The 288,358-nt window shown below is 46.5% G+C and overlaps 1 protein-coding gene across 4 annotated transcripts; it reads left to right on the top strand.

Annotated features, from left to right (window-relative positions):
• The first annotated feature begins 112,301 nt into the window (after window positions 1–112,301).
• On the top strand, window positions 112,302–281,230 carry ADAM8 (ADAM metallopeptidase domain 8). Of its 4 annotated transcripts, none has more exons than XM_086921842.1 (25): window positions 112,302–112,483; window positions 128,928–129,037; window positions 144,364–144,449; window positions 147,652–147,730; window positions 167,742–167,818; window positions 174,586–174,775; window positions 178,573–178,638; window positions 180,900–180,968; window positions 184,817–184,986; window positions 188,763–188,844; window positions 191,238–191,386; window positions 198,029–198,206; window positions 205,297–205,386; window positions 206,596–206,791; window positions 206,874–206,976; window positions 208,045–208,228; window positions 208,354–208,431; window positions 214,203–214,287; window positions 216,398–216,512; window positions 229,856–230,033; window positions 247,968–248,030; window positions 251,252–251,377; window positions 260,430–260,483; window positions 261,884–261,964; window positions 276,667–281,230. In XM_086921842.1, exons 1-25 carry the CDS (start codon window positions 112,441–112,443, stop codon window positions 276,712–276,714), a joined length of 2,700 nt encoding a protein of 899 aa, XP_086777968.1. In that variant the 5' UTR covers window positions 112,302–112,440; the 3' UTR covers window positions 276,715–281,230. The 4 variants fall into 4 exon arrangements, with proteins under 4 accessions (XP_086777968.1, XP_086777970.1, XP_086777969.1 ...); XM_086921844.1 differs by having other exon boundaries at window positions 229,859–230,033; window positions 276,667–277,880; XM_086921843.1 differs by having other exon boundaries at window positions 229,859–230,033; window positions 276,664–277,462.
• The last annotated feature ends 7,128 nt before the right edge of the window (window positions 281,231–288,358 follow it).

The raw sequence follows: 288,358 nt of genomic DNA, 5'->3' as shown, positions 1-288,358 counted from the left end.
TCCCAGGGTCCTAGTGCCCCTGTCCTGGGCACGACATCTCCCCCCTTGTTGTAAAACAAACATTTTTTTTTTTTTTTTAATGCGGCCTGTGGTCAGAGAGAGAGAGAGAGAGAGAGAGAGAGAGAGAGAGAGAAAGAGAGAGAGATGTTCGATGGTCCATAGGCCTCTTCATCTACACCTCCTCAAATAGTCTCTTTGGTTCCATGTGTGTCCTTCTTGATCGCTGTTTTCTGATATCTGCTTGAGCTTCTTCCTTTTGTGTGTATTTCTATAGTTCTTGCTTTGACCTTCCCGCTTCTCTTGCTTCTGCCTTGCTGACACGCGAAAGGTGCCCTGTGACGTGACACTGGCCAAACTGCCGCCTTTGCCATCCGTTCTTTTGCTTTTGTCATCTTCAACTTGCCTCCGGGGATTTCGTTGCTCCATTTCCTCGCTTGTCCTTCTTTGACCATCGCGATGCCTCTTTTTTTTCTTTTTCGTTTCGTCGCATGTCTTCCTTTCTTTTCATGAGCCTTTGTTGTGGCGTTTGCTTTTTGAGCTCTTGCAGCAGTGTCTTCTTGTTCCACTCTTCTTTCCCTTCTTGTGTGTGATAGTCTCACTCTTCTTGATTCTCTCATCGCTGTTCCATTTCTGCTTTCTTGTTCCACCACCTGTCTTCGGTTATTTTTTTCTTGTTTATGTTGTGTCACCTTTGCTACCAGTTCTATTTTGTTGTCATCTGAATTTGGCTCTCTGCGCAGCCTCCGGTCAGCATGTGCTGTGTCGTCCTCGGCCGTCATAGCAAATCTGATCTCTTTCAATTCTTTGTGGTGCTCTTCGGTCCATGTGAAACGTTTCCCTTTGTTTGTTAGCCCCCTACGTGTGGTGCTTGTGGCAGCATCATCTTCTTCCAGTCTTTCAGTTGCCATGAGACCCATCATTTGCGTTGTGATGTTGCTCAACAGGCACGGCGCTGTTTCTTCTGTGAACTTTTCTCGCTCCTTTTCTTTGGCGTCTGCTGTCGCTCTAGCCTCCGCTCTTGCTAGGGCCAGGATGTTTTCTAGTGATGTTGGCTATTTTAGTATTTTTGCACGGAACCCCGTGTCACGGCAGCCTTCTATTATTCGCAGTCTTATTGCTTGTGTGTTGTCAAATTTGTCAAATTCACAATTTATTACAAGTTTTCTCAGTCTGGTCGCAAAGTCATCTGGTGTTTCGTCCATTTGTTGAGACGCAGTTGCGAAAGTGTATCGTTCAAGATCGATATTTCTTTGCTGGTCAAATTTCGTTGTTAAACATTTCTTTCGTTTTTTATAAGTAGTTGTTTCCTTTGTTGGTATCGTCACTAGGAGGTTCTCAATGTCATCGCCTGCAAAATTTATTAATAGACCCAGTTTCTTTGCCTCTGTCACATCAGTCTCCTCCATGTATCTCTCCAGATGTCTGATCCAATTCTCCCACCTTATTCCTACTTGTGGCTCCGACAAGTTGAATGGTGGTGGTTTTCTGTCTTGTGCACTTTGTCTTTCTGTCTTGGGGTCTGTCATTTCTTCTTTTCTGTGCTCTTCTTGACACTCTTTCGTGTGCTCTTCCTGGTACTCTTTTGTTGTTTCCCGTGCTCTTTCTGGCACTCTTCTGTTTTCTGTGCTCTTCCTGGCACTCTTCTATTCTCCGTGCTCTTCCGACACGCTTCTATTCTCTGTGCTCTTCCTGGCACTCTTTTGTTCTTTCTTCTATTGTCTCTTTCTTTTGTCCTCTTTTCTTTGCCTGGCCTGTGCAGATGTCGTGTCCGTCGTGGCGGCAATACACACCAACCACTGGACACAGGTTAGTTGTTATAATCTTCGTTTTATTAGTTACACAGGAGCGGTCTTCATCACGTCTGTCCTCTAGTCGGTCCTGATTCTTCCTTCTTTTCTTCTTCTTTTCTGCTTTCCTTTTTTTTTCTTTCTCTTTATTCTCTTTTCTCTTTATTTTCCTCTTTTCTTTCTTCCTTTCTCTTTCTCTTTTCTTTCCTCTTTATTCTTTCTTCTTTTCTTCTTCTTCTTTTCTGCTTTCCTTTTTTCCTTTCTCTTCATCCTCTTTTCTCTTTTCTCTTTGTTTTCCTCTTTTCTTTCTTCCTTTCTCTTTCTCTTTTCTTTCCTCTTTATTTTCTTCTTATCTCTTTATCTTCTTTCTTCTTTTCTACTTTTTTCTTTTTATCCAGCTTTTTCTTGCTGTCTTTGTCTTTTCCTACGTTGTTCTGCACTTTTTCTGCACTTTTCTTCTGTTTCGCGCTGTGCCTGGCCTCAAAATGGCCACCGCGCTCGTTCTTTGTTCCTATTGGCTTAGACACCTGACCCTAAGATGGCCGCCGTCTTCTCGCGGGACTTCGCGACCAATTGCAGTGCCGCCTGACTTTAAAATGGCCGCCGCGCTTATTCTTCGTTTCTATTGGCTCTCCCGCCTGGCCTCAAAATGGCCGCTGAGGCTCTCGCGAGAGCTCGCGCTGGCTTTCAGCTCTTCAAACTTCGCGCTCCAGTTGCTTGCGCTTACCGGCTTTGTTGCTTTTTCTTTTGCTGCGGTCGGGGTGGGCTCCCACGTCGCTGCTGATTTCTGGATGGCGCTTCACTCTTCCCTCTTCCTTTTGGCCACGACGCGATCCAGGGTGGGCTCCTGGTTTCAAATCGCGATTTCTGCACGCAGGGACCGGATCCCACCTTCGTCGCCAGTTGTCGTGTCCCCTGACCCAGGAAACACACAGGAAACGGTGGGGCTGATCAGGTACCACTTTATTACTGATGTTGTTCAGCGTGCTGCTACCCCGACCTCTCACCTCGAGGTCCTGCTTCCGAGTGTCCCCTGTCCCCTCCCCTGACCGGATGTGGTGTCCGGTGTCCCTTGGCTTATGTCCTGTGTCCCAGGGTCCTAGTTCCCCTGTCCTGGGCACGACATCCACCCTAAGAATCCTAAGACAGAACACTATAATGTCACAGAAGCAAAACAAAAGAAGAGCCATGTCTAGGCAGAAGAAATCAAGTTTAAACAGACGCGCTTCATTCAACAGACAACACGAAACCATGAAACATACTCTCCCAACTGAACTGGTCACAACTAAAAACAGCAATTTAATCAAGAACAGTCAGAACACACTTGTGAAACAGCAAGCCAACTCTGACAGGCAGCTGCACCCAGCACAATATTTTGACAAGGCAGAAAACTGAGTGGCCTAAACACAAGTAGAGAGCAGCCCTCCCTCTAAAGTACTATTCTTTTGAATATATAACAACCACACCTCCCTCCAATGGCAGCCAATCACAAAATTGAGGTGCACGCCTCCATCAGCAGGATGGAGACTGCACCCAAATGTACAGCCATTGTATACCCCAGACTAACGGCCACATGCATCAAAGTCCGTTTTTGCGATTCCTTATTTGCGATTTTTAGGGAATCGCAAATAAGTAATCGCAAAACGGGATGCATGATTGAAAGTGCATAAAATTTGCGATTCAGTAAAAATCGCAATTTTTACCGAATCTCAAATATTATGCAAATTCCAATTTGCGATTTCGCAATTCCCATTGATTTCTATGGGCCAAAAGGCCCATAGGAATCAATGGGAATTGCGAATTCGCAAATTAGAATTCGCAAAATGTTAATGCATTCCATGGGTGCAGGGGGGGGCCCAAAGGACCCCCCCCTGCACCCCTGAAATGTATTTGGAAGTGCATGTTGCACACACACATGTCCTAAGGACATGTGTGTCTGTAACATGACAGTGTTTTAAAATGCATCTTTGGGCATTTTGACACATTTTCGCAAATTACCACGAAGTTCAACCTCGTGGTAATTTGCACCCCCTAATTGCGAATTCGCAATTTTAAAAGTAATCATGCATTGCTTTTAAGGAATCGCAAATTTGCGATTCCTTAAAAGCAATCGCATTTTTGGAATTCGCTAAAAATAGCGATTTTACCAAAAATGCTTGATGCATCCCAGAAACCTATTTAGGAATCGCAAACGGCCGAATTTTGCGATTCGCACCGTTTGCACTTCCTAAATAGGTTGATGCATGTGGCCGCAAGGACCTAAGTAGGTCAGCAGAATATTGACATGCTGTGAATAAGCAACACCATGACTAGCCAAACAGTGAAAAGAAATTAACAAGCCCCATTAACAGAGCCATCACCAACAATAAAACACTCCTGAGAAATTTTGTCCAAAATGCACACCAACCAAGGCACTCCTCTACAACATTCCAACATATAACCTAACTCCACTATGGTATGCACAACATGTCTCCAGAACATACAACTTTGCAAAACTAGACACCAGCACACCATATCCACATACCCTATATCAGCACTGCAGAACTAAACAAAGACACATTCCATAAATCTGGCAAAGAATACTCATAAGACACACAAGAAAATATCCTGGAATATTAGAGAAAATTCACAGCTGCTCCTGAGAGTAGGAGCACCTGTGCGCCTACTACAAACAATAAGGTAATCGTTGTGAATACAGCAATTTGACTGAAGGTTGGAATCGGGGGCCTCTGTCGCGGTTAGACCCCGGAGAACCACAGCAGTTCCAGTGCTCCCAGGTATGGCCAAAACACAGTGAGGGTAAACATACTGTAAATCTCTGTGTCCCTTCTGGAGGTACAGGGAATGTGGTCAGAATGCGGGCTTGGGAGACCTCCCGTTGTCTCTCCTGGGTGCCCACTGGAAACTCAATGCCACAGTATTTCTCCCCACCGGCGGTAGAAGATCAGTTATATGTGGGTTCCTACTGCGCGGGGCACAGCAAGTTTCTTTGGGACCACTCGGATAAGTAATGAAAGTGGGGTCCAGCTGCGCTACGTGCTGTGAGTTCATTACGTCCACTGCCCGAGAGGCCGCACTTTCAGGCAGCCTCTCAGGCAGTGATGGTAGCTCTGCCATATGAAACTCACACTGATGTACAGATGTGGTGCAGCACTACCCACGTGGTGGAGGGAAGGATGCAACAGTTTCCCACACAAGGCTCTTGGTTGCACTCTGGAGAAATGGTGAGCGGGTTGAGATCCGGCCCTGTGGTCGTGCTTAGACATGCCTGCAGGCTGCGGACCTCATGTGATAGAGCTTGCTGGCAGCGGGCATAAGCCATTTTAGGCAGGCGGAACTGAACAAAGGAAACTCACAGTTGTAAAATGCAAATGCCGTCAAATGGCACCCGAAACATGATGTGCAACATCCGTGAAGCGGGCACCATGCTAATACACAAGCTGAGGCACACAATAAAAAAATAGTGCGCACAAAAGGCACCTAAATAAAAAAGAAAGTAAGACCACATGTAATGAGGCAGTCTCCTGGGAGAGTCCAATACACCAAAAGGTGGGACTAAATAAGCATACTGACCAAATAAAAGCAGGCATTTATGAAGGGCACGAACAGGAATGAATGGAAAAGAGGGAAGGTGCTTCAGGCCCCCAGTCTAGATACAGCATGCCTCGCAGAGCAGCGCATACACTGCCTTGGCTCGGCCTAAAACAAAAGTGCACTCACAAGGACAGTTTAAGGAATCTAGCCTGTATGTAAAAGGAAGTTGTACTAATTCAAAGAAAAATTTAAAGAGCACGAACACAAATGCATATGCTCCCTTTGGTTGTTAGAAAATAAAGAAATAAACCTGCATAAGAAATAAACCGGCAATGTCGAAAAAAAATCTGTAACTAAGATTGTGGGCGACATGCACTTGCAAGGACTGTTTAAAGCTAAAGAAAAAGTAACTCCCACAAGAGAAGCAGTGGAAGGACACACGTACTTGGACCATGCACTATGCGAGGGTTCAGCAGACAAAAAGGAAGTCACCCATAGAAGCAGAAATAATGGAGTGACAATGAAGCCAACAAATGGTAAGCAATGGGCAGTCTGTAAGCTCAATGATAGTGTACAAATGTATCTAATAGACAGCATACACACTGTCTAGGCGAGAAATAAAAAGGACCTGAAGCAGCCCATACAGTTAAGAAAGAGGATTCCAGTGCCAACTCTGAAATTTGCTTCCATGTTGCATCTTGCCTCCACATCTGTGTAGCCCCCTTTCTCTTCTGGAACGTTGGCCACACACAGCATTGAGCAAAGGGTGTGCTACCTTTACAGGAGAAAAATACCCGCCATTTATTGTGATTTTTCTAGAATAAGTAAGGCCTTGACGTGATGCTAAATAGGATGTATTTGTTTGTAACATAAGTTTTCTGTCTTTGTTTACCTAAATTATTAGTCATGGATCTTTAATGCAGCTATAGAAGAAAGTGCTTTCTATTCATATTTGATGTTTGAAGTATGTACAGATGAGGGTTAAAAATACTGGCTTTAGATGATTTTGCTTTTTTTTATTGACCAGCCGGGACACTAAAATACCAGGGGTGCTGGTAGAAAACCAGTCATGTGTTAACCCTAAGCAAAGGCAAAACACAAAGTCACTGGGACAGTCTAAAAAGACTAGATTATGTAAGGAGGAAGTCTCCCCCTTCACTTGCCAGGCAACCATGTGAATAATAAGTCCCTGGAGCGAGGGGGTTGGCATGGAGAGTGTCCCTCCGCACAGCAAACAAACACATTTAAAGAGGAACAGGCATTGTCAAGTCCATTAGGTTGGGCTTCTAAATGCACTGTTTAAACCAGCCCTAGGTTTATGACTGCCCTCCTCCCATCTGTGCTGCTGCCAGAGAAAAACACCATCAATAATTTTGTTATCTAAGACACTTTAATAGAATTACAGTGTTGTGTGTGTGCCTCTGAAAGTTCTACCTTGGACAGCTGGTTAAATAAACAAAATGATCACAGCTGTGTGAAGGAAAAGTAATTTTTTGTGGAAGCACACAACTTCTGCCCAATCGAAACGTGTACTCCTGGCTCCAAACACACGGCTAGAATCAAAGTATGTAATCACTGTTTTAACACACTTTCACCTACCCTTTTAGGCCTACACACCCGCATGCACAACTGCGGCGTCTCCTAAAAGATCTCCGACAAAGAGTCCTCTTGCGGGGCCCGTGGGGGACAGCAGCGCCGCCCCCACAAGGAGCAACGCCCGATGATGACGCATGACACTTGCAAGAGTGTGTGAGGGCACTAATTTCTAAAGAAGAAATTCCTCTACCTTCATCAACTGGGAACCACATATAGCGACCACCTTACCTTTCATTCTATATTTTCTCTTTCATGCATAACCAAGTTGGTTATGGGTCCTTGTTTTAGGAACAGTTGCCACACAGTGATTACATGTTAGTCCCTGGGAGCAACGGTACTGGACCTGGCTTTTCTGAATACGCTCCGTGTCCCCCATTCTTAAGTGTTGTGTAGAATCAAAGTATCCCTCTCTGGTGGTGCTCACATGATTGTCTGGCTACAGCTGTGCTGTCAAGTCAGACCATAACAAGCATTGGCAATGCCAATAGTTCTGGCTTTAAAGGAATTTTGTATGGTAATGTGAAGGATTACATATAAATAGCATAGCAATGGATATGGATTTGTGTAGAAGCAAAGAACTGTAGAATAATATTGGTGAAGGTTGAAAAATCAGTTGACAGTTGCACTTTCAAGCCAGACGTCAACTTCCATGTAGGTTAATGATTGCCCTATTGCCACCTGCGATACTGTACCAGACAAAAATCCCATAAATTAACTAGTTAACTAAAAGCATTGCAGTCATGTGTGTGACCCTGAAAGTTCAACCTCAGGCAGCTGAATAAATAAACAAAATGATCCCAGCTGTGTGGAGGGCACACACTTATTTTTGTGGAGGCACACAACTTCTGTCCAATCAGAACATATACTTCTTGCTACTGGCTCCCAACATGTGGGCACAGTGGCGTAGCAAGAGGTGCATGGGAGAGGGCGGTTCGCCCCTAGTGGCACAAGTTTTGGGGGCGGCAGACCACCCCCTCCCCCGCTCTCACCTGCAGCCGTCGTGGGGCGGCATGCACCCCAACCAACATGGGCATCAAAAGATCTAGCTACACCACTGTGTGGGCAGAGCCAAAGCCCGTCATTAGTGATGCTCACATAAGTGAGTTCAGCGCAGGAACCCCACTTGTGGGCAGCAAGACTAGAACCCGCTCATACCAGATACGCACACACTGAACTAGCATAGAACATACACATCACATCCTCATTCTACTTACGTGACTCATAAACACGCTACACATGCAGCACATGAACTGAAACAGCCTCATCATATTGCGAAAAAAACATACCAGCATAAATACCTTCACCCATTTAAACACAATAATAAACACCAAATGATGTGACTTTTTAAATAAATAAATGTTTCTTTGCGGATAGTGTTGCCATAGGTAAATACCAAAAGGAAATTGTTTCCTCATGAATAAACATTTACTGTAACACTAGACTATGAAAAGGTAAAATACATAAACAAGAAGCCACATCCTGCTCAACCTCTCATGGCTTCTCATTGTGCAACCTTCTAACTTAAAAAAACAACAAAATCCAAGTATGCCTAAATATTCTAAAATGAGCTTACAAAATAGTGTAGGTGCCAAATAATTTCTACACAAACTAGCTATCACTTCGCTTTTTCCCTCTGTATCTCTTTAAGTTACTTCTATCTATATCAGCATACCGCTAAAATATTGTTTGGCCTGACATCAAGCAATAAACAGCATAATTTTTCATCAAAATACAATTTCCTTAACTGTTCCTTTGTCTGTGGATTGAAATACTAACATCAAAGTCTTTTCATGCATTATATGCAATGATGTATTTTATCACCATCAAAAAGTCTGGCCTTCAAAATTATACCTTGGACCTAAAGGTAGCAACCTCAAGCTTACAGAAAACAAATACACCCCACACAGCACCATCCGGATGAAGGGAACGACAGGGGCAGCGAAGCAGCGAAGTGCGCACCGGCTAAATGCAATTGCAGTGTTAGGGTGCTCCAAATGTGGGACCTTCCTTCGTCTCCACATGCCTGCACCTGCACGTACATTCGCTACTAGTGCACGCATTGGTGAGCTTGCGCACAAACATGCTTTCCAAGTGGCTGACATGCTCTCTTAGGGACCGGTTTATTAACCTTTCACATTGCGTTGCGGATTGCAGCAAGGCAATTTGCGGCGATGCGTTGTGTGAAAGGGAGAGAGCAGAAATCTGTCATATCTACTAAGATATGGCGCGCTTCCATACTATTGTAGTGCTTGCACACTTCAGGCAGCCTAGCGCCAATGCAGGCACCCTAACACCCCAGTGCAAGGGTGCCCGCGACACAAGGAGAATTGTTTTTGTGCACAAAGGGACACCTTCCTGCATGCAACCAATCCCTCGAGGCATTTTCCTTGCAGCACACTTAGGAAAAGGAAATGAGAAAAACATATTTTTCTCCTCATTCTGCCATCCTCTGGGAGGTGTGGAGATTTGACGCTATATCAGATATAGACACCTTTCTGAATCCGAGATTGTGTGAAGTCCATGGGTAGATGCATGGGAACGACCATGCTACATCAATGGAACGTCTCCCAGAACGAAATGTAAAGCAATGCAGTGCAAGCCACTGCTTTGCGTTACATTTCTCTACAAAGCCACGTAAGGCGGCTTAAATCGCCCCTTGCGTGGCTTTGTAAATATCTACCAGCATTCTGCGTCGTGGCTGCACCACAAAAGAGGCACAACATTGATGAAAAAGGCTAGTAAATGTGTCTCGTTCTTTGCACGTGCAAGGTCAATGGTCTGGAATTTTCCGAGGTCTGCAGCTCCTTAAGTAAAATGAGCAGTAGCAAAGGCAATAGGTTTCACCTTTCAACGGTGATGCCCGACCACTTGGACTTTGCTGCCAAAGTTTTTCGCTGATATTGAAGTGCTTCAGAAAAAAAGAAGAAAAATGCTTGTTTGCTGATAGGGAAGAGCATCGTCAGAAAACAAAAAACACCTGCAGCGTAATGACGTATATGCGTTTTGTTACTAATAATTTATCGTTCCAACGTGGTGGATGCCAATATTGGAGCTGTACATTTTAAAAATGAGTGCAAAAGCCCATCACAGGCTAAGGAGTGGCCCGCCAACAAATTGCAATTGCTATTCCCTCAAAAAAGCGAAGAATTACATTTTTTTAAAGTAAGTAGAATGGGGGAACAATGGATGGGTGGGTGGGGGTGTTAGTGTCAGAAATCAGCACTGGAGCACAGCTGGGAGCGGGGGAGGACAGGTGAGCAACGAGGGCCAGGTGAAAAAAATTAGGCCGATGGGGAAGTAACAGATAAGATGAGGCGTGGGAGGGGGGGGGGGGGGGGGGCTAACAATACAGAGCACATGAGTGGGCGGAGATCGGAGGTCGGACACAGCAGATGTGGAAATGACCAAGAAACCACATGCAGTCCCTTTGAGTGATGAAAAGAAAAAAGTAGTACCCTGAATGGGAGCGTTAGAAGTCATCTCATCAGAAAGTTCCTAAAGAAGTGATGCTCCAATGGAGGGGCAGACACAAGAAGAGGAAAGAAAGCCATTGAATAAGAATCAAGCACATAAGATCGACAAGAAAGCTGACCAATGATAAGCAATGGGCAGAATTAAAGCCCACTACGCTGAGGCCGAAGTAGGCAAATATAAATGCAGGAATTAACCCTGAACAATAGAACCCTTAGCAAATCTTTGAAAGTTAACCCTTCACAGAAAAAAACCATATATATATTTAATATATATACGTGTATATATGTATATATATATATTTTTTTAATTTGTATGCAAATTACAAAGCAGACATAAGGCTATGCGTGTGTGTTTTATACACTGTGGTACTACAGTTTATGTGAATGATGCAGTGTTCTTTTACTCTGCAATTGCTGAGAAGTTTAAAAATGGAACTTGCCAGATTCAGCAGGAATGGGCAATTAAATGCATTCTTGGCTTACTGCTGGAGGAGGGCGGTGAAATACACGACCCCCACGTCCTCTTACGCCCCCACGATACCACTGCTGGGGCTCCCGATAGGAACGGGCCCACTGTTGAATCAGATACTCGCAGTGTGGCACGACGTGTGAGTGACACAGGTGGGGGATCTGTTAGCGGATGGCCGAGTTATGTCCTTTGAGGACTTTCGCGCCATGCACCATACCCCGGGTGGATTGTTCCTTTTACATGCCGGGCTGCGACGTTATATTGCAAAGACATGGACACCGAACGGAGAACCACCCACGAATCCGCTGCTCACAATGCAGTACCTCATGGGATCGGGCAGTCACCTGACGAAATGGATAACGAGTGGTGTAAGGACGGGGAGGGCAACATCGCTACAACCTTTGCGAGACAAATGGGAAGGTGATATAGGGAAAACAGTCAGGGACAAGGAGTGAGAACGAATCCTCAAATTCCCAAAGAAAGTGTCGAGGAACCCGAAATTTAAATTCATTCAACTTATGGTCCTGCACAGGGCGTACCTCACACCCCATCGCTTACACGCAATGTTCCCTAACACAGCTGCCACATGCCCCCGATGCGGCGCAGACGATGCGCGACTACTGCACATGATATGGAATTGCCCAAAACTGGGGTACTATTGGAAGACGGTCCATGATGCTTTATTTAAATTAGCTCCTTCCAAACCGTACACCTCTTTGGAGTATACCATACTGGGGCTGGGACCTGCTGAACGGAAAAAAAGCGTAGCTACACGTTTTACTGACCTAGCCCTGCTACTTGCCAAGTGTACATTACAATGAGATGGAAGTCGGTTAGACCGCCAGACCCAGAGGTGTGGAAGGCAGAAGTAGTGCGTTGGGGGAAGGCAGAGGGTACGACACTGCAGCGCGAAGAGCGTAGGGGCCTCAGGAAGACCCTAATGTCTTTAGATTGGAATGCTATGTTGGAGGCTTTCGATACAGGTGGCGACACTGCATCTAATTTATCAACTACTGATAGTTAAGGTGAAGGGTGATGTACTTGGAGTATGTGGAACTTCCCCTACACTTAGTGCCAATACATGCTCCGGTGAGCAAGAATAGTTCTAGGTGCAACGTAAGAAGAACATATATGTACCATATTGTATGTAGTCCTATATAGGTTTGTGTCATAACAATGATTGTGTATTAGATATACTCAACTGGGTCGCGTACTATGAATGATTAATGTGTCCAAAGTAAGTGCCGGGGGAGGGAGAGAATGGGAGGGGGGAGTTTGCGGAGAAATCGTTGGGAATATACCAAAAATGAAAATGTTTGATAAATGACTCACTATTGCTAACATATGAGAACTACGGAATATGGAACTTATACTTTTAATGGAATTATTGTATCTGTTCTTGATTATTTGCTAATAAAAAAGATTTTCAAAAAAAAAATGCATTCTTGGCTTGGCAGTTGGGTCTGGGAGTCCGAAGTCCGTTCTGCTATATCTGTGCTGGTTTTTTCTTGTTACCTCGGTTTGTCTAAGAGGTTTCTAATTTGTTCTTTTTTTAGATTGGGAACTTAATATGTATAGTGATCACTTTACCAAAAAAGTAGTAATCTGCACATACAGAAGTGCTCCTCGAATGGGTGCAAATTTTCTACTTTTTAGAATTCACAAACATTGGCAGTAGTAGGATTGAAAAGAAGAGCTTACCACTGCAATAAAACACCCAAAAGGTGATGACGCGAATGCTTGCAAATACTGGCAATCACTTGAGGAAGCATTCCAACCCGTTGTTTTTCACCTACTGTGTCACTGTAGACAGAGGCCAACCTAATGCAAACCAGTACTGATCCTGCTCTTTATGGGGGCAATCCATCCTGAACCCTGGTCATCTCCTCCTTTACCCTGCTGCTCACTGCATTTTTAATTTGAATATGAGATTCCCTCTCCCAAATCTCACTAAGCTACGCCCCTGTTGCCAGTTGGAGAATAGAGTGCAAAATATGGGGACAATATGTTCCACCCACTGCAGACTCAACATAAAAATATGCCTATGCCATAACCCCCCCTCACCTTAAAGAGAATGCTTGTGAAAATGTCGACCCACTGGATTGTGTCATACAACTGTGCCTGCTCACTAAAGACTATCATTCAGATTGCCACAGTACATTAGTGCCCGTAATACAAAGCCTGCAACCAGGTCACCATGCTGAGAGTGCCAAAGCAATATGTCCAGACATGCAAAGAACACCAGCTATAAGTGTTCTGCCCCCCCCCCCCGAAGCCCAACCCCCTGCCCCCCCCCCCCCCCCCCCCCCCCCATGAGGGACATATTTACAATATTTTGGCATATGGCAATTCTGCAAGACTTCTAGCGTGTTGCCCTCCATCAAAAACAAGCATTGGAAATGCAATAGGTCTCAGATTTATTTGAGTTAGAGCTGATGGCATTGTAAACGGCAATGTCTTTTAGCCATGTGTTATGGAGTGTATGCATGTGGTGTGTAGTGGAATTATGTGGGTTGGATTGGAATTGTAGCAATGGTGGCATGCTGCGCTTTAGATGAATATGTTTAAAAGTAAAGTGCACCATACTGCGATTGCTACAATAGTTACTTGTGGATGCGTTAACAATTGATGTGTGCACAGACGGTTGGTGGTGTGTGTGCCTGGTGAAATCGTGCACTGACGGCTGGTGGTGTGTGTGCCTGGTGAAAGCGTGCACTGACGGCTGGTGTTGTGTGTGCCTGGTGAAAGTGTGCACTGATGGCTGGTGGTGTGTGTGTGTTTGGTGAAAGCGTGCACTGACGTCTGGTGGTGTGTGCCTGGTGGAAGCCTGCACTGACGGCTGGTGGTGTTTGTGCCCCGTGAAAGCGTGCACTGACAGCTGGTGGTGTGTGCCTGGTGGAAGCCTGCACTGACGGCTGGTGGTGTTTGTGCCCTGTGAAAGCGTGCACTGACAGCTGGTGGTGTTTGTGCCCGGTGAAAGCATGCACTGATGGCTGGTGGTGTGTGTGTGTGGTTGCGTGTGTGGTGGTGAGTGTATGGTGCAAGGGTGTCTGTGTGGTAGGCAAGATATTTTTTGTGGAGGAAGGGACACCTTCCAGAACAAAAAAAAAGGAGACGTTTTCTCATTCTAAGTATGCTGCAGCACACATAGAAAGGGGAAAAAACTAGAAGAAATGTATACATTTCTCCTCATTACATCTGCTTTGGAAAGGGGTTAATTTTGGGGCTGCCCCAGATTTAATCTAATTTGTAAATCTGGGGCAGTGTCAAAAATCATGGGTGTTGCATGGCAACACTCACAGCAACATCCATGGAAAGCTCCTTCCATGCAGAGTTAGGCATTGCCTTACTCGATATTTATAAGGCCATGAATAGCCACGCAGGGCTTTTGTAAATATGGGCCAGCACACAGCGCCTCCAGAGCATCACAAAAGAGGCGCTCCGGCGGTGTAAAAGTGCAGCAAGGACATTGTAAATATACTCCTGAGTTTATCTTCGAGTCCTGGCTTCTGAATCCTTTGTCTGACACTCTTGGATTTGCAAAGTATTGTATATTGGAGTATTTATATAGTGCTTACTACTCCTTTATGGAGCAGTGCTTGTCTACATGGGTAGCATGCTACACTGTGTACGGTTGGAAGGATGTTGTCTTTATTTAGATCCTAAGTGGGAAGTGTTTCCATGTCAGGCGTGATGACCACCGAGGTGCAGTTATCATGTTATGTGATGCACCGTATAGCAGTGAGGTGGATGATGAAGTGTGAGAGACAGACACACAGGTATATGGTTTTCGGTATGCTGGATGCTTTGAGCAGCTTCGCATGTCCCTTTATGGCATTTGTTATGATATAGTCTGCTTAGCTGGTTACTGTACCAGGTTGTCCAATGTGAGATTTTGTGTATATTTGTGGTCCTGGGATTGCATGGTTGGAGGCAGAGAGAAGGAGAGAGATCTGTAGGGATGGGCATTTTTATTATAATCTCATATATGAGTGTCTTTGTGAGATGTCAAGAAGTGGTCAGATTGTATAGATACTTTGGACCTGCAGTGGTGGACTATATTAAAGCCCTCCTAATTATCCAGCAATGTGTGACACATCTCTTCAGTTATTTCTTGCCTGTTCATTTGGTAATAATAGTTTTTTATGGCTGTAGAGTGCTGGTGATTGGCAACCATCACACCAGAAAAATCATATGTGAATTTTATAGGTATAAGTTACAATTTGCTGCTGACCACTGCAAATTATGGCCATAACTGTTATATAAGCAAGAACATAACTATATAATGCCATGGCAAACCATAGGCCAGCCCTTATTAGCTTACCTGCATTCCAAAACAGTTTGCTGTTTAAGTTTTTTTCAATTTGTGGGTTGTAAGCTGAAGATTGCGCTTGATGTTGTGACTTTTTTCTGGGCTCTGTTACCTGGGTTGTGGGCGTGCAGTTATTTAGAAAATAGTAACATTTTCAGCTGTCTCCAGAAGTGTATATGCTCCTGGGTTCTTCTAATGGTGCATGGTAGTGAGTTTCAGAGCGTGATGCTGCGTACTGAGAAAGCAGTGCCTCCTACGGATTTCTTATGGTAAGGTGGTATGGTGATAAGCAGTGCAAGCTTATGCACAGTGTTCTATTTGGATTGTATTACTTGAATTTAATTTATAGGCATAGGAGTCCTTTTCCTTAGGATGCTCTATGGACAATGCACAGTGCCTTTCCCTTCTAGATATAGATAGCCAGTGGAGTGAATGCAGGACTGGGGTCATCTGTTCTCTTGGGATGTACGTTGTTGCAACGCATGCTTTTACCACGCATGCTTTTACAACGCAGGTTTTTTAGCGCAAGTCGTTACAATGACTTGCGTTGGGGGTGCTGGATAGTGAATAGTTTAATTTACTATCCCAACTCCAGTCCCCGTGGACACTAGGCAAGGTGTTGGATAGTAAATTAAACTATTACCTATCCTAGAGCGCCCCCCAGCGCAATTCGTTGTAATGACTTGCGTTGAAAAACCTGCGTTGTAAAGGCACTGCGTGGTAAAAGTTGCGTCGTAAAGGATGTTTCCCGTTCTCTTGGGTGAAGGGGGAGGATAAGCCTTGCAGCAGCATTTTAGATGAATTGTATTTTGCATATGATGAATGCGGTGTACCAAGGTGTAGGCTGTTGGCATAGTCAAGTTTGGAGATTATGAGTGCTAGGATAGCTTGCAGTTTATGTTGGTGGGCAAAGTATTGGAAAAACAAAGGAGTGCTTTCCTTGTGTAGAAGTCATTTTTGTGACGTTAATATGGGGTGTCAATGATAGGTCTGAAGACATGTTCATCCTAGGTTTCTAACTTCTCTTGGAATTTTTTGAGGGGCTTTAAGTGCCATAAGCGATATGGAGGTAGGCCATAGGTCATAATCTCGGTCTTTGAGGTATTTTTAAAACAATTTGAGTGCCACGGTGCACAGTTGTAACAGGTGAGGTTGTATGATATTATCAGATTTGGTGAGTGGGCTAGGTAGATGTTGTATAAAAGATGGGATATGGACCCTTGAGGAACGCCACAGTATTGTGTGTGAGGAGGTGATGTGAAAGGCACACTACACTTTGTCTGTCTGTGAAATAAGAAGCAATCGGTTTTAGAGCATTTTTACACATTTCAAAATTGTGGAGTCTCTGTAGAAGCACGTGGTGGAGGACAGTGTCAAAGGCAGCTGATACATCCAGATAATATACGAGTTTTTGAGCTCAGGTGGGAATGATCCTAGTTGCAAGGGCTTACTGAGTCAGCATCTGGCAACCTCGGCTGCACAGGTTGAGCAACAGATATCTTTAAAGATTTTTGGGGGTGCTGGGTCAGAATGTGATCCTGAAGGTCTTGCTGCAATGATACAGAGGAAATATTTTTGTGATAGGTTAATAAAGGTATTGTATTGTATTGTAATTGCATTTGTGCAGCGCTCACTACCCCTGACAAGGCGTCGGAGCGCTTTTTCGGCGAGTAGCACGCTACTCCAGGACCCATAGAGGATTAGTGTTGAATTAGTATAGTGAAACATGCAAGTAAATTTTAAGTGGTGGATATGTTAGTCAGTTATTTGGATTCTGAAGGATAGCAGAAGGATAGAAGAGGAAAGAAGGTTTGCTTTTATATAGCGGTTCTAATCCCTAATGGGGTGTTGAAGCGCTTTTTTTGGCAAGTAGCAGGCTACTCCGGAATCCATAAAGGATAAGTGTTGAAAATTAGTATAGTGAAATATGAAAGTAATTTGAGTGGTGGATATTAGTCAGTTATTTGGAGTGAGAAGGATAGCAGAGGGATAGAAGGGTAAAAAAGGTTTGCATTTATACAGCGCTTGTTACCCTGATGAGGTGTTGAAGCGCTTTGTTGGCGAGTAGCACGCTACTCTGGAACCCATTAAGCCTGAAAAAAATATAATACAAAATCACTCAGGTCGCTAATAACCTGACTTGAGAGAGATTCAATGGGCATGGCAGGCACTAATGTCACGCAAGAAGCATGGCCAATTCACATAGGTTCTTCATAGGATAGCCAGGATCTAAATCCTTCTTTATAGGAAGGTCAGCTCACAACTCCTTCAACCTTCTCTCAAAGAGAAACCAAAGAGAAGGTGAAGAACAGCAGAGGCAACCGTGCCCTGGTCCAAACTGGCTTCCAGCTGCTATATTTAAAGAAGAAGACTGATTTCTAGAGTGCAAATTTTTACACTTTGTTTAATTATTTATTTTTCATCAGCAGAGGCCATCCCAGAAGCATGGTGGGGTTCTATTTTCCAACCAATCTATAAGGCGCTTATGCTTCACCTTTCAATTGCTATATGATTGCTCTCATGGATATAGATTCAAAATTCTTTGCCGGTCTACTACTGTCTGAATTGGAGGACGGGGCCGCCAGAGAAAGGAAATTGCTACTTACTCAGTATGCATCTGTTCTTGGCATGCTGAGCTGTAGATTCACATGCCCCGCACAAGTTAGTGATTGAAGGATGGTTATTGTTGTCTCTTTCTAAGGTGGAGAGTCCAAATGTTGTTTTGGTGTTGTCTGCATTCTCCTTAAGAAAATGTTCACTCTTTTTTATCTTTGGAATCTAATAATTTGAGTTTTTGTCACAGAAGTCTTGTTATAGAGGCATTTCTGTGTATGCCTCTCTGGATTTGTAGCTCTGTTCCACTTTGGGTCAATAAGTTATGGCTCTCCTGAACTATATCCTTGCTCGTCAAAAATGCTGGCATTGACAACTTAATACATGTATACCTCCTATACTTTATCAAAGGGATTTTTATGCATTATTTAGGTGGAGAATATCTCCCATTATCGTTCTGGTCAGGCCTATTTCTGGGGTCCATCATATACAAACTCAGAGTATAAGGGGTGCTTACTTCATTTTGCCCTCTAGGTAAATTAGGACTACCTCTTGATAAAATAGGGCACCGTAACAAGGCGCTATTTAGTATCCAGTTCCTGCCCTACAACCTTTGTTTCCTACTTTTAGCTTCATCAGGCATGGTCTGAAATTCCTCTTTCTTCAATTTCTGTCATTTAACATTCCTGTTGACGAGTTCCTTATGAAACTATTCCCAATTCTACCATGTATATTCTTGGGATTCAATGGGAAAGGGCTGGCTATTTTAGGTGCATCTGTACAGTACATTTCTAGCATCTGTGTTGCACCACAGCACTTTCAGGATCTGAACCCTTTAAGTGTCTGTGGATTTTGTTGAATGGAGTCGAGGTTGGGTGTTGACATAGTATATAGTTGTGTTTCCTACAGTTTAGAGGAGAGTGAAATTGGATAGAGGACAGAAAGGATAGAACACAGACTAATTCAGTCGGGACTGGCACAGATTCTACCAGGCAACCCTCTTCAGACCAATAAGGACAGACACGTTTTGTATATGTATGCCTGAGATGAGCATGTTTGCCCCATCTACAAGAAGTAATGCTGAGTCTACAGAAGTCATTTTGGACACACTGTACTCACATTGGCCTCTGAATCCTCCCTTTCTGTGATCATGGATCTCAGCTGAGTGCCATCCTTTATTAATTCCTCTGAGCTTGCGTCATGAGTTTTGCACCTTCATTCTCTAACCCGGAACTTCGCTACTGATGTACTCAGTAGAACACTCCAGCGCCAGATTGTTTTTTTCTATTTTTTTTTTTAACTGTATTTAACTTTTTCAACAGTAAAGGAGGCCTGGAAACATGCATGCTGGATTCCAAATACCTTGCAGCTGGGAAATGGTGAACCCTTAGCTCATGTCAAATCTTGTAGCACTACCTACGGAGCCCATCATTCTCTTCAGTTGGCATGGCATTTCGCCCATTTTCTTGTCCCGCCCTCTTTTAAAAAAAAGTTTTTATTTTGATTTTCAAGCAGGTAGAAAACAGGAATTAAATTAGGATACATAGGATACAATTCATCTTGCCATAGCCGCTTGCTTAAAAACAGCACAACAATACACAATTAATCGCTCCCCCTTTTCTATGAGGGGGAGACCAGAAAGAGAAAAAGAAGAGAAAAAGAAAAGGCAATACAATAATTCCTTTCATTTACAGTAGGATACACCAACTTAACTTTGCACGTTATTTTGTGGATATAACATTCAGAAAATCCTAATTAATCCAAATTAATACTCGAAAGGAAGTTAAAAAGGGTTGTCCGATATCGAACCGCTAGCTCTATCCTTTCACCAAGATCCATATATTGAACCCCCGTTCTCGATGCTCTCATGCTTAAATTATTTGCTGATGACTTGATCCTCTAGTTGAATGCTCACTCGAAATGTGCCTAACAACCCCACATATCAAGAAGTATTTCCAAGCTTTTTTTTTTTTTAGATTAGTGTGTGAGGGCAGAAACCTCTCAAAATCCCAAGAATAACTTCTATCTTGACCCTATATTAAAAGAAGCAAATATAAAGCTTTTATCCTTCCTTAAAGTTCCCAAGCTCCCAAAACGGTGTAGGTATAAATTTCCCTTGGTAGTAGCCTGGAGATTTAATCAATTGAAGGAAGTCTACGGTTTCCTGTCCTTCCCTCATAAAACAGTAAAACAGCCAACTCCAGGCCCAAAGCGAAAAAGTTCACCCCAGCTACACGGGAGTTATCAATTATTTTATTTTTATTTGTGACTTCATTTAAAATTCAATCACAAGCCTGAGTCTTACAAACCGTGACTGCAAACTAAGGAAGTAGATTAATTAGCCGTATTTCCAATTAACAGCAGCAGAGTGAGGGATGCTTCGGTCGTGACTCATTCTCGCGCAAGCAGATCTTTTTTTAACTGCGAAGTTAGAAATGAGGAACAAAAAGAGAGAAGTGAAAAAGCAATCTATGTTTTCATCATTGTGAAATCTGTCGCAGAATGTCCCCACAGCGCTACCAAGAATTTGATGTCGAAGGAGCTACCAACTTAGAGAGGCGCAGAGAGAAAATCAACAGAGAACATATCCCTGAGATCCTGCGCCATGTTAGATGAGGAAGACAGGTGTAGGATTAGTTACGTCCCAAACACCATGGTGGGATCCAGAATACGATAGGACAGACACCCTTCAATATGGAACACTGTGCTGGGAACCAGGATCGTACAAAGTGGGGGGGGGGGGAGAGGGGGTTAGTCAGGTGCTATTCAGTAGGAAACACTGTGCTGGGATCCAGGATCTTACCAAGAGCGGGGGGGGGGGGGGGGGCAGGCGGTATTCAGAATAGAACACTGTGCTGGGATCCATGATCTTACCAAAAGTGGGGGAGGGGGGGGTGGGGGGTGGGGGCAGGCGGTATTCAGAATAGAACACTGTGCTGGGATACATGATCTTACCAAAAGCGGGGGGGGGGGGGGGGGGGGGCAGGCGGTATTCAGAATAGAAAACTGTGCTGGGATCCAGGATCTTGCAAAAAGCGGGGCTCGGGTGTGTGCTATTCAATATGGAACATTGGATCGAACAAAGAGGGGAGGGGGAGGCGGTAGTCAGGTGCTATTAAGTATGAAACATATGGAACACTATTCTGAGAACCACTGTCTTACGAAGAGCATCGGGAGGGTTCAGGGGGTCAGGCGCTATTCAGTATGGAACACTGTGCTGGGTCCTGGGATCCAGGATCTTACAAAGAGCAACGGTGGGGGTGGGGGTGAGGTCAGGCGCTCTTCAGTAGGGAACACTGTGCTGGGGCCCAGGGGTTTACAAAGAGTGGGGGCGGGTGTAGGCGCTATTCAGTATGGAACAATGTGCCTGGATCCAGGGCCTTACAAAGAGCAGTGGGAGGGGGGCAGGAGCTATAAAGCATGAACACTGTGCTGGGATCCAGGGACTTACAAAGAGCAGTGGGAGGGAGGCGGGCGCTATTCAATGTTGAACACGGTGCAGGGAACTAGGCATGGGCTGTCACCATTCGATATAAAGCATTGTGCCGGGATGTGGGATGCTGCATGAAGCTCATTTGGACAGCAGGCATTCCATTCACGCAGGGAGTATTTGATCTAGGAGGCTGCTTGGAGACATTTTAGAAATTCCATTTTGGAGTCCAGGGAGGGAGCTTTCCATCTAGATCAGTGCTTTAAGTGGGCAGGTGCTGTCCAGTACTGAGTACCTGCACTTCTTTAATTTGAAGGGAGAGTACTTGCACACCTGCTATACATTACAATGGAGTAAACATGTTCTCTAAATAGTACCTGCACTTCTATATTTCCATTTAAATCACTAATACTGACTCTGTGATATGATTCAATATCATACACAGAGATTAGCAGTAGCGGCTGCTACCGGACGGGGGTGGGGGGTAGAGGAATGTAACAAAAGAAAAGACTTACCTTTAACGGCGGGCAGCCGTCGATCCTCCGCCCTCCATCTTTATCCTCTTAATCTTCCTGTCCCAGCCGGCAGCAGGAAGCACCCAGGCTGACAGGCTCCCCTGAGCCAAATACAACGCAGCGTTGTGATTGGTCTGAGCGCTGTGGATCGGCCTCAGACTGAAACAGGAAGCCAGTGCATGTTCCTGATCAGGCTGTGCAATGAAGCCTGGTAGGAACATGCAAGTGCGCATGAACTATTTAATCGGCCCAAGCGGGCCGACCAAACAGTTCATGCGCACTTAGGGAGTGCACGCCACTCCTTCCTTGCTATAGGGAAAATAAAATGTTAATACTGGTACGTTATTATCATTTTATTTTTCCTTTTGAGTAGTGGGGCGATGCCCCTCCACCTTAGTGGAAGAGCCGCCACTGGAGTCAGTTTAGCTGACAGCATCCAATCCACAGCACAGACTAGAAACCAGGTTGTGAAGGAGGGGGGATGGGCAGATCATGTCAGTCTGATACACCACGTTGAGATCTAGGCACATAAATGTAGGACAACCACACCTCTAACATTAAATCTAGAATACATTGCTACGAGTCAGCTTTCCATAAATGTGATGTCCTCTTTTCCTCTCCATCAGTGGCAGGAAAAACCTGAAAAGGAGAAAAAAAATGATGATCCCACAAACACAGGGAGAAAACTCACAGAGTATAGTGGTCATTCGTTTTTCTTGGTTTTCAAAAACAAACTCCCACTTCGGAGCGTTTGTTTTTGAATAACAAAAATTGGTAAAAGTTTGGTGGCCAACCATCAAAACCGACGGCGACCATCCACCAAACTTTTTGAACCTTGAAAAGAACTTGCTGCAACAGTGGCTCCTTTCACCATACAGACATGACCGCTGTGCTGGCAGCCATCTTTAAATCTGGTAGATGGTAGACTGTCAGTGTTGAGGGAGGTAATGTCCTCTGCCACCCTGAATGTCCTTCGTCCATCAATCCCTAAATAAGCCCCCAAATAACTAAAATCAACCACCAGACATAGTTCTAGAGGTACTGGTTATGGTAATATTTTTTATGCTGAGAAGGATGGAGACATTTTTATTTAGGCCTAGTAGAGGATAATCTCTAAAATGTATATATTGGCACAGGATGAAGATAGGACTCTGTGAAGGGTACAGTTAGTATTTTTTATGCTGAGAAGGATGGAGACATTTTTATTTAGGCCTAGTAGAGGATAATCTCTAAAATGTATATATTGGCACAGGATGAAGATAGGACTCTGTGAAGGGTACAGTTAGTCATTTCATGTAGATCTCTATCAGACCAGGAAACAGCACACTATGCGCTACACGGCTCTATATATAGACTCATTTTAATTAATGTATGTACTGCATTTTGATAACTCTGATAGTTCATGATGTTTCACTGCATAACAGTATCTTTCATTCAATGTTTATTCAGAAATATGTGTTCGATGAAACAGATTTATTTATTTGAAAAGTTTTATATAGCGCTGGCTAGACCCGGAGGTATCAGAGCGCTTTACAATGCGGCAGGACATGATAGATTGCAAATAGTGAGTGCGTACTCCACACCAACGTCTGGTGATGCTTTTCAAAAAAGATCCTGTTTGAGAAGACATCACAATATTGGTCACAAAACATTGATGCATACCATTACGAATTGCTGTTAGGGGGAATACAGCTTTCACAGCCACTCCTAATTAGGATGTGCAATGATTCATAAAACCCCTTTCCGGTCTGAAAAACGGGATCAGGACAAACCCTAACACCATTTTGCTGTCGCAGAACTTGTGATTGTGAGAATCACCGGCTTTGCAGTTCCAAAATGGTTTCAGATAATCAGATCCTTTTTGACAGTGCACGGGGATACTTACTGCTGGAATCCTGACTGCATAGCATTGGTACGTGGCGCGAAAGGGGCGGGGCTGGTTAATGGAAGCCACACCCTACTCCCCAGTCCCTCGTGGTGTACTAGTTAACACTGAACTGAACCCCTCAGGCTAGAAAGGCCTGGAGCGCGCGGAAGTGGTTAACCCGGCCTGCTGTGCAACGATTTTCACTTGGCTTTTAAACGAGGCTGAAAATGGCGCCATTAATCATGGTTAGAGGGAGGCTGCTGGGGGGGGGGGGGGGGGGGGGGGGGGGTGCCTGGAGGGAGTGTGGTGGTGGAGAAGAAAGGATGCAGGCTGCCTAAAACTGACGTACGAGAATGCAGCCTCTACAACAAACGGATCTAACATAATCGTTTGGAGTTTTGAAACGTGAGAGAGGCGCGAAATTACTTCAGAAGCAGCCAGAAGGGTTCTGACTGCAGAGGCGTGGTTCCAGATCAAGGGTTACAATATGACTGGTGGTCTAGGGACTAAGAGGGAGATTTACTAAGATTTCATGCTGTGTTTGCCTCACAAAAGTGAGGCAAATCGACGCAAAATCTTTTTTTCCTATTTACTTCCCTTGTTTAGCGCTAGAAATACCGTGAAAGTAACTAAGCGCTGCTTTGCATTGCCATGGGGGCGTACCTTGGGTGGTGCATGGGCATTCCCTTGCAACCACCCTAGGATTCTGATGCTAAACCCAATTTACCACACAACGTAAACAGGGTTTAGCGTCAGAAAACGGCGCCCTTTTAAAGTAGGCATGAGAAAAGAGAAATGCTCTCATTTCTCCTTCCCTTTCCGACTTTGGCCGTCTGCTGCACTGTACAGCACACATACAAAGTCTGAAAATGGTTCCTTTCAGTATAAAACCTATGCTAGACTCACGGAGACACAATTACACTATGACGCAAGGTGTCTCTAAGGGTGGGCGTAGTTCGCGTAGTAGCGCTACGCGAAGTGCACTTCGCACTACGCGAACTTCACGTACCACTACGCGAGCTGCGTAGTAGCATGTTCGCACTGTGTAAGATGCGTTTTCAATGATTGCACAGTGCGGAGAAGCATCCGGCACTGTGCAATCATTGAAAACGGCATCTTGCACAGTGCGAGCTGTAGTTTTCTGCTGCTCGAGTAGATTATTACTCGAGCTGCAGCTTTCTCAACATGAACTGGTAGTTTCTCATTGAGAGCGGTCGCGAGCATACACAACCACTCACAATGAGAAACCTTACCTCCCTGCGTTGAGAATCTCGCGGGAATGTAATTTTGCTTGCTTGCGGTCGCGAACATGACGTTCAGGACCGCGAACAATCAAAAAATGAGCGCTGCACTACGCTACGCTGCACTACGCATGTTCGCACTGTGCTACGTGCAGCTCGCGTAGTGCAAAGTTGCGCAAACTTCTCAAACTCCGCAAGCGTAGCGTAGTGCTTCGCCCAGGCCTAGTCTCTATGGCACACTGCAGCTGATTTCAGTGCCGGCACTAGGGAGAGGGGAGGAGAGAGCCATATTTCAACAAATGTGTTGCTCTCCTGCTCTCTCCTTCTCACGCAGCGCAGCACAGCATTTACGGCTGCTGTACTGCGCTGCGTGAGAATGTAGTAAATCTGGCCCTAAATGTGACTGGCCTGGTCGTTCAAATTGAATTTGCATAACAAAGCCAATAGTTTTGTGCAGTCCTGGTTTACACAGCCAACACAAGGGTTTTGTAGGCATTAGCTGTCAACGTATCGAAAGCATGATAGTCCACTCATCATAAAATGCTGATACAACTTAAATATCAGATTTTGTTTTTGTAGTTGTTTTATAGCACAAATTGGGCCCAATGGGATTGGGGCACTTTGCATGAGCACCAGTTATGTTACACAAGGATATATTCATTTTTTTGGTAGGCACGAGGAGATTAAGTGATTGGCTCAGAATCACAGGATGTTGAGCTGATGCCAAGACTCTCAAACTTGTTTCCCCAGTTCTAAAGTCGGCCACTCTGACCATTATGCCATTTCCTCTCCCCATTGAAACACACTAGGTTGGCTGCAGAAGTATGGCCTAATACGTGGGTGGAAAAAACTTGGCGCTGGAAATTATAGATACCCTGGAATGCCATATTTAACAGTTGCAGAAGATATCTCCCATTTCTAGTTTCTCACGTCTAAACTTGGCATAACATAGGACTTGGGTATTTCCTGCACCAAAATCCTCTTGTTTTGCCTTCATACCAGCCATTTCTGCCTGATATGTTTTACCAGTTTTCAGATGGTGAAACATGTCAGGGGAATAATTATCACAAAACTCAGACATACAATCCTTGCGGAATCTCCCATTTGCAGAGGTTTGAACTCATATTCAGAGGCAGTGCGGGACTTGGAAAAACCTGGGCCCGGCACCATATTAAAAATGGCCCCCGTTAGTAAATCAGATAGTTAAAAAAGTGGCCCACATTTGAAAATCAGTGCAGTTTTAAACTTGTAAAGACAAGCTATATGTGCTTTGCAAATGATCAGGAGACTATACGCATTTGTGTTTGCAGCAGGCAATGTTTGTGGTAATCTGTAATATAAAATTGAGATATCATTTTATATTACAGTCTACATAGAGCCCTGTCCCTTTGGTGCGTGGGGCCTCTCTCATAACATTAAATGTTTGTGGTAATGTCAACTATAACAAGCATTGGCAAAGCCAATAGGTCTCTCCTATGCAAGGACGGAACGACAACCCAGGATCCAATTGGCCCATGGAAAGGCTCCAACGACCCAATTGGAGCCCAGAAGAGATATCGGGGAGAGGACGATAAAAACAGGGGAGAAGGCGTCCGGAGGGTTTGTCATCGGGAGCAATGTCGCGGAGGAACCAGTAAGGTGTTCCGGTTCTGGAGAAGACATCGGGGTGGCAAACGAGGGTGAAGGCGACGCCGGGGACAAGGAAATCCCAGAAGTGTTGTGCGAAGACTAGTGGACGCCCGAGGACACGCAAGAGCCGTCGCTACTCTGGAGAGTTGCGTCAGGAACGGTACGTGACTCGGGAGAGGGGAAGGCTGGGCAAAGCGGGTGGCGGGTCACTATTACATTCCCTGAGACGTGGTGTGGGGAAAACCCAACATACACAAAGTTATTTTTTTTCCTTATTGTCATTGAACCCCCTCCCTTCATGGTCCATTTAGTAATTCCTTCACAGCGGTGTGTTGGAAGCAAATGGTGCTAGACTGAGCGCATTTATTTACAGTTCCCTTTTGTTCTCCTTTTCTTCCCTTGTTGGTGAGGCAACCCTCGGGACTCCCTCCAGGACCCAGTAACCCCTAGAAGACAACAGGACCAAACAAGCATTAGAAATGCAATAGGTCTCGCAGCATTAGAGTTAGTGCTTTTAGAATTGTTTATGGGTTTTTTTGTAAATCTTTAGCATGAGGTTGAGGGTGAGTGAGGGTGAGTGAGGGTGAGGGGTTGAGGGTGAGTGAGGGTGAGGCTGAGGGGTTGAGGGTGAGGGTGAGTGAGGGTGAGTGAGGGGTTGAGGGTGAGGGGTTGAGGGTGAGTGAGGGTGAGGGGTTGAGGGTGGGTGAGGGGTTGAGGGTGAGTGAGGGGTTGAGGGTGAGTGAGGGTGAGGGTGAGTGTGAGTGAGGGTGAGTGAGGGTGAGGGTGAGTGAGGGTGGGTGAGTGTGAGTGTGAGTGAGGGTGAGTGAGGGTGAGTGAGGGTGAGTGTGGGTGAGTGTGGGTGAGGGTGAGGGATTGAGGGTGAGGGGTTGAGGGTGAGGGGTTGAGGGTGAGTGAGGGTGAGGGGTTGAGGGTGAGGGGTTGAGGGTGAGTGGGGGTGAGTGAGAGTGAGGGGTTGAGGGTGAGTGAGGGTGAGGGGTTGAGGGTGAGTGAGGATGAGGGGTTGAGGGTGGGTGAGGGTGAGTGAGGGTGAGTGTGAGTGAGGGTGAGGGTGAGGGTGAGTGAGGGTGAGTGAGGGTGAGGGTGAGTGAAGGTGGGTGAGGGTGAGGGGTTGAGGGTGATTGAGGGTGAGGGTGAGGGGTTGAGGGTGAGTGAAGGTGAGGGTGAGTGAGGGTGAGTGAGGGTGAGGGGTTGAGGGTGAGTGAGGATGAGTGAGAGTGAGGGTGAGTGAGGGGTTGAGGGTGAGTGAGAGTGAGGGTGAGTGAGAGTGAGGGTGAGTGAGAGTGAGAGTGAGAGTGAGGGTGAGTGAGGGTGGGTGAGGGTGAGTGAGGGTGAGGGTGAGTGAGGGTGAGGGTGAGTGAGAGTGAGGGTGAGGGTGAGTGAGAGTGAGGGTGAGGCGTTGAGGGTGAGGTGTTGAGGGTGAGGTGTTGAGGGTGAGTGAGAGTGAGGGTGAGTGAGGGTGAGTGAGAGTGAGGGTGAGTGAGAGTGAGGGTGAGGGTGAGTGAGGGTGAGGGTGAGTGAGGGTGAGGCGTTGAGGGTGAGGCGTTGAGGGTGAGGCGTTGAGGGTGAGGTGTTGAGGGTGAGTGAGAGTGAGGGTGAGGGTGAGAGTGAGGGTGTGTGAGAGTGAGAGTGAGGGTGAGTGAGAGTGAGGGTGAGGGTGAGTGAGGGTGAGGCGTTGAGGGTGGGCAGAGAGAGTGAGGGGGCGGAGCGGGGGTGTGCTATATGGTTGTGGTGCCTTCATTCTCGCTAAAACACTCCTGTGGTAGCTGATGGGCTTCAGCATTTTTTGACAACCAACTTTTTTTTTGAAGATTCTAAGACTAGAGCTTGCAGTCAAATAACATGCCTGACTGGCCAATATTGTGAGCATCTGTTTTTGTAGTTAGATCTTTATAAATGCACATGCTGTTTAAGAAGATATTGTAGTTGAACCACATTTGAACATTTAGAAAACAGCACCAGCAACTCTCAGAGGCCTTTTTATGAGCAAGAAAGAAGATGGTTTATTTTTTTTATGAGTTCTACTGGGTTTGTAAAAAATTGAATACAATTCTGGGAAGACGAAGTTTTAGGGTGGTTGCCAGTTTGGCAGAATACTGCAAGCATTGTTAGAGTGGCTGTCCAGCATATTTCCATCCTAATGGCCTGGAGCAGACTCTGCAGTCAGGCATTTCCTTCCTCTTCCAGTGCAGGAGATGCTCCCAGCATCCAATCAGAGCCGCTTCTCCGCTCGAGCAGGGGGTGAGGAAACAGAAGACGGACAGGCTTATTCTGAAGACATTTGCTGTCTGACAGAGTCTCAGGATGAAGAATTGAGGTACCAGCTAGTGGCTCCGTTGCTGTTACAGGGAGCTAACATAGCCTTCTGCTGCACAGTCTGAACCATGGGTGAGAGTAAACCATTAGAGGAAATGCATGCAGAGTGCAGGGTGGTAGCTAAGTATGCCTGCACCCATGACACACTCTGCACACTTCCGATTGCAGTGATTATGGTAGAAGAGGTATGTTGAAAGGCTGCGCCACATTCCATGTCACAGGCCGCCCTCGCTTTCATCCAGTCTCGAGGAGCAGTAAATTGGAATAAACGAAGTCCCTAAATCAATCAAATAGCAACAAAGAGCCACCCACCCAAGTGATCTTTGGCTGCAAAACTGGTTCCACCTTCCTGACTCCGAGTACTGACTTTCCATTCAACTTACCAATGCATAAATGTGCATGAAATGAACTACCACGCGCGTAATCCGCATTATTCATCCGCCCACTGCAGCACACAGCATGGGGCAGCCCACTTAAGCCATTGACTTAACTTCATTTTGAGCGACAGCATCGTGCCCTCCCCCAGAAGCACCTCCAGGCACACAGTGCTAGCCTAAAGTGCCAGCGACTACTATGGCAACGCATGCTATTTGAGACCGTAATATTCTTCTACATTTGGCCAGTGTTTTTTTTTCGATTTCACAAATTTGTATTGGGAGTTTCAACAGAAAAGAAGCAATACATACAGAATGGTAACAAATAAAACAAGCTTCTATTTTATAAAAAAAAATACCATTTCAGGAAAGATAACGATGTTGTGGAATACCGCGTTCTGTTTAAAATATATATGTCACTGAAATATCTTCAACCTAATAACATCAGGAGTGAGACATATAGTGAAGAGAGTGAGGCGGGGGAAAGGAGGAAACACGGGGAATCGAGAGGGAAAGAAGAGATGGCGAGGCAGAGGGAAGGGGAGAGAATGAGGTGAAGTAAGAGGGATAGGGAGAGACAAAAGGAAGACAGACTGCAACAAACAAGACGGAGGGCATTGCTGTGGGGAGGGGGGGGAGGAGAAGTGCGACACGGCCGCAGCAGGGGGCGGAGCGGGGAGAGAAATGTAATTGATACGGCCGGCCGGTCGTGAAACTGAAAGCATGGCCGGCCGGCCGTGAAAGCCTTTGATGCGGCAGGGGGAAATGCGAGACGGCGGGAAGGGGGCGGAGCGGGTAAACAAAGACGGACATGCACGCGCCCGTGACTTTTAAGGTCAATGCGCATGCGCATAAGCTTAATGCGCATGCGCATTGACCATAAAAGTCACGGGCACTGCAAGGAATCGCCACGATTCCTTGCAGTGTAGATAAAGAGTGGATAACTCGCAATACTCTCGCCTTGCTCGATGCGCATGCGCATCGACAGGCGAGACCTAAAAAGAAGAAGTGAAGAGACTTCTCCACAGTCTACCAACTTCCCGAAAAAAAACAGGAACCAGCTAAGACTGTTTAGAGGAATTTTGCAAGGAACCAAAAGCTATTGGTTGTTATAAAAATAGCCTAACCTACTGCAATAAAATTAAAAAAAACATTAATACCTCTATACGGCCTCCTTGCTTCTGTTGAAAGCACCAGCTGAAATTAAGCACTGGTATGATGTAAAGTGTCCTGACACCCTGCACTGTTATGAGCAGTGCTATAAAACAAATGAAATGCATGTGAAAGAGGGGCTCTGGAGAGATGAGGGCCACTGTCGGAAGGTGGTAGTGAGGGAATCCGTGGAGAAGTTGGTCATGGAGGGAGCCAAAGTTGATTGTCGCGCCGGTGGCACCAGCACTAAAGCCGGCCCTGCTGGCACTTATTCTTTTAAAATGAGGCACTGCACACAAACAGGGTAACAGGAAGGATAAAAAACGGAAAAGAGGCAGAGAGAAGGCCATAGTGAGAGAGAGAGAGAGATTGACACTCATAACCCCACCCACCTATCACTGAGGCACAGACACAGGGAGGAACAGAAGCAAAAGGGTCTGGCACCAGGAAGAGAGGAAAGACAGGCAGGCTGAAAACTGTGACTAAGAGCTACCTAATATCCTCTTTGGGAGGTCACATCCTCAGTACCGTGCAGTTCTGGAGGTCACCTAAAGAGTACAACGTCCAGCTCTGGGGCGAGTGAACGTGAAATGGTATGAATGAATGAATCAATAAATTAACAAGACTTGAATGTTAAATATTTGTGTAAGTAAATGGGTGAATGTATGGATGAATGAGTTTATGCACGTGATGTGGTAGGTGGGCGAGTGTATGTGGGGAATGGATTGATAAACCAGTGGTCTGTGAATGATGAATTGATGTGAATGCTGTTTTTCATGTTTTATGCTTTGCTGATCCCCAGGTTTCTATTTTAGGAAGGTGTTCAGTCCTGGCCCTCATCCCGGGCCAGAGAGAGGATTACTTTCCAGGAAGGAAGGAAGGTGGGTGCATATAACAAGTTGCTTAATAGTTAAACATGGTTTAAAATAAACATCACTTGATATACATGTAATGTCGCAGGTGCCTCCGAATTGTAACACTTTGGAGGAGGCAAGGGATTGGAGACCCTTCACCCTGCATGACCAGAGCTCAGCCCAATAGACGCCATCATGTGCTTCCTCAGCTGTTCTCAGGCTGTAGTGTTTAGCTAGCGGGCAGAAGTGGCGCGGAAGGACATGGTGATGCATCTTGTCACTGAATCCTTCTCCGCCTTCTTCCATCCTCACTGCAACCCATTGTCCCCTAGCGGTTGCACCACCAGAGGCCGGAAGAAAAAAGCATTGTTAAAGCTATAATAGGTCTCGTCTTTGAAATGTCTTAGTGGACCTTTTTACTTTCCTAGTATATGTTGCCGATGGTGACCAGCATCGGCACAAAAGAAAAAAGTACTGGTTGCCAACGTTAAACTGCATTATTGAAAAAACATCAAAATCCAGCCAAGATGGTGGGCACCCATCTTAGAGTAGCAACTTAAAAAGATAAATACATTAAAAAAAAGTATGCGAAAGTGGATTTAAAAAAGGAGTAGCAGGTAGAAAATTTAAGCTGCCGATCCCTGCTCAAATGTAAAAAAAAATATACGCTTAAAAAAAAATGGGGGAGCGATAGATTATTGTGGGGTGAGCAAGTAAATGCCGCTGATGAGTAGCCCAGTTCAACAAGCGAATGCCAAGGAAGCGACGGAGGGTAAATTATGCACACAAAAAAAATCCTGAGTCAAATGATAGAGGTGGGGAAGGAACAGATGAGGTGGGTGTGGAAAGCAACATGGAGAGCTCAGAGCTGGACAGGGATATTAAAGGGGTAGCAGCATGCAGGGGGGGGGGGGCAAGAAAAAATGCGCCCTCCCTCACAGTGCTAATTTCAAACGATACAAGCAATATAAAGGCCAATAGTTCCTGCTTTAAGGTGCCAACACATGTAACACAGGCAATCATAAATGCTGTTTTTGCGTATTGCATTCACAGATGCTTTTTATCACATTAAAGACAGCCCTACTGGCTTAGTCAATGCAAAAAAAAATGGCAAAAAAGGATTGCGTTTTTTTATAGAAGGCAAATAGGGAATAAATAATCAAATGTGACAAGCGGTATGATGACCGAGTGTGCATTTCAAAGTCAAATAGTCTCTCGTGCATTCCAATAAAAGCCATTCTTGAAGGCAGAATGATACACCAAATATTCATTTGGTGGAATCAAAAGCCATACTATGTATATTTTTTTTAAAAACACAACAGCTGTGCTGTCAATCCACACCTAAAAAGTAGTTAAATGAATGTAAGCAATGTAAAAATACAAGTCATCTAATCAAAAGGATGGTAAAAAAGCTATTCTTCACGGGAGGGGCAAATGCAAGAAGAGGAAGGAGGCCATTGGATAAGAAGCAAGATAATGAGAGTGACAGGAAGGCCAACCTATGATACGCAAAGGGCTGCCTCAAAACCCATTATAAGTATGGGGGAATTGGGGAGAGAATGGGAGAGTTGGGGAGAGCATGTAGCCTAACAGCTAGGGCAGTTGACATCAAATCTGGGGAACCAGGTTCGAGTCGCGGCAATGACGTTCAACGTCCTGTGATTCTGGGAAATTCACTTAATCGCCTCTGCCTAACAAAAATGAATGTGTCCTTATGTAACGCAACTGGTGCTTAACCCCTCCCATGCTTGTGACGGAACCGCTCCGTCACAAGCCACGGGTGAGCTGTGCTTGTGACGAAACGGTTCCGTCACGGCCCACTCGCCGCGCCTGCGCGGCGCTGATTTCGCGCCTGTGCTAACGCTTTAATGGGCGGGCGGGTTCCTGACGGAACCATTCCGTCACAAGCACAGCTCGCCCGCGAGCTTTGACGGAGCAGTTCAGTCACTCGTATGGAGCCGCCGCGCGGCCGCCCCACCCCCTTAGCGCTGCGCCGGAATAGCCGCCGCAGCGAAGGGGTTAAATAAGCACTCTGATACCTTTGGGGCAAGTTCATGCTATATAAAACTTTAACAAAAAAAGAAAGTATTGCTAGTGTACACAATAATGGCTTCATTTAAAGGCCCCTTGCACCACCTGTGTCGCTTTGTTTTTGAGGCAGCGACGCCGCAATCGTGCGCCACACTGCTTCTTATCTACAAACTGACGCATTGGGTCCAATGCGTCAGTTTATAGAGACCGGCATCACATCATATGTGCGCCAGGTATAATGTATGCAGGGTAGGCGTACCCACGCAAAAAGCCATGTAGAATTGACGCAGTGAAATTTACATTCACTGCATCACTCTACAAATGGACTGCGTCAAAATCCTTATGCCTGCTCAGACCAAGCGTACGGGCTGACGCAGGGTTTTTACAATGGGACTTGCCTATGTGTTCTGACGCATTGCTGGAGTTACATCAGTTTTACAACCGACTCCAGCAATGCATCACTTTTGCACCAACAGATGCGTCAGGATTTCTGCAGCATCTGTTAATCCTTAAGCCATGTAGCCCTGTATTATAAACACAGCGCATGCATGGTGTCGCCAGGGCATTTGATACAGGCACAAGGTTTCTTGTAAATGAGCCCCTAAGTCTTTAAACAACAGAAAACTGTTGCTACCTCCATGTTTTGGGATTTTGCACATGGGCAATTCAGATGAAATTGACCATAGGCACTTGGACTAATGACTGCTGAGTCATCTCGGGTGGAGGGCTCAGTGCCGGCTCTGAAGTGCCCCAGTGAAGGCCTGCCCTCAGGGGGGAAGCCAAGTCAGCAGAGGAAATTACTTCATTTCCTGCTGATATCAGCTGCCTGATTCAGCCACATTCCTTCCTCTTTTTCGGTCAGCCTTAAATCAATTTTTTATGATAACTAGAAAAAAATGGGCTATTTTGTTTGCCAGCGCCGTGGCTTTTTCGGTTAGTCTCTGTATTTACTCCTTGAGCAGTCACAGCAGAGTCACAGCTGCTTTGCGCAGAGGGGTGAGCTAAAGGCCTCCTTGGTGAGAATTTATCCTGCTGCTATGACTTATTCCATTAGGCCAGGTTTCAAAGACTTTTTTAGAACTACTGGATGAAAGAAACAAATAAGAAAATAAGTATTCCATTTTCTGATTCCTTTCATTTTTTAAATTTCTTCTTACATTTGATCGAATTTCTACCTTATACGTGGTGTAGAATTGGAACATCAGTGTGTCTTGATTCAGGCACTTCTCTGAAAGGTTTGTTGGCCTGGGGCAGAGGGTGTCACATATCAGACCGGCCGCTTGAAGATTGATGTGGCTAGGGTAAAATCACACGAACGCCAAAGGAGAGCTTGTTGTCTTCAATGAGTCCGTACCAGAATATTAAGGGAAAATCTAGATACAGAATTTGCTCAGAGAGTCTCACGGAGCACATGAGTTAACCAAAATTTAAGCTTTCTCTGATGCATGGGTACTCACAAACATTTTCCCAAGGGCCACAATATTTGGTATGAGGTGTGACCAAAGGCTGCATTGATGTCAGTGGGGTGGTGGAGGGGGGCTGTATAAGATTGGTGAGGGGGAAGCGAAGCATGTTAATTTTGTGGCTGAATTGTACAATGTTAAACCAGGAAACCTGGGATCAATCCCGGCATCCCCACTTGACCAAATTGTGTGATCCTAGGCAATTGTTTTATTTGACTTTTCCTCCTTTTTCTTCACTATGACATATCAGAGGCCCTTGAAGTACATTACTTCAGGATGTGCGATGTACGAAATCTTCTGCTGTGTTTGATTTAATAAACTACAACCATGTCCATGTATTATAGCAATTGAGGTGATCCAAAGGATGCACATGCAACTGACTTGCCTCTTAGCTCACTATTGGCACAGTTATGAGGGTGATAGCAGGAATGATTCTAAAATCATGTTTGAAAACTATCCCTTTTGAAACAAGCATTGGCAAAATATTTAGTGATGCAGCACAATATCCTTGGTGCAACCACATCAACCGTTGCGTGGCTAAACACTTATAATGTCCCAAAGGCGAGACCTATTGGCTATGCCAATGCTGGGTGTGGTTGTGTGTGTGGTTGTGTGTGGTTGTGTATGTGTGTGTGTGTGGTTGTGTGTGGGTGTGTGGTTGTGTGTGTGTGTGGTTGTGTGTGGTTTTGTGTGTGGTTGTGTGTGTGTGTGGTTGTGTGTGTGTGTGGTTGAGTGTGTGGTTGTGTGTGGTTGTGCGTGTGGTTGTGTGTGTGGTTGTGTGTGGGGTGTGGTTGTGTGTGTGGTTGTGGTTGTGTGTGTGTGTGTGTTGTTATGTGTGTGGTTGTGTGTGTGTGGTTGTGTGTGTGTGGCTGTGTGTGTGTGGCTGTGTGTGTGGTTGTGTGCGTGGTTATGTGTGTGTGTGGTGTGTGTGGTTGTGTGTGTGTGGTTGTATGTGTGGTTGTGTGTGTGGTTGTGTGTGTGGTTGTGTGTGTTTGGTTGTGTGTGGTTGTGTGTGGTTGTGTGTGTGTGGTTGTATGTGTGGTTATATGTGTGGTTGTGTGTGTGGTTGTGTGTGTGTGTTTGTGTGTGTGTGGTTGTGTGTGTGGTTGTGTGTTTGGTTGTGGTTGTGTGTGTGGTTGTGTGTGTGGTTGTGGTTGTGTGTGGGTGTGGTTGTCGGTGCGGGTGTGGGTGTGTGTGTGGATATGTGTTTGGGTGTGGTTGTGTGTGGTTGTGGGTGTGGTTGTGTGTGTGGTTGTGTGTGTGGTTGTGTGTATGTGGTTGTGTGTGGTTATGTGTGTGTGTGTGGTTGTGTGTGTGTGGTTGTATATGTGGTTATGTTTGTGGTTGTGTGTGTGGTTGTGTGTGTGTGGTTGTGTGTGTGGTCGTATGTGTGGTTGTGTGTGTGTTTGTGTGTGTGGTTGTATGTGTGGTTGTGTGTGTGGTTGTGTATGTGTGGTTGTGTGTGTGGTTGTGGTTGTGTGTGTGTGGTTGTGTGTGGTTGTATGTGTGGTTGTGTTTGTGTGTGTGTATGTGTGGTTGTGGTTGTGTGTGTGTGGTTGTGTGTGGTTGTATGTGTGGTTGTGTTTGTGTGTGTGGTTGTGTGTGTGTGTGGTTGTGTGTGTGACAGTTATACTAAAAGCATCTCAAAATAAAGGAACACGAACATTGAGTTTGGGGAAAGTGAAACAGGCGCAGCAAAGCATTGACACAACAACAAAACAAGATCACTTAGCGAAGAATTAGTGCTGATAATGGATACACACAGCCCATCATCTTAAGAGTTCGATTGCAGCCAATGTGCACTCAAACCTGCCCTCTCCTTGTGAGTTGCACCCCATATTTCATGAATTATAACTGCTGCACCCACCATAGCGCTTTGAGATCTAAAGCGCTACATAGGTGTAATCGACTAACCAGTCGCCAACATGCTGTGCTTTTAAAGAGAATGTGCCATAAGTTTCCAGCTTCCTCATCATGTCCTCATGAAAGCGCCAACGAAAGGACTCCCTGAATGTTGCAACGGACATGAAGCAGCTGCTGCGATCAGAAATAAACACTGTGAACATTGTCCAGTTTCACGGTAACTGTTAGAAAGGCGATCCTAGGGGGGAGTCAGAGGTTGTCTGGCCGACCACCCTGAGGCCCACCTCTCCTTCTGGAGTTGGCCGAGCGCCGTCGAGAGGCCTCCTGGCGAGGTTCCTCTCCTAGAATCGTACAGGCGAGCAATCACACCACTACAAATGGACACCACACAAGGATGGATTCTTAAAGTCTTTATCAGCAATCAAGGCAGGTTATCTCAGCAGTATATGTACAAATGGATTGAGGGATCCTTAAGGTCTCGGTAACTGTGGGAAGGGGGTAGCGGGACAGTCTTGGTACCAGCCTGGTACAGGGATACCCTGCGCTCAGCTCTCAATCCTCGAGCTGGGGGGTTCCTCGGGATCGGGCCGCGGCAGCGCCAGCAGGGCTCCGAAGATGGTTCAGCGAGGTCGGGCCGCGGCAGGGCCAGCAGGGCTCCGAAGATGGTTCAGCGAGGTCGGGCCGCGTCAGTGCCAGGTGAGCTCCGAAGATGGTTCAGCGAGGTCGGGCCGCGGCAGGGCCAGCAGGGCTCCGAAGATGGTTCAGCGAGGTCGGGCCGCGACAGCGCCAGCAGGGCTCCGAATAGGGTTCAGGGTTCTGTAGTGAGTTCGTCTCAGGGTCAGCCGCGGTTCAACCTGCAGGGCTCTCGACTCCAGGATACACCTGCCGACCCATTCCAGAGCTGCCCCAGATATTGGTCTGGAGTCCTTTGAAGTCCGGGCCCTCGCACCTGGGGGTCAGAGGGGCCGGGATGAGAGTGTCCAGACTCCCAGCAGGGGGTGGAGCCAGCGCCAGGGAGGCCGGAGGGCGATCGAAACCAGGCGTCCGGGGACGGCTGGAGGGCCATTGAAACTCTCCTCCTCCTTGATCCGTCAAGTGGCCGTTTTACCACCTGGTCGGATCTTGGTGCCTCGATGTCGGAGCTTCGCTGGGGCCGTGGCCGTGGCCGAGGTCGGGCCGAGGCCACGGGGCCCGGACGTGGAAGGCCCAAGATGGAGCCGGGGCCTGAGAGTGTGGCCCGGGATAGGGGTCGGACCAGCAGCGTGGGGCGAGTAGGGGTCGCCATGTTCTGGAGGGGGAGAGCCGGGGGTCGCCATGAGTGGCGGCTCTCGTGAAGGTTGGAGGGGGTAGCTACAGGCCGGAGGACAGGGGTCGATGTCGTCCAGGGCCCGCCATGCGGGAGGAGTGGGACCACGTACGAGGCCGGGTCCAACAGTAACATTTCCTTAATGTTCCTTAAGTCACAAAACAGTAATACTAAAACCATCTCAAAATAAAGGAACACAAACATCGAGTTTGTGGAAAGAGAAAGCACGTTGTAAGTCAAACGGGCGCAGCAAAGCATTAACACAACAACATGTTCTTTGATGTTTGATGTTCTTTGAACGAGAACATCAAAGGGGGGGCCGCGAAAGTGATCGCGGGCGAAAGTGAAAGTGATCGCAGGCGCTTAATGAGGTTGATGAGGTTTGCCATATGGCGCCTCTGCTCCTAAGTGCGCGCCCGCGCACATGCACTTTAGCTCTAGGCTGGCCATGGTGGCATTTTTTGAGACCTCACTAAAAGTCTCGCCAGAAGGCGCATGTATAGGGTCAGGCGAGACCTAAAAAGACTTCTCTTTTCTCTGATATGATCTGATATACTAAGGAGAAAAGGTTCTGCATGTTAATGAAATACAAGTTTTAATTTTAAAGAGACTTTACCATATTTTCGCACGTTTGTTGCAAGATGATTCTAAAGGCAAGTGGTGCAAGATACCCTAGTTACTTCCTTTCTTTAAGTTCATATTAACCTGTAAATAAATGCTTGCCCATTTACTTGACATCTTTTTAATGTGAGTGCTGCTGAGTCGAGTGAGTTTTTTGTTTGCTCATTTACAGACTAGACTTTCTCTTATGTATTGATGGATTGATTTTACTGTTTCCTTATACCTAAGAGATTTGTGCATTCTTTCTCAAACATGTACCCTTTGATAATTTGAATCTGATTTAAAGAGATAAATGCAGTAAGCAACAATCGGTGTACAGAGTTCCCCAAGGAGAGCTAAGAATTTAAGCTCAGCCAGTATTCTCTCTCACTCAATTAGACAAGGGGTGATATGAGGGTCTAGAGTGCATGATGTAGACCCATATTCCAGAATGTAGGGATACCTCACACAGGCTACCGGCAGGACTACAACTGTAGCCCCAGCCGATGGTCGTCCAGCGTCATCATCGGTATCCTGCTCCTTCGGCAGGCTGGCGGTGCAATGCCCGTCGGGCAGCGATGGGAGCTGCACTTTGGTGGAGATCTTCTATTCTGGGCCAGCGGGTGTGTGTGTGTGAGGGGCCTAAGGGAGTGCAATCGTGAGCATGGTGGTGTAGTTAAAAAAAGTCAGTAAAGTCCTGTTGGTAATTATTTTAATAGTCAGGCTTACTGCTTTGATTAAAAGTTACAGGGGTATTAAGGGGTGGTAAGCAATGAGACCAACCCTTACTCAACCCTTAAAGTGAAAAAACGGTCGACATGTTTCACGCCCTAAGGGCGATTCATCAGGACCTCGGTGCTCATAAATTGCTCGGATCCTCTAAGTTAGGAGGACACCAGTATACGACCTGTGAAAGTGTTGTACAGAAATGGTTCCACGCAGGGGACTTCCTGGGAACTGAAAGAGAATGAAAAGAGACAACAAAACAGACACAGATGATGGCACCATTAATCTGACTTTAGATACATTTTATTCGTGCCTATGTTCACAGTGTCAGAACATGCGTGCCCAGTGGGTGACCCTGTCTTAGAAGTGACAGCATCAAGTGCTATTGTGAGAGAGAGAGAGTCAGATTTCAATCAATTAAGTGCGTGTGAGTGACTCGCACTGTGTTATGCTGCCGTTCTGGTTCGCTATAACTTGCATGCCTAAAACATGCCGTTATCTCGGCTCCGCAGCATACATGGTGGATTAGGTCATCACGTGGCAAGATCGGTGTCAATCATACACCTCAGGGTAATCAGGCGACGTGTGACAGCAATTTGCAAAAGTAGTGGTCTCAAATTTTAAGCCATAGACAGTAAAAGCGCCACACAGAACAAACCAAAAATCGTAGTTTGACATTCTGTAAAAATGTAACTTCGTACGCTGGTGGGATGGTCGTATAAACCAGCGCGCGTAGGGGGTGCGTGTATATCCGACTCCGATAACGAGGGAGGCGGGGAACCAAAAAGCAGCCGCCCTTAACAGCCTTGTAGCGTGGGTGGAAAAGTTATACAAAGCGGCGGTGCACTTACCCTTACTGTTTCCTCATGGAAGCCTCACGAGCTGTCCAGGTGGGGCCAGCAGCGAGTGAGGAGGTCCTGAGGGGAAAGAAGAGGAGAGCAGCCCGCGGGAGATTAAGGGGAAAGTAAAGCCAACCGGGCTACCGCGATCAGAGTTTGAGGAAGGCTGCGTGTAATGGCAGTTCGCGAGCGGTGTTACGGCCCAACACCTTACCTCAAAAGTCGCTGCAGGCAGGCTTCTCTGCACCTACCCCTCCCACTGGAAACCAGATATCTGGACAGCCGGCAAGGTAGTCAGGCAATCTCCGGATTAAATAAGGGAAAGGCGCGCGCACTGCGAGGGTGTGTCCGTCAAGTTGCTAGGTGACGGCGCGCACAGGTAAACAGAGAAGAGGGGTATGCTTAAGGACAGCGCAGGCCGGGCATAGTGAGGCGGGCGCCATCTTGGAATGGACTAAGGTGTCTTAATAGGGCATACACAGGCATGTGAAAGTGGACAACGTGTCCAGAATCATGACTATCTGGCGAGTGTAGTCCAGGGCACCCCATCATTTAATCCCAACGTTTCGCACTGCAATCGGTGTATCCATCTCTGTTCATGCTTGAAGAGTGCTTGTTGATTGAGGTGTGGTAGTGACTCAATAACAGTCCATTGAATGCTTTCTGGAGGGTGGTTCTTATCCTTGCAATGGTCATACAGTTTAGTGTGTGATTTACGACAACGAATGTTGCTGTTATGCTCCATGATCCTTTGCTTGACGGGGCGCATGGTCATCCCGATGTATAACAATGCACAGGGGCAGATCAAAACATAAATGCACCTGGAGCTGTTGCAGTTCGTATGTTTGCTAAAGGTCCATGTGAAATTGTTATTAAGTACAATGGTCTTGCCCTGGATAGTCTGTGGGCATACGACGCAAGTACCACAACGATAATGTCCAGTTACTGGAGGCAAGTCCCACAGTGTATTGACAGCTTGAACGGAGGTTTTCTTGGGACGGGTATGGATAAGGGTGTCTTTAAGGTTTGTCGTCCTTTTAAAAGCAAAACGTGGACGTGTTAACTCCATCCCTGCGGAGTTGAGAATGCCCCAGTGAGTGTTGACGGTTTTTTTGGTCGGGATGACCATGCCCCCCGTCAAGCATACCCCTCTTCTCTGTTTACCTGTGCGCGCCGTCACCTAGCAACTTGACGGACACACCCTCGCAGTGCGCGCGCCTTTCCCTTATTTAATCCGGAGATTGCCTGACTACCTTGCCGGATGTCCAGATATCTGGTTTCCAGTGGGAGGGGTAGGTGCAGAGAAGCCTGCCTGCAGCGACTTTTGAGGTAAGGTGTTGGGCCGTAACACCGCTCGCGAACTGCCATTACACGCAGCCTTCCTCAAACTCTGATCGCGGTAGCCCGGTTGGCTTTACTTTCCCCTTAATCTCCCGCGGGCTGCTCTCCTCTTCTTTCCCCTCAGGACCTCCTCACTCGCTGCTGGCCCCACCTGGACAGCTCGTGAGGCTTCCATGAGGAAACAGTAAGGGTAAGTGCACCGCCGCTTTGTATAACTTTTCCACCCACGCTACAAGGCTGTTAAGGGCGGCTGCTTTTTGGTTCCCCGCCTCCCTCGTTATCGGAGTCGGATATACACGCACCCCCTACGCGCGCTGGTTTATACGACCATCCCACCAGCGTACGAAGTTACATTTTTACAGAATGTCAAACTACGATTTTTGGTTTGTTCTGTGTGGCGCTTTTACTGTCTATGGCTTAAAATTTGAGACCACTACTTTTGCAAATTGCTGTCACACGTCGCCTGATTACCCTGAGGTGTATGATTGACACCGATCTTGCCACGTGATGACCTAATCCACCATGTATGCTGCGGAGCCGAGATAACGGCATGTTTTAGGCATGCAAGTTATAGCGAACCAGAACGGCAGCATAACACAGTGCGAGTCACTCACACGCACTTAATTGATTGAAATCTGACTCTCTCTCTCTCACAATAGCACTTGATGCTGTCACTTCTAAGACAGGGTCACCCACTGGGCACGCATGTTCTGACACTGTGAACATAGGCACGAATAAAATGTATCTAAAGTCAGATTAATGGTGCCATCATCTGTGTCTGTTTTGTTGTCTCTTTTCATTCTCTTTCAGTTCCCAGGAAGTCCCCTGCGTGGAACCATTTCTGTACGACACTTTCACAGGTCGTATACTGGTGTCCTCCTAACTTAGAGGATCCGAGCAATTTATGAGCACCGAGGTCCTGATGAATCGCCCTTAGGGCGTGAAACATGTCGACCGTTTTTTCACTTTAAGGGTTGAGTAAGGGTTGGTCTCATTGCTTACCACCCCTTAATACCCCTGTAACTTTTAATCAAAGCAGTAAGCCTGACTATTAAAATAATTACCAACAGGACTTTACTGACTTTTTTTAACTACACCACCATGCTCACGATTGCACTCCCTTAGGCCCCTCACACACACACACCCGCTGGCCCAGAATAGAAGATCTCCACCAAAGTGCAGCTCCCATCGCTGCCCGACGGGCATTGCACCGCCAGCCTGCCGAAGGAGCAGGATACCGATGATGACGCTGGACGACCATCGGCTGGGGCTACAGTTGTAGTCCTGCCGGTAGCCTGTGTGAGGTATCCCTACATTCTGGAATATGGGTCTACATCATGCACTCTAGACCCTCACATCACCCCTTGTCTAATTGAGTGAGAGAGAATACTGGCTGAGCTTAAATTCTTAGCTCTCCTTGGGGAACTCTGTACACCGATTGTTGCTTACTGCGTTCCAGGACAAGTACATTGGACCCCACTAAAAATCGTCCTCCCTTCTTCCCCCTTTTTGATATCAGTTAAAGAGATAAATAACAAGTTTCTTACAAATAATTCATTGTGTTGCTTCTTCTTTGTCTTTTTCTAACTTCATTTGTTTGAATAGACCTACCATTATATGTGGTGAAATTGTCTAGGCTAGTGTGGTAGCCTTATAGAAGGTCTTAAGTCAAAATTAGTTGTCACAACAGTGGCTGATTGTTTCGGTCCAATAGTCTTTAATAATATAGACTATACCATATAGTTTTTTTTTAAATATTTTTTTTCATAAAAAATCCCTTGCTGGAACCTTTCTCTAAATACATGAGTCGAGTAAGCAGCAACCCAGTGCTGCTGTTCATCAGCAGGGCCGGACTGGCCGTACCTGGCACCGGGCAATCCCCTGGTGCGCAGCACGGGTGGGGGCCAGTTTGGGTCAAAATCTGCCCTGTAACAAAATCGGTAAAAAACCGCAGGGCCGGCTCCAGGCTCATGGTGGCCCTGTGCAGGGAGCGTAGGTGGGGGCCCCGGAAGAGGGGGTCCGGACGGGGCGGAGCTCAGGAAGGTGTTTCATAATTAAAGCATCTCTTTAGAATACATGCTGCTTTAGGAAGACCACCTTATTCATTTCGTCTTCCGTCTTTAGGGGATTTCTTTCTTAGCATTTTTGCTTTTGGTTTAAATGAAGTATACATAGATAAATATGTTGGCTCTAGCAACAGCAAGTGCACAGTATGCCATGTTATATGTATTTTTATATAGCTAGGGCAACTAGTAGCTGAAGGCAGGGTATGTGAGAAAAGGCTTCTGGCCTATGTTTATATGCCAAATTAGAGGAAATAGTGAATTGTGATTGCTGGATTGTTAGCCGACCTATGTATGTGTTTGTTTCACTTGGCTGGACTGTTGGCCCCAAGCCCATCCCATTAATTCAACACCTGTCCCACTACCGTCCCACCATTGCACAGACGCCATCAGATGAGTTTTCAGTGCTAAAGGCGGTATTCAATAATACGTTGATCCTATAATCTATAAAATTGTAGAGTGCTGCTAGGAAAGCATTTCGCCTTCATACCTAAGAAAGACATTTCACAATTGCCGTTCTCCTTTTGTAGAGGTACTTTGCCACAAGAGACACCTTTGTTGTTAATTGAGGCCCACCACATTAAAAGTGAGACTGGCATGAAAGGCATATGATTATGATTACCGTTGACTTTATTTCCCCGTGTGATTTCAAAAGGTCGTACTTGGGCCTCATGAGTCGGCCGGGCGGGCCTGCCATGCCATGACGCGAAATTGGGCAAAGGGCTGCCTAGTAGTTAGTTTACAAGCAGCACGTCGAGCACCACCACACTCGTGCTTGTACATAAATTAAGTGAGTGCCACAAATGTCAAAAACAAATAATCCAGTCCAGACAATGAAATATAATCAATGAAATGAATCTTTCAGTACATGACGTTTGTACATAACATGATCATTCTGCCCTTACCCACCAGGTCACAGGACAGGTGCGCAGCGTACACAGTACAGTAAGTACCTCTTTAATCTGAGGCTGCACTGCTCAGCTCAGGCTCACTCTCAGCTTACTCCGATCCGACGGACGGACGACGACCACCGACCACCACAGAATGCTGTTATGTTGCAGATGAGCCAGAGACTAATAGACAAAAGCCACAAAAGTTACGCACACGCGCCGGGAAGCAGCCAGGTTAGGTTGAGAGTGTGCGCGCGCATTGCCGCGCCGCAGATCACTTGGCTTCCGGCGTCTGTCTGTGCCAGCCTGCCGGGTGATGACAGTCAACTCAGCCTGGTCATGAATCATCTTAACACCATCAACGCTTATGGTTTTCCCCTCCTGCGCTGAAAATCTGTAAATCCCATTAATCATGACGAGCCCCTGCTGCCCAATCAGGAGGTCGGTGGTGCAGAGCCAGAGAGGAGGCCAGGGAAGGGAAAGGGGGGGGAACGAATGGGGGGGGGTGACAGGGCTTGCGGAAGTGACAGTAAAAAACTGAAACTAAAAGCCGCCGGGGTCGGAGGCCGCCAAATCCTGCCAGGGGCCGCCAGTGCCATGAATATGTATATGATTCGATCCTCGTCGTGGCGGCCCCTGGGGTTTGGCGGCCCTGTGCAGGTGCACACTTTGCACATGCCTTGGGCCGGCCCTGAAAACCGGCCCTAGCAAAGAGCTCGGCGGTACCCAAAACCCCCCCGGGGGGGGGGGCGAGCAATTTGCCTGGGACGGTTTTGGTTCCCAGTCCAGCCCTGTTCATCAGGTGGCCACATGTAAAGGCTGGAAGGGCCACATGCGCCCCCGGGGCGTACTTGGAGTATAACCAGTTGCGGGTCGCATGACTCAAGGGGGTGGCTTTGCGTCGGGGTTCATGCAGATGTTCACACAGGGGGGGGGACATTTAAAGTTAAATAAAAAAACTTCACTTAACGGGTCCTGCACCGTCTCTGCTCCTGGCCGGGTCCTGGGTCAGGAAGCAGGCCTCCTCCCTCCCCTCCCCTAAGCTAATCACAACACTGCAATGGCAGTGTTGTGATTGGTAAGGACAGCGCCCAACCGGGCGCCTGGATGGAGGCCATTTTCTCTATGTAAAATGGAGAGCACGCATGATTTGTTTAATCACCCCAGAGGCCCGACCAAACAGTCAAGGCCCACAGCATTGGGCAAGCCACTCCTCCCTGACCTACACACCCCCAACCAGGCATACAGTTCTGCTTTCTCGCAGTGCGAGAAGCAGAAATATAAAATGGTATTTAAAATACAATTTTATGTTTCTGCTTCTCCCACTGCGAGAAAGCAGTAGGGCGACGCTCCTCCGCCCTAATGGATGAGCCACCCCTGCGTATAACTGCTCTAAAGTAGCCTCCACTCCATCTCAACCAAAGGCAGTATCACCTTGACAAAACCTCTCCACTAGCACTGAAACTTCTAAATTATGTCCACAAACCTTTTTCTCCATCTCCTCTGAGGACCCAATAAGCTCACCTAACCACCTTGGAGAGTTTTAGCCGGACTACAGCACCATCTTAGTGGTGTAGCATGGGTATCATGGGCCCTAATACAAGCGAGGAAAATGCCCCCCAGTTGCTAATAAAAATAAAGACATTCTTGTGGTACAATGGACCAATCACACCCCTGGACCTCAGTGTCACTGACTGCACCTATTTCACCAATGACAGGTTCCTCTCTGTTTAGCAGCCTCCAAGTTTTCCATTCTACATGTCATTGAAAGGAAATCTCTATCTTCCTCTCATCACATTCTTACCTTTAATGCCCTCCACCCTATCCCTTCCCCTTATTCTCCCTCAACTCGCTCACTCTTCCGTACCTCTTAACTCTCTCCTGTCCTGACATCCTTCCTTCTGGACCCCTTTCTTTTCCTCTTCCCTTGCCCTTTTTGCTTATCCTTACCTCCTTTCTTTTACTCAATGATCCTTCATCCTTTCACCCATTCTGACATTTCCTTTGCTCCTCTTTGTATCTTCTAGACACTCATTTTCTGTCTTACATTTTCTCTCGTCAATTTCTCCCTTATCTTCTTCTCCATCGGTGCCCCTTACCTTTGACCCTGCCCAAATGGTAAGAACAAAGCCTATCCCCAGGTGGGTTCTGTGATTGAAATAAACTCAAAATGGGCAGCTGTTGTAGTTAGAGGGCAGTGTCTTCATGCAAGAGGCTAGAGACATTGCTTAAGAAGTAAGTTCTTTATTTCATCTTAGGCCCCTAGGTTACAGCAACAGCGGGTAGTTTCTGCCTGGGCTCCAAACCCCAGGGACTGTCCCTATCTCCTAGCTCCCACTCCTCTCCAAAGACCAACATTCTATTACTTTACTCACTCTAAGCATGCCAGGCACCAGCTCAGACATACATGGAATAGGGACCCACAGGATATTAAAGCAGCCTCTAAAATTGGTAGAACAGGTGCAGGGAAGACCGGGCTTCCTCTCGCCTCTCGGTCATGGTCCCACTGCACCTGCTGCACCACTGGTAGCTATGCATCGGAACCAACCCAAGTAAACAGTAAGTAGCCTGATGACATTGGCTATGGCAAAAAAAACAAAAAAAATAATCCTGATGTAAAAAAGAGCTAAAATGGGCATCATTGAGAAAATGTCATGGGAAATCACAATCTGGTGTAATAATAGCATCTATAAGCTCTGCAATTTGCCACACCATTGTTTCTTCCGAAAGCAAGATATCTCGCACTTCCTCCTGAGAAACATCACAACACAACCATTGAACAAGACACTCCCAAAAAATAAACCACTAAAGCAGGCAACAGAAGTATAGAGGCTGCCATATATTCAAAGTATATGAAGATATGAAGACACACAAGTAATTCTGAGATATGGTCATCGTCCCAGCCATCAAAGCAAAAAGAAAAGGCAGATTTCATCACTCGGATGCTCCAACAATACAAGCAACACGCATATGAAATTCACATTATCACATTACAGAGCGATCATTCAATTAATTTTTTTATGTAGTTCTCTCGCCTTGCATTTGCACCATATCCCGCAAAGACGATTTTCATAATCATCGCTATATTTAAAGACCATACGCTTTGCTCCAACAAAATAGTTCCCTCTCAAATTCTCTGTGATGGACTTCCCACTCAATTCACAGAATAAGCCAAAGAGCTACACACCCTTACACGCTCATAGGTTCCAAGAAACAATACGCTCCCTGAACCAATAGCACAGACCCCAATAACTGAAAGAAGCTCTCTTGGTATTCACCCCCCCCCCCCCCCCTTTGTGTGACCAAATTTTTTAAAGAACTAGTAGCAGGTAGCTAAAATTCTGGATCCCCAACTGACCCCTGCCACCGGCTCCTTTCAATGAGATCCTGTCTAATAGTCTAGCATAGAAGCAGTGCAAATTATTACAGCAAAGTTGCTTACTACGGCTATCATACCAAAATAGTTGATATGCTCTTTTATCGAACTGCTTGTGAAGAAACCCAGTCTGGATCAAAATAACCTTGCGAACTACAGACAATTGGATGCTATTGATTTCAAATAATAGAAAAGGCAGTCCAAGTACAAATGTGGGAATTTATAGAAAAGACAATATTCTTAAAGACACCCAGACTGGTTCTCATCCTTTCAGAGGGACAGAATCTATCCTGGTCTCTACAATGGATGAAGTCAGAACAGAAGTGGATGCTAATGAAGTTGTCTTGCTCCTATTAGACCTCTCTGCTGCTTTCAACAAGGTCCTCCACTCAGCACTATTGATCTCAGTGGGGAATGTGCACACCCAGGAGAAAGCCTTGGAAAGGATTGCTTCCCTCCAGCCGGAGCCTCGTTGCCTTATTCCCACAATTCACATCCAAACACTACCTCTTGCAGTGGCGCTCCTCCACTATGGCGGAGGAGCTTCGCCCCACTGCTTTTGAGCAGTGCAAAGCACGAAACATAAAATGATAATAACTTTGTGTTATTTTATGCTTTGTGCTGCTTTGCAGGTGGGTGTGTCTGCTCTGTTCTAGGTTTGCCCATTCCTATGTGTGAAATGACTGTTGGGTCGTCCCTCTCACGCCGCCCAAACCAGTCATGCGCACTTTCCCTGTTCTCCATGCAGGCTACATTACAGCCTGCATGGAGAACTTGCCCACCCCTCCGGTCCCTGTCTGAGCACCGTGTCACGTTGCTCAGAGCAATCACAACACGGTATTGCAGCTTTGTGATTGGTCGGTGGAGCCGGGCTGTGCTTCCTGTTCCAAGACAAGGCGAGCAGGAGTAGAGACGCGGGACCGGCGGCAAGGTACGTTTTTTATATATTGCACTCAAGCCCCCCCCCGCACGACTCCCCACCCCCTCCCGCCCACGTGACTCTCCCCTGTGACACCTCCTCAACGCCTACCACCCATGAGCCGTGCCGGCCGCCCCTGACCTCTTGGATATTGCTGTTCCACATGACTCATTCATGTCTGCCCTCCTTTTCAGCATATACTTCAGCCCTCTGCATGGATTGCTTCAATCCTTCAGTCAGTCATGTTACAACTATGCAGATGACACCCATATCATACTTATCGAACTCATGAACCTCAGGGACACCACACACCGAGATTGGGACCATGCATGATTGCAGTGAAAGAGTGGATGGATGCCAACCACCTGAAACTCAACCAAGACAAAACTGGAATACATAGAAGAGAACTGTAGCCACCGAGACAAGAAATACCAGCCAGGACTGCAGACCTAGGAGAAGTGTTTCCACAAACATACCCAATAAATAGTCTAGGAGTCTTTTTAGAGCCAGATTCTTAAGCTGGGACTGCAAATACACACTAGTAAAATCCTCAACAAACATACTCTCAAAATGGATTTTTCTCCACCTAGACTTCCCCCACAGAAGTGTGCGCTCTTTTGCCTTGACTAAGCAAACACTGTGTAACTAGAAGACTAGAAACTTCTCCTAACCAAACTACATAGGGTCTAAATTGTAGTGGCCATATTACTTCTACACCTGGACTTTTTCGACCACGTCATCCCAGCTCTTGTGACCGTGCATTAGCTCCCAGTGTCTCCGGTGATGGCATTTACAGCACTTTGCTAAATACATTGATGATCCCTATATAGATTCGTACCAACATATTTACCACAAAACATTCAGATTTACAACAGAAAACACCTCTGATCCACTATAATCATACAGCTGAAAGTGACACTTTTCAACAAAATCCAGTTTGCAGGGCGTTCTTGCTCTTTCCAAGCCAGCATGTTTTGGAAATCCCTGGCCCTGCTCACCCAGACAAGGCAGCCAGAAAACTACCTTACTTTTTGGAAGGTCAAAGAAATGGCTCTTTGCATTTTTGTTTCTAAATGACACCTAAGCAACTTCAAAAACACACCCATCAACCACGAAATGGTTAAACCACAGTACAAAACAGGACTATACTTCTTACGGTCATGATCTCTACTACTATTCAGGAAAATAAAGCTGCCTCAAGCACGATCTGTCTCCCTCACCTAGCATTTAAATATTTGAAAGCATAAAGACAGCTCCACAATTGCCTAGACACGACCATAACAGGTGTCATGGCTTCATGCACCTCACCCAACTCTTCCTACATAGGACTTACTGGACCCAGGGCTTTAAGTGGGCCGGGTCTCACCTTTGTTGAGCACCAGCAGGTTTTTTAAAGGAGGCCTCGAAACGGGTCTCTATCGAGCTCTGTTTTGTGCCCTGGCACAGGCGGTCGTTTTTTTCCCAGCAGGCACATCGCTGTACGCATGCTCACACTGCTCACTTCTCACTAGTGGAGAAGTTACGGCATGACGTCATGCAAGGTGAGCGTGGTAGGGGAAGGGAAATCCTTTAAAGAGAGTCATTTTCTCTCTGGATTTCCCTTCTCTTTTTGAAACTCAGGAACAGCAACATTGGCGTGGTGTCACCAGGGCTTTAAGTGGGAGTTTTTTCAATATTATATACAAGCCATAATTGCTGCTTATTTACCCTATGCAACTAACAACAATTGACAAATCAAATAGTCATGACTTGTTGTAGGTATAATGTTACTTGTTGTATCATATATCTGGTTGCAATGACAGAAACAGCAACAAGTCGGGTGGCACACTGTGCTGAGCACAGATTTTTAGCTTACGTATTTTTAAACCACGCCCTTAATTTATTGGCCATGACCCTCTGAGAGACACCCCCTCCCACACCCCAGTTTTTTCATCCCACTTAAAGCCCTGACTGAACCCACACACTTTTACAACCAAACATGCAGGTCCACCTGTAATTGCTCTAAACAGTTAGAGTGCCATGATACTACACTAGTCCAGTTGCACAAAATACAGGCATAACATAACATGTTTGTCTCTAAAAGACTGGTTCAGGTAGGTCTGGGTACTGTTTGGATGTGTCTTTGTAAGAAGTTAAGACTATGGGGAGAACAATCACATATGAGTCTTTTAGAGGCACCAGCTGATTTGAAACATTTCCATAAATATTAATCAGAGGAGGCCAGGGATAGCAGCAGTAGCACCTGCAACTCCTAGATTGCCTTTGGTACAGTTGCCTCTGCGCATTCTAGTCCTGGATTTTGGTTAAGAAGACAGCAAAGGGAGAAGAATGTAAACTAGACTCCTTGCTCCGGCTTCAGCAGAAAATAGAAAGCTGTTGAATCCTTAAGTGTGGGACAATGGATCAACCAACCCTGTGATGTAATCGAGGGCCAGAGTGTGTGTGATTTTACTTCTGCTTCCCCTGGTATTTAGATAAATCAACATCTGTCATTCCCCTCTATGTTCTGTTCAATGGGTTTTGCATGGTGCCACATTGCACCACACAGCTAATGCAGCAGTTCTGAAAGCCTTATTCCAGAAAGGTGGACAACTTCATACGATGGGATTATTCGGACAAGCATTGGCAAAGTCAATAGGTCTAGAATTGGCTGCCAGCATTTTGGCAATTCTTGTTTTGTTTTGTCAGAGTTTTTGCAAAAACATTATTGTTCCAGAAGTTGCCAGGCCCTCATTAAATCTACAAAACAATGGCTAATGGCAAAATGGTTCTGCTGGTCTAAAAAAGGTACACATTGCCATGATACATCTGGCACTGAAGAAAACTGCCTTGTGTGCAGATGTGCTACTTGTGAAAGATATTTGTCCTACTCGGTCCCATAAGGACAAGACCCCTTCATAGAATAAAACTTGTGAAAGAGCAGCATACTGTAAATCATATGAAGCCAGTAAATAGCTGAAGTGGGCTAACATTGCCGCTTGATGCATGCTGTAGTGGGTGGAAGAAAATGTGAATGATACAGTCATAGACAAACGATTGAAGTCTGGCTGAAAACTCCTGTTAGTGACTATGTTATCCATATTTTAAATAGATCAAAAAGTCTTGGCTAACGCAGACTTTAAAAAAACACCAGTCTGGCATTAGCTGCTAGATTCGCCTTTGTGAAAGATTGGATGAAAAAAGGAAGAACATAAGCAACGAAGAAAAAAAGGAAGAGAGGCATACAAAAAGGAAGGAAGGCAAAAAGGAAGGAAAGGAGGGAGGCAAAAAGGGAAGTAAGGAAGGCCAAAGGGAAGAATGAGTGGAAGAAGGAAATGAGTAAAGAAGGCAAAAAGAAGGAAGAAGGAAAGAAATGTGGCAAGAAAGATGGAAAGAAAGAAATGAAGAGAACAAAAGAAAGAACGAAAGAGGGCAGAAAAGAAAGAAGGAAAGGAAAACAGACAAAATAAGAATGAAAGGAAACAAGGGGGTAGAAAGGAAGAAAGAAGGCAAACAGAAAATAGAAAAAAGGCAAAAAAGTAAAGAAATAACAAAAAGACAGGAGGAAAGAAAAAATGAAAGCAACGGAGAAAGATAGAAGAAGAAAGAAAGGAAAGAAGAAACAAGGAAATAAGAAAGAAGGAATGAAATAAGGGAAGAAGACAAAATAAAAAAAATGAAAGAAAGAGAATGAAAGATGGAAAGAAGTTAAGAAAAACAACAATGAAAGGAAGGAAGGAAAGAAAGAAAGAAAAGGGGAACAGGGCAAGAAAGAAGAGAAGAAAAAAAAGGGGATAGGCAAAAATGAAAGAAGGAACGAAAGAAGGCAAGAAGGATAAGAGGAAGGGAAGAAGCAAAGAATGAATGGAAAAGGAAAGAAGGAGCAAAATAATATGAAAAGAATGAAGGAAAGAGGGTTCACAGTAACAAAATATTGGATACTAAAACCCAAATTATACCTCACCTATGTTTAAATAAAACTGTTATAAGAGTACTGAAAATTCAACACCATAAAGTTTTGTTTTCTTCCTGGGCAAAGAACAATTTGTGAAACCGAGCCCAGGAACACAATATGGTACACTGTGAAACAGCAGCAGTCCACTTCAAAATTAATTTACAACAGCATTGGAAGGAGACAGGAACTGATAAAGCTGAAATGTGTCCGTGCTCACTTTAAATGCGTCCTACTATCACATCAGACAAAACTGGCACCAAAGGGAACTCTTTGTGCGCGGATGTGAACCTTCTGAAAGAGCAAAATATAGTCACTCAAAGTGTTGTTAAGCAGAGGCTTCAGTAGGGTTATCCTTTGCCCCCCCGGAAGGGACAGGAAATGACGCTACAATAGACAAATAGGTGAAGAAAGGTGGCTGAAAGCAAGTATATTATACATATTATTTTGGTAAAATCAAAAGGTGTTGGCTAATGTCAGATCTAATAAAAAGGCCCAAAAACCAAATTAAATATGCTCCATAATCATTCATGCAACCTTCAGTCTCAGAAGCTATTTAGGAGGGGTTTTACCTCAGAACAAAGCCACACAGGATCTTAGGGGGTGTAATAATATGCAAGTGGTGCCCGTATTGTACTTTCAAAGACTCAGCATTATCCCATTTGAAGGCAGCACTGCTTTAAACCGGATGTACCATGTTACAACGCATACTATTACAACTACCTACTGTTACAACGCGACCATTACAACGCATACCATTACAACGCATAGCGCTTTGAGGTGCTGGATAGTGGTAAGTATAATTTACTATTCTAACTCCAGTCCCCGTGGACCCTAGGGAAGGTGTTGGATAGTAAATTATACTTATTCCCTATCCTAGAGCGCCCCCCAGCGCAATGCGTTGTAATGGTATGCGTTGTAAAAGTCGCGTTGTAATGGTAGTGCGGAGTAACGAATGCGTTGTAACAGGTGTATACCCTTTAAACCACACTGTCTGTTAAAAAAAATGACACGTCATATCTGTGCAGCTGTTTCATCTGAAAGATAAAGATCTCTTCCGCCCTTCCTTTCAAAGTGTTACAGGGAGAAGTGACTACATATTTCTACCAAATAAGTAGCGGGGACATTCTGGCTTATTTGAATCATCTCATTTTTTTTGCAGTTTTATATGTCGAACTTGACCCGAAGGTATTGGAGCACTTTACTTGAGTATCAGTTACATTGCACGAGGAAATGTAGATTTTTGTCTTTTTAGGCACGGAAGCATTAAGGACCACATATACGAACCAAAACATTTGTGATTTCGTACTTGTGAATCGATGCGAAATGCAATTAGGAAGTTACAAATTGCTATGTAGGTACGACGTGAGACCCAAAATTGCGAGTCAGTAACAAGTCGCTTTGCTATTTTGGGATTTGCTAATATAGATTACCAAAATTGCGAAGGAAACCGTTTCTGACTTGCCGTTTTGTGAGTTGATTTGCAAATTGCCAATCAAGTCGCAAATTGTGACCAGAACTGAAAAACATAGCAAAAACACTTCCTAGTCATGGGTAATCACCTCTGAACCCGGAAGTGCCTCACCAGAACAGCCTGGGAACAGGCTTGAGTGGAGCAGGAGTCCAGCTGGCATACAGAGCAGAGGCCCATCTAGCGGAAAGAAGCACAAGCATCAGTCATGGCCAACCAAAATTGCTAAAAAAAAAAACACCTGCAGGGAGGAAAAGGAAGCCTAAAGTTGGAGGGAAGGAATTAGAGATACTCACAGAGACCGTGACCATTTATCACCAGGACCCTCAAAAAGTAAGTGTCACATATTACTGTTTTAAACACCTCACACCACAAATCCATGCCCACACCCACATAGTCCAGCAGCATGCATCAGACAGTTGTACTCAAAATGACAAGTTTCTTGCCAGTAAAGTGCATTATGGGTGATGTGAGCCAAAAGTCAGCTTAGGAGTCACATGTACATTCATTGCGCTACACATCATATAAATGATGAAAATGGATCTCGTTTGTCCCACAGATCCACCTCAGGTACATAGTGAGGACCCCAGTGTGGCAGAGTCGATGATGTCAATATGGCAGCAGAGGAACCAATCCCCATAGACAGTCCAGGCTGCACCTGCCTATTCCAAGGGTGCTCTGTGTCAGCAGAGGCTGCAGCAACAGACCACAATGATATCCCTCTGCCACACAGTCCCATTACACAGCCGAGTGTGAGCCAACATGAGTGTGTCACAGGGCTCGGGCGCAAAATGCGTTGTGAGGAATGTGATGCTGGTGAGGATGATGGCAGCACTCAATTGTTTCTTAGCCTAGAGGCATCCCTGCTCCAGACTCAATGCCTGCAAAACAAGCAGTTTCAAATCATTAATATGAACATGCAATACATACAGCAGAGCATTACTGTGGGCTTTAATAGTATAGGGGCATCTGGCCACAATGAGTACCAACGTACGGCCATATAGGACTTATGCCAAGAAATGGTGGCGACCGTGCCCATCAGAGGTGTCATGATTGCAGTGCTGCTGCAAGAATGGACCAGGTAAGTCGATCCATAGGTTGTTTGGCCACTTCCACTACATGCCTGTCCAGACAAGCTGTCACGCTTCGGGTAAAGTTGGCATATATCAGTGATGATATGGCCAGGGACCTAGCGTGGATAACATGTTGAGCTGCTACAGACCTCTCAGGAAGCAAGACGCATTGGAGATACCCCTCAGGACAGTGAGGAGAAATCTAGTGTGAGCAGCGTATCTGCCACTGATGGCCGTACCCTGTGCCGTATCAGTAGCCTCAACCCTGTTGCAGACCAAGCAGGGACGGGGCATGGTGGATGTATTCGTAAGATAATATGATGGACACATGTACAGAGTTTGGCAAGCACATGTGACTATTTGTGTCTGGTGACATAACCAACATTCTGTTTTTTTTCTCATGCCACTTGGTAATCATATACCTCATTATTTGAGTGACAGAAGAGTAGCCTGATATTAAAAATTGGTTGCATTTCCAGCTTTGTGTTGGACAGGCCTCGTGAAGGGCTCGCTCCCTCCCCGCATGACAGAGCCCGGACACCGGCTCTCCCGGTGCCACCAGAAGAACAACCCCGACGACCCACAGAAGCAATCCGCAACCCGTCCCCTGTGGGACGCCTGCTCCCGGACATCTCTGTATCACTGGCCCGGGCCACCGCCAGCACCATTGCCCGGCCCAGCAGCCATCTTGGACACTGCACCACGAGGCCGCGTGGCCTCAGCTCGACCCTAACCCTGGGCCTGGCCAGGCCCCGACATCCCGGCACCACCATCCACCCAGGAGGTGAACGGACCACTTGGCAGGTCAATGGGAGAGTGGAGTGTCAATGGTTCTCCCCCGCCAGGTGCCGATCGCCCCCAGCCTCCCCGGGCGCTGGCTCCACCCCCCTGCTGGGTGTCTGGACTCCCTCATCCCGGACCTCCCGACCTCCAAGAGCGAGGGTCCGGACATCAAAGGAGGCCAGACCTATAACTGGGGCAGCTCCAGAGCAGGAAGGCAGTTGTATCCTGGAGTCGAGAGACACCTAGAAGAACTCATCCTTGACGGACTGCTGGCGCTGCCGCAGCCCTGCCTTGTGAACCATTGTCCTGCCTGCTGGCGCTGCCGCGGCATTCTGCAACCTTCCTCCTCGTCGGGACCTGCTGGCGCGGCCGCGGCCCTCTGTAACCTACATCGTCGTCGGGACCTGCTGGCGCTGCCGCGGCCCTCTGCAACCTACATCGTCTTCGGGACCTGCTGGCGCTGCCGCGGCCCTCTGCAACCTACATCATCATCGGGACCTGATGGCGCTGCCGCGGCCCTCCTCAAGTGAGACTTGCCATCCGAGCCTGCTGGCGCTGCCGCGGCCCGACCTTCCAGAACTCCGAGCTCGAGGATTGTGAGCTATCCATCAGACCACCTCAATACCAGAAAGGTATCAAGACTGTCCCGCTACCCCCTTTCCCTCCCAGAGACTAGAATTGAGAGGACCCTCGTGTCCCGATCTCCCTGTACCGTGATATTTTGCTTCGAGAACTGCATATAAAAAGCCTTAACCTTATCCCTGTGTGGTGTCCATCTGTGGGGGGGAAGTTACTTGTCTGTACGATCGCTGAAGACGGCCCTCACCGGAGGCCTCTCCCCTTGTCCCCGGCCGACCCTCCAGGTCCCCGTCTAACATTGGTGGCCAGCGGCGCGATCCGAACCGACGCGTAATCGTACAGAGAGTAACTCACCCCACGACTCAACCACAATGACAACAAAAGAGAGCGGATCTGCAGAGAAATTCCAGATGGAGAAACTAGAAGAGTACAACCATCGAGAGCTAAAGCAATTTTGCATGGAACTAGGCATTGCTACCACCGGGCTGAGCACGAAAGAGGACTTCAAACACGCCCTAGAATCTTGGGCAGAAACGGGTACGGCTGTACCCCGGAACCAAAACAGCAGGCACCAGAAACAAACACCACTCCGACGGGAGAAAGGAGAATGGGTCTCTCCCCGGAAGAGATCCAAGAACGAGAGAAAAGCAGACTCCATGAATTGGAGTTGGCACGGCTCCGGTTGGACGGAGAGCTGAAACTGGCGGAACAAAAGATAAACTTAGAACACTTACGGCTCCGAGAGGAGCGGGAAGAGAAACAAAGGCAGAGAGAACTCGAAGAGAAACAACTGGCATACGAACACGAGCGCAAGCTAGCAGAAATAGAAATGCGGAAACAGAATAAAGATCTAGGGGTGCCCGAGCGCCCGCACACCCCGGGCACTACCGAACCAAAGGTCCACATCCCCAAGGATGTCGTCAGAGAATATTTTCGGATCGACGACATACAGCAGTGGTTCAAGGCCTACGAGATCGCTATGACCTCCCACCGGATTGATCGAAGTGACTGGGGAGCCGGGCTATGGGGGAGGTTCGTCAATGAAGGCCGCGATGCCCTGCTACAGCTCCCGGACCATCAGATGACCTCCTATGACCACATGAAGGCCGCCCTCCTCACTCGATACGGACTCACGCCCGAGATGTACTGCCAGAGATTCCGCGACTGCAAACGGATCCCGGGTACAATTTGGGTAGAGTATGTGAACTATTTCAGCCGAGCCTTCGAGGGGTGGATCAAGGGCAGCCACGTAACCACCTACGAGCAACTCTTTAACCTCATGGTGTGGGAGCACCTCTCCAACAATTGCTTCGTCGAGCTCAGGCAGCACCTTCTCAACAGTAAATTAACTGAACCTCGGCAGCTCGCCGCTGAAGCTGACCGATGGGAAAGCACTCGAGTGGCCCGGAGTGGGCCGAGTGAACAAAACGGAAACAACCAAGGTCTCCATCGCCCCCGAGGAGGAGCAGGAGGCCAGGGCCGGGGCAGAGATGCCGTCCGGGCAACTCCCGCCAGCAACACCCCGCCCCCGGCCGGTCGGGGAAACCCCCCGATGCTCCCAGGGTTCCGAGCCAACGTTACTTGCCACCGGTGCCAGCGAATTGGACACTATGCCAGCGACCCGAGCTGCCCGAAGAACCAGACTCCCGTGCCCCGCCAGGTCGCTGCCGCCGCGCTAGGAGAAGAACAAAACTCCGAAGAGTATGAAGAGTACGAGCAGGAGCAACCCGAGTGGGAACCTGCCGCCATGACCCTGGCCTGCCTGGGGGAAAGAGACATGATCCCGCGGGCCCCCCTACCCGCCAACACCAGAAAATACAGCCAGTAGGGAACATAAATGGACGCAAGGCCGAAGCCCTGCGCGACACCGGGGCCAGTGTGACGGCGGTCCGCTGTCACCTGGTGACCCCGGAACAAATCCTGCCAAACGTTCTTTGCCCCGTCCGATCAGCCGACAATTCAGAGAGCCTGTGTCGGATGGCCTGCGTCCCCTTCGAATGGGGAGGAGTGTCCGGTATGCTAAAAGTGACTGTCCACGATGATGCCCCCGTGGACTGCCTCCTGGGAAACGACCTCGAGAGTTCCCCGTGGGCGGCCGTTGAGAGAAGAGAGCACCTGGGGATGTTGGGCCTCCCGGACTGGGCGTGCGTAACCACCCGGTCCATGGCCGCCCGTGCCATCCCCAGACCCGAAGAACCCGAATGGCCAGCACCTCCTCCCCCGATCACCCCAGAGGAAGACGCCCTCAGTACTAATCCCCCAGAGCAAACCCAAGAAGGGCCAACTCCGCTCCAAGATCTTCCAGAACTGGCTCAGTGGCGTCAAGAGGGTGGACCCACCCAGGAACAATTCCGGCAGGAGCAGAAGACCTGTCCCTCCCTCGAGGGACTCCGACAGCAAGCACTCGCCCAGAGTGCGGGAGACACCGCAGGGGCCCACTGGATCTATTGGGACAATGACCTACTATACAGCGAGCAAAGAATTGCTGAATTGGGGGCCAGTCGAGTGCTAGTGGTGCCCCTCCGCTTCAGAGACTTCCTTTTGAACTTGGCACACGATGTCCCCCTGGCTGGACACTTGGGGCAAGACAAAACGTATAACCGCCTGGTAACCCACTTTTACTGGCCCAAAATGCGAAATGACGTCTCCAACCACTGCCGGGCCTGCCCCACCTGCCAGGCCAGCGGGAAGAGCGGCCGAAAAATCAAAGCACCCTTGCAACCATTCCCCGTCGTAACCACCCCGTTCGAACGGGTGGGGATAGACATTGTGGGGCCCCTGGACCCCCGAACAGCACAAGGGCATCGATTCATCCTGGTCCTGGTAGACCACGCCACCCGCTATCCCGAGGCCATTCCTCTTCGGACTGTAACAGCACCAGTGGTAGGCCGAGCTCTAATGGGGATCTTCTCCCGAGTAGGATTCCCCCGGGAAGTCGTCAGCGACAGAGGCACGAACTTTATCTCCAAATATATGAAATCCCTCTGGCAGCAGTGCGGGGTTACGTACCGGTTCACGACCCCCTATCACCCGCAAGGAAACGGACTGGTCGAGCGGTTTAACCGCACTCTCAAGGGGATGATCATGGGCCTGGAGGAACCCCTACGTCGCCAGTGGGACGTGCTGCTTCCGTGCCTCCTCTTCGCCTACCGAGAAGTCCCCCAGAAATCCCTCGGTTTCAGCCCCTTCGAGCTCCTGTACGGACACCCTGTCCGGGGGCCTCTCAGCCTGGTTAAAGAAGAATGGGAAATGGCCTCCCAGAAGACCCCTCCGGACGTGTATAAGTACCTCCTGACCCTCCGCAACCAGACCCGGCGATTCAGGGAACTCGCCAAAGCCAATCTCGAGGCCAGTCAGGAGGACATGAAGAAATGGTACAATCAACATGCCTCCTCCATCGAGTTCGAGCCTGGTCAGCAAGTATGGGTAATGTCTCCCACCGAGCCTTGTGCCTTGCAGGACAAATGGACAGGACCCTTCAAGGTGGTCGAGCGCAAGGGCCCTGTCACGTATTTAATCGACATGGAGTCCCCCCGGAACCCCCTCCGGGCCCTTCACGCCAACAGACTCAAACCACACTTCGTACGCTCGGAGCTCAGCCTACTGATGGCCACCGATAGTGGGGCAGAGGAAGACTCCGAGCCCCTCCCTGACCTACTGAGGACCCGTGAGAAAGATGGCTCGGTGGACGGGGTCCGACTCTCCGATGCCCTGACCCCGGAGCAACGCCAAGACTGTCGGGCCCTCCTGCTGCAATTTGCAAACCTGTTCTCCCTCACCCCCGGGGTCACCCCCTGGTGCCTTCACGACGTGGACACGGGGGACAGTCCCCCTATCCGGCACCTGGCGTACCGAGTACCAGATCGGGTGCGCCTGCATCCAAGACGAAGTCTCCAAAATGCTCACCCTCGGAGTCATCGAGCCATCCGACAGCCCCTGGGCCAGCCCAGTCGTACTGTTCCCCAAAGCTGCTGCCCCGGGCACCACCCCCGAGCTCCGATTCTGCGTCGACTATCGGGGCCTGAACGCTGTCACCCGAACCGACGCTCACCCCATTCCCCAAGCAGATGAACTGGTTGACCGCATGGGGGCTGCCCGCTACCTGAGCATCTTCGACCTGACAGCGGGCTACTGGCAGATCGGCCTCACCCCCAGAGCCCAAGAACGATCAGCCTTCTCCACCCCGGATGGTCACTACCATTTCAGGGTGATGCCATTCGGCATGAAAAACGCCCCCGCCACTTTCCAACGACTTGTGAACCAGGTACTGGCGGGCCTCGAAGAATTCAGTGCCGCCTACCTGGACGATATCGCTGTGTACAGCCGCCACTGGACAGACCACCTCCACCACCTCCGAGAAGTCCTGCACGCCCTCCAACAGGCCGGCCTCACCATCAAGGCCAGCAAGTGCCAAATTGGCGAGGGGTCCGAGACCTACCTCGGGCACCAATTGGGGAGCGGTCTGGTGGCCCCTCTCCAGCTCAAGATCGCTGCCATCCAGTCCTGGCAGCCACCCGTCACCCAAACCGAGGTCCGAGCCTTCTTGGGGCTCACCGGATACTACAGACGGTTTGTGAAGGACTATGGCAGCATTGTGGGGCCCCTCACGGAACTCACATCCAAGAAACACCCCAAAACCGTCAACTGGACCCCGGACTGTCAAGCGGCCTTCGAGAAACTGAAGGCCGCCATGTGCACCGCCCCTGTGCTCCAGGCCCCCGACTACAGCCGAGAGTTCATCGTCCAGACGGATGCCTCAGACCATGGCATTGGGGCAGTCCTCTCCCAACTAAACACTGAGGGAGTCGACCAGCCAGTGGCCTTCATCAGCCGACGCCTGCTGGCCCGAGAGCAGCGCTGGAGCACCATCGAACGGGAGGCCTTTGCAGTGGTGTGGGCCCTCAAGAAGCTCCGGCCCTACCTCTTCGGTACCCACTTCCGGGTACAAACCGATCATCGACCCCTGCAATGGTTGATGCAGATGCGGGGGGAGAATCCCAAACTATTGCGATGGTCCATCTCCCTGCAGGGGATGGACTTCACTGTGGTGCATCGTCCAGGCCAGGACCACGCCAACGCGGACGGCCTGTCACGCTTTTTCCGCCTCGACGAGGAGAGTCCCCAAGAGGATGGGTGACTCTCCCCGCCTTCAGCTGGGGGGGACGCATGTTGGACAGGCCTCGTGAAGGGCTCGCTCCCTCCCCGCATGACAGAGCCCGGACACCGGCTCTCCCGGTGCCACCAGAAGAACAACCCCGATGACCCACAGAAGCAACCCGCAACCCGTCCCCTGTGGGACGCCTGCTCCCGGACATCTCTGTATCACTGGCCCGGGCCACCGCCAGCACCATTGCCCGGCCCAGCAGCCATCTTGGACACTGCACCACGAGGCCGCGTTGCCTCAGCTCGACCCTAACCCTGGGCCTGGCCAGGCCCTGACATCCCGGCACCACCATCCACCCAGGAGGTGAACGGACCACTTGGCAGGTCAATGGGAGAGAGGAGTGTCAATGGTTCTCCCCCGCCAGGTGCCGATCGCCCTCAGCCTCCCCGGGCGCTGGCTCCACCCCCCTGCTGGGTGTCTGGACTCCCTCATCCCGGACCTCCCGACCTCCAAGAGCGAGGGTCCGGACATCAAAGGAGGCCAGACCTATAACTGGGGCAGCTGCAGAGCAGGAAGGCAGTTGTATCCTGGAGGCGAGAGACGCCTAGAAGAACTCATCCTTGACGGACTGCTGGCGCTGCCGCAGCCCTGCCTTGTGAACCATCGTCCTGCCTGCTGGCGCTGCCGCGGCATTCTGCAACCTTCCTCCTCGTCGGGACCTGCTGGCGCGGCCGCGGCCCTCTGTAACCTACATCATCGTCGGGACCTGCTGGCGCTGCCGCGGCCCTCTGCAACCCACATCGTCTTCGGGACCTGCTGGCGCTGCCGCGGCCCTCTGCAACCTACATCATCGTCGGGACCTGCTGGCGCTGCCGCGGCCCTCCTCAAGTGAGACTTGCCATCCGAGCCTGCTGGCGCTGCCGCGGCCCGACCTTCCAGAACTCCGAGCTCGAGGATTGTGAGCTATCCATCAGACCACCTCAATACCAGAAAGGTATCAAGACTGTCCCGCTACCCCCTTTCCCTTCCAGAGACTAGAATTGAGAGGACCCTCGTGTCTCGATCTCCCTGTACCGTGATATTTTGCTTCGAGAACTGCATATAAAAAGCCTTAACCTTATCCCTGTGTGGTGTCCATCTGTGGGGGGGAAGTTACTTGTCTGTACGATCGCTGGAGACGGCCCTCACCGGAGGCCTCTCCCCTTGTCCCCGGCCGACCCTCCAGGTCCCCGTCTAACACTTTGGCTATACGAACATCATTTAAATAAGCGCAGTGTTACTCACAGTGGAGGGGTGTGGTGCAGCGGCCAGGGCAGCTGACTTCGCAGCACAGGGCTCACAGTTGGATCCCAGGCTCCAGCGGCAGCTCAGCTCAGCACCATTTGACTCTGGGAAATAGCTCACTTAATTTCCACGATGGCCCCCTTTACCTTGAGACCTGTAAGGGTGAGTAATTTGCGCTTTACAAATATGGATTTACTCATAACTTACCTTGAAAAGTAATGTATTGCTATGTGATCCCTTTGGCGACTCCCCTCTACTGTGATGCTACTCTCTCCAAGCTGTTGTAGACAGGCCTCTGGCTCTTCATCTTCTGAATCTGTGTCATCCACATTGAGGTGCAGGCCACGCCTGGTTGCAATGCTGTGTAAGATGGCACAGGTTGCCACTATTTTGCAGGCTATCTCCGGAGCATACTGGAGTGCTCCTCCACTTTTATGAAGGCATCGGAATCTCGATTTAGCCTCTGATGGTCCTTTCAATGACAGCTCTGGTGCGTCGATGGGCAATGTTATAATGCCTCTTATTATGTTCTGCGGTTGCTAGGTATGGGGTCAGAATCCATGATCTCAACACATATGCACTGTCACCTGGCAGAAAAAAATGTAAGTGTGAGTATGGCAGGACCTGATAATAGACAGACACATATATGTCCTTAATGTTACAGCTACACATCACCTAGTAAATATCCATCATCAAACTCCCCATGTTCTAGGAATTGGTGTACTCCACTGCGCCTGAAGATATACGTCATGGGTACGCCCTGGGTTTTTTGCCTCTATATCTGTGATGACATTATGGGCACCGCATACCACCTGTATGTTGAGGGAATGGGCACTTTTTCTATTACAGAACAGATATTCAAGATGTGCAGGAGAACTGATGGGACCCTGTGTCCCCTCTATGCACCCTAATACATGGGGGAAGTTGTCTATCCTGTAAATGTTCCGTTTTGTGTTGTGTATTTCCACCGCATTCCTGGAAAGGTATATATAGTTGCTCATGTGTGAGAGCATGGCATCTAGGTACCTTCTGAAGAAACATGACAAGGCACTTTAAGACACCCCCCCCCCCCACCAGTGACAACAATCACCCCTTGGTAGCTACCCAAGGCCAAAAGGTGCAATGAGCAGAACACTTGCACATGTGTGAGGATGGAGCAGCTGCACACGGAACTACTTTCTAGATGTGGTTTAAGCATTTCTATCAACTCTAAGTTCCAGTGGCATAACAAACCTTGAGGGGAGCCCTCTGCAAAGTACATGGAGGGTCCCCCCAAATCCCCCCTCCTCCCCCGGAACATCACCTATCACTTTGCCCCACTGCCAAACAATCTGGTATACTTCAAATTGAAATCTCCAACATTTAATGAAATGACTCTCTATTGCTCAAAGTTCTAATAAGCAGGTGGGAAACAATGTTAACAATTAAGCTTCGCCATTTGCAACATTATAGTCAAGAGCAGATTATTTAACTGAGACAGCAATCAGCTCCTTGGCAGAACACTGCCAAGGAGCGGGCCTATTGTCTCAGGAACTGCCTAACACTGAAAAACAAAGAACAGCTACATAGGGTCTGAATTAGAATTGATATTGATGGAAAATAAGTGGAAAATTTGAAAAACAAACCCAAACCTGCCCTTGCACAGACTCGACTGACAATATACACAAGGAGTACACAAGATGTAAGATAGTATTCTGCCAGCTCTAAGAGAAATAAACTGGTGTGAATTATTTGCATGCCATACACTTGCATCTGTCAGGGACTGTGCATGAAATAACCTCTGTCTAGTATTTAAAATGAACTGAGGAAGCAATTTCAGTTTCTACCATCATGGCTTTCTTAGTAAGCAGGACAAAAACAGGAGGGCAAACGAGGTGAAGGACTGGGCTATTCTACGGCCCAGCGGTGCCAGGGAACAACACCTGAAACCTTCGTGGGTTACCTGTTCCGGCGTACAAATTACAGAGACACGGGACACTTCCTTTGGCGTCAAAGATCAAGGTTTATTTACTGCAGGGATACAGAAATCGCAAGAAGTACACTGCGTGTAGGTTCTGAGAGACTGCTTCGAATTGCAACAGTGGATCGCTCCTTTTATACATATTTTAGTCATAGCACAACATGGCGAACAAAAGGTTACAACTCAGTTCCCACTCTCTGTTGCTGGGGACTCTCTGTTGCTCTGACCGTTGCCGTGGTCTCTTTCTATCTACCTGGACCCTTCCCAGCAGAAGCAGCACCTCGCCGGACCCGCTCCGCGGGTCCCGCTTCGCCGCGTGGTGCGAGGCGCTGTGTGCTAAAGGAGCGCTTTGGCACAGGAACTGATATCGGATTGGGCAAGTGAGAACAGGCAGGCACAGGGCTGCGAGCGGACCGGCAGGGACTCCAACTACCAGGAGCCCCTGCGTGCTGGTCAACCCTCAACACCTGGGTCGCTCTCCCTGTTCGCCACGCCCCCTGCCCCAGCAGTGGTAAAAACAGCCTTTGCCAAGAACGTCGTGGGACTCTCTGTTGCTCTGACCGTTGCCGTGGTCTCTTTCTATCTACCTGGACCCTTCCCAGCAGAAGCAGCACCTCGCCGCGTGGTGCGAGGCGCTGTGTGCTAAAGGAGCGCTTTGCCACAGGAACTGATATCGGATTGGGCAAGTGAGAACAGGCAGGCACAGGGCTGCGAGCGGACCGGCAGGGACTCCAACTACCAGGAGCCCCTGCGTGCTGGTCAACCCTCAACACCTGGGTCGCTCTCCCTGTTCGCCACGCCCCCTGCCCCACCCTTTCCTCCTTATTAGTCTACTACAACCCCGCTGCGCGGGAGGGCGCCGGGAGAAGCCCGGGACAAGGGCGGGACCGTCTGTGGCCGTCCGGGGCCGAGGGAGGCCGGGCCGGGCCACCCCTTTGCCAGCGCCATACACCATCTATCCCAGTAAGTGATATAGACTTTCCTGCATATTTTGTAATCAATATGGCAATGACTGCTAACACAAGCCCTGCAATCAGCCATTTGATGCCTCTTCCAACGGAGCCTGGTCCTCTGGCCATTGGTCCCCTTGACAAATTCTTTTTTAATCGCTCACTGACAATAGACAAAGAACTATCTTTGGCTGAGAAGCGTGCTGAGCGTAGGCTATCCATCGAAATACTTAAGAACTCTACGGACAAGTTTCCAAATGTAGCCTACCCCACTTTGGTAACCCCCTTATCATCAGTTAACCTCCCAGTTACATACGAATACCGTGAGTCTCAGGGTGATAAAGCAAACAAGAGTGTTGTGGCAGATTCAAATAATCCTTGTGGTAGTATATCCCACTCATCACCGCACTCTGATTTGGGTCCTCAGGCTACATTGACCAATCCCAAAACCGGGTCCAAAAGGAAACGTCCAGCTTCCGTAAAAAAATGTAAAAAGATGGTCAGACCTCCACAAAAACTCAGGAAGCTACATAAACTTGTGAACATTGGGAAGGCAGTTAACGAACAAGTCCAAAGTACAGGAAGTGTAATACCAACTATTCCTGTATCCCAGGATAATCAAGACAAAGCGGACAATTCTTGTTCTGTTTCCAATGTACCAAGTAAAGAAAATGTTGTATCATTTGCAAATGTGCTTCCAGAATTGGAAAAAATTTTTAGACTGCTACTTACCCACCTTGAGGATAGAATTGCTAAGCTCGCAGATAGGTTAAACCACTTTGAGCAGACAACTTTAGACAATTTCTATTCTACAAAATCCCTGATTAAAGCAAATAGGGTGGAAACAAACTCAAACCCCCAGGTCTTAAATAACCCTCATGTACAGGACAAGGGTAGAAATCCCCGAAATGGCTCTCCTTTACCTCTCAAACAAAACAACCCTCCAGCCAAAGCCACTGCAAAAACCTTAGATAGGGCCGAGAGAGTGACTGCGGGTTCTGAACCATCGCAGTCGACTTCAACACATCCTACACAGCCCATATTAGCCCAGACACAAAACCAACCGGCCGTCGCAGATGTTGTGGTTACTTTGTGCCAACAAGTGGGTAAAGTACCAACATCTGTAAACGTAACCAACAATACACGCATACGTCCAAACATCCCGGGGGGAGGAACCGGGGCTAATGTACACCAGCCGGCTGGTAAATCCTTAACATCGTCCCAAGCAAATAACAAACTACAGGTGCAGAAACCTGCCCCCCAACTTGTTCCCCAAGTTCCCAAATCTATCCCACCGCCCTTGCCAAAGCCACCTCATAGAAAACCCCCAACAAATCTTACTCCAGACTCCTTCCCCTATGTGGCAGTTCTTATCAATGTACCACCTTTACCCCCAGGACAGAGAGAAAATTTCCAGATGCTTAAAAACAAGACCATGCACTGGTTAAAGGAAAATCGTCCTCTGCCGGGTGATATTGATGGGCTAATAATAGGGGCAAGGAGAATTGACTGGATGGGTTATACACCAAAAACCCTGGGGGGGGACTGTATAGTGGTTAACTTCCAAGACCCTAGGGTGGTGGGATGGATAACAAGGCAGGGGTGGGGAACAAATAAGGGTGGTATTGGTATTGTGGACCTTACCTTCTTTTACCCCCGACCCTCAAGTGTAACTACAAGTCTACTCAACGAGCCCTTAATTCCCCCCATTGTACCATGGCCAGTTATTCCCTTACCACCTCCCCCTGCTGGTCATAATCATATCCCACATACATATTACAATCCCTATGTAGGATGGCAGGATTCGGGCTGGGGGTATTGACATACTGGTATTGATAGCATGGGTGGAATTATAAATGAAGTGGAAGGGATACGTGATGTTTGTGGTAATACTATTTCTATAAATCTATTGGAGAACAACATCGAGGCTGGGTGTGTGGCTGGAGAAGGTGGCTTAAAACTGGGAACACTAAATACAAATGTCTTATACCCTGCAATAGATGATTTAACTGTGGACCTAACAGATGATTTAGAAAGGCTGACTAGTCCAATGGAAAGCCCAATGTCAGCCCATGTATTTCCACTTGTCAAAGCTCGGGACGGGACAAACGCAGATACTGGTACTCTTTTATCTTGGAATGTCGCCGGGTTGGCTAGCAAGTTGGATTCCCAACTTTGGGTGGATTTCATAAGTGGTTTTGACATCTGTTGCTTTCAAGAAACTTGGGCTTGTGATCCACTCTTTTGCCTAGGTTACTTGAATTACTGTATACCAGCCTCAAAAGGGGGAAGAGGGCGGCCCAAGGGTGGCCTAACAGTTTGGGTTAGACAGGGTTTGCACATTGACATAAAAATCCTAGACGTGGGAAATATTGATCTACAAGCTCTCAGACTCTCTTTTGCAAAAGGCCAACCAATAGACTTATACAATGTTTATGTGAGAGGAGATAAAGTAACAAATCTATCCACTATTGAGTTGTTGTCTGATGTCATGGAGGTCAATTCCCAGGAAAATGTAAAGATAATTGTTGGGGATTTAAACAGGACTTTTGAACCCTTGGACTGTACAAATGACCTTATGGAGAGTGAAGAGGATAATCTCTGGGGAGTACCATCTCTAAACCTAAAACCCGTGAAGCGATGGACAAAAGAGATTCTATTGCTAAATGGAATTTGTTTGGAACATGGCCTAAGAGCTCTTAACGGTAGGACACCCGGTGACAAGGAGGGCAGCAACACTTTTGACAATGGTATTAATAGGAGCCGAATTGATTATATATTGTGCAGTCTCCAGCTGTGGAATGGGGTTGTCGACATGGTTGTTAGGCCCCGGGTTGAAAGTGACCACAACCCCCTATGTGTGTCACACAAGTGGTGGAATACAGGTCTAGGAAACCCTACTGAGACACACGACGAAACCCCTCTTTTAAGTAACGATGAGCGAAGGTTAAAATGGCCCAAGGTACTAGCAAATGAGGCCATCCTGACATACATTACCAATGAGGTTGATCGTGCAATTTCCGCGATTGAAACTGTAGTCCCAGTGGTGCCAGGGGACAACGGTATCACTGAAATCCACAATAAGTTATTCTCCCTTTTAAGACCATGCTTTTTCATTAAGAAAAGTAAAGGGAAGAAAACCAAGGAAGTGGGCAGGTGGTTCGATAACCACTGTAGAGCAGCACGTCTAGATTTGGGGCATGCAATAAGGAACAGGGACCGTGCCGCAGTGACAAAGAATAGGAAACTTTACAAATCAGCTATTTATCGTGCTAAAAAGAAATGGGACGAAGATCATTGGGCCCAATTAAAAGAAGCCTCTGACAATAAAGACTCGATGTTATTCTGGAAAATTATCAAATGGGGTAGTGGTGCGGGCCCAGCAAAACCCGACAACAATGTACCAGTGGAATCCTGGGTCGATTACTTCGGGCCACAGTACGCGGAAAGTAATAAATCCGTGGTAGCTGACAATATAATACTGGTTTATGCAACCGAAGATCTATTCTCCCTTAGTGAAGCAGAAATTGCCATCTGTTCCACGAAATGTGGGAGGGCGCCAGGTCCAGATGGTATCCCCCCTGATATCTTCAAACATGATGTGACTAGATGGGCGAGATATACCCTCCTTGTGGCAAATGCCCTAGCAAAGGGGGCAGTGGTTCCAGATATTTAGAAGGGTGCAACCATTATCCCCATCCACAAGAAGGGCGATCGCTCATTGCCTGCTAATTACAGGCCTATAAGTCTAATAGCCACCATGCAGAAAATAGTCGGGAGAATGGTAACAAACCAGCTAATGGACTGGGTAGAAGATAATAGCGCCCTCTCCCCATACCAAGCGGGATTCAGGAGAGCAACTAGTACCATCGACCAGGTCTTCCGCTTCACCATATTGCGGTGGAAGACCGTCGAACTGGGAAGGGGCAGCCTGTACGTCGCGTTTGTCGACCTGCGGGCGGCGTTCGATCTAGTCCCCCGGTACAAGCTATGGTCGGTTCTCCAAAAGCTGGGGATTCCTGCAGAACTGCTAACATTAATCATGCGACTGCATGAATCCAACTTTGCCAGAGTCCAGTGGGGAGGTAGTAGGGAGATAACATCGGACTTCCCTGTGGAAAGGGGTGTTAGGCAAGGCTGTTCCATGGCCCCTCTACTTTTCTCGTTATTCATTAACGGGATAGTCGAGAGAATGTTGAGGGCTAGTGTAGATGCCCCATCGTTAGCGGACACCAGGGTTCCGATCCTGATGTTCGCCGACGACACTCTTATTTTGTCTAAGACCCCCATGGGGCTGCAACGTGCATTAAGCATTTTCGATGCTTTTTGCTTGGAGCACGGGCTAGAGGTAAATGTTGGAAAAACCAAACTAATGGTCTTTTCTGCAGGACGCAGAAGCTATCCTAAAATAACCCTAAATAACAGCAGGCTCGATATAGTTAATGAATTCACGTATTTGGGAGTGCAGATCGCGGGGGACTGGCTGGACGCATCATGTGAACAAAGTAGTCCTAAAGCACCAGCAGCTTTCAGGTGCCCTAAGGGGGGAACACCGTAAATCAAAAACAAAACCTATAAAACCCGCAATGACAGTGTACGATGCGAAGGTTTTGGGTGCCACCCTATATGGCGCGGAACTATGGGCTTGGAATAGTCTGGTGGCTCTCCAGACTTCCGAGAACAAGTTAATGCGAGGGATTACTGGACTCCCACAGAGCACCCCCCTAATCCCATTGTTCCTGGAGTTAGGCAGACGCAGGATTGTCGACAGAGCTCGATTGCGACCAGTTCTTTACTGGAGACGTCTTTGGACGACTCCAGAAATAAGACAGTACGCGGAGGGCTTTCTGTGGATAATCAAGGAAGATATTTTCCATAAGATAAAATGGTTAAAACACCTGAAGACCATGTTGGTAAATCTAGGGTTTTCGAATCTTTGGAACAACCCCGAGGGAGAAATCTTCCCAAGCAAAGAAGCCCTCAAAGAGCAATATTGGGATTGGGTGGGAGGCAAGATGCTGAATGACACCAGGACAGATTCTATGTCTGGTCGTTTTCTGGAGACCAAAATTTTTCCTATCCTAGAAAACTACTGGGCCAATATTACGGTACCGATGGACAGGAAACTTGTCTTCCAGTTAAGGTCAGGATCTATCCCCCTTAAGAAATTGACATCTGGCTGGCACAGACCCACTAACAACCTATGTCCTGCTTGTGAAAATGCCGAGGAGAGCCTAGGCCATTTTCTCTTCGCATGTCAAGCCTATGTAAACCCGAGGAGAAAATGGCTCTCGCCGGTATGCAAAAATTTGGGGACACGCGATAGTGCAGTGGCCTTAAGAATCCTATGCACAACAAACCAGGATTCGCTAGTGATGGGGGTAGCCAAATACATGGGTTGGGCTTCTACGATAAGACGACGGTCTCTGGGGGGTAGCAGGTAACCAGGGATTCCCTTTAATAAATTTTTATGTAATTGGTATAAATTGTTTTATCTGTAATGTTGTATGAGCCGCACTGTGTTTAATGAATTTTTTATTCTGTGACTATGTATTTTTGAGTAATTGTTTTGATTTTATGTGCTTTTATGAGAATTGTCTCGAATAAAGCTTATACAAACGAAGCATGCCATACACTTGCATCTGTCAGGGACTGTGCATGAAATAACCTCTGTCTAGTATTTAAAATGAACTGAGGAAGCAATTTCAGTTTCTACCATCATGGCTTTCTTAGTAAGCAGGACAAAAACAGGAGGGCAAACGAGGTGAAGGACTGGGCTATTCTACGGCCCAGCGGTGCCAGGGAACAACACCTGAAACCTTCGTGGGTTACCTGTTCCGGCGTACAAATTACAGAGACACGGGACACTTCCTTTGGCGTCAAAGATCAAGGTTTATTTACTGCAGGGATACAGAAATCGCAAGAAGTACACTGCGTGTAGGTTCTGAGAGACTGCTTCGAATTGCAACAGTGGATCGCTCCTTTTATACATATTTTAGTCATAGCACAACATGGCGAACAAAAGGTTACAACTCAGTTCCCACAGTAAACTTCAAAAGGGTTGCTTTCATGTATTCAGGAGCCCGGAACATAATTACAGTAGCATCGCCGGTTCCCAACTGTAAAAGTACGTTATCTCACCATTAAGTACATTCCATTCTGACTGTAAATGAGTTAAGAAAAGAGACAGAAACAGGTGTAAAGAAGACAAGGATAGACAACAGATTGAAAAAGAGTGTAGGGGGCAATATCGGAAACACGATTGCAGGATCAAAGGATTCGTGCCTAATGCATGTACAACTGAAACAATAGACCGGCACGGCAAGATGAGCCTCGAGCGGAGCCATCTGCCTTTGCAGTGTCATCCCCCTCATCATAAAGACATCCTCAAAGGAACACGTGTCTTCCGCAAGAGCTTGGGAATCCCAGGGTCACGAAGCGGACAGTGTCCGTTTGCTGGCTACTTGAGGGCAAGAGACAAAATGGATGCCGTATCTAAAATGGAACCCGTGGGTTCAGATGGAGAAGCCCATGAATAAGACGAATGGTGTAACGTAGAGTAGCGAAAACGCGTACACCCACTAAACTCATCATTTGCGGTTCATAGATACCAAACTCGCCCATATCCGAACGAGTCAAAAATGTCATTACGATTCTCACGGAACCTCAGAGGCTGAGGATGAAAACTGCTTGAATGCTTCAGAACATTGATGCTGAACTTTGCCTGTTTGTATTTATCATGTCTGTAATGTAAATAATTCTAATTACAAGATTTAACCCCTTCCGTGCGGCCGCGATTTTTCCCGTGTGCGGCCGCCGGCCGAACACGGGCGGGCCATGACGAACCCCAGCCGTCATCAGCACACGAGCACTGTAGTGCATGACGGCTTGGGTTCGTCACCAGCATGGAAGGGGTTAAGGCACACATATTACAGACAAGTGCAAACACACCATAAATAACACATCATGTAGAATATAAACAAACCATATTAGCAAGTACCTAAAGACAGAATCTATATTAATTGTAGTTGGTGAAGCAACAGAAAAAGTGCAAATACTTTGGAGGTGCATAGTAAAACAATCACCAGTCCATCAATATACAAAACTCAAATATGTTTGGTAAAACAATCCCCTTTTCTTCTTGCACCAAGGTGAAAATACTTTCAAAGTACATGATAAAAACAGGTTCAGCAGTATGCAAAATGTAAGCAAGATAATCAAACAATTCCCCCTTTGGTTTGTGCATGAAGGTGCAAATATTTCAAAGTGACTGTTAAAACAATAACAAGTACAGCAGGCAGCAGCATACAAAAATAAATCCAGTTTAGTCAACCTATGCCCCTTTGGCTTGTGCATAAAGATGCAAATATTTCAAAGTGACTGGTACCACAATAACAAGTTCATCAGCATAAAAATCCAACACTTGTGCAAACAATGCCCTTGAAGGCACAAATATTTCAAAGTAACTTGTGAAACAATAACAAGATGAGCTACATAAAAACCAAACCATTTTGAGCAAACACTTCCCTTTTTGAAGGCACGAAAATTTCTAAGTGACTAATGAAACAACACGTTCTGCAGCATAAACATCATACCAGTTGTGATGAAAACTTTATTTTTTAATTCTGCTTGCTCACATATACGTGGTGGATTTAAGAGAATCTGAGATGCAAATCAGCATAGGAAAGTCACAATAATGCAGACATTCTTACAAATTTGAAGGGGAGCTCCAACAATACCGACACCGTAACATCAGAAAATATATCTTAGAGAGCATTGCATTCAGGGACACCTCAAATACTATGAATTGTCAAAGAGTAAAAATATCACACTGCAGATTATTGGCTTGACATGGAGTAGAGCCATCCATGGATAACCTTTATGACATTGTGCTTTACCAAAAAACTCAGCAATTAAATAAATACAAACATATGTGCTGCTTCACGAAAACAGTGTAAGAAAACGTTATATTGGCAGCAGGTGGTGGGTAAGCTCACAATGCAGAGGCATTAAAAAGAACAGTGTGAGTGGTCTACAAAACAACAAACAGCAACAGCAGCCCTGAGATATACATCTACCTGCAGGTTTTATTTGTGCCAAGACTGAACATCATGAACAGCACCACTAAATTACAAAAAGCGGCAAAGGGAGAATATACTTATGGCCCACACGGTAGAGAGACAAAATATCGAAATTAAAATATCGATATACAATAATATCGATGTTTTAATTCCGATGGTATAGAATAGCGATGTGCAAAATATCGACAGACAGAATATCGTTTCTATGGTATGTATGTTACTAATATTGAAATTTACTAATATCGAAATTTTGTTTAGTGTTATGTATTTTATTATGTTGTTTATATGTTTGTTAAATATGTTTTTTAATGTATGTTTGAAAATTAGTAATTTTGTTTACATTTTGCGTTTTAGTATCAGAGTGGGTTGTGGGTTTATAGGGGAATAGGGTGGGAAATAATTTAATAATAATTAATTATTTAATTAATATATATTTTTTAATATTTGTAATTAATACTTAATTGGTAATTAATTAATATTACTTAGTTAATTAAATTAATTAGAGTTAATGTGCTAATATATTTATTTTTTTGTTATTGTTAATTAATAATTAATTGGTAATTAATTAATATTATTAGTTAATTAAATTAATTAGAGTTAATGTGCTAATATATTTAATTTTTGTTATTGTTAATTAATTATTAATTAGTAATTAAATATTAATTATTTAATTAAATTAATTAGAGTTAATGTGCTAATATATTTAATTTTTTGTTATTGTTAATTAATAGTTAATTGGTAATTAATAATTATTAAGTGATTAAATGGTGTGATTTATTTATGTGTAGTGGGTTGTGTGTTTATAGGGGAATAGGGTGTGATATAATTAAATGTAATTAATTAAAGAGATTGTATTTATTTATTGTATTTATTGTTAATTAATTGGTAATTAATATGTGTTAATTAGTTCATTTATAATTACATCAATTTAATAATATTAATTGTTATTAATTGATTAATTGATATTTATATTAATTGTGTTTTTTGTATGTGTACTGTGTTGTGTGTTAAAGGGGGAGTAGTGTGTGAAGTAATTTTTACCCCCATGCTATCCAATGCTTTCCCTACTGTTGCCCCCTCTGGAGTGCGAATAGTAATTTTTACCCCTATGCTATCCAACGCTTTCCCTACTGTTACACCCTCTGGAGTGGGAATAGTAATTTTTACCCCTACGCTATCCAATGCTTTCCCTACTGTTGCACCCTCTGGAGTGGGAATAGTAATTTAAACCCCTACGCTATCCAACGCTTTCCCTACTGTTGCACCCTCTGGAGTGGGAATAGTAATTTTTACCCCTATGCTATCCAACGCTTTCCCTACTGTTGCACCCTCAGGAGTGGGAATAGTAATTTAAACCCCTACGCTATCCAAAGCTTTCCCTACTGTTGCACCCTCTGGAGTGGGAATAGTAATTTTTACCCCTACGCTATCCAGCGCTTTTCCTATTGTTGCAATATGTGGAGTAAGTATATATATTAATTTATATGTAGACTTTTTAATTTATTTTAAATGTATATGTATTAGTTATTATTTTTTAAATATGTTTTAATGTTTTTATTTAATATTTGTAAAATTATATGTATTTTTAAATTATTTTTACATTATTATTAATACATTTAAAAAACCGATATTTTTAATTTCGATATTTTTGTACTTACCTTTATGAAGATACTAGCAGCCCGTCCCGATGTTGTCCAGGGTAGAAAAGGTATGTGTGTAATGTTAAAGTGTAGTTGTTTGGTTGTGTGTGCGTGATCATTTATTTAGTGGTTTGAGTGCCTGCGCGTTGTCCGGTTATTTAATCCTTTCTTTGTGTGTGCTTGGTGCTTTCACATATTAGTGTGGTGTGAATGTGCGATATGTTAACTTCTTTCATTGTCCTTGCGTGTAGATGATGGTGTGGTGTGCTGATGCCGATGCTGTGAGTGTCCAGAATTTGCCCTATTGACACAGTGCGGAAACGCGCCTCACCCGTCCTGGCCTGCGCGATGCTGTGCGTGCCCCGAATTTGTTCCCCAATGACAGAGTGTGCACACGCGCCTCAGCCTCTGCACCCGATAATGGCGGCGCCAACGTTCAGCGTGTGCGGCCTCACTGTGTCATCGCGATGCTGTGCTGATGCCTATGCTGTGCGTGTCCCGAATTTCTCCCCCAATGCCACAGTGTGTACATGCGCCTCAGCCGTCCTGGCATGCACAATGTGCCTGGGTGCCTCATTACGTGGATGTGTACGTGATAAGACGCTATCACGTGATATGACGCTATTCTCATGGACGCTATTCTCACACACCATAGGACGCTGATAGGACGTTATTGTCATGGACACTATTCTCACACACCATAGGACGCTATCCCCAAGCTGCAGGCTAGGACGCTCCTCAGAGCTGGCACTACTTCCAACAGACTACTTTGTCCCAGAACGTTTTTTCCCCTTACAAAGTATATGTTGGGCTGCTGTATAGCCTATGTCCATCTGCTTATGCTCACCTTTCCAACGCTGTATTGGGTGTTCTGATTGGTGCTGTACTTCTTGAGTTTACCCGCCTCAAAGGTTCCCAGTTCTCTCTTTATAATAATAGTATACATAACTCCGATATTTTTGATATCGATATTTTTGTTTCGATATTTTTGTATGTAGATATTCTGTCTGTCGATATTATGTCATAGATCCGGCCCACACACTGCATCTTTAGACAAAGGACACCCGGTGTACACAAAAGGACCAAGCCACAGCTCAGAGACACTTTCCACAATGCTGTAGAAGGATGATACACAGAGAACCGTACACAGCACCATAAATTAACATAGGCAAAGCCCAATGCACTTTTTTAGAAGGCCGGGATGGGAAGCGCAAAATCCTGCAGCGCAAAAGCATTACACACTTTCTCCTGCCGAATTGATATGCCCATTAAACACCATCCTTAGCCAGGGCACAAGTTAAGGATTGCAATGTTCTGCCTCTAACACGACAGGCCAGACAAAGCACAATGTGTTATATGCCTGCAGTACAATCTGTAAGTCTTCATGCCCCTGTACCGAAATCAGCCCGGAAAGGAGGCTCTCTCCACACTCTGCTCCCCTTGGACACAGCTCCATTCAGAAACCTGACGCCTAATACAGGAGTTGAGCTGACCCGAGGTATGGCCCTATCCTTCAGTTGTATGCATTCAGGTTGGGACTGTTGTATCCACCCACTGCTATCCTTCATTGAGTGGCAATATTAGTGTCAAGCTGTTGAAAGTTTGACCACCTAAGTTCCGAAAGAACACCCCCAAACCCCCCTCCCCAGGATCCAGATTTAAATTTAAACTGGCCTGCATAACTTTCCAACCCATGCATGTTTCACAACCTGATTGATCACACTCCACCTTGGAAATGTCAAGGGGAAGAAAGCACCTAAAGAGCAATGACGTAGTTAGACTGGAGTTTAGAATGTACCAGAAGCTCAATCTTTCTCAGGCACATTTCCTTCCATCCCCCGCCCTCATCTGTTTCCTTCTTCCACTCCCACTTGCTTTATCGCGCCTTCGCTCTGGTAATTCCATCCTGCCTGCAATCTCATTTTCCAACTATAATCCATTGTCCATCCTTGACTTTCACTGTGCCATGCCTTCTCTTGTGCATCACCTTTTCCTCTCCCCCCACCCCACCAAAACGTACCTTCCCCCATCCCGCCAGTTTTAAAACAACCGGATTCTGAACAATGGGTTTCACTGACCACTCTGAGCAGTGGCAGGGCCAGGCGCAGAGTAGAGGTTGTTTCCGTCCGGTCATGCATGACCCGCCTCCTGCCCCCCCCCCCCCCCCCCCCCCCCCCCCCCAAGGGCACAGTGCATGCTGGTCACCGTGCACCAGCGGCACTGCGTGTAGGCCTTGCACACATGTGAACATGCAGCACTGCACGACTGCGTGGCTGGGCAAGCTGCCCAAACCTTCATTTCCAGTACAAGGGGCATATTAAATTAATTGCTGCCATGGCCGGCCTGGGAACCAAAACTGGCCCTGGCAAAGAGCTCGACCGGCCCCCCTGGAAGCGGCCGAGCTGTTTGCCAGGGCCGGTTTCGGCCGATTTTGTTACAGGGGTCGATTTTCCATCTATGCTACAAAAACGGCCCTGTAACATAAACGGCCCCCAGCGTCCCACAATCGGCCCCCAGCCTAGCGGCCCACCGGGGAAACGTCCGGTGCCTGCTACGGCCAGCCCGGCCCTGCCTGCCGCTCGACACATGGTCATGTGCATACAGCAAGTGCAGTGCACGGGCGCGGCTGCAGGCAATTAAATGCGCCAAGACTGTGCTCGGAGCTTCAGTTCTTGTGACTGTGTCAGTGACACAGCTGATGCATTTAATATGTAAACGAATTGCCCCCACCCTGTCAGCGGCGTACCCCAACTATTGGAATATGGTGAGCCTGATTCTGTGGACCCTCCCCTGTCTCCGCCTCCTCCTCCTTTGCTGGGCAGCCAGGACTCACCTCGCTATCACAATCACATGAAGTGCAGCCATTGTGGAAAACTCTGATGCATTCTGGGGCTGCTTTTATAGTTTGAAGCTACTTACCACCTGAATAGAATCAGTGCTAAATTGCATGTGCAAACAGGCATTTTTGCGAACAGTCGCAACTTGCGACTCACTTGTACATACAGTTTGCCACTCACAATTAGCGATTTTATATTTGCGAGTCACAGAAAAGACAAACTAGCAAATTGGTTGCATCGCTATTTTGGGATATTGAATGGTGGTTGTACATACCGAAAACCCATTTTTTAAGTCGCAAATAGGTTTGCAACCAATTTTCGACTCGCAAAATGTTTGTACATGTGGCCCTATGTAATTTGCCCAGAACCACAGAATGTTGAACCGATGCCAAGACTCGAACACAGTTTACTAGGTCTGAAGTCGGCAGATATGACCGTTTTTCGCATCTTCTTACTGGAAATAAAGACCTGCTTATAAAGAGCATATGATTTAATGAAAATTGCTACCATTGTGAGTGCTTACTGCATACACTGAATCTACATTAAACCTTGGCACTGTTTGGGTGCAAAGTATATGAACAGAATCTTCACGATCCAGTCACCTTCAATAGCTCCCACAGGAGACCACCTGTAAACGTTACCCACTACACATATTGCCCAATAACCACTGACTCCCCCGCGACCGGTAGAAAGGCCTTGTAGTTTGCTAAATGACTGTTTTTAGAAACTTCCATAGGATGAAAAGGTAGGTCGGCTTACCTAGTTCAAAGCTGCTATTTAGAGAATGCAGACAACTCTGAGCAATACGAATGTAATGCTAGGCCACAGAACGATCTTGCTGGGATTCAGACTTCTGACAGGCAGCATATGCGTAGATCTTAGCGATAGGCACTTTATGAGATTTATGGCCGGATGTACCAATATCCATTTGTAAACCAGTGCAATTTACACCCAAACTGGTTTACAAATGGTGGTGCATTTTGCGATGTGACCGATATATATGCCAATAGGTTAGTTACATTGCAAACTACCCATTTGCAGGTGGCAGGTGCCTAATATTAATTAGGAAGGTCACAATTTGATCCCCCTGTGATTGGCTCTGAATGCAGGGATGGAGACCTGAAAGGGACAGCCCACTTCCACCCTAGCATCTGCATTCCCAAATGGAAAGAATTTTCTTTAAAAGCAGCTCCATTAAAGAGACAAATGCTACTGTAAAAAAGTTTTCAATTTGGGAAGACATCATTGGGCGCAGCCATTTGTCTTTTACCCCAGTACCTGCTTCTCCCAAGGCCACTGACATGATTCCCAAAGGTGAAACTGACAAGGAGGACAGCTTATCCTTTTCAAATAAGGATATTGGGGCATATTACCAAGGGCCTTATCGCCGCTTTAGCGGGAATTTTTCCCTCTAAAGCGGCAATAATTTTATCGCCCTATTACCTAGATGTCGCTAACACCAGTTAGCGACAGCTAGTAGAAGATAGCGATCATCTTGGGGCCCACTTTGCATGTCAGCGATAAATATCGCTAATGACATGCAAAGTGGGCGTGCCAAGATGTTAGCGACTGGAAACAGTCGCTAATATCGCTATCTCCTATTACCTACTTTTGGAAATATTTGCGCTAAGCGCGAACATCTCCAAAGGCCAACGCCTGCCCAGAGCAGTTCTTAGCCATGTTATCCAATGGTAGGTGGATAACATGGCTAAGAGCATTAGCTCGGTAATGCATGAATATCGCTGACTTTTCAGCGATATTTATGCATTTCGGCCGATTTTTATCGCTTAGGAGATAAACCTTGATAATAGCAAGGTTTCTAAGCGATAAAAATAGGCGAAGCACGGCGATAAAATTATAGCTGCTAACCAAGCTTAGCGATAATTATCGCTTATTCTTGGTAATATGCTCCATTGTTTCTAAAGGCCTGTGTTACGATGCAGCTAGCCTTAAATTTACACCGGCCTAGAGGGAGAGCCTTTGTCATTCCTTCCATGAGCAGCTAGAAACTTTAAAAATCGGTGGGGCACGGTGCACCGTAAAACTCACAGATATATTGCCTGTTGCCCTTCCCAACGACGTTGAGCAGGAACAGGAGGTCGTTTACTTCCTGCTTAAAAATCCAGCCAATCATGGAGCTGATTGGTTGGAGCAGGCTCACCTAGCGCTCATTTTGATGCTGGGGGGCTGTGCCTGCAATCCCTCAGCTGTTTTACAGCACTGAGATTACAGGTTCTAAAGTGTGCATGACAGATTGGTCGGCTGTGCTGGCCAATCTGTCATGCGCACGTGAAGCTGACATCCTGCAATATGCAGGAATCTGTCTGCCCCATCCCCACATCACACCTGTGCTAGCACGGCCAGCGGCACACAAAAGAAGGATAAAACGGTACGGTAATGAACATTTTATTATTCTGTGTGTACCTGCTGCACTCGCAGCAGGTGAGGCATCGTTCCTCTGCCACAACGGAGGAGCCGCCACTGATTCCTTCCCACTGGGATGATGTGGTTGAACTTTTTCAAGCCCTTGATGGGAGGTGCAATGTCTTAGAGGATGCCTTTAAAATGGAAGCCAGAGCGGTGTCAGGTAGGCCATGGAGCAAAGCTTTGCCTCATCCCAGGTGTGAGAGGGCAGGGCCTGCACCCTTGTTCTGAAATCAGTTTCTGGAAGGAAAGGTTTTCCTTGTTTAAGGAGGGAGAGCTGGTACCAGGCTGTCTTCGTTCTCTAGGGTTGCGATCTATAAAAAATAGAAATAGACACAAATAGGTAGTTAGTACGCACCTGCCCTTTGAGTGTACAACACACCTCTAAACTTTTGAGCAATTCCATAAACATTTGTGTTTCTTTTTTCAAAAACTGTCAAATTACTACTCGAGCAAGACCACATGCATCTAGTTTCAGACGAAAATGATCATCATCTGCTGTCTAATTGTAATCCCCGATGCTAAACATCCACCCTGACATCTGGGTATTTAGGTAACCACTGAAATTGACACCCTTATTCAAAATTCCTTGGAACGGTCGTTGTATTAGTGGGAACCTTGCTTCCCTTTAATAAACTTTTTGGTATCCACTTCCAAACATTTCCTAAGGGAACATTGTCTCCTGTATTCATATTCTACCTCTTGTGGAGCAGTGTTTGTTCCATCTATTTGTTGGTTTTTGAGAGTAGCAGGGCAGGGCCCTCAGAAGCTTGGAGGGGCGGAAGGAAGGGCAGAAGGGTGATTCTTACCCAGGCTTTTTAATGGCCTCTAACTTGTGCTGCATCATTTAGTTATAGATTTTAAAGCAAAGCAACTCTATTTTTTCATGACATGACGAGGCAGCTAACCAGGTTCACAAGCATTTGCAATGCAATAGGTCTCGCATTTACTCGAGACCTATTGTATTGCAAATGGTGGGCATCACGCACAACGGAAGGGACGAAGGCACGGACAACGGGAGGGAGGGCGGATGGGGGGGAGAAGGCACAGACAACGGGAGGGAGGGCGGGGGGCGAGAAGGCATGGACAACGGGAGGGCGGGCGGGGGGTAGAAGGCATGGGCAACGGGAGGGAGGGTGGCATTGGGGAAGAAGTCTCCACAAAGGGACGGAGGGGGGAGTAAAGAAGGCACCAAAGCATGTCAATGGCTGCAGTAGGAGAGCCTCATTAAAAAAAATAGCGCTCACAGTCTAAATAACAGGTACTGTGTAACAACTGAAGTAAAGGGGTCAGTCGCCATGGGAGGTGACAAATCAAGAGGAGGCGGTTCTAAGGAGGGACTAACAAGCCTATTGATGAATCAGAAGCCAGCATTTAGGACAGACAATGACACAGGCCAATGGCAAATATGGGCGGAGAGTGGACGGCCTTCTATTCACTACTCCTCTACAATAAGTCTTGCAGCGCAGGCGCGCTGGCTCGAGGCTCGACCTAAAAAGCCATGTTTTCTCTATCCCTACAGGACTCTTTTTTTAAAACTTTGAAGCCGGTCCTGTCCTATGAAGGGTCCCGCTTCAGTTTGTTGACCATAGTCTCACAAAAATATCTGAGATGCCAGAGCCATTGAGATACTGGTCTGATGAGTTTAAAGATTTTCTGGGTCATATACAGTTCTATTTCATTCTTCCGTAAGCAGCTCTAGTAATACACGAGCCATGAATTGTGTAGCACTCTGGGGTGCATTTTCCATTTCAGTTTTATGATCTAGTGTTCATGAAACATGTGAAAGGAGTTACATAGCTTTTCTGAGTGCACATTGCATATCAGTTCTTTGCTTTTTGAGTGGCTATGTTAGGAGACTAAGGGGAGTATTTCTGAGAGGTTTGCGTCATGCTTACCACGCAATGTGGAACATGAGTGATGCCAACCTCTAAGTCAGACTTTCGAAGCCACGCAAAGCTACTTTGCATGGCTTTAAGTGGCTCAAAAAATATAGAGTAACCCAAAGCAGTGCAAATAGCAGCGTTGTGTTACTCTGCGCAAGGGAGGGGTTTCATGGGCAATGCATGGGGGTTCCCACGCAACTCCCATGATTTTTTATGCATTACCAGATTTACAAGACCTTGTAAACCTTGGAATATACCAAAAAGACATGCCTCCCCAGGCGAGGCGTAACAAGGAGAAATATAGTTTTTCCCCTCTTTGCTTCCTCTTTCTATGTGTGCTGCAGAATGCAAGGCACATAAAAAGAGGAAAATACCTTGCAGGATTGTTTTTGTGCAGAAAGGTGCCCCTTCCTGCACAAAACAATCCTGCATGTAACGCAGGCATCCTTGCACCATGGTGCACGGGTGCCTGCATTGGTGCTAGGCAACACATTGTCTGGCAGCACAGAGGGAAAACTAAGGAATGTGCTGTGTACGTTAATTACGGCATATTCCCTGCCATTCGCCAGCGAAGCTGTGCAGCAAGGTGACTTGCTGCACTGCACTGTGCCACTTTGTCATAAATTTGCCCCTAGGTCCTTGAATGATTTAGCTTCTAAGGTACTAAGCAATGAGACTTCAGTTTTTTTTAAAGTGAATTCTGACAGTGATTATGTCCTGCTGACCTGGAAACTTTTGATTTACAGGCTGGAGGGCTTGTGCATTGTTGTCCCAAGATCCGTCGGCTGCTGTTTGTATCACTTCTTTTTAGGTCTCGTCCTATTCCATTCCGCAAGGAATGAATAGGACAAGACTATTGGGGCTAAACTAAGAGCTAAACTAAGCTCTGAAAAATGCGGATTTCCAGAAGTGCATGGGGATTCATGAACGCGCTTCTATCCGCCTGCCTCGCATCACCACATGAAAGCCATTTGTTGCTTGTTCACACTTCACAGCCGTCAGGCCGTGTCTCCCATTTCTCCTCCCCCACCCCCTGCTTCACACATTTCATGGCCGCCAGGCCGTGTCTCGCATTTCTCCTCCCCCCCTCCCCACAGCAATGCCAAGAGCTTGTTTTTACTGCTGCCCTTTCCTGCTCTACAAGCCCAGCTTGTGTCTTTGGTGGTTATTCACATTTACAGAAGTTAGATTTTATACAGTGTCATTATTTTTTTTTTCAGTTAAAAAATCAAAGTTTATTTGGATTATTGTCCTTAAACAGATAAAACATTTAAAAAAGCAATTAATTGTTACATAAAAACTTTAAAACAGTATATGACTTACAACTCATTAAAATAAGTCAAACACGGCTTGTGCTAATTGCAATTTATAATTTGTTTAACTTTTTGCATAAATCTCCCCAGTGCACAAGTAATATCTAAATTCATCATTGCTATTAGGAGGACACTTGCATCAAGTCTATTATGTATACAGTATTTTTTAAAAATAGGACATAAGATCTCTTTTCGTGGTTCTAAAAGCTTTGTACAATCCAATAAAATATGCATCATGTCGCATGTGGTTCCCAATATACACTTACAGTTTCCAATACTATCTATCATCACTGATTTTACTCTAGTGCTACAATGATAAGGATTCAATCCAGTTCTTAATCTTAGAACTTCTCTCCTCAGCCATCTATTCGGTAGTCTATCCATATAAGGAAAATGTGTATCTTTTCGCCAGGCCTGAGCCATAAACGGTACCGACTTTTTCGTCACAAAATAATCTAGGTCCTCGGCTCTGGATACTTCATATCCTACCTCCCTAAGGGCCTTCCTTGTGACTTCCATTTGGAGAGTCACAGGACTTACATCCAGGCTCAGCAATTTACCAACCATCTAAGGCAATTTCTAACTCCTTTATCCCATGATCGTTCACTCGTCAAGGCTTCCCTCCTACACCATTGCAAGACTTTTAGATCTTCCTCAGTGCCCAAACGCTGCCAGAATCTAACTAGGGCCATACAGACTGTAAACTTCCAAGAGGTTACACATGTTTCTAACCTTACAGCTTGCACCATTGAACATTTAGGGAGTGAGAATAGATTTTTCAAAACTTTTCCCTCCTCTACATCCCAATCATGTTTAGCACCCAAAAACAGTAATTTAGTCCCATATAGAAATTGCGGGGGCACCATTGCTAGATATGCCTTTAGGACCGGCCTTTCCGATTTTTCTCCATAGCTTCCATTAAATTTCTTAAGGCCATTTATTGACGCTGCTGTCCTTGTTCTATATGCATCTAGGTGGGTTGTCCATTTAAGATTTTTCTGAAACCACATACCCAGATACCTGTATTCTTCTACAGTTTCTAACTTCTCAAGGCCTAGGAACCAGCTATATCTTATTTCCCTTCTTCCAAAACATAAGATCTTTGTTTTGTCCATGTTGACTACTAGCTTTTTTGACTTACAATACTCATGGAAACTGTTCAGCTTTCTTTGTAACCTGATCTCTGTTTGGTCAAAAATACTAAGTCGTCTGCGTATAGGAGGCATGCTATATGTTCCCCCTTTATCTTAGGGCATGCCCCCCTTGCTCTACCTAAAATTGAGGGTAGGTCTGCTATAAAGAGTGAAAACAGTTGAGGGGCTAAAACACACCCTTGTCTTAGCCCATTTCCAATCTCGATTTTTCTAGATATACTCCCTTCTGTATCTAAAATAGGCATGGGCGGAAAATCCGTTCCGCTCGCGGATTTTGCGGATTTTCGGGAAATCCGCAATCCGCGAGATTCGCGAATCTCCCGCAAAATCCGCAAATCCGCGAGCAGCGGATTTTGCTCGCACTGCTCGCACTGTTCGCGTGAGTTCGCGTGAGTTCGCGCCCCGCGAATAAGTGCAAAATTGCAGAAATACGATCTTAGCAAAACTGAAAGTAACTACTTACCAGGTTCAAAAGTTCAGGCTCATCATTAGTAGCCATTTCCTGTAGTGCTTCCTGAGGGGCCCCTCCAGAGTTCAGTTGCCAGTTGAAACTATTATGTGACCCTGCTCTGAACCTCAGAATAGTTACACATATGCCACAAAGGTCCTGAATTACAGCTAAGGGAGACAAGCAGGAGCCAGGCTGGAAGTTAAAATCCATTAATCAGCCCCTAATTCATTATTGTCAGTTGGGGCAGGGCAGGTGTTGTAACTAATTTTGCAACAATGAAAGCACTTAGCAAGTGCAAAAGAGGAAGGGGGCGTGGCCTGGAGCTGTTGATGGTGGACGTGTAGTTAGCCAGCTCCGTCCTGTGCCCTGAACACCAGCTGATTATCCTGTGATCCCCTGCCTGCAACCCACCTGATTCCTGCCCAGGTTGTCTCCAGGGAGAAGCGGCGTGTAACGGTGCCTCGTTGCCCCGCCGGGCCCGCTCCTGTGGGAAGCTCTGTCGACGGACCCTGCTGCGGCCTTCAGATCGAGGTGAAGCCCCGGCCTCGAGTGACTGGCCTGACCGGCCTGCCCCCATCCTCCTTCGTGGTCCGATCGGGACCCGGGATCGGACTGCTGCCGCTTCACTGGCCGGTGCCGCAGGGTGCGGTACCCCCGCTGAGGCTCCATTGCCCCCCCCCCTCCCCCCTCAGCTGCTGCAACACGGACTGCCTACGCTGCTGCGCAGCACCTCCGAGGCGCAGGAGCGCTTCCGCGCTGTCCACCAGCCGCCCAGGTACTCAGCGGGGCTCCGGCGTTACCACCACCGGGTTAAAGTACTAAGACCGGGCGGAAAACGCGGCGCAGCCGGCGCCGCAGGCTAGCATTGTCCCACATAGGACATCAGCGCCGAGGAGCGGTTCTGGCTGGATTTGAGGTGAATACTGGCGCCATCTTGTCGCCGCTTGGGAGCTGAGTGGAGACCCTCGGACCCTGGCAGTCTTGCCCCCATTGACCACGGCTCCGCCAGTCAGAGGATCAGAGCCGGCCACGTTCTGCGGGGCGACAGACATTGAACCCGGCAGCCCACGGGCGTGTGGGCCTGTACAGGGGTGGTGTGCCTCGCGCTTTGACGCCTTCTCACAGCGCTATAGGCCGGACCTGACTGCGCTCTCGGCAGCCACGATACCCTTGCTTTGTAGCAGTCTGGTTCCCGTCACCATTGCCTCCCCCACCGCCGCGGCGGACCTCACCAAGACACCAGTGGCGCACCGACCCACCCAGCATTGACGCCTCGTCTAGGTCTGCTACACTGCCTCGCCAGCCCTGGGATCTACGCTGCATCTGCCTCTCCACAACACATAGTGGTCGAGCCATAACCACTGCCATATACACAGAGGGACCACGGTGAGCGGCTGCCTCTACTACAGCGACACCCTGCTAACAAGATCTATGGGCAGGCCGAGGGGCAAACCTCAGGACCAGGGCGCCCGCATGGATGTGCAGTCCACGGGGTCGGAGGACCCACTAGCCTCCTCCAATATGGACATCATCCCGCCGACCGGTAAGGGCTCTCAAGACGCCAAGCTAGACCTGATACTGAATGAAATACGCGCGACGCGCGAAGCGCTAGAATCGCGCATAGACAATATGGCGACTGGCCTATCCTTACTTAAGGCGGACCACAACAAATTGGCGGATCGAGTGGCGGAGCAGAAAATAGCGCTGGACGACATTATCCCGCAACAAACGGAACACTCCACGAAACTTGAAAACGTGGAGAAGCAACTGAAGCAGCTGTGGGGACGAGTGGACGAGGCGGAAGGACGGGCCCGCCGCAACAACGTCCGCATCCTGGGCATTCCGGAGAGAAGCGAGGGGAGAGACCCCACACAGTTTGTGGAGGATTGGCTAAGGAAGCTGGTGGGCCAGAGGGATCTCACTGCTCTCTACAGTGTAGAGAGGGCGCATAGGATGCCATCACGGCCCCCACTAGCTGGGGCGCCTCCGCGCCCACTGATCGCTCGTCTCCTCCATTTCAAAGATCGTGACACTATCCTTCGGGCGGCGAGGGAGGAAGCGCCGATACGCTTCGAAGACAAGACCATCTCGGTCTACCCTGATTTCACACCCACTGTACAGCGAGCCAGGTCCACCTTCATGGGGGTGAAACGCAGGCTGCGGGACAGAAACATGAAATATGCCCTTTTGTTCCCTGCTCGGCTAAAAATCCTGCATAACAACAAGTCCCACTTCTTTGACTCGCCTGAGGAAGCGTCTGAATGGATGGAGGTCGCCCTGACTCCGCCGACATCACAGGACCAGTTCACAGACCATCACGGCAACGCCCGGAGGGGCTCACCAGAACGACGAAACGACGCTCACAGCCCTGGACGACACTCATCTCATGGAGCAACAGGAGCGGCGCATACCCTTGGACAACAGGCGACGGACCCCACGTCATCTTCCACGCATCAGCGTCTCACTGAGGCGGCCCTGGCTGCCCACGACGCGGGAGCATCCGGAGACAGACTCACCGTTACCACTGACACTCATACTGAAGTGTCTGGTTCAATTGACAGCCTACAACTCTTTCCGAAGATCACGGCACAGATGGCGGCGGAGTTCTGAGCCACGACACAATTACTTCCCTTCAAGTGGTAACGTATGCCAAATCCCTTCCCTCATATAGGGTGGGTTGAGTGTGCAGGGATCCACCATATTGTGGGCTTTTACGCCCACGCAGACAGTTCAGTGCCAACCGTCGGAGGTCCACCACCCCCCGGTATGCACACGTACTTGACTGTGTTGTGCCCACGTTGGACACCATGGTTTGGCTCCTGGGTACGTTGGCTCAGGGACCTTTTTGTTTGGGGGTTTGTTGTTTGCGAGACACTCTTCTATTTCAGCACAGCAGAATATGTGGGGTCACCCAGTTGTTGCACGTTGACACACTACACAGATGGGAATGGGACCTCTTAATAACTACCACTTGTGCACCTGGAATGTTCGTGGCTTGGGATCAGTGCATAAACGTCATAGAATCCTTGCACAACTCAACCGGAGAGGGACACAAATTGCCTGTTTACAGGAAACACATTTGAACGCTGCTGAAGCGGTGAAACTGCGAAAGAAGTGGAGAGGACAGCTCTATGCCACCTCATATTCCGCATTCTCAAGGGGGGCCGCAATTTGGATGCGTGGGTCTCTTCCTTTCCAGTTGTTGGAACAACGGGTGGATAAGGAGGGTCGCTATGTGTTTGTGAGGGGTCTGTTGGATGGGGAGGAAATTGTTGTGGGATGCATGTACTCGCCTAATACGAACCAGTTGGGATTTCTGTCCAGTATCAACGGGGTGCTTGCAGACTGGGCTGACCTTCGCTGGGTGGTAGGGGGAGATTTTAATGCTGTACTTGATGTCTTACTGGATAGGTCGCACCCCCCATTAATGGCTACTGAGAGCAGGAAGCAAGCTGCTGCGCTTGCGAGTTGGGCTGAGGGCTGGGACTTGGCAGATGTGTGGCGTAGCATTCACCCCACGGGCAGGGAATACACCTTTTTCTCCCCTCCCCACCAGCTTCACACCAGAATCGATCATGTGTTCTGCTCAAGGTCCCTTACTGCATTGATTGTCCAAACACAACACATGGGGAAAACGTTCTCGGACCACAGCCCAGTGGAGGTCACATGGCAGTGGGGTAGGAGGCTAGCCCCCATACCGACCTGGAGACTAAACCCTGAACTCCTTGAGGACTCGGTCTTCCGGTCCTCCCTCTCCGACACTATTGATACCTACTTCTCCACGAATGCGGGCACGGCTAGCTCCCGACAGGTAGAGTGGGACACTTTCAAAGTATGCCTGAGGGGGGCTGCTATGACTACTAGGGTGGGAAGGAAACGGGAGGTACTTAGCCAGCTTAAGGAGGTGGAGGGCTCACTTGCATCATTAGAGAACGAGGCAGCGGGTACCAATGTTCCCTTTTCACCACTGCAGGAGGCACGTATTAGGCATGCAGAGCTGCTAGAAGAGCTGCGAGTTATTGACTATAGGGAGTACACGAACAGGCAGCACACACAGGCCGACCGAGCCGGCCCCCTACTTGCCCGCATCCTGCGGGACTCCCCGATCAGCCAACCCATTCTGCGAGTCTTGGACCACTCTGGCCAGCTGGCTACCACCCAAGTAGGGATTAATACAGCATTCAAAGACTACTATACCGCGCTATATGGCCCCCCACTACCCCTGTCCGAACCCGCATTAGTGTCCTTCATGGCGGAACTGGTTCTCCCGCAGCTTACTGCAGATCAGAATAAAGACCTGAAGCGTGCCATCACATTGGCAGAAATCAGACAGGCAATCAAAACCCTCCCTAAGGGTAAGGCCCCTGGAACGGATGGCCTGCCAACCGACTTCTACGCCACTTACATGGACCTCCTGGCACCGCGACTACACATTGTCTATCTGGAAGCTCTACGCACAGCCTCTCTACCACAATCAACCATGCAGGCTCTGATTACGTCCCTCTTGAAACCGGCCAAAGAAGGTCTACAGCTGGCCGATTACAGACCCCTGTCCCTTCTTAATACTGACTCAAAAATTTTGAGCAAGATACTGGCGTCAAGGCTTGTACAATATGTGCCACACTTGGTCCATCAGGATCAATGCGGCTTTGTCACAGGCCGTAATACGGCCATGAACCTTCGGCGATTGGCCCAGCTCATGCTTGGGAACGGTGCGGCCGTGGGCTCCGAAGGATGCATCTCCCTGGACTTAAGACAGGCTTTTGATTCCCTGCGATGGGACTATATGTTTGCCACATTATTAAAATATGGGATCCCACCGGAATTCCTCGCTTGGGTCAGATTATTATACACAATCCCCACGGCGAGGGTACGCACTTCCAACCAAATCTCGGGCCCCATGGCCATTGCCAGAGGCACCAGGCAGGGCTGCCCGCTTTCCCCCCTCCTCTTCGTTCTTGCCCTCGAGCCATTGCTCTGCAGACTTAGGCTGCTAGCCCCCCATTACGGTATACGGCGGCATGGGACGGACCACATTGTTTCTGCATACGCGGATGATATCATCTTATATCTCCGAGATTTGAGGGGTGAGCTGGGCCCAATTTCCCAGGTTTTTGAGGAGTTTCGAGAAATATCTGGCCTCACCATCAGCGAGTCTAAGTCCTACGGATTTGCCTTTGTAGATGCGGGTGAATCGACCCCCCTGTCTTTTGCCCCACATGAATTCCAGATGGCGGAAACCACCTTCCGTTACCTGGGAATACAGATATATAGAGAGGCCAACATGATGATAGATGGCAACCTGGGGAGGGCCATTAGAGCACTGAAGTCTCAAGTTCAATTTTGGCTTACGTTGCCGCTCTCCATACCCGGTAGAGTGGCAATTTCCAAAATGGTGATGTTGCCCCGTCTTATCTATTACTTCACCAACCTGCCGTTTCAGATCCCAGCGGTAACATTCAAGACCCTCGACTCACTGCTCACAGAACTTGTGTGGGGCCATGGCCGCAGGCGTATAGGGTTGGCTAAGTTGCAACTTCCCTCCAACTCCGGAGGCATGGGCTTGCCGGACTTTAGGGCTTATCATTATGCATGTCAGCTACAATGGTTGGCTTACTGGGTGGCGGGCCGCAATCTTCACGAGATTAATCTGACCCGAGAGGACCTTGCTAAGGGGAAAATACACCTCCTGCTCCTACCTGGCTCGGATCTGCCTAGAAACACTGCGCCCCTACTCAAACTGGCGATCACACTCTGGCGAAGGGCTTTGAAATACACGTCCGCAGGGACACCTTATGCCCCCACAATACCACTCCTGGGCATACCACTGGGCCCGGGCACACTTACAACGACTCTGCTGGAGCCCTGGCATGTGTCGGGTGTGACACATGTGGGTGACCTGTTTGAGGGGGGGCACTTGTTGTCCTTCGCAGACTTCAAAACCATGCAGGGCATACCCGGCGGCTCCTTTCTCCTGCATGCCGGTCTCCGACATTATATCTCGCACACCTGGTCACCCGACGGACAGGAACCCATTGCAAATCCTCTAGTCACTATGCTTTACCTCATGGGGACGGGCGGCCATCTAACTAAGTGGCTCACGGTTAGCATTAAATCGGGGAGGGCGCTTACACTGGCACCACTAAGAGCGTCTTGGGAGGCGGATATTGGGAGGCCATTAAGGGATAAGGAATGGGAGCGCATATTGCAATTCCCCAGAAAGGTGGCTAGAAATCCTAAATACAAGTTCATCCAACTGATGGTGCTACATAGAGCTTACCTAACACCACACCGCTTACATATGATGTTCCCTACATCCAAGAGCAACTGTCCCCGGTGTGATGCAGGCGACGCGTCTCTGGTACACATGTTGTGGCAATGCCCCAAGCTGGGGTATTTCTGGACCACTGTACATGGCTCACTTGAGAAGGCAGGTACATTGACCCGATCACCTACACTTGAACACATGCTCCTAGGGCTAGGTCCATCGACTCGCACCAGGACCGTGGCGGCGCGCTTCTCGGATCTGGCCCTGTTGCTGGCTAAGCGTGCCATCACGATGCGATGGAAGTCATCGAAACCGCCCAACCCTGACATGTGGAGGGCGGAAGTTGTACGTTGGGGTAAGGCTGAGGGCGAGGCACTACAAAGGGAAGAGAGTAGGGGCCTCCGCAAGACACCTATCTCACTGGAATGGTTTGACACATTAGGGGTGTTTGAGGCTGGCAATGACAGTGATGATGAGGGTGTTAGTGAATAGCCACTTGGGGTGCGGTTGCGCCCATCATATGCACTACCACGAATAGTACCTGCGGTGCACTATGAGACTACACGGGTAGATCGTACCCGTTTATCGCATTCCACTGCCTAACCAGACTGTGTATTGACCTTAACTGTGTGTAAATGACTAAAGTGTGACCCGCATGACGATATTTAGATCATGTGCCTAGTTAGAGAGTGAAGGGTGGGAACTCGCAGGGTGGGGGGTGGGGTTGGGAAAGGAAGGGGTTTGTTAGTTGTAATGATTCATCGACAAAATGAAAAATCGAATTTATCATGCCTGTATACTTGCTATGAGCAACCGCATACGTGTGCAACGAAGTTAAACATTAATGTTGTATAAGCATGTCTATACTCTATTGTTGCTCTGAAACTTTGCTAATAAAAAGATTTTCAAAAAAAAAAGCAAGTGCAAAAGATCACTAATCAGGGCGCACTAAGGAAGCAGGTGCCAGCTAAAAAAATATTCTGTGACACATTAATCAGCCCCAAATTAATTCAGGTCACTTGAGGCAGGGAAGGTGTGCTTTGCTTTGCCGAAAATAATGTACACTGGACAACCAGAGGGTGTGGTGATGAAACAGAGGGTGGCATGGGTGGGCCAGAGGGTGGCATGAGTAGTCAGAGAGTGGCAGTGGTGACAGAGAGTGGCAGTGATGAAGAAGAGTGTCCCAAACAGGCTGGACACGTAGAAACAACAAGTTCGCGAAACTTGCGACCCGACAGGTAAGTTCGCAATTTGCGAAAGTGTACAAAACCCTCGCGAACTGGCAGAAACACGGGCGAACACAAAAAAAAAAAATCCGCAAATTCGCGGGAATTCGCGGATTTTGCGGATTGCGAATCCGCAAATCCGCAAAATTCGCGAACGCGAGATCCGCAAAATTCGCTCATGCTTAATCTAAAATAATCCGTGCCCAGTTTGCAGTGTGCAGAAGTTGTATTAGGCTCAACAGTTCTCTTGGAATATCATAGCCAACCAATGTCTCCCACAGCTTCCCACGGTCCACTAAATCAAATGCCGCACGGAAGTCCACGAAGCAGCAGCACAACTTACCATTCTGCTCCATGGACTTCCCAGCAATGGACCAAAGTGCGAAACAGTGGTCGACCGTCGAATGGCCCTCCTTAAACCCCCCTTGTTCTGGAGGTACAACGTGATTCATCTCTGACCACTCCTTTAGTTTTTCTAAGATCAATTTGGCGAATACTTTTTCGCCGAAATCCAATAAATTAATTAATCTATAGTTTTTAGGAGAGTTAAGGTCACCTTTTTTGTGAATAGGCCTTATAATTGCGCCTCTCCAATTTTCAGGTATTTGGCCTGTGGTGAGTATCCCCTGAAACATTTTTGAAAAGAATAGGGCCCACTACACCGGCCTCTTTTTTATTACCACCGCTGGGAGATTATCAGGTCCGGCTGCCTGTGTCAAATTTAGGTTAGACATAATTTTTCGGGCATTCTCAACAGAGAAATGGTCCTCCATTTCTTTACTCACTCCGCACCATACAATTGGGTTTAAACATTCAGGTTCATTCCAGTCCCCATAAATTTCCCCTAAATATTTTGCCCACTCATTTTCAGGGATCACACATTTCAGGGCACCCCTTTCTTTATTTGAACTTCCTTGCACCAATCTCCAAAACCCTTTCAAATCTTTGGATTCTATTGTGGTCAGCAGTTTATCCCAGCAGCTCTCTCTAAAGGATCGTTTTTTGTTCATCACCAGCATTTTATAGAGCCTCTTTTTCTTCTGGAGACTATGCCACACATCTACACTGTATTTTACCCTTAATCTTCGTTCCTGTTGCCTGATTTGGTTTTTAGCCTTCCTACATTCCTCGTCAAACCATCCCCTCACTGTCATATACACTGTACTCCCCCTCTCACCTCTGGGGATTCTTTCTTTAATTTTTACCCTCAGACATTCCACTAATACTCTAATTGAGTTCTCAAACCAGGAGTTGTCATATACATTTGGGATGTCTTCTACCAGCAACGTCTGTTGAACAGCAACCAATTTATCCAGGTATTCCTCCGTAATCCTGGTTGTGAGTCGTCTGGGATACTCAACTTGAACTGGCAACACTGTCTCCCTTTGTTTTTTCTTTTGCTCACATATTTCCAGACTCAGCGGGAAGTGATCACTTCCGTCTTCAGATAACACCTCGAAATTTTTGATCAGCTCAAAATTCCAGGCTTGTGTGTAAATATAATCGATTGGGCAGAGTTGCTGGCCAGATTTGAAGGTTCGCTTTGCTGGTCTATCTACATCGAATCTACTATTTGCACAGATCAACCCCAAAGCCCCCAACAATTGGCCTAAAGCTGAGTCATGTTCTGACATTGTCACTTTCGGGAATATTGCATTCCCAATGTTATAGTACTTCAATTGCTCCCGACACCATTGATCAATCCTTGCAGGGTTTAACTTATGATTAAAATCACCCAATACTAGCATTATATCTCTTGGATAATTCTCGATCATAGCTGACAGATCTTCATTTAGTTTTTCTATCTCTTCCCTGTACAACCTCGCTTCCCCCTTTTGAATGTACACATTAACAATAATAAAACCATCAAACCGAGGATAAGCGTTCAGTAATAACACTCTACATCCTATAACCCATTTACATTTTACATTCAACAAAACCACTTTCTTAGAAATTTTTGTCGATACCAATGTCACTTGCCCACCTGACGGCCTACCAAAGCGTCTTCTTACCGCTACCTTTGTCTGCTGAGCATACCCTACACTTACTTGGGTATCGTCACACAGCCAGGTCTCTTGCAGGCAAACAATATCACAGCTCTCAATGATCTTTTTAAAATTTGCCTGATTTTCTATTCATTTAAATCCATATACGTTCCAAGATAACACTGTTAGGCTGTGCAACGACCCAGATACCTAGTCATTTTCATTTAGGCTCCTATTTATATCATAATCGGGAAGTGCCAAGGCACTATATCTATTTCCTACTAATATTGCTTCATCCTCTAACTCACGATCCCTCTTTCTTATCGTAATCTCTATATTATCCTTATCATCCCAGCAGGCACCCATCATTCTGACTTGCCTTTGTACCAGACCTGCATGGTTTAATAGAAATGGTCTCTCCTGTGTGGTTGACCCTTGCATTTCTACCTTTTTTACCAATCTAATACTTTCTTTATGTAACTCAGATTCCGCTCTGATTAATGCAGACTTTACCAATTCGGAGTACAGCAGGACTTTAGTAACTTCGGTCCCCTTTTTATTTACAGTAAACCCCACTTCTTTCAGGTCTGCTGAGCTGATGCTACATAAACTTTTACAGTTTGCAAGAGAGAAGAGCAGTTGGGATCTATTTAGCGGATTTAGTTTCTTCACCTTTTTTCTCCCATTTCCCTGGTCACTCGGCTCAAAAAATAACCACAGGTCTGAGTTACCTTTCACCTCTAGCTCTCGGGGAAACTTTGGTGGGTCCCTATTACTTATGTTTCTTTCGTAGGTCGTACCAATCTCAACCTGACCTTTGTTCGTTTTGGCAACTTGCACTCTCGTTGCCTTCCTTTTACCCTTTATACCCTGGTCTGGTGCTACACTATCCTTAACAGGGTCTTTCTTGTTCTTAGGGTTTCTATTAAATGTTTTGCGTGTGCAGACCGCTTCGGGCACATCAGAGGCAATTCCTTTACCTCGCTTATTTTCCGTTGACTGAACCGACCTTACTAACTCTTTTTCACCCTCTCGTTCTTTCTCACAAGCTCCATTTATTGGCCTCTGCTGAGTAGAAGGTTGGATCTTTCTAAATTCTCTCTTCCCTTCCCACACTCGAGGTCGAGGAATGCGCAATTTGAAGCCCCTCCTCTCACTCCTTTTTTTTATTATCATTGGGTATCTTGAGACATATACATTAGGTTCAGGATTCTCTAAAGGTATATTGGGCAGCTGACTCCCCCCCCCCCCCTCGAAGATCCTCACCAACCGGCCTAATCATACAGGGCATATTTACTCCTTTGATTAGATGTCAGCACTTTCCGTTTTAGCAAGAACCTTCCGGATATAAGGGCAGGCTTATACTCAGAGCAAACATACAAAAGCAACCTTCAGCCAGGCGATATTCAAATTGAAGCGCTACACTGCAAGTCAACAGCAAAACTCGACCATGTTGTGTGACCCTGTGCAAGTGCTACATTCCCAGTTGGCTGTGTAAAAATAGAACACGTGAAAGAGATTTCAGAATTTAGTGATGCATCAAAAATGCATTTACATTCATCAGTGCTCCCTCAAACACCAGAAGGCTGAGTGAGCTTCCCTTCAGACCAAAGAGCTCAGTAAGCGCCTCCTTCATTGTAGTTGTTGGTTTTTCACCTCGGAATGTACCATCTTCAATTCTCGGGTAGCACTCACTGAGTCACCATACTAACAAAGTAAGATTGGGTGCTAAGCAGCCATGTGAAAGATATAGGAATCCGTGTTCAGATTCTGCATCCTCAACATGAAGAAACGTTGTTACTCTGGAAATGTGTTTCACTTCCTCTGACTTAGTTCATGTGACCACGAAAAGCTGATAGTGTCTGGGTGCTGTTCAATGATCAGCGTGTGCTATCCAAGAACATCAGTTCATCAATGTGTAGGCCTGGACTCGTTCACACACCCAATAGTAAAATCAATCAAGATGTTCACGATTTGGAAAATGAATATACATGAGACTCATTTACATATACGTGCAGTGACTTTCAGCGAATATTATACGTTTGTTTGTTTATTATTCCCAACGCAAGAGGCTGTGCTGTGCTGATGAGTTCTGTAAATTATACTCTATGTAAAGTTTGTCATCGGAAATCTGTTAATATTGGTCAGAACGTCTATACCATGTCATGGTGTTCTCTGATGGTCAATAGTCTCATGTGATATATAAAGTTGTTGCTGCCTCTGAACATGTGAGTTACTCTACTGTGCAGTCGCAGGAGTGTGCCCATTCATTTAAGTCCAAAATATTGTAAAATGGATGTGGCATTTCAGATTTGCAACAAAACACCACCTCAGTAAATCACACATTCTTTACAATTCATTGGTGGGTGGGGGACAAAAACCTCCAGCTAACAAAACACATACATTTCCATTTAATATTCGAGTTTTTTAATATTTGAGAAACAATAAAAATACATTTGAAACGTGTTGAGGACATTGATCTTCAATTTCAAATTCAATCGCTAGTCAGCAGAGCTCGAAGAAAGCAAGAACTAACGGAAACTTAATTCCACTGCTTTTAACATTTTTACTGAATAGTACTACTACCTTTTAAAGACATGTTTTGAAGTTCAACACATTTCTCTTTTTAAACAATCGTACATTATATAATATTCAGTTTTGTAACAACTGATTTCTTTTGTGCTCCTGCTGAGCTGGCAGACGTGAGCCACGATGGGTTTCTAAAGAGGAGAGCAACATGAACAATCATTGAAAAAGCGAATGGGGTTGGCTATATGTATAGTGTGTGTACCCTCAATGGGACCCTACACGGGCACACATAGACCCACACATGCAACAACAAACATCAACAGACACCTATATAGGGCAATTATTATTATTGTTATTATTAGAAAGTTTTATATAATGCAAACTTGACCCAGGTGGGTATCAGAGCACTTTACAATTTTAGGTGGGTGTTACAAGAGTATACATTATACAACAAAATAGTCGTGCAACATAGTTAAGGTATGTGAGATACAGACCATGAAGAAAAAAAATTGATAATCTTTGCTAAAAAATGAGCAAAGCATGCGAGTACTGGGATTCAAAGGTGTCCAGCAATCTCATTGTAAATCAGTGGTGGCTCCTCCGCTCTGACGGAGGAGCGTCGTCCCACTGCTTTCAAGTAGTTGAGAAGTAGAAACATAAAATGATAACTTTCAGTTATAATCTTTTTGTTTGTGCTGCTTTTGGGGGGGTTGCTCTGCTCTCTGAGCAGGGCAGGGGAGGAGTGGTTGCCTACTCCTAAGTGCGCATGACTGGTTGGCCTTCTGCGGCCGACCTAACCAGTAATGCACACTTTTGATTACAAGCTGGCTAAAGGGATATCCATGTGCATCCAATGATGCCTTGGTCGGCCAACTGCAGTGACGCAAAATGATGGGGCCCCCTGCAGAATGTGAGGAGGGGGCCCTGAGTTTCCTACATGTCACTGGTATAGTTTGCCTTGGGCTGAATGGAGGCCCTTTGAAGGAGCGCACCTGAAGGATTGAAGCCCCCCTGCGCAGGGGTGTGCGTTACCACCCGTCTAAGTGGTAAAATAACATAAGGGCAGGATAGGACAGCTGCTGGGTCAAAAGCATAGCCCTACCCGGACTAACACAATGGGGGAGAATGAACTAAGCCCCTGCCAGCCCACAGCAGGACCTGCTCCACACCCCTCCCCCCGTCCAACACAGCCCCAAATGGGGTTTAACTTGTAATGACGCAGCACTGGCGTGGTTGCCGCTAATTACAGGTGTGGAGTTTGCACCCTGTCCGTACCACACAACAGGTATCCGGGACCATAGACTTCACCCGACCCTCCAACTCCACCCTCCACCTACACCCTCCAACTCCACCCTCCAACTCCACCCTCCAACTCCAACTCCACCCTCCAACTCCAACCTCCAACTCCACCCTCCAACTCCACCCTCCAACTCCACCCTCCAACTCCAACTCCAACTCCAATGCCACCCTCCAATTCCACCCTCCAACTCCAACTCAACCCTCCAACTCCACCCTCCACCCTCCAACTCCACCCTCCAATTCTAACCTCCAACTCCACTCTCCAACTCCACCCTCCAACCCTAACCTCCAACTCCAACTCCACCCTCCAACTCCAACTCCACCCTCCAACTCCACCCTCCAACTCCACCCTCCAACTCCAACTCCACCCTCAAACTCCACCCTCCAACTCCACCCCCTAACCCAACTCCAACTCCACCCTCCAACTCCACCCCCAACTCCAACTCCACCCTCCAACTCCACCCTCCAACCCCACCCCCCAACTCCAACTCCACCCTCCAACTCCACCCTCAAACTCCACCCTCAAACTCCAACTCCACCCTCCAACTCCACCCTCCATCACTCAGGAACACCACCACATCACTCAGGGACACCACCACATCACTCAGGGGCACCACCACATGACTCAGGGGCACCACTCAGGGGCACCACCACATCACTCAGGGACACCACCACATCACTCAGGGACACCACCACATCACTCAGGGACACCACCACATCACTCGGGGACACCACCACATCCCTCAGGGGCACCACCACATCACTCAGGGGCACCACCACATCACTCAGGGGCACCACACATCACTCAGGGACACCACCACATCACTCAGGGACTCTACCACATCACTCAGGGGCACCTCCACATCACTCAGGGGCACCACCACATCACTCAGGGGCACCACCACATCACTCAGGGCCCCACCACATCACTCAGGGACACCACCACGTCAATCAGGGACACCACCACGTCACTCAGGGACACCACCACATCACTCGGGGACACCACCACATCACTCAGGGCCCCACCACATCACTCAGGGACACCACCACGTCAATCAGGGACACCACCACGTCACTCAGGGACACCACCACATCACTCGGGGACACCACCACATCACTCAGGGGCACCACACATCACTCAGGGACACCACCACATCACTCGGGGACACCACCACATCACTCAGGGGCACCACACATCACTCAGGGACACCACCACATCACTCGGGGACACCACCACATCACTCGGGGGCACCACCACATCACTCAGGGGCACCACCACATCACTCAGGGGCACCACCACATCACTCAGGGACAACACCACATCCCTTGGGGACACCACCACGTCACTCAGGGACACCACCACATCACTCGGGGACACCACCACATCACTAAGGGACACCACCACATCACTCGGGGACACCACCACGTCACTCAGGGACACACCACATCACTCGGGGACACCACAACATCACTCGGGAACACCACCACATCACTCAGGGACACCACCACATAACTCGGGGACACCACCACATCACTCGGGGACACCACCACATCACTCAGGGGCACCACCACATGACTCAGGGGCACCACTCAGGGGCACCACCACATCACTCAGGGACACCACCACATCACTCAGGGACACCACCACATCACTCGGGGACACCACCACATCCCTCAGGGGCACCACCACATCACTCAGGGGCACCACCACATCACTCAGGGGCACCACACATCACTCAGGGACACCACCACATCACTCGGGAACACCTCCACATCACTCGGGGACACCACCACATCACTCGGGGACACCACCACATCACTCGGAAACCCCACCACATCACTCAGGAACATCACCACATCACTCAGGTGCACCACCACATCACTCAGGGGCACCTCCACATCACTCGGGGACACCACCACATCACTCGGGGACACCACCACATCACTCAGGGACACCACCACATCACTCAGGAACACCACCACATCACTCAGGGACACCACCACATCACTCTGGGACACCACCACATCACTCGGGGACACCACCACATCACTCTGGGAACACCACCACATCACTCAAGAACACCACCACATCACTCAGGGACACCACCACATCACTCGGGGACACCACCACATCACTCTGGGACACCACCACATCACTCTGGGACACCACCACATCACTCTAATACACCACCACATCACTCAGCCCAACCACATCACCACTCAGCACCACAACAGCACTGTCCTTGCTTGCTACCAACAAGCATTGCCATAGCCAATAGGACTGGCATTAGGAAAGTGTAAGCTATTGGCTTTGTAAATAACAATGCTATTAATTTATATATTTTCAAAGCCAACACATATTAAAAAAGTGTGTCATTTACAATACCAATAGCTCACACTTCCCTAATGCGAGACCTATTGCATTGCAAATGCTTGTTTAAGTCTGGCGTTAACCAATACCTTTTGATCTTAGTAAAAGCCCTCTTCATCCATTTGTCTATTGTTGTGTCATACACATTTTTACATGTCTGTAAATGAACTGGGCATACAATCAAAACAAATCAATACAGTAGGTGATGATATTTCCGCACATTATTGTTTGTTCCCTGTATACTGTTGTCAGTAAAACTGTATGTCTGCGCAAATGTAATACTCATTTGAATGGAAGATGTGTTAGTTGTCTGCAATGGCCGTACACTGCCATACCATGCCTCCTCCACTTTAACCCACTTTACTCTACTCTGCACCACTCCAAGCCACTGCACTCTACTCTGCCTCACTCCACACTACGCCGCTCCGCATTGCGTCACTGCATTCTACTGCAGCACTCCACTCCATGCCACTGTACTCTACCATGCAGCCCCTGCAATTCACTCTGAAACGATATACTTTGCACCACTCTGCTGAGCGCCACTCCATTCTGTGCCTCTCTACTCTACGCCACTGCACTCTACTCTAACCACTGCACTTTATGCCAATGCGCTCTATACAACTTTACTAAAAAAAAACAATGCACTCTATGGCACTGCACTCAGTGCTAATCTACTCTGCACCACTGCATGGTACCCCACTATACTCTACAGCACTGCACTCTATGCACTGTACTCTATGTCACTGCTCTCTACGCCACTCTACTCTGCACCACTCTACTCTATGACACTGCACTCTATACCAGTGCAATCTATGCCACTCAACTATACATCACTGCACTCTGCAACAGTCTACTCTGCAACACGTCACTCCATGCCACTGCACCCTACTCTGCACCACTTCACTCAACGCCACTGTACTCTATGCCAATCTACTATGTATCAGTACACTGTACGCCACTATACTGCACTCTACGACACTCTACTCTGCAAGACTGCACATCCACCACTGAGCTTTATGCCACTGCACTCAACTCTGCACCACTCAACACTACGCCACTCTACTGCACTCTACGTCAATGCACTCTATGCCACTAAACTCTACGCCACTCTGTTCTGCATCACTCCACTCTATGCCACTCTAATCTATTCTGTATCACTGCACTCCGCACCACTGCACTCTACACCTCTGCACTCTACACTGCACCACTGCACTCTACCATTCACCACTCTACTCTATGCCACATCACTCTACTCTGAAACAATGTACTCTATGCCACTGCACTCTACACCACTCTACACCACTCTTTGCCACTCTACACCATAGCTCTCTACGCCACTACATTCTACTCTGCACCTTCTACTCAACGCCACGCACTCTACGTCAATGCACTCTACGCCACTCTACTCTAAGTCACTGCACCCTACAGCACTCTACACCACTTTACTCAAAACCAATGCACTCTATGCCAATCTACTCTGCACTACTCTACTTTATGCTACTTCACTCTAGGTAACTGAACCTCCACTCTACAACACTACACTCCACGGGTCTACACTCCACGGGTCTACACTCCATGCTATTCTATGGTGCTCTCCTCCATTAATCTCTGCTCAATTGTGAAACTCTACTCCACTCTATGCAATCCACTATACAGCACTGTACTCGTCTCTGTGTCACTCTATGACACTACTCCACTCTGCATACTCTACGCAACTCTCTCTATTCCACTCAATGCCACTTGACTCTATGCTATTCTGCAACACTCTAATCTACTTCACTGCACTCCACTCTATGTTGCTGCACTCTCTGTCACTTCACTCTATGCCACTCTACCTACGCCACTTGACTCTACAACACTCTATTTCACTTTATGCGTTCCACTTGTGCCGCCAGGGGCAGACCGCCCCCCCCCCCCCTCCCCTTGCTATGCCACTGCCCCCTAGAGTGCCCAACAAAAGACAGAGCCCAATTAGTCCCAACCTGGCCTGAAGACAGACATCCTTCACGGTAAAGCAGGGGCCCATCTGACAGGACCCGAGATTCACCAGGGAGGGGAGGGGGGAGGCTAGGGTGACCAACCGGGGGAGGGCCTAGGGTGACCAACCGTCCATAAATTTCACGGACCGTCCGTCATTTTAGTATGATGTCTGTAAGGCGTCCGTAATTTGGGGATCTCAAATACGCCTTACAGGCATCATACTAAAATCGAAATAGTAAATTTCAGTAAGGAATGCAGTTTCACGTGCGAGAGGCCCCGTGAGTTTAAAAGATTTCACTCGGGGCCTCTCGCTCTTAACTTTTAATCTGTAGAGTGTGCCTGCAGCCGCCCCTCCCGGACCTGGCGCAGACTGTGTATTGGCCCATTGTCATTCTGAGACTGCAGCTGATGAGCACTTTAGAATGACAATGGGCCCAATTGTAGTGACAGCTTGTGGTGTGCCTTCACCTGCATGGGACTGGTGCAAAGCATTCTGCTTTTGTCTTGGCGCCATGCTGGAGAAAATAAAAATAGAACCACTAACAGCGTTTTCACGGTACATTTAAAAGACAGATTTCAACATACAAATACAAAAATACTATTTATTAATGTTTATTGCTACTAGCACAAATCTTGATTGCAGAAAGGGCCCGATGTCGCTTTGCAGAGCTGCACGCATACTGAAAAACTGTGAAGTGCACGATTGGCGCAACCTTATATAAACTTATTTTGACTTGTATTTATTTTGGTTGTCTATTTACTTATATATATATGATTGTGCCACCTCCTCTGATATGTCTGTAAAACTTAGGTTTTGTCCCAATTTTTTGTCCTGCATTTTGACCTTCTGTCCTGAATTTTTGTCCAGAATTTTGACCCTTTGTCCTGAATTTCTGTCCTGAATTTTTACGCCGACCTTCCTAAATTTGCACCCATGCCAGTTAGTTACCCTAGGGGGGCGCATGAATTAAAGGAGCTTCTCTATCCATCCTATGGTGAATGAATGAGCGCGGAGGGGGGCACTTCCTCGCCTCCCCACGGGGTACAATTCATTTTACACACGGTATCTTTGTAACATCCCCCCCCTTCCCCTCCGGGCTGGGCTCCACAGGTTCCAGGCTCCCTGACTCACTGCACCGCGCGCCAAGGAGCTGAATCAGGCCCGGAGCCTGGAGAGGAACTGCAGCTCACCAAGTGCCTGGCGGCTGAGAGGGGTGGCGGGAGCCTGGGGCAGCCCCCCTCCCCCCTCTTCGAGCCGCATGGTGCTTGTGTCTACCTCAGCCTTTTGCTTCATCCACCGCGCTATCATTCACCCCTCTTTCTCCACCTTATTTTAGTCCCTCGGGCGCTTGCTCTTTCTCAATTTCTTGTTATTATTCTTTCATCCTACCTCTCCTCTTTCATTTCCCCCGTGTTTATTCGTTTTTGTTTTCCCATTCTCCCGCTCTTCCTTCTCACCTCCTGTAGTAGTAGTTCGAACCCCTCGATTTTTTTTGCCACATTTTGTCTGAGTCCCCGCTTTCTTCCACACCGAACGGTCCTCCTTTGTCCCCTCCGTCTGCTTTCTTCCCCTCTCTGCCAAAAGCCTGGTCCCGCTCCGAAATCCCGTCTTTCCTCCTTCCTCGCCACTCTCTGCCTCTTACGCCCTTAGCGCCCCCTACCGCATACCTCCCAGCTCACCCTGAGTAATGTTTTATTCTGTGTTGATTTCAATAGGCCCAAAGCCGGTCTACCTCACCCTCTTTGGAGAGTCGAAAAACGGAGGTTTACCTCCCTGGTGTCATATACTCAGGAGTATTTGAATTCTGCTGCTTCTGCATTTTCCGCATAATTATACATTCACCACACTTGCAATGGAATCCAGCGTTTTCTGCACAATTGTATTTAAATGCCAAATTGGGAACTAAGGCAGCCACAGCATGTGCCTCGTTATGCCTCATAAGTTGCTTTTCCTTGCCACATAATTGTGTCAACTCTACCACATATTCGGCCCTTCATTGCTGTATTATTCTATAAGTCTTTGTAAAGAAGCAAGGGAACCCTAAAAGTCGAGAGGGACCTAGGGTAAGCAATGAATTATAAGAGACAGCAGTCCCTCCAGCAAGCGTAGAACCGATGTTACACAGCGCAAGTTGAGATATGTGTCAAAAATATCCAAGCAGAGAAACATGAAAGAATACATTTATTCAACATATAAATATGAAACACAAACAAAAATCCCTGAACAAAAATACAGTGGGTAAAAGGTTGAAAAACGGCTGATTTCCACCCCATCTCCAATGGACTTCTACCCATCAGCGCCATGCTCACACCCATCCTCACCAGCTCTATCTCCTCAGCGACCTTTCCAGATTATTGGAAACATGCTACAATCCTTCTTGACGAAGAAACCCTTGGGTGACCCCTCTTCGCTCACGTACAATTCTTCCTCATGGACCTTTTCGACAGCATTTGACACGGTCGCCCACCCCATCCTTATCTAACGCCTGCCCAACATCGGAATCCAAGGACTCATGCACCACAACACCCAGTCAGGAAGCCTATCACCGTGGAGGTCCGCAAAATAATCTGCAGTGTCTTGCAAGGCTCCCCCATAAGCCAGACACTTTTCAGCACTTCCAGCATCATCTGCTTTCACAACATCAATGTGCTCTTCTTTGTCGACGACGTGCAACTCATCCTCTCCCTCATTGGCAAGACGCCTAGCATGTGAAGCGAGTTCACATCATGGATGATCAGAAAAGCCAACTGGATGATATCCAACTGTCTGAAGATGAACACCGACAAGACGGAAGTCGTGGGCTTTGGGAAAAAACCCTTAATTCATTTATGAGGCCTTGCGTCAGTTTTGCGCTTTCGATGCGTCACTTTTTTGTGACGCATCGGCGGCGTAAAACATGCCTCCTGTTGCGCACTATTTACAAAGAAATGCGTCACTTTGTAAACCCCTGCGCTACATTATACCTGCGTCAGGTATAATGTATGTAGGGGGGGCATTCCCCCGCAAAAAGCCTCGTAGAAGTGAAATCTATGAGATTTCACTGCGTCACTTCTAGGACACCGTTGCGTCAAAATCTTGCGCCTGCCTCACAGCAGGCATAAGACTGACGCAGGCCCTTTCACATGAGGCTTGCCCCATGTGAAAGGACGCATTGCTGGAGTTGCGTCACTTTTGTGACACACTCCAGCAATGTGTCACTTTTGCGCTTACAGATACGTCCGAAATACTGACGTATCTGTAACTCCTTGCGACATGATGCGTCAAACATTAAATATGACGCATCAGGTAAGTCGCAAGGAGTCCGCACTGAGAAGTGACGCATCGCTGCTTTCACGCAGCGATGCATCATTTCTCATAAATGAGGCCCAGTGAGACTCCACCTGGATGACAGAACTAGAACCCCCGCTCACTACCACTGCTCACGCTATGAACCTCAGGATCATGGCCATGTCCGCTAATGTCAATGCTGTCACTGCCTCATGCTTGCAAACCTTGAAGATGCTGAGGCAGATTTCCAAGTGGCTCCAGATCGACACCTGGAAAACCTTCACACACGCCCTCATCGGTGAACAACCTTTACAACGAAACTTTTACAACGCACTACCATTACAACGCGGTTATTACAACGCATTGCGCTGGGGGGGGCGCTCTAGGATAGGGAATAAGTTTAATTTTCTATCCAACACCTTCCCTAGTATCCACGGGGACTGGAGTTGGAATAGAAAATTAAACTTTTCACTATCCAGCACCTCTAAGCGCTATGCGTCGTAAAGGTATGCAATGTAAAAACCGCGTTGTAAAGGCAGGCGTTGTAATAGCCTGCGTTGTAACGTCATACATCTGCCCTCATCACCAGCAAGCTGGTCTATAGAAACTCACTCTACGCCGGTCGGTATCAACAAACAACTCATCATGGGGCTGCAGACCATTCGGAACTCAGCAGCTAAAATCACTCTCAACCTGCCACAATGTGCAGACATCTCACCTCAACTCCAGCAGCTTCACTGGCTACTAGTACACAAGCAAGCACATTTCAAACTCATTTCCCACGGTCTCAAAGCATACATAACTTAGGTCCTGCGTACCTCAACAAGCGCATCCACTTTCACAAACACTGCAGACACCTACTCCTACTTTCACACATCCCACACATATGGAAAACCAGAGCTGGTGGCCGAGCCTTCTCCTCAATTGCTTCTAAAGCGTGGAACAACCTGCCACTGCATATCCGAACTTCTTGAATTTCTCACGAAACTTAAGACCTGGCTCTTTAGGCAACCTGACTAAGTGTAGGCCTTGCTAGACCCTCACCTGATAGCGCCTGGATACCCTGCTGGGTGACAGAGCGCTGTACAAATCCTCATAACATAGGATAATATAACATAACTTACTGTGAATGAGAAAACAGATCTAAAACAAATGGGATAGTCGAGGGCGTAATTTGGGCCCCTGCAGCCCCTGTGGCTCAGCGGGGACTCCGCCAGGCTACAGGAGGGCCCCATTCCGCCCATGGTCTATGAATATCTGTGAGATATTGGAGTCTGAGGAGCCCCTCGGCCAGTGCTTTGAAAGGAAATATAGAAGTGCAGGTACTCACTGATTGAGGTACCGTTGGTTTGCTCCTGAAAAGTACTGGTACTGTCCTATTAGCAGTGCTGGGAAGTGCTGGTACTCACTAATTGGAGTACCTGTTGGTTTGTACTCTCCTATGACACGAATTGCAGCAGTGATTGAAAGTGCAGGTACTCAATAATTGGAGTACCGTTGGTTTGCTCCTGAAAAGTGCCCCATCTCTCCTATTACACAAATTAGAGCAGTGCTGGTAAGTGCAGGTACTCCCCAATTGGAGTACCCGTTGGTCTGTACTCTCTTATGACACAAATTGCTGCAGTGCCGGTACTCGCCTACTAGCAGTGCTGGGAAGTGCAGGTACTCACCAATTGGAGTACCCACTGGTTTGTACTCTCCTAATAGACAAATTGCAGCAGTGATGGGAAGTTTAGGTACTCTCTAATTGGAGTATCTGTTGGTTTGTACTCTCCTATTACACGAATTGCAGCCATGCTGAGAAGTGCAGGTACTCACCAATTGGAGTACCCATTGTTTTTTACTCTCCTATGACACTAATTGCAGCAGTGAGTGGAGGTGCAGGTACTTACTAATTGGAATACCCGTTGGTTTGCTCCTGAAAGGTGCCAGTACTGTCCTATTAGCAGTGCTGGCACTCACTAATTGGAAAAGACATGAGGAATAATAATATAGACTCCCAGACCAGAGTATTCAATGCCCATGAGGATCTCACAAAAATTGCGGCACTACATTTTACTAGTAGCGCACGTAAGACCAGAGAGAGGCCCGAGGTAAAGCACGCTGGTATAATCAAACTTGTAGACGGGCTAAATTAGAACTGCTCAAAGTAGTAAAGGAGGGGGTGGGAGGAGAACACCTGAAACATAGCAGGCAAGTCCATAAAAGAATACTGGAGCAGGCCAAAATAGAATGGGAAGAAAATCAGTGGGAAGATCTCACAAAGGCCCTAGCACTCCAAAACCAACGGTTATTTTGGAGGATAGTGAATGGGGGGTCAGGGAATCTACAATCGGCATTGGAGCCAAATATAGCACCTGAGGTTTGGAAGGACCATTTCCAATCGCTCTATAGCTCTGAACCAGGTGAAGTCCCTGAATCTATCGAGGTGGAGGGGCCGGGCCACCAAGGGGAGGCAATAACGTTTGGGGAGGTCACTGCCGCTATCTCGGGCCTGGCTTCCGCAAAGGCGCCAGGTCTGGATAGCTTACCGGGGGACCTGTTTAAACAGGTGCCCACTGTCTGGGCACCCTATTTCACGGCCCTTTTTAACAGTGTTCTCGGTGGGATGGAAATCCCTGGTACTTGGCTGGGGGCAGAGGTGGTCCCTATCTTTAAAAAGGGCTCCCCTCTTCTCCCAGCCAACTACAGGCCAATCAGCCTGATCGCTGTACCGCAGAAGCTGTTTGGCAGGGTCTTGCTGAATAGGCTTCAGGACTGGATAGAGGAGGTGGATGCCCTTAGTCCCTATCAGGCGGGGTTTAGGAAGGGGGTATCCACAGTGGACCAGGTTTTTAGACTAAATCTGATATACTGGAAGACAGCAAAGTTCGATGGCGGCAGTTTGTACACAATTTTTGTGGACTTACGGGCCGCTTTCGACGTGGTCCCCAGGGGGAAATTATGGAGCGTCCTGGCTGAGATGGGCGTCCCCCCGGACATTCTGTCAATCTTACAGAGGCTGCATCATGGGAACTATGCCCGAGTGAGGTGCGGGAGGTCTGGGGAGCTTACTGATAGGTTCCCCGTTGACCGAGGGGTAAGACAGGGCTGTGTGCTGGCGCCGACCCTGTTTTGCCTCTTTGTCAACGGGGTAATCGCCCATCTCAACGCCACTGAGCATACTGACGCCCCTAAACTAAATGGCCGCAGGGTGCCCGCAATCATGTTTGCGGACGACACCCTGCTGCTTTCAAAAACCCCTATGGGTATTCAAAGGATACTTGACTCCTTTTCCGCATTCTGCCTGGATAGAGGGTTAGAAATTAACGCCACTAAAACCAAATATATGGTTTTAAACCCGAGTCACAAATTGCGCCAGAGTCCGTTACTGGGAACTGCGCGGCTCGAGAGAGTGGCCACCTTCGAATACCTGGGTGTAACCCTCAATGAAACTATGACTTGGGGATCCCACCAGAGCAGGGCAAATCTCAAACTCGTGCAAACTACTGGGGGCATTGCACGAATTATGACCGGCTCGACGTACCGGCCGTTGGGCGCCTTAGTTCAGATATATAAGGCCCAGGCGAGGGGAGCAATTATGTATGGGGCTGAACTGTGGGGGCACATGCCTTGTCATAGCCTTTCTGTAACAGAAAACAAGTTTATAAGAAGGGTGGCTGCTCTCCCCCCGAGCACTCCGCTTCTTCCACTGAGGCTTGATTTAGGATTACGGCCTCTAGCGGATGAGATAGGCCTGAGACCCATAGCCTTCTGGCGCAGGCTATGGAGTAGTAACGATCTTACGGATTACAGGGCAGAATTGGTCGAAATACTGAAACACCCCAAGGTGCTTAGTGTCCCCTGGGTTAAAAATATCCAAACCATCTGCATGGATTTGGGGCTTCCTGATCTATGGACAGACCCGGCCACGGCAGCACCCAATATTTCTAAGAAGTCTCTGTCGAATTTATACCACGAACATAAATTGGCAGGGGCTATAGCTGCCCAACCAGACGGGTCTTTGTCAGCCGTGTTCCTGCAAAGCAAGGACACTTATAAGTTTGAAAAGGTTCTGGACCCTATTTTTCCCTTACTGGCAAGAAGACTGTATCTCCAGTGGCGGTATGGCACACTACCCCTCCGGTCTTTTACTAGTCGATGGTCGCCGGCTGCCCCCAGCAAGTATTGCCCTGTGTGTGAGGATAGGGAGGAGAACGACCTGCATGTGGTCTTTTTTTGCCCAGCCTATAGGGCAGCTAGAAAGTATTGGCTGCTTCCGTTGATAAGGAACATGGGTGGCAGGGAATACGCACCAATGTACAGGGTTTTAAAAACTGATGTTACTGGCCCAACTGTTTTTGCACTTTCTAAATTTTTTACCAATGTGTGGTTTACACGAAACCGTTTTTTAAAGAATGTTGGGTAGTGACTGAACTTTTTTTTAAATTCACTATAAAGTTGTTTATCCCTGTACTGAACTCTTTCTGCGTATCCATATTTGAAATGTAATGTTGTTTGAATATGTGTTTTTCCCTCTTTGTATTGTGTATCTTTTATGACCAAATGGTCGAAATAAAGATTGAAACTGAAAATTGGAAAACCGTTGGTTTTGACTCTCCTATGACACTAATTTCAGCAGTGGTTGGAAGTGCAGGTACTCTCACTTTCAAACTAAAGAAGAGCAGGTACTCGGTGCCGGACAGTACCTGCCCATTTAAAGCACTGCCCTCATCACATTCTGCAGGGGGCACCATCATTGTGAATTACGCGGAATGTATTGCCTTGTAAGTTATCACCTCGTGTTTGTTTTAATGTGGCTTACACTGAGCGCACGCACGCTGGTCCTCCTCCACCCCTTACACCCTCACAACTATGTGTCCCCTTAGATGCCCCCCCCCCCCCCAGTTACCCCGTCTCATCTTGAGTACTATATATATATAATATATCCCGTCCTGTTCTCTTGTAATTTATCCTGCCCGCTCCCTTCGTCCCGCCGTTGGTGATAGGGTCCCCTGTCCATTCCATTCGGCCTCTCCCTGCCCCCTGTGCCTGCCGGTGCACGGGGCGCTGTGGGCCTGACTCAGGGGTGGAGGGGGCAGGGCGCAGGGCGCTGTGACTCACACACGACCGACGGACTGCCACAGGATGAGAAGCAGCGTCTCTTAAAGCGATGAGAGCAGCTGAGGGCGGCAGTCTATGCTGGCCGGGGCTCGGGAACAGAGCGCTGCAGCCCAAGCTCAGGAGACACCTCCTTCCGGAGAGCAGCGCCTCCGTCCGGCGCAGGGCGAGCACTGCAGCCCCAGCTCAGGAGAGACACCTCCGCCTGGAGCGCAGAGCCTCCGTCCACCTCAGGAGCGCTACAGCCCCAGCTCAGGAGAGACACCTCTGCATTGAGAGCAGACCCTACGTCCAGGGCAGGAGGCCCGCAGCCCCAGCTCAGGAGAGACACCTCATTCTGGAGAGCAGCGCCTCCGTCCAGGGCAGGAGGACCGCAGCCCCAGCTCAGGAGAGACACCTCATTCTGGAGAGCAGCGCCTACGTCCAGCGGTGGAGGACCACACCCCCAGCTCAGGAGAAGCACCTCTAGCTCAGGAGCAGAGCTTCCTTCCAGCATCGGAGAGCCGCGGCTCCAGCTTAAGGGAGACCCCCCCCCCCCAGGAGCAGAGCCTCCTCGCCAGGAGCGAAGCCCCCTTCCAGCTCAGCAGCACCACAGCTCGGGTGAAACACCTCCAGCCGAGGAGCAGAACTCCGCAGCCCGACACGCAAGAAACACTCCACGCCAGGAGACGAACCTGCACCCAGTCCAGGAGCCCCGCAGCTCGGGGGCACAGCCTCTCCACCCCTCAGCTCAGGATCAGAGCCGCCACCTCACGTTTACGGGGCGCATCCAGCGCCGAACCTCAGGCTTAGGAGCTAAGCCCTGACACCCCCCGTTTGGGAGCAGAACCCCTAACTTCAGCTCAGCTCAGGAGCAGAGCCCTCAACCTCAGCTGAGGGGATAGCTGCATACCGCGCCCTAGCCGAGGAGCCACGCGCCACACCGCGACCCCTCACCTGCTCTGCTTCTAGGAGCTATGCTGCGCCTCTGGACCCTCCTGGGGCTCTGGGGGGTCTTCGGTAAGTAGTACTCACTCATTTACATTCTGTCTGTTATTTGTGTTCTGTGGAGACACTCACTGTGGAATGCGGAAGGCGCGTGAGGGCTTCACGAGGCTAAGAGGGTTCCATTAGCGCAGTAAGTGATGCTGTGTGAAGAAGGCGCGTCAGTGAGCTATAGCGAGATGGCAAGCTACAGTGACTTTTAGTGCCCATCAAGACGAATGAGTATGAAAGGTAGAGAGAGAGTGAGATACACGTGGAGAAGAGAGAGCACGCGCGCGTAAGAAGAGGGGAAAGAACACGCAGCAATTCCGTGCAAAGCGAAAAAAAGGTGAACTGAGGACAAAAGAAATTCAGAGGGAGGAGATTGGGTGGGCAACAAAAAGAAAGCGCGAGAAAGAGAAACAGAGGAGCGGCAAAAAGAAATAAAACGGAAAGCAAACACGGGTTCTGTGCCGATGAGTTTTTGGGACAGTATTAAGGGAGTATAAGCCGTGAAATAGACATTTCCTTTGAGCGCTGGCCCTTAGGGGGTCTGGGACAGCCAGACTCATAAAGCACAGCTAGCACTCTTTCTGAGCGGGCGGGCGTTGAGTTTAAATTGCCCTATTAATGATAATATACATTAAAAAGACAAGAGATTAGAGTACCGTGCCACCAGTATGAATGTTTGGGTCATATGTACGTATGTCACATACGGTCTCGTATTTCCCAGTATTACTTTTCTATAAACCGATAAAACAAAAAAAAAAACGATTCCTGCTTCCCTTCGTTCTTGGAAGGAAGCGCTTTGTTTTATGTCGATTATTGTGGGCCCTGCATTTGGGGGGGGAAGTGCAAGCTAGAGGTGTGGACTCTGCAGGTCTTTGGGCAAGGCGAGTAACCTTTGAACTTCATCCTTGAATCAGATTTCAGGCCCTGCTGTTTCTTGCCTGCAGGGCTCAGGCGAGCTCATTTTGAGATGACGAATATCCCGTGAATGAAGGATTTTTTTTTTGTAGCTGGACTGAATTGAATATCCGCTCCTATATTTTTGGAGCATGGATGGATGATCCATTCCAGGTCTTCAGGAGAACCAATTACTCTGACTTGGAGAAACTCTAGAAAATAGATCTCAGGAGACTGTGCTGAAAACCTGGCCTGTGCATGGCCCATGGTTGGGCAACCCAAAGTCGTAACATAAGATGTATTGTTGAGCGTATGTTCACCTAATACTACTAATAGTTTTTCGTGCTACACCAAACACAGATGACCCATGAATAGCGTAAAAGGCCAATTTTATTAGGACATGGTTGCATATCAGTAATATTTTATTAAACAATAAGATCAACTTTGTGAACTAAGGCACAATCCAATTGCCCGCACATCAAGCGGCCACTCACCTCTCACACCAACTTCCAGTTCCACCCCCCCCCAAACATCATACCTCGTTCCATCCTTCCCCGCTCCCAACCTTACAATCTTGCCGTCTGCGCAGGCTCTTTCTCTACCTCTCAAAACACCCTCCCCTGAGCTCACTCGTCACCTAGAGCACAGCTTTTTCTCCTCTTCTCTGCTCTTCTCCCCCCCCCACCCCCAGGGTGTGGAAGAGCCCGCATGTAACTCTCCACGCCCCAAGACTTCACCTACTACCCCTGCAACCTGTCCTAACTTTGGTAAAACAACACTGTAACAAAAACAAGTCCCCATTCCTTCACCACTTCAACATGTAGAGTGGGTGGGTGGGTGGATGGACAAACTTCTAACTAATAACCAAACACCTTCACCAGTGATGCACAAGTCTGGAAGAGGCAGATCACGCCTCTCGGGACCCTTATATGCCAATTCCCAGACCTGCCCCCTCCCCCCCCCCCCAACCCACCTATCTAAACCCATGTCCTGTTTGGGGCACAAATACCCCTGGGGAAAGACTAGTCTGTAACATGCTTTTCCACGGGGCCATCATTTTGACCCAGCGGTACTCATTTAATCGATCACTGCAGGATGAAAGGCTGAGTGGACCTGCCAGGATTCAAACCTGTGACAAGTGGTCGAGCACAGGACCCTACAGTGGATGCCTTGGTCCACTAGGCCATCAGACCCAAGACGCATCAGCCTATTCTCTTGTTTTTGAAGTTTTCCCTTTTCTTTTATGTGTTACTTGATATAATAGTTTCAGTTTGTAGCCCATGGAAGTAGGCCACATATACATCTCAAGATATTGTTTTTTTAAGCTACAGATTGCCCTTTGCGTTTTATCGCCATTGAGGTTCATCCAGGTTTGATGGTCGTGATGTGGCTCTTACGCGTGTCAGAATGGGCTGATGGACCCCTTGAGGTTGTGAAGTTGATGTGTTTGTGATCCGGATCTGTGTGGTCGTCAGTTTCCAGGGTGGTGAGTAGGTTGTATGGTGGATCCTGTAAATGGTAAACCAAATCGGTGAAAGTGCTTAAATATCCCCGTATGAGTCGACAGCGGCGTTTGCTTCGGAAGTAGGAAAACCTTTTCTGGCTTTTCTTTGGTCCCAATAATTTCCTGAATGTGGTGGAAACTTCAGATAGTCTCATGGCCGGAATGGGCATTTATCCCACCCTGCATTTCCCCAGGGGGTTGGAGTCTTTGGAGGCTCCTTACATGACCCGTCCTGTCTGATAATACCACCACACCTCCATTCACCCGCTGGGAGCCTCTGCATTGTTGTATACACTCTGTCTGACGGCCCCAGTGCCTCATCAATTCTGTGTCTAGACTCACCTGTTAAGAATACCTTTTCTCTCTTCTCAGGGACAGAATCCCCATTTTGTGAGTCTTTGATCTACCAATAGGAGCACAGGCTCAGGGGCTTCTAAACTAGCTCAGAGTCCCCCGCCCCGTCCACCAGAGAGGAAATACATTGAAACGTGAATCTCCACATTACCACATTCCCCATATGTTTATTATTGTTGGTTTACCCTCTATACCATTCCCAATGTTTGAGTTTCTTTATGATCACAATTTACCTCATATGTCTCCTCATTTCCGCATCCACTCAGTGCGCGCCTAATCATTAGCGCATTCATCCTGTAAACACCCTTATTATGCCCTCTCTACCTTGTGTGGATATCCTCATTACAACATTCACCCTATGCTATTCTCCTTATTTATTCTATAGGATTCTCCTAGATTCTCCTAATTACTTTGTGGGACTTTTATCTTAGTATTATTCACTGGGCGGAGCTCCTGACTACCCGAATTGAGCCTGTATATCCCCTCATTACCCTCACCCACTGTGTGGAAATCTCCTCACTGCTGCTTGTGTCTCTCTTTGTTGACTGTTCACTTTTTAAATCTCCTCCTTACTCCTGTTGCTCTTTTTAAATCCCCTCCTTACTCCTGTTGCTCTTCTTAAATCTCCTCCTTACTCCTGTTGCTCTTCTTAGATCCCTTCCTTACTCCTGTTGCTCTTCTTAAATCCCCTCCTTACTCCTGTTGCTCTTCTTAAATCCCCTCCTTACTCCTGTTACTCTTCTTAAATCTCCTCCTTACTCCTGTTGCTCTTCTTAAATCCCCTCCTTACTCCTGTTGCTCTTCTTAAATCTCCTCCTTACTCCTGTTGCTCTTCTTAAATCTCCTCCTTACTCCTGTTGCTCTTCTTAAATCCCCTCCTTACTCCTGTTGCTCTTCTTAAATCCCCTCCTTACTCCTGTTGCTCTTCTTAAATCTCCTCCTTACTCCTGTTGCTCTTCTTAGATCCCCTCCTTACTCCTGTTGCTCTTCTTAAATCCCCTCCTTACTCCTGTTGCTCTTCTTAAATCTCCTTACTCCTGTTGCTCTTCTTAAATCCCCTCCTTACTCCTGTTGCTCTTCTTAAATCTCCTCCTTACTCCTGTTGCTCTTCTTAAATCCCCTCCTTACTCCTGTTGCTCTTCTTAAATCTCCTCCTTACTCCTGTTGCTCTTCTTAAATCTCCTCCTTACTCCTGTTGCTCTTCTTAAATCCCCTCCTTACTCCTGTTGCTCTTCTTAAATCTCCTCCTTACTCCTGTTGCTCTTCTTAAATCCCCTCCTTACTCCTGTTGCTCTTCTTAAATCTCCTCCTTACTCCTGTTGCTCTTCTTACATCCCCTCCTTACTTCTGTTGCTCTTCTTAAATCTCCTCCTTACTCCTGTTGCTCTTTTTAAATCTGCTCATTACTCCATTCGTGTGAATTACCTACTTGCCTACTTCACTCTGGATATGTAGTTATTCTTTCTCTTTCCTCCTTGTCATGTCACTTGTTGTTCCATTTAATTATCACTCTATTATTCATTAATCAAATATATCAACATTGCAGATGTCTGCGAAGGTCATGAAAGTACATTTATACAAACAGTTCTCCAAGAATTAAAAAAAAATAAACATTGTGCAAATGGTACCAATTTTACAGAGCAATGAAGTGCCTGCCTCATACCCCCCAAATTAACCTTGATTTTAAGCGTTCATTGTTCTTTTGCGCAGAAAAGAAAACAGTTGCTGCTTGTGCTCTGATTCTTTCTTCTATGAACTGAGGGGCAGATTTACAAGAATCTGACACATCTGTATAGATGCGTCAGTTACCCTGCGCCTGCGTGAAAAACACTTGCACCACCATAGATGCGCAGTATTTACAATATGACGTACTATGGCGCAAGGATTGACAGATGCGTCAGAAATTCTGACGCATCTGTTGGAGGAAAAGTCACGCCTTGCTGGAGTTGTGTCGCAAGCACAACGCAACTCCAGCAATTAGTGTTGTGGCCTATTCCCAATACACTGTGTCACTCCTTACGCCTGCTCCTCTCTCTAGATGCGTCACGTTGTAAATTTGCCACATTTTTTACACCGTCGTTGGGTCACAAAAGTGACGCAATGGCAGTGCACAAGTGTCGCAAGGGGCTTGTAAATCTGCTCCTAAGGTTTCATAAAATTGCGATTCTGCATACCGGAAAAAAGGCAAACAAATAAAAACTTAGTTTTATCCTTGGGGGTTTCAGCAGGGGAAGAAAAAAATGCATCTGTGAACAAGAAGATTTTCAAATCTTTCTCTAATTGGCGAAAGTCCTCTTTAGACCTCATCCTGAGTGGCAGAGTATTCCAGGGATGTGTGACTGGACTGTTAATGACTTACCTCTGAATTTTCTTTGGCATGTGTTGACTATGTTGGGTGATCCCTAATTCCTTGTTCGATGGCCTGGCGAAGCCAATGATTGAAGGTACTTGGGGCCACATAGATGTAATACTTTATGCATAATGCCTAATATCTTAAATTTGATCCTGTGTCGGATTGGGAACGAATCGAAATTCAGCAGTGCAGGTGTGGTAGTTATTTTTTAGTTTAAGGCGGGTTCTTGCTGCTCTTTTTTTGTATGATTTGCATTTTCTGTAACTGCCATTTTGTAGGCCTGCATAGACACTGTCCTTGCCACAGTCTAGGTGCAGAAGCATCAAGTCTCTTGTTGGCCCGATAACTTGAGCTGATATGAGGAAAGATTGGGTGTGCAGTTTGTGGACCTAGGAGCAGTGGCGGAGCTAGACCTATTGCCGCCCGGTGTGATCCCTGAGTCTTACACTGGAGCAGGTAAGAGTGTGGGGGGTTGGGGGATGGCAGTCGACAGGCTGCTTGTTCTCGCGAGTGGGTGGTGCTGCCTTCAAAAAGAGTGCCACCCGGGGCGGACTCCCCTCCCAGCTACATCACTGTCTAGGCGATCTGCCACATGCCCCTGGCCAACGGAGGACTTTATTTTGTCCCATGCTTCAAGCCCCAACTAGCTACAAGCTATGACTTCTATTGACATCTCCGAATGATAATCAGATATGGGATGATAACACCAAAGTCCATCCCAGAAGATCTGTGGTCCATGTCTCCCTCCAGCCTATGGCCTGCCAATGGCCATAAACTTTAAAAAAGATATATAAGAATGGACAGCCCAGTGCATTAACCAGCTAAGTGGACTATGAAATAAGAAATACCATAAGAGGGACCATTAGAGCTGCTCAATCCTAGCAACCGAAATCCATAACTGCAGGCCTGTGTCTCACACCTCTTCATCCATCACACTGCTAAGCGCTGCGTCCCACAACACTATGACTGCACCTCGGTGGTCATCACGCATGACATTGAAACACAAACACAAGATCCTTACAATCACACACCCTTCTCCGTGTAGCGTGCTTCTCCTTTAGGTAGGCTCTCCTACGCCCTACATAGGAGTAGTAAGCGCTGTATGCATGTTACAATACAACACAACACAACACAAAGATGGCCCCATGTGTATGTATGCAAAAAAAACCATCTTTGAATTGTTTTTTACTATAGTATTTACAAAAACTCAAAAAGGTGTGCATGTGGGTGCACGCATGCGAGTCAACCTTATCATGGTTTTGAAATTAAATTAAATTAAATTAAATTTGTAAAGCGCATGGCTGCCCGAAAGCGTCCCAGTGCTGTAGAACAAGGAGCAAACTGAGGGGGGGCACCGTTGATTAGGAGTCCTGGGGAAAGAGGAATGTTTTTAGGAGCTTTCGAAACTTTAGGTAGCTGGGTTCAGTTCGAATCCTAACAGGGAGGGCATTCCACAATGTTGCCGCATTCACAGAGAATCTACGACCCCCAAAACGAGCCTTCCTCACTCTGAGAACCTTGGCCAAATTTCCAAGGTCCGAGCGGAGGGCCCGGGTGGCCTTGTAGGGGCAGACCAGACTCCCAAGAATAGGGGGTCCCTTACCCTGTAGAGACTTGTGGGTGATGCCTAAAGACTTAAATTTTATCCTCTCACGTATTGGCAGCCAGTGAAGGGATCTGAGTGCGGGTCTGGCTGAGGATCTTACTGAGCTACCAGTAAGCATTCTGGCTGCTGAATTCTGAACACGTTGGAGGGTGTTAATGGTTGCTTCAGGTGCCGCCAAAAACAGGGTATTACTATAATCCAGTCTTGACAATATTAACCCCTGGATTAGCAATTTCCTAGAATGAAATGGCAGAAGGTGGAGAATCTTACGGTAAAGCATAACTAAAACTATTACAAAAAGGTAGCCCACTTATCTGCACGTGTGTTGATGACCATCTTTGAGTGTTTTTTGTTAAACATTGCCAAAAGCCATTCAAAGTAAACAAGCACTGGCAACCCTATTAGCTTTGTGAAATATTGCTCATATCAAACTTCTCTGCCATGATGTGGTGAGTCTTCTCTTGCTTTTCCCTCCCTTATTATTTCACCTTCTCCCTAACTCACCCTCTTTATTTTTCTCAACCTACCCATTCCCTCTATCCATTATCCTTCTCTCGCTGCCACTTTCTGTTTACACTCTTTCCTTTCCCCATCTCTCTTTTTCCTCTGCCCACACTTTCTGTCACCTTTCCTTTCTCCATTCTTCTAGCACCCTTTCTCTGTCCACTCTAGCTCGGTTCTTCCCTCCTTCTCTTACTGTTTCCTGGGCTCTCCGCCTTCGCCACCCATATCTCACTCAAAGGTAAGCATTGGTGAAGTTCGCTGAGTTCCGCTTAGCGGAACACCACAAAGTGACAAAAACCTCTGCCGTGCTCCGCAGAGTTCCGTGAGCGGCAGAGTGCATTAGGGTCATGCTGTTCATGGTGATTTTGAGCTCCGGGTGTTTGTCTCGCGCTATAAAATCATCGCAAACAGCACCATGCTCAGCGCCACAGGGCGCAGCTTCCTTTCTGCTGCTCGAGTAGATTTTCCAGTCGAGCAGCAGCTTTCTCAGCGCAAACGGAAGGATTCTCAATGCGAGTGGTCGTGACCCGCAGCGAAATCCGATCCTCTGCGTTGAGAAATCCCGCCAGGAAGTTAATTTTCCTCATTTGCCAACTAGACCTTGGCGAGCGCAAGTAAGGAAAACTCTCACCAGGAGGTGGATTTTCCTTGCTCGTGCTCGCCAACTTGAGGTAAACGAGCACGAGCGAAGAAAAAAACTCTGCTGCACTTTGCGGAGCTGAGTTTTTGTGAACTCTGTGTGCCCCACAGAGTGCGAAAAACTGCGTGAACGGAGCGGAGTTCTCTGCCCAGGGTTACTCAAAGGACACAGCTACAGCTCAGTTACAGATTCTCCTGGTGCACAAGGCCCCACCTCGCTGTTCCTTAGCACCCATGGCTGTCTCCTCAAGGACTGCTGACTGCCAGGCGTCTGTGGGGCATCTGAGGCATGTGGCAGGTGTTGTGGGTGCTCACAATACCTGAAAGGACTCAGAACAGCAGTTAAGGGCCAGGGTATAGGTCAGGGTGGCGTTGCCCCCGCTGGTAGATTTTCCTCCATAATTCTGACTTCCTCTAGAAAGCTGAAGATCTCTCATTAACACCTATTCTGAATTCGCCACCGGATTCGAGCAGTAATAATAATAATTTTGACATCTCTGGATTTCAAAGACCCCAGTGGGATCCATTCTGATTTGGATCTCTGATATCCTTTTCTGGGAACAGAGAGGAGCAGCAGTTACAATGACAGAGGACCTTAAAGGTAAATCTGAAGACCGCATTGGGGGTGCGGCTTTGCAGGTGGGCAGGAGAAGTTCACAAGCTCCACCCCCTCCGCCACACACACACTCGTCTTTCTGTCTGTCCTACTTTGAAGTTAAATGTCCTGCCTTGTTCGCCCTAAGTTGGCAGGGTATGCCTAGACTTGAGTCCCTTGCTCACTTTGCCACTGGAATCAAGCTAACTTGGCTGATGAGGGGTGTTACCCCGAAACCGGTCCCAGGATGCTTGTTTCCGGTCCAGGGAAGATGTGGCTTGGCAGTTTGGGCTGGACTGTTCCCATGTGGAATAGGGTCTAGACTTATTTGCATATGGCTGGGTCTGAATTGGGGTGGAGAAGTGAGCTAAATGATGATGATGGATTCAACCCAGATCTGTGACTGGGGGTGAGTGTTTGAAAAGTTTAGGCGCTCCGTCCATCTTCTCCTTGTGTTTACTTTGTTCGCCCTAAGTTGGCAGGGTATGCCTAGACATGGGTCCCTTGCTCACTTTGCCACTGGATTCAAGCTAGCATGATTGGAATGGGGTGTTACCCCGAAACCAGTCCCAGGATGCTTGTTTCCGATCGCTTGGCAGTTCCGGCTGGACTGTTCCCAAGAGGCATAGGGTCAAGACTGATTTGCATATGGCTGGGTCTGAATTAGGGTGGTGATGTGAGCTAAATAACAATGATGGATTTAACCCGGATCAGTTTCAGCGCTCCGTCCATCATCTCCTTGTGTTTGCTTTGTCATGGAGAAAATGAAATCATCCCAGACAATATGTAATTATAATAATGTTATGTTTTAAAAGTGTATGTGCATGTGGACTTGGATTAATTGTGGATTGGCCTCGACTCAGGAGGCCAGGCTGTGGAATCCCAGGAGGGTTTAGAAGGATTACTTACACCGGTGTAAACAGATCCAGGGTGTAATCAATGTAGATTAAGTGTCCCCTGTTTGATATAGTGCTGACCTAGTAGCACCTATGAGGAGCGAGGCGCTTTGCAGAAAAACAGTTATTGTACGGTGGGGGTCTGGTCCATGTCAGAACGGGTTACAGAAAGCAGCATGTAAGGAGGCTAGGGAATTAGCGCGCCATTCTCTTGTTTTTACCGTCTTAATATTACACACTTCTGCCTATGTACAATGTCTCATTTGCAAGAATCACAGAATGTTTTGGTCAATAAACAAAGAGTAGGGCCCGGTTCTGGGGTTGTGTCGTTGTATCTTTAATGTCATTTATTTATCTGGTCTGGGAGGGCAGGCTTCAGCTTCTGAAATGTCAGACAGAGGGGAGGATGCGAGGGGTGAGGTCACAATGGAGAGAGGATATGATGTGATGAATGATGTTACAATGAAGAGAGGCTGTGAAGGATGACGTCACAATCGAGAGAGGGTGAGAGAAGATGTCACAAAGGAGCGAGGCAGAGAGGGATGAGGTCCCATCGGAGAGAGGACGCGAGGGATGATGTCACAATGGAGAGAGGCTGTGAAGGATGGCGTCACAATTGAGAGAGGATGAGAGAGATGATGTCACAAAGGAGAGAGGCAGCCAGGGATGATGTTTCAATGAGAGGATCTGAGGAATGATGTCACAATGAAGAGAGGCTGTGACGGATGACGTCACAACCGAGAGATGATGAGAGAGATGATGTCACAAAGGAGAGAGGCAGCGAGGGATGAGGTCCCAATGCAGTGAGGATGTGAGAGATGATGTCACAATGGACAGAGGGGGTAAAGGATGTCGTCATAATGGAGAGTCGGCATCAGAGACGGAAATGAAAGGGAACTAATAGAAATAGAGTTCCACGACTTTTCATTTACAATGAATTAGTTCCACCGATTTTTCTAACCATATTTTCGGTTCTAGTCCTTTGTTTTAGTTGTTGCAGCGTTACGTATTTTTCTCTAGATTTAAATTTGATGTTCTTTTTGTGGTTAATTATTTCTCTTGGGTTGGTTCCTGCTCACCATGGCCACCGCACTATTAAGAACATCTTAATGTTGATTTCCGTTCCCCTGGAAGGGGGCGTGGCCACTGGAGTGATTTCCGAGTGACTCCAGGGAGATAGTGAGGGTGTATTGGAATGGCCATTACATTATCACCAAAAGGAGTTATTACGTGACATGGAGTGGGGCGTCACTGTATGGATCTTTACAGCAATGTGATGTCACAACCTCAGGCAGCACAGTCTAGTTGTAGGGAGTGACTGCGATGTCTCTATTACAGTAGATTAAAAGTAATTGACCTTCACAAAGAGGCTGCCCATGAGTCCTCTTTTGTTTCTAACATGATAGGTTGGCAATTCGTAACTTATTGTGCATGGAAGTAAGGAAGTGAAATAATTGTTTCAAGAAAAATCTCGCCTAGCCACTCGGGCCGCCAAACCATCTGCTTCCAGGCACCCGGCAGCCTGATCTGCAGTGTTCTTTGCAGTTTTATATAGCGCTAACACGACCCGAAGGTATTGGGGCGCTTTACATGAGCACCAGTTACAAATAAGGACACATTCTTTTTGCAGTGCCAAGGCACATACTGCTGGACTGCGGAGGGGGGGAGGGTGAAGCTCCGGTTGTTCAGTTCAGGTGCTGTTAGTTGGTGCGTGCTTGCTTTCAGGGACTGACTCATGTGAGTCACTTCCTCAGATCACACAGCGCGCAGGGGGCTGAGTCAGCACCCGGTTCTCAGAAGAACCCCGGCCCTGGTCTTGATTTGGCACTGAGTGAGGAGTGAGCATCAGCCGCTCCAGGTCTGCTGTCATTCGAGAGGGCCCCAAAAGCCTCGAATCAGAGGGCTTCCTACCAAGGGCACATAAAGTGACCCAAACGTAAAACTTGGCAGACAAACCTCGCTTCTCCTGCTCGAAACCACGTCTGCCGTCACTACCGGGACATCAAATGCCAGGGAAAAGAGATCATTTTCAATAAGACCTTCTGGGATCGATGCGTCATTGCTCACGTTTTCAGCCAGTATTGACAGCGGGTTCTACCAACCCCACAGGCCAGCAGAGAATACTGTGCCACTTTAGGGGTCATCGGGGAGCATTTTGAATCTGGTGTCTTATTAATCAAAAACACATTTTTCTGCTTGCCAAAATCCGTGTGAAAGTTCGCCTCTGCTATACCTATTACCAATGCCCAGCTGAACCCTATAACTAAATGTGCTGCACGTTCCCACCACTTAAGTCAACTGCAAAGCATTTTCTTGCATAAAAGTAATGCTGAATTACTTATGTGATGTACCATTTAACCGACAACAGTCTCTTTATATCTCACAAATCCATTGTGAAGCACTTCTCTGTCAGCACTTTATAATTACTCAGGTCAAGGGAAGCCAAACGTTCTATCATCCAAGTCAAACCGGATGCACTTGTTCACCACAGAAAATAACATATTCTGCAACATAGGCAAGTGATGTTCAAAGTCAATGGATAAGCATTTTTTTCAACTCGCAAGCCAATAAAGACGCACATCACCACTTTTAAAGGCAAATGCAAATGCGCTTGTTACAGTAAGTCACAGTAGTATCAGTTTTATACCTTGCAAAGGCACTTTTCTACTGTGACAAGCAACAAAGAGGCACTTTTGCACTGTGAAAAGCTGCGAAGAGGCAGTTTTACATTGCGAAAAGCAATGCAGAAGTACTTTTCTCCTCTATGTGTCAACAGAGACTAGTGTACCTCACAACCAGGGGAACCATTTTGTACCTCAAAGGTAAACAGAGAAGCACTTTCCAGCCTATCAAGAGATAATCCCTTTCTAACTTTGCACAGCAAGTTTACTTCTAGAGCACTCATTCCCACTCAAGCGGATCACTAGGTGCTAGAATCTTTACCGAAATCTGTCTCAAGACTACTCAATTTATTGACACCTGAAGACCTCAGGCTAGCTGAGTTAGACTGCTCAGGATTCCAACAAAAAAGAGGTAAAAAAAGATCCTAATGACTGTGAGGCATATTATCAAGGGAGTTTATCTCCGCTTTTTTAGCTTTAAAAGCCAAGAAAGCGGAGATAAAATTCTCCCTATTACCTAGCTGCCGCTAACACCAGTTAGCGACAGCTAGTAGGAGATAGCGACCATCTTGGGCCCCACTTTGCATGTCAGTGATATTTATCACTAATGAGATGCAAAGTGGGCGTGCCAAGATGTTAGAGACTGAAAACAGTCGCTAACTTCGCTATCTCCTATTACCAACTTTTGGAGATATTCGCGCTAAGCGGGAATATTTCCAAAAGCTAACACCTGCCCTGAGCAGTTCTTAGCCATGTTATCCAATGGGAGGTGGATAACATGGCTAAGAGCATTAGCTCGTTAATGCATGAATATCGCTGACTTTTCAGCGATATTCATGCTTTGCGGCGATTTTTACCGCATTTGCGTTAAACCTTAATAATACCAAGGTTTATTTGCGGTAAAAATCGCCGCAGCGCTGCGGTACATTTTTGTATCTAACCAAGCAATAGCGATAATTATCGCTATTGCTTGGTAATATGCCCCTAGATTCCTGGCATTGTCTTTCTGAGAGACAGGGCACAAGAGATGTCTCAATGCCAGCAACCTCTAAATTGGTAAGAGGCACGTTGCTTATCCCCTCGCGTACTCGCGTCGGCCAACGGCCATCTCGAGCACTACCTCGGTACTACTACGCACGTCCATTGGCCGATGCGGCCCCGCCCACCTATAGAACTCCCGCACCGCGGCGGAATTTGTGCTGCGGTAAAGGAGTTACTGGAGAAGCCTCAAACTCTCTGATCCTCTGGGTACGTGGTTCGGAATAGTTTCAGAGCAGCAGCTAATACCCACCACCAAGTGGCTAGAGCTACAATGACAAACGGAATTTTAATGGACTGACAGTTTTATAATTATGATATTTGTTGCAAAAGCCCAATGCCGCTCTTTACTCTCGAGGTATCTGTGTCTTTACCTTTCAGCTTGTTTGATTCAACCCTATGTACTGCGCTCTGATACCCCTGGGTAAAGTGCGCGCTTTATAAAACACTCGAAATAAAATAAAATAAACTAACAACCTTTGGGTCAAACACGGATCCCAGCACTGGAAATATTAGTCCACCAGAACAAAGAGAGCACTTTTCTACCTCTGAGGCCAATGGAGAAAACTCTTCTAATGAGCAAGTTTATGCCCTAAGTTAATCACCCTATGTTCTATTGATAACACATTATGTCTAATTGACTATATACCAGCCTACTACTCCGATAAGTTGTACGATTACTGGAGAAGTGTGGCTCACTGGTTAGAGGAGGCATACCCTGAAGCAGAGGTCAGACCCGGGACCAGGGTTCAATTCCCGACCCGGCAGGGTCTTGAGCCCAATTGTCCACGGACTCGATAATTCTCGCTTCGGTGCCCACTCGAATCACGGGTTCACACTCTGCAACTCTGGGCATTAGCTTGCTTAATCTGCACAACGGCCCCCGCGGCGGGATGCCTGGCTTTCACCTTGGGGATGCCCAGTACGGCTTATCTCACAGGGAAAAGCCAGGTCGGGTTCCCAAGGCAAGTGCCGAGATGCCCTAGGGTAAGTCGAGCGCTATATAAGAACATACATACATACATTGTTGATCCACTATAGATAGCAGTCTTACTATGCTATGTTCATATATGCGACAATTTCCTGTTCTGCCTTCTTTTAAAGTAAAGCTCTCTGATACCCTCTAGGGCCATGTTCTCGCTATACAAAACGTTATAAATAAATACAAAAAATGGCGAGCCACTTTTATACTGTGTTGAATTTATTATCAACAGTTGCAACAGCAGTGTAACGGTACCGCTTACAGATTATGTGGTGTGAAGAAGGTGTTTATTCAGAACTCCTCTGCTAAAAGAGGTGTTTCTTCCCTCGTAAGATGAGCTAATGCGCCTGCTACCGAGGTCTGCGTGTGGTTTATTTATAAAGTTTTATATAGCGCGAACAAGATCCCGAAGGATATCAGAGCGCTTTACAATATGATGGAAGGAAGAAGATAAATGCAATATCAACATCTTACTGGGAGGTGTTGGGTATGAATCTATCCAAGGCAGGCTCAGCCTTTGGTTCTTGGATCCAGATTTACTCAAATTTGAGCAGCGCTTTGTGAAAATCTACAGCTAAGTTTTGCACGAAGGTTAATAATATTGCACATCACCTTAGTTACAAATAATAGCATGCCACTGATGACATTGTCAGTGCTTGTGATGAAAAAGCTGTTTGTGTGTGATAAGCATTGTGCTACAGAGCAATTCGGCTGAACTGTTCCCATTGGAGCAGGGTCAGACTGAGTTGCATTTGGCTGGGCGCAAACGGAGGTGGCACGGTGTGCAAAATAACGATGGACTGGGATGTGACCCGAGTGATTACCAGTGGCTGAGATTAATTCAGGCATTCCCTCTAACATTCTCTTGAATATTTATTGTGCCGCCCAAAGTGGTACAGGTATGCCCAGACAAGGGCCCCATGCACTCTGTGACATTGGACCCAAACAGTGCCCGCCTGATGAGCCCATAACTAGGGTTAACCCGGTCCTGTGTTGCTTGTATTGCGGTTCAGGGAGGACATGGCTTGGATGTTCGGGCTGGACTGTTCCAATTGGAGAAGGTCAAGATTGATTTGCATATAACTGGGTTCAAACTGAGGTGGGATGGTGTGCAAAATAAGGCCAGAGTGCGGCTGAGATGAATCCAGGCATTCCCTTTATAACAGTTTTTTATACTCTCAGATCAATGGCAAGCAAGCAGTGTCTTCCATGAGATTTGTACCCGAGGGACACCATACAGTATGGATATCTATGCGCAGGAAAACACCCATTCCTAAATTGTGAAATATTTGCACAGAAAGTTCTCGTGGGAATATCACATGATATCCCACTTGCCCATTGTTTGTGCCCAGTTTCATTCAGCTCTAGTTTTTAATCAATTTTATTTAGTAGATCTGCCTTTGTGTGACCTTCAAGGGATGTTTGCACTGTTTCTGTCCCATTGTTAGACTTGGCTTTTTCAGCAGGTTTATCCCCAGACCTTTTTCTTCTTGGCTTCCTGTTTTTGACCCTATTTTCAGCACCCTGGTAGCCACGGACAGAACTACAGGCCCTAAGGAACTGCATTTTAAAGTCTGACTTGCAAAGTGCCTATTTTTGATTATTGTATATTGGTCTTTTATCAGATAAATATTGGTTATTTTTCTAAAACTGGTGTGGTGTCCTCTTGTAGTGTTTTCAATGCTTTACACACTGCCTCTGAGATACGCCTGACTGCTCATGCCAAGCTACCGAGGGGGTGAGCAGGGGTTATTTTAGTAGTGCATCCCGCTTATCCTGACTAGAAGCAAGGGTCCCTATTTGGACAAAGGTGCAAACCATTGCCAACTAGAGACCCCCTTTTCTTACACCCATGCACTTATTTTTCATTCTTAATCAGGTTTTGACGCTACGTGATGTAAATCCCTTTGGCCTTGCACTCGGGTTATCTTTTCAGAACAAAGTATATTGTGGTGGATCAGCTGATAGAGGCTGCTCTTCCCATCACTTCCAACAAGCATTCATTAAAGCACACAGTAAATCCGAGTCTGCGTTCTTAGATTAACAAAAAATGTACCAGCGACTTTACAATTAGTAAACGTGATCTTATTTCCTGTTATTGTCTTGGTTAATAAAAGTGCCTATGACTTCAGTGCCAAGAGCAAGTCAATTTCTGCTATGTATTAAATTACGTTATTATTGTATTAAACGTTTCTGTTCAGCTAAGTGGATCAGAAAATCAAGAGGCATTCTAATCTGTGAATCGGGGGTACACATATGTTGAAAAGTGGGTAAAATGGATCTGAAACAAAGTATGTTTCTTTTTCCAATATGTTATATTGTGAGTCTAAAAGTGTTGTGTCCCCCCTTCATCCTTCGACTCGCTTGTAAATGGAAAATGTACTGTGAAATCACTGTGTGACAGTGAGTAAAGTGGAACATTATAGGAAGTCTTCTGCCTTTCATCGGTAATACAGACTGATTCATCTGGCTTTTTTTCCAGAACTTTCGGCCAGCCAGCCGGAGCCCCTTGCGCATGTGCGGCAGTATGAGACGGTGGTGCCAGTACGTGTGGACACAGGACGCAGCAGGAGGGAGGCTCACTCTGAACAGGTAGGTAATCCCAAAACGACCACACTGTGTACTAGGGGTTCCAGACACCTCGCAGACTCCTCACTGGTGTCCAGTGTGTCCTGACATCTCCAAGTGACCAACACCTGTGGCACCTCACTGCACACCAGTGCTTAGAAACAATGACCATTGAATGACCTCTAAGTCCAGTCACTGAGCACAAGCACTTCCAGACACCTAGCAGCGGCTGCCCTCTTAGACACTGCGCTGAACCAAGGGACTGCAAGCACTCATGAGTGACCAAAGCATGACACATCTCAATGTAAATCAGTGCTTCCAGAAACTAGAAGTGACTGTGCTCTGAGGCACCTGACAGGGCATCAACACTTCCATGCACATAGCAGTGGCTGACTATAGAGACACATCACAGTAGAAAACGAATCATAACCTTCTTTCAAAAAAACATGCATGTTTGACCTGTTAGTCTTAGGGTGGTCTTCCCCCAAACGTTTTGCCTGCTTACCTCCTCTTTTTGATGATTTGTTTTGTTGGCCTTCAGACTCTGAACACTTTGCTACTGCTGACCAGTGCTAAAGTGCATGTGCTTTTTCCCTAAACATGGTAACATTAGTGTATACACAACTGGCATATTTAATTTACTGGTAAGTCCCTTATAAAGTGGTATAACATATACCCACGGCCTGTAAATTAAATGCTACTAGTTGACCTGCTGCACTGATTGTGCCACCCAAACAAGTAGCCCTTTAAACATGTCTCAGGCCAGCCACTGCAGAGTCTGTGTGTGCAGTTTTACACTTCGACTTGACATTTGAAATCCTTTGTCAAGCCTTAAACCCCCTTTTTATTGCACATAAGTCAACCCTAAGGTAGGCGCTAGGTAGCACATAGGACAGGGTGCTATGTGAGTAAAAGGTAGGTCATGTATTTTTGAGTTTTGCATGTACTGGTAGTGAAAAACACCTAAATTCGTTTTTCCCTACTGTGAGGTCTACTCCTCTCAGAGGTTAACATTGAGAATTCCCTAGTACACTTTTAAGCTTTAATTCCTGATTAGAAATGAGTAGCTGTCTCGTGTTTTATATCTTTGGGATGGTAATGCCAAATCATCTTTACTGGTAAAGTTGGACTTAACATTACTATTGTAGTAATGCCACTTTTAGAAAGTGGACAACATTTTCTGCTCTTACAGCTCTGTGTGCCTGCAGCCTGTCTCCAATAAATGTCTGGAGTGGGTGACAGCTACACTTTGTGCATTCCCTCTAGGCAGCCACAAACACTGGAAGGTTAAGTGTGTACTCATATGTATTCTGATGCCTCTTCCTGGACAGGAAGGGAGTGAGGGTCTGACACTTATACCTGAATAGGGAGTACCTTATCCACACACAAAGGGCTGATTACCCCCTACTGATAGTCTGGAGTCAGGGCTAAGAAGAAAGGACCTCTGTGCACGCTTCAAAGGACCTTCCTGAAAGTCACCCCCACTTCCAAGGCACAACTGGGTTTAGGTACTGGGTCTCTGACCCTACCAAATAAGACACTTCTGGAAATGTAACTGAACTCGGTGAGAAGAAATGCTGTGCTGTATCAAGGACTGACACTCTGCTAGACTCATGATCTGGAAGACCTGCTTTTCTGCTGTGCTTCCCAGCTGCCTGCTGCTCTCTTTCCCTGCTGAGGGAGAGCTGCACTCTGCCTTGCAACTGTAGTGATCTCCAAGGGCTTGTTGGCTTGCCTCTTGTTGCTTGAGACTCTGGGCTTTCAAAGTGTCTATCCCTGCTCTTGGTCTGGTTCCCTGAAAGTGAACCCAGATAATTGCAACTGAGAAATCGATGCATCTCCGGTCTGCATGTAGCAAAACCAGCCCATTGACCCGGTTGCGGAAGTAGATCACACTTGCAACCACCACATCGCACCTGGAACCACTACTTCAGAACCAATGTATTGCTGACACTGCGCGGAGAAGATCAAAGCATCGCCCCTTCAGCGTGGATTAACCCTGTGCATCACCTTCAGAACCAGCGCTTGGCTCAGCAGCCCCGATACATCGCTGCCACTGTGTGAAGAAAATCAACACATCACCTTGACTGCAGGGTCGAAATCGACGCATTGCTCGCCTGTACCCTGTCTGACTGTAGCATCTTTTGCCTGTTGCAGCTCATGTCCCTGCCTGGCTGTAGTGTCTTGTGCTTCTGCCTATTGCAGTCCCAGTCCCATCTGAATGCAGAATTGTGTGCTTCTGCCTGTGGCTAGCCCATCCCTGTCTGACTGTAGTGTATAGCGCTCCTGGCGGTAGCAGCCCCTGTCCGACTCTATCATCTTGTGTTTCTGTTTCTGTCTGCCTGTAGCATCTTTTGCCTGTACCAGCTCCTGTCCCTATCTGACTGCAGCATTATGTGCTTCTGCCTGTGGCTAGCCCGTCACTGACTGGCTAGCGCTCTTGACTGTAGCAGCCCCTGTCCATCTGTATCATCTTCTGCTCCTGCCTGCACCAGTCCCTGTCTGACTGTAGCATCTTTTGCCTGTAGCAGCCCCTGTCCCTTTCTGACTGTAGCATCTTCTGCTTTTGACTGTAGCATCTCCTGTCCCTGTCTGAATGCAGCGTCTTGTGCTTCTGCCTATGGCAGCCCCTGCCTCGTGTGACAGCCAGCCGCACCCCGTCTGACTGTAGCATCTAGAGCTCCTGACTGTGGCAGCCCCTGTCTGACTGTATCCGCTTGTAGCAGTTGCATCCACCGTGTGTAACTCCTGTCAATAGCTCCCCTTCCTACAGCTGCTTCACAATACCAGTTAAAGCCACTGATAGTCATTGCCTGTAACAAGCCTCGGTGTACAACCCCCTTCTTAGAATAGTTGTTCTCCTTTTTAAAAACGAACAGCTTGCATGTGGACAACCCCAAAAGCTCGTAGACAAGCATATTAACACTTTTGCAAATCCCAAAATACTTTGGTTCTTAGCTTCTTTAACCCCTTCGCTGCGGCGGCAATTCCGCCGCAGCGCTGGGGGGGGGGGTGGGGGGGGGGGGCGAGCAGTGCTCGCATGCTCGTGACGGAGCCGCTCCGTCACGAGCCGCGGTTGCGCTGAGCTCATGACGGAGCGGTTCTGTCTTGTCCCCGCCCGCTTAATAGAACGCGCCGCGCAGGCGCGGCAGCAGGGCCATGACGAAACCGCTCTGTCATGAGCACAGCTCAGCCGATGCTCATGACGGAGCGGCTCCGCCATGAGCATGGGAGGGGTTAAAGAAATTGGAATCACACACATCCAGGGGCTGCATCATCAGTGGTGTGTATTTTTGGTCCACGGCACTGTGTTGCACCCTGGATCCTCTAACAAAGGCCAAACGAAAATAACATGCTCAGTGGTGCCCAAGAAGATGTCTGCACGAGCACAAAATGGTCCTTCCCTGGGCACAGCCTGCCAGGCCTCATGAAATGCGCTTGGAGAAGATCCGTGGGAGCATCAGAATCCCTGAAATCTACTGCCAGATTTATCAACACTTGGCGCAACGCATCAAGACATCTTTCTGTGCTGCGTCTAATGGAGAGAGTATGAATGTGCCATAATTACTAACATATAGGGTGCATTTCTGTGTGCTGCACTGGCGCACGTGTGATTGCCAAGGGCCGGCGCAGGTACCAGTGCGCCATGGTGCAAGGGTACCTGCATTACAGCCAGGACTGTCAGCATCAGTATCTAAAAGCGCCTGTATGTGTGTGGTGCTGCGAGCAACTGCTTCAACCAGGAACAATCTCTGTAGAATCGTCTCTACATAGGGCATACATCCCTGCTGTAGGTCGCAGTCCGTGCCTGTAGAAGCCCCTCTCATGCTGATACCAGTTTCACCTGCAGCCAGATCAGTGCTTAATTTGAGCCGGTGGTTTCCGGAGCTTGGCACCCGCCCTTTATTGTCAACACTAGCGCTTATGAAAGCCGGCCACACAGTGGCGCTGTCAGTCGCATTGAGAGACAAGCACAACAGCTGCTTAATAATTCAATACACAATAAAAATGAATAAATACCTACTACCCCCAGGCTGTTTTATAGGTTTGGGGGCCTGGAATTGTCACACCTTCAAGTATGTGATGATTAGTAGAGTGTTGGGGCTGTCACTGGCAGCTCTGGCAGGGGCACCGGGTGGCGCAAGCTGCAGTGACCTCCTGTCGAGGGCCCTACCTACTTTTTTTTTTTACAAATTAAGCACTGCTTTCCTGTCTGTAGCAGTCCATTTCCTCCGTTGTCTCCAGCACTTCCGGCCACCTATGTCCGTAGGAACCAATACATCTGTTTGTCTGTAGGATACACAGTCCCGGTGTGCAGCAGCCCCCCCGCTGCCCCATGTCTGTAGTGTCCCCCATAGCTGATTGCCTGTAGCAACCTTTGTTTGCTTGTAGACGCCTGTGCCTGTTTACGTGAAGCAGACCTTGGCCGTTTGCCTGTAGCAGCCCCTGTCTGTGTGCAGCTTCTGCCTGCCTCAATCCGGGCCATGTCTGAGCTCCGTGCGATGCTGTAAATTAAATAAACTGCTGACGCGCTGTCTGACACATGACATCACTTCTTATAAATGCTGTGTTTTCGGAAAGCAGGACACTTCGCTTCCCATGGAATGGAGCTGGCTGCCGGAAACTACATTTTCATCAGCTGATTCTAATTTCCACCGCCGGCCTTTAACCCGGGGTCCTGGCCTGTAACCCCAGAACGACCCCGGCCTGTCTGTAGCATTTCCAACAATAACAAAGCAGTTTTCACCCAGCCAGATTCAGCCACGTTATTGTTGACACCCCCTGGTCACCAGGAATAACTGGGGGCTTCCCTCTACTCGACCACTGGAGACCACCATGTCTACAATGTTTTTAAAGGGACCACCGCTGTGAAGTCAGACCGCCCAGTATGTTCTGAACTGGCGGGCATTAACTCCACAGCCCCGACCTGTCGGTCCTGTCTCCCCCCCTCACCAGCCTTCGTTAATAGACACTGGCGCCATATTGTGTGGGTTCAAAGGGCCCGGGACCGAGAAATATTTCTTGTTATTGGGCCCAAGAGCCAGGCCAGAACCTTTGCTTTCACATGGTCTGCCCTCATCTGACCCGCCCAAGGCTGAAGACGGAAGCAGAGATGAGACGAGCCCCTGGGCTCTGAGCTGAGCTGGAGGCGAAGACACGAGGTTGCTAAGTCAGTTTCACTATGAATGCAAAGTGCAGCCACCCAGATGAAATGCAGGATGTGATAAGGGTGTGACACGACTTCTCGGAGGGAAGTGACATCATTGTGGTTTGTTCAAGCTAAGGCCCTCACCTGTTTCTTAGAACGTGTTCCTTGTTTCAATGAAGTGCGGCTTGGCTGCCCAGCTCTGGTTGTTGACATGTGGTTCGCGTCTGGGGGCAAGTGGTCATCCCTGGATCTGGTCCATGGAGCGATAGCCGCATGGCTCAGAGCATCCAGTGGGCCTCTGCCAGCATCTGTATTCGAATGAGTTGCTATTAGAATATTTTCTTAGCCCCAGTATGTATTTCAAGGAAATGACTCTCCCATCATGCTAGGCCAAGCGGGTCTGTGTATCAAAACCAGATTTAAAAAAAAGTGTGAGGATAGTTGGCAAGGGAGCGATACTCCATCCTGTCAGGGTAGCACTCCTCGGAGGCAGGCTGGCCTTCAAGGCACATTGTGGGGTTAATGAATAAGCTAATGCCTCTGAGAGGCCATGGGACCACGTGACCACCTTACCTGTGTCTGCCTCAGCACTAGCCCTACAGGTTATTCGGTCTCTAGACTCTAAACTAATCGCTTGAGGTCCTATCCTTTCTCTAACCTCAGTGGCATTCCCTGTTGGTGTGGGCAGAACTTTGCAGTATTTCACTCTGCATAATTACGCAGAGTTACATAAAACCTCAGTGAGATCTGCGGAGTTCCGCAAGCTGGCAGAATTTGGCACGTCGTACTGCTTGCACAGCTTCCTCAAAGCAAACCGTCATGGCCTGCTGCGACTGCCCACATTGAGAAATCTCACCAGATGGCGTTCTAACACCCAAAAATCACGCTAAAAGGCCCACATTTTTGCTTGCGCTCGCCAACTTAACGGCTGGAAGTCACGAGTAAAAAAAAAAACTCGACCATGCAGCAGTTGGCAGAATTTTGTTGGAAATCCGAAGAGTGGGCAAAACTCTGCTAACTCTACCGGCAGGGCAAAATTATACAAATGCAAAAAAAAAGAATTGATGGACAGAATGCAGAACAATGTCATAGATTCATCCCAGTGCAGAGATCTGGGCCTAAATCCATAGTTTTTTTGCTTACCATGCCATTCCAGTTTGGACCCAGCCATATACAAATCAGTCTTGACCCTGCGCCCAATGGGAACAGTCGAGCCCGAACTGCAAGACCAGGTCCTCCCTTGACTGGAAACAAGCATCCTAGGATCGGTTTCGGGCTTTCAGCCCTCATCAGCCAGAATAGCTTGACTCAAGTGGCATGGAGAGCATAGGACCCACGTCTGGGCATACCCCGTCCCACTCGGAGTGACAAATGCAAAAAAAAAAATGGTGGACAGAATGCAGAACAATGTCATACATTCAGCCCAGGACATAGATCTGGGCCTAAATCCTTTGTTTCTTTGCAGAATTATACGCCCATTCTTAATGCCCTGTTCTGCTGGGGTTCACATTTGAGCAAGGGAGGCCTGTTGCTGCCTCGGTCACGCACACTCACCACATCCTGTCCAGGTTTCCTGCCTAAGCTCCTTCAATTGGAAGTGCAATGAGCACTGTACAGAGTAGAGAGAAAAGAGCAGAGTGCATCTCCGAAGCTACTGGAAGGGTCCCCGGTGCCCTAAGACACTTATGTCAAAACTGCACCCTGACGGGGTGGCATGGGAGCTAAGGAGGTCTGCCCACACTTTCACACGTACCAAGTGCAGAGGGGCTGCACCCCGACAGGGGATGGCATGGGAGCCAAGGAGATCTGCCCACACTTTCACACGTACCAAGTGCAGAGGGGCTGCACCCTGACGGGGTGGCATGGGAGCTAAGGAGGTCTGCCCACACTTTCACATGTACCAAGTGCATAGGGGCTGCACCCTGACAGGGGGTGGCATGGGAGCTAAGGAGGTCTGCCCACACTTTCACACGTACCAAGTGCATAGGGGCTGCACCCTGACAGGGGGTGGCATGGGAGCTAAGGAGGTCTGCCCACACTTTCACACGTACCAAGTGCATAGGGGCTGCACCCTGACAGGGGGTGGCATGGGAGCTAAGGAGGTCTGCCCACACTTTCACACGTACCAAGTGCAGAGGGGCTGCACCCCGACAGGGGATGGCATGGGAGCCAAGGAGATCTGCCCACACTTTCACACGTACCAAGTGCAGAGGGGCTGCACCCTGACGGGGTGGCATGGGAGCTAAGGAGGTCTGCCCACACTTTCACATGTACCAAGTGCATAGGGGCTGCACCCTGACAGGGGGTGGCATGGGAGCTAAGGAGGTCTGCCCACACTTTCACACGTTCCAAGTGCAGAGGGGCTGCACCCTGACAAGGGATGGCATGGGAGCTAAGGAGGTCTGCCCACACTTTCACGTGTTCCAAGTGCAGAGGGGCTGCACCCTGACAGGGGATGGCATGGGAGCTAAGGAGGTCTGCCCACACTTTCACATGTACCAAGTGCATAGGGGCTGCACCCTGACAGGGGGTGGCATGGGAGCTAAGGAGGTCTGCCCACACTTTCACACGTACCAAGTGCAGAGGGGCTGCACCCTGACAAGGGATGGCATGGGAGCTAAGGAGGTCTGCCCACACTTTCACACGTACCAAGTGCAGAGGGGCTGCACCCTGACAAGGGATGGCATGGGAGCTAAGGAGGTCTGCCCACACTTTCACACGTACCAAGTGCAGAGGGGCTGCACCCTGACAAGGGATGGCATGGGAGCTAAGGAGGTCTGCCCACACTTTCACACGTACCAAGTGCAGAGGGGCTGCACCCCGACAGGGGATGGCATGGGAGCCAAGGAGATCTGCCCACACTTTCACACGTACCAAGTGCAGAGGGGCTGCACCCTGACGGGGTGGCATGGGAGCTAAGGAGGTCTGCCCACACTTTCACATGTACCAAGTGCATAGGGGCTGCACCCTGACAGGGGGTGGCATGGGAGCTAAGGAGGTCTGCCCACACTTTCACACGTTCCAAGTGCAGAGGGGCTGCACCCTGACAAGGGATGGCATGGGAGCTAAGGAGGTCTGCCCACACTTTCACGTGTTCCAAGTGCAGAGGGGCTGCACCCTGACAGGGGATGGCATGGGAGCTAAGGAGGTCTGCCCACACTTTCACATGTACCAAGTGCATAGGGGCTGCACCCTGACAGGGGGTGGCATGGGAGCTAAGGAGGTCTGCCCACACTTTCACACGTACCAAGTGCAGAGGGGCTGCACCCTGACAAGGGATGGCATGGGAGCTAAGGAGGTCTGCCCACACTTTCACACGTACCAAGTGCAGAGGGGCTGCACCCTGACAAGGGATGGCATGGGAGCTAAGGAGGTCTGCCCACACTTTCACGTGTTCCAAGTGCAGAGGGGCTGCACCCTGACAGGGGATGGCATGGGAGCTAAGGAGGTCTGCCCACACTTTCACACGTTCCAAGTGCAGAGGGGCTGCACCCTGACAGGGGGTGGCATGGGAGCTAAGGAGGTCTGCCCACACTTTCACACGTACCAAGTGCAGAGGGGCTGCACCCTGGCAAGGGATGGCATGGGAGCTAAGGAGGTCTGCCCACACTTTCACATGTACCAAGTGCATAGGGGCTGCACCCTGACAGGGGGTGGCATGGGAGCTAAGGAGGTCTGCCCACACTTTCACACGTACCAAGTGCATAGGGGCTGCACCCTGACAGGGGGTGGCATGGGAGCTAAGGAGGTCTGCCCACACTTTCACACGTACCAAGTGCAGAGGGGCTGCACCCTGACAAGGGATGGCATGGGAGCTAAGGAGGTCTGCCCACACTTTCACGTGTTCCAAGTGCAGAGGGGCTGCACCCTGACAGGGGATGGCATGGGAGCTAAGGAGGTCTGCCCACACTTTCACACGTTCCAAGTGCAGAGGGGCTGCACCCTGACAGGGGGTGGCATGGGAGCTAAGGAGGTCTGCCCACACTTTCACACGTACCAAGTGCAGAGGGGCTGCACCCTGACAGGGGGTGGCATGGGAGCTAAGGAGGTCTGCCCACACTTTCACACGTTCCAAGTGCAGAGGGGCTGCACCCTGACAGGGGATGGCATGGGAGCTAAGGAGGTCTGCCCACACTTTCACACGTTCCAAGTGCAGAGGGGCTGCACCCTGACAGGGGGTGGCATGGGAGCTAAGGAGGTCTGCCCACACTTTCACACGTACCAAGTGCAGAGGGGCTGCACCCTGACAAGGGATGGCATGGGAGCTAAGGAGGTCTGCCCACACTTTCACACGTACCAAGTGCAGAGGGGCTGCACCCTGACAGGGGGTGGCATGGGAGCTAAGGAGGTCTGCCCACACTTTCACACGTTCCAAGTGCAGAGGGGCTGCACCCTGACAGGGGATGGCATGGGAGCTAAGGAGGTCTGCCCACACTTTCACACGTTCCAAGTGCAGAGGGGCTGCACCCTGACAGGGGGTGGCATGGGAGCTAAGGAGGTCTGCCCACACTTTCACACGTACCAAGTGCAGAGGAGCTGCACCCTGACAAGGGATGGCATGGGAGCTAAGGAGGTCTGCCCACACTTTCACACGTACCAAGTGCAGAGGGGCTGCACCCTGACAGGGGGTGGCATGGGAGCTAAGGAGGTCTGCCCACACTTTCACACGTTCCAAGTGCAGAGGGGCTGCACCCTGACAGGGGATGGCATGGGAGCTAAGGAGGTCTGCCCACACTTTCACACGTTCCAAGTGCAGAGGGGCTGCACCCTGACAGGGGGTGGCATGGGAGCTAAGGAGGTCTGCCCACACTTTCACACGTTCCAAGTGCAGAGGGGCTGCACCCTGACAAGGGATGGCATGGGAGCTAAGGAGGTCTGCCCACACTTTCACACGTACCAAGTGCAGAGGGGCTGCACCCCGACAGGGGATGGCATGGGAGCCAAGGAGATCTGCCCACACTTTCACACGTACCAAGTGCAGAGGGGCTGCACCCTGACGGGGTGGCATGGGAGCTAAGGAGGTCTGCCCACACTTTCACATGTACCAAGTGCATAGGGGCTGCACCCTGACAGGGGGTGGCATGGGAGCTAAGGAGGTCTGCCCACACTTTCACACGTACCAAGTGCAGAGGGGCTGCACCCTGACAAGGGATGGCATGGGAGCTAAGGAGGTCTGCCCACACTTTCACACGTACCAAGTGCAGAGGGGCTGCACCCTGACAAGGGATGGCATGGGAGCTAAGGAGGTCTGCCCACACTTTCACGTGTTCCAAGTGCAGAGGGGCTGCACCCTGACAGGGGATGGCATGGGAGCTAAGGAGGTCTGCCCACACTTTCACACGTTCCAAGTGCAGAGGGGCTGCACCCTGACAGGGGTGGCATGGGAGCTAAGGAGGTCTGCCCACACTTTCACACGTACCAAGTGCAGAGGGGCTGCACCCTGACAAGGGATGGCATGGGAGCTAAGGAGGTCTGCCCACACTTTCACATGTACCAAGTGCATAGGGGCTGCACCCTGACAGGGGGTGGCATGGGAGCTAAGGAGGTCTGCCCACACTTTCACACGTACCAAGTGCATAGGGGCTGCACCCTGACAGGGGGTGGCATGGGAGCTAAGGAGGTCTGCCCACACTTTCACACGTACCAAGTGCAGAGGGGCTGCACCCTGACAAGGGATGGCATGGGAGCTAAGGAGGTCTGCCCACACTTTCACACGTTCCAAGTGCAGAGGGGCTGCACCCTGACAGGGGGTGGCATGGGAGCTAAGGAGGTCTGCCCACACTTTCACACGTACCAAGTGCAGAGGGGCTGCACCCTGACAAGGGATGGCATGGGAGCTAAGGAGGTCTGCCCACACTTTCACATGTACCAAGTGCAGAGGGGCTGCACCCTGACAGGGGGTGGCATGGGAGCTAAGGAGGTCTGCCCACACTTTCACACGTTCCAAGTGCAGAGGGGCTGCACCCTGACAGGGGGTGGCATGGGAGCTAAGGAGGTCTGCCCACACTTTCACACGTTCCAAGTGCAGAGGGGCTGCACCCTGACAGGGGATGGCATGGGAGCTAAGGAGGTCTGCCCACACTTTCACACGTTCCAAGTGCAGAGGGGCTGCACCCTGACAGGGGGTGGCATGGGAGCTAAGGAGGTCTGCCCACACTTTCACACGTACCAAGTGCAGAGGGGCTGCACCCTGACAAGGGATGGCATGGGAGCTAAGGAGGTCTGCCCACACTTTCACACGTACCAAGTGCAGAGGGGCTGCACCCTGACAGGGGGTGGCATGGGAGCTAAGGAGGTCTGCCCACACTTTCACACGTTCCAAGTGCAGAGGGGCTGCACCCTGACAGGGGATGGCATGGGAGCTAAGGAGGTCTGCCCACACTTTCACACGTTCCAAGTGCAGAGGGGCTGCACCCTGACAGGGGGTGGCATGGGAGCTAAGGAGGTCTGCCCACACTTTCACACGTTCCAAGTGCAGAGGGGCTGCACCCTGACAGGGGATGGCATGGGAGCTAAGGAGGTCTGCCCACACTTTCACACGTACCAAGTGCAGAGGGGCTGCACCCTGACAAGGGATGGCATGGGAGCTAAGGAGGTCTGCCCACACTTTCACACGTACCAAGTGCAGAGGGGCTGCACCCTGACAGGGGGTGGCATGGGAGCTAAGGAGGTCTGCCCACACTTTCACACGTTCCAAGTGCAGAGGGGCTGCACCCTGACAGGGGATGGCATGGGAGCTAAGGAGGTCTGCCCACACTTTCACACGTACCAAGTGCAGAGGGGCTGCACCCTGACAGGGGGTGGCATGGGAGCTAAGGAGGTCTGCCCACACTTTCACACGTACCAAGTGCAGAGGGGCTGCACCCTGACAGGGGATGGCATGGGAGCTAAGGAGGTCTGCCCACACTTTCACACGTTCCAAGTGCAGAGGGGCTGCACCCTGACAGGGGGTGGCATGGGAGCTAAGGAGGTCTGCCCACACTTTCACACGTACCAAGTGCAGAGGGGCTGCACCCTGACAGGGGATGGCATGGGAGCTAAGGAGGTCTGCCCACACTTTCACACGTACCAAGTGCAGAGGGGCTGCACCCTGACAGGGGGTGGCATGGGAGCTAAGGAGGTCTGCCCACACTTTCACACGTACCAAGTGCAGAGGGGCTGCACCCTGACAAGGGATGGCATGGGAGCTAAGGAGGTCTGCCCACACTTTCACACGTTCCAAGTGCAGAGGGGCTGCACCCTGACAGGGGGTGGCACGGGAGCTAAGGAGGTCTGCCCACACTTTCACACGTTCCAAGTGCAGAGGGGCTGCACCCTGACAGGGGATTGCATGGGAGCTAAGGAGGTCTGCCCACACTTTCACACGTACCAAGTGCAGAGGGGCTGCACCCTGACAGGGGGTGGCATGGGAGCTAAGGAGGTCTGCCCACACTTTCACACGTTCCAAGTGCAGAGTGGCTGCACCCTGACAGGGGATGGCACGGGAGCTAAGGAGGTCTGCCCACACTTTCACACGTTCCAAGTGCAGAGGGGCTGCACCCTGACAAGGGATGGCACGGGAGCTAAGGAGGTCTGCCCACACTTTCACACGTACCAAGTGCAGAGGGGTTGCACCCTGACAAGGGATGGCATGGGAGCTAAGGAGGTCTGCCCACACTTTCACACGTTCCAAGTGCAGAGGGGCTGCACCCTGACAGGGGGTGGCACGGGAGCTAAGGAGGTCTGCCCACACTTTCACACGTTCCAAGTGCAGAGGGGCTGCACCCTGACAGGGGATTGCATGGGAGCTAAGGAGGTCTGCCCACACTTTCACACGTACCAAGTGCAGAGGGGCTGCACCCTGACAGGGGGTGGCATGGGAGCTAAGGAGGTCTGCCCACACTTTCACATGTTCCAAGTGCAGAGTGGCTTGCAAGACATATGAGTGTATGTGCCACAGCCCTACTACCCTCCCGGAGATCATAACCTATCACGAGCCCCATAACTCCCCTACAGGCCTGTCTCTCTCAAGGTTTCATAATGCAGCCACTTCTGCGGTTGTGTATTTATGAAGGATGAGACATGCTCTCTTCTTCATATAATGATCCTCTGACACTCGTCTCTCATTCACTCTCTCTCTCCCTTCTTCTCTCTGTTCCTCTTTCTTTTTCTATTGCTCTCGCTCTCATTTGCTCATTCTATCATTACCTCTTCCTTCTCTCGGATTTGCTTTTTGACTCTCTCACTCTCCTCTATTCCTTTCTCACTCTGTCATTCTCTCCCATCCTCTCCATTGTCTTCTGTCTCTCTCATTTCCCTTATCCACCTTTTCTCTCTTGTCCTTCTCTCCCTTTCTCTCTGTATGTCATTTCATATATATAGCGCTTCTTACACCCAACGAAGCGCTGAAGCGTTTTTCCTGATGCGCAGTACGCTATGGAAGGGAGTGGGTGAAAGAGGGTTGTATGTCAATACAACGCGGTGTTTACACCGCACTACCATTACAACGCTGGTTTTACAACGCAAGTCGTTACCACGACTTGCGCTGTAGGGTGCTGGACTTAGGAATAGTAAGATTTACTATTCCAACACCAGCCTACGTACAGTAGGGAAGGTGCTGGAACAGTAAATCTACTATTCCTTAGCCTAGAGCGCCCTCCAGCGCAAGTCGTGGTAATGACTTGCGTTGTAAAACCAGCGTTGTAATGGTAGTGCAGTGTAAACACCGCGTCGTAATGGATGTTCCCCGTGAAAGAGTGCATCATACACCCTCTATCAAAAGAACCCATGCAGTGCTTCAGGAAAGAGTCGTGGTCATCTCTTAGTTGTGTTGCCCTGCCTCTGAGGTGAAGAGGACGAAGGGACAGGCGCTGAAGAATAAGAGAAGAGGCCATGCAAGCTGCCATGAAGAGGTCAGGCAAACAGGCAACAACCATTTGATATTACAGTCTACGAAATAGGGTTGATACCGCGCCGTTGTTCTACCGACATGACCAATATTTTACTGTACAAAAATTGGGGAAAGCACCTAAAGCCGCTGGTTTTACCCCTTCCTCATATCAGTACACACTTGAAACTGTAAATACAAGAAGAAAGCACTCTAAAGTGTGCTCTGGGGCTGCTTCAATGATTCCTGGCTGATAACTAAAGTAAACAAAGACTGAAAGGCTGTGTTAAAAAAGAATAAAGAGGTTTTCTATAACGTTCTATTTAATCCTAGTAGGAATGGATAGGAACATTACATTATTTTTCAGCGGGGTTGAGTAGATTAGACATAGTATGAGTAGTACAGTAAGTTACACCTTTCCTGGGGGCCTTGTTCATGCAACGACTTGAATGACATTTCAAATCAAGTTTTCTCTTTCTTTCTCTACCCTTGTTTTTCACTCAACAGATTTGCATCTCTTACAAGAAAGTGATGTTTTTTCAGACATTCCTCATTGCGTGGCGTCAAAAAATAATATAAAAGTGTGCATTAGTGCAAAAAGTTTGATGTTGGGAGGGATGGAAGTGCCTGAACTAGAAGGCCCTGCCTTTTAGCTTGTGTGTCGGAATATAGTCTAAAATAACCAATTTCATAGCAAAACTTCAACGACCACAACATTATGGAAGTAAGTTTAAATTGGTAAATATAAATTAGTAAGTTTAGATTTGCTATTCTTAACTCCACATCCACTTGCCTTGAACATAAACATATCTCCAGGTACATATATGTGAAGTTAAGTACAGTAAACCTCTGCCTAGCCATATATTCTTACCTTATTGCTATTTTGGTTGTTGCTATTTTGGTTATGGTATTTTTGTAGCCTCAAGTACACGATATACTTGTACCATTCCACTTTTTCAAAAATGATGCAGTATTTTAATTTATGACAATCCAATCTCCAACCAGGACTCTCCTATTTTGTCTACTCGGATGTAGTACGTGATGCAGGTGTCGGGCACCTCTTTCTCAAATGCAAAACTGAAATTGAGGCTTACTGTGACTCCCAACATTTGGAAAGAGGTCTTCTCCTCAACCTAGGCCCTACAGTCCTCCGAGACAGGTCTCCCCCACACTCTTCAGTGGGCACATCAATTTGGCCTAAGGGATAGGCATAATCTGTGAAGTGCCAGAACAGTAGTCGCCCGCACTACAGTTTGCAGAAGGGACACATCATTTTTTTTCCTATGCTACTGAACTCTGGAACATAGCTTTAAACCTCTTATGGGTTTTTTTCAGGAGTCCCAAGGCAGATACCCGGATGTCGTGCAGTACACTGTCCGCGCCGAGGAGCGACACTACACCCTGCATCTGGAAAAGAACAAGTAAGTCCTGCTCTGCATCTGACAAGCATGACATGGCATGCTGAGTGATTTTATAATGGAATTCTCGTGGTGAGCTGAAGGTCATAGACTCCTACTTTGTTTAAAGTTACCCCCATCCCAACTTTCTCCATCAGCTTCAAAAACGTCATCTGTAAAGCTTTATCGATTTCTCATGGGTGACAAGTGTTTCCAAGTCATGAACACAGTCCTCCACTTGAGGTCTACTAAAAAATGACTATATATCAGAGTTAGGAGGGATTAGTTGTTTGAACCATGGTTGGCGGAATGACTTTCTCTTACAAAAGTTAGTTATCCGAAAGATGCCTATAATGGTTGCGATCAAGAGTAAGATTTTTTAAGGTTTTTAGTAAAATGCAAAGAGGAGAATACAATCCAGCGGAACCCAACGCCACTCTTTGTTATTCTCCTGTAAGATCTTGCCTTGTTGAAATTAAGTTGAATGCTTGTTGGACTCAAAGATGTAGAAGAAAGACTTACTCCCACATGAGCTCTTGTACTTTGCAATGCAATATAGCACTCCAGAGGCTGGACTTTAGAATGATGAGTAAATTGGTCCTGTCTTCTGCGCCATGCTATCGCTCATGCAAAACGTTACTACATGTATGCCCCGATCTACAGAATGCTACTGGTAAAGAATTTAGGGTGATCTTTAGGGATAGAATTTTGGGTGGTCTTTAGAGTAGAGTCATTAGACTTAGGCTTGTAAGTTTTCCAGCGAGGTATGTTATTTCGTAAATACATAATCCCTTCTCAAATGAGTCACTGGGCTTGGTAGATGATGGACATGCGTCAAAGAGGAGGGAAATTACATGCACATGTTTTGGTCTGGTGACTGTTTGAAGAATCATTGGTCAGATGTTTTCCAAGAATCCCTTTTATAATAGAATTACATCAGGAAAACCCCCCTGTGGTGACTGGTCAGCACACTGATAAATCGATTCTGAAAATCTGCAGGGCCTGTAAAAAAAGGTCTTGCACTGAGCTGTTTTGATGGCCAAGAAAGTTATTCTGCGTTTGTGAACATCTGTGAAATAGGGCATATTTTAACAAGGAATTGAGAAAGTCTTCTTTCCTGGCTCATTCTCCTAGCAATGATTTTCAAGTGGACTAATCAGGCACAAATGGGGCTTGGAGCGGGAGGAATATCACCACTTGTGATGTAGACGGCGGAGCTTCATCAGACCCTATGTTTGGCCGGGCCTTGGTCAGAAACTCTTTGAGGATCTCATGGTTGAAATACCTGATGGCCATCCCTTCATGTCCTTCATCACCTCGTGGCTCTGCTCAAGCCGGTCATGTCAGCAATTTGTTGGTGGGCCTTGACTCTTTCCAACATTCTTGGTCCGGACGACAGCCAAAGCCTATCTGTGGCAGTCTCGTCAAATTCTGATAAACACCAGAGGGGCACCAAGGCATGAACCAGAGGGGTCAGCGGGAGTGGCGCAGGCAGAGAAGTTGGACGAACAGGAGCAGTAGCCTCACGCCTGTCTCTACGTCGGTTCTTCTCCTAAAGCTTGCGCTTGCTCAACACAGTGGTGCTAGCCGAGTTATCTGTGCAGTGCTTAGCCTCGATGTGCCTCATGTGGCTTATCACTGATTTTAGATTAGAGATGTATCCTCCAAAAGTCCCAAGTAAACTAACCAGTTTCTGCTCTACTCCACGCTGAAAAATATTCTGGGACATATTTACAAGCCCCTTGCAATGTGGTGCTCCATATTTACATGGACACCTAAAGCCACCCTGCATGACTTTTCATGGCCTTGTAAATGCAGCCCCTTTTCACGCAGCACTTTGCGTGAAAGGGGCGTTCCATGGGCGTTGCTGTGGGTGTTCCCACGAAACACCCATGGATTTTGCCGCATTCCCAGGTTTACAACTTTTCGTAAACCTGGAAATGCATCCGAATCCTCCACCTCCATAAGGGAGGCGTAAGGAGGCGCAAAGAGGAGAAATACTTTTATTTCTCCTCGTTTTTTCCTATTTCTATGCATGCTGCATTCAGCACACAGAGAAAGAGGAAAACGGCTCTTATCAAAAACAATCATCCCCGCAACGCAGTCACCCGTGCACCATGGTGAAAGGCTGCCTGCATTGGTGCATGGCAGCCAATTGTGCACCAGCGCTGGGAAGAGCTTGGGGATACATCATATTGTTGTAAATATGAATTATCCTTTTGTTCCAAAAGTAACGCGGTGCAGCCAGTTGGCTTGCAGCACCACACTGCGTTACTTCATTGTAAATATGGCCCTCTAACTTTAGGCCCACCAGAGGCTGAGACCTGCAAACATGCTCTTCCAGTTTTTAAAAGGGTGTTTAATCAGTTGGCAGCAATTCATAAAATAAGGAAAGTACGAAGCGGAGGACGCCGCTTCGCGTATAATGCTGCAAAACTGTGGAACCATTTACCCTTTTGGATTCACCTTGAACCGAACTATCTGACCTTCCGCAAGCTTCTAAAGACCTTTTTGTTTCCTTAGCTCCTCTCGAACTCGAAGCGGCCTGCATTAGCGCTGGGATGCCCCTGGGTAGCCATGCGCTCTATAAATGTCTTTCATTCATTCATCAAAACATGTGCCACCTTTAAGAGGGCACTTCCAGGTCTCATAGACCCCCAAGAAGGCACACGCTCCAGCAGAAGGTCTGAGAAGCGAGACATCTTGTGTCCTCTGCAACCCTGTCAGTCAGTCAGTGCACAAAGAATCCCAAACGCTGACTCCCTGTCCCTACCATCAAGCCTGGGAGCTGAGCTGAGATTCTCACACAGGTTTTCAGCTGATGGGTAAGTCAGCACCTCAGATCTTTAACCCAGGAAAACCTTTTTAGAAAACAACTTAAAACATGGATCTATTCCCTTTCTGATGATTATGTAATGTCCCTCATTTAGCTGCTTTCTCTGTTTCCATTTTCCTTTCTGCACACTTTGTAGTTAGCGCCAAGATGCTCCTTTCGGAGCGATGGTTTGCGCTTTATAAATACACAAAAATACAAATACAAATACAAATACAGAGTGAAGGAGGAAGCAGAGAGGAAGGGATGGTAACATATAAAGATGCTGTTTTGTACTCTCAACCATGTAGATCTTAAATGGATGAACTAAAATCAGGCTCACAAGTGTGAGAGAATGGGACAGTGCCTGTTGTCAGCAGGGTCTCTAACTACTATCCCTCGCATCTGTTGTAGGGGACTGCTGGGGAAGAACTACACTGAATTCTACTACTCGGAGAACGGTACCGAGGTGAGGGAGCAGCCGGAGCTGAAGGTAAGTGATGGGCGGACACCCCCAAGAAGAGCGGCATTTCAGGGCTTCCAATGGAGGTGGTACCCTGGGGCCCACACGCCTTTAGTATGGGGCAGGATTGTATGCAGTGCCAAAGAGTATTTGGGCCTTGAACTATTAATACTGGTGTGAGCTCATCTTGGTGCCAGTGAGTAGGGAGGACTCACACTTTCATACAGGGGGAAGAGCCCAACTTCTTATAATTGAGTACACAGCCGATGGCGCGGTTGTAGGGAGTGGATGGAAGTGAGCGTCGGGCGAGTTCCGCAGGATGTCAGTGTGGGGAGATTGAGGCTGTGACAGTGTGAGAATATCAGTTTGACAATAGTGAGCGCGGGAAACATCCATCACAACGCAGCTTTTACGACGCACTACCATTACAACGCAGGATTTACAACGCAAGTCATTACAACGACTTGCGCTGGAGGGCGCTGTAGGATAGGGAATAGTTTAATTTACTATCCAAAACCTTCCCTACTATCCACGGGGACTGGAGTTGGAATAGTAAATTAAACTATTCCACTATCCAGCGTCCCCCAACGCAGGTCGTTGTAATGACTTGCGTTGTAAAACCTGCGTTGTAAAGGCATGCGTAGTAAAAGCATGCATTGTGATGACATACATCCGTGAGCGCGGGCCCCATGAGGCTGTAGCACTTAAAGCTGAGCTTCGGTTCAACGACTTTGAGATCCATGATAGCTTATCATCACTGTAGAGAGACGCGCTTGGTGTTGGTGAGTAGGGGGCTCATGAAGGTGTAGTACATGGAAATACTCAGGTTGGTGTCAGTGACTCAGGAGTCAATGAGGTTGTGGTGCTGGAGTGAGCTCAGATTGGCAGTCAGTGAGTGTGCGGTCCCTGAGGAAGCCATACTAGATAGAGCTCAGGCAGCGAGTCGGTCCGTAAAGTGGGAAACAATGAGATGTCAAATTCAGGAAGGTTGAGTTTGGTCTCAGTGGTTATGGAGCCTGTGAGGCTGGAGGGCGGGGAGCGTGTACTGTGTTGTCAGTTGATGTGGAGCCAGTAAGGGTGCAGTGCTGTAGAGCCCATTGTAGCATCAGCGAGCGTGGAATCCATTGTGTTAATGGACTGTAGAGCATTGTGTGGCAGTAGTGAGTGTAGCGCCCATGGGGCTGTAGAGCTGGAACCTTAGTGTGCCTTCAGTGAGACCTCGGGCGGCTGCAGTACCAAGGGTTCCCAGGCATCCTGCTTGCATTACTGGGGGTGAGGATTAGGGAGTGAGGGCTAGAGAGTGATATGTTGGATCATGGTGTGAAACAGATGATGAGGTCGAGTGATTGACAGTGCGCGAGCCACAGAGACAGATGAGGTTAGAGTGAGGAGATTGAAACAGTGAGTTGGAGATGATGCAGTAAACCTGACTGGATAGACTAATAGGTATGGGCTGGGAGGGATGGAACAAGAGTGATGAGATGGGAGGGATGGGCCAACAGTAATGGGCTGGGAGGAATGGGCTGGGAGGGATGGACTGGGAGGAATGGATTAAGGGCGATGGGCTTGTAGTGATAGGCCAAGAGTGATGGGCTGGGAGGAATGGGCTACGAGTGATGTAATAGTGAATGGCTGGGAGGGGAGGGATGGAGTAAGAGTGATGAGATGGAAGTGATGGACCAAGATTAATGGGCTGGGAGGGATGTACTAGTGATGGGCCGGGAGGGATGGATTGAGAGTGATGGGCCAAGAGTAATGGGCTGGGAGGAAGGGGCTACGAGTGATGTAATAGTGATGAGCTGGGAGGGCTGGATTAAGGGTGATGGGCTCGAAGTGATAGTCAAAGAGTGATGGGCTGGGAGGAATAGGCTACGAGTGATGTAATAGTGATGGGCTGGGAGGTCTGGATTAAGGGTGATGGGCTCGAAGTGATAGTCCAAGAGTGATGGGCTGGGAGGAATGGATTGAGAGTGATGAACCAAGAGTAATGGGCTGGGAGGGATGTACTAGTGATGGGCCAGGAGGGATGGATTGAGAGTGATGGGCCAAGAGTGATGGGCTGGTAGGAATGGGCTACGAGTGACGTAATAGTGATGGGCTGGGAAGGAGGAGTTGGAGGTGATGTCATAGGCCTGTGAAAATGGACAGGGAGGGATCAGAATAGTAGTTTCAGCGAAATCCACTCACCCTTGCCACAGAGATGAATCATCTTCCCTGAGAAGAAAAGATGTTTCATTATCTCTGTTACTTTCGGTAAAGGGAAATTAGCTGCTGCTAATGCAATATTGTGTCGGTTGCTCAGCAACAAAAGAGCGGCTCAATAGGAGTGGAAGGAACAAAAGAGAAGGTATGGAGGAAGTTTGGAGTGAGAGGAGGGATGGAACAGAAGGGGAGGGGGTGGGGAAGGGTGTAAAGGCATAGGGGGAGGCGTGCAGTGAGAAGAGTGGGGGGAACAGAAAGATGTGAAGCTAGGAGCGCTGGGGAATATTGGCACAAGGAAGAAAATGGCATGTGTCAAAGTGAAATAATGGGGGCAAGAATGAACAGAAGGGAGGAAGAGTTTGAAGACATAAGCAGAAGCAGGGATGGAAGGGTCTTAGATGAGGTCGGCTTGGTTGCTGGCTGATTAGCCCTGTGGGAATTCTTTTTTAACGGTAAAGTTTATTTCTGTTAGTCCGTGCGAATAGCCTGTGTGAATTGTACTGTTGTTTAATTGCTGTTTAGCCTTCGTTGGCAGTTCTCCCCTGCAGTGTTTCCCGCCTTTTCAGCCACAGATCCCGCTTCCCGACCAACCCTTCCTTCCTCCCAAGATTACATATAGAGAGGCCACTGTTAGGCCGCGACGCCCAGCTGTATGACGTTACAATGCATACTTATACAACGCATGCCTTTACAACGCATTTTTCACATTGCAATATCCTTTACAACGCATTTTATTACATCGCATGACACGGCATCGCATTTTAAGAAACTACCTTTACAACGCATTCCATTACAGCGCATAATACCTTTAAACGCATACCATTACATTGTACTTATGGTAAGTATTGGATAGTATAGGGGTAAAAATTACTATTCTAACTCCAGGGGGTGCAAAAGTAGGCTAAGTGTTGGATAGTGCAGGGTTAAAAATTATTATTCTAACTCCAGGGGGTGCAACAGTAGGGTAAGTGTTGGATAGTGTAGGGGTAAAAATTACTATTCTAACTCCAGGGGGTGCAATGGTAGGGTAAGTGTTGGATAGTGTAAGGGTACTATGCGTTGTAATGGTATGCGTTGTAATGACTGCTTTGTAATGACATGCGTTGTAATGGTATGCGTTGTAGTGTCATGCGATGTAATGGTTGCGTTGTAATGGCATGCTATGTAAGGGATGTTGAGATGTAATGACTACGTTGTAATGGTAGTGCGATGTAAAAGTTGCATTGTAAAGGTTGTTTCCCCGTCGCCCGCACGCTGAAGGCATGCTAAAGGCAAGCCTGTCTATGCCGCCCATGCCTAGACCACTCGCAGCGCCAGGACCCCTCTACCTCTGCACGCCCGCCGTTACTCTGACACAGACCTTTGTGCACTAAACTCCAGACAGCACAACTACTGCCTCACATCACCCCGCTCCACAAAGGGACCTTTCTCCTGCATCAGCTGCAAGTTCACCTCAACCCCAGAGCCGTATACCATAACAATGATCAGCACCTCTCCACCACAAGAAGCCCGAGATCTCCCCCGGACAACTCTCTTGCCTCCTGCTCAACTCCATATTGCTCCGCAAGCACGCCACCAAAATCTGGTACACCATCACCACCCTCATGCCAGACGTGACCTTCATCACAGAAACCTGGCTCACCCGAGTAGCAATTCCTGACATCGCCACAGCACCTACCCTTGGCTACAAAATGATGCACTGCGAGAACACCAAAAAACCCAGAGGTGCATATCCATAATACACAAGGAGCTAATCACCTGCACCATCTTCATTGATGAAACTTTACCTATGATGGAACATATGAACTTGGAGCTCGACACTGATGACAACACCACCATCAGAGGCACCGTTGCATACAGACTGCCAGGACCACAGACCGGCCTCAGCAATACCATCGCTGAATTTATTTGCCTGCTCGCCATTGAATCAGAACTATAAGTCCTCCTGGGAGATCTCAACCTTCAAATAGACAACATTACCAAGATCAGCTCCACTGAGCTCCTGCAAAGACTGGACAATATCGAACTCAAGCAACTAGTCACAGACCCCACATGCAAAGCAGGCCATACGCTGGACACTATCTTCACATCCAGAAAGCAGAATCAGATACAGCCACACCTCAGAACTCACCTGGTCAGACTACTCCATTGTACACTTCACGATCGCCAGACACACTCATTCCCCCAAAGCACAAAACACCCCCTTCCGCAGCTAGTCAGAGGTTACCCAGCAGCAATAGACTGACTCCCTCAACGCCACACAGCCCAAAGACACCAACAACCTGAACCAGGCTGTTCACAACTTCAACAACTGTATCACCAATGCCGCAGACCAAGTTGCCCCCTCCAAACCTGCCAAACCACACAGACTCTCCAAACAAACCAGCTGGTACACCCTGGAACTACGGACACCAAAACACAGCTGGGAAGAATATGGTGCACAAGCAAGAACCAGGCAGACAAAGCCTCCTTCAAAGTACCACCGACAGATCAAACCCGCATGCAAAAAAAGAGGCCTTCATCCGCAGAGTTGACACCAGCTCCAACCGAGGCAAGGAGCTCTATGCCATTGTCAGAGAATTCTCCTACCCATCAGCCACCAAAAAAGCCATCACAGGAACTCTGTGATGCCCTGGCCGACCATTTCCACAATAAGGTAGCCGCCATCTACAAAAACTTCGACCCCCCCAACCCACCAGACGCATCGGCCAGCAGTCAACCACCAAGCTAAACACCAGATCACTGAATGGAAACAACTCAGCACATAGGACACAACCATGCTAATGAACACAATCCACTCAGGAGCACCCAACAACCTTTGCCCCCACCAACTTTTCAACCTCGGAAGAGAGGAAATCAGCAGACAACTCACCAACATCCTCAAAGCCTCACTAACCATACCCACCTCTTTCCTGAAGCCTGGAAACATGCCGAGGTCAGACAACTCCTCAAGAAACCCTCGGCAGACCCCAGCGATCCACAGAACTCTGACTTATCTCGCTACACACCTTTCCAGTCAAAGTCCTGGAGAAGGCCAACAACCTCCAGCTCACTAAGCACCTGGAAAGAAACAACCTACTCGCCCTTCACAATCAGGCATCAGTACCAACCACAGCACCAACATAGCCCTGACCACCACAACAGACAACATTCGCACCCTACTGAACAGAGGAAAATTCGCCACCCTGGTTCTGCTCAAATTCTCCTCTGCCTTCAACACTGTCTCCCACCGCACCCTCATCAACCATCTTCAACACATTGGCATTGTGAACTACACCCTCAAATGGATGCCATCCTTTCTCATGGGACGCAACCAGAAAGTCAAGATCCCCCCTTTTGCATCACAGGCCAAACACAACATTTGTGGTGTACCTCAAGGATCATCCATCAGATCAACCCTCTTCAACATCTATATAACACCACTCGTGTACATAGTCAGATCACACAATAAACATAATTTCCTAGGCCGAAGAAACCCAGCTCGTCCTATCACTCTCAGCAGACCCCATCTCAACTAAAACCAACTTCCACAATTGCATGAAGAACGTCTCATTCTGGATGATCGACAACTGCCTCAAGCTCAACACAGACAAGATGGAGTCCTCATCTTCAGCAAGCACACCACCATATAGAATGACTCCTGGTGGCCGTCGGAACGTGGCCCCACCCCCACTCCTAAAGACCACACCTGCAATCTCAGTATCATCCATGACAGCGAACTTTTCATAAAACGTCTAGTCAACGCCGTCTCCTCAGTCTGCTTCCACACACTCCGCATGCTCTGAAAGATTTTCAAGTGGTTCCCCACCAATGCCAGGAAAACGATAACACAGGCCCTCGTCACCAGCTGAATGGACTTTGGCAAAACGTTAAATGCCAATACCACTTCTGAACTCATGCAGAGACTACAGCTGATACAGAACGCTGCAGCCAGACTAATCCTCAAGCTGCCCAAGAGATCCCACATTTCCCAGCACCCGAAGGACTTCCACTGGCTCCCAGTCAAGAAGAGATGCCTTTTCAAGCCCCTGACCCACGCCTACAAGGCCCTCCATATCCAAGGACCGGCCTACATGAACTACTGCCTGCACTTCCACCAGCAAAACAGGAACCTCCGCTCAGCACACCTCACCCACGCAGAGATACCAAATATGTGACGCAGCAGCACAGGGGGATGCTCCTTCTCCCACCTCACTGCCAAAGCCTGGAACGACCTATATCTCCACCTCTGCACTGCACCATCGCTACCCGCCTTCAGAGAGGGACTCAAGACCTGGCTGCTCAAATGACACCAGCAGTAAGCGATCTACAAATATGTGATTGACTCATAAGCGCACCGAATTAAAGAAATTACAAAGGATGAAAATGGATGGATTGATGGATGGATGGACAGAGGGAGGGATGGATGAATTAGTGAGGTCCCATGCTGATAAGCAATGCCAGTTGGACACCAATATTGCTGCTAATCATGACAGAACCCTAGCTTCCACCAGGGTCAAGTAACCAGAAGCAGTGAGCAGGAAAGTGGCTCTTCTTCCTGGTACAGAGCATTCAGTATGGTCGCGGCGAGCTCTGGTCAGCAGTTGACCACACTGGAACTAGAGCAGGAGTAGAAATAACAAAAATACTTTCCAGCGGCATGGGTGATGCTCCTCTCTGTCTGACACATGCGTCCACGAGCTAAAGCCGGAAAGGTGGAGAGTGAGGGTGAGGCGGGTCTGGAGCACGGAAGTAATTAGGCTTAAAAGGGAGTGAAAAAGGAAGGTACTAATGCAAAACAGAAGTGCTAAGAAAAGGAAATCGCTAAGCCACAGAGTCTGAAGGGATGAAATGCAGATGAGGGGGGGGGGGGGGGGGAGCTGAGGTGAGAGAAGGATGCAATGATCAAAGAAGAAGTGAAGATGCAAGGGAGGGAGCAATGGAGAAAGCAATGGAAGGGCAAATGAGCATGGGCGTCAATCCACCAAAATGCCTGGGGTAGCGGAAGTGACATCACATGCCCTTCAACATTCACTTTCAATCACACATACATATGATCACACACACACACTCTTACACAAACACACATGTTCACACATGCACACACAGACACACACTCTGCCTACACATACATTCACACATAAACATACTCTATCTTACATAAACACATTCACAACTACAAGCACGCACACAACATATTTACATTTTAAAGCATTTTTTTTGCCTACCCCAGCTGCTAGCGAAAGTCATATTACAGCTATTTATACTCCATTTTTTATTAAACTAATAGCGAATAACGTAATATTATTCACTATTAGATTAGTAAAAAAAATGACAAAAAACAAGGAGAGTGATGTCCCCACCAATGTCCATGAGGACGAGCTGCTTCTGTTCCTGGCATTGATTTTGCCACTGCTGATGCTAAGGGTCTCAAAGGCAGTGGCAAGGGTCACAAGGGGCATGGGAGGGGTCGCTGCGACCCCTGGCAACTCCTAAATTACGTTCAAGCAAACAAGGGAGCGAAACAGCCGCGGCCCGTGCAGGTAAGAGCGTTGGGCCCGGGTTGGGCGGGATTCGACAGACGACCACGAGGGGAAAGCAAATAAATAAATCATTTTTCCTCGTCGTCATCTGTCAAAATCCTCCCCCCCCCCCCCCCCCCCCCCTGGCCCCACCGCTCTTACTTGCATGGACCGCGGCTGGAGCGAAAGAGGGAAGAAAGGAAGGGGCTGTACACCCCTGAAAAGCTCCTGCTCCTGCCCACCCAACCCCTCTTGCCACCCACTTGTGATCTGTAAAGGATTATGTAAATAGGAGGGGCACCTCTCCCAGGGCCATTACAGACATTGTTTCCAGTCCTGGACTTTTGTGTGATGCCCTAAAGCATCTGGGAGTTGTAGTCTTGTATTTTGTAATTAGTCTTGTAATTAGACTAACACACCTGAAATCAATGATTTGTAGGTGAAAAGGTCAGGGCTGCAAACAGTGCCTGTAATGACCTGGAGGGAGGTGGCACCCTATTACGTTTCAGCCTTCGTTTTTTCTACAAATCCCACTGACTGGAAATCCATCATCCCTCCAAGCTGACTCTTTTGATCGCTTTGACAGAGCAGAGATGGGAGATGGTGAGAGCTAATTCTGCTGTGGCCGGATCCCTCTGATGCTGAACCTGAAAAAGGATGGAAGCTAGAATTCCACTTTCTTTAAATATTGTTGACTATGTAGAATAATTACAGTGGTCTCCATTCCGAGTTGGCCGGTCATTTTAGGTGGAGATATGGGTGCGTTGGGTACCGATCCCAGGTATTGCCATCCCAATTACAAATACTTCCGAGTTTCTGGGCCTAGAATGAGAAATAGTCCACTCAACATGGACAGTGTTCAATGTTGTTTCTAATTCCGTGCCTATTTCTAAGCAAATGTGCTCACAAATACATTTGCTATTAGTGGGTGCTTTGAAGCACCCCGTGTGACTCGGAATTGAGTGTGTGATAACCCAATGAGAATACCGCCCCGCCCGACGCAGAATGAATGGTTATGTTTGAATTGTTTACAAACACTGCACATCGCAAAGGGAAGGGAAGCACATGAACACACCAAATATATATGCTCAGGAAGCAAGGTAGCTTCTTATGGTAAGGAGCAGTGCTTAATTTGTGAAAAAGAAAAATAGGTGCCAGGGCTCTCATGAGGAGGCCACTGCAGCTTGCACCACACATTGCTCCTGCTATTCTGCCAAGGATAGTAACAACACAACCACTAACCATCACACTCCTTTAAATGTGACAATTCTGACTATTCCAGACTCCCAAAGCTATAAGAATGGCTTGGAAGGCAGGTAATAGCAATTTTTAATGTATATCAAATTAATAATTGACTGCTGTTGGGGTCATCTCAGACAGTGCCACCTTGTGGCAAACTGTCACAAGCGCCGATGTTGACAATTAAGTGCTGGTGCCGAGCACCGGAAATCACAGGCTCAAATTAAGCACTGGTAAGGTGGAGTTTCCGTGATGTTCCATCCAAGTTTGGGACCACAGGAGGTAATGGTGCAAATAGTATGCTATCTTCCAATCCTCTCCTTCTCAATAGGCTTTCTCCTGTCCTCAAACCAGGGACTCACAGTTTGACTTAAAACCACCAGTGTGGAGTGCATTCCTTGGGGGGAAAAGACACGTGCCTACCCTCACAAAGAAATATGGGCATGCTGTGATCAGTCCGTGGAACAAGCTTTACCATAAATAACTAAACTGGCAATTTCCATATTTGAACCCTGGGGAAAAGGGATTTGGGTGTCAATCTGCTCCATGTTAGACCTTTTCATGTTTACGCAAAGTCTGCATATAATGGAAAAGCCTGATAAGGTAATCATTGGAGAGTAGTAGAACATGATAAAAAAACAACATCATGGAGCCTGCTTACAAGTTGAGGCGTTATTTATCACCACTGATACCACGGGGTACGTTATTTATCTGGTGCGATAAATAGCATCTATAACTGGCTTATGGGGAATAACATGCATATTTTGGTGTGTAACGCACCAAAATCCTCATGATAGGGTAAATACCATATGTTTTCACCTATTACATTTCGACAGGTTTAACATGACGAAATTTCATGAATGTTTGATTATTTAACGAATAAAACTAAACTCGTAAGCACTAAAATCCACATGTTGTGCCACATAAACGTATGATCAGGTGATATTTATCGGACTCCTCTGCAAATTTTCTCAAAACGTATACATTTTTCATGTTGTCGAAGGAGGATGTACATTCCCACTGGGAAGGCAATCATTTTCACACCTTTTAAAATCAGATATCATGGGGTTCGGAAATTAAAAGGTGCATGATTATCTCCTTTAAAACGAGTCATAGCATGTGGAATCAGTATTTAACACATCGAATGCTACATTTTTTGCATTTTTTACTGGCCCTTTCCCCTATAAATTTTGGCAGGTTTGACCTGCCGTAATTTATCATGGGAAAACTCAAAGTGTTATAATTATTACACAACTCGTAATTCCGATCCCTGTGCAAACACGCGTTTGCACAGAATTTAGCCCTGCATTTGTAATCCGGGCTTAAATAGTGGGTGTCCAAAGGTGCTTGGCTTTCTCTCAAAAGGAGTGCAAAAAGTCCTTGAAAATGTTACAACAAATGAGCTTCCAGGCAATGAGCTAGCTCAATTGAAAATTCTTGCTGTGCTATGCCAGGTATGAAAGCGAGGCTGCATGTGTCAGAAGTGAAATAGCCTAGGATGCTTGGTTTAACATAGGCATGCAAAATGGCTGCAAGCAAGCAACATGGTAATTCAGTTAATCAGTGGAGGCTTGTAGGTAATGATGGCGGGAGGTTAGAAAGGAAAAAAAAGACTTCTTTGCTCATTGCCACAGCCTCTTCTTCCCCCTCGATGTTCTGCTGACTCCTGGCAGAACCTAGGGTCCCCTAAGCCAATTACTACGCTGCTGTCACCATGACAGCAGCCTCGTGATTGGTCTAAGCACTGTGGTTCAGCACCCAGATGGGAACTGACAGCCTGTGCATGTTCTCCACCAGGGATGTGCGTTACAGCCAGTGTGGAGAACATGCAAAGTGCGCATGATTGTTTGGCCGGCCCAAGACAGCCGACCAAACCGTCATGCGCACTTCATGCAGCAGCAATCACTCCTCCTCCCTTGACGTCATGGGAGCCCAGCCCCACCCCTGGCTGGAAGATATTAAAAATAAAATGATAATAACTCCTGCTATTATCAATTTATTTTTCCTTTTACACTGCTCCGAGAGCAGTGAGACGACGCTCCCCTGCCTTAGCGGAGGAGCCGCCACTGCAGTAAATACAGTATATGTCATCACAATTGGATGAGTTAACAGTGGCATAGTGCTCTCTCACAAGCAGGACAAATGAACAGGATGGAAGCTTCACAGGCTCAATTTAATTGGACACTCAATTCGGCATCTTCATCAGATACAGATAATAAATCTGTTCAATATAATATTTAATGTAATAATCATTGACCTATACTAACAATGCATAGAAAATACATTTCATTGTAAGCCAGTATGCTTCCATACATGGGGCAAGATTTACGGAGGCTTGGCGTTGGTTTGCGTTACTTTTATAATTCAGACCTAATACAAAATACTTGTCAGGATTTACAAAGCAATGCAAATTGGGGTTGCTTTGTTTGCAAGAAAAAGTAACACAAAAAGGGCTGCTTTGCATTGCTCTCTCGTCAAGGGGTCATTCCATGGATAGTTGCCCTTAGTTGACTGAATCCTTCCACTGCCTGAAAGCGATTCTCATGGCTAAACTCACGTGAATTTACTGACTTATTACTGTATTTTAATTACTAGTCTGTTGTATTGAGCTTCGTATTTTAATCGCTAGTTTTATATCTATTTGAGTATCGTATATCTGAATCACCTATAACTGTGTTTTATATGTCTATTCTTGTTTCCTACATCTGACATGTAAAGCGCTCTGATACCCGCAAGGGTCTTGTTCGTGCTATATAAAACTTTCAAATAAATAAATACATTTTGATGCAAAATCCTATCTACTAACAATAGCAGATAGGGGTTTGCACCAAAAATGAATGCCACTTGAAGGCATGAGTTAAAAAGGAGAAATGATTTAATTTCTCCTAACTCTTCCCTCGTTACATGTGTGCTGAAGCTGTACAACACACACCCAAAGTGGAAAACGTTTTAAAGTCAGTCTGACCACAGTATTTTGTACTGGAAAGGTCCTCTTACAGTCCAGAACCTTTGCTAGACTCAGACAGACACTATTTCACTGTGGTGCAAAGATTTGCACGTGGCGCTCAGCTGCCTGATTGTGCGCTGTGCTAGGGAGAGAGGAGGAGAGTGCCTTATATCTGTAGACATGGCACTTTCCAGCTTACTCTCCGTCACGCAGCGCAGTACAGCAACTTTGATTGCAGCACTGGGCCTGCGTTCCATGACAGTTTTGTAAATCTGGGCCTTGATGTCTCAAATACCTGGGAGGAGATTTACAAAGATTTGATGCAACGCAATGCAAAAAGACAACTTGCTGCATCAAATGTAGAGGACAGGAATGCCCCATATCTACTGAGATCTGGCACATTCCTGCTCTAACTTTTCGCTGGTCCACTGAGTGCAAAAACAAAAACAAACAACAGTTGATGGACAGAATGCAGAACAATGTCATACATTCACCCCTGTTCCCATGAGGCACAGGGTCAAGACTGATTTGCATATGGCCATGTCTGAACTGGGGTGGCTTGGTGAGCAAAATAACGATGGATTAAATCCAGATCTGTGACAGGGGGTGAATGTTTTGCCATTGTGCAACATTCCGTCCATCATCTTGTTTATTTCGCGGACCACTGAGTGCAGCATAGCAATAACGCAGGCACAATTGAGCCACGGTGCAAGGGTGTGTGCGTTTCAGGCAGGATTATTTGTGTGCAGGAAGTGGCACCTTCCAGCACATAGACACTCCTCTGAGGCATTTCCTCTTTCTACATGTGCTGCAGAATGCAGCTCACATAGAAAGATGAAAAAATGAGGAGAAATAAAGATATTTCCCCTCATTATGCCTCACCTGGGAAGGCACAGCATTTTGACTCATTCCATGGTATACTAGTGTACGTAAATCTGGGAATGCGCCAAAAAACATGGCTGGATGCATGGGAACGCCTCATGAAACGCCTTCCCAAGGTAGTGACCTGCATTGCCTTGTGCAACTCTTGATTTACTATGCCACGCAGAGCCATGCAAGGTGGCTCTGATTCACGGGCTTGCCTTGCTTGACACTGGGGCAATGCAAGCCCTTTATAGGTGTCTAGATGAAAACGGTGCCCTGTATTTCATTACCTATCTTTGTAAAGCTTCTTCTCCTTTTCTCCTGCACCCCCTGAGCATATTCTGGACCAGCCGCGGCCGGTAGTGGGAGTACCTGCCGGGCAGTGACGTGGGGAGGGGAGGGGCAGGGTGGTGGTAGTAATGTATGGATTACGGACCTTAACAGGTAAGTGAACATATAAATAAATGCAACGAATTTCGTTGCGCGCACTGCATCGCATTTGGGGATGCAGTGCACTCAACGAAATTCGTTGCATTTATTTATATGTTTACTTACCTGTTAAGGTCCATGATAGTGAATAGTTTAATTTACTATTCCAACTCCAATCCCCGTGGATAGTAGGGAAGGTGTTGGATAGTAAATTAAACTATCCCCTATCCTAGAGCGCCCTCCAGCGAAAGTCGTTGTAACGACTTTCGCTGTAAATCCTGCGTTGTAACGGTACCGCGTTGTAACGGTTCTGTTGTAAAGGATGTTTCCCCTGCCGGCCGCGGCTGTTCTGGACCCACCAACTTCTCATGAATTTCACTTTTATTCTAGAGATTCTGTGAGGCTTACCCTCACCCTCCAAGAAAAGGGTGAGGCAATCGCGCACAAAAATGGAAACTCTTGATTTAAAAAGATTCTGTTCTCTCTCCTTTTGGTAGCACAAATTTCCAGACTTGCAAATTAAAAAAACAGAAGATTGTTCTTAAAATAAATAAAAACCTAACCAGAATGTTTGGGGTGTCAATGGCCATGATAATTGTGTACAAGTATTATATCGCGACGAAAGATGTATTAAAGTAGCATGCTGTCGAAAACGTTCTGAACACGAAAAGTAAGACCTAAAGAAAAACCCCACATCTTTGTTAGCTATAATCAGTGAAAAGTAAACATTAACGCGGACCATAGAAATTCAGAGTTAGAGGTAACATTTAAAGTAAGTCCAGTAGAAGGGGCGCAGGCCAGTCTGTAAGCCTTCAGCTTGCCCAGGAGGCAGTCAGTGAGATATGCATAGAAGGTTCCTCAGTTAGCTTTTTACATTGGTGGTATTTAGAATGTAGTCTCAGAGAACGAGACAGACAGACAGCTGGCGACCAATATGTCTCTGCACGAACAGCCAAGTTTTAATGCAGTATTTCCACCGGCAACTGTCAGCTACTCCCACTCAACCGTCTGGCTTACAAAGAAGTACTTTTTCTTAGAAATAATAGCAAATTAAAATCAAACTATGCCACAAGGAAGGAAAGCCTTTTCTACGCCTTATCTTCTAAATCCAATTCCACTGCGTGGCATCCCTGACTGGGCTCCACCAATGATTGATGAAGGCTGGTGGCTTTTTACTTAGTAAATCCAATTAGCATTGATTACCCGCTTCCATAACATCTCTGCCCACAAAAACCATGGAAGCAAAAGACACACCGATGATGAACGGAATGCAGAGCAAGTCAAACATTCACCCCCAGTCAATAAATCTGGGTTAAATCCATTGTTCTTTTGCTCACCAGGCCACCCCAGTTTAGACCCAGCCTTAAAGAAATCAGTCTTAACCCTTGCTACATGGGAACAGTCCAGACTACACTTCCAAGCCAGGTCCTCCCTGGACCAGAAACAAGCATCCTGGGGCCGGTCTCGGGGCATCACCCCTCATCAGCCAGGCTAGCTTGAGTCCAGTGGCACATTGAGCCTCGGACCCACGTCCGGGCATGCCCGGCGCACTTAGGGCAAGAAAGCAACAGACAAACAGATGATGGACTGAATGCAGAGAAAATCAAACATTCACCCCCAGTCAATAGATCTAGGTTAAATCCATTGTTCCTTTGCTCAACAAAAAGCCATGGAGCTGGTACTCCAGGCCACATGGAACTCTTGCCATCCAGTGCTCGACTTGTCTTCAGGGCGAAGGGCTAGCGAGCACTCAAGCTCCCAAGTCACAGTGTATACAAGTAACAAGTGCTTGCTAATAAAGTTAGAACCGGGAATGCAGGTTTATGTTTTTGAACCTTCAAGTTGTGATGGGCCTTAAAGGCGCAGCAACAGGCCAAAGGATATCCACATTTAAATGCCAGCCTCCAGTCAAGCTTGGACTCATCTGTCAACAGAAATTGAGTCACATAGAACCGTGACCAAAACCACATTCCCTAGAACCTAGAAAGAGCACTGGATATTCATTTGGTGACTGATGCTACTCTTTGGGGCCTTGGGGGAGTCTTCATGGCAAGACCCCTATAAAGTAAGCCTTGAACCTACTTTGCAGCCTATAGCATTTCAGATCAAAACATGAGAATCTTAGCGAAGGGACGGACAAGGCGGAGTCATACAAGGTTGTAATCAGCGCCTGACTGTAGTGCTGTTAACTTTGACCAATGCTGGATGTGATTTTGGATCTAGTGATCTCTCATTGGTTGGCTTTGAGTGAACAGCATGTCAAGGGTGATCTGGCCTCTCATTGGTTGCTTTTGCAAAGGGAGCTGGAGCTATAGGACTAGGTCACAGAAAGTGCAGGAGGAGAGTGGTAGGTATTTGCACCTATTCCATGCTTTGTCCACAGTTTATTTGCTGGCAGTGTGGACTCGCCGATAATACTAAGATTGTATGTGAGACTATCGCAGATGATCAATTCCAATCAATGCATAATGAGGAAGTCACCCACTTTAAAAATATAAAATAGAATGTTCCGCTAGCTTTTATGTCACACTTCACCCCCATATGCCCATCACCTTCAGTTTCCTTTATAGTATAAAAAAGGTTTGATCCTACCATGCTGAAGTATGTTTGTTGACCATTGTACTGCAGTTTAGTGGTGCTTTTTTTTTTCTTTATTTTAGCAATCCTCCTTTTTTCACATTTGGATTTGGAACTAGTTGGCTGGGATGTAGAAAAAGCATCTCAATACACGAAGGGCCATTCAAAAACCAAGATTTGCAGTTTGTATACCAACTGGTATGCAAGTTTTATATTTGCAAGGGTTCACAAAATGACCAGCCTAACAAATATCAGATAGACAATTTGCAATTTGTGACGCTATCTGAGTGGCTATGAATGCAGGGTTAGTGACATGCAGACAACCATCCTTGTGATTGCTTACCAAACCAGGAAAAAAAATGTAAGCAACCCTTGTCCATTAGAGGGCAGATGCTACCTTTGGTGATGCATAAACGTCGTTCTTGACTTGCAAGGAGCAGGTGAGTGTGACTGAATTCAAGCTTGTGGTGGCTATCCAGTGGCATAGCAAGCAGGCTGGACTGGGAACCCAAAGCAGCCCTGTTAATGCTGACGGACCAGCCCCCCTGCTGCTTTTGTTACTGGGCCCAATTTAGCAGCACCACTGCAAAACCGGTCCCCAGTATCAAAAACAGCCCCCCAGCCTTCCAGCCTCCCAGGGAATTGCCCAATGCCGCTACAGCCAGTCCGGCCCTGATAGCAAGGGTGCCATTGACCCTATGTCAATCAAGGAAAACGAGTCCAACTATGACTTGTGGCTGCTGACTGCCCCATGGCCAGACTGAGTCCATGGTGTGGACCAACAAACCTTGCAGTTAGGAAGATCTAAGATCTAATATATTTCTGGTTTTATGTTAGTTGAAGGGTCACTGGAATTATGTGTCAAGGAAGGACCAAATTATGTGGCAGAAAAAGGCAACTTATGTGATGTAATGCAGCACATTTTGTGACAGTATTAACTCTTTATTATGTCATTTTTACACATTAACATCCACAGTGAACATATGCATCTTTCACCATTTATGTAGAGAATAATTTCTTTATTGAAGAAATAATGTCTACACCACCTTAGACAGCGTTTGCAAGTACGATTTCAATCATACCCATACGACAATTTAATTAGTGACAGATATTATAAAAAAAAATATCATTGGTAGGCAGATCGCCTCTAACTGAAAGAATATACCACACATGTTTCTCTTTGCAAAACAAAAATGAGCTCACTGCGACTTTGAAGAACTATAATCTGATGAAAGGAAGTAACAGGCAGTGAGAGCCAAGGCCTGCCCACCTGCTCTGGGCCCAATTGCATATATAAATAAACCACAGGGGTTTGCCCTAATCACAAAACAACAAAATGGTATCCCCCAAGTGCCTGATGAGATCCCTCACACACTATTCACTATTCTATACAGTCTTTGAACCGTCCGCGGACTAAATACTGAACCCATTCCCATGTGCCAATGTTTACTTTATTGCTGTTTTGGTATTCATACAAAAACACTATTAAAATCTTAAAACAATGTCATCTTAAAAAAATATAATCCCAAATTAAAAGTGGGGCCTTATATTTTCCGGTGTTCACCTCCAGTTATCAATTTCTGTATAAATACAATTCGACAACCTATACATATAAGTTAAAAACACATATTATCAAAGAATCAAACAAACAATACAAAAGTGACATATTCGAATCTGGCCTGTGGCCACCGGAATTTAAAAACATGTAATTGTCGACGTGACGTTTCAGTGGATGATATTCAATAAAAAAACACCTTTTTCCGGACATTAACTTTGTAACAACAATCATTTGTTAAATTGTTGTCCACAGGAAGCACTCGGGTATCAAAAAACACTTCCGGGGTATGTTCCAATTCTTTCTAATGACTCTTTCTTAACACCCTTCCGTGTTTTTTCGGAATCCTTCACACTCCCACTGTGTTATAGCAGGAAATACTCAACTTGCTTAATCTCGCGCTTTTCTCTTTTCGAACCTCAAAAGGGTGCTTTGATCCAATTAATTAATCCAGTTGCGCTTTTCCATTAAATCTTAAGAGCTGCATAATGAGCTTCTCAGACTATTTGATATTCCTGTCAGCAAGATTGGGATTTCTGCTTCCTTGTTTGGCGACAAGTAGTGTGGAGGCGGTTCTCCGCCTGGTCGGGCGTCGTTCATGGCCCAATGCTCGCTTGTAAGTACGAGCTCCGCTTTATTTTGAGACTAGGAGCATTGTACTATTTGGCACCTGCTTTCAACCACCATTACTTTGGGTTCATGGGCATTATAGCACTTGATAAATAAGAGGGAGAGTATTTGCACATCGGTGGTGGCTTTATGGTTTTTGTGTCTATCCAACAAGGCGCGATTTACAGCACGAGGTTCTGTTTCTAACATCAATTTTTGATTCTATCATTTTATTAATTTTTGTGTTTCTTATTTCCATTGTTTAGGGGTAGCATTGGCACTTGCACGTGAGATAGGGCATGAGGAGGTACAAAGGGGAAGATGTGTAGTACTCATGTCAGTGCATTATTTTGTAGGCATACTTTTTGCCCATGTCCCGATGAGGCCTGATTGAGTTGGCTGAAACGCGTCGACTTTATGAATTGGAGGAGTCCGACTGATTACAAGCTATATACAAGACATCTGGAAACACACTTTTTTGGACAGTGTGGAGGTTGAAAGTTACCCTCCTAAGTGTGTACGAGACTATATCCCACACGGATTGCGTATGAATTGTTGTTTTTTTCGCAACGGTTATTAGATTGTATGGGTAGGAAGGAACCTTGAAATATTGATGATTATTGCATCACTGTTATTTCTAGTCTTTGGATGTTTTTTTATGTATATGAAAAATATAAACTCATGTTTGAAAATCAACTTGGGGGAGACTCCTGAATGATCAATTGAATAAGTGAGAGGTCCGGGGACTGAGCACCCACATGTAGGGACTAATTAATTGTTCTCTCTACAGGATTTATCTGGATCTTTCCTCTGGCCAAACTGCAGGCAGACTGAAGTACAAGCAGCTTGCAGCTCTTTACCGCATTGTGCGAGGACTTGCTGCGCACCACAGAATTTATCCCCACCAATGCTAAGACTGCTCTCATTCTGGTTACTATTGTAAAGAGCATGAGGGAAGCCTTGTGACTGGCAAGGGCATGGTAACAAAACGCTCCACTGGAGACTAAGGGGCTGCAATCATTGCACTCCACCAGCCTTGCATACAGTCCAACCTCTGAGATGTAAAGTACGCATGTCAGGCTGGCCGTTAAAAAGGCATCGGTCAGATTGACATGCGTACTTCAATTGCACGGCAGAAACAGGCTCCCCTCATTGCCATAAACAATGATGTCACCGCTACACCCCTCCTCCACAATGCCTTGACCCGCACACTATACTAATCAAAGCTAAGATAAATTAAAATGATTTGTAGTGACGGGTCACTGCTCTTACGGTTGAGCCGCCCCTGCCTAACATGATTCTCAAGGAGAAATATGTCCCCCAGTGATTGCCTGCCTTTAAAGAATCAAATGCCACCCCCTATGAGGTGTTCATATCTGGCCAATGGTTTCAAACTGTAGTTGACCTAGTAACAAAGCATACATTCCATTGCGATTCCAAAATAGCAGAGGGATGCCCTTTCTTTTTGCTAATTGTAATAGGTCACAAAAACCCCATTTTGCGAGTTGGAAAAAAAATTATTTTCCCGTAGAAGGAATTTTGCACATTTCAAAACACTCTTTGTGGTCACCCCCTGTGCTCTTTGTGACTGCAAATGTGTTTTGTACATCTGTCACTGGATCTAGAATGAGATGTCACAAGAGCTCTGGGAGTCTTCCTGCAGAAGCCACATTTAGCCCAGAAAACTTTCAACAAAGTGGTGAGGCATTGCAGGATAGTCTGTACGACTGAAGAAGGGAGCGTAGTCTGGAACAAACAGTGATTTGGGGCTGTATCCCCCAGAGACTCCTGGCGTTATGCCAATTACCTGGCACCTTGGTGCTTTGTACAGACATCTACCAGTGATGACTTTGCCGCCAGTGAAGGTTCTCCAGTAAGGCATTTCGTTCCCAAACCCATTAATGTGAGTGGGTGGTTTGAAAGTTGTGGGTTATGCTTGTGGATTTGTTCCATAAGGAGGTGTAGGTGTTGTGACCTCACAACCTACCCAGTATGAATGGCAATAATTTAGTGTCAAGTGTAATGTGATCTGCAGTTCCCTAGCTATTTGAGCTTCTGATTGGTTGCTTTTCTAAATTGATGTAAGAAGCCCTACTGACATGTATCTCTTTGCTGCAGGATCATTGCTTCTATCATGGATCTGTGCTTGGAATTGAAGGTTCCTCTGTCAGCATCAGCACCTGCTCAGGACTCAGGTACGGTTCCTCTCCCTGTTACTAATTCCTGCCTATACTATGTGAACCCTTCTCTACTCCCTAGCTCCTTCTTATCTTCTCTTCCTGCTCCCTACCTCTTCTCATGTCTCCCTTCCACATCTGCCTACTGTTCCTACCCTCAATCCTTGAACCATCCATGCACTGTTACATTTCTCAGTAAGCTGCACTCTAGAGGGCTGCTTTCAAAGTTGAATGGACTGCAATTATCAAGATCTGAAGGGACCATGGCACCATTCTTGCTGCAGCCCCATGTCCACTCCAACATGGTTGACTGGCCAGCTTGCCACTCTTACTCGAAGTAGCACAGGTAGCTTGTAGCTCCAATGGCTGGAAAACAGGCATGCTGTAAAACAATGCAGGTGCAAGTGTGTAGTGTTCCACATTACAGCAGTTCAGGGGGCCCGATAGGTGCAATTACCACGCCGGCCTTCTGACGAATGTGCGACAATGGAGGCGGTGTCCCCCATTCTTTGCCATGGAGGCTGTAGTTTAGTATGACTAGGGTTCTACAGACCTTACAGAGGGACTGGTAGGGTACAATTGATTGACTGACTGCATGGTCTAAATGTACACCATTGCCTTAGATTACATTAGCCTGAAGAAGACCCTAGACCTTCTTAGGCCTATATAGTGGTCGAAGCATGTTGGTAATTATAGATCATAGGTCCGGCAATTCGCTGTATTTGACTATATGGCCGATTTTTTTGTGTGTGGTTTTAAACATACCAGTGGTGCTCACAGAATAAAGAATATCTTGAGTATACCCCTTGGTATATTTTATACTTTTTCTCACCTCTAAAAAAAATGACCTCAGTGTATTTCTCCTGAGCATAGATTTATAAGAACTTCCAAGGATAGACTAGCTTTCCTCGCCCAGGGTGGCACTATTCCTACCCCATTGGGAGAGGTTGTCAAATGATGAAGCATGTCTCTATAAGTTGAGGATGAGATGACCTCTCAAAAATTTTTTGATGACCCACATCTTGGATAAGCCAAAAAACAGAATGGGTTCATTTTGGTTTTAGCACCTTGAAGTGTTTTTTTCTGTGTTTTGCAGTTTTTGGAGGATGCACTTAAGGTTGAACCTCCTTCACTCTTGCATAGGGATGGTCAAGTGTGTAGTATGGCGTGTCTGTCAGTAACCGCAGCAGGAAAGCAGGGGCTAAAGCAGAAGGCCTGTTTTACATCCCTGAAGGAGTTAACCCCTGAACGCTCATGACGAGCTTAGCTCGTCATGAGCCACGGTGCTCGTGTGCTCATGACGAGCTGAGCTCGTCATGACCGTTGGAACGCTCGCACGCTGGGCTAATTCCCCTGCTGTGCGAACATTCTACACAAACGGGTGTGGTCATGACGAGCTCAACTCGTCATGAGCACACAAGCACCGTGGCTCATGACGAGCTGAGCTCGTCATGAGCATGGGGGCTATGTGCGCGCCCCCTCTCCCCCCAGCACAGCGGGGGAATGAGCCCCTCATGCAAGGGGTTAAAGTGCAATCACTGCACTAGAGAGGAATGACTCAGAGGCTTCACTGTGCCTCTGCAGCAGCCTGCTAACCTGCTGGCTCTTCGGCCAATCATATTTAGGCAGCCCCTTCTGTTGTTGTAAGAGTGTGCCTCTCCAGCCTGGCAGGCCATGATGCCTTTGTATCTCAGACCCTAAGAAAAAGAAGATGAGGAGAGAAGAAAAATAAAAGGAAACTACAGCTGGGGTGGGAGGCATGTTGACAATGGGACTATACATTACCGATCAGCTTGGTTTTGTGTACTACAGTGTTTGCAGTAGATATATACTCAGTGGGGTTCTGTCATGATGGTGCTGCAGTACGTACTTGAGCCATGTGGATTCTGGTATAATTGTCAATGGTGGTGTATAAACCGGGCAATAGAGAAGCTTCCATTTCAGTAGTTCCCTATACCTCAGGCCATTGTGTGTCTAGGATCATGATGGTGCTCTACGCACAAGAGAAATCTGGGGTATGGCATGACAGTGATGATTTACGCACTAGTGCAATGTAGAAACTGCAGTGGCAGGCAGGGACTTTGAGAGCCTATTAGGCTGGCCACAATACTTTGAATAAGGTGATAAGGGCTCTCTGTCCTTGAGAATTATATGAGTCCGTTTGGATCATCATGAATCTGATCTGATGAGACCAGAGCTAGTTTCATGCCCTAGCCGGTACCTTGTAGCCTATGTTGCCCTATCAGCACATCCCCATATGCATTTCTCTTTTTTGTGCAGCAAAGAATTCTACAGTGGCCACAAGGCGACTCATTTCTTGTAATATATATATGTTTCATGTGATCAAGACCGGGTTCCCCTGGTCGAAACGCGTCATGCTGCCAGATACGGAGAAATAAAGCACTGTTCACTTTGAAGCGCTCGAGTGGTCTGTACCTGTTTTCCGTGTTGCCTCAAGTTGCTCCACTTCAGGATCTGAATTTTATATATATATATATATATATATATATATATATATATATATATATATATATATATATATATATATATATATATATATATATATATTTATTCACGCTCTAATTTGCCCACACGATAGAGCAGCACTCAGACACAAGCAAGTGGTGGCAAGCCTTTATTCCGGGTATGAGCAGACTCCTGCCTGCTGCTTTCTATAACAGCTATTCCCACATCACGCCTGACGCGTTTCAGAAGTCAACCTTCCTTCCTCAGAGGCCATAGCTGGAATGGTTACGTGCGGCACCGGTCTCAGTTCTCCTTCATAATGCCAATTTCAACGCCCCATATGGGCTGGTCTTATGACCGCGGCAAAGCATTATGGGTGTCAGAGTCCCGGCAAAATAATGTCCACAAATGGTTGCACTAATTACTGTGGAAAGCAGTTCCAAGCCCACAGATGGGCCCTCAACCAGCAGTGTCCGCTCTAAATATCATGCTTGTATCCACGAAGGCGGCTCGATACATACCACGCCGCGTGGCCCCCTAAATTTGCGTCGCCCTGGCGCCACTCAAGGGGGCGAAAGGGCATCACAACTATTATGTATGATTAATATTACAGCCAGGCGGCTGCAGTACTTTTGCTGCATTGGCCTTGTACTGCCGTGCTCAGTGGCTACCGGGTTAGTGAAAATAAATGACGCTTTTTTCCTCCCTCTTTCTAACCACGTTACAGTCTACATGTCCATAAGGCACCGTTTAGCAATATCAGGTGCATCAGATGGGTCTCAGTCCCGCGTGCATAATCCACTTCTACTTTCCTACGACATAGCATTAACACCTATTGAGGCCATGGTAGGCATGATATAGTTTATAGTTACATAATTTGCTAATTACAGAAAATGGAAATCTTACATCCTCTGTGTCACCTCTCTCCCCAGTCTCAACTGTAAGTAACTGGCCCGTTACCAGTTTCCGATTGGACATTTTCCTTATAAAAAATAGTTCCTTGAGAAATATGTGCCAGCAGTGGCGGCTGGTGACATTTGAAAGTGAGGAGGCGTAAAACAATTGTCGTATTTCACTGCGGCGAGCGAGCGAGCAAGCCAGAACCTCCTTCAGTGGGTTCGGTTTAGTGAAAATAATTAGTGTATGGCATGAATTCATCTCTTAATATGGGTACCTCACCCCAACTAAGTCTATCTATGTCTTCCTGTTGGCCTATGCCTTTCCGTCGCTCTTTCTGCTCATCTTTCTTGTCCCCGTCTATCTATCTATCTATCTATCTATCTATCTATCTATCTATCTATCTATCTATCTATCTATCTATCTATCTATCTATCTATCTATCTATCTATCTATCTATCTATCTATCTATCTATCTATCTATCTATCTATCTATCTATCTACATCATTCGCTCCCTCTTCTCTTTACCTCTCCTTTCCCTTTTTACTTTCAAATGCCACCAGCTACCACTGGAAGACAGTTCTGCCCTGATGAATTTGAATCATTCTTAAACATAGATGGTTTCAAATCATGTTTTCCTTAAATTCATTGTTAATATATGGGTAGCCTGTGGGAGTCTAGTACAGACATTTTGCAGAGAAATATTGTGTTTAAGTTTTTCAACACCATGCAGTGTCCATAAAAAGGTTCCTTTTAGATCGAAAAAGGACACCACATATTAGAAACGGGAGAGGGTCACAGAGATTACCTGCAGTGATATTAGTGAACTGCTGCTGTGTTACAATATTGAAACCCAGGCCACTGGCCCTGGACATTAGATGGAAACATATTTAGAATTTGGACCAATGTGTCTATCAATGTGCCAGGGACCTGCCCAAAGCGGCCCTGAAAGAGCTGAAACTGGATCATCAATTCCAAACTGTTTGAAAGAAGGGTCCCCAAAATACTATTGCCCAATGGACCCCAAAATCCTTAAACTGGACCTGCTAATCCCAGTGGGCTTTTTGTGCGGCCTGTGGGTTTGTCTTCAGCCCTGTTCATCAGACACAGTTTTTATGTTCTGGATGCAAGCTGGCCTTCCCAAAGTGCAGAATTATTCATTCCATTTAACTCCTTAACCGCGGCGTGAATTTTGCTGCGGTGCGGGAGTTCAAAAGACTGGGCAGGGCTGCGTCGGTCAACGGTCGTGCGCAGCACTGGGCAGGCAAGTATTTGTGTGAGCAGCAACCCTTTGGCCCTTATTATGAGTGGCCAGGAAATAGGTCAGATTTTACCACCCCCGGAGGTACTGATATTGAGGGTACCAGTAACTTCGCTTTTGGGAAAAATCCCGACCGTTACAAATTGGACCCCAACGGTCAACCAAGAAATGAGAAACTGCCGATGGAATCAATAATTCTGAGTCCAATTCCCTAGTCAATTCCATATTATCCTCCATATTGCCATGCGGATATTTTGGTCCTTTTCAGCAGCCGAAATCTCCAAGTGAAAGTAAAATGATCTGGGGTGTTCTCCCGGATCTCATAATTCAAATGGTGCTGGTATCAACGGAGGCTACACATAATGGGGGCCTATGTATCAAATTAAAATTGTGTATGTATTCCATCCCTTCCATCAGCGCCTGCAGGCCATGCTCACTCGTGCTGTGGTATAGACTGCCAGTCATCCACTGAATGCTCATCTGTGACTTCTGATCATGATTCATGATTCATAACACATGCCATGACTGGTCTAATAGAACCCATTGCATTGGGTCGATCTGCATCACATTGGATGGGCTGATCAAGACACAATTGAAATAAAATGTGTTTATGGTCTACCCATGTTTGTGAGAACAGTGCCACTGGTATAAAGTTTGGCCGCAACTGCTCCCCAGTGCTTAATTTATCAAAATAAAAAAAGTGCCAGGGCTCTCGTCAGGAAGCCACTGCTGCTTGCACCACATTGGCCCTGCCACCACTGCCAATGATATTAATAACACAACTGCTAACCATCAAATTCCTACAAGTGTGATCATTCAGATTATTTCAGGCCCCCAAAGCTATAAGAATGGCTTGGGGGGGGCAGATAATAGTATTATTTGTATGTATATTGAATTAATAATTAACTGTTGTTGTGGTTATCTCTAAATTAGCCAAACAGCGCCACCTTGTGGCAGACTGACAATTAAGTGCTGGTGCCGTGCACTGGAAACCACCTGCTCAAATTAAGCACTTTTGCTCCCTCTGGCCACAACGTGGGCCCTGCACAAACTTTGCTCACACAAGGAACCTTCGATCCAGGCCACAGCCCTCAAGAATACTCTAGGACCAGTTGATATGCACCCAGAGCCTGCTATATAGCCTGTGTTGAAAAGGAGTGCAGCCTATGGCAATGCTCTGCACCCCCTCTGCTTGGCCACAATGGATGCTCTGCACACGCTGTGGTGATGCGAGGAGTCGTAGACCCAGGCCTTCTCCACGTGCAGGCCCTGTACACCCAAAGCCTGCTGGGTAAGGCATGTGGCGCCATGTTGGGAAGCCTGTGCTCTGTCCGTAGCCTGCAGCCATTTTCTGGGCCGATCCCTCTAGGCCACAAAGGGCGCTTTCACGTGACTAAGACTATCCCCTGAATCAGTCCATTCCCTGGAAATAGACTGCAAGTCCAGGCTATAAGCATATTCCACGAGTCTGCTCCGCGAGTTAGATGTACAGTAATAGCAGTCTGCGGAGCTGAGATGAGTCAAACACGAATGATGATTATTAGCTGTCACCACAGGCAGAGGGAAGGGCAAATCATGCTACAGTTTCACATTTGTCCTCCTCCTGATTCTCATCACCTCTCTTCCTCCCCCTTTCCACCTACCTCTTACTCTCACTCTGCTTCGTGCCTGCCCCCTCTTTCCTTTCCCTCTCTTCCCTCTCCTTGGATATGCCTGTAATCTATCAGGGCATGGCTCACTGTCTCATGTACTGTTTACCATAAAGGCAGCAATGGTTGTTTTAACCCTTTCACCGCCAGGGATTCTATGCATTTATATCCTTTTTAAGATGTATTCATAAGAAATAAGGAGATTGGAAGAACTTTGAGCTTTCTATTGCTGTTGTCTATTTTAGAAGAAGCTGCATGCTCTGTGATTATGATGAAACCTTCTGGTTAGACGAGTGGTTTCCTCCCCTTAGTTCACCATTAAAGCTGGGTCAGATCCACATGCTTTCAGGCAGGTATGTCCCGCTCTTTGGTCCCCCGGCAGGGTCTGTGCATGTGTTCGGTGCGAGATGTTCAATGTCAATGGATGCTTGAGTGAGTACTTATGTTAAGTGTGTCAGTGTCTCCTATTGTCTCTGTATCTGATTGCCTCTCCACTTATATTTTTCTGCAGGGGGTTCTTTCAAACAGAGGCCCAGGCCTACTTGATAGAGCCGCTGTCTGGTGTGGATGGTGATCAGGGGGCCCACGCGGTATACAGATATGAACACCTGCGATTAAAACGTGCAACCTGTGGAGCATCCAACGGTACCGTCTACGACTACGGGCCTCGAGCGGCAGCCATGATAAACCCCGTCCACTGGGTAAGGTATCTCCTGTTGTGAGGCACTCCTCGGTCAGATACAGCTTCTACCAGAATGTAAAACCTATTCATCGTTGAGAATCCTGCCTGTGGGTCTTGTGGCCATCTTGTGGTCCGTCTTGTGGCCAACCACAATGACCTGCAAATCCCACGCTATACCTGGGGATTGTTCAGGTACTGCTGGGATCACCTCTGGGAAAGCTGGCTTGTGAAGAGGACCTCTGATGGGGCTCTGGGGGGGTTCACCATGGTCATCACTCTTGTAAACAAAGTAAGTCCCTTGTAGGTAATCAGTCCAGTAGCCAGTAGTGTAGACTATAAGAACAGGTCTATTCAGACTCAGTTACAGTTACAAGTAAGATGGTAAGTATGCCCCACCGGGAACACCGTCCTGATGCTCAGCTCCGCTCATTCCAACTGACACTCATAGAAACCATGAAAGGGTAATTGTGCCGTCAAGGGTTTTGTTAAACTGTAGAGTATTCAAAATTATATATTATTTTGTGGTCCTAAGCATTTGACACCACTAATGCACAATTTGTGTCAGACAAAGTTTTTGAAACAGATAGAGCTAATACCAAACGGTAATAAAGAGAGAGAGCAATAGCAGGGTGTATGGAAAAGTTCTGTTTGTTTTAATTATTCACAAAACAAAAATAAAATATACATGGGTATACCATTTGTTGCAAAAGCTACAATAGGAAAAATATCAATAAAACAGCCTATTTGCAGCAATTGTTGTAGCTTATCCACCTATTTACAAGTTATATCATTAAAAGCAGTGGAATAAGCGCAGTCGACGTTTCGGTCTCTAGACTTGCGTTACGGAGACCATCCTCAGGACAGACAAATCAAATCATGAATGCCCTTTCTTATAGATAAATGAAGCTCATGGAGTTTTAATGGGCCTCAAATTCAAGTAGATGGTAGCGATGAGTGCAATCATCTGTACAGACAGGAATCGACTGATTTTATATCTCCCTGTGTGACTTTAGAAGTGGCGCTGCTGATGAAAACGCACAGATAGTCTATACTTCAGTTTTCTGTGTATTTAAGCGATTTGCAGGCCCTCTATCACTTTTAAACGAAATTCACTTAAAACGGCGGTCCTGGTTATACAAAGGTCGAAGGCGATCCTCGCAGTTCAACAGGCAGCAGCAATTCGACTGTGAGCACCACACTTTCTTCAAAAGCTGAAGTGATTACAAGAGGTCGATTTCCTAGAGCAGCGCATGCACGCTGCACGAGTCTCGACCTAAAAAGAGAAAAGAAATGTGGAAGGCTCCCAGGCAGCCAATACACCAGCACTAGTGATACGTAGATGCGCCTACAAACCTCACTATAGTGCTGTGCGCATCAGCATATATAACAACACGCCTCTTTTCGACGATCCCTCAGAACATGCATGCTATCATCTGCCACTGACACCGGATCATTAGGCCAGCATGAACAGTGTCGCTAGGATATGGTGCTATAATCACCATGCCAGGAAAGTCATGCGTGGCCTCAGTAACCAATGTGCTTTGGACAGGGGAACGTACTGACGTCGCAGCCGGATTGCACCAACAGTGCTGCTTTCCAAATGGCAGTACACACGTTGCAGCAAGATCTTGCAGCTGGATTATGCCCACAGACCTGCTTTCAGAACAGCTACACACACATCACAGCAGAATCTCGCATCTGCGATGTTGCTGTTAAAGGACCTGCGACTGTGTCCTTCAAATTTTTGAAGGTACACATTCAGTTTGCAAATGCCCTTGCATACGCCGGGGCTCCAAATTACCCCCAGAGGGCCTTTAGACTATTTCCACACTGGGACTCGATCAGTGCCCCCGAGCACCATCCAAAATCACTCGCACATAGTGCACAGCATCACTACAAATGTTTTAACAAATCACATCTCACCTTGACGATTTTGCCCGATCGTGGCTAGGATCACTACAGCAGACAGTGCCATCACAATGTAAATCCCTTTGCAAATAAGTGCACCACCACCTTGGAGAGTTAAACACCACCAAATCTACGCAAACCTCTGATGTTACACTGTAATCCCCACAGGCATGATTAGCCAAAAAGCAGAGATCCTGAACACGCCAACTCCAATATTGTTGGCACCAAGGTCTTATGGAAATGTCCAAGGCTGCAGGCTGTCAGATTTCAAACCATTAAGTTTAAAAGCCCAACACTTAAATTCTGTAGGCTGTCTGTTGTCATAGACACCAGTGTGGCCTCCAGGGCGCTGCTTAGGCTTCTCTTCAGACTCCAACTAGCTTCTCTTGGTTTCTTGTGCAGTTTTGTAGTTCCTCACACGTGGTTCTTTTTCTCAATCATTGTCACACTTGTAAACAAAGTAAGGCCCTTGTAGGTAATAAGTCAAGTAGCCAGTAGTGTAGATTATAAGAACAGGTTTATTCAGACTCAGTTACAGTTACAAGTAAGATAGTAAGTATGCCCCACCGGGAACAGCATCCTGCTGCTCACCCCCACTCATTCCATCTGGCACTCATACAAACCAGGCACTCACGAACATTCTATTACATCACATACACACAAGCCAAGCAGCAGGGAACTAAAAGATAACAATATGCAACAATCATCCCTTCTTATTTCAGTCAGACCGGCACCTATGTAAGATGGATATACCACTGCTCATACAATTATTTTGTTCCATGTCGCTGTTTGGAGAATTCACTCCAGAGCAGAGAATTTCATCTTGTATAAAAGGGTCCATAGGTGCAGAGACAAACAAGCATACCAGGAAAAATGTGTTATAATATGACATGAACGTTGTGCCACATTCCTGTATGTATTGCACAATGGCGGTCACCACTGTGTAGTTATAGTTAGAAACGAGCTGCCAGAGGAAATAGATTTTTTGGTTTGGCACTGTTTGAGGAATCATCAGACAACTTTCCCCAAAAACGTTCATCCACTTCGGCCCTGTCCTACAAAGTTGGGGTGATCTGTCAAGAGGGGGGCAGAGAAAAAGAGGGAGGGGCAAAAACCAAATTTCCCCATGCAATTTCCATAGAGATGTTTGAACAGTGCTACAGCCAAATCGACTGAATGGAATTACACCAAATTTGGCAGGAAGCTAGGTCTTTTCCCAGAAAGTGTACTTTTTGTGAATTGGAGTAAAACCATTCAGTAGGTTTTGAGACAGTAAGGTTAACAATTTATAGCTATCTTGACAGTTGGAATGCATGATTCCCTAGGGAGAACCGCTGTCATGCAACTTAAAACAATAGGGGGTTCTCATTAGGCGAGGGGGCTTTTTCTTCCATTGGCCGCCTCGCTCCCCTGGGAGTGAAAAGCTCCCTCAAGTCCTCTGGGAGCTCACACTCTATTTGGCTGGCCCCAACATGAAGAGAATTGTTGCGGCTGCCAATGTAGGGGGACTCGATTTTTCCATTATAGGGACTGCTTTTTGAATAGGCCATCATGCCTTGGGTTAAGGTTTTCTGAGGGTCATGCAATGCATTTGGCCTTTAAGGAGCTACTCATATAACCTGGGCTCCACCAATGATTTGATGAAGCTTGATCCCAAGCTTACGTGTTCAGGTGTAGAATATGGAGCTCTTGCTTCGTCAGGTGTAGGTGTGAGACTCCTACATGTTCAGGTGTAGGTTAGAGTGACCTTGTGCATGTATAGGAAGGGAGTTATCTATGTGACCGGATAACAGAGTTTGTAATTTTATCTGCTTTTATGAACATTTATTAAATTTTTCTTTCTTGGCGATCTATATGTTGCAGACACATGTACTAAAATACGACTCACATGGTCTTTCCTCCCTACAGAGATCTTCCCCACTGCTGAGGGGAACCAGATTTGTGGAGCTCTTTCTGGTGGTGGACAATGCTGAGGTGAGCAATTCCTATTCTACACTCTAAAAAGTCAAGATACACATCCTAGCTTACCGGTAGAGGCATATAGTTGCCCGCACTAATTCCAAGTAAGAGATCAGTTTGGCAACATTCAGGAAGTCTTTGGTGGTGTTTGCCAGTAACTGGGAGGAGGCCCTTCCTGCAAAGTAATGCTTCACCCTTTAAGGGCTTTCCTTTCATTGGTCAGCTGTCACTGTATCCTGCATATCTACAGAGTTCCATCGCCACAGAGAGTCTACTGCTCTGAGAAAATGTCTTCATGGTTAGAGAAAAAACAAATCTTGAAATACTGCCATAAAAATGGTTCATAAGGTAGTTATGAACCATTTTTATGGCAGTATTATTTTTGCCTTGTAAAAATTGATCTGTGAAGACTCCTATCCTATCAGATAGTGAAACTGTTTGCAGCGCCTTGACGCCTTCGGGTATTTGTTTGTGTATAGAAAAAAGTCCTTTATTAACTTATTCATTCAGAATCTATCCCATGTGAATTGGATTATCATTCTACTCAGTAGGTCTGTGTACTGGACAGTGTGAGCAGAATTTCCTTCCAGTGGTAGTGCTCTGTTGTAGACAGTATCATCAGGACAGACTGATGCAGTACTCCATTTCAGCTGCAGTTTGCACATCCGGCCAGGGGTGGCAGTGTTTTCTTGTGAGTTGTAGGTCTCATATTTAATCAGTAGAGGTAGTATTCCCTCCTGTCTGCCTGCAATTATCAGGCAAGAGGTAGTACTGCTTTTACAGTAAACTCTTTTTAAGTTGTTGTATATTTGCCCTACGAACAATGGCTTCATTTGTCTCGTGCAGCCAGCAGGGCATGGCTGTTTTTTTATTAGCTGCAGCTTTCACCTCTGGTTGGGAGGTGTTGTTGTACCATTTATTTGTGTATGGAATATAATGAAGACTTAATGTTCAATATGGATTCAGGGGAGTCCAATTTGTGATATATCTGAGTGTGGTCTTATTGCGTAAGATAGAGGAGAACTATGTGGCACACTGCACACGATGGGGGCAGGATAGCAGAAAAAATACAGTATTTCGGTAGGTAAGATCACTTTCAGAGGTACGAAAGGCGCCATTTCTGTCCTCGTTCTGTTATTTGAGAGTGCCCAGCAGAATTTGCTGGTCTACAATATCCCTAAGATGAGAAGACAGAGGTGTTTTCACATTATGTGTGGAGGATATCATCGATCACAAATATTTTCGCAGATAATATACTGCTTTCAGGCCATACTGCTGTCTGGCCTGAAACCAGATTGAAACTTGCCCACAAGGCTGTTTTATCTGGATCTGATTATACAAGAGGAGGGTCCATTTTGAATAGATGAAATGGCAATGGACAACCCTTGAAGAAGAAAGACTTAAACAAGGTTTTTAGCAGTGGAAAGCCGGTGTGGGTCATCAGAATACGAAGTGTGTTTCATATCTGAGAACAGCGGGAGAAAGGTTGACAACATATAGTAGGTTAATGTAATGCATAAAGTTCACATATAATCCTCCTTACAATGTTGAAACTTTCTATTTCTTCCATGTGTTAATTCAAAATATTCTGATTCGGGGGACTTGAAATATGTCTGCTCCCCCTAGGACCCAAACATCTCTAAAAACACACCCGTAGGACTCCCCAACATCTCTAAAATCACTCTGGATTTACTTATTTGACTTAAGTCTCCGCCTCTCAACTTGATCTCTGGAAACTGTATTTGGTGATTCTCTATATCATCTGTCTTTGTTTTATTATATCTCTCCGTGCACGCCTCTCTCTGTCTTTCTCTGCCTTTCTCTCTCTTTCTCCCTTTCTCACTCTCGTTCCTCCAACCCACTGTCCCTTCTCTGCTTCACGCTCCCATCTGTCTGTTTCTCTGTATCTTTCTGAAGCTCCCTCCTCTCTATGTCTCCCATCTCTCTTATCGCGGTCTCTCTGTCAATTACGCTCTCTGTTTATCTCTTGCTCTCAGTTACTCTATTTCTCTTCATGTCTTTATGCCCTTTGTGCTCTTTTCTCATGTCTCAATTACCTATAGTTGTGTCTCTCTTCTATTTCCATGACTCTTCCACAGTTTCCTTTCTTCTCCTCTTTTTTCTACTCCAGCTCACCCTGACCCCACTCTTGTTTTCCTCTTAGTCATTCTGTCTGCATAGTTTGGCCTCCCTTGATGCCGCATTCTTTCAACAAAGAATTTTATGAGCAAAACTCTTAAGTGTCACTGAAATCACATTTGTTCTTGTTTGTACAGTACAGAAGATACAGGGATCTAATCACGATTCGGAACCGCATGCAGGAAATTGTGAACCACGTTGACCGGGTAAGGTGCATGAGCATGTTTAACAGCAGTAACACCACAAACGTTGTAGCATCCCCCAGAGGAGTGGAGTTACATACTTTTTGCCATGCATGCCACTGTATTGTATTTATTTCCATGACTGTATGAAATCTATCACTGGATTCTTTATCCTTCATGTTTACGATTTTGATAACCACAACTATCTTGAAAACGGAAGTATCCTTTCTTCTTTGTGGCGCAAGGCATGATGGATGGTATTGATGAATGGAGTGATGGAAATCCCTTCTCTTCATTGCTGAAGGCAGTCATGGATGGTCCCTGTCTAGACATATGTATGCCTACTGCACACCCACACTGCTGCAGGCAAAGGATGGTGGCAGCTCATGGTCACAGGTTCAAGTCCCGGGGGTCCACTCATCTGAGGTCGATAAAATGAATACCTTTGAGTTTGGTAACAATAAACCTCTGTTATTCAGTGCCAGGATGCCTACGGGTGAACGTGTGTTTACAAATACACGTTATGTTATTGTAGTACTCGTTAAGTGAGTGGCTTGCCACCGACCATGGTGTACTCCCACTACGAGCACTCGTTGATGAAGAGTCTGCAATTTTTCTCAGATGGGTGTACCGCAGAATATATGTGAGGAGCCTATCTTAAGATACATTATGGACTGCAGAGCCAAGAGAGGCTCAAAGACATAATGAAATGGAAGGAGGCCAAATGTTCAGAATTGACAATGTTTGATTTCATGTAAAAAAAAAATCGTTAATATTGACAGAGGGAATAGCTGGTATATCCTGTAGACACAGTCATGCCGCCTCCTGGAGGTTATGTCTCTGGAAAGTTAAAGTTTTGGTGTGTAGGCCTAGAAGTGATGAACCTTGAAATGGCATATTCTTATGGGATGAGGTGGGAGAGCCCTGTTTCAAGCAGGAAGATTGGATGTGGAATATTCATTCCATTTAGCTCCCTCTGGGGCTTTTTTACTGGAATTTGAAAAAAGGCCTCAGTGGTCAGCAGTGGATAGCATCTCTGAGATGGCTGCTGCTGTGTACCCGATGGTGTCCAAGGGCCTCTGGTATTATTGCACTTCAATTGGATAACCAAGTTACTACCTTTGTGCACTTAACTCTCCACAAAGAGCTACATCGAAACATCAGGTCTTACTGCATGACCTGGAATTCCGAATGGCACTCTAGATACACAAACAATACAATTCAATAGCTACGACGAGCTCTGTCTTAAGAAGGGGGAGTTATTTACACATAGAATATCTAGGTCAACTGATGACCAAAAAAAAACTAGAATGTTCTAGCACCTTCTATGACTGCCATATGACCCTAAGTTGTTTTTAGACCTCAAATGGACATCTGTGGAAAAGGCTTTTCAACGGAGTCGCATGAAACCAAAGGTGCGAGACAGAATACTATGTTGTTTATCATGCATGGTACACCTTTTCTATGCTCAACTTATCCAGTGACTATAGTAGCAAGAGAGTACAATTCAATTAGCACTAGCCCTACCAGCTAAAAAACTACCAAAGTTTCAGAAAACACAAAATATTTTACTGCCAAAAACCACCTCCCAAATTTGAACTATACTTTCTATAGGATGGGACCCACCTGTCTCGAGTAGCAGCTGGGAAACTGGGATTTAGGGGTATTGTCCAGCAACATCTTTAAAGTAAAATGGGATTGAATGACAAAGACATTTTCAGCCATGAATGTATGTTTAAAAAAAATTATAATTCCAACATGCGAACAGCCCAGCCCGAACTGCCAGGCCAGGCCCACCCTGGACTAGAAACAAGCATCCTTAAACTGGTTTCGGGGTATCACCCCTTATCAGCCAGGCTAGCTTGAATCCAGTGGAAAAGTGAGCAAGGGACCCACGTCTGGGCATACTCTTGGCCTATAGAGCGAACATAGCAAACACAACAAGATGATGGATGGAGCGCTTAACTTTTCAGCCACTCACCCCTAGTCAAGTAGGTGAAGTTGACTTGCCAAGACACTAAAAACAGTTCAGCTCGATCTTTAGTGTTCGGACAGGGCTCTGAACTGAACTTTTTTTCATCCAAACACCAGAGAGGGGTGAAACTGCTAGGGTGTTGCTGTGGATGCTTCGCCAAGGATATTGAAGTTAGAAGACCTTACCCTTCGCAGGGAACCGCCATCTTGTGCTGCTTGCAAAGTGTCTACCATTCATACCGCACATAGTGTCCTTGCATGCCACATGTAAGCCTAAACACACACGACTCCATATATGCCAAGGGACCGAAAGGATCCCAAAGATAGGGGAATGAACACATTTTATATATAGAGAGATAAAATGTCCCACTCCTGAAAATGCCTGTGCTGCTTAGTACAATCGCAAGTCCCACCAACAGCCGATCTTTCCATAATCTGCCCCGAAATGGCAGAAGACACCCTCCACTCTGTGTGTAGCGGTGCACATTGGGTATATCTCCTCGTCAGCAGTAACATGTGCTCTGCTGATGGAACATTGAAAAACACAGGGGGGCATATTACCAAGGGGGGCGATAGGCAATTATGAGGCAACTGATGTTAGCGACAGCTTTTAGGCGATAGCGAGCGGTTTTGGGCCCGCTTTGCATGTCAGCGATGTTTATCGCTAATGACATGCAAAGTGGTCGTACCCAACCAGTTAGCGACTGAAAGAAGTCGCTAACGTCGCTATCGCCTATTAGCAAGGCAGGCGTAGCGTTGGAAATATTCGCGCTAAGCGCGAATATCTCCAAATACTAACACCTGCCCAGACCAGTTCTTAGCCATGTTATCCAATGGGAGGTGGATAACATGGCTAAGAGCATTTTGTCGCTAATGCGTGAATATCGCTGTATTCTCAGCGATATTCATGCATTTCGCCGCTATCGCTGGATATTTTAGCACAATGGAGAAAAACGTTGCTAATAGCATGTTTTCTCCGCTAACATATCCAGCGATAGGCAGCGATAAAAAAATCGTCGCTAAGCCTATTTAGCGATAAATATCGCTACTTGTTGGTGATATGCCCCAGAGCGCCTTCAGTTGAATCACAAATTGACAGTACACCAAGAGACCAGCACAGTGCATCCTTGCTAAATAAGCATGCTCGTCTCTACACTCGTTTCCACTTTGGGACGCGCTTCGATTTTGAGGCGCTTTTTATGCCCAGATCTCCTTTTTCACCAATTTTCACCATCTATGCACAAGTACAAATGATCTCCCTAAACTATTCGTTGAGTTGTGTGGTGGCCATTGCTCACGCAGTGCATGCAGGTGTGGCACATATCCGGTTGTACAGATCCGGCAATGCATTTCTGTTTGAGCCTCGTTTTACGCTAAGGAAAACTATTTAGTCGGTATAGGCATAATGAAACAGAAAATTATGTGAAGGATTGGCAGCCCAGTAAATACACGCAAGAATGTGTATGCATAATAAAAATAATGTAGAGGCATAGTTATGGTCCCTCACGGCAAGCATGTACTACCACAATGTTAAAAGTATAGCCGTTAATGTAGTAGCAATGTCTTCGATTTTCGTCTTGCAGTTCGAATACCGAAATTGTGGTAGAAACATCTTCATCCCTCAGAGATGTAATTATTATAGTAATTAATTAGATACTAACCTAAAAGAGGTATCCTTATCTGTCATAGGGAGTCAACAAGAGCCATAATCAGCAGTTGTTGGTCTGTCTTTCTCATTGTGTAGGTGTGTTGATGTTGGGTGCTTTTATCTTCCTTATGTACAGATACAATAAGGTCGAGGCCAACAAAGCCTTCACATCAACATCCTACAACCCCATCTTCCTTTCATGTTTAGGGTGCTTTACCATGTGGCCTCAACCTGTTTATTTTCTGTTCAGCTATACCGAGCCCTCAACTTCCGCGTGGCGCTGATTGGCCTTGAAGTCTGGACCAGAGAGGATCCGATTGTGATCAGCTTCGATGCCGGCCCTACCCTGGACAACTTTCTGTCCTATCGCAAGAAGTATCTAATGCAGAAGAAGAAGCACGACAATGCACAACTGGTGACGTGAGTTTCCAACCTGTGGGGGTTCAACAAGGGTGATGCTGGATGACTGGGCTAATAGGAAGAGGGTTACATTATGATATTGGGGATATGTGGGGTATACATCAGAGACAATTGGGTCAATACCAAAAAAAGGAGACATGCGCTTTGTGCCATTGACTCTACAGGCTGTTGAGGTACCCAGACTGTTGACAATTCACCTCCCAAAATATGTTTTCTGAGTAAAATCACCCGAAATTCAGAAAGTAATTGAAAGAGCGCCTCTTCTAGCCTTTGAACTACCACCTTTTTAGTTGAGGTAGTTGCTACCTATTTCACTGCACCGCACCATATACGTCTTCTTACTCACTCAGTAGGTGTTCTCTGAAAGTGCACAAACATACACACACACAAACACACACACACACACACAGACACCACTCGCACACACACACACACCTCACAGAGATGGTACCTTTCCAAGTGTGTCCTCTCACTAGATCAGCCTTGTCTTCCTTTTCTCTCGAAGGAGTTCTGAGTCCTAGATGCTGGTTATAAAATGTGCTCTTACTAAATGTGAGCATGGGTCATTGACATGTCTCTACTGAGAACATGCAGACAGCAATTAATAGGGAGACACCGCTATGCTGCAGGCCTGGAATGTAAGCCAGCAGGGGAACTCAGCTGTTCCCCTGAAACAACCATTCTATTCTCAGGATTCCAGGTACAACACCTAATTATTGTAAACGAGCAACCCTCCACCGAACAAAATTGGGATCAGCATGAACCAAACTATGTGCACACCTTATTCCTTGCACCACTAAAGTGACGACCTCTTACCAGAGTCTCTGAAAAAGATAAATGAAAATAGACAGCCTTTCTCACCATTTGACCACCTCAGAAAAGAACAGCAACTCTCCTGGGATAGGTTAAACGAGCACATATAAAGAGGCCAAAACAGTTACACACCTGACCAGGGGCAATATTACGCAGTGTCATTGTTTGCTCCAGGTGCAAACAATGACAATGTGCCCTATTACGATGCATGCACTGCCCACAGGGCAGCCGCGAACTCGCGCTGCCCCCAGGGCAGCGAATTCATGTGAAAACACAAAGCGGCTGCTGGCAACTGCTCTGTGTTTTCACAGTGCAGGCGGCAACCAGCTTGTACTTTTAAAGGGGATTTGCCTGCAAGAGAATGTCCGGAGGTCCATAGGCCCCCCTTTCTCCCCTCCAGAGGGCTGCTCTCAGGGTGGCACTGTGAGTGCGCCCCATGAGAGCTTCTTTGCCCTTGCGCCTGCGTCTGTAATATGGCGTGGATGCAGAGGCAAAGGAATTCCATCATTTGCGTAGGGCACGCCCCTATGCAAATGAGGGATTGCCCCTGAAGGTAGCGCTGGCGCTTTAAGTGCTCCAGCGCTGTTGGTATTATTGAAGAGAACAGACAAGTGTCTGCGCCCCCTTCTGTAATACGAAAGTGCCCCAAGGGCGCGCAAAGCGAACGCAAACGCCCGTTGCACCCCCAGGGCATCTATTGTAATAAGGCCTCAGGTGGTCACCAGGATATCCCAAGCCCACCAGTAAGTCCTTAGCACATCTCCCCCAGGTTCTGGACGTTGTCCAGGAAGGGCTCAGACTTGTAACAATAAAAAAGGCTGAGCTATACCAGACTGTAAAACCGGTACCAAAAAAGAAAAAAACAGCATCCTAATTGATGCTGATCCATGGAAGGCAAAAAGGGCTGCTCTCCCATTCAGTTGACTCTCTGCTCCAACCATTCACTGACCGAAGGCAACTTTCTTCACAAATCCTAGCTGAATCCTGACTGCTTCTTATAAACTAAGAACTAATAACAACAAACTCACAATTTGAGCTACTGCCTCACTTATACCATTGAGGCAAACTAGTAACTGACAAGCAATCAGTCCAATTGAGCATTGAGAACATTTGTTCAATAAATTCACAGAGAAGAGAGGGTCAGATGCACCTCCAGCCAACGAATACATCCTTCAGACACGGCAGCAGATGATGTTATCAGTCACTCTGATCCCTTCTGAGATAAACCAAGCAGATACTGAGACAACCAGATGATGTCTATGTGCCTCACAAAGAGACATAGTCATTTACAGGCTTTTATTTAGCTATTTAGCTGCTACATTCTATCCCGTTAGACACAAAAGAACAGTTTTTTAATTGTTTTTTTTCTTCTTTTCCTCCATTTTTCTTCTTTTTCACCTTCTTCTTCTGTTCTTGGCCTTCCTATTACCTTATGCCTTTGGGAACGTGTCCTTCCCAAGGGCCAGACTCTTACCTGAAATTCCACCTTCTGCCCACGGCCTCTCTTCATGCCGTAAGCAATGCTTCTTTACCTTGATCACACCTCCTACATGAGCCCCGCAGCTCCTGAACCTTTTTCATTCATCCAACTGTCTTGTTGCCTTAGATCATATCTCCTGCACCAGACTCACCTTCTAGCATTGGTTATGCTCCCGCCCTAGTCCAAACACATACATTAGACCACACCTGTTGTTCTTCACAACTCTTCTAGACCATGCTTTCTGTCCTACACCATGCGTCTTACACTAACCCACCTCTACTCCACATGACTGACCTCTCACCTTCTGCCCTGGGAGACATCTCCGGCATTGACACCATGTTGGGTGTTGAGGCAATTACGCAGGCTGACCTCTATTCTTTCAGCCTCCATCCTACAAGCCATCGTCTCTGCTACAGTCATCTCGAGGCTAGACTATGGCAACGCTCTGTATCTTGGCTTGCCACAGAAGTTGCTGAGGAAGCTGCAGGTCGTGCAGAACGACGCAGCTAGACTGATTTTTTCTCTACCGAGAAATTCACATGCAACCCCACTCCTTTGGAAGCTGCACTGGCTGCCTGTGAAGCTCAGGGTTCAGTTCAAATGTCTCTGTGTGGCCCATAAGGCACTCTTTGGTAAAGCCCCAGAGTACATTAAGCAGCGCCTGAGGAGGTATGTTCCCGGCAGAACTTTGCGCTCAGGTCAGGACTCCAATCTGACTCAACCCAGATTTAAACTAAAAACTAAAGGAGGCAGAGCCTTCTCGGTGATTCTTCCGCAACTTTGGAATGAGCTACCGGCCAGTCTGAAGGAAGATTCACAGCTACTTTCCTTCAGGAAGAAACTGAAGACGTACCTATTTAAAAAGGCAATACTTCCGGCCTAATCAGAGATGGCAGAGGGTTTCGGGGTGACAGTATGTTATGTTCTTTCTGTTTAAGCGCTTAGAGACCGGCGGTGATAGGCGCTATACAAAAACTTTATAACATAACATAACATAACAGAACATAACATAACATAACATAACATAACATCTCCTGTCCTTAAGAACAAAATCTTTTTTCGGCCCTGCTTCTTATCCAATATCCAACGTATTCCTCCTAAGGCCCAATGTCCTTCTATAAGCCTTATACCCCCTGCCCTAGAACCTGCCTCCTTCTGTCCTATCCTATCCATTTCGTTAAGCACAATCTTCTGTCCTTGGCCCGCCTCCTGTCCTTGGCTTAGCACCCTCTGTCCTAGGCTATGGTATCTAACCCAGGTCCCATCTCCAGATATTGATTCTCCTGCTCTAGTCCACACATGTTGCCCTAGGCCACTCCTTCTTCCCATTGTGAAGCACAACAGCACCAGCCCATCTGTCAGTGCATTACCTAGTTTGGCACCTAATTATCAGTCTGTTTTCCAGGCGGCCTAAAGACAAGTTAAATAATGATTTTGTTTGGACAAGGGTGTTTAATGCATTCTGTGTTTCTGTTTTCCCTAGAGGAGTGAATTTTTCTGGCTCAACGGTTGGGCTAGCAACAAAGTTAGCAATGTGCACTGGAGATTCCGGAGCTGTGAACCAGGTGAGAGCTTTGAAGGCAGTGCTTGCTATTTGGGTGCAGAGTCAATGTGCTAAAATATGTTCAGAACAGACCTCAAAGCCAAGGGAGGGTATTGAACCTTTGAAGATCCCCAGATGAAGATCCCCAGACAGTCTGGTAAGGGGCATCTTCAGATTTCCAGGCAGCATTTCATTGGCCTCTAGCTCTCTCTGAAGTCAGAGTCGGGCACTTGACCATTGCATCTCTCCTCTCGGAGACCAGTCTACAGATCTACAGACCAGGCTTGGATTCTACATATCTATGGGCAGTGTTCAGGAGATAGATGCAGAGGCTGGGTTTGGGCTCCACAAACCACCTAACAGATTTGTTTGTGAAACAAAATAATAAAACTCCTGGCAGACATTAGCATTGAACCTCTATAGACCTCCATATAGATGGATGGCCTTACAGCCCTACAAACCTAGAGCTAAAGGGCTGGACTTGGACGCCACAGACAGTGAGCCGATCTGGTACGTCTACAGATCTCCACACAGAAGCTGTTTTTGATCTCTACAGATCTCTAAAGTAGAGCTGGTTGTGATACTTTATGGATCTCGTGACAAAGCTGGTGTTGGACCTCTACAGATATCCGGACAGATGGCTGGCCTTTTGACTCTGTAAACTTCTAGACACACCATCTAGAAGTCTTCAGATATAGACGAATCTAGGATCAATCAAATCTGTGCCAAGGGGATTACTTCAGTGTGGCTGGAATATGCTGCCTCGCAGACAGCTCTTTCATACAATGGAGATCCTTAACTTTAGATTCGAATCTCAGCACACTTGATAGTTCCCTGGCCATCTTTGTTTTTTGTAAACACATATTTTATTCATTTTCAGGTTGTTTATATGTACGATACAGTTTTTGCTTTGAATATAAATTAAGTTTAACAAGTGTCCAGTGCGATATTTCCATTCTTCTATTACATACGCATAATATCAGATATAATCATTTTGTTATACTTTTCTACTCAGGTCTGTATAGTGAAACATTACATACATATATCAGGATAACAATTTAAGGCATTCAACTTGTTGGGGAACAGCATTTACAACGCAACTTTTACCACGCAGTACCTTTACCACGCAACTTTTACAACGCAAGTCGTTACAACGACTTGCGCTGGGGGGGCGCTGTAGGATAGGGAATAGTTTAATTTACTATCCAAAACCTTCGCTACTATCCACGGGGACTGGAGTTGGAATAGTAAATTAAACTATTCACTATCCAGCGCCCCCCAGCGCAAGTCGTTGTAACGACTTGCGTTGTAAAACCTGCGTGGTAAAGGTGTTGTAAAAGCATGCGTAGTAACGACATACATCCCAACTTGTTCAACTCCAAACCCCCTGCTCCTCCCTTAAACAGAACAACTAAAAAGAAGCCACTATGGTCTGAGTGCCTGTTTCGTGTATGATATCCAGAAGAGATGATAGTGATGGAGCGAGGGGGGGTACCCGGGCAGGTAGGTACCACCAAACTGGTGATTTACGACAATAGTTCCCTGGCCATCTCATACCAGCCGGTTGCAGGTTGACAATTCTTTCCCTGATCCTTTGGGTAAGACAAAGGCTGTGAAGTATCTAAAATGTCAGTGCCTGTGTAAATCTATCCAAGAGGTTCTTCTGTGGCAAAAAAGACAGGGAGAAGGCTGCATTGTGCTTTAAGTTCTTTGAGAAAAGTAGCAGTGCCCCTCATTCAATGCATCTCCAAAGGCCACATTTTCACAGCAAATCTTAGCAGAAAGCAGGCCTTTCATATTTCCTTTCCAGGCATGGTGCTTGGGAAATAAAGTTAGGTTTGTTTGCCTCTTAGAGCCTGATTAAATGTACGACAAGTAATATGCCACAGTAATACTACACACTGATAATACCGATATCATGCCTTTACTTGGAGATTCAGAGGTTTAACATCTGAAATGGGGAATACAGGGTGAAGGGATATTATATAAGGTCACTAAAAGAGTTGCCTCAGTGCCACCACTTTTCTGCCACTCTCGAACTATATCGATGGCTTTAATTGTATATTGAATGCTCTGCAAAGTAGCGTTCCTTTAAATATAATACCAAGAAAAAGCAAAGTCTTTTCTTTGATCTCAACAGAAAATTGATTGCCCTGATGATTACAAAAAATATATTTCTCTTGTTAATAGTAGGAAAAAGCTATTCTTTTTCGAGGATCAAGATAGAATATGGCCTGCTTGACCTCCACAAAGTTTTGGCCTCCATATAATGGGCTCTTACTTAACTGTGATATTTTTAAAAACAAAAGTCCCATTTTCCCCCCAAAAATGGCAGGCAATGTTCATGAATAGAGGAAATGTCTTCCTGGGCCAGTATAAAGAAGTGACTGACAATCTCTGTACCTCTTTCCCCAGGATCACAACGAGAGCCCCATTGGAGCAGCATCTACCATGGCTCACGAGATGGGACACAACCTGGGCATGTCCCACGACGAAGATGTGCCCAACTGTGACTGTGCCATGCCCAGGTCAAATGGGGGCTGTGTCATGGCTCAGAGTGTGGGGTAAGGAGATCCTGCCAGGGTATTGCTGCCAGACCATCCACCGGCCAATGAAACCACTATCTTACAGAGATCAGTGGACGGCGCAGTTCCAAAGATGCATGAGAGTGAGCATGATTGACTGTGAGTGAGCACTGGAGGGAAAATCATTTCTATGAATGTGTATGTGTGTTGAGACTGAGATTTCTCTGAAAATTCGTTTTTGGTAAAAACAATATCTTGTTTCTAAGGAGATGAGTTGATGCTAAGGAATTTGGGGCGGTGTTAATCAGGTGCATATTTATCAATCTTACATGCAGCAGAGCTGCGTGAAAGGGAAAGTTCAGGAATGCACCGCATTTAACATTATTCACCGCATTTCTGTCCTTTGCTAGCGCTACCTCACTTTTGGCTGCCTAAGGCCAATGCAGGCACTTTTGCGTCTTGTTGCATTGTCTGCAGGATTGTTTTAGTACAGGAAGGCCTTCATGCACAACATCAATCCATAGAGGCATTTCCCTCTTACTACGTGTGCTGCAGAATGCAGCACATGTACAAAGAAGAAAAAACAAGGAGGGATAAAGATATTTCTCCTCCATTTTGACGCATTCCCAGGTCTACCACTAATGGTAAATCTGTGAATGCCCCAAAATCAATGGGAATGCCCCAAAATCAATGGGTGGATGCGTGGGCGCACCAACACTCCACCCATGGAATGCCTCCCTGCCTCAGAGTAATGATTATACTTCATGACAGGGAATGTGTACCACTAATATGATTTCTTAGTGACTGTGTGATGCGAGTAGGCTTTTCTAAGGCTGCAAGCAAGTGAAGTTGTGTCCCCTAAAATATGCATGCTCTAGAAAGTGGTTCCTTTCACAAGGTGAAAGAGTGAGTTTAAAATGCTGGGGGAGTTTTCATCAATATGAGGTGATGTGGGAAGGTTTTTATCTATAAGTACATTTTGTGTGTGTGGCTTGTCAAAGCACAGTTTAAGGCAACAAGGTTTAACTTTATTTCAGCTGAAGTCGTTTTCCAAGTATCAAGCATAAATCAGAAACATTTACAATTTAAAAGAGAAAATACTCTAATTTAAAGTTCTGAAGTTTTATTTAGTGAATCATTTTGCTGGTACCGCCCTTCTCCACATTTCTCAAATACATCACCTTCTTGTGCATGCAACCTTTACCCAAAACATTTTGAGCTTTATGGCAGGCTCTGTATTACAAACAGCTATGAAATATGTGGCAGTACTTTGACCTATTTATGTATCACCTATAGACAGCTAAACGTTTGAGTATAATGCCAACACTTACAGTGTGTTTTGTGTCAGCCCATTGCTAATCATTTGCTGACATTCTTGTCAACTGCATTTCTCTGCTTTTTGTTCAATAGCTTTCCTTCCTCTTCTTGTGTATAATCCCCCCTGGGAGCATAGCTTCTTTACTATCCTTTGGATTGGATGGCTTATATCCTTCCACAGCTCACATCAGAGAACAACATTGTTCTTTTTGTTTTAGCACTCTATGGGAGTGCATGTGTTTTTCTTGCTCTCGCCACCACCTGCTGTCTCAACACTACGTTCACACCCAACTCTTTCCATTTTGTCCTCCACCACTCCCAGCTCATCCCGGAAATCATTGCAATAGTTATAGTTTTGCCAGGTTTGAATACAGAACAAAGTTTAATGGGTTGGTTTTCGTTTATCTCCTTCCTTCCACTTATGTATTCATGGCACTGAGGGAGGAGAAGAATGCTGCCCAGGGTGCTCCAAACCATACGTTGTCATTTATTTTATTAATTTTTAAAAGTTTTATAGAGCGTGAACAAGACTCAGCAGGGTATCATAGCGCTCTACAAATGAAGCCAGCTGATTAGACTGCCACAGGAGAAAATAATAGATAGCTAAGCTTATGCAGTAGCACATTGGAGACAAAGTCGACATGTAAACAGTTAACAATATGAAGATTGCATAGTAGACAAGGGGAGGCAGGGTTGTACGGTCAATAACATTTCTTTTTAAGGCTACAGTCCTATTGTCACTTGTAGCTATTCAGGAGCAAACCTCTGACTTATTTTTTTAAATGAATAGGTTGACTGGTTCATTTTGATTTCTGGTGGGAGAGCATTTCAAATTCTCGGAGCAAGACATGAGAAGGCACGGCTGTAGGTTCGCTTCTTTTTGAACTTTGGTGGTTTCAGCAGTAGAGTGGGTGAACTTCTTAGTGTGTGATTCCCACCCGATAGTTCAAGTTTATTTGCCAAGTAAATGGGCTTGTTATGATGGAACGCTTATTCATCAAGCTGGCTATCTTATACCCAATCGTTGTATCAATGGAGAGCCAGTTGAGTTGTATTGTGTCTGGTGAGATGTGGTCATGCTTTCTTGAGCCTGTGATGAGTCTTGCAGCAGAGTTCAGAGTGGCCCTTAAAGGGGCCAGTTTAGCTTTGGGTAGCCCTCCCTCGGTCGCAATTACGTAATCTAAACAGGAGATAACTAGGGATTGCACAGCTTGTTTCAGACCAGTCGGCGACAGGAACTGTTTGATTTTCCTTAATGTCAATAGTTGGAGATTGGCTCCTCTTGTTGTTGCACTGATGTGAGTTTGCATATTTAGGCATTTGTCCAGGATTAGGCCTAGTGATCTAGTGGTACTTACAACATGTGGGGTGCAATTGAGGGCTGTTAGTTGTTTGAGCCAGTCATTGCCTCCTCATTTGTCTTCCTCGTCTGAGTCCTTACTTATGAAACTTCTTTCTCAGGCATAGACCATGTTCACTTCAATAAAAAAAAAAAAATGTCTGCAGATTTAGGCAATGGTCCATCAGAAACTCATCCCCAATACATTTATACAAATGAGGGTCAGCCCCCCTTCCAACTTTGGTTTTCTTTTGTCTCTGACAAGATCATGTCTCCTGCATTGATAGCTAGTTCTTTGTTTTATTTATTTATTTATTTATTCTAAATGCTTGTTTGAGACGCTTTTTTAAAAATAAATAAATACTGTAGCCAGTGAACCTTCTTTTTAAATTTGGTAAGAGGATACGTCTAGAAGTAGCCAGAATGGCTTTTGATATTTTATTTTAAAAGAATTCTGTCTTAGTGGCGAGCTGTCACGGGTAGAGCACGATAGAGTGTCTCCCTAAGGAAAGGGCACAGCTGCCAGAGGATCTTGTTTAATGGAAAATGCAACGTCATATCTTACACTGTCCAGTCTTAATTACAAGATTTTAAGGCCTTAGAAGAGGATATTCAGATAAGTTTGGATTGTACTAAAGACTTTTGGCAAAGGAACAAGGTAGGTTCCCTTTGGACATTTCCTTTGATGTTTTAGGCACTTTAGCCTCTGCTTCAGCTATATCAGCAAGAAGACACAAATGGATGTGCAGCTCAAATGTCTATGCCAAGTCACTTTCCTTTTATTGGAGTTAAGTTATTTGGCACTGACCTGGAGGACAAGATTAAAACATCTGCTGAGGATAGGAAGTTGATGAATCCAGTATGCCCGACTGATAAAAATTGTTGGTTCCCAAACAGAACAGGTGTAGGATCCCAAAGAGAAACTAGAGGATCTTTTCAACCCTTTAGTGGCAGGGTGTGTGTGGCTGGGGTGCACATTCCTAAGAAAAATCCCAGTCGCAGCCATCAGAATCATCACAGCCCACTTTCAACTAAGGGAAAATGTCAATCTCAGAATCTTGAGATGTTAGCATAATTCAAGAAGGATACAGGATAGAATTTCAAGAAACACCAGAAGATATTTTCACAGTAAGTACTGATCCTCAGAATCCTCAAAAAAGCGCAGCAATTTCACAGGGAAATCAGGACTTGCTGCAGAAGACCTGTGAAAGAGTGTGGAAATAGATGCTATTCCTATCATTTTGTGGTGCAAAAGCCTTCAGGAGAATACAGACAAAGCCCTAGATCTCAAGAAACTGAATACTTATCTCATGCGTAGATCCTGCAAGAGGTTTCCTTTGATATGTGAAGGGGACTACCTTGCCTCTTTACATCTGCTAGATTCATATCTACAGATTCCTATGCATGCAGTTTCAGAAAAGATTATGTGTCTGTGTTTAGGGGAGGCATTTTCAATTTAGAGTTAATATATTTAGATTCTCCTTGTCCCCTAGGTTCTTTACAAATGTCTTGGCTCCTCTGGATGGAAAATTCCAAGATCAGGGTTTAAGTTTGTTTCCTTGTATGTATGTGTAGGTGTGTGTTTATATATATATATATATATTTCTACAGCGTAGCCTTTTGTCTAGGTAGAGCCTTTACCTTTTATCTCTCGGCAAGGGAGAAAGGGCATGAAGATAAATTGAGCAGGAGTATTTCATCTTCATCATCAATGAGTTTCAGTTGCCCCATGATAATACATCAAATCATCCAGACGTTCATTATTCCTTGGACAGATATATTTGAATTCAACCAGAATGCGATGCTTTTCGGTGCTGCTCCACAGGATGCCTGTGCTCTGGCCAAAAGTTCTGATGTCTGCTTTTGCGTCCATTGGCTTATTTTCCAAAGTACTGAGGATGTTATACGGAAGACTGCTCAGGTTCTATTGGTAGCCTCACATTGACATGGGGACCTGGGTTTTCAGTAATTCTCAGGTTGGCAAAGATAGAGCCTTGTATTCTTTTGTCCAACCCATCTCCTCTTTGTGCCCATCTTCATCAAGAGTCCTCCTTATTAAAGATCAAAATAGGGGTTTGGAAGTTGAAAGGCTGAGATTAATTGTTCAGAAGAGGTTGCCTGATCAATTCAAGAGTATAGGAGACCTTTCACCTAAAATAATAATAATAATACATTGGAATAATTTTGAGCATTTGTGTGGGGCAACCTCCTACCCCTTCCATTAATTTTAGACTTTCTTAGAGATTTTTATTATTTTAGGTTTTGCCTTTTCCACCTCACACAGTTAATGGGTACCTATTGAGACCTCCAGAGAAAGATGTGTCTTAGAAATAGAAAGTCTTGTAACTAAGCTGGTAAAAAGGTTTTCTAACTGGAGACCTGTAATTCATTCTCCTATTCCTGCTGAGGATTCACCATTAGGCTTAAAACTGCTGAGGATTCACCATTAGGCCTCAAACGTTTACAGAGCTCTCCATTTGAACCATCAGAATCAGTTTATCTAAAATTCTTAACTTTCAAGGTTCTTTTTAGTTGCTATTACACCTGGAAGGTGATTAGGAGAAATTGGTTGAAGAGACTTACCTGAAGTTTTTTCCAGATACAGTGGTTTTGAGGACTGATCCGACTTTTCTGTCTCAAGTAGCATCTTCATTGCATTTAGATGAAGATATTGTGTTATCAGGTCTCCCCTTCCCTTTCCACTTCACATAAAGAACAGCTTTTACATTTGTTAGATGTTCATAGAGTTTATCTATTTATGTTGTTCACAGTTCAGAATTTAGAAGTTTACAATTTCTGTTTGTAACATATGGTACCCAGAATAAGGGACTTTGTCCATGTTCTTCCACACTGAGTAGGTGGACAAATCAAACAGTGTCCTTGGTTTATGATTTAAATGGTGTGATCCTTTAAGAATCGGTTACGAGTAGGTCAACAAGAGGAGTGTCTACCTCCTGGGCAGTATACATAGAGGGTATCTCTTAAAGATAGTTGTAATGCTGCTGCCTGGGCCGCACTAAATACCCTTGTATCTCTCAATATGGATTGCAAGCAGGAGCGTTCAAATCAGCAGCATTTGGTTCTAAGGTCTTTTCTGCAGTTTTGAATTGAGATGTTAAAATTATAAATAAACCAGATGGCGTGGCATAAATTGCTAATTTTCCTGCATTATTAATAATTTAGCTGTGTGAAGGGAGGATAGTCAGGATGCATCCTCATTAGCAAGGACCGGGCCAAGGAAGACCTATGCGGAGGTAATGCTCCTGTTATTTACCGGTCATCTTCATTACTCCGAGTCGTAGTCTTCCTTGTAACATTCCTCTTTACCCTCCCTCCCTTGTTCTTTATACAGATTATATTTGCTTTTGTTGTTTTGATATAACTGGTAACGGAAGAAGGTTTGTCCCTCATTTTTATCAATGTGTTGGTGGCTTTTTCTGAAGGACCATTGCCTAGACCAGCAATCATAGTTTTTTTAAGGGAGTTAACATGCTCTACACCTGAGGCAGAAGCCTCATTAGTAAGGACTGTGACGAGGAGGACTATTACTCAAGGTAATGAAAATTACCAGTAAGTTCTAAGATGTTATCATTACCCCCTTTAAAAGTCCCCAGTGTACTGACCCTTTGCCTCATATAGCACACATAATTGCCCTGGAATAAAAAGTTTCTGCTTAAGCCACAAAGTCAACTAAGTACACATTTGGTAAGCCCTGTTTGAATTGTAGGTCTTCCTTTTGGATGAAAATTAGGTACAGGGATTGCCTACATGAAGACTGAACCTTCTCTCTCTCTCCGTCGTTCCTTACAAGTACATTCTCCTAAAATAAAGGCTTAAATCAAGGCTCAAAACTCTAGTCAAAGGAACAATGTGCCAGAATTCTATTTTCAACACAACACAGAACATGTGGAGGGGGGCAGTCTCACTGAAGCTGCTTGTGAGATGGAATGGGGGAAATGTGTCTTAGAATCAGAATGAAGGGATTGACTCTCATATGCACCGTATTTTTCTGGTGTGCTCTCTAGACAAAAGTACCCAAAGTTCTTCAGCAGCTGCAGCAGAGATGACCTTGTGAGCTTCCTGAGAAGTGACCAGCCCAGCTGCCTGATGAATGAGCCTGATGCCCAAGAGCTGTATGGGGGCCCAGTCTGTGGGAACCAATTCCTGGAGAAGGGAGAAGATTGTGACTGTGGGACCTTGGAGGTGAGCATAGTCCCTATTAGTGTCCGAAGAACCTTCCACAGTAGTTGCATATAAATCCTTTGTGTGTGAGAAGAAGGTTGATTTGTGTATGGAACATCCACACCATCCAGGGCAACCTGAATACCCTTTAGAAACACTGTAGGGATTAAGAGGTAAATATCATGCTTCTGCAAAACCAGTGGCTCTGCAGTGATGCCAGACATCTGTTGACCAGGGATATTGCTGGGACCTTCACCTCCCTCCCCCACCATAACACTGTACCTGCCTCACTGTCAGAAAGCCAATGGGATGGGTACAGTGATATGGCCTCTTGGCACAGTCGATGACCAACCTTCACCTATAAACAATGCAAATAATAGATGAGGTTGAGTAGAACTACACAGTGGTACTCGCACCATTGGCTATCTGAGGAGGGCTATGTGTAAGTCTGTTCTAGCACTCTGAAGTCATGTCACCATGCATGGTCTGGAAGACAGATTGGAGGGCACCGAATGCTAACCATTCAGATCTGCCTTTCGCCATAACAGCATTTTCTCACTCCTGGGCCAAAGATTTAACCCCTCCCTAGCCCAACCTGCAACTCCTCTCCAACCCCACATTGGAGCTTGTTCCCAACTCAGTCAGTAATAGTTCTGCATGCCTTTCTCAACCTGTAGCCCCTTCCTAGCCGCGCTTGAATGCCCCCTGCTTATAGCCTTTTCAGTTTCTTGGCTAGTGCTACACTGTTTAGCCTAAGATAAACATAAACACTGGTGACTTGAAAGATGTATCCTTCACGCAATGTCTTCAGCAGGCCTTAATGCAAAGCCTGCTGGCATAACTTCTTGAACTAACTAAATGTAATGTGCATCAACTACTGTATATGTGACCTAGACACCTAACAGAAATGTGAAAGCATAATCTGAGGCACAGACGGTCCACCAAGCCTAACACTGGACTTGTCATTTCGTCTTATTGTATGGTAACAGAATATCGTCTGATGTAAATATCAAGTCCTAAATCTCGTTTTCACAAATATTGCCTCATTAGAGTTAATAATAGAAAATCTACACCCAACGGCATGTTATTTTTATTAATGATATTTAGAAGACAATATTTATGTAGGACAATATTTCTGACAGTGATATTCTGACATGCAACCCGTCCTTAGTGTAACTGAAATAAACACGGTCAACTTTGCATTAATATATGTGGTGGCAACTCTGGCAGGACTCGAATGCGGTTTTCTCTGAGCTAAAACCAGGAAAACACACAACTAAACAAACATTTTGGCAGTTGTTTAGCCTTATGTCGTCTCGCGGATCCAAAATCAATTTTCATAGCTGGTGCCGAATCAAACGGAGGTTGATGTTCATCTCATGTCTGGGTTGAGGTCTTGCAATAGAAAGTGTCATTACAATCTTCAGAGATAGTTTCCTGTGAGTGTTTTTGATTCATGGTCAAACCAGGTGACTGACAAGGAATCTAAGTAAGACCAGAATTCACAGCGAATACTGGGATTCCGGCTTACATTCCATGGATGCGGACTACAGACTTTTTTTTCAATCATTTGGAATTATTAGGGATGTTGCAGGTAAGTAATATTTCCTAACTTGAATTAACACTGTAGATGTGTTATATTCTCACTTCTTGGAGTTTCCCTTTTAATTCTTCCCTGTATATATTTCCCTTTTAATAGAACCTTTGTCCCATGTTGCACATGCACACCATTCAGGTAGTTCCATTTAGAATTGTTATGATCTAAAAATGTTATACTGAATCTGGGAGTTTGGAAGATTGGAAGTACTGTGCTGCAGCTGAATAAATCCTGGACTTACAATATACCATTTGGATTCTGCTTTATTTATTACAAAATTGGCGACGAGGGTGACCAGTACCTACTACGTCTATATCAGCAGCACAGGAGTGGTACAAAACTGGAAATTGGGAAGTTGGTGGAGTATTTGCTGTGGTTTACCCATTTCCAGAAGCTTTGGATTGTGAATTTACTTTTCAAAGTACTTGGATTTGCCTTCAAAAGCTATCGTTTTGGAGTGTGACCTGTGTCTACAAGGATACAAGGAAAGATCCGTTTCTACACCTATTTCACTGGAACTACGTAAAGTCTTATGAACTGTTAACAAACTTGAATGACAACCGCTATCACCGTTTCTTCTGTCATTGCATTACGTGAAAATTGCTTAGACCTTGAAAACTACGATCTTTGTAAGTGTTTCCGTGAATTTTTTACAATTTTTAAACAAATACGTCGTGTCGCGTTTACCTTTGAAAACGGCACGCGAGTAAGTATTTTGTTTTCCCGTCCGTGCGCTGCTAGCGTGCTGTACCCATGGAAACGAAGAAACAAAGCGCATAACGTAATGCGTGCAGTACCCATGGAAACGAAGAAACAAAACGCATGACGTAATGCGCAACGTCTACGCGGCGGCCATATTTGTTTACAATTTGACGGACGCTGCAACGAAGCTGAGCGCGTCTGCCTGAGAGAATTTGCAACGCATTTGGGAAGTCATTCTTTCACCACGCGGCTCACTAAACGTATTTGTGCCACGTATTACAACTTTTGAACAACGAAGGCACTACGGTTGAAGGTACTTTTTTGACTGATTTCGAGGAGATTACTGCACAGTGAAATATTACTCTGATGCAGATTTCATTGGATATGCGCTGATGTACACAGCTGGTGTACTCATTGACTAACTTATATCTTATATAACAGTTAGTGTTTTATTTTATTGTGTTTCATTTGTTTAGACTATTTACATTTAATACTTAATATGCAGTTTGATCCTCCTTCAAAATTCTTACAAAGCAAAGGCGATCCTCCAATCCCATGGAACAGATGGAAGGAGGAGTTTATGACTTACCTAAAAGCTATTGATGGGGAAAGGATGGGGAATGAAAGGAAGAAAAATATTTTCTTACATTGCCTGGGATCTGAAGGACAGGCCATTTTCAGAAATTTACCACCCATTCCTGGTGATAATGGGGTTTTTGATGAGGCCATGCTTCGTGTTGAAACACGTTTTAAACCCACCACTAGCCTAGCTTTAAATCGATATAAGTTTTATACCAGAACGCAAAAAGAAAATGAATCTTTTGATGATTTTCTGACAGGTTTGAGAGCTTTAGTCATGCCATGTAATTTTGGTAATATGACAGATGAAATGCTTAGAGATAATATAATTGTGAATGTTAAATGTAAGAAAACACAAGAACAGTTGTGGATTGTAGGAAATCCAACGCTGTTGGAGTGTATTTCTACTGCTAAAGCCTTTGAGCAGTCTAACAAATGGATGAAAACGATAGAAGAAACAAGCAGTAAGAGTGGTAAGAGTGACAAGCTAACTGAAGAAGTATGTGCTATGAACAATTTTGGAAGAAGTCCCCAAAATCATAAGTTTGGACCACGTAACCGCATTGTTTGTTTTAGATGTGGGAGTTACAATCATGTTGCTACGTTCAAATTTTGTCCTGCTTTGGGCAAGGAGTGCAACAAGTGTGGAAAAATAGGTCATTTTTCCAACTCTTGTAGAGAAGACAAAAAGAAGGGTGGGGATAAAGGAAATTATTTCAAGAAAAAGGAAGTTTCTTGTGTGAGAGATGAAACAGACTATGATTCAAGTCTGGTTAGATATGAACATGCTGTGTCTGATGAATCAAACAGAGTAAGTGGGATGATTGTGTCCATTATTAGCATAAGTTTACTTGAGGAGGATTATTTGGAGTCCCCAAAATGTGTTGTTAGGTTTAAAGGAGTAGAGTTAGAGTTGATGGCTGATTCTGGGTCTCCTTGGACTATCATAACTGAAAAGTATTTTGATGAGAAGTACAGGAACATAATTTCTAAAAGCGAATTGTGTCCTCCTGACATTATGGCAAAAGGTTTCAATGAATCAAGTATTGATTTTATAGGATATATTGCCTCCATGATTTATTTTAAAGATCAATCTGCATATATTAAACTGTATGTGGCTGTGAAGGGAGTGAATGTGTTGGGGTGGCGGGATCAATTCAGACTTCACATTACGTTGAATCCACGCAACAAAGATCCTGTCATGGTGTCATATGATGGTGATATGTCAGAGGATAAAGTCAGATCTGTTGAAGAAAGTAATGTTTGGAAGACTCTTTCTGATGAGTTTCCTAGTGTGTTTTCGGACAAATTGGGTAGATTAAGTGGGTTCACCCATGTTATCAAGCTTAAACAACGAGCCATACCTGTGGTGCAAAAACTTAGGCCTGTACCACTTAATGTCAGAGAAGAATTAAGTGATGCATTGAATGACATGTTAAAGAATGATGTCATAGAAGAAATAGAGTCATCCGAATGGGTTTCGCCAATGGTTTTGGCACGCAAACCTGATAAATCTTTGAGGTTGTGCATAGATTTGAGGGCACTCAATGCCAACATAGTGGTAGACTGCCATCCTTTGCCAAATATCAACGAGGTCGTGAGTATGCTGGGAGGTGGTATGATATTTTCCACGTTAGATTTGAGATCGGCGTATCATCAGGTGGTGTTAGCTGAGGAGTCACGCCATCTCACAGCTTTTATCACACCTCAGGGTTTGTTCCAGTTCAAACGGATGCCGTTCGGTTTGGCATCGGCAGCCTCCGTTTTTCAGAGGTCTATGTACCATATATTTAAGGACATGAGTGAGTACGTGAAGTGTTTCCAAGACGATATCTTGGTTTTCTCCAAAGATGACGAAATACACATGGAGCATTTGAGGAATGTGTGCAAGATGCTAGATAAGTTTGGACTTACCATTAAGAGTAAGAAATGTAAGTTGTTTCAAAAAACTATAGAATATTTGGGACACACTATTTCTGGTAAGGGTGTTGCTCCTAAAAGATCCCTAGTGGATGCTATCTTAAAGGCTCCTGCACCAGATTGTAAGGATAAGTTGTTATCGTTCCTAGGACTGTGCGAATATTACAGTAAGTTTATTGCAAATTTTGCTACAAAGATGGAACCGTTAAGGGAGTTGACAAGGAAGGAGGTGGAATTTTTGTGGGGATCAAAACAGCAGGAAGCTTTCGAAAGTGTCAAACTCGATATGGTGTCAGCACCAACTTTAAGGCCATTTGGTTTGAATAAAATTTGCATTTTGACAGTGGATGCCAGTCTTTATGGTTTAGGTTGTGTACTTTCTCAACGTTCTGGAAAGGAAGATTGGAATGTTGCGTTTGCGTCCAGATCATTGAATCAAACTGAAAGACGGTATGCGGTCATAGAGAAAGAACTGTTGGGATGTGTATGGGGTGTTGAGCATTTCCGTAATTACATCTGGGGTGCAAGATTCCTCATACGCACTGATCACAAGCCATTGGTGAGCATTTTATCACCTGGTGGAGGTTTAAATGCAACAGCTCGCATTGCAAGATTGATGTCACGTTTGCAAGAATATAGTTTCGACATTGAATATGTGCCGGGGAAGTTAAATGTTACTGCAGACTGTTTGTCTAGGTTGCCCTGTACTAGTTCTGGGATTGATGAAGATACAGAAGTAGTAACCAGCATTTCTGAAATGTTTCCAGAAAAATACAAAGTCATATCGGAGGATATGTGGAAGAGAAGTATGGATGAGGATGATTTGCTGTGTAAGGTCAGAGACTATGTGAGGTTGGGATGGCCTTCCAAAGAACGTGTTCCTTCTGAGATCACGCCTTTCTACAACGTTGCTGATGAGTTGGCCATTGAGGGAGATCTTTTGTTCAGAGCTGGTAAATGTATTCCACCGGTGGCTATCAGAAGTGTGATTTTACAAATGAGTCATGAGTGCCATATGGGAATGTCTTCTATGAAAAGACTTATTAGGTCCAATTTCTGGTGGCCAGGGGTTGATAGAGTAGTGGATAAATTTGTCAGGGAATGTCCCGAGTGCATTGAAAGTGATAAATCGTGTAAGTGTGATCCAGCACCTTTAGTTCCTGTAAAGTGGCCAGATCATCCGTGGCAAAAGTTAGGAATTGACATAGCTGGCCCTTTCAATTTTTTACCACAAGAATGTAGATTTGCCATTGTTGCTGTAGATTATCACTCAAAGTGGCCAGAGGTCAAACTTGTGCCTCATCCAAATACTGAAAGTGTTATTCTGTTTTTAAAGGAGATCTTTTCCAGAGAAGGTTCTCCGGAGTGTATTGTATCCGATAATGGGGTACAGTTCAAGTCCTCTCTCATGTTGGAGTTCTTGAGCACGTATGGCATCAAGCACTGTACTACAGCCCTCTATGAACCACAAGGTAATGGTCTAGTGGAGAGGTATAATAGAGTCCTCAAGGAAGATCTGGTTTGGGCTCGCAAATCAGGAGGTCTGTGGAAAGATAAGTTGAGAGAAAAATTATGGTTATACCGTATTACGCCTCATGCCACTACTGAAGTCTCTCCTTTCCGTTTACTAAAAGGTAGAGACCCTGTTTCAGGATTATGTCCTTGGTGGTTTAAGAAAAGTAGTAGTCAACAAATGACTGATGTGAACATTAAGGATGTGGCTAAAAAAGTGGAGCTCAAACAAGACAAGTACAAATGTAATTATGATTCTAGGATGAAAGTTAGACAACCAGCATTCATGGTTGGTGATGTTGTCAGGATTCGAAAACCAGGGTTTGTTGCCAAAGGAGAGAACAAATTTGGTAAGCCAATGAAAGTTATGCGTGTCTATCATAATAGCGTTGTTACTCAGGATGGAAAAAGATGGAATGTCAGAAGAGTTTCGAAATGTGTACCATAGTTTATATTGATTGATTCTTTACATATGCTTCTTTATGTTTGAATGCGTTTCCTTTTCTTTAAGGGGGGAAATGTGTTATATTCTCACTTCTTGGAGTTTCCCTTTTAATTCTTCCCTGTATATATTTCCCTTTTAATAGAACCTTTGTCCCATGTTGCACATGCACACCATTCAGGTAGTTCCATTTAGAATTGTTATGATCTAAAAATGTTATACTGAATCTGGGAGTTTGGAAGATTGGAAGTACTGTGCTGCAGCTGAATAAATCCTGGACTTACAATATACCATTTGGATTCTGCTTTATTTATTACAAGATGTCAAACAGCTTATTAAAGATGTGCTTTCATTGGCAGGAATGCACGAATCCATGTTGCAACGCCACTACCTGCAAGTTAAAGAGTGGCGCAGAGTGCGCTCACGGAGACTGCTGCCACCAGTGTCAGGTGAGGGAACCCTATTGGTGCACGATTACCGCTGTCACAAGTGCTGTCACTAATGTGTCGTGAGAGGTCCACTGCATGCACAAGTATCTTGTTAGGGACACAATGTGCACAATCACCAATGTTCCCAGTTTTAGATGATGGGTGCATTGTACACTGATACTTCTGGTATAAGTGCCAGACATGGGCAAAGGGGGCTCTGGCCCAGGGATGTAGCCTTTCAGGGGGTCCCCTTGATTGGTCGGGCTCTGTTCTCCACACAGTCCTGCCCTGATGAACTTGAATGATTCTTAAATATAGATTGTTTTAAATACTATTTTCCTTTCATTTATTTTAATGCAGGTGATGTATGGGAGTCTATTACAGACAGTTTGCAGAGATATGTTGTGTTTAGGTTTTTCGGTACCATGCATAAAAAAGTTCATTTTAGACGAAAACAGGAACTCACTCAGGAGAAATGGCAGTGAGTCACAGAGAATATTTGCAATAATATTCGTGAGCTGCTGCCAGATTAAAATATTGAAAACACATATCTTGATCACTGAATAGATCAAAACACGTTTAGAATTTGGACCAGTGGGTCTGTGCAGGGTCAGTGACCTGGCAAAAGAGGGCATGAAAAGCTGACATTAGATCATACATTCAAAGCTGTTCTGAGCATGGGCTTCCAAAATACATTTGGCCCAGGGCTCCTAAAATTCTTAAGAAGATGCCACTGGGTACAATTCAGACATCTGCAATAGAAGCTCTCCCTAGATTCTAAATTCACGTCATACAAAAGCATACTCATTCACAGTGCTGGAAGCCCATCTTCACAAGCCGAATCAGATGCAGATCTAAGATGTAAGCCTTAAAAATTGCTCGGAAAATCAACTGTGGGTGGATGTGAAACCACACTGATGCCAGAATATATTCGATTGAAATGCAAATAACATAAAGCAGAAGATTTAGGGCCTGATTTAGATCTCGGCGGACGGGCTACTTCATCACAACGGTGACGGATAAGAAGTCCGCCGATACATATGTCCCATTATGTCGGGATCACCATTGTGACAGAATAACCCGTCTGCCCAGATCTAAATTAGCCCATAAATTTCCTTTGCTCAGAAGCAGATGTAGACTTAATGCTTACAAGCCCTTACATGTGGTAGTTGTGTGCCTGTGTATCTCAGGAACAAAGGCGTTTCAAGGAGTGTCTGCTTTTGCTTGCAGATTCGAGCCGTGGGAGATATCTGCCGTCGCAGTCGTGGCGACTGTGACCTTTCAGAATACTGCAACGGAAGATCTGCGGAGTGCCCCGATGACTCCTTCCAGGAGAATGGCACGCCCTGCCGGGCTGGCACCGGCCACTGCTACAACGGAGCGTGCCCATCCCTTACACAGCGCTGCCAGAGCCTTTGGGGCACAGGTACTGTTAAGCCCACATCATGCACCAAAGTCGACTGCCAGCCAATACCAGCAACTGAGTAATATTCTTTGTCATCCAACAGGTGCCCAGGTGGCCTCTGATTCCTGCTTCCAAAGCAACGTCCAGGGTTCCCGCGGCTTTAACTGTGGAAAGAACGAGAATGGGTACAGGGCTTGTAGTCGGAGGTAAATATTTGAAGAAATCCAGTCATTGCTTTTTAGGAATAGTGTGAAGAATATCATAGAAAATAGATATTTCATCCTGAAGCACTCCCCATGAACTGAAAAATTACTGTTTATCTGGCCTTTTGCAGTAATGCAGCTCCACCACTAGGTGTCACCCCCAGACTACTGCCTTACCCTAAATTGCGGAAGCGCCAGTTCTTTTTCCTAAACCGATAGTGTGGTACATTAGTGGCTGAGAAGGGCACGGCCAAAAGGGCAGAGGGATACTTGTGCCAGGTTTGTGTCTTCAGTGGGCTACTAATGACAGAGTGGCTCACATGTCAGACTTGTGCCAGGCAGTGTGGGGTAGGGTCAGTCAGCTGTCAAGCACTGGCTAGGTCTGGTTGCACCTGACCAAGCCCCGCATGGCACTCACAAGTCTTGCCAACTGGACATGCCACCACATACGAACTGTGTCTGTCTCTAAGGGGGCTTGTGCAACCTAGCCCCATATGTATATTACAATAAAGAAAATAATGAAGATGAATGGCAAATGATAACTTGATAAAAGAAGCTACATGTAAAGTTAACTCGAGCTCATCTGAACCCCTCAGAAAGAATACATGGGGTGACAGTAGCCAGCAAAATGGTACAATGCATAGGGAAGCCTATCCGACCCATTGAGAGACGGGTACATAGATATATCTGGATGGCAGAGTTACACTAAACTGCAAGTGCAGATAACAAAGAGAGCCTCACTCAGTAACAAGCCTTTTTTCATTAATGGGGAAGTAAGAAGGCTGTTTTCACATTTTGAAACAACGTGCCAGTGTGCCCCTGGGGTGGCGATGAGTTGGGACAAGACTAGGGATAGCCAATGTCCCATTACAGAGAATTAGGCGGACCATGGTGTGTATATATTTAGGTGGTGCATGTTGGAAATATCAAATTGGCGGGTATACTCTACAAGATTAGTATCTGACCCACAAGTCTTTGCTGAGGTCACAGCTGACAAGCAAGACATAGGCTACACTCCAAAGAAGTCTGTGGAGCTCCCTTTTAAAAGGCCTGCTTTCTCTTTTCATACAGGGATGTTATGTGTGGCCAGCTCCACTGTATGAATGGGGAAGACCTGCCTACCACTCGCCAGAAATACTGGATCAGGCTGGGAAGCGGGACAGAGTGTAAGGTGGCCGAGCTGCCCGATGGCGAAACGGCGGGCTCTGATGACCCTGGGCTAGTGCCCACCGGAACCAAGTGCAATAAGGACATGGTAACGTGCTTTAATCACCAGGAGTAACGGGGGGTCCCTGTGACCACCAGGCCACACTACGCATCTAGAGATCACAACCCTCTCACTGCCTATCATGCCCTAAACTCTGTCCCTTCTCTCTATAGGTGTGCTACGAGGGTCGGTGCCAGAGCCTCTCTGTGTATGGAGCCATGAACTGCTCAGCGAAATGCAACAACCGTGGGGTAAGTACACACCTAGGTTGAGCCATTGAACCTTAAGTGCCAAGTCCATGAGGATGGGTGGCGTACAACTACACACTGTAAAGAATTATGGCCATATAAACTATTCACAAATCTCAAGGTATGGGCAAGACAAATAATTCACAATTCCTGTAAATTTCTTGCCATACAACCTCCTCCCTCTTTGCATAGTTGTTGCTTTGCACCCCATCCCCTTAAATGGTAGGTACCTTTGCACTGAAAAACTTTACATACACATACGCATGTCTACCATATCCATGCAGCCAGATTCTCTGCATGGATACGGTTGGGGAAAGGGTGAAATTCATAAAAGACCTTTTGAAATCGTATTTTTTCCTTATGAAAAATATTTTCAATTATATATCTAACTTCCCTACATTTGCCTCTGTGATAGTGGGCCGCGAAGGTGCCTTTCCCTCACTTTCTACAGTGGTCATGTCTGGTTCATTTGAGACGGTGGTTTCCGGTGCTCGGCCCCGGCACTTAATTATCAACACTGGCACTTATGACAGTCCTCCACATGGTGGCGCTGTTTGTCTAATTTTGGGTTGAGCACATCAGTTGTTTAATAACGGAATATACATTAAAAATGTCTAATAGCGCCGCCCAAGCCATTCTTCTAGCTTTGGGTGTCTTGGAGTAGTCTGAATTGTCACATTTATAGGAGTGTGATGGTTAGTAGTTATGTTGGCACTTTCATTTGCAGTGCTGGCCGGGAGAATGGGTGTTGCAAGCTCGGTGCACTCCTGACAGGAAACCTGGCACTTATTATGTTTACAAATTAAGCACTGATGTAATGCCTTGTTCATTTTAGCGTAAGTCTAGAAGTAAGGAAAGTAAGTCATGTGAAAACCTTAAAGACAACTCTGCCTGTGCCTTGCAGTCTTAGAGTAAAAGCACGGCGGGATTCTCGCCAATAACCATTTGTAGTAACCGGTTTACTCATCCCTGGAGCCTACATTAGCTACTTAGCAGGAAAACGCGTTATGGGCAGGCCCTTTAATATTTAGTAGTTGAACCTGAAGACAAGTAGTGGTGTAGTACCAGAAGAAGCAGGAACATATTACATATTATGTATGTTTATAGCATTGGCCAAGGGCTTGCCCGAACCACTTAGCTGTGAGACAATCAGAAGCTTTTGTTTGAAGACAAGTGTGCAGAAACTGGAAGAAAAGGATTCCTGCTCTTTGTTGACGTGCAGATGATAAGAGAACCAAAGGCGGATATGATGTCACTGAGGGAGCTGGCATTTCTGGGAAATAGGAGAGGATCCAGGATTGGGCCCTATGAAATGCCGACTACCATGGGCATGGTTGAGGAGTATGCAAGGCACCAAGAAACACATCTGGTGATTGGCCAGCTTGGATGCACACAGCTCCAGTGCCATGCCATTATTGCCCATGGTGGTGAGGCCCAAGTGTGGCGTGCTTACCAGTGTGAGCGGTTGACATGGCGGAACTTGGAAGTGACGTGGTTGTCGCAGGCAGAGATGAGATAGCAGTCAATCAATCAGGATTTATAAATCGCAGCAAATCACCCATGGGGGTCTCAAGGCGCTGGAGAAAGCAGTGAAAAACCAGGCAGAAGTAGGGGGAAACACTCAGTAAAATGTGAGAGAGGAAGGTGAAAGCAGTAGAAAATGAGGCAAAAGCAGGAGAAAGCACTCAATAAAGGGAGCAAAGGAAGGGAAAAGCAGTAAAAAGTTAGGCAAAAGCAGGAGAAGGTAGTCAGAAAAATGGGCAGAAAAGAAGTAGGAAGCAGTAGAAAACGAGGGAAAAGCAGGAGATAGAACTCAGAAAAATGAGGAGGAAGAAGAGCGGTGCAGCAGCACGGGATACCTGGGGCTGCTCAGTGGGGTAGCGCAGTGGCCTCCAGTAAGTAGGTCCTGAGGGTAGAGTTGAGAAAGAGCAAGGTAGGTCCACCACCTGTAGGGTTATTTTAGGATGGCACCGGACCATGGTGGACATTCATTTGAAGCATGCTGGATAGAATTTAAAGAGGAGGCAGTGGTTAATGAGAATGGACTGGAAGGTTAGACTGCAGAGAGGACTAGTGGTTTAATGATCCGAGGGGTAACAAGGGGTCTGTTCGTGTACGGGACAGGTAGGCTAATTCGAGTACAGATTCCATGGGGGAGTTGGCATAAAGGAGTTAAGTGCAGCACTTTGTGGTGAGTACCAGAACTAAAAGGCGCTGCGAGGCCATAATAATGGCAATACAGCGCTATATAAATCTCTGTTAATGCCGCCCTTCGCTGCAGCCACATAGGCTCCTTTTCCACCTAGGCAGCCCTGTCAATTAGGGTACCAACCGTCTGTAAATTTCACGGACCGTTCGTAATTTGGATCTCACGTCCGTTGTCCGTGACAATCCCTTTTAGGGACGCCTTTTGTGCATAATTTTGGGCATTGGGGAACAGCACAGTTCCCCTGCATGAAGCCTCGGCTCCCTGATGGGACCGCCTAGCGCTCTTCCTGGGAGCCACGAGAAGCCCCACCTGCCCGTTGTCATTCTGTATGCGGCTGATTGCCACATACAGAATAACAATGGGCCAGTCTGGGCTCTTACAGCATGTGGTTGTCCTCTTCTAGCCTTGGTCTAGAGCAGGGCATTCTGTCAGATGGAAGAAATGTGCAAAACGCAAATGCTGCTAGGTGAGAATCCAGTTCATTCAAAGAAGGTGGCGAAACAAGTTAATAAAAATAATGGGCTAGAGTTCTTTCAGTCTCATCATTTAGAAAATAGCATTTTCAATATTCAACGAAGCCACGGTTGCTGCATTTTTATTTTATGCAACTAACAACCGTTGACAAAGCCAACAGTTCAGGCTTGTTGTAGGTGTAACATTACTTCTTGTGTTATATATCTGGATACAATGACATAAGAGGCAAAATACCAGTCCGGCAGCACATCATGCTCAGCACAGATTTTTAGCTTAGGTGTTTTAACTACTTTTACGCTACTGGCGGAACCATTCCGTCACGCCCCCTGGGTAGGCTGTGCTCATGACGGAACGGTTCCGTCACGGCCCGGCCGCCGCGCCTGCGCGGCGCTGATTTCGCGCCTGCGCGGCGGGTTTCATTAAGCGGTCGGGGCCGTGACGGAACCGTTCCGTCACAAGCACAGCTCACCCGCGAGCCGTGACGGAACGGTTCTGTCACCAGCGCAGGTGAGCCGCGCGCCCGCCCGCGACCGTAAGGGCTGCGGCGGAATAGCCGCCGCAGCGAAGGAGTTAAAAGCCACGTCCTTAATTACATCAAACACCCCCTTTGGAGAGACCCCGCCCCTATTTTTCATCCCGCTTAAAGCCCTGGAAACAACACCATGTAACAGTCACCTCTTGGCCTGGCATTGTGCGTCATGCATGACTCATGACTTCCACTTTTTCAGATTGCCTATGTGCAGGGGCATAGTGAACCCTATCCCCACCCCTTGCTTTAGGAACTACAGCAAGGGTGAAATTCTTGATGGGCCTCTTCTGTCTGTAAATTTGCAAAACAGGCTCAGCTCATGACTAATATGAAAAGGTGGGTGTGTGAGTAAATGAAGGGATCAGTGGATGTCTGGATGGATTCGTGAAAGGGTGAATGGATGAATGAAAGGGTGAAAGGGTGGATGGATGAGTGAAACGGTGGCTGATGGGCGAGTGAATGGGTGGATAGATGAGTGAAATGATGGGTGGATTGATGAATTGGTAAGTAAAATGGTGAATGGACGGACAGATGAGTGAAAGTGTGGATGTAAGGATGGATGAGTGAGTGAGTGAAATGGAGGGTAGATGGACAAAAGAATGGATAGATGAGTGAAGGAGTGAAAAGGTGAATGGATGAGAGAAAGGATGGATGGATGAGTGAAAGGATGGATGAGTGATAGGGTCAATGGACGGATTCATAAGTGGATGAGGAGATGGATGGGTGGATGGATGGAAGAAAGGATTGCAACGTGAAAGGGTCAATGGAGAGAGAAATGGAGAATGGATGGATGACTCAAAAAGTGAATGGGTGGAAGGGTGATTATGTGAAAGAATGGCTGAAAGGGTAAATGGCTGGATGGATGAGTGAATGGATGGATGGGTGGGTGGAAGCGTGGATGGATGAGTGTACGGATGGCTAGGGTGAAAGGATGGATGGATGGATGCGTGAGTGAAAGTGTGGATGGATGGATGGATGGATGAGTGAAATGATGGATGGAAGGATATATGATAGATAGGTTTGCAAATGGATGAATATATACTATTGCACGACTTCCTCTGACGTGTCTGTAAAATGTACCTTTTGTCCCGAAGTTTTGTCCTGAAATTTGACCGTCACCTCCTGTCCTGAATTTCTGTCCTGAATTTTTACACTCACCGTCCTGAATTTGCACCCATGCCAGTTGGTCACCCTACTGTCAATACCTCACCGATACCGGTCTGTTTAATAAATTAAGCCCAGATGCATAAAGAGATCCATTCCCCTTAGAGTCGAGCACACCAGAGAAAGCTGCATGAAACGTGAATCATGTAAACGTTTTTTATTAAAAAAGAAACGCGGCTTTGGTCTCTGTTTATGATGCTGACGGGAGATCGCCCTGGTAGCTGCGCCACAAATGGCGAAGAATGCTGACTGAGCCGGCCGCCGCCACAGGAATGCGCTGTAATGTAAACTCTCAGATATGGCGGGTGGGGTATTGTGGAATGAGCCGTTGATGCTCGAGCACAGGGTTAACCGAGGTCACAGAATTTTTGGGTATGGCGCCTACCTGACATCGAGACTGACGAGCAGTGTCTTCACTTGAAGCACCGTCTCAGCCCAAGAAGGTTCGCGGGGCTTCTTTTAGTCAGTCATTTATTAGACCTGTGCCTCAGAATGGCGGCAGGGTTGGGACAGAGGCAGTCACATATCTAGCTCATCTACCAAAGGTCAAAGTGTCGGGGAAGACTCATTGACACGTTACACTCGTATCTGGAATGCTAGTATGGCAACATAGAGCCAACCACGTGCCGGCTCGACTCAGTGCGGCAAGAGGGGGGTCGATTTAAGCCACATTTCTGGATTACGTTTGTGGGGCAGGAAGAGATATGAGTCACTTGTCTGGCTAAAAGGAATGGCTGAGAGAATAACTATAGGGGCGAGATACACGACTGAAGTTTGAAAAACGTCTTTATTCGACTCCTAGCTCTCCTCACTGAGGTAAAAAAGTATTGCACGGGCAAAATATTAAAGTGGCAAATGGTTTATACCAAGGGGGTGGGGGGGGGGGGGGGGAGGGCTCATTAGAGGGATAAAAGGCAAACAAGGAGGCAATGAGGGGAACAATAATGACAGTTAAGGCGATGACATAAAAACAAATGGAGGCTATAAATTACAACAATAACGTGTCGGGCCACCTGTGAAAGATGGTAGGGCTGGAGAAGCATCACTCACAGGTCAGACCTTTGGTTCTGAAAGGCCAGACGCGCTTCAGAGTCCGTCACTTGTCACCTTCATCCCAAAAAGGCTGGTAGGGATTAAGATGAAGAATGAGATGTATGACCAGTTCAACTATGAAAAGCGGGTGGGTCTGAGGCAGGGTCACTTACATGTCAGGGTAATATATGACAGGTGGGAGGAGGAAGCAGATAGGGCTGGGGAAGAGTCACAGGCCATCCTGACTTGGCAGTAAGGGTACCTTTACTCCCACTACTCCACACCATTCTGTTTTCTTCCTGACCCTTCACCTTCCTCTTCCCAGGTGTGTAGCTGGACTTTCACCTTTCTGCTTTCTCCTCCCAGGTATGTAATCACAAGCGTCAGTGCCACTGCGACCCCGGCTGGGCACCGCCGGACTGCGCCTGGAAGATGAGCGACAATGAAACAGGTACCTGGATTCATATATATATACACATACACATATATATATATATATATATATATATATATATATATATATATATATATATATATATATATATATATATGTATATATATATTTTTTTTTTTTAGCTGAAAAAAACAAAGGTTAAAGTGATGTTATAGTTAGGTGAATATATCAGTGACAACATTAACGCATCAGTGTGGGCAGAGAAACAGATCTCAAGTCTGCTCCCAGCCGACGGGAGCATTTTTAAAGCTTCTGCCTGCTGGGAGCAAACTTTGTGGTGGGAGATTCATAAATGCATCCACCAGGCTGTACTAAACACAAGGGGGTGGGCTCCCCGAATACATCTATATAAAAAGTTAATCGCCCTGGAGGATCGGATCCGGGGTCTTTGAAGGCTCAGGGAGGGGGGCCACACAGAGCCCCTCCCTTTTTTTTGGACACTTTAGCCCCGGGGGTGGGCTTTCCGGTGCTTATTATGGCTTTGGGAGGGGAGCCTGTGGCCCACTCCCCTTAATTAAAGAAATTGGCCCCAGGGGATGGTGTCCCCTGGGCCTTTGGAGGCTTGAGAGGGGAGGCACATAATCCCCCCACCCTTTTAGTGACATTTTGGCTATGGGGTGGGCTTCCCGAGGCCTATAATGTCTCGGGTAGGGGGGCCACCCACCCCCCCCGTTTGAAATGCAGCCCAAGGTGATGGGCTCCCCAGGGCTTATAATGGCTTATGTTATTTTGCGTCAGGCAGGGGTTCCATGGGTGGATGCATGGGTATTCCCTTGCATCCACCCATGGATTTTGGAAACTTTCCAGATTTACTAAAGCTAGTAAACATGGAAATGCGTCAAAAAGCTATGCTTTCCCGAAGCATGCCTAATGAGGAGAATATCTGTCTGTGTAGAAAAGTCCTTTCGACTCCAGTAGTGTCTTGGAAATGGTTATTGGTGTCTGAAGGTGGTTAATGGTTTCACCTGGTACTTTCATTTAACCAATAGAATATTTCTAATGCAATGTCCCAAATTCCCAGATTTAAGCACGTACTGGTTGAGCCTACAAGACTAAACTCCTCCCAGGTTTTCTGGAGGGATGACGTCTGACTAACCAATCAGTTTTCGTCAACAAGGAATTTGAGATACCCAGAATTAGTTAGGCGACATTTGATAGGACTCTGTAGTCGACCAGTTGGTAGAAAATGACGTTATCGTGTTTTGAGGATGACCCAAGATGGCAGCCCTTGGAGTAAGAAATACCTTTTTATAATAACTGGGAGTAATATTCGGCTGAGGTCAGCATCCTCAGCGATGGGCTATGCCTACTGGAGGAATAGGGCTGAGGAAATGTACTCGTGATTTGCATTTTCAGTGATATAAATAATTTCAAGGATCCAGTTTTGGAGCTAAATATATAGAAGATTGTGTAAAACATGTATAACCGCTATTTACTGCAGAATTTCCTCTCTAATTGACTCTAATTTAGAAGTGGCTCATGTTCCTGAGTAGAAAAGCATGCATATTGTGCGAAAACGCTGCCTAAGGGTTGATACCACGGTAGCTACATAGAACTGAGCAAGGCAAGCTCAGCACATGCTTTGAGTCTGGTGACAGGCCTCTGACGCAGACATGTGAATCAACAGGACTTTAACTTCTGTGAGAGAAATAGTGGCATCCACCAGTCCGACGTTAGTCCCACATATTTGTAACCAGTGGCAGCTCCTCCGCTACGGTGGAGGAGCGTTGACCCACTGCTTGTTGAGCAGTGCAAAAGAAAAATCAAATGATAAAACCAAAAAGTTATTATCTTTTTTTTTCTTAGTGGGACTCAGACTCCAGCCAGGTCCGGCGAGGCTGGGCTCCCCCACGTCAGAGGGAACAGTCATGTGTACTTGGTATGTTCTCCACTGGGCTGTGTTGCACAGCCCAGTGAAGAACATGCCCAGTCTCCCATCCCCTCCAGCACCCCCACCTCCGTATAGAGGCTGCCACCATTGATTTTGGAAGGAGGAAGAGGGTCATGGGACACTAAACTTAGAGATGCAATGTACTCAAATGATGTATTGGTTGTCCATGCTGGCCTATTTATCACCTCTTTTGCTCCCTTGCCTCCCTTCTGACAGGAAGTGCAGCCCTCACAGTGGTCGCGGTGCTGGCATCCCTCATTCTTTTAGCCATTCTGGTCATCAGCGGGGTGGCATACTATAAATGGACCCAGAAGAAGGCCTCGCCGAAAAGGTAAGAAATTTTAATTTGTAACGTAGTGCTTCCGTGTCATTATCTGACAGTGCGCTCAAAGTCTCACTATATAGTTTACACTCAAAAAGTAACTTTTTAAAATACATATACCATTGTATTCTAGTAGTAAGTTACTGATGGTGCTAGGTCAGCAGTACCAAGAAAAGTTCTGGTTCTTAATTGCTGAATAAAAATGTCTTTGAAATAATTAAAAAGGAGATGGTTTCTCACTTCCTCTTTCCCAGAAGGAAAAGGTAGAGGCAGCAATAATTTCATTGAATTTCAATACAGGCACTTGTAAGGTAAAGTCACACACTGAGGCCAACAAAGAGGGCTTAAGAGTGAGAGAAAGGGATCAAGAGAGCAGATGGATTGAAGCAGCTCCTTACAAAGCCCAGGCAAAATTTGTGTTACGTAACATTCACAAAATTTTGTATTATGCAATTTCACATCATTTCTAGGTCTCGTCTGAAACAGTGAATGTGCCTTCTGCGCTATCGATTGCGAGAGATTGTATACAAAAGAGGCTTGCAGCCTGCCCATTGCTTAACATTAATTGGCTTCATTGTCACTCTTGTTTGCTGTCTTCTAATTGGTCAGTGCATGCTGGCTTCACTTCCTCTTCCTTCGGCAGGAGCATGGACCTAGTACTGATTGCTTTAGCTTGATTACTGTCCTTCCGCAGATTGCTCTGTAATTGAGGTCCTCCTTTAATTATTTGTCTTCCCTGTCGTCCCAGGTGGGCCTCTTGCTGTTTGTAGCTATGTTTTACAAGCCCACACAACTAGGCCGCACACTTCACAGAAGCCCTTCCCTTCTTTGAAATGGATGTTTATTGTGACAGAAGATGTTATCTGTCTCCAAATGTATTTTCACTAAGATATGGACATAGGTGCAATTGCTTTCTTTATGCGATATGATTTTTGCCAAATGGCATACATATTTTTCTTTTTCACCCATGGTAAGATTAACTGATTTGCTCAGTTCACATGTCCAGAGACCTAACAAGCAAAGACAGAGCCAATAGGTCTCACTTTTGAGACGTTTGACTCTGCCATTGACTTTTATTAATGCTGTACTGCATAGGCATTGCCAACTTGGTCAATGACTTGTAGCCATGCCGTATAGTAGAATGGCGTTGTGCAGTGAGGTGGAAAAAAATAATAAAAAAGGACTCTGATGCAACAGCGCTAATGCATTAAAAAATAGCACATTAGCCCTGGGTGCACCCTAGCCCTTTTTAAATGTAGTTTTCGCCACACTGTAAAGCTTCCATGCTGCTGTACAGAATGACAAAAAACATTGGCAAAGTCTATAGCTTTCATAGGCGAGACCTGTTGGCTATGCCAATGCTTGTTTTTCTTGTTGGAGACTGGCTTGAGCAGACATTTTTCCAGGAGAGACATTTTTCGCTTAGACCAGTCTCCTACTCGTACCTCATGCACCCTTTTAACATGAGCCATGCCTGCTTGTGAAAAGTTGATGCAAAATACTGCCACACCTCATTTCACACTATTCGTATAATTCCGTTAATTAAAGTGATAATGAATCTGTAGTTGCACGAAAACCCTGACACAGATAGGTAACTGGGCGTTTCTAACCAGGCTGGAGAAAGGGTCGGACTGGGACTAAAAATAGGCCTGGGCAACAAAATAAAAGTGCCCCCAATAGTAAACCAGATAGGTAAAAAAAAGTGGCCCACATTTGCAATGCAGGCGATTTTTTAACTTGAAAAAATTTGCTGTTGGGGAATTTTGCAATGAATGGGAGACAACATGCATTTGTGTTTGCTGCTGGAAATGCTTGTGGTAATATCAGGGAAATAAACAGTGAAAACAAGCCCACCTGACCATAAAACAGGCCCACAAACTGCTAAGAAACAGGCCCACACTCTGACCTGTCATACCAGCCCATATGACACTGCCAGATTGCCCTGTAGGCAGGGCCGGATTTAGGGCAGTGCGACCTTTAGGGCAGTGCGACTGGTGTGGCTGCACTGGGCGCTGACCTGGAGGGGGAGGCGCTGACCTCAGGTGGGGGTGCTGTCTTTAGCAATAACTTATGATTTAAAAGCGGTATACAACAGTTACCACGCATATTTTACAACACGGTACCGTTACCACGCTACTTTTAGCACGCAGGTCGTTACAACGAAATGCGCTGGGGGGCGCTCCAGGATAGTAAATACTTTAATTTACCATCCAACTCCTTTCCCTAGAGTCCACGGGGACTGGAGTTGGAATAGTAAATTAAATAATTTACTATCCAGCGCCCCTCCACGCAAGTCGTTGTAACGACTTGCGTGGTAAAAGTAGCGTGGTAACGGTACGCGTTGTAAAAGTACGCGTGGTACCGTCATACATCCTTTAAAAGCAGCTGATGCAGAATTCCTTGTGTGCCCTTGTGCGGCAGCAATACAAATGTCAAGATAACTCTTGTTATTAATGTTACTGCTAGAGAGAGAGCAGAGTTTTGTCTAGTGACAGTTTTGACTTGCCATACGGTAGCTCAGATGGGTAATCTGCCTGCTGCAAAGAACAGATCTGTATATTATGTTGATAGCTGAGTGGATTAGTAAAGTAAGCCTTTACCAGAGCTTTAAAACAAATGAAATGTATGCTAGAGAGGGGCTATGGAGAGACGATGGTTCCTTTTGCCAGGGGGTAGTGAGGGACTCTGAGGAGGAGGAGGTCATGGGGGGTGGGGTTAAAAAAGATTGTCGCACCGGAGTGAAAACACGGAAAGCGAGTGAGTTAAAAAATGGACTGGAAGAGAAAAGAAAAACAAGTTACTCTTCAAGAAAGTTTGCTCTTGCGTACCATGACAGACCCTGGAGTACTGAAATATTTCAATAGTACACCCTCAGAACTGCCTCTAAAACCTGTGGTATTCCTTTATATATATATTTGAAAGTGTGTGCACTAAAAGATGTGGCTTGGCACCGTTATTTGTGCAAATCGCCATGGACAGTGGTGGGCTCGGTACCGATGCTTTGCCACTCGAAGTAATACAGGCCAAGTATGAACTTATGTTCCCTGGCTGTTTTTGGTTCTCAGTTGTTTCCTTCATGGACTCTTGCAATGTGCACAATCTTTTAAATGTGTTTGTGCTTTCTCTCTAAGTGAAACACCACTTATCAGTTCTTCTACCATAATATCGACGTTTAATGTCGCCCTGCACTTTTATTGACTCTACAATAGCCACTACCAATATGGATGTGGAGTTAGAACCGTGAACCTTTACATCCCTCCCTATGCTAATGTCGATATCTTTACAGTCGATGTGGTTGAGACCATATTTGTAAAGGTCGATATTATTGACCTTGATACTGAGACACCCGACTATAGTCAGCAGAATGTGTATTTAAGAGTGTTTTGAGGTATAATGGCTGAAGGATCCAGTGACTGGTTACAGAATCTTCATGTTATTGCTGAGCAAACGTCATGAGTCAGGCCATGAATATGTGTGTGTGTGTGTGTGTGTGTGTGTGTGTGTGTGTGTGTTTGTGTGTGTGTGTGTGTGAGTGAGATCATCTGATCCATGTCATCTTAATTAAGTACAACACACAGAATATGCAACTTGATGCAGATATCAAATCACAACCCATCTCGTTGAAAACATCTGGGCAATTGATTACACCTCCTTCCTTAATTCAAAGAAATATGACAATTTCACAAAGTTCATAGTTAAGCTGTTTTAACTGCTCCTTATGTTAACCTCTGCCCATGGCCCAGAACCTACTCTAATTGAAGGGAACCGTATAATAATGCCAGCTTTGGTGCTGGTGGCACCCAGTGCGACAATGTCGTTTGGCGCTCCCCCCATATGATCGCCTTCTCGGTTTTCCTCACTACCACCTGACAAAAGTGCCCCTCATCTCTCCATAGCCCCTCTCTCAAATACATTACATTTGTTTTAAAGTGCTGGCAAAGGCTGACTTTACTAATCCACTCCGCTATCCACATAAAATACAGATATGTTCTTTGGAGCAGCCATATTAACCCTCTGCACTACTTTATGGCGAGCCAAAACTAGCACTAGACAAAACTCCATCTCTTTCCCTCTAGCAGGCACATTAATCACAAGAGCTATTGTGACATTTGTATTGCTGCCTGAAAGCTGAACGCACAAGGAATTCTGCAGCAGCTGCCTTTAACCCTTTGCGTGCTGGGGTGCTGCGCACGACCAATGGCCGACGTTGCCCCGCCCACTGCGTGGAATGCCTGCAGAATGTCCGCCGCGGTAAACGGGTTAAATTGTCCGTTATTGCTAAACACAGCGTCCCCCCCCCCCTGAGGTCAGTGCCTCTCCTACAGGTCAGCGCCCAGTTCAGCGGCACCTGTCCCACCCCCCTAAAGCCGGCCCTGCCTATACTTTTTAGTGAGTTGTACTTGTAACAAGAATGTTTTCCAACAAGTTCTTTTAAATGGGTATTCCTGGAACGATAAATGCGGTGATATAAGAGGATACTGATTGGTTCTGACTTAAAGACTACACAGTTGTGCTTTTTTGGTGGGAAACTAGTTCAATCACAAGCAGCAGTTTTCTCACTAGAGTCAAGTCTAGTGAGGTAAAAAAGAATAAATGCGTAGTTAGGAATAGGGGGCGATTGTAGATGCCCTCAATGGAGTTTGGGAGTTTCCTTGTGTTAAATATATGTGAGGAATGTGTGCCTCTCCTTGGGGCTCAGCCCCTATGGGACAAATGACCGGGACCACGGTGGCAACCTGCAGGCGAGAGCGGGCAGTAACATTGGAAATATATAACACCTGTATTTTTCACAGTATGACATTTGTGACTTAGAAACGCTACAGCGGTCAAACACATTTTCAAAGAGGGGTCCAGTGGGCTCATTCCCACCCAAATGCATAGGGCGGCTTGCGTAGGGTTGGGGCATTGAGAACATTTGACTGTGAAATGCAGGCACAGAGAAGGGGCCCAGAGTGCTGAAAGGTCAGGCACAATTGGTTGGGCTTTAGGCCCCTACAGTTGCCAAAATCCGAAAGACCCTTAGGGCAAATGAGGCAAAGTACAGTCCATGGGAGGGATCCTCAGGTCCCCACTGTGACTTGGTGGGCCAAGAATTCAAAAAGTAAAGGCCACACAGAGGTTACTGTTGATGGTGAAGCAACCTCTGTTGGTCAGACATGGCAGCTCCGAGGTTAGTAGGGCTGAAGATGGGATTCTGAAAGGAGGCCACCTCCAAACAATATTCTGCAGATGGTACAGCAACTCAGCTCTCCCCAAGACCGGATGCCCTGACACGCCCTTGGCGGGAAGGGCAAGGGGATTCATTTGGTCCTCCTAGTTGAAGCAGTAGGACATTTGAAAGTTCTGTAGTCTCTGATGAACTGCACTGGATGCAGTAAATCTTCGAAAATCCTTTCCTGTTTGTGTTCCTCTGTCCACCTCAGGGTTCCCTAATGAATGACCGGTGCGACACTCACAGGGTCAGCGGCAGTTTAATGCCCTCTCGCCTCCTGCGCTCTCAAATGACACAGGAACTGGAGGTGGACGTCCATCTTTGAGTGCTTTTTCCTCTATTTTTGCTGTGTCCTTCAGTTCCAGGATGAGCTAGCTTCCTGCAGAGGTGAGGCCGCTGACTTGGAACTGCTGACTCTTCGTGTTCCCGCGTCCTTACAGAGATGGTGATGATTCAAAACCGAACAGCCATTGTCAGCGAATTTGGGCTGTCGCGCTTTGATTTACAGACCATCGCCTTCACTCTCAACCCCACACAAAATCACTGCTGTGAAGTTTGTGAAAGTTTGCTCACCCTAACTTCATGACATTTTTAAATGTCTTTTGTACGAAATATTATAGCAAACATTTTTTAGGTGATAAAATCGCACAACTTTGTTGATATGCACAACTAAGCAAAGTGCAAGAACCCTGTGGTGTGCAAAAGTTGAGCACTTTAATGAAATGAAAACAATTTATTAAGTGCAAACTTATGCCCGGAGGCGTCTTGGCGCTTAACGACGAGACAAGGAAGTACAGTTCTGGTTTCCTAATATTGTACAAAAAGCCAGGTTTTCAGGGACTTCCTAAAAGCAGGTAGGGAAGGCACATTTTAAAGTTCAGGGGTATTCCATTCCAGAGTTGAGCTCTGGACCTAAAGAACGGTGTTAAAATGATCAAGAATGGCATTAAAATTATCGCTGCTTTAGCGGCAGGAAACTGCAGCTAAAGCGGTGATAATATGCCCTTGAGAATTCCAATAGAAGCCCATGTTCACACCAGAACACGGGCTTCTATGGGAATTCACAAGGGCATATTATTAAGCCCATTATCGCTGCTTTAGCGTCAGTTTCCTGCCGCTAAAGCAGCGATAATTTTAACGCAGTTTCTTGATAATATGCCCCCATAACTGGCAGCCAAATTACAACCTCAAAAAACCTCTACCACTCATGCAGCTCGTCAGAGGCTATGGGCATCATTTAAAAAGCTTTCTGCACTTGCATAAGGGACCTGGCTTCCCACAAGGGCACAGGCCACTACAGACAATGATGCAACTATCCAACTGCACCCACTTCAGTAATGACAGCATTTTGCGAGAAAGTTAAAGGGGCTCTCTATTGACACCAAAATATGGACCAAACAAACTTGCTAGCACTTAGTTGGTTAAAATAGAAATTCAGATTGTGGATTATGGGTCACTAGTACAGACTTGACCGTACTGGTATATTTACACTGGTAAACAAGAAAGTTAATTACACAGTTGTAGTACCTACCTGTAAGAGAGTGATGCATCTCAATTAATGGAAAATGAAGACTGAATTGCAGAAAACAAAACCATGGAAAATCAATTTTAATGAAAGAGAAGTTTAAGGAAATAAAAGAAATCGAAATTTAAAGGGAGCATTTTAAAGGAAAGATGCTTTTTTGGAAAAATCCAAAATTACATTGAGTTTGGTTGGAGTTTAGGGTTAGTGAGGGTTTTTGGGTTCAGGGATGGGTGAAGTTTAGGGATGATGTGGGGGTTTTAGGAGTCAGGAAACGGTGGAGTTTAGGTGTAGGAGCGTTCTTTAGGTCCAGGAATAGTTGGAGTTTAGTGGTCGTGAGTATTTTTTTAAGATCATAAATGGGTGGTGTTTAGCAGTGGTCAGTGTTTTTTAGGGTTTAGAGATTAGTGGAGTTTATGGGTGGTGAGAGGCATTTAGGGCACGGTAATGGGAGGAGTTTAGTGGTAGTGAGCAGTGTTAGGGTTCAGGTATGTGTGGAGTTTAGGGTGGTGAGGGATTAGGAATGGGTAGAGTTTAGATGTAGAAAGGGATTTCAGGCATGGGTGGAGTTTATGGGTAGAAGTGGCTTTTAGGATTCAAAGATGGGTACAGGGGTTAAGAATGGGTATAGGCATAGTGAGATGTTTTTAGGCTTCAATGATAGATAGAGCTTATGGGTCAGGGATGGGTTGAGCTAATGTGTCCTGAGGGGTTTTATGGGGTTGGGTTGGGGTGTATGGATGGTGTTCAGGGGTTGTGAGGGGTCAGGGAAGGATGGTGTTAGGGGTGGTTAGGGTTACCAAATCAAAAGAATGCACATCAATTGACAATGTGAAATATAGAGATCTGAAGTAATGTACCTTGAAAAAAGAATTGAATTAAATACCTGACAAAAATGTTTCTGATACTAACACCTGAAACCATTGCATCTACACCTTTAAATAAGCATACAATAGTCAATTAAAAAAGTATTTTATGAATTGGTTCCTATGAAATGGCAAATGTAATTCTGCCTGAAATCGTTTTTTTTTGTGAAATCACATATTACTGTAACAGGGTCAGTGTCTGCTTTTTAAGTTATGGCTCTGGGTGCACAGTCAGTTTATACAGGGCATTTTCCATGTCATACTGTTTGAGTCTCTACCTAACACTACCTAGAGAAAAACATTGACTGCTGAGCTTCACTACTTTAGGAGAAGCAGTTGCCCAAAAAGAGTATCCTGACTCGCTGTTGTAGCCCAGTGGTATTGATGGCCATGAAACACAATCGTTAAATTACAGCACCGACTTAACTAGGCTGATTGCTTGTCACAGACAAGTCACACAGGAATTCACGAGTCACTTCAATACTAGTGAAGACTGCATCATACTGTTAATCAAAATAGTAAACACGATTGTGATTTACTGCATCTTACATAATAGTTCACACTGGGACATATCCCTAAATATGTCTTATTACTCAAATATTAGCCCAGGAGGTGACTTTCGTATTGCTAAAAATGAATCCAGACTGTGATGCTTCGACCAGTATACTAACTAGTCAGTTCTGTAGCTTACTAATTACTTAAAGTTTTTTGCCACATAGGAAAATAATAATCAAGACTGCAAGTTAGTGGCAACTAAAATACCAGTTCACTATTAAGTGTAGCTCAAATAACAAAGGAAGGCACGATGTATACATAAAAGAAGTTTGGACTCCAGCTGCTCTGAAGGAGAGATCTTTGGTAGGAATGCTCTTAAGTAATCATTTATGTTTGAGAGTAGAAAATAATAATAATATTATTAATATTAGCAGTCCAGTGTTTTCGACCTTGGAAGAAGGAACTGCTAACTCGGCTCTGTCAAAAGCCGAACCTGTGATATCCAGGTTGCACACAATGAAGCAGGTGCTCAACTTAGCTATCCTAGAGACTTTTATAGATGTATTAAGCACAAGCTACATGTCATTTAGTTCTATTTCTCCACTCAGTTGGGCTCGTTTTATAGACCGTAGGAGGTTCAGACACGTTTAGTATTCGATTTATAGGTGGGAAGTATGATGCTACCAGAAGTGGAGGCAGAGAAGTCCCCCAAGTTGATGTAGGAGGTCCACCACCATTTTAAACAGTGCCAACTAGACTCCAAAAGATAATTTTAGGTCTGACAATAGTTACAACCTTTTGTTTTTAAAAATATATCTAGTAAGCATACTGACTTTCAGTCCTCTTCATCCATTGTTCTAAGATGGTGTCATTCACATTTTGCCTCTGTCCATCCCAGCATGCTGCATCGTCCATAGAGTCAGTCTACTTCCGCCATTGACTTACAGAGAACGATGGCCGAGTACTCCTGCACAATGTGCACATCTACACATCAGGTAGTCCCCTTTAGTACCAGGATCTACTGGTGCAACGAGTGGTTACACATAAAATATAAATATATGTTGACAATCCTTCTTTTACTTGGACGAGGGACTAGCATCTCCACCAACTCTGCTACCGGGCAATCATATGTCTCCATACAAAAAGCGTTCAGCAACAAAAGAAGCATTGAGAACGCCAAAGGTTAACACATTTTGCTTATGCTTGGTAATGTGGGAACGAGAAAGTTACATAGCTCTTTTCCACCACCCACATTCGTGATAGTATCCTCCCTACAAATCTTCATGGATTCCAAATTAGAATTCCACAATTTTAAACACTTGTTACTTGTAATCAGCAGGGACACATTAGGCAAGTTAGCTAAACTTGAATAGAGAAGAAGTGGGCACCAAGAGAGTGCGTTACGTGTTAGGCTGGGTAGAAGCTGAGGAAAATGGCCTGGAAAAAGACACGGCTTGAAAGAAAGCAATAAACGAGAAGCTATGAGGAAGCAAGAGGAGAAAGGGATATACTGAAAGCATGCGGGAATGCAAGTCCTTAACAGTTGTTGCTGCAATCTCAGAAAATAACTTGGAATTAGAACATGGGATAAAAAACAGACATGGGTGGTGCCCAACTAGTACAGGAAACTAGCATAATCACCTGGCATATCACTTTTAGGATCTGAACAATGCACAGCGGACTTTGTTAAGGGTGGAAATGGTCACTGTGCTGAAGTCACAGAAAAAAAAGGCAGATGCAGGCTTGGATATAGCGCCCAGACATCAAGAAATATGGTTATATAAAGCCAATGCTAGATGGCACAGTAAACTCACCAACAGCAGCCAGAAGATCCATCAATACACAAATGACACACAACTCTACGTAGAAACCACCATTTAGCACTGTATTCAGTGTCTCAAAACCTGCCTTTCATTTAGAATTGAATGTCCATTGCCCATCTAAAACACAGCCTTCCCAAGACAGAATTCCTCCTGTCCGCATACAACAACGAACAGCCTCAAGTCGAAGCCTGGCTCACCGTCGTCATCCAGTCCAGAGTTACTAGGTTTCACCCTCTACACTGACCATTCCTTCCAAGAAAGCATGAACAAGTGCCCTTAACTTAAAACATATTTCATGACAGTACGAGCCCTGGTCCTTTCACACCTTGTACTCTCACACTAAGCAACACACAGGTCCCATCGAAAAATTGAAAACCAAAACGCTTAAGACGCTGCATTACTTCTCATTAAGGGCATAAAGAAGTTCCAACTAAATCACCCAACACTGAAGAAACCAATTAATCCCTCCTCTAAGTTAGTGTCATCTTCTAGAACAGATGCATCAAATACAAGGTTACCAGATCAATACCCCTAGTAACCACTTGGAATTGTAGTACCCATAAAACCATATCTGCTGCTATGCCTGAAGCCAGGAGATCGCCAGACTACCAACTAAAAATTGCAAAAAAAGAGGTCACCTAACAGCAAGCCTATCCAATCTATGCTCCAGGATCTAGAACAACATATCAATCCGTATTAGAACTTCTCCAAACACCCTACAGTTTAGAAACAATCTGAAGTCTTGCTGCCATAGAGAATGCTACCATCGACAAATAAAAGGAACCTACCCTTGACTCTTCTTCTTCATGTAATCAATCCTGAATCATACCCATCGTCTCGGGCCAATGTACTCTGCTTCGCTGCTCTGTAGCTAGATGTACACTACAGAAGTACCTGCGTGTGCATACACACATACCTACATACATAAATTCATATGTGTGTGTGTGTTTCAGTGTGTGTGTGTGTGTGTGTCTGTGTGTGTGTGTGTGTGTATGTGTGTGTGTGCATACATACAAAAATGGGTTAGAAAACTGCAAATTCCCAACTGGCACACAAGTCAGGAAATTCTAGCTACAAGTGTCCCCCAGAGAGACTCAGAATGTGCTACCTTACTAGGGACAGAGCAATTCTAGCTATAAAAGAAGTATGGATTAATTCTACAAATTTAGAATGAGGGTTGCAGATAAGAGGTACAGAGCTGCAGTTCATCAGCAAACATGTACAAGAGTTATGGAGATTAGAGAGCATAGGTACCTTAACCCCTTCGACGCTCATGAGGGAACGGTTCCATCATCAGCGTTGGTTGGGCTGTGCTGATGTCGGAACCGTTCTGTCACGACCACGCCCGTTTTCGAATCCTCAGCACAGCGCGAAAATTTGCGCCGCGCTGAAGCGGTTAAAGACAGATGAAAGGATACCAGCATAGACAAAACCTCATTTTACTTCTACTGTGGATCCAAAAAGGCATTGGAGAAGTGGCCTTTGTGGTTGGCACTGCAGAGCTTAAAATGAGCCATAAGGTACTACAATGGTAACTCAAAGGTTACTAGATGAAGTGTCAATGTAGCCATTTGGACAGTCAATAATATCCCTAAGCATGCAACACCAGCTGTGGAGTGGTCTTCTACAAACAAACATGTATGACTCTCCTTAGTGGGTTCATTGGTGGTCTGTCAGAGATGGTAAATAGGCAAAAATGATTTACATTGCTATAGACAGTAGAATGAATCATATCATAATCATAGGCACATATTTAATTAATAGTTCTGTTCACTTTTCATACAGATTAGGAAACGTAGACAGAAAGGAATGCTAATGGACCAAAACATCTACACAATCAGAGTAAACAGATCTATTTAAATTTTGGCGTAAGATAAACAGAAGTCGTCAAGGAAGGCAACACCTCATCACCACAAGGCATTAATGCAAGGGAAACATTGAAGAGAACACAAAATGACAGGATGATTGTCCAGGGTTGGTGACTGCTCAAAAAACAATTGATGACCATCCCTCCTCACCCTCACCCAATTGCGATCGGCGAAGGAGTCCCCCAGGGGTCCATCCTTGTCCCAACTCTATGCAACCGTTACATCGAGCCACTCAGAGTCATTCTTAAGAACTCTGGGATTTCTTATCACCAATTTGCAGATGACACACAGCTGTATCTAAAGGTCTCCTCACAAGACGATATCTTGCTGCTTGCCACCACCCTAAACTCTGTTGAGGACTGGATAACCTCCTATAACCTACAGTTAACCCCCTCTAAAACTAAATTTCTCCTCAACTCCCCTTCAGAATCAACACCTCCGGTGTATTCCTGGATGGACACACACAACCTCTTCCACCATACCCCAACTTTGTCGACAGTGCCAAATCTCTGGGAGTCATCCTAGACGAAAGGCTCAACCTACATTCTCAAATCAGCACCATGGCCAAAAACACCATCAACTATGTCTTCTGTGTGGAGTCCACCGTTACATCCAAAAAACAGAATCATAAATCTCTTGCCCATACACTGGCACGCTCCAGAATAGACTATTGTAACTCTCTCCTGACTCGTCTCTACAGGACCCATCTCACCACCCCCCCCCCCTCCTCCCCCGGCCCCACCAGCAAAAATGATTCTGCACTCGGCAATACTGTTTGTCTATGGGGCCAAAAGAAATAACCACATTAGTGCCATACTGATCACTATCCGATGGTGGCCAATAGAAGCAAGGGTTATCTACAAGACTGACTGCATCACCCATAAAGCCCTGCACACTTCTGCCCCCAGTTACCTGGCGGACAAACTCAAGTTATCAGGTGGCTCCAGACCATAGCAAACCGCCAAAGCAATGCTCCTTAAACCCCCATCCTTTAAAAGAGAACCACTGATGGTAAAATCTTCCCAGGAAGTGCTACCAGAATCAGGAATTTACTACTTCCAAGTCTGCACACAACTACCTCGCTGACGACTTTCAAAAAGGCCTGGACGCCCTTCTCTTCCAATGGCATTTGAACTAAAACACTGTAATCAACTCCTGGCACAGACCTCTATACTACCTCAACCTTTTTAAGACTGTATACTACTTTAACCTTTTGACAGACATACATACCTTTTGTGCACTCTGTATACTACCTCATCCTTTTTACAGCTTTTGCACATTTTGTTTAATGTAATTAAATATTTCTCCTGTAAAGCGCTCTAGCACTTGTAGATAATGATATATAAATAATCATAAATAAGTACAAATAAATTAGTGTGAAGTGAAGTATGAGGAAATAAATGGGAAGGTCTGGGCTTAAAGACTGCCTCAGAATCAGTGTGGTGGGCATGCACTCGAGAGCTCTGTCTAGACCTAGAATACCAAATGCAGGTATGACAGAAAAGGGAAATCTCTGATAGGTGTGCCTAAACACGTACCTTTTTTTGTCTCTCTTCATCCTGAAAGCAGCTCAGCGTCAGGATTGTCCAACCCTCTGTTCCAAAGTGGAGGCAACAGGATCATTGCCAGACCAGACAATGGCTACCAGATTATCAGCCGGCCTCGACTGATTGCCACTACCTCTGACCTGCAGGACACAAAGTCTGTCTCCATCAACATGCTTCCAAGCCGGAGCCCGCCAGAGGTGAATACCGGGAAAAACAAGCCTGTGTCTGAGTGGGCTACTGGTCCCCCTCCCTTTCTATCCCTCTCTTTTTATCTCTCTGTTTATCCCTGTCTTTTGAGTGGGTTACTGCCTTCTCTACCTGGGTGGGCTCTGCCTACTCACTCTCTCTTTGTGGATGGCTGCCCCCTCTCTTTCTTGGTGGACTTCTGTCTTCTGCATCTGTCTCTGTCTGGGGGCTTATGCCCTCTTCCTGTCTGTGGTCAGCTTCTCTCTAGGTGTGAACCAACCTCCTGTTTCTGGCTAAGTCACATCCTGTGTGTCTCTCTTGGTGGGTCCTGCCATTTCTCTAACTGGGTTTGTTCTTTAGATCCAAGTGTATGGATTTGCTGATTGTAAATGAAAACAAATTCATTATGGGAATGCATTACAAGGTTAGCAAATATGGTGAGCAGTAGTTGCACAGTAAAAAGGTGCAAGAGTGGAAGAAGTGAAAAGGTGGAGAGGCAGCGCACAAAGGTTTGTTCAAGCTAGGCCCTAGATGAATATCATTTATGTCTTTACTAGAGTCTTCCATCTTGGTTAATATCACTGGCACAGTTTAAGGGTTTAGGGACATAGTCTGTTGTTATCAAATGTCTACATGTGCCCTTCTTGTACCCTGAAGTGGTCGTGAGGATTTTCTTAAATGTTGCTAGGGAGCTCAAAGATCTCAGAAGTGGCTACAGTGTGTTCCAGTGCATGGTTGCCAGCAATGTAAAGGCTCATGAACTGCTATGCTGCACAGCATGGTTTGGGGTAGTCCGAAGATTCATGCTAATTGACATTGGAGAGCAGTTAGGAGAGAGAGGTAAATGTTAGGACGGTAGGATGTGACAGATCGTGGACTGGTTTAAAATCAAAGGTGAATGAATGCAGCTTACAATCTACCAAGATGGCTGCTTTTATTTTAGGTTTGATGTGACAGCTTCTTAACTTAGCCTGTTCTTCGATTCTGATGGTGCTTGGGGAACACAGGCTCTTGGGAGACACCTATCCTATGTGGAAACGTATGTGCTGTTCCCGTAGCTGGGCACTAGGAACCCCCTGACCATCCCCTAGGGTTTCATTGTATGGGAGCTAAAGTATCAGTAATGGCAACCTCTGACATGTTTGTTTTCTACCTGGCTGTGTCAAAACCTGTTGAGGTGTACCAGTAAGGCCTGAGGCTACTGGAGCCACTTAATGAACTCCATGAAAGAAAAAGTACTGCAGGAAGACATTTTGTGGACCTGTGAGGAGAGGCTTGTGCCATAGGAAAATGATCTCACTGTCAGGGCCTAATGATCAATCTACATGTGGTGATGCAGACCTGCTCATGAATGAACTGCAACTGATGAGTTGTCATGACACTTGTAGGGTGATGGGTAATCTACTAGAGCCATCCTGTCTAGCTGGCTGACCTACTAGTCCTGCACCAGGTGATCAATGAGTTTAAATCTTAAATGACTAATGTGGCAGCCATCTTAGACAGATGCTTTACTTAGAGGGGGTTGCTGACAAAAGGAAGACCCCAAAAAGGAGTTGCAGTCCTGTGTTCTGAAGAACCACCAGGGACAGCTTCCTGAAAAGCTTGAAGATTAAGGGGAAGTAAACTACTCAAGAGACGTGAAGGCTCTTCCTACCTCTGTCAAACACTCCACAGTGATCTAAGTGGGAATACTGATTATGTTGCTAAGCTGATTTGGGCTGCCGAGACCAAGCTGAAAAATTTGGCCGTGGAGTACTTGGAGTTGACAGGCCCTTGGGAAAGCAAAATCACCCATTAGTGTCCTAGAGTGACACAAGGAGGAAGGTGATTCTTGAGCTAAGAAACTGAATAAAGTCAAGAAGTGTGTCGTACCATGAGGGCTGATGCCTGAGAGGAAGTTCTGGATAAGTTGAGGATGGTTTCGGAGAGCAGGGACTTGGGGGTCCGTGAGGATTATTTGCAGGCAGAGATGAAGAGGGTTCTTTGGACCTTCTCAGACTTAGGTGATGTATCATATCACTTTTTAATTATCAGGGCTAACAGAATCCCCTACAGTGATCACGATCTGGAACAGTTGACACACAGGTGGTGGGACTGAGGGAGATGGTCCTGAGGAACTTCTTCTCAAAGAAGCTATCCAAGCTGCAAGGAGGTTACTTGTGGCAAGTACTGTTGTTCCCAGTCCCAGCCCACACCATGCTTGTGAACCCTGCAAGGTTAAAAAAAAGGGATGACAAAAAAAACCAGTTTGTGTTCATGGAAGAAATTCTGCTAGGATTTTTTTGGGGGGGTGAGCTATACCTTGGGCTAGATCTAGCTCTTGTCATTGTGATCTCCATGGTTATAACATTGATTGAGGTTGCTATGCTCCTGTTCTGGATTTGTGAGTGGGGCTTTCATGGGGTGGGATACGAGAGTGGGAGCATGGGTCCATCATTGTACCTTTTGCCGTGAGATTCTTTGTTTTCTATCTTTGCACTGCCTCACTCTAGTCCGTATATAAAGGGCAACTGTGACTTTGTTTTTTTTTGTTTTTTTTTTTAATATATTTTTATTGCAGGAATCAGTAAATCGTTACATAATCGACCAGCATTATATCACAAGCAATATCAGCGAGATACAACCCTCCGTCCCCGCGCCGTAAGTTTCTTACACAGCCATCCGGCCCACAACCCTGGGGTCGGGCGGCGAAATGTAATGGGGGCTCAGAGGTATGTCAGAGCTGGTCCGGATGATCCACCGTCCGTCATCTGCTTTTCCAAACAAGCCTATAAACCCAAAAGGAAAACCCCACCCACAAAACACTACTACCCAAAGAAAATCCCACCCAACCCCGCCATCAGCGCCTGGTAACAACCGCAACAGGATCTGCTATGGGACCCACGGGGAAAGCAACAGGACTAACAGTGCAATCGTTTATCGGGACATGGGGCGAGCCGCTTCCTCACCTTCAGAGTCGCTGGGGGCGCAATAATCCCTAAGGGCCTGCACCAACGTTTCCCACTCCAACGCTGCCTCCTGCGCCTTCTCATTACGCTGCCTCCAAGCTAGCTGGTATCTCAGCGTGCTCTCCCCCGCCGCCCACTTCAAGAGCTCGCTGTGCCATCTGCTTCCTGTCGGACCAACTCGTGCCTTCCAGTTCCTGGTCACCTCTCGTTTAGCAAGGAGGAGCCCTAGGTCGATAAATTTGCTGGAAATTTTATTCTTGGGGGTATGAGGGAACCAGTGTAGTAGTCCCACCGCCGCGTCAAATGATAAGGACCTCCCCATCACCTCCTCCAGGGTCTTCCCCACTTCTACCCAGTAGGATGACAATCCCGGGCAGGCCCATAGCATGTGGAGGAGGTCCGCCTCCTGGGCTGGGCACCTAGGGCAATCCGCCGAATTCGTGGCAAAATATCGCCTAATTTTCACCGGGGTCAGATATGCTCTATGGAGCACGTAATAGTGGACCAGCTGAAAGCGGGCGTGGCGTGTGCCCTTCCAGGCTCGCCGCATCAACTGGGACCAGGTCGTCTCCGGGATCTCCCTGCCAATGTCCTCCTCCCAGCGGTTTCTCAAAGTAGTGAGAGGAGCCAATCCCTCGTTGATCAGTCTGCTGTAAAGGCAAGTGACCGCCTTCACCGTGCCCGCAGACATCATCACGTACTGGCACACCGGAGATAAAGTGGGTTCCTCCTGCCCGTTTCTCCAGTGCGCTTGGATCGCTCGGACAATGGCCGAGTGCAGCAGAAAGTCGCCACGGGGGATCTCGAAGCGATCAATAAGCTCCTGAAAGGGCAAGAGCGCCCCGTCCTCATACAGATCCCCAACTAGCTGTAAGCCGGCGTCCTCCCAGGCCGCCAATCGTGACCAATCGCCGCCATGGGGGAGGGCCGTCAGCATCCCCAAAGGTATTTCGGGCGCATACGGTGTTCTCAGATGGCCTCGGGCGTGAGCTCGGTTCCAACACAGGCGAACGGTCCGCTCCTCCAGCGACAAGTCCCGTAGGGCCAAACGTTGTCGCAGCGCTATGAAGGAGAGAACATGCCTGGCCATACCCGTCCCCCTTATATCTTCCGGGCCCCGGAACTCCCGGGCTATCTCCTGGGTGAAGGTCTGGAGCTGCGCCGCCAAATAATACTTTTCAAAATCCGGCACCGCAAGCCCACCCTCATCTTTCGGCCTCATCAGGGTCCTGAGGGCCACCCGTCGGCGGCCCGAGCCCCAGAGGAATCCGACTATCATAGATCTTAGTAGTCGAAACGTGGCCGGAGGGACCCAGATCGGCAGTGTCCGGAAGTAATATAACAGCCGGGGAAGCGCCACCATTTTAAGCAGAGCGATCCGCCCCGCCACCGAGAGCGGCAGCGTGGCCCAGAAGTCCATACAGCCTCGAAGTGCTCGAGTGCTGCGGGCTATGTTCCCATCCAGGAGGTCGGATGGGTCGTGATAGACGTATACCCCCAGGTACTTAAAGCAGTCGGGTTCCCATCTGATCTCCCTACTTAGAGTAGGGGCGGGGGCGCCCTTGCGAACCGGGAAAAGACAGGTCTTAGACCAATTCACCCGGAGGCCCGAGACCTCCCCAAACTCCGTGAGCGCCGTCGCCGCTCCATGTAGGGCGGCGAGCGGGTCCTCTAGGAAGAGCAACAGGTCGTCTGCATACAGTGAAACGTAGTGCGGGCCCGAAGGAGTCCACAGGCCCGTATAATGGGCTCCCGAACGAAGATGCAGCGCGAGGGGCTCCACCGCCAGCGCAAAGAGAAGTGGGGACAACGAACACCCCTGCCTCGTCCCTCGTTCCACCGGATATCGTGAGGAAATCAGTGGTCCCGCCCGAACCCTGGCCGATGCAGAGGCATAGTGAACCGTGGTCCACCTGACGAAGCCCTCACCGAGGCCGAATCTCCGTAGCACAGTGCAAAGGTAGTCCCATTCCAGGCTATCAAAAGCCTTCTCTAGGTCCACGGATAAGACAACCGGGGACGGGGCATCCACAAACGGCTCCCCTAGCAAGCGGAACAACCTGTGAATGTTCATAGTCGTGTTACGCCTAGGGATAAAACCAGCTTGGTCCTCATGCACCAGGGAGCTCATGTGTCCCAGCAGCCTCGAGGCCAAGATACTGCTCAGTATTTTATAGTCCACCGTCAGCATCGATAAGGGACGGTAAGACCCCGGGTCGGACGAGTCCCTTCCCGGCTTAAGGAGAGGAACCACCAACGCCTCACACATCGAGCTCGGGAGCCGCCCGAGCCTCTTCGCCTCTCTGTAGACTACCAATAACCTAGGGGCTAGGAGGTCAGCATAAGCTGCATAAAACTCCACAGGCAGGCCGTCCAGGCCCGGGGTTTTATTCCTCGCCATCCGTTTAATGGCACTGCGGATCTCCCCCAATTCTATGTCGGACCCCAGGGCCTTCGCCACCTCTTGCTCTACTGTGCGGAGTTCCAGTGGCCGTAAATAATTATCGAGCAGGTCAGGGTCTCGGGCTGAGCGACTGCGGTACAAGCATTCGTAATAATGCTGGTAGCAGCTGAGAATCTCCGGCTGAGTGTACACCTCGGTTCCGTCTGCCTTACGCATACATGTCGTCAATGAGGACTGACGCGTAGGGTTGGCCAACCATGCCAGCAACGCGCTTGATCTATCCTCCTCCGCGATGGACCGGACCGTATAGGCCTTGTAGTCGAAACAGCGAAGCCGCTCGACCTCCGCCACCACCGTCTCCCTCGCCTCCGCCGTACGTACCTGTAATTCAGGGCGCCCGGGGCGGCGAATTTCCAGCTCGCGGAGTTTCCGGTCCGCTGCATCTAGGTCGGCGAGGATAACTCGCCTCATGCCTACCTTTTTAGAAATACAGTAACCCCTCACCACTACCTTAAAAGCGTCCCACTCTAACGCTCTCGTACTCGCGGTGCCCCCGTTGGACGCAAAGTACTCTGAGACCTTATCACCTAGGTCCGCCCTGAAAACACTGTCCTCAAGAATCTCGGGCCGTAATTTCCAGGTGGGCACCGCCGGCGCCCCGGGGAACCAGCGAAGGTCCAGCAGGAGGGGGTTATGGTCCGAAATGGTTCTGGACAAATATTCAGACCGGACCGCTGCCGAAACCAGTTCGGGCGAGCCAAGAAATCCGTCCAGTCTAACATGCAACTCATGGAGGCTCTAGAAGTAGGAATAGTCCCTAGATGTGGGGTGGTGCGCCCTCCAGAGATCCGTTAGACCCCAGTGGGTCTGCCAGTCCTTACGACCCTTAGCCATGCGACGGACCGGAGAATCAGGAAGGGGTGGGTGCGAGCGGTCAGTGTCTACGTCCACTACTGAGTTGAAATCTCCCCCGAGCAGTAGGGGCCCGGAGAAGAAGTGGGCCAACGAGCCCGATAACCTGGAAAGGAAGGCAGTCTGGTCTATATTAGGAGCGTACACACAGCAAACGTTCAAGTCCCTCCCTCCCAGAGTGCCCGAGATAGCCACGTAACGCCCCTCCGGATCTATCACTGTTTTCGTGACCGGGAAGGGGACCCCCGCTCTAACCCATATCAGCGCCCCTCTGGCATACGCGGAGTATGATGTGCAAAAGACCTGCCCTCTCCATCTACGCTGTAGCGCCGCCCCTTCCGCCTTGTTCAGATGAGTTTCCTGCAGCAGCACCATTTGCACCCCCCTACGCACTAAATAAGCGTGGACTTTGTGGCGCCTGGACATAGTATGAAGCCCCCGCACGTTCCAAGTAAAACATTTCAAGTTAGCAACATCAGCCATTGTCCCATATCGTTCTCGCAAAGTCTCCCCATCTGGGTCCCAACAAAGAAAGGACATCAATCATCCCAGCACTGATGGCGGCCATTTTCCCCAACCAAAACCGAACAACCCAAAAATGAGCAAGACCCCCATCCACCCTCCCCAGAACAGGACCCAAAGAGCAGCATCTAGATCCCATCCAAACCATACACTCTGGAGTTCTGGACTTTTTGGTTCCGTCCAGAGGTGTCAGGGAACAACACCCAAAGACCCCGGAGTTCCACCTGCCTTGGTGCACAAATGAACAGAAACACGGGCTTCTCGATGGTGGCGTCAAAGACCAAAGGTTTATTACTGCAGGGACACAGAAGTCACAGAAACTACGCATGGGCAGTAACTAGGAGCCTGTTCAAATTGTACAAAGAGGGTTGCTCCTTATATACTAAATTTTGGCCTTCAGGCGAATTCTTTACATGTTGGTACATTCCCAAAACCTTTGTGTCATAAACAATAAATATTTGGCGTACATAGGAACCGTTGATAAAATCTGTTACAAAACATCTACGAAGAGGGGTTCCCACTAGTTCATCACAATCCCTTGTCAATATTGCATTCAAGAGCTGGACCGCCTCATCGTAAATTTCGTTACCTCCCCCTAATAAAGATTCAGAAAGAAAGAAACGGAGCCAGGTGTGGAAGATAGAAAAGCGGGATAAGAGATGTTTGTAGGTTGTAAATGGGCAAGGCTACCGGCTTCGGCCGCTTAATCGTGATCAGGACAATGGACACGAAGACCAGTTTGGCAGGACTAGCCTCGGGCGGAGGAGGCAGTCTTTGCCGAGTCATGCAGCTGCAGCGTGATCTGGTTTAAGGTGCACGTGTCATGAAAAGAGGTGAATCTCCGGCTAAGGCTACGTGTCCTTAATCGAAATGAAGTGATCAGAGGTTATTGCGTATGTGAGGGCAAGAAACACAAAATGGCGACCATGATCTAAGATGGATGCCGTGGGTAGATCAGAAATGTGTTTATCAAAGGAGTGCTCTTGCTCGTAGCGTAGCGAAAACACCAGGATATGCTAAATGGATCATTTGCGGTTCGCTGATACCAATATTATGTATTTCCGACAATATTGAAAACACGGGTTCAAATCGTCACGGAACCTCAGACCCTCCTTTTGCCCTTACATAGGCAATTACTCAGTCTATGTCAGAATCTAATTCTATGCTCATCAGGTCAGTGACATGCTGTTGCATCATCATCCTTTCTCGTGCCTTTTCTCCAAACGCAGGTGGTTTTCTAAGACAAGTTGCAGCACAAAGACTACACAGAGCAGGACCACACTGGATAATCAGGCAACATGAGAACAGGAATACTAAGATGACACCAATGACCATTAGAACCTTCCATCCCCACGCTGAGATCAGAGTCCAAAACCACTCCATGAAGGACCAGTTTCCCTTGTCTACGTGAATAGAGTCGGAAATCTTGTGTAGCTTAGAGATCGCCTCATAGACTGTTGGAGCATTATTAGGGATAAAGACACAGCAGCTCGATTGGATCATTCTGCATACCCCACCTCGATCTGCAAGGATAACGTCTAGAACCATACGGTTCTGCTACGTCATGAGTCTATCCGCCTGAAGCTCAGCTGTCAAATTGCTAAGGGCACCAGCAGTTTCGGTAATAGTAGATTCAACTACCCGTGTTAGCTGACGTATGTTTCTACTATTGGCCATAGGCCCCCAGAATGTCAGCTCGTAACCAGATAGTCTCGCACTGGTAAGGTGTTGTGTCTTCGTTCGATTCATGAGTGTATCCACTGCATGAGGAACCATGACTACTAGCATGTTGTTCATTACCAAACCAGCAGATTGTCGAATGGAAGCCGCAGCTGCCGCTGTAGCTCTCAAACAACTAGGCAACGCTCTAGCTACCGGATCTAATGTTGATGAAAAATACGCACAAGGGCGTTGTTTGTCACCAAACTTCTGTGTCAAAACACTCAACGCGCAACCTTCTCTCTCGTGAACATAGAGCGTGAATGGCTTGCTGTAATCGGGTGTACCCAATACAGGAGCTGAACAAAGTGCATTTCGTAATTCAGAAAAACTCTCCTGACATTCATCAGACCATGGCACCGGACTCGGAACATTTTTCCCAGTCAAAGCTACCAACGGTTTTGCTAAAAGAGAAAAATTTGGGATCCACTGCCTACAGTAAGAGGTAATACCTAGAAAAGCACGTACTTCTCTCTGTGTGCGTGGAACACTCATCTGCGTAATTGCTTTTATTCTCTCTGGGGTCAACTTCCTTCCCTCCTTTGACAAGAGATGACCTAGGTAGGTCACTTCTTGGCAGCAGTATTGCATTTTCGAAGGTGACACCTTGTGATTCAAATTAGACAAATGATGCAATAACGAGATCGTAGCTGCTTTGCAAGTTTCCTTATCATCAGCAGCCACTAAAAGATCGTCTACATACTGTACTAGAGCGGAACCTGGAGGAAGGACAAAGGAATCTAACTGGCTTTTTAATGCTTGACTGTAAATAGATGGGCTCTCACAATAGCCTTGTGGAGCGCGTTTAAATCTGAAACTGCGACCTCCTAGACAGAAGCCGAAAATATCTCTGCTTTCCTCGGCTATCGGAATGCTGAAAAAGGCATTCTTCAAGTCAATGACTGAGAACCAAGTAGCTGTAGCAGGAATCAGTGTTAACAAGGCAGTAATGTCTGGCACTACAGGAAACTGCGGGACCACAATTTTATTAACCTCTCTAAGGTCGATAACGAACCTATAAACTGGAGGCTTGGTAGGATCAGTTCGTTTCAAAATCGGTAGTACAGGACTGTTACAGACATTTCCTCTCGTTTCTTCAACCACACCTTTCTTAATCAAATCTTGCACAATCAATAAAAGTGCACGCTCACCTTCACTAGATATTTTATATTGAGGAATTTTTGGAAATTTTACATTCGCTTTTAAAGTTACTACATATGGTGGTATTTCTAAAAGGCCTACATCATTAGGACCAGTCGCCCAAAGAGAATCAGGGAGTGAGCGTAGCTCTGGCGGGAGTGCATCCATTGACAAGTACATCGGAGAAGTGATATTTTTACCCAACGTAAGCTGTACTCCTTCCGGAGAACAGTACAATGTCGCATATAGTCGTTTTAACAAATCTAAACCAAGCAGATTTTCATTACAACCTGTCGTCAAAATCAGAGGTGCTTTCAAGTGACATGGTCCAACAGAAATAGACAAAGGACCAGATATCGGGTTGTAAACAGGGGCGCCTGAAAAACCTACAGAAACATTTGTTGAGCCGGACAAAGGTGCGCCAGGGAGTTTCGCATGAATGATAGAACTTTTTGCGGCACCAGTATCCAACAGAAACGGTTCGACTACACCTGATGTTGCTACTGCGACATAAGGCCCACTCTGATCCACTGGAACTGATACTACTCCCTCTCTCTGTCCATGGCTGTCCTAGTACCCATTTTGCTGAAATCCCTCATCCACTTCACAATAATCTTCAACAAGATATTGTTGAGATCTATTTTGCTGGGCAGACTGTCCATTTCGTTGATCAAAGTGATTGGAAGGACGATCATTCGTTTGTGGAGGCATAGCACCTCGCCCTCGACCTCTAGAATTCTGCACAAAACCACCACGACCTCTCTGAGCTGCTGCTGCATTATTTTGCGCTAAGATCGGACATTCATTTTTGTAGTGACCCTCTTTCTTACAGTACGCACATTGGTTCCACTGATATTGAGGTCTTGATGTACTATAATCTGTTCTTTGATACGAACCCTGTTGCGTATTAGTCTGATTCGTGCGAGGCGGATACGCCTGCTGCAAAAGAACTTTAGTCTTTAAATCCTTCGTTTTCTTCTCTGATTTCTCCTTTTCCTCTTTATCCCTGTTTTCGTAGTACTGTGCTGTCGCAAGTATTTGCGCAGTTGTGGATACAGCCCACGCACTCTCTGAATCCTTTAATTTATTGCATAGTTCAGGTAACAAATTATACACAAATTTATCGACAAACAGTCTTTGCCCTCCTTCTGTGCTCATGTCCTGACCACTATGATCTACAAAAGTCTCTTCGAACCTCGTGAAGAAGTCGGAGACACTTTCGTCTTTCTTCTGCCTGCATGCTGATAACTTGTCCCAATTAACACGCAATGCGGGCATCAGAGTCTTCATTAAATCAATTATTCTACCTGGAAGATTAGCAATTAGGGGTTCGGGTTTTGCACCACCTACTTGCTGACCATCCGCTGCAGTGATAGCTGCCCAGTCACCACCTAAGGCAACTTGATGATCCTCTCTACGAATTTTAGCCCACACTGGTTGCGGAACTACGTTGCCAAATAACATATCGATGTCTGCTAAGTTCATTATACAAGCCTCAACTGTCTGTGTTAATTCCTTGTAATATCCAGCAGGATTCTTACGCGGATCTGGCAAGGCCTGCTTCACTGCTAGCACTTCAGCTCGCTTCCACGGAATGTGTATCCACACCCTTTGGAATTGCGCTGGAGCAGCTACAATACCATTATTATGATCAGCTTGCACAGCTTCGCGCCAAATTGGAGGAACCTCCCTCATTGGATATTGGCGACTTAATTTCGTCTTGCTTTTCTCCAAATCTCTTGGTGAACGAAGTGATGGATCATTCCTATAACTTAAAATCAGTTCCATCGCTTCTTCTATATTATCACCCACTATCATTCCAGCAGCAAACTCTTTCTGAACCTTAATTAAATCTTCTAAATTAGATTCAACATCGTCTTCTTCTATTTCTTCACGTAACAACGAGCACATCTCGTCAAAGACGTACCGTTGTGTTGGTTCTTTCCACTGCATAAACGTATCTAGCACATCTCTCGTACTATATCTCCTACTCTTCGAAATCCATCTGAGAGCCATGGAATCTAAAATTCCCCGTTCCTCAGTACTCGGAAGCTGACTACGTCTTTGAACAGAGTCAGGAGTAGGAGTCTTGATTAAAGTTTTATAGAAAGGAGACAGCATATTAGATACAGAATCAGTGATTCTCCGACGAACAGAAAGTGGAGTCAACACACTCGCAGATGCAGAAAACACACTAGAGGTAGGAACAGATAACGGAACAGTAGGAGTATCGAGGAAGATAGTTTGTGGAACAGTAGGTGTAAGCGAGACAGATACAGGTATAGAAGCTGGCAATCCAGGAGGAGGAGGAGGAGCCGTAGGAACATTTACATTGACCATAGGAGGTACGGGAGCTTGATTCTGAGGGACAGGAGCAGGAATACCAGGTTGTCCAGCAACCGGCAATTGTACATTCGGTAAAGGTGGAGCCGTAGCACCTTGTGCATACGGTGGAGGTGACCGTAACAAATAAGATAGCAGAGGATCGTTTTCAGAATCTTCCAGTATCTTAGCCGTTTTCGATGGCAAGGCAGGATAGCACTTGTCAATCGCTAAATTGTGCTCTCTAATGGCCACCTCTATGGCTTTCTCACACTCGTTAACTTGCAACTGCTTAGTTGCTTGCTCTAGGGTCAACTCTTCTTGCTCTTTTTGTTCTTTCTTTAACCTTTTCATTTCTCTCTGTTTGGATTCTTTTCGCCAGAAGCGGAAAGAATTAAACATTGCCGGCCGGGCTTTCTTCCTAAACAATTTCGCTTCTAAATTATCAAGAATTTCGGGTTCAAAACTACCATGTAGTGGCCAACTAAGGACACCATCCTTCTTAGTGTACCGGACCCACACCTCATTATAGGATATAGGACCCACACCATATTTACAATACAAGTCATACAGGGGAGTCCCAATCGGAGGAACCAGACATGAGTCCTCCAATCGTGAGTCACTGTTGCAACCAAAACAAGACAACATACAATTTTTCCGACTTACCATTTTCAGTCCGGAACACAAAACAAACAAAACACGAAACAGATATGTGCACTCGAACCAAGAACTTAGGCCTACCAAAACGAACTGATGTATCGATACCCAAACTAAACCAAATAGATTATCGTAACCAGAACAACCAGTGATAATCTTACGAAACCAAATCAAACCAAGAACCAAAAAGGATTTTAACAACCCTCACAAAGTAACCAGCTAGCTATCACTAAATACTTAACTGAGGCACTGAAGACGTCACCAAGGAGAAACCCGTCACGTTTCGCTGTACTAAGGACTGCACCTCGGGTCCAAGACAGGGCGACGGTCAAGGCAACGGCCCACTGCAGCCGTCCTGAATGGGAACCCTCGTGGAAGAGAACGTCGGGCCACTTTTGCGATATGCCGGGATCGATGAAGTGGGGCGCCTCCCTCAGGAATCTTCACACGAAGCTTCTCGAACTCTTCAGGCTTTTGGACCGGTACCGAATGACGTCGCCCCACGTTGGGCGCCAATTGGAGTTCTGGACTTTTTGGTTCCGTCCAGAGGTGTCAGGGAACAACACCCAAAGACCCCGGAGTTCCACCTGCCTTGGTGCACAAATGAACAGAAACACGGGCTTCTCGATGGTGGCGTCAAAGACCAAAGGTTTATTACTGCAGGGACACAGAAGTCACAGAAACTACGCATGGGCAGTAACTAGGAGCCTGTTCAAGTTGTACAAAGAAGGTTGCTCCTTATATACTAAATTTTGGCCTTCAGGCGAATTCTTTACATGTTGGTACATTCCCAAAACCTTTGTGTCATAAACAATAAATATTTGGCGTACATAGGAACCGTTGATAAAATCTGTTACAAAACATCTACGAAGAGGGGTTCCCACTAGTTCATCACAATCCCTTGTCAATATTGCATTCAAGAGCTGGACCGCCTCATCGTAAATTTTGTTACCTCCCCCTAATAAAGATTCAGAAAGAAAGAAACGGAGCCAGGTGTGGAAGATAGAAAAGCGGGATAAGAGATGTTTGTAGGTTGTAAATGGGCAAGGCTACCGGCTTCGGCCGCTTAATCGTGATCAGGACAATGGACACGAAGACCAGTTTGGCAGGACTAGCCTCGGGCGGAGGAGGCAGTCTTTGCCGAGTCATGCAGCTGCAGCGTGATCTGGTTTAAGGTGCACGTGTCATGAAAAGAGGTGAATCTCCGGCTAAGGCTACGTGTCCTTAATCGAAATGAAGTGATCAGAGGTTATTGCGTATGTGAGGGCAAGAAACACAAAATGGCGACCATGATCTAAGATGGATGCCGTGGGTAGATCAGAAATGTGTTTATCAAAGGAGTGCTCTTGCTCGTAGCGTAGCGAAAACACCAGGATATGCTAAATGGATCATTTGCGGTTCGCTGATACCAATATTATGTATTTCCGACAATATTGAAAACACGGGTTCAAATCATCACGGAACCTCACCTCCAACAACCCAAGAACCCCTACTAATCCTGCGGTCGCCACCGTAGGAAGGCCTTAAGGGCCAGGTGCGGGCCGGGCGGAGGCAGTGGGCCCTCGACGCTCGGGCTACCAGGACTAAAGCAAGCCCAAAACAGTGACGAAAACCCTCGGGGCAAAAACAGGGCACCCCACCCTCCCTGCCCCAGTTGTCAGCATCAATTGACGGCATCCGCCACCCCCCTGCCGGGCCCCCTCCCAAAATGAGGTAGCTCACCCCGTTACCCCTGTCCATCCAGAAGGTCTTCCACCGATTTCGGTGTGATCACCGGTGTATGGGTGCTATCAGTCACCGAGTCCTCGGAGTCCGTTGGTGCCCCCTCGTCACCCGGGTCTGCTTCCTCCTCAATGGCTTCGTCCCGTGAGCCAGATAACGCTGATAACACCTCCAGCACCCCCCTCCGCTCCGTCGACGTCTCTGCAGTTGAGGGCCCCCCCGAGCGGCCACGGCGACTCCGAATCCTCCTGGATCGCCGTCTCTGTTCCGGCTCCTCCGCCTGCTGGGATGAGGAGCCGAAGCCATCTTTCCCCGCTCTATAAAGCTCGAGCCAGGCACAGACATCCTCCGGGGTGTCAAAGAATTGAGTTTTGTCATCGACAATGATGCGGAGCCTTGCAGGATAGAGGAGCGAGTACTGGATGCCCTCGCTCCTGAGCTTGCGCTTGACCGCCAGGAAGGAGAACCGCCTGCGTTGAGTTTCGTAGGTGTAATCCGGGAAGATGTTCACCTGACTGTTCGCCACTTTGAATGGACCATTGTGTCTGGCGGCATTGAGGATTAAGTCTATGTCCCGAAAGTGCAATAACCGCGCCACCACTGGTCTCGGGGCACGTCCCTGCTGCGGTGGCCTCGCCGGGACTCTATGGGCACGCTCCAAGGTGTAGAAGGAGGAAAGCCCCTCCGGGGCCACCGTGTCACGGAGCCAAGCCTCCAAGTATGCCACCATGTCGCCATCCTCGATCTTTTCCGGAAGGCCCACCACACGGATGTTGTTCCTCCTGTTGCGGCCCTCCGCATCCTCCGCTCTCTGCTCCAGGGTCGCAATCCGGGATAAGGCATCCTTCATAGTCGCAGCCAAGGTTCGCTGCGCCGGCTCCAAGGTTTTCACCGAGCTCTCCACTTCCTTGACCCGGTCCGAAAGTTTGCCGTGGTCCGCTCTGAGGAGACCTAGGCTCGTCGCTACCTGGGCAATGTCCTGCTGGAGGGCCGATCTCGTGGTCGCTATCGCTTCTAAGACGCGGTCAAATTGCTGTTGCATCGATGCACCACCAGAACTCTCTGGGTCCCCACGTTCCTCTTTGTCCTGGGTCTCCGAGTCTGAGGCGGCTGGGGTAGCCCCCTTGGCTCCTCTAGGTTTCCCCATGTCGCCGGGGGCACTCCGTGCTGGTCCAGGAGCAGGCATCTCCGAGTGTAGGCTCCGGCTACGACTCTCCCGGTTACTGGACCTCAGATCGAGTACCGGAGATCTCCTTCTCCAGGGCCTGTTGGACCTTCTTCGCCTCGGCTCGCGCCACCACCACGTCGTCCGAGGGCACCGATGAGGAGGCGGAGACAACAGCCGCCAGTTCGGGCAGGCCCACACAGCCGCTAAAGTCCCGGGGTGAGAGTCACCAACTCCACCGGACGATTTGTGGCGCCAGAGGGTCGCGCCTCCCATGGAAGTAGATTGGCCAGGAAAATTTAGCTAGGTGCGGTGTCGTGAGTGGGGCCACCGCTGGGAACACCAGACGTCCGCGTGCGGGGTCCACTATAACGTGGGCATCCGCCCAGTCATCCATCCGAGTGCATTCTCGTTGTAAAAGGTCCGATCTGACCGATATCCAGAACACAGATCACTGGGGGATGGCAAAGCCGGGGGCGAGCCGCCGCCGGTGACGCTCCTCCAGGTCAATGGATCCGGCCAGGGGGACAATGAAGTCCGGGCGCCATGTTGGGTCGCACTCCGCAACTCCGCAAACTTCGGTTTTACGCCGGATCTTCACTCGTTCAGGCCGCGCCAAGGGCCCTGGCAGGTCTCCGTCGGTCCGTTCAGCAGAATGCGGGGTCTGGGGTGCCCCGCAGCCTCCGATTTACAGGATAATCACGGGCTCAGTCCCGGAGCCGAGCTCTCAGGCGACCATCGCCATTGGCGCCCAAGCCACGCCCCCTCGGCAACTGTGACTTTGAACAGTGGTTTATATATTGCGTTGACCCAAAATGTAAAACATCCAATATTGTGTATTTTTTCTTTTACATAAGCTGTTTGGTGGTTAATAGGCCTGTTGTTGGTCAGTTGTTTTTTTTCCCATATGTTTACTATCCCTAAATGATTTTGAACACTTAAGATGAGGGTTACGAATCTGAAGAGCACACTGTTGCGAGCAGAGTGGTTGTGCCGGGGATGATCACAGCAGGTCTTCGATGAGTTGAAGATGGTGCATGTGGTAAAGTGGATAACTGTATTGAGATGAATGGAGCACTGTGGAAAGTCAACTGGGAGGTTATCAAAGAAGTCATCTACTTAATGGGTGATAGTGTTTGGCTGAGTGGAAGCAACAGTGCAGTCGGGTCTTTTGAATGAGGGGAGGTGGAAGCACATGGCTGTTGCTGAGTAAGTAATCAAAGTGTTGCTTATACAAGGCTCTCATATTGGACTCAGAATGTCCTAGTCAAGGGGATGCAGGTGACTTGGAGAAAGAAGTGTATGAAGAGTAGGGTAGTTGGCGTAGTACATTTTCTGTGCTTGCCTGGAGTTGAGCCTGAGGGAGAAGACTTTAATTCAGGTCAATCTTTGACAGATGACTGGGGTCAGTTCATGATTTGGCCTGAAGGTGGAGAGTGAAAGAGAAAATGATTTGATTAGTGTCTGTGACAAGGTAATATGAGACACAAAATAAAGAAAAGATGTCAGTCACTTGGGTTACATATTGAGATGAGATGGGAGGATGGGGCTCTGGTGGATCCCTAACGGATGTGCGGACAGTGTGGACTTTATTGAGTGTCTGGTGACCTAGAAGGACAAACTAGAGAGGAAAAAGATGAATAGGTGAGTGCTGATCCGACAAGATCACCGAAAGTAAAATGGGAAGTAAAGTGTGGTGATAGGAGGCGAGGAGGGCTGCAGAGATAAACAGGATAATCAGAATGGCATGGAATGAAAATTGGTGGTAGGCTTTGAAGTTCAGCGGGAATTAAGAAATTGGAGAAGTGGGTGAGGGATCTTCTCAAATGAGTGGAGTCAACAGAAACCTGACAGGGAGGGCTGAGAAGACCGTGAATGCATAGGTAGTGGGTAAGTCACTTGAAAACAAGTCAGTGCAGCATCTCAGAGAAGGAGACAAGGATATAGCTGGACAGTCACTGGATGAAATTGCGTGGCCTGCTTGTTTATCAGTTGATGGCTAGTCTTTTGCCTTATCGCTTGATTTGTGGGCTCCAGCTTTTCTTGTAGTGGGTGGGAGCCTAACTTATTTTTCTTTTGCGTGAATCCAGTCTTATCTCTCTATGTATGAGCTTTCCTGGATGGGCTTCTGCCTTATATATCTCTATGTGGCTTCTATCAAATCTCTTAATGGGCAGGCCCTTTCCTTACCTGTCTATGGGTCAGCTGTTGCTCAACATGCAACTGCGGGAAATATATTTAATAAACTACCTTGTATATTTTGCAGAAGACTATTGTAAGCGGGCACTCAGATAATATTTGTGTTTTAGAGCTGTACTAATATGGTTACTTGATATTGTAACAGATTGATGCACGTGGCAGCTCATGATTTTTTCTCTAGGATGTGTATTATTGCCCAATGACAGACAATGTTTCTTTTGGTCTCACCAAATAGCCTCCATGCGCTGTGACTCCAGCACACCAGAGATCTCCTAATGTTACTGCCAAACATACACAGGTAGGTGGAAATCTTGTTTGAACGATATTTTGAATATTTCAGTTTGCAGACTGTTGGCTCATTCTGTCTTGGGTGGGGACGAGGGAGGGAAGAAGAGTGACGGACAAGTGTGGCTGTACACGAGATGATGCCCTTTTACAAGGTGACCAGGTCAGGGTTTTGTGCTTGAAGACTGTTGCATAGCTGCCAACTTTTCAGGTTGCTTATGTGCCACATTTCCATAATCATTTCAATTGTGGCACTTTGAGCCATAGTGTATAACGATTAGACAACAATATGAGGTCTGTGTAATGGCATGCAGTCCAGATATGATTCTGTTTTGTGTGATTTAATAGTCTAGAAGGGGCTTTGACACATTCATAGAATATCACAGCATTTTTTTTAAATAACTATGTTTTAAGGCCTTCAAAACAGAGACGTGTGTGTGAGTGTGTTATTGTCTCAGTGAGTATTTTAAACTCCCAGGTGAAATCGAACAGACATCTTACCATACCCGACTGAAAGCTCCTATACCCAACTATTTATTAACTAATACATTTATTAGGGGTTGTAACACCCCAAACACCCCATTAAAGCTACGACCCTGGGTCTCAAATCGACAATGACAAATAAACATTTAACACACCGGGATGCATGTCACATGGCAAGTAATTGTTGCTGAGCTCAGATAAGCTTTGAATTGCAATACATTAGTATTGAGTGGGAAATGCGGACACAAGCACCTCATTGCGTTGGTCTCACCCCTCGTTAGTGACACTTGGCAGAGCTGAACTTGTTACACTGAACAAGGGGGTGGTAAGAAGAGCAGCCTGGCTGGGCTCTATGTTGCCTTTGTAAAGCTGCATGTCTTGGAGAACTTGTTGTGGTAAGAACTGTGTCTCCTGTTCCTTCATCCAAACATGCCTGGGAAAGACAGTCTTGCAGGACTCAGATTCAGTGTGTCCTAATTCCCTGATTTTTTACAATCTATTATGATTGAGTGGTAACAGAACAGGTGTATCAATTGTACACCTTTAGAACCTAGCCATTTTTCTATGAATGGCTTTTTGTGTAATGTATTCTTTTTTGGAAATACGGTTTTCCTGCACCCAGTCAGATTGGTTGTATCCTGTGACCTTAATCTGGTTGTTTGAAATAGTGGCCTATGTGGCTGCTTGAAAAACATGCTCTTTCAGTTATTCTGATTGGCCAGCAGTTCAAACCATAAGAATCGATTGGCTTATTGCTGCCAGTCTTAGAATAGCTGTTGGTAGTGCATGCCTCCCAGAACCATAGTTGGCATTCCAGAGGGGCGTTGGCAAGCCGAACAGTGGTAGCTTTGTGTTTTTCGTACAATATCCACCAAATTCTCCAATTTTTCCTGTCGAGGGGATTTTCTCAGATTTCTAAAACAAATTCAACTCTGGAGATGGACTAAAAAACACGGCAGATTTTGGAACGTTTACTTTTAGTAAGCATTTTGGCCCACCCATCCTGCCCGGGGCCCTAATTCCTGCTATCTGTATGAAAGCATTCCAAAATGAGTCAGGCAGATGATTCAGCCCTTATCTCTGTATATCTGCATGCGTTCATGACTCCTAGAAGCAAGCTGGCTGGAATGTGGGCGTGGTAATTGGGTGCTGGATTCCCTTTATCTTTCAGCTTGCCTGGGTGTGAAGTCTGATATGTTTCCAGATCTCTGTATCTGCATGGTGTCATGTCTGGAAGTGATAGGTTGATGTTTGGGCCTTTGTTTTGTATATCAAGGCACATTCAAGAATTATGGGGCTGTAACTTGCTCTCCCCAAATCTATTGGTAGCAGATCAGGGACAGGAGAGGTGTGGCGCAGCGGCAAGAGCGGCTGACTCCATAGCGCAGGGCTCACGGTTCGAACCCGCTGCAGGCAGCACAGCTCAGCATCATGTGATTCTGGGCATAGCACACTTAATCTCTCACACGGCCCCCAGCGCCTTGAAACCCTTAAGGGGTGATATGTTCGCACCATACAAATACGAAATATTAAAGAAATATTATAGAATGGTGGTCAGTGAATGACCTATAATAGTTTGCAACTTTTGGCAACAGGTTTAGGAGGATGGAAGCTGAGAACTGAACTTCCAGCTCATTTGTTCAGCCTCCTTCTGTACGGTTGCCTGCCTGTAATGGGCGGCAGTGGTGGCTGCCACTAACAGAGTGGTAGGGTGAGTAGAGGGAGTGCGGAGCGGGGGAGCGTGCAGGGGATAGGGGGATGGCTTAATAATAATTTTTTTAAACGGACATGACTCCGCCAGTCGCCTCCCCGGACGCATCACTCCTGCAGGCCTCTTCCTGGCCCCAGCCACCCCGGGACAGACTCCCATCCAATCCCTGTGCTGCAGATAGGCCTGAGCGGACAGGAAAGAAGTTCCGCTCGGGTCATGGAGTCTGTGGGGTTTCTCCAGTCGCAGCCGGGCTGGAGAAACCTAAGTGCGCATGCGTGTTTTGGTCGGCCCGAGACGGCCGGCCAGACACATATGCATACTTAGAGAGTGCACAGGCACTACTCCTCCCCCCTCCATTGCCACACTTCTCCACTTCTCCATGAATAAGCATACTCAGGCGAGCAAACAAAAATAACTGATTCCAGAGCATCCTTTTATTTTTCGTTTGCTGGCTCTGCCCCACGCAGTGGGCCGACGCTCCTCCGCCATTGCAGAGGAGCCGCCTCTGACGGGCAGGTTGGCTGATCCTCAATTCTCTCAATCTGCACCAGAGTCTAGGAAGAGCAATGTGGCATTCCGCATTATCTCCTTTTACCCTGTACTTGAAAGACAGACTGGTGAGACCCTGGATTCCCTGTATGCATGTTGGACACGTGAGGGTAATGAAACTAGCGGGATGCTGAGAAGGGCATTGCCAGAACCTTGAAGTTAACGTATCCATTGCATGTGTACAACACATGTCAGATTCCATCTGTCGTTTTAGCATGATTGGAAGATACACGCTTGTTGCACCTGAATTCCTGTACCAGGAAGTATAAATGGGATTGGCTGGCTGTCCAAGCCCTACCGTTCCTATCTTTTTGATGAATTGTCCTAAGAAAATATGACAGACTGATATCGAAATGGCTTCTGCTATCACGTTGATACTGTATTTCTTGCTGTCTCTTCTGTGCTTTGCAAAGTTACAGGCATTTATAACCACAGCCTTGCACTTCTCTCGAAATGACTTTGTTTTTTACGAAAATGTCTTTTAAAATTAGGTCGCCAAGCCAAGCTCTGCGCCTCCGGAACCTCCAAGCTTGCCCAGCTTTCTGCAGCAAAGCACACGACCTCCTCTACCTCCAGGCACGCAGGGGCTTCCTAAGAAAGTCCCGATCTACCCAGAGGTAACATCTTATTTTACAAGACTTCAGGCTGTACAAGCATGACTGAGTATTAAAGGGTAGCAAAGTTAACAAGCATTGGTAAATGCACTAGGTTTCGCCTAGATGATTAATAATACATTTTGTTGGGTTGTAAATTGTATGACTTGTTTATTGAGAACGGAAACATGTGCAGTAACTGCGCTTTTCACACAAGTATGGATTTGCAGTATTTGTCACATAATCCATCATCAAATGCATAATCTGCAGATTAAAAAAAATAAGTTTCCAGCCCAAACGGTAAAAAAGTTACTGAAAAACAGTGACATGTATTGCCACTTAGTAGAATAGCCTTTGCAAAGGTTGACTGGTCACCTTTCTGTTGCTTATTGCTATATTTAGGTTTTGAACCAGTGCTAATGAGCTGCGACCTATGCCCAGACAATGCAAACTAGTGTAACAAGTGCTGGAGGCCAGCAACAGTTTAGAGACGGACACTCTTCCAGGAAGCACATGCATCCGTGTTGCACCTCTGCATGATGTGCTTAAAGTGCCCTCTGTCAGACAGCTGAAGAAAGCAAGGCTCGGAGGAAGAGTGTAATGGCGTGGACGTGGCATAACGACCAGAGCTGACAACTTTGGAGCTGGGGAACCCGGTTTGAGTCTCGGTCTCGGCTCAACATCCTGGGATTCTGGGCAGAGCACTTAATATCCCCATGCCTACCAAAAAAATGAATGCGTCATCGTGTAATGTAACTGGTGCTCAAATAAAGAGCTCCAATAGCTTTTAAGTCCAGTGCGCTGATTAAAAAACAAGCACTGGCGTTTTCCAATAGGTCTCGCAGTAGGAAAGTTGGAACTATTACAATTGCAAATAACAAAGCCCTTTATGTTTTTAAAATGAAAACAAAAATAAAAGGCATTGTTATTTGCAATTGTAATAGCTCCAACTTTCCTACTGCGAGACCTATTGGCAACGCCAGTGCTTGTTTTTGGGGGGAGGGGTTTATATGTTAATATGTTGTTTGATGAGTCATTACAAAAGAATTATCAGCTGGACACTTATGGGTCTGTGTGCTGCCTTATGTGAGTTGGTATGTGTTCAGAAGGACACCGCTATTTGTTTTCATTCTTCTAGACCTATGAATGCCTATTGCTGGTTTTAGTAGTTTAAATAATTCCAGGCAACTTTGTCCATTATGTGGCTTCGATGCCATTAGGTACGTAGCAGAAGATAGCCACTGATACATCGGTATCTCATGACTGATAGTTACAATAGACCAATGGCTGCTGAGAGTGCGCTGATTGACATTTGGCTGATACCAATAACTAAGGGGGCTGACTGACCTCTTACCATACCTTATTATAGCAGTCTTCCAGTAGACTTCAATGAGGTTCTGTGCAACTAATTACTGCCCTTTGCAGCTGGCTCAGTCTGTTCAATTTCAGCTGCTGAAAATAAAATACGCAAAACACAAGGAGGGAGGTACCCTTAGAACCAATATGGGACCGGGCAGACAAGTATAAAAAGAGAAGAAGTCCCTGAGCTTTAAGGATATACCTTATGTCGTAATATATCCCACCTGAGATGTTTATGGGAGGCTATATTCGACCCAGAGAAAAAGCTATCCTTACAATCTAAATAGTAACTATAATTATCACTAAATAGTGGCTAACAGTCAGTATAGGAACTCTGTGAACAACAAATAATGTGAATAGAAACCTACAATGTTTAAAAACACTCTAATGTACACCAATAATTAAAATCATCAATTTATTATTAAAAATTAATAACATCATCAAATCTAGCAATACATAAAAATACAACAAATAACAAATAAAAAACTAAAAGTCAACGCGGCGTTTCGGTGTCTTGTGTAGATGGCAACACCTTCTTCAGGATGTTTTTTTTTTTAAATTCACTCAAACTTTTGAGGAATTCAACTCATAAATGATATCTTGGTGGTGCAGTTTTTCATTCATTGGGCTGCGTATCTTGTTATTTTTCACAATGGAATTTTTTGGCAATTATTCCACCTGAACAGAAATTCATATGTACATTCAGTATTTGGCTGTACCAGGGGTGACCACCGTATGCGTACTAGGATCGGTTACAAATTTTCTTCTTAATAAAGTGATGGATGTAATCCCATCTCGAAATGAGAGGAAACTTGAGGCTGATATGCCGTTGCGTGATAGAAGGGCCTTGGAACTTGCTTCCTTGTAAAAACTGTGTTTTTTCTCCGTATTTTGGATTTAGCGTCTTCGTGAAGCACAGCGGCCTCCCTGTCACCGGATCCTGGTACACACTATTATTTAAAATCATTTAACATGCTCCTCTGTGATATGTGAAAACAGGAGGACTTTCCCACTACTGCTGTAACTTGCTGTCACCGGCGGGGCTAGGAGATTTATCCTGCTCCAGAGATGTCAAGGCAAGGAAGGATACCCTGCTAAACACTAGGCCGTGAGAGAGTCGGTTTGACACTCTCAAAGGAAACCGGAGAGGAACACCCCATTTCCTCTCTCCCTGGTGTGCTTAGACGTTTACACATTGAACAATGAGGGTTTGTTTATTCTAAAAGCCAGCGAAAGGAGTGCTTCTGCCACAAGAGCATTACTGAAAAGGTAGCAAAAAATTGAGATTGGTAAAAACCACGCTGGTTCCAAAATTCTGCTGCGTCACTGACCGGAAAAACGTTTCAAGACTCAAAAAGTCATCCAATGTCGTCACTTCCGCCCAACGGCAAGTGATAACACAATGCGGCGATCGCCTGTTTACTGCTGACTAAGGCTGCTGGAGAGGGTCTCTGTGTGATGAAAGTCTGGAAGACGCTCTTGCATAAAGGAGGTTTCATTGCCCTGGTAATTTCCAGAAAAAAATGGAAAGCACGTGCACACTCAATTTTTGTGCTTTCAAATAAAAGTTAGCCCCCTCATTATTAAGATTCTATTGCAAACCAATCCGCTTCAAACGTAGAAACAAAGGAAAGACAAATCGGACAGTAAATGTGTTGCGGTTTCAATTCGGGCAAAGACAACTTAGTTTGTCACGAATCGGGGACTGTGAGGAGTGGTGGGGGAAAACCACGAGGGAGACGCACGCACGGAGACAAAGTGAAAACAACACGTACATGAAAATGCAGAGCGGGAAACTGAAAGTACAAGTGAAAACAACACGTACATGAAAATGCAGAGCGGGAAACTGAAAGTACGGCCGGCCTGCGGCCGGCCATGATTCAATTAGGGGAGGAGAAGCCGCAGAGCGCACGCTGGGCGAAGCCCTTTGATGTGCTGTGAGACCGTGAATGCGCGTGCTTGTTTGGCCACGTGAACTCAATGAAAACCTCAGCGCAAGAAGCCCTTGGTTTCACGAGGATTTTCGAGACATGAATTCTCGCTCCGCTCAATGCGCTTGCGCGCATTGATAGGTCGCGAGACCTAAAAAGGAGGAAGTGATTTTTCTACAAGGGTTGCGGTGACAGTAAAGGGTGGTTGACAGACATGTAAACAATCAGTGCGGTGCTTTGAGGGTCCATTACACAGAAAAAAAGTTCCAAAAAAGCACAGTTCCAAAAACGACATGCAGTTGCAAAAAGACATTGATTACAAAGTAAAAAGAAGTTCCAGCAACAAAACCAAGTCCGTCATGCTGAGGCTCCCCGGGTTGGGGCTTCGCAGTAGACACCTCCAGGAGCCGTAGATCACAGTTCCTAAGAGATGGGGGCCACGTTGAGGAGGGTTTCCGAGGTGCAGTTAACGGGAGATCTTTAGACTGGCACCCGATTGTATTGAACTGTGAATGGTGGGAATACAGTGGACGCAATGTTACCAAAAGGCAGTAGAGTGTTCCACAGTGTCTAAGGCAGAGATATAATTAAAGAGTAAAATTCTAGGGGAATGCTGTGTTTTCAGTCCTGCCAAGTATCACGCATCAGGCGTTAGACTAACGCATTTCAGTGTGGTACTCCGCAATACTACACACAAATGCATTGTCAATCATAATGCTTAATGTCCCTCAGCTGTGCTAAAGTGCTGCCTGGCTGTTAACCCCTTCGCCGCTGGCGGGATTCCCCCGCTGTGCTGAGGGGGCGGGGGGGCGTACAGCGCCCCCATGCTCATGACGAGGTCAGCTCATCATGAGCCACGGCGCTCCGGTGCTCATGACGAGCTGAGTTCGTCATTACCGGGCCCGTTTTAATGGAACGCTCAGCACAGCAGGGGAAGCTGCCCAGCGTGTGAGCGGTCCATCTAACGGGCGAGGTCATGACGAGCTCAGCTCGTCATGAGCACCGGAGCGCCGTGGCTCATGACGAGCTGACCTCGTCATGAGTGCTCAAGAGGCTAGAACTGTGTGGTAGGGTGCCGTGCCACGGCACTGCTCTCGCAGGTTTGCAGTTGACTGGGGCTGCTAGCAGGGGGAAGGTTCACACTCACACTGCTACTATGTATAGGTGTGAATGCCCGCGGAGCTTCCGGCCCAATCAGGTTGTGTTATTCTGGCCAAAGCCGCAGGGGGACGTCACATCATGTTGCCAAAGTGGGTCTGGGAAGCTTGTGGGGAAGGAAAAGCGGCAGCTAGTAGCCACTGTGTTTCACCCACCATCGCAAATTCAATTACCTTGGCGCTTGCAGCGTCGCGCTGGGTTTTGCAGGCAGCTCGTACCGGCCTTGCCAGGGCTGCTGCGTGCACTGCTATAAGCGGTTTTCTTTACCTTACCCGGGCCATCTGTAATTTCAATACTGCAAGGCCTGAGGAAGTCGGAGAGGAGTGAGTGAGCCGTGTTGTAGCGGCCCCCAGAAAAGAGTTTGTGGCAGCCCGGGACTCACAGGAGGGTGACTAATAACTTAGGTGGCCGACCGAGGCACTGCAGTTTTACAGAAGCCTTGATCCGGAGTTCCAGGGTTGCCATGCTGTGTGCCACCATCGACTGAGAGTGGTGAGTGGCCCTCGGTGGCAGCAGGCAGCATGGGCAGTAACACTGACCTGCTCCGCAATTTCGCTGTTGGTTCAGCCGTGTGTGGACCCGATACCGTGCACCAGACTGGAGCTCAATTTGCGGAGGAGAGGAACAGCGGCCTCTTAGTAGAGATGCTTCTCAGTGGAGCGGTCACCTTAAAGTTGCTCCCTCTTTGCCGCTGATAATTGCTGGCAGGAGTGAGGTTTGCGGGCCGAGGCCTGTGCAACCTGCTGTTATCTGGCTGTTGTTGTTTGACCACCCTGCACACCATTTGAGGGAACGGTGCCGTGTGTTGTCTGCTGACGGTCTGCAGTACTGTAGTGACCTGCTTGTGCCCCTCGAGGACCTGTGGCCCGGTGGGGCAACCACCTGTACTTTGCTGCTGCGTGGCCTGGTGATTGCAGCCCAGCCACGCCACAGGCTACCTACGAACTTGGCCTTCTGAGAGGTCCGCCTTTGCTTTGGTGAAAGCATTGGGGCAAGGCACAGCCAGTGACCCAGCAACACGTTCCTTTCATCCTGTCTGACAAGATGCGTCATGATGTTGTATTCTTTAAAGAGGCATCTCTTCAGCACTGTCATAAATAGAAGAAATTGAGGACAGCCTCAACGGAAAGTGAATGCCATTCTAGGCCCTCAGTTGTAGATGCAGGACTGTCATTGACTGAGATAAAGGTGTCACTCTGTTATCCCCACCACTGTATTAAACTGCACGGTGAAGGGAGAATCCTGACCCATTCAAACCAAATAGCCTTAAAACCTTGTGCTACGTTCAAGTGAGCCCTCTCCCTGCGTGCCAAAGCACAAAGCTGACCAGGTGAATTTGAATTAAGTATCTTACTTTCAGGTAAACCTGACAGGTATTTGAGACCTGTGCAGTTTCAACCCAGATCACTTCTCATTTGACTCAGCATCAGCTTGTACATCGAGGGGTATTTGAGGCCTATCTTATTTTCAGACACCTCAGTGTTTCACTTCAGTGTTATCTGATTCCTAATTCATTCTAGTCATACAATGATTGATTGATGTTAGAGGGCCTGAGTTGGATAATAGGCATAAATATCGGCTACCTTATCGGTTGAACTTTGAACTGGCCTTCAGGCTTATTTGAGGACCGAGTAATTCTCATCCTACATCATGAATCATGATTGACCAGGCAGTTGTATTTAACTCCTGAGTGAAAGGGAATGGGTCTTTGATGATGAGTAATTCTCAACCACATCTGCCACTTACAAATAGTTTGATCGCCCAGGGGGGTCGTGCCCCTGGGAGAACCAGAAAGAGCATTAATATATTGAATACCAGCCATGTTACTGAGTTCTCTCAGCTCCAAGAATCCCCATGTGCCAGTGCCTGTCTCCCAATACTTCCACAGTACTAGCTTATTCCTGAAGGCCTTCTTTCTGCCTTTACTCCAATGTCCCCTCGTCCTTCCCAACCTTTTACCTCAATTTCTTTATTTCCTCGCTCCTCTTCAGCTTAATCCTCATCACCTCGTCCCCGCCTTTCATTTCTCTTCCCTAATATTCTCTTCCACCTCTAGAGCTGTAGTCCTCCCTCCCCATATAGTGCATCCCCAATATTAATTTGCCACCTTCCTGGCATTTCATACCCTCCTGATAGAACCCTTTCAGACCTCCAACCTCCACCCACTTCCCTCCAACCACCTGTTCCTACGTTTCTATGCATTTGCATTACCCTTCCCTTTCCTTCTTTCCGCTCATCCATGCCTCCCCATAATCTCTCATTAACTCACCTGTAGAAGCCCTTCTCCCACTTATCCCTGAAAAGATATTCTTGACACCTTCATAGGGGCATATCTCATCCCTCACTCCCCCATACTTGTCAAAACCCCCTCCATATTCTAGGTATCAGCTCTCCCAGATCCTACAGACCTCAATTCACCCCACTTTTTTAGTACACTTTACTTGTTATTCATTATTAGCAAAAAACTTCTATCACATTAAGGACCAGACCTCCGACAAGCTTCCAGACTGGCTCTCCATCATGGAGACCTGGCTCTCAGAGAGCACCGTTCTATTCCTAGATTAAATAAAGTCACCTGGTACAAGATAATACCAGAGAACTGTCTCAGCAAGAGAGTGTGATGTTTAACCATTCTGTAATAAGATACTTTTCCCGCTTCACCTCTCAAGTTCCCTGCTGAAGAATTTGATTCCCTTCTTGTGAAGAGCAGTCTCACCCCAACTCCTCATTATGCTTCCCAATCATATAGAGACATCCTTCACATAACACCGATTTTGCCAAAGTGTTCCGTTGCTCCATTAACGCCACCATAAACAACCCTAAGCCAACTCTCGTCAGATATTCTAGCATCTGTTTTGACAAGCCAGGTCTTGCTTCGGTAAAGCCCTAACCTATAACCCAGAAATGCTGCAGCTCCCCAGCCCATCCCTAGGCTTTTCCATTGAGGCAGACCAACTCCAGCACCATCTTTACAAATCATGGGATAGTAGATGTCTCAAATACCCATTAACATCCATGGAAGGACTACCAGGCAATCTTGTTCACACAGCAACTTCCTCTCTCTGCACATCAAAGTGGACAATCACCGCCCTCCCCCACAGACCACTCTCAGGCCTACCATTCTTATCACTTCCTTGGCTGAGACCCTTTTACCACCCACTCCATATCTAGACAAGCTCAACTTCTCAGCTACAGCAATCTCAATTCTTAACAAATGATCCTCACAAGCGTTACATACCTTAACCATGAGGTAACCTTCAAGGAAAGCAGGACCAGGAAAATGGCTCAGTAAAGAGCTTGCTACCTTGAGACTTCTCCCAGTTCTTATTATTACCCACAACTCAAATGACACATTGGACACTTTCACCCGTTCACATCATATGGACTTCCAAACCTTTTTGACTTATGCTAAAACGTATGAATCAATAGCAGACCCTTGCCCCATTACCCTCTTCGTTGAAATCCAGCACTACATACCCTCTGCAGCAGAAGGCAGAACCACACTCAACTCCTTATTGAGTCGGGGATAATTCTGAAGGACCCTTCACATACACCAAACCTCCTCTAAATAAAGTATTGCTTCATTGTCAGTGACAATGGTGATTACAGATTCATTTCTCCCTTGTTGGGGCTGTTCAAATCTGTCTCGGACTTTCCATAGGTTTAGGGGAGAGCAGTATTGGTTAGTGACTAAAAAGTCTGTGTGCCAAGTGCTCTCTAGTTCTAGAGACTGAGATAAGAGAGATATCAACCAAGCCCCAGCTATGTATAAGGCACCTGGCTATGTCAAGCGCAGAAGCGGCTAGCCTTCCTCCTGCAGCCAATTTGGCAACCTGGAACTAGCACAGCCTTTCAAACTGCTACCATAAAAGCAATAATCCAACTCACGGTCATGAGGAAGGCTGAAGAGAGAGCAAGCGAAGCAGAGAGATAGAAGGAGGGATTGGGATAGTGGGAAACAGAGCAGGGAAGTGAAACTAAGAGAGGGCAAGAGAACTAGATGGAAAGAAAGAAGATGGAGATAGGGTTCACATAAATTTTTTGATGTAGCGTGTATTGGTGTGTGGTGATGTTTTGGTTAGAAGGGTGCATAGGGTACATATGTAACAAATTAATCTATCAGTATATTTCTGTAGTGTGGCTCCTCTTGTGTGCGTAAGAACTTGTGTGTCTTTGTTTACAAATGAGTGTGTGTGCGTCTTTGTATATAAAAACATACATATATATATGTGTGTGTGTGCGTGAGTGTGTGTGTGTGTGTATGGTATATAGTGTGTGTGCATACCAGCTCATATGAACGGAGGGGTGTATAAAAGCTTGTGTGTGTCTGTGTGTTAGAGAGTGCATGTGCCTTATTGTTGCAGTGTCACAGGAGTGAAAACATCGACAATGAGAAGGGCAAACCTCATGCAAGTGTAGTTTCTCTTGTCATCTAAAACGCTGGCGTCGTTCTAATACCTAACTCAATGTCGCTGATTTTAAAGACTTTCGTAAATTAAAGGTTGGCTGGTCATGCTGGGATTTGAACCATTGTGAGGGGAGATGTCAGACAATAACCTCTTCTCTACCAGTAGGAAACATCTAGAGATGATCCTAGTTTTGACTTTGTCTTTGATTTCTCTTCCTAGATGAAACCTAACGTTCCGAAAAAACCGCTCCCACATCTTAAAGCACGACAACAGGTGAGAGGTTCATCGACATGAGAAGAAGGTATATCTTGGCAGTGTGAGAAAACGCATAATACAGAGTAGCAATTGCAGGGCGTGCCATGGGATACATTGGGAAAGCACAGTCAGCCCAGCCTAGCACCGGCGAACCTAGAGACCTGCTGAGTATGGTGAATGTTAGAGAACAAGCTGCTGGGTATAAGTAGGGTCACAGAATAACTAGGGTGACTTTGCAAGACACAAGTAACTTGCAGGCATAGCAGAAATGTTGCTGAGTGTGAGTAAAAATCCTCATATTGTACCCCAACCTAGCAGGAATACTTGAGTCTCAATTTTAGTGAAACAAATACCATCTGGGGAAAGAGAAAACCCGGCAGGTCCAGCACCTGGTATAACTTGTAGTGTGAGTTCAGTAAGTGGCCTCACCATTGATAACCATGGTAGACTTTTCCGGACGATAATGTCGCTAGGCCCCACTTCCGACTATCATGGCAATTGGAAGGACAGGAGGAGCAAGGAATCAGCTGATCTAAAGGGAGGCCAGAGAACTGCCATTGGGTTCTTATGAGCACCATGGGGGAAGTCACAACCTAGCTGAACGTGGTTGGAGTCGCAGCAGGCGAACAGAAATATTGTTATACTCAGTAAACACTGTATGCCGCTAACACCAAGCTTCATCTATGAAACCCGTGACATGGATGGTATTCCTCTGTCAATATGAGAGTGTGCTTGGTACGCCCCTCCTGGCTCTCTACAATGTCAATGTGCACATATGGGATTAGTGTCTGGCAAGACCAGAATCAAAATCCAGGATCACAGGTATAAGAAGTTTGGGCATGCAGGGTAAGGGTCACGACTGTACATCAAGCTGGGGCATTCCCATCCCAACACCCACGTAGAGCACTGGCAAGGGTAACATATGGAAAACAAATGTGCCTCAGAGTCATGTTAACTTTGTGCCTCTCTACACCTTCAGCACCTCTGAGGCCAGAGGTAGCAATAACAATGTCAGGGTAGCTGGTGGCAAGCCAAAAATAGCAGGTGCTACCCATAGATGGCATCCAAATATTAAGGAGGTCTAAAAAAAGCCACGAGCAGGGAGAAGCTGGGTGTACGGACAATGCCAGTGAGCAGAGAGGTACAAGGTAAGATACAGAGCAGCCAATACAGAGGCATACAGATGTTGGAAATTAACTGAGCATCGAGGAAGTCAGACTACAGCTGGGCACAGGCAGGTGTAAGCCGAGCACCAAGGAAGCCAAAAAGAGGCAAAGTAGGCGGAACTGACTGGTAGAACAGCCACAAACCCAGAACAAGCCACAGAGCAGTCAAACATAAAGGAAATAACAAAGCAGAAAGGAACACTGGCTGACAATTGAAGGAAGCTATATCTGATCTTTGTTTCTTTCTTTTAGGGAGCACCTCTGGCCACAGCTCATCCTGCACCTCATCAACCATTCAAACCAATAGGTGTGAAACCGAGTAGCCAATCACAGGTGAGCATTACTGAAATAGACTGCAGAGCCAGGGATGAGCATGACAAAATGTACTCAGGAAACCAACTTTTGATGGGTGTGGTAGGGATGATTGTGGATGGAAGCAGCAAGAGGTCATAGTCAGAAGGGGTGGAGTCAGTGTCAGCCAAGTGCCAGCCACTACCTATGTATTCTTTTTACAAACTCTGTCCCCAAAGAAATAGAGAACAAGGAGCAATTTGGGTTTCTTATATTGGTCACTAACAGAACTAATTTTGCAGACTCTGCTGTAGTCTGTCATCTTAAGTCAAATATCCAAATTTATCAGCCTTGTTTCTTTCTTAAAGTATTTCTATGTGGTTTTCAAAAGCATTCAAAGCAAGAAAAAAAAAGCATTTGCCTCAAACAGTACTTTGTGTACAAGTTACAGAATGCAAATTCTTCGTCTTGTTTGGTGCACCAAGGTAATAGAAACATTCTGCTTTTGGTAAATATGTATTATTCAACAATTATCAAGCATCTCATTTAATAACTGTTTCATGGTGTGATTCAAATTAGTCATTCAGAATAATAGTTCGTTTACACATTTAAATACTTTTGTTATTAGATTAAAGCTCTAAATTAGTTAACGCTAACTCCAGCACTGTAATATCCGATTTAGCAAGTTCCAGGATTTGCCGCTCTTCTGAATCCACATTCAGTCATGATCCATTTTACCCTGTCTACTTCCCAGAGTTGCACTAACGGTACTGGGGATTGCCTCACATTTATAACAGTCCTTTCTTTCTGTCAGTCTACCTCAAGTTTCTTATTTTTGCTTCTTGTTGTTCTCCTTTTCTGTGACACCGTACACAACAACCGTAGTCGTGGGTTAGGAGTGAGGGGCCAGTTAACCAATCTGACAGTTGCCGCACTAGGTTCCACCAGAACTGTTGGATTTACCCACAGGTCCACGACATATGTATGTTCTCACCAATGCCTGTTTTGCATTCAACCATTACAATGCAATAGGGTAACCCAGTGAACCTCAGGACCTGGGTAGCGTTCAGTACAATAAACAAATGGTCTCATCTGGTTAGAACCATTAAACATAAATGATGCTTTGAACACCAGAAAATTCTATTTTTAGAAGAATTATATCAATTTCATATATTATGGCATCTGTACAATGACAGTATCTATGCACAATACACTGTAGGTTGCTCCAATAGTGAGAAAGTGAAAGAAAGGCAACCTTGAACTGCGAAGGCCCTCTCTAAATATTGTCCTGTCTGCCATGTTACCCTGGGAGGTTTGATCACAATCTTTAGTGAGGTCAAGACCCTGCCAAGACCCTGCCAAGTCTACCCCCACATAACCATCCCAGGAAGGCCTTTCAGAGTTAGAGGTCTGCAGTTTCCTGTGGACCCCTTGTTATGGGCCTCTATCAGGAATGCACAGATGTGTCTATGCCCCTAACTCCCATTTGTGAATTTGGAGACAGGTCGCCAGGCACACTGAGCCCGAGCATTGAAATGCTCACTTTCCCAAAGTGGCTTTTCCAGCACTGTAATGTCGAACCCATTCCCACTACCCGAGAGGATTCACCATTACAAAGTCATTGATACCAAACACTATATTGTTACTATTCTGCCCATAGGAAATAATGCTCAACAGCCTTTCCGTACACCACCTCATGCTAATCTCTGAGAAGCAGGCCCACTGTACCAAATACACCATCCGTTGTCATTAATGACTCTCACAAGCAACATATGCATATACCTGTCTAACCTCTCCCCAATATCGTACCTTGTCGCACGGTAGAACTCCGATGTATCAGGAGAAAGCAGAACCTTGGCACGTGGCTTTATAAATGCCAAACCGAGTAACAGTAACTCATGCACACATGCCCAACCAAGGCAAACCTGTGACACAATTGATGAGCTACCTCCATGGACGGCACAACCAGTACGGTAGGCCCACAGAGGCGCATTCAAGATACATGCCCCTGGTATAGACCTTACCCCATAACGAGGGACTTACAGCTAACTCGAATCAGCTGGTCATATGTACACTGATATACAGTATGCATATGACGAGTACTGCACTTTGACACTGCACAGCTGTGCTAAACTTATTCAAGTCCTAAGGCGAGCATCCAGAGCTGCGGAAAACTGGGAAGGAGTAAAGCAAAAAGTCAAGGGAAAGCAGCGTAGAAATGGTCATTTCAAACCCATTACATAACATACCATCCCTTTGTGTTACCCCTCAAGTTCACCATAGTCCAGTCTCTCCATAACTTCAAGTAACATGGTTAAGAATGTCCTATTTGTCTAGACATGGTACAAGAGTTATCCTACTGCCGATCTAGAATGCAGTTAAAATCCACCTAAGGTGCCAGAACGTTAAATATTGACTCAAAAAAATCATCTGTGTCTGTTAAGTGCATGGGTGTTTTTTTTAACCCTTTATTTAGCATTTTCAAAACATTGAACATAACAGTCAGTGCATATCATCACGTGCAATCAGTATGTCCCATGTCGTATCTCCCTCAAAAAGAGGAAAAAAACAGACAGGCTGTACAAATAAAGTAGTAATATATACACCAAGTCTGCAAGCCTAGCCTACCTATGCATACTTGGAATCCACACAAGGTGACCCCCATCAACCACTCCGAGCGCGCACCCTCGTGTATCTTATATGCTCTGCGCAGTGTCAGATTCTGTATGTATTGAACTCATCCAACAGCTTTCTCCAGGCGGCCACCCGAGAGGCGCCTGTGATGCTCCTCAGCAGTCCCCCACTCCAACACATCCTGCACCCAGAGGTCCATGCTTGGCACTTGGGATCCCATCCAACCTATAGCCACCCTGCGCCGGGCGAGAAGCAACGCTAATTACAGATATTTGAAGGATGTTTCGCGTCTCCTAGGCTTCTTTACTATCCCCAGCAGACACCCCCGGTGCGCAGGGAGCAACCACACCTCCGGTGTCCCCTACCCTCTGGACCACTTCCCTCCAGAAGCCTTGTACCTCAGAGCACTGTCATGCCGGTGCAGAAAGGTGGCATTCTCCTCTCCGCAGTGCACACATTTCACTACCCTAGTGGGATCTGTGCTATGAAGTCGAGCGGGAGTCATGTAAGTGCGGTGCAACATTTTTTAATGTAGCAGGTCCAGGAGACCCCTTTCGCCAGTCTACAGGCAAGATCTCAATTCAAGTCTTCAAACTGGACCCCAGTAACATTTCCCAAGCTGTCTTCCCCTTGTAAGCAGGTTTAGATAAGTCTTATCTGAGAGCCTTATAGAAAAGTGCGATGAGAGGAATCAGGTCACCCAGCATGTGTGAAGCTGGTGGGGCTGCCGGGTGGGTGCACCAGACCTCTCTGTCCGTGTTCTTGAGTTTGGCATAGTGAAGAAAGTGTCCCCGCCCGATGTTAAAAGCATCATGTGCATCCTGAAAAGTAAGGAAGAGTTCCCCCGGTTATAGGTCCCCGGTAGTAGGCATCCCCCTCTCCCTCCATCTATCCATGGACATGTCCTACTCTATGGACCGAAAGGGTTCAAGGTCCCAGATTTGCAATTCCCTGTCAAAGAGGGCACAACGTAATACCTTCTTTACTGTCATTTCCCACACCCGGGCCATATGCTGAACCAGGTAGGGGAGTGGACAATCAGAGCGACCACCTCTCATCAGTAAGTGTACTGAGGTGTCCTCCCCGGTCATGCCCTGTAGCAACCCCTTCTCCCAATTATTTTTGTCTGTTAACAATCGAGCTGCAGGTTGCAGTTGGGCTGCAAAATAATAAAGTTGCATGTCCGGAAGCACCAAGGCCCCCTCTTCCATGTCCCTCTTAAGAACCGACAGGGCAACCCGACTGCGCTTTTCCCCACAAACCAGGGAGATCAAGAGGCTGTCAAGGAGGCAAAAGAAAGGCGCCTCTACAGGGAACAGTGTGTTCTGGGCAAGGTAAAGACAGCGAGGGAGGAAGACCATCTTGGCAATTGACACCTGTTCAATCAGCAACAGAGGCAGTGTCCTCCAGAACTCTATCAACACGGTCAGGCCCTTCAACACCCTGTCCCTATTTATGCACTTGAATGCATCTTCTGTATGCATGGCCATGAGTCCCAGGTAACTGAAACTCTCCCTCTCCCAGCAGATTCCAATCTCAGGCAGTCACTCGGGTGGCACTTTGACCAGCCTCCTAAGTGGGAACATTAAGGTCTTACAGATGTTGACTCGTAGAGCCGAGACTTGACGAAGACCGCCATATACTGGAGCAATAATGGCATGACTCTGTGGTCGTATGGAAGTAGGACAGGGCATCGTCTGGGTATAAGGAGAGAGCATGGTTATGCTCATCCACTCATATACCTCAGGGCTCTAATTCTCTGAGCAGCAAAATCGCAATTGACTCCATAGCCAAAGCGAAAAGGAGTGGCAAGAGGGGACAGCTTTGTCTGATGAAGTGCATAGGCGTTAAGTAAATCTGTCAATCTACCAAAGAGGGCACCCAGAGCACCTGTTAGAGCTATTAGGAGAGTCCCTTATAGCATTGCTATTTGGACAATTCATTTTCCTAAATATGATCATATTCTGTGTCAATTACTCCATTGAACCCTTGACAATTCAGGTTAAGACTGGGCACACGTTAAGACTGTGATGTTGTATGTCAGAATATGAATCACTGAATTATTTTACCATGAGAATATTGTAGCAAACATATCAACAACCAAAATATTGTGGGGCCTATTTATCAATGTTTCATGCAGTGCAGCAAGACATCTTGCTGCATAGCAATGCGTGAAAGTGAATTGGTAGGAATGCGCCATATTTAACATTACATGACGCATTCCTGTTTTCTCCTTGCACTGACGCACAATGTGCTGCCTTGCGCCAACACAGACACCCTTGAGCCATGGTGCAAGGAGGCCTGCATTGTAGGTAGGATTGTTTTTAAGGAGGAAGGGGCACCTTCCTGTGCAAAAACAATCCTTAGAGGCATTTTCCTCTTTCTAAGTGTGCTGCAGAATGAAGTACACCTATAAAGAGGAAACAATATATTTCTCCTTGTTGAGCCTCTGGTGGGAAGGTGTACAATTTTGACGCATTCCCAGGTCTACCACTGTTGGTAAATCTGGGAATGCGTCAGAACACATGAGTGGATACTTGAGAACACCTACACTGCACCTATGTCGAGCCTCCGCCACGCAGGGTAACTCAAGACTGCAACTTATGCTGCCTTCCTTTACACCAGATTTACCAAGCTATGCAGGGCCACACAGGGTGGCCTTGCGTGGCTTGGTAAATCTGAATCTAGGTTTTGCGTCGCCCTGCGTTGCCTTACATGGCGCAAAACATTGATACATCTGGTCCTATATAGGTAAGTATATACTATTCTTTGAAATCAATGTACTTTAATATATTGGAATATATGTGTGAAGGTAAGTATAGCAAACCAATACATTTGTGGGTCTACTTAACCTCTCAATATTTTTGCCACTATATTTTAGTAGCAAGATAAATATATATATATATATATATATATATATAAACAATTTCAAAGTTTTGCAATGAAGCAAGAAGTCGCGCACTCAAGGATTTCAGTTGTGAGGTTTTAATCACCGGATATCGCTACGCGTTTCGACACACCAAGGTGTCTTGATCACACGATAACCATTATCCCAAATCGACATGTTAAATACACAATGTGAAAACATTTCATGAACATAGAAAAGGTCATCAACCCTCCAACCATGCAAGTCAATACATTGTCGGCCATATTGGAGTGGGGTCACTCGTGAAAAAAGGTATGTAAAGGTATCAAAAAACCTTGTAAAAATTTACGCATTCTTTAAATCAACCAGGGTTAAGAGTAATTTAACCATATTTCATATTGCATAGCAGTTTAAAGTAAAATGATTAGACCAATAAACTAATCAACATTTCAACCATGTATAAATGAAAACATCGTGACCTCAAGTGAGGTGTCAGAATTGTCCTGGCAATGCTGAGAGCTTCAAAATTCAGAAAACCTATACTAGCGGTCTAGTGCCCACTTGGTACTGATAGGTGTGGCGATTAGTTAAACTACACGAGCCCTGTGTAGTGCCTAAGCCTCAAAACTAGACAGAATTGAAATTATACAAATAATATAATTGTATATGCTGGCGGTCTAGTGCCCCCCTGATTCTGGTTCGTGTAGCAAGAATTGAACCACACGATCCCCAGCAATACCAGATGTCTAGTGCAAAAAAGGAATAGTAGGGGGGTAAATGGCCCAAAACAATTGCATGACCATTCATGTAGGGGAGGGACAAGTAATAATTATGTTTCACAAAAAGGAGGAAAAAGTGCCCATAGTGAAAGTCTTATCTTTAAACAGAGTGAGGTGATTTCTTCCATTCAAGCTTGGAGATGAGTGGGGCCGTGGTGAGGTGGTCAGACAAAGTGCAGTTCCCCTTTCTAATCTCCTGAAAGAAAATTAACAGTACAAGATTAAAATGGTTTAAAACATATACATGATATACATGTTACTACAACATTCTGATAACCATGCAAGATTCACAGACAACAACTCTATATAATGGAGTATCAATTTTGACTACAGAAAAACTTCAGATTGAGCATAACAACATAGCAACACGTCTATTCATTGTGGAGATGAGTTGCTAATTCCTCATCCATATTGTGGCCTCCTGGGAACCTGGTCTCGAGCTCCATAATCCAACGTGACTCTCTCTTTCTAAGAGCCAGTTCTCTATTGCCACCCCTTCTGCCTATATTCACTTGTTCTACAGCATAGTATCTTAACAGGGAATTGTTGGATTTATGAACCTCTTGGAAATGTCTAGCTATGGGGTATTTGGCATCCTTATTAGTAATGGCTCTAAGATGTTCTTGGACGCGTTTTTTGGCCATACATGTGGTGCTACCCACATATTTGATGTTACAGGGACATTCCAGGATGTATACGACAAAGTTGGTGTTGCATGTAAGAAATTGCTTAATCTTTCTACGTACTTGGGTGCCTGGGACTTCTATTTCCTTGACCATGACACTAGCCGCACATACCCGACAATGTCCACAGGGGTAAAAACCTTTAAGCCCTTGGATATGTTGTTTCTTGGTCTCACTGATGTCACTCTTTACCAAAATATCCCTGAGATTCCTGCCTCTTCTATATGTTATTTGTGGTCTCTCAGTAATTTGTGGGCCTATGATGTTGTCTGCTTGTAATATTTTCCAGTTGTCGTTAATGATTTTTTTAACTTTGCGGGACTGGTCATGGAAGGTGGTGATGAGTCTAGTATCGGAGGTTGCAGGCTCATTTTTAACTTTAGGTATCAAGGTACTGGATCTCTCGATTTCATTCACTTTTTTAACAGCTTTGTTGAGGACCCATTCAGGATAACCTCGTTCTCTGAATCTAATTAGCATGATTTCTTGTTCTTCAATGAAACCTTCCTGATTGCTGCAATTTCTCCTAGCTCTTAAGAGCTCACCATAAGGTATGCTCCATTTCAAAGGGTCAGGGTGGGCGCTGAGGGCGTGAAGAAGGCTGTTCCCTGAAGTGTCTTTCCTGTGGAGTTTAGAAGTGAGCTGACCATTTGTAACTTCTATAGTGGTATCAAGGAATTCGACACTTTTGTTGCTGATGTTGAAAGTTAGAGATATATTGTAGCTGTTTGAATTCAGTTTATCAATAAATTCAACAGCTTCCATTTCAGTGCCCTGCCAGATGATGAACAAGTCATCAATGTACCTTATCCATGTTTGAACTTTGGTAAAGTATGGCTCAAGATCTTTATCTTCTCTTATCTCCTCCTCCCACTTTCCTAGGAAAAGATTGGCAAAGTTTGGGGAAAATGCTGAACCCATGGCCGCACCTCTAGTTTGTTTATAGATGGACCCATCAAACAGAAAAATATTGTTTTTCAAACATAGTTTCATCATGTTAACAAGCATGCATGTGTGGTCTCTGTAGCCAATTTCTCTTTGTTTAAGGAAATGGTAACAAGCCTCCATACCCTGGACATGGTCAATTATGGTGTAAAGGGCATTTACATCCATTGTGATGAGTAATGCCCCTTCCACCCACACAATGTTTTCGATTTTGTTAAGGAAATCGGTGGTGTCCCTAGTGTAGGAAGGGAGAAGAAAAACATATTCACGTAGGAAGTGATCAATGTAAACGGATAAGTTTTCATTGACACTCCCTATTGAAGAAATGATGGGTCTGCCCGGAGGTTCACTGATATTTTTGTGAACCTTCGGGAGAAGGTAAAATATCGGCATCTTAGGGTAGTCCTTTTTGAGAAAGCAGAATTCCTGCCAAGACAGGAGTCCTTCATTTCTCCACTCCAGTAAGCTATCCCATGTTTCAGTGATGCTGGAATTGTATTCATCAGAGTTAGACTTGCAGTAGAATACGCTCCTTTCTAGTTGTTTAAGAGCTTCAGTAATGTACAGATCCCTGCCCCACAAGACAATATTGCCTCCTTTGTCTGAAGGCCTCAAAATAATATCTTTGTCATCAGCTAGTGAGAAAATAAAATCCATCTGTTCTTTAGATAGATTGAAGTTTCTCACCCCTACTTTAGTTTGTTTATGTTTCAATTTGATGAGTTCCCTGGTGACTACTTCATGGAAAGTATCGATTGCATCATGAGGTAGTATAGGACAGAATATAGATTTAGGTTTAAAAGAAGTACAAGCCGCCCTGTCAGTTCTTGTCTCCCTTACTCCCATTATGGAGCTATTCGGTTGGCTATCACTGGACAACTCCGCCAAGGAGTATATATCTTGGAGGGTGTCCATGTCACCTATAGTTACTTCAGGTAAAACTTCTTCAAACACAATTTCTGGTGCTACTCTATCTGGTCTCAATGAGTGCCATTTTTTCAATTTCATTTTACGGACAAATTTAAACATGTCCACTCTAGTCCCAGCATAATCAAATAGTTCTGTTGGGCAAAAAGTTAGTCCCAGACATAGGGTTCGTTTGTCTTTAAGAGTTAGTGATCTAGATGACAAATTGATTATAGTTTTATTTACCATAGCGTCATCCATGATTATCTCCTTCTTCTGTAGCCACCTCTTTTGTTTCCCACTGGCTTTTTGTTGTTTTCTTCGTCTCTGCTGGAGCTTGATGCGTCTCTGGCGTGATCTCCCCGTCCTCTTGCTTGTCCCCTTGGTCTTCCTCGTGTTGTTCTTTTCTGGAAGGTTTGTTGCTGGGTTGTTTCCGTTTCCTTCTTGCGCCGGGTCCTGAGCACTCTGAACTCGTCTAAAAAACTCGCCGGTTTTTTAGTAACTTCTGTTTCTGACAGGGTACTTGTAGTTTTCTTTGATGCATCAGATTCTGATCCACTAGCGCTGCTCACTGTCACGCTGTCAGCTCTGGCTTCCGCATTGTCTGATGTTTGTATTTGTGGAGTAGTTTGTTTGTACAGGTAATCATATTTTGGGCTATAAGTAAGGATCCTCCCACTGTCATAGTCCCCACAGTCCCTGTGTAATTTGCGCTGCTTGCGATATTTAATGTCATCCTCATGGTTTTTTAGTCGGCCTTTTAGTTCATCCATAAATTTGTTAATTATATCTTGGTCCCTGCTGTTTTTGAATTCTTCCTCTAGTTCTCTAATTTGTTTTAGGATATCTTCTCGATCTTCCCATGCATATTTGATCAATATGCAAAGCATGTTCTTACTACTGGCCGCTGAATTTTGTGCCCATTCCTCCAACATCTTGGTGTTGGGTGACTCATGGGATGGTGTTATATAAATCCTTAGACCACGGGGTACCATTTCTTTTTCCACGTAGTCCTGTAAGGAAGTGGCTTCCCACCACCTAGCGCTTTCTTGTTTTTTAAGTTTTTCATATTTTCTTAATTGCATATTCAGGGGATTGCTTGTGGGTCTTTCCATTACTGCCGCCCCTGCTCCCCCTTTGCCTGGTGCTCTGGCAAACAGGGCTACTGCCTCTTTACGTCTCTCTCCCTCTTCCTCCATTCTGTAGTCTTATAACTCCAGTAAGTTGAATGAACTGGACTTGCACAGTAAACAACGCTTGGCACTGATGGTATATGTCCGGTGCTAGAAACGGAAAGGCTTGCCGTTTCAAAAAAACAGTGTTCGTAAAGAGCTTTTGAACTGAAAATCCTCCCGCTTAAATAAGCAGTTCCTGATGCCGCTAATGTTCCGTCCGGAAAGCACACTGAAAGAATAACGGAGAATTGAGTCCGAATCGGGACTACAGCTCGTGAGTTCGATTATTTCAAGTCCGTCTTCCAACCCTCACTCAAACCGGGGCAGCACACTCTCTACGCGCACCGCCAGTCTCAGAAGGGAACCAGCACGGAGATGCCGGCTCTCCCCTTGACACGGCGGGAAACACAGAAAGGCTTACCCGTGCGGGAGTTGAAGGCGGTGCTGTTCCGGGATACGTTTCCAAGTTAAAGTCGATGGTGTTCTCAGCGGCTGGCACTGGGTCCCTCCATAATATAATCCGAAGCACACAGGGTTCTGCTGGGACCTCCTCCCGTGGTCAGGTGGCGCGAAAATTCGGCAAACCCTCAGCCGAAAGTTTCAATAAACAATTCCAAAGTTTTGCAATGAAGCAAGAAGTCGCGCACTCAAGGATTTCAGTTGTGAGGTTTTAATCACCGGATATCGCTACGCGTTTCGACACACCAAGGTGTCTTGATCACACGATAACCATTATCCCAAATCGACATGTTAAATACACAATGTGAAAACATTTCATGAACATAGAAAAGGTCATCAACCCTCCAACCATGCAAGTCAATACATTGTCGGCCATATATATATGTGTGTGTGTGTATTCTGGTACCATACAGTGGGCAATATCATGCTCCTGAGACTGGTAAGTGGTTCATATGGTGCACATTTGGTTTGTCAGTCAATGGCACAAGTATCCTTCCACTGTATTCTAATCCGAGGGTCCTAACAACCCCTCCTTCCATGTTGTCAACTCGCTATCCTGGTTTCAACAAAAGGTATAATAGATTGATACCATTTATCTCTTAGGTATTCAATTATATTAGCTCTAATCTGGTGCTCCCTCAGTGACAGGGTCAAACTAGGGCCCAGATGTATCGAGAGCTGCTTCGCCGTTGCGTCACGAAAGATGACGCAAGACAACGCAAGCTCTTAAGTCAGATGTACTATGCCATGCAGAGCCACCTTGTGTGGCTCTGCGTGGCTTAGTAAATCTAGAGTTACGAGAGGCAGTGCAAGTCGATCCCTTGCACTAATCTCTGTTGGGAAGGCGTTCCAAGCATGAAGTGTGGGTGTCCCACGCGTCCGCCATGGGTTTTGGTGCATTCCAAGGTTTACTAAGATTAGTAAACCTGGTAATGAGTCAAAATGGTACTCCTTCCCAACATAGATGGAACAAGGAGAAATATGTATAGTTTTCCTCTGTATTTCCTCTTTCTACATGTGCTGCACTCTGCAGCACAAATAGAAAGAGGAAAGTGTGTCTGAGGATTGTTTTTGTGCAGGAAGGTGTGCCTTCCTGCATAAAAACAATTCTGCTTGTGCCGCAGACCTCCTTGCACCATGGCACAAGGGTACCTGCATTGGCGTTTGGCAGCCACAAGTGTGCCAGCGCGGAGAGGGGGCAGGAATGTGCCATATGTTAGTAATTATGGTGCACTTCTGCTCTCTCCATTCAACACAGCACAGCAAGTAGTTTTTCTGCGTTGCACCAAATGTTGATAAATCTGTCCCTCTGTTTCTCGCTGTTTGTAAGGGATACACGTTGTAGGCAGGTAGTTTGTTTGAACTAAATTCTTAACAAATAAGCAATCAAATAACTTGTGTGCTAGCTACTACCATGTGCTTGCCTATTGTGTCTATCATGTTTCTGCCTCAGCTATAACTGCCTGATTAGTTTGTACCCTGCATTACTATTACTGATTTTACTTTTATATCTAAGAGCATTACGCGACATATTTACTGTTACCCGCTTGGACCTAGAGTTTCGATATAATGTAGCACCTTCTCTGGTGGATCAAAGAAATTTATTTTCTCTTCTGCATCGACACACAGTCCTGGTGGAGGTAGTAGAGCATATGGGATGTTTATGTCTCTCAGACGTTACAAAGGAATACTGGGATTACATTTTTTACTGCTATAATAGAAGACTGGATTTTTGATTAACAAGAGATAAGATGTTGCCCTCATATTGAAAAACATGTGGGTTCTATATTGAGTTTTGTGGGCAGTCAGAACTCTAGGACTGGGCACAATACATTGAGAATCGTTTGGGACTTTGAACTGTACAGTCTAAAAATTACTACTGCTAATTTTTTTTAACTGCCTCTCAGTTTATGTTTGGCCTCGTCAAATATTCCAATTTGAATCTGTCTAAGTCACAGTGAAGGTAAAATTAATTCAGTGCCCATTGTACTCAACATAATTTTGCTGGTGTGCCATTGCCTGCAGCTTCCCATTGTCACTGTATTCATGCAGGCGAATCATGATCATTTTAGAGGCGCACCTTGCGGCGGGTGCTGACCGGAGTTATGTGCATTCTGTCCACTACTATGTCCTTTACTGTGTTTTGATCAGCGGAGTGAATCATGCGCACTATAAGTTAAATTAACATTAAAATAACATAACATAAGTGTATATTATAATAGAAGTGTTGCTTTACATCCTGAGGGCAATGTGGATGTAGAAACAACAGTGCAGGGAAGGATTAGTGGCATTAGTGCTTTACATGCTAGGGGGCAATGTGGATGCTGGAATAGAAAGTGATGGCAATAGTGCATTACCTGACTGGAAAAAGGATTACAGGTATAGCAATCTACCTTCACATGTCTGAAGGTGGTGTGTACAATGGAATGGGGCTGGTGCTCGATAGGCTAGAAGGCAATATCATTATTGAAATGGTAATTGTGCTTTCATGCTGGGGCAGTGAGGAGTAGTGGCATGTCAATGGTGCTTTACATTCCTGCTTGTGGGTACTATAATGGCAGTTATGTAGTGGCGTAGCAAGACCTTGTGCCACCCGCGGTTGCCCCTGAGTTTGTCACCCGTGGCCACATGTAAGAGCGGGGGGATGCCGACGATTCCTGTCCTTGCCACCAGGGGGTGGTGTCTATGCTGCCACCCCCACATCTTGTGCCTCCTCCTTGCTACTGCAAATATGCTTTATATGCTGGGGCAATAAGGATCATCAAAATGTCAATGCAGCTTTACCCATTGCATTGCAATCTAAATACTGAAACGTAAATTGTGCACCGGATGCAGGATTTAATGTGGATGTTGGTTGGAATGGTTGAGAGGCTTTACAAGCCTATGAATATCAACCTCCTTCTCATATCGAAGGGCTGTACCTGGAGATCTTAAACACAATTTAAAAAAAAAAAGATGCTCTGCATTAAAATACAATCTAATCATTGTGGTGGAGTTTGAATCAGGGTGTGTTTATGGGCCACATATTTTTTAAATGATGCTATGCACAATTACGTGTGCAACCACTAAGCAGCATGATAACAAAAACGCACAGCATGTGAATCTATATGAGATGTCAAAGTGAATCTACAGATGTCAAGTTGAGAAGCTACTGTTATGCAACTCTACCAATTTGAAATTCTTTACCAGTCTCAATGTGGACCATAAACATGTATATCTTATCAGTTATACTGATGGGACATACATAGAATATGTGGTAATGTCAGACCACGTCATCTCGTTTATTATGCTTAATTTATTGAGTGACTATAATTCTAGAAAGCATTCGCCCGTATAATTATTCCCATCACAGCAGTTCTGTGACCATTTTGTAAATAAAGTCACCTGTCCTTATACGGCATTATATTAGGCCATACGTAACATTTCTTAGTATTTGGAAATAATATCTGTTTGTGCTAGACTTCAAGAATAGTCACAACTGGACTCTAGTCATTCACCATGTTTATTTCTTGGACTGTGTTTCATGCTATTCCACATGTTGAAATATCAAAGTAAAATCTAGGTGCCATACATACCAATAAGACTTCAGAAAGTCACTATTGGGGTTGGCTCCTGGAATGTGGTAGAGCTTCCCCAACAAGAGTACACTCACTCTCCCGTCAGTGCACAGTGGTATAGTCATTCTTTGACGATGAACCGTGCTACAGCCACCCTGCTGTGCACTAGCAGGGTGGTAGAGATGTCTTTCACTGACATGTGGTATTGTTGCCGTGCTCTGTTGGTGCATTGTGGTAGAGCTGCCTTGTCAGTGCACTGTGGTAGATCTATGGTGTTCTGCTGGTGCTCTGTGGTAAAATGATTCTCCACTACTGGTATATCATGGTAGGGTGGTCATGCTTTAGTGAGGCACCTTGACTGAGCTTGCCTGCTCCAACAGTGCAGTGGGGTGATCCCTCCTCTCAGTGCTATCTCAATGTACCACAGCAGTGTAGGACACTCCCCATACTAGAGATGGTTCATATACCTACAGTTCAGATAACATTTGTTTTTATGAGGTCCTGGGTGCATTCACGTGTTACCTTACCACATCCATAAGCAAATGTATGTGTTGCATTATTCAGGTGATCAGAGTGGTCAAGTAGCTACTGGGAGTTCTTAGAGAGCATGACTCTGTGAGCAGGTGTCCGTGTCTTGAATTTGGTGCAAGATTTCACAAGGGAGGGGAAAGTGTTGACATAATCTGCTTCCAATATACAAATACAATACGCTGAACTCTTTAATTTCTCCTACCAAGCAGATATCTCACCCGAAGGTCGCCTTGAAGCCACCACTGAAGCTTAGATGACCGCATTTGATTACATCGCCGTGGGACGCACAACACAAGTGATGCAGACTCTGTGTGCTTGGGGTTAGGTGGTCTGTGTCCACGACACCTATCCTCCAATTGTATGGTACAGCGCAACATCCATTCTTCCTCTAGGACTGCAGGATAAGAGGTGGAATCTTCTGGCCCACTAGGAATCTATCGGCTTTAAATCGTATTGCATCAAATGGAGGGTCCCTCGATTGTCTGCAGCCCCAATATGTGCACTTTAAACTGCGTCCCTACCATCAGTACGTGTTATGTCCAAACACTGCCAACATATTTTCCATCTGAACAATCAAGAAGACTCTTGGAATCCATTGACCATGTTTGCAAAATGTAGTCTTTCTTTCCTGAATGCAGTAGTCTGGCCCACTCCAGGTGTGCCACATTCTAGTGGTGGACTTAGTTTCAGCAACAAACGTGAAATCTGAGGATTATATAATCATAAAATCTATAGAAGATAATCGATCAATAAGTCATCATGGATATACCAGGGACCCTGACCAAATGGTGCTGTGATGGAACTGTCAAAACTTGTACCTAGATTTGTTCAGAATACCACTCAATTGACATTTGCCTATGATATGCAGAAGTCTTCCGCTTACGTAGCCAAATGCACAGGCAGTGTACATCTTAGTTTACAGGAATATTCTAAAAGTAGATTTACTATGTTGTATGATAATTTCTATATTTGCAATAATAAGAATGTTTTTGTTCTCTTCAATTTAAAATTATGTTTGCTGTTGCACTTTTTTCTACTTGTAAACCTCATTCCATTTCTCCAAAAATATAGTTAGCAGACCAAATATTGTCCCTCGGGAGCAGGTACCTGGAGGTCTCGCCGAGCACATCATTGTACTAAAAATATTATTTTTGTTAATTATAACAGAATCCCTCTTACTTTCCTCTGTTTCTTGGGCAGATGGGCCTACATCAAAGTGTCAAGTTGTCTCAATGGAGCAGTGCCTCTAAAAGCCTTCACCACTCTCAACAGACCGTTCAAACCCAGAAGCTCCATAATAAATGGTGTACTTTGCCCAGGAAATATCCCAACATTCCAGCTGGAGTTGTGGACCTTTGAGCAAGAACTCTACCATACCCTCTTGACAAAGAAGAGCTGGGATCTTACACGAGAGCTTCCCAACATTCCCAAAAATTAGTCAGAGTTGATGATATGTGGGCAAGCGTCACAATACTTCAACACAGTTAGTGGATATTGAGGGAAATCTGAGAGAGGTCCCCGATATTCCTATAGCGACAGGAGGTGAAAACCTGCAAATGAACACCTCATAGTTCCTAAAAGAAGCAGGATATGTGAACCTGTGAGCAGACTCCCACCATTCCATACCAATAACAGGTCCTAAGGACATTTGAAGGAGCACCCAACATTCCTAACAGAGAGAGCAGTTGAAGACATGTGTCCAAGTTACTTCACATTCCAAAGGATAGGAGCTTCGCATCGGTGAGCGAGCCTCATGATATGTCAATAAGAGCAGTAGAATCAGTGAATAGGGAGGTCACAACATTCCAGGGCAAGTATAGAGGTGCTCACTCTTCCTCCAACCACGGAAAAGCACCCCTTTGCTCTCCACGTCCTACTAATAGGCTGTCCTTCTCCAGCATCTGAAAATGACCCAAGAGGCTTGATATCTGACTGACCCGTCCCTACTCTTACCTTTGTTTCAGACATTCCAGCTGCCAGGAAATCTTCCAGTTTGCAAACATTCCCGGTTTCTCAGGTATTCCATCAACAATCCCTCATATGGGCTTGGCCACTGTGTGACACTTTAAACCAAGCATCCTAACGCCTGCTCAGCAAATAAGGTTAATTTGCCTTTTAATGGGGTGGGGGGAGATGACAACAACACTCATACGCCAAATTGTAACAGTAGACGTTGTTTCATCATATGCCAGGGGTATCCAATTAGCATCACAAACTCTTTGACAACCAATGACATCAAAATGGCGGATACTTGTCCACCCCTTTGTCCCTCTGCAGTGCCCCATTTATTTTGCAAGCCAGGGGGTGTGGAAGAGGTAGACACTATAGAAAGCAGTGGTACGTTCAGTTCCTCGTATTACCTTCGTGGGCCGTGAAAAGGGCAAGGAACCAAAAGCAGTGTCAGTTGTACCAAAGGGTAACAAATCAAGGGCAGCAGCTTCAACTCCTGGCCACCCCTAATAACACCCATTATTTCTTCTATGGGGTAACCCATTTTCATTGTAAAAACACTAACAGTGTGTTTTATTGGCATGAGAAAGAATTGATGCATTCTCTCCTGTACTTGCACTTATTGTGGACATTCGCTTCGCTGCAGATTTGGGAGTAGTTTAAACGGGTCTAAACTACTTGGGAGGTGTTTTTTATTTGTTTTTAGTGAACATAAAATGCAAGTTTTGTTACTGTTTTTAATGTCATTCAAATGGGCAGGTGGCAGATCGTTTCCTGCATGTCACATGACTAGCCTAGTCCTGTGGTCTCTGTATCACTTGCATTCTATTGCAGCCAGACGGTGGCCTCACATTGGTAAAGTTAGATGGTCAATTGCAAGCCAATAACATGTTTTTCATAAGATGTGGAAGTATTTAGTGGGTAAGGCAGTTCAGACTGAGCTATGTTATACATTACAAAAGGTATGAAATCCAGAAGTTATGTAATGCATGCTGAATACTACTGAGGTGTAAGGTCAAATGGACACAATGCTGGTATTCGGCCATCCTTTGAACTATGGACATTCCAGGCAGAGGTTTCACACCAGAAGTTCCTTAAGGCGTGTGATTCAGTGCAGTCTGATCTAAAGCGGACTGCTCTGATCTGGTCGGCTACCATCCAGAATGCTGTGATTCTGACTTCTGAGATCCAATATATACCATATGTCACCCCTCTTGGGACCTTAACTGAGTACATGAACCCATACAACAAGGGAGCAGCTGCTCATTTGTTGACAATGCAGTAGAATGCACTGACTCAAGATGTCAGGGACTAGCGAGGGTCTTGGGCTTGAGGTACTTCTCTATAAGGTGCATACATACATGACCAGGATTCTGAAGAGGGTTGTTGAGTCAGGAAACTCAATGTTGCCCTCCAGTCTGGAGTCCTGATCCTCACACCTGCATCAGGAAAACCTTGCATGTTCCAGACATCACGGAACTACAGGGATGGAGAAGGCATGTCTATCACTGTTCTCCCAGAATAACAAGCCCATGGTCACAGGAGTGTGGAATTGCATACTGTGAAATTGTTATGAGTGCAAGAGATTAAGTGAAGGGCTTCTTAGTCAGTCTTCTGGGAGAAACCCTGACCTCTACTGTATTGGGGGAAACGAGAGCTGGATAAACCTGTAGTTGGGGGAATTGGTGACTTCAGGGCAGATTCATCTCTTTAGTACAGTGTTTTAGTTTCCTTATTTAGTCCTATTGCTGCCCAGTGTTTCCTCATCTATCCTCCTCTCACACCTAGAGATGGGTATGTCTCTTCAGACAAAGCATATTTGGGAGAACTGTCACGGTGGTAATGCAGTCACAAAGCTGCTGTTGGTTTCCTTTCCTACCAAAGCAGAACACATGAGAGGAACTACCAGCTACAGTCTGAAAAACATCCCATTACACAAGATCACTCAAGGACTGGGCCTTCAGCATGATTCCACAGGTCAGCTTTGGCATCACACCCTTGTAGTTTTACTTATTTCTTAAAAACTTGGGTGGCTTTTGGGGTCAGGTTGTGTTTTGAAAACTTTCTAATAAAATAAATAAAAATAATTAAAAAAACACAAACCCATCATGCATTGAGGCCAAGTTGAAAACGTTGCTAGTACTAGAATTCCACAGGCGTAGTAGCCGTATTCGGTTTTAATTCCATACCCTGGGAAAGTTGTCTGAATGATTTTCTCATGAGTTTGTGTAACTTGGAACAGGGATAGCTAGTACAAGATGCCCATAATGAGCAATTACAAGGTGCAGCACATGGAATTGGGTGCCTAGAAGATTGTGCTATATTGTACTCATGCGCCCGAGTCTTTTAAGAGTGAGTAACCATGAAAAAGAATAATTTCTCCCCAGTTCAAAGTGGAATATCATAGGAATGGCAAATGCATTATGAGTTTAAACTTAAAGCTGATGCACACATTACAAATATGTCTCATCTATTGTTAAGGGGGATGGGGGTGTGCCAAGGGCTCATGCAGTCCATAGATTTTACAGGGTACGCTGTCAAAATGTTTTACTATAAGAAACCTACTGTTTGCCTCACTCGTCCTTTTGACAATCCTATGCAATTGTTCGGTAACGACGTTGAGAGTTTTAGTTAGATTTATTTCTGTGCTGAGAATGCCCAGGTGGCAAGACTGGTTCAGACTCCCTTTCTCTCAACTACCAGAACATGGATATGAATATGAACAAATGTGCTTCTTAATATGTATATGTGAAATCTGGGAAATTGATTTTGATATTGTGCAATGCTTAAATCAGATGTTTTTCTAATAATAAAGTCTACAACTGAATTTTGTGTGGATGAGTCTCAGCCTTTGGTATGTAGTGAGTGACTGCACTTGTGAATGTAAGGATTAGTTATCTAATCACAGTGTGTGTTTGTGTGATGTGCTCCTATTTGATATTTCAACAGCAGATGAACAGCACTCTAGAAATTATAGGTTAATTGCTTTGGACTTGGAAGGTAATTATTTGGCAGATTTCTCTTATCTAAATCGAAAATATGGTCTGAGGAAAATACATTTCTGAATTTCAGACACAAAGGCTTCCATTCTTGATGCTCTACAATATATAACATCTTTATTTTAGCCTAAATAGTCAAAAAAGGCTTGCTTAACTCTAAAGACAAACCATGTGCATGTTTTTGTAGACTACCGTGTTGTGTTTGTTGCTGCTTCTTGAAGTGGAGAGCCTAACAGCAAATGGCAGCCCCCAGGGCCTTAAAATAAAGACAAAACAACGTAAATGCTGCAAGGGGTGGTGGAGCAATGTAAGAGTGGCTAGGTGAATGAAACAAGGATTTTAGGGGGATGAAATAAAAATAAAGCCTAGTTGGAAGAAGAAAGAAGCATACGAATGAGACAGCAGCACAGAGCACCTGGACAGAGGGAGAAGCACATAAGAGAAAGAGCAGAATGAGAGATAGAGAGAGAGAGAGAGAGAAAGCAACCCTTCGTGGAAGGCAGGTATTTGGCAAGTGAGACGCAAACGAGGCAGAGAGCTATAAAGCACATGCACTCTGGATGACTGCTTAACAGAAAAGAAAGAGTGGTTCCCTAAATGTGAGCAGTGGAAGGATACAAGTTAGCCAATCAAAAGGATGGTAAAGAGGCTTTGATCCAGGAGAGGGGCAAACACACAATGGGTAAGGAAATTAATTGAATAAGAAGCGATGAATAAGAGTGACAATAAAGCCAGACAATGAAAGCAATAGGTGAGTTATAAGCCCCCCATAAAATCTTGGCATAGCCCACAAAATTACCAATCAAAAAGAGAGTGAGGGAGAAAGGGTACACTCTCAGTCCCCCTATGAGATTAATTTTAACAACAAGAGAGTGTAAATTCATAGAAAGCAAGACAAAAACCAGAAAGCATGGAACAAAATATACAAATCAAATTGGTTTGTATAGAAGGCCCTCACTCACCAACATGGTTTGTGATATGCTTCATCACTGGGCCCCACTGGGTGAAGCCGAATGCCTCCCCGGTGTGCTTCAACGCCATATTTACTGCGGAGCTGTTTTTTTTGTGAAGGTGGTGATGAGTGTGGTGAGTGTTTAAAAATGGCCAGATTGTGTCTCACAATTTTTTTTTATTCATTAGCCAATCGGTCATAATAAAATTATGTGTGGGAAAATTTACCAAATGTAATCGTTTGGCTATTTCCACTTAGAGTGGGGTCGACATATTTCTGCCCTTATCTTGTCATTTACTGGGCATTCTTCAGGATCATGGGAGAGTGTACCTCGGCGGTATGGGCACACTAAGGCCCACTCTGACCAGATGACGTGAAAGTTAAAAACAGTGACAAAATGTGTAAACAAACCAACAGGTTTGTGGGGTAGCCTCAAAATTGGAGGTGCCCGTTGGATCTGTGGAAACAAAATTGTGACAGACAACATATAAAACATACAACATAAAATTAGTGCGTTGGTTTGGTAGTCTATTCAGAGATAAACCATGCTCTAAGGTAGTGATCTGGTTAAGAACCTCGAGTAGGTTCACCAGAAGGCTACTGTAATGGTATTTTACAGTGGCGGCGTTTTAATTGCCAAACAGGTGACGACTGAAAGCGGTGCATGCTGCCTAGACGTGTTATGGCTCAAAACTCACTGACTGCATTCCCATTCACAATAAAAGTCAGTGTACAAATTGCACATCCTATGTATGAAATTGGGAATAGTACATTTGCTACAACTTCCGTCCCTTGAGCCCGCCACGCCCCCCCAGCTGAGCCGCCCTCGCCCCTCCACTCTCCATATATGACAGGAGTTTCCGCGCGCAGCGTTCACGCGCAGCGTCCGCGCCCAACCCGCGCCGAAGGTGCGCCAAAGGTAAGCCCGTCTACGCCCGTCCGCGCCTGGACCGCGCCCAACGCCAGACCCCCTGGTCCCCGTGCTGCCCACCCCTCCCGCATTACCTACGATGCCGCCACCCTCCTAGCCCTTAACCCCGGTCGCGCCCCCAACTGCGCCCAAGCCGCTCCTGGACGCACCCATGGACCTTTCTCCTGCTTCTCCTGCAAACTCAGCTGCACCGACAACATCTCCGCTACGACCACACCACAGATTCCCGACCCCAACCACCTACAATGCATCCTTCTCAACACCCGCTCGGTCCACAGGCACGCCATTGACCTTTGGAACCTACTAGACACCATCTCTCCTGACGTCGCCTTCCTAACGGAAACATGGATGAACGCTTCCTCCGCCCCTGACATCGCCATCGCTATCCCTGATGACTATAAGATCACACGCAAGGACCGCACCGACCATACAGGAGGTGGAATCGCTATCGTCCATAAGAAAACAATCCGCATCTCAACCAGCTCTGATGCCAACCTCGCCAACTCCGAACACCTTCACTTCCAGATCCACATCGACCCCAAGACCACACTCAGAGGCACCCTCCTCTACAGACCACCAGGACCACGCGCAAAATTCAGTGAAGACATCACGGACTTCATCACCCCACACGCGCTCCCCTCCAAAGACTACATCCTTCTGGGAGACCTCAACTTCCACCTTGAAAAGATCAACGACCGCAACACCGCCACCCTCTTAGACAACCTCGCCAACCTCGGACTCAAACAACTGGTCACTTCCCCCACCCACATCGCAGGTCACACTCTCGACCCCATCTTCACCTCCAGCAACCATGTCTCCTTCAGCCACACTACAGATCTCCTCTGGACCGACCACAGCTGCGTTCACTTCACCTACAACAAGCCGAAACCCATCATCCACCTCCAACCAACTCTACAAAGAAACTGGAACAAAATCACCACAGAGCAGATCTCCGCATCACTCCTTCAAACCTCCCTAGCCCTCTCTTCTAACGCCAACGAAGCCGCCTCCAACCTCACCCTTTGGTTATCCAACACCGCTGACACCTTAGCACCACTGAAAAAACGTCAACACAAACTTGGCATCAAGAAGGCCTCATGGTTCAACGACGACCTCAAGAAATCCAAGAAACTGTGCCGCTCCCTTGAAAAGGCCTGGAAAAAAGACCCATCCACCAGCAACAAGGACGCCTTCAAAAGCGCCATCCGTACTCACCACCAACTGATCCGAAAAGCCAAGAAAACAGCATTCAAAGATCGACTTGACAACAACGCCCACAACAGCAAGGAACTTTTCAACATCGTCAAGGAATTTTCCAACCCCTCGGCCAACTCCAACGACATCACCACCTCTCAAGCCCTCTGCGACTCCCTAGCCTCATTCTTCCACAACAAGATTGCAGACATCCACAACAGCTTCGACAACCAACCCGGAAACCAACCCACCCTACCATCTGCTGAACACTCTCCCCCCTTGAACACCCTCAACGACTGGAACCCAATCTCCACTGAGGACACAATCCGCCTGATGAATTCCATCCACTCAGGATCCCCCACAGACCCATGTCCTCACCACATCTTCAACAAAGCAGACTCCGTCATAGCACCGCACCTCCGAGACGTCATCAACTGCTCCTTCAACTCCGCCACCTTCCCAGAAGATTGGAAACACGCTGAACTCACCGCCCTTCTGAAAAAACCAACAGCAGACCCCACCGAACTCAAAAACTACCGCCCCATCTCGCTTCTTCCATTCCCGGCCAAAGTCATCGAGAAAGCTGTCAACAACCAGCTCGCCACCTTCCTCGAAGCCAACAAATCACTCGACCCCTCACAATCTGGTTTCCGAGCCAAACACAGCACTGAGACCGCCCTCATCGCAGCAACAGACGACATTCGAACTCTACTGGACAATGGAGACACCGTCGCCCTCATCCTCCTCGACCTCTCTGCAGCATTCGACACAGTCTGCCACAGCACCCTTCTACAGCGCCTCAGAAACATCGGAATCCAAGGAAAGGCACTGGAATGGATCACCTCGTTCCTCACCGGAAGAACCCAGAGAGTCCGCCTCCCACCATTCAAGTCCGAGGCCTCTGAAATCATCTGCGGCGTACCACAAGGATCCTCACTCAGTCCCACCCTCTTCAACGTATACATGAGCCCCCTCGCGGCCATTGCCCGCCAACACAACCTCAACATCATCTCTTACGCGGATGACACTCAACTGATCCTATCTCTCACCAAGGACCCCAGCACCGCTAAAACTAACCTACACGAAGGAATAAAAGAAGTCGCCGAATGGATGAAACAAAGCCGTCTGAAACTGAACTCAGACAAAACAGAAGTCCTCATCTTAGGTAAATCCCCCTCTGCATGGGACGACTCCTGGTGGCCGGAAGCCCTCGGAAAAGCACCCATCCCGACAGACCACGCACGGAACCTAGGCGTCATCCTGGATTCTTCACTCTCAATGAACAGACAAGTCAGCGCCGTATCCTCTTCCTGCTTTAACATTCTTCGCATGCTCAGAAAAACATTTCGCTGGATACCCTCTGAAACAAGGAAAACAGTCACCCACGCTCTAGTCACGAGCCGACTGGACTACGGAAACACCCTCTACGCAGGTACCACCGCTAAACTCCAGAAGAAGCTACAACGAATCCAAAACGCCTCAGCCAGGCTCATACTAGACATCCCACGCAACGAACACATCTCTGGTTACCTTAGAGACCTCCACTGGCTACCCGTCAATAAGAGGATCACTTTCCGACTGCTTACCCACGCACACAAATCACTCTACGACATCGGACCAGATTGCCTCAACTCTCGACTATCCTTCTACACCCCCTCCCGCCAACTTCGCTCTTCCAGCCAAGCCTTCGCCACGGTACCTCGCATCAACAAGACCACCATGGGAGGCAGATCCTTCTCATACCTGGCTGCCAAAACATGGAACTCACTCCCCGCTTACCTTTGCCTCACCCAGAATCACCTAGCGTTCAGAAAGCAGCTTAAAACGTGGATATTTGACAAATAATCCACCTCCCCTCCCTAAGCGCCTTGAAACCCTCTGGGTATGTAGTGCGCTATATAAATGTTATGACTTGACTTGACTTGACTAGGCCCAAATCAGATAAAAATGTAAACATATAGGCGGCCTCCTACGGATCCAACAGTGGCATCGCACAAAATGATGTAGCCCCCAGCATAATGTGAAGAGGGCCCCTGAATCTCCCATATCTTAAAGATATTCATTGAACGTGACCTAAATTGGGGTCCTTTGGAGGGGTGGGGACACCTGAAGAGTTAGGAACCCCTTGCACCTCAAGGGCTAAAGGGGCTTGTGTCTACAGCCCTGGGCTGCAACTGAACATACTGGTTCCATTCTCAAAAGAGGTGCAGTAATACTCTAGGAAACCTACATGAAGTGTAGGTTTCCAGGCATACCATCGCACCAGTTGTGAATTTCTTAAGGTTGTCAAATGTGCAAAACACACTATTTCTTTTTTTTCCTCTGCAGCAAAACTTTTTTCCTCATGGAAAAGCCCTTCCTTTACAGCACCAGCTAATCAGGGGATGACTGGTTATTTTCCCACCCTGGAAAATTTCGGACCAGTTCTAGGAGGGGCAGGGTTCACATTTCAGTTTGTGAATATCCAAAAACAGATATGGAATAATTTTCAGCTGTAAATGCATAATTACAGCAGAAAATACCTTTATGAATCTGGCCAGTGATTAAAGACCATTCCCAGTCCAGACTCACCAGATACCGGTCCAACTTTGCTACTTATAAATCGGAATCACAGCTAAGAATAATCGTCTCCTCAGAGCCTTTTTTCAGTTCCTCATTATGACAAGAAGGGTAAGCGAGCTAAGCGTTGGCCACTAGTATCTATTATGACTTTAGATTAAAGGCAGGAATTCCACATGACCAATTCAGCCCTGCATTCTTTTAAAGACTGGAAAATGAAGTGACATTAAAGTGGGAATTTGTAACACCTGCTCTTTACAGTGTTTCACACAAGAATGCGCTGTGGAGCTCTTATAAAAAAAGTTATTAGCAAAGATGCCTCATGTAGTTCGATATCACCAAGCTCACAACAGCATATATCTCTTATCACACACACTCGCTTAACAATATATACTGCACACTATATATATATAGGTGATCAAGCCCACAGACCTGGTTGAAACGCATCTTTTTGTCAAAAGAAAATAAATCTTCAAACCTGATCGAGTGGGCTCGTGGCTCTGCTTTTCCTTGCATCCCGTTGCGTGTGGAATATATATATATATATCCAGAACGCTGCTTCAAAGCCGCCTCCAAAATGCTCACAGCAAGCAGACACGGACCCGTAGTAAGTGCAAAAACTTCCAAGTTTATTTTAGTCGGCCATTACGCGTTTCACCACCAGACGTGGCTTGGAGCGTCGTGTCGGCAAAGCCCACCGAACATCCCATGAAATTTTGTACCCCAGTAGGTGCTCACTCACACCTTGTGAGCAAGGAGATGAGGGTCTCCAAAACGCGTAAACTGGTATAATAAAACCATTGCTGCAGAAGCTTTCGCTTGAGTGAGCGCATACTTGGTACACAATTTCATATATATATATATATATATACAAGTGTATATATATCATAAGATCAAGACCTGGGAAACCCGGTTGAAATGCGTCATGTTGCTGAAGGGAAAATAAAGCACGATTAATAATTTCACTGCGTGGTGGTCTGTACCTGATTTTTTGCTGAAGGACGTTTGATGTCAGTACTGTGGTTTATATATATATATCTCCGAGTGACTACATATACCGCTCCCAATCTTCGGGGTGGCGTGAGACCGGCGGAGTAGCCGGTAATTAATATCCCCAAGACCGTAGTAACACTCACGCTCTCAAAGGTGGACTGACACGACACAGATCAGCAAAGTTGCAGCAAAATGGGGGTTTATTAAGTCATAAACCCACCGCGACGCGTTTCGCCACATGACTACGGAGCAGTTACTGTAGATATACGGACCCACGAAAATATATTGATCTTATTCTGTGGAGATTTTGATACTCGTCTACA

This window comes from Lissotriton vulgaris, chromosome 5 (assembly GCF_964263255.1).
Source record: "Lissotriton vulgaris chromosome 5, aLisVul1.2, whole genome shotgun sequence".
Taxonomy (NCBI): domain Eukaryota; kingdom Metazoa; phylum Chordata; class Amphibia; order Caudata; family Salamandridae; genus Lissotriton; species Lissotriton vulgaris.
This window is presented reverse-complemented; position numbering and strand designations above follow the sequence as displayed.

Bases quoted from the DNA above. Each gene is read 5' to 3' on its own strand.
- ADAM8 (XM_086921841.1), top strand. From the start codon at position 112,441: ATGCTGCGCCTCTGGACCCTCCTGGGGCTCTGGGGGGTCTTCG. The intron at 112,484-128,927 runs GTAAGTAGTACT...CTTTTTTTCCAG, and splicing joins GGGGCTCTGGGGGGTCTTCG to AACTTTCGGCCAGCCAGCCG. The intron at 167,819-174,585 runs GTACGGTTCCTC...ATTTTTCTGCAG, and splicing joins AGCACCTGCTCAGGACTCAG to GGGGTTCTTTCAAACAGAGG.